Source organism: Astyanax mexicanus, chromosome 16 (genome assembly GCF_023375975.1).
Source record: "Astyanax mexicanus isolate ESR-SI-001 chromosome 16, AstMex3_surface, whole genome shotgun sequence".
NCBI lineage: Eukaryota > Metazoa > Chordata > Actinopteri > Characiformes > Acestrorhamphidae > Astyanax > Astyanax mexicanus.
The window spans coordinates 34,792,152-35,073,481 of NC_064423.1; the positions used below are offsets into that span (position 1 = coordinate 34,792,152).

Sequence of the window (281,330 nt, forward strand, 5' to 3'; positions counted from 1 at the left end):
TTTATGTGTATGTTCAAAAATATAGAAATTATAGTAGTTGTGCCAGATTGTAGAATAAAGTTTTCCAAGAAGAGTAATGGCTTCTTATTTATACCCTCAATTATAAAAGAAAAGTTTAAACAGTGTTTTCAACCTTGTAATATAGTATATCAGAATTAATCTTTTACTGTAACAAAAACAGTTATTAGAAATAGTTAAATAAATAAGAACAGATAAAGGTTATAAAGTTGTGATGTGATATATGTACAGTATTTATTTATGTTTCTGTGTGGAGTACGTTGATCTGATTCCTGCAGCAGACTGAAAGCTCTGTGTCTCATTAGTCTGCGGTTGATCCTGTCAGGCACCTGTTGGGAGGTTCCACGTCAGTGACAGCTACGTGGCTGTGTTTTCAGCAGCTCCAGCAGTTGCCATGCTAACCCTGCAGCAGCTCTGACGCGGTGTCTGGTGACCTGGTAGGACAGCGGCTCTTACTCAGACATCAGAGATTAGATCAGCTTCGATTCAGAGGCTGAGAGCGAGCTGCTCCTGCAAATCTGTTAACAGGTCTAAAATCATAACACAAACTCAGATATACAGTCCCCTCCTAAAGTACTGGAACAGTGAGATCAGTCATATTATTTGTGCTGTAGAGTGAAACATTTGAATTTGACATTAAAAGAGTAATATGAACCAAAAGATTAACATTTTATGTCCTGATACATTGATTGACAGATATATAACCAATTGAGCATTTATGAGAGCAGCTGGGATACCAGCTTTAACAGCCTATGAGTGTAAAGCAGGATCTACAGGTCAAGCTACAACATCTGTGTAGGTAAATGTGCGTCATACAGGATGCCATACAGAACCTGTATGCCTATTTACCCTACTATATCTCATTATATATCCAGGCTAGAGTTGGCCTTTTGCTTTAATTTTGTAATCACGTACATTTATCATGATTATTTTCACATATTGGGTCAGTTGTGCATCGCGCAGCTGGATTTAGGGAGTGTCGGTGTGTTTTTGGTATCGTGAGGGTTCAAAAAATACGCCTTGCGCAGCTCGAAACACGCAAAAGGCATGAACTAATTCTCTTATTTCATCTTTTAATGGGTGTGTTTTGGGTATAATAAATCAATCAGTGTGTCACTTGTCATTCTCTTTAAGATGCAGATTAGCTCTGACTTTGGCGCGTTTGTATCTTAACAGCGCAGCACTTTTGTACGTCTCAGCAGAGGATACTGACCTGTGCGTTCAGGCTGTAAAGATACACAAGCAGGTCATTTAAGGGAACAGCAATGTTATTTTATTCCTTATTCTGTTTATTGTTGAGGTAAAAGTCGGGTTTGTGCTCTGCAGTGTGTGTGTTTAATGAGCGGGGGTGAACAGCACGCCTATGGGAATGGACTCTGATGATTGACTGTTGTCAGGGTTTTAATCAGTCAGTGGAGCTCCTGTCTTTTCTGCGCCAAAATATATAGAAACACGCCAGAAATTGACCTGAACACACCTCACTTTCAGACCATCACACCCATCAGTGTAGATTTATTCCTAAACTCCCATGCTATTTTAACGGCGCAGGTGCAAGGTGTGAAAATAGACAGTTGACGAGGTGTAAGATAGCAATGAGCATCGTGACGCGCCCTGCACAGGGAGTATGATAGGACCCATAAAGTTTTATTCCATTCCAACACATCCTTCAACAACTGCACTAAAAAGAACACAGTTCAGACTAGTTTCTGGTACACCTGGTGCAGTTTTGGAGGAGTAATTACCCCCTGTTAAAAATAATGATCTGGCTGGTACACAATGTGTTTTGTGAACAGTCTTCTCCTCTGTTTCTAAATGAATGCTCTGTAACTTGGGCACAGCGTCGCTTGTCCATTTTATTCCTATCCACCTGGTAAACCTGGCACAGGCATGCCATCGGAATCACCGCATGGTGTGAAGCATTAGTGAGCATTATTCTGTCTGGTGTGTTACTGCAGGGTACATTAGTGGTATTATTCTTGTATGGCTTGGCACAGGCTGAGTTGCCGCTGTGGTGTTTGATGGACACTGTGGCGTGTACAGTCTGTGTGAAGTAGATTGTTTTTGTTTGTTTGTTTTTTCTTCAATAAGCATTAGTCCCTGAAGCATTATCTTGGCAATCACGATGGCAGTTGTTGCTGCTGACATCTTTATTGTTTTCTCACTCACATATTCTCACTACAGCTCTATTATATCCTAGGTTTGGTAATCACAGGGCATCTCACGATACTGTGACTCTACTATACTCAATATAGCTCAATCTATATCTTTGTATCTCAATATCTATGATACTTTACAACATCTGTGTTACTGGAGAGGATAAAATACTCCTAAATAAGCAAATACCAGTAACTATGTATTTATCAGACCAGTATTCTTCACTGCAGGATTACCCTATTCATTTGATTGGTGCCACTATGTGAAGTAATGAAGTTAATCTGGGTCTTGCAGAGTTAATAGCACCTATGTATCAATAAAAATATCACTATTTGTTGCCACCTATTAATGCAATAATATACAATTAAAGCAACTTTTGCAACTTTTTGCAATAGCAATATATTGTCCCACCCCTATTATATAGGACATCACCATTGTGTTAAAATTGCCTTTTTTCCTTAAAGTGTGTATTGTACTACACACAATAATATTCTCAAATGTTTTTAACTATAAAAAATGCATCTTATGATATTAGTTTTGCTTTTTGCTATTTACTTTAAAGCTTTAAGGATGTTTATTCTATATTTTTTATTTTATATTTTTTAAAGTTTATATGCATGCATGAAATGTTATGCACTTTTTTAGGTTTTTGTTGCATTATTGTTATTTTTGCGGGGCTCCGAAGAGCTACTTGGCTGCAGGGACACCGGCGCCGCGGCAGGCAGCCTGCACTATGCCACTTGATAACGTTTCTTTTGGCCGCAGGGTCGCTCGCCTCACTGAAAGTCTGACATTTTAAGGGTTTAACTGACAGTTTAAGGGTTAACTTTACAGTATCTAGCAAAAAACTGCTCACATGGCTTTCATTCATACTAGAGACCACAACTAGACATTTTAATATGAATGAAAAAACAATGGAATTAGACCTTTAAATTAAATAAAAAAATCATGTGCAGCAAAAATGATATTATATTATTATATTATATATTATATTATGTATTATATACATTTAATTATATTAATTAAACACACTTAAACACAAGTAAACACACTTTCATACACTGCATGAAAGTGTGTTTAATTTAGGAGTTTTTAAGAATCTGAGTCAAAACACAATATATACTGTGTATCATAAGATTAATTTGAATACTGTCATTTAACATTTTGACATATTGCCCAGATCTATCTGTACCTGATTTTATAAACCAAGGGCATGGCTTTTATACTTTTCATAGAGGTGTCTTATATAATATTATATATATTCAACTGAAATGAAGATCTAGTCAGTCCATATCATCCATAGGGCTGGCCCGAATATGATTGGCATTGAATATTCAAATATTCGTTTTAAAAAGACGGATTAAAAATGGATTAAAGTACAAAAAGAGACTTGACTCGGACTTAGCGCGAGGTGGAGCTAAGAAAAGGAAAAAAAACAAATATCCGAATACCAAAATTAAAAACCGAATACCTACTCAACGAGCGAATATCCGAATATTCGGGTCCAGTCCTAATCATCCAGTACTAGTCTGTATTAATGCAATGCAAACTAAAATGTAACAGTGTATTTTTTCTGCTTGGACAACCAAAGACAACCCAACCACTGAACAAAAAAAGTATATGCCTCAGAAAGTCCTATTCTGTTGGCAACACAGTACACAGTATGTCTAAATAGGAAACAAATAAGTTAGGTGTGTGTAACTGCAGAGACCACTTTAATTCCTGAATCAGTTTCTCTGATTTTGCTATTTATAGGTTTATGTTTGAGTAAAATTAACGTTGTTTTATTCTATAAACTACAGACAACATCTTTTTATCCAAATAAAAATATTGTCATTTAGAGCATTTATTTGCAGAAAATGAGAAATGGCTGAAATAACAACAAAAGGTGCAGCTCTCAGACATCAAACAATTCAAAGAAAACAAATTCATATTCATAACGTTTTAAGAGTTCAGAAATCAATATTTGGTGGAATAACTCTGGTTTTTAATCACAGTTTTCATGCTTCTTGGCATGTTCTCCTCCACCAGTCTTACACACTGCTTTTGGATAACTTTATGGCAAAAATGTAAGCAGTTCAGCTTGGTTTGATATCTTGTGATCATCCATCTTCCTCTTGTTTATATTCCAGAGGTTTTTAATTGGGTAAAATCAAAGAAACTCATAATGTATAAGTGGTCTCTTATTTTTTTTCAGAATTGTATGTGAGCAGTAGGCTCAACTGAACGCTTTATGGCATAATGTTTCTCCTTTAACAACAAACTACTTTTTGGATTTTTACACTGTCCTTTCAGTTTTGGCTGTGATTCAGAATTGTGACTGTTTTGTTTTCAATTATTTACTTACTTATTTACTTTTTAATATGTTGACTAAATGCAACAATATACAGTTATAGGCCTTATTATGCTGAAGCAGTGGTTTTCAAATGTTTTGATTGATATATCAACAGAAATTCTCTCACAGAAAGAAGGCTGAAATATTTTTTTTTCAACAAATATAAATATATGAATATCACATTATAAAGCATAGAGTATCTAAATGCTGAATTCATTAGTAGTATGTTCACGAGTATTGGGACATATAGAGGTATTTCCCCAGTCATGCGTTTAGACTGCATTATGAATGGAGATTCCCCATTGAAATTTATACTGTATGTAGTTTAGGACTAGGCATAATCCCTGCCTGGGAAACTGCACAATAGTGTATGTTATGACCCTTGTAGGCTACAATGGCTTTGTTCACCCATTAATATTGAAAGCACTGTCTGTAGTTATTAGGGTGGAAGATGATGGAGCGTGATGTGTTTAGACATTGTTCTTTTTCTGGCAGTTGCTATTTATACTGTTTCTGAGTTTCATAATGAATAGTGCAATAGAAATGCTCCAAAATGTATTGGAATAAAATATATTTACATTGCCTTTCAACGAAAGCTAACTTCTACTGCAAAGTTGCCTTATTTGCAACTTTGCAGTGGAAAAAATTACATTAGATTTTTTTGCATGCCAGCAACAAAATGCTATTATTTAGGAATATTTAATTCTTAGTGTGTAGAACAGCTGGAAGTGGTTGAGTAAAATGACCAATTTGACTAAAACAAGCAATAGTTTTCCTGTTCCAGAGGATTTAAAGAAATATTTAATTCCTAGGGTGCAGAAAAGCTGTAAGTGATTGAGTAAAATGACCAATTTGACTAAAAAAACAACATTTTGCCTGTTCCAGAGGATTCAGAGGAATATTTAATTCTTAGGATGCAGAAAAGCTGGAAGTGATTGAGCAAAATGACCAATTTGACTAAAAAAAAACAACATTTTGCCTGTTCCAGAGGATTCAGAGGAATATTTAATTCTTAGGATGCAGAAAAGCTAGAAGTGGTTGAGTAAAAGACCAATTTGACTGAAATAAGAAACATTTTGCCTGTTGTTTGGTATATTAGTGTAGCATAAAATGCTGAATTAATTTAAATATCTACATTTCTCCATTACTGCATTCTAATGCATCCAGTGGAGCAGTTAGGGCCTAGCTTTGCCTCACAGATAGGTCATTTGCTGTTCATGGCTGGGAGTCTGCAAGTGTGCAATTGATTGTGCTCTTATTGTGAGGAAAGTGGGCTAGGGTTCCTGACTGGGTGCGTCTGTGTCGGGCAATTAGAGCACTCCTCTAATTGTGCGTTTACATATTGTGCATAAACTCAAACACTCTGGAGTTCAAATAAAAGCGTCTACTTCAATCAGCTGTCTTACCCCTCTCTAATTACAGTTTATGGCAGCCTTGCTGTAACCTCTCCACAGTCAACAGTCAATTTCTCAGGGACTCAGGCTTTGTCCTCTGACTGAGTGCTGGGCAAAAGCATGCCAGACTCAGTAAAAACCTCCTTTGGTTGCTTTGGGACAGTAGCCTCAAAAGAGCACAGCCAGGGCTTTCACCATGAACTGAGTAAAGGTACAGTACGCTGTATTTCTGAGTGGAGGAGAGCTCTACATACTTCAGTGTTCTTCAGCGTTCTCTCAGATACTGTTTTACTCTTGTGTTCAGGATTCTTCTGTGGTGATCTCACTCACACAATAAGGATGGGTCACTGAGTTCAGCCTCGGCTCGCTCTGTCTGGCACTGAGAAACTGCACTACACCAACCTGCCTTGAACAGCAACACAGTCAACATTCAGCTCAGTCATTAAATCAGTGTAGAATAGGCATTTTTTAAATAATAATGCTGTTCTTGTATTTGTAGGAGGGAGAAAAAAAATTCTATGACAAATTTATCTATAATATCTCAGTGTGTAGTATAGATTTTGTAAAACAAATAATCTCTTAATCCGCTGAGTAAAAGTCTTACCGAGAGCTTTAGCATTAAATCAGAAGAGAAGAATGAAAGGGGTAAGAGTATATAGTTATAGTTCGTTATAAAATGTAATCCTTAATTTTAACATGAAGTAAAAAAAATCTACCTTTTTAATTGCTAAAAAAAAAGCAGGAAAAATGCTAAAAACATTGGGCTGATTAATTTTCATTAAAAAACTCTACACATTAATATTGCCATCAGTAGTGTAGGCATTTTAAGAGGTTAAAGAACCAAATCAAATCATTTTTTCCAATATCCAAACCAGTATTTTCTGTTCATCATCTGGATACAGATACTAAATATATATGAACCAAAGACACAAACCTCTGTTACCCCAGATCTGTTGTGCTCCAGTCACGTTTAAAAGATTTCAGCATGTCTAACTACACTAATGTTAGCTGGCTAACTACTAATATCATGACACTGGCCTTTTTACACTAATGTCAAACTCCAATAATACCAGTATAGCATTTCAGGTGCATATTACGTGATTAACAGTCCAAAATATCAGAATGTTGTCCAGAATGAAACATTCTAAAATGGTCCAGTGTGATGTGATTGGGTAATAATCCTGTGATCTCTGTCCTCTGATAAAACCTCTAAACGTAACTCATCCAGTCATTAAATATTAGCTCCCACAGAGCTTTGCCTGTTGCAGGATTTACTGTCCGTAATGAAATCATGCAAAGGAAATGAAGCTATTTGCTCTCCGCTGTTATCCCGAAGACCGAGCGTCTCATTGAAAACTCACATCAGTGCACGCTGCCAAGAAATGTCGGAGGATGTATCAGGCCCTGTGATGTGTCTCACAAGAAACTAATGATCCTCACAAGCTGTTGGAAAGCCTGGCGCAAGCCGTTACATCGCAGCGGGGAGCGCGTTAATGCAGGGTCCCCCAGTTTCACGTCTGAAATAGAATATTTGGAAGCAGTTTCTTTGGTAACCGAACACGCTGAGTTGTGTCCAAAGGCCAGCCATTTAGCTATAACGACTATGCACATTTTTCTTAATGTGCTTTTATAGATGTCCTGCTGGCTGCATAATGTACTTCATGCAGGGTATATACCTTTTCTGTAAAAAATGAAATATTACATACTTAGCTTCCGTACCTGCTGTGGATTCAAAGGAATCCAATAGTATACTGTATTTTAGCACAATGTCTATGTGACGCACATACAGATCTGGAAAAAATTAAGAGACCACTTCAGTTTCTGAATCAGTTTCTCTGATTTTGCTATTTATAGGTTTATATTTCAGTGAAATGAACAACATTTCTCACAAATTCCAAATAAAAATATTGTCATTTACAGCATTTATTGGCAATTTGGTGGAATAACCCTGTTTTTTTTATTCACAGTTTTCATGCATCTTGGCATGTTCTCCTCCACCAGTCTTACACACTGCTTTTGGATAACTTTATGCCTTTACTCCTGGTGCAAAAATTCAAGCAGTTCAGTTTGGTTTGATGGCTTGTGATCATCCATCTTCTTCTTGATTATGTTCCAGAGGTTTTCTATTTGGTAAAATGAAAGAACCTCATCATTTTTAGCTGGTCTCTTATTTTTTTTTTTTCAGAGCTGTATGATTGCATATATGAGACAGGTACTGTACTTATGCTGAATTCAGTTTGACTTGGATGTCAGAATTTTCAACTAGGACGGAAGGTAGGAAATCTCCTAAACAGAAATCCAAAAATGTCTGCACTGCACATCTTATGAGACATCAAAATCAACAAAACATTTGATCAAATAATTCCCTATGGGGCAGAGTTTTTGTTGCCAGACAACTAACTTTGTAATGTTCTTATATTTGTTTGTTATTACTGTTATTGATCATGTGGTGTTATTGTACTGTTGATCGCATTACCATGAGTTTGTAACTGTAAGATATTTTTTCGGTAAGACTGATATTAAATTAAATTACATTACATTTTGCGGACACTTTTATCTAAAGCGTTTTACAATTAATGATGTACATTTAGCAATAGAGGACATAGAAGTTCAAGGCAAGGGCTCCGAGTGGTCCAGCAGTCTAAAGCGCTGCCCCTATGATTGGGAGATCGCTGGTTTGAATCCCGGTCATGCAGCTTGCCATCAGCTGGCAGAGTCCTGAGAGAGCACAATTGGTCTTGCTCTCTCTGGGTGGGTAGATGGCACTCTCTCCCCATATCACTTCTAGGGTGATGTTGATCAAGGTGTCTGTGAGCTGATGTATTGGAACCAAATTGATGCGCTTTCCTCCGAGAGTGCTGTGATGCTATTTGGCAATGATACATCAGCTGCAGTTCGAAAAGATGGGGTAGCTAACTTCATGAGTGGGTTGGGTACTTCTCTGTGTAAATTGTGGAGAGAAAATGGGATAAAAAGAAAAATAATTTCAAGGAAAAAAACTTTTTTTGACAGGGCCTAAAGGAGGCCAAAGGTAATAGTGGGATAGAGGAGGAAAGGGGGAGAAGGAACTTAAGTTAGAAGTAGTTAGTTAGTTATTTAGAGGTGTTAGGAGAGTAAGTGCTCTTTGAAGAGCTCTGTCTTCAGGAGGTTCTTAAGATAGTAAAGAAAGATCCTGCTCTGGTAGTAAGTAGTTTGGTCCGCCATTGGGGAACTAGGTAGGAGAAGAGTCTGGTTTGCTTTGTATGAATGAGTATAATGGCAAATATGATCTAAATAGTTAGCAAGACAGCTAACTTTCATCAAATGTATTTTCTGGCCTGGGAAGAGTCCAAATCCTGTGTAAAACATTATTCTTTTAATTGTCACCAGTACATGCTGAGCTTGTGGGTTGCAGTGGTCTGTAACTTCAGTTTATCTCAGTGGTAAACATGGTAAATAGAGCTGAGCTCTAGTCATGTAATTTTATGGAAATGTAACTGGTTTGGTAATAAAATACAGTACATGACTTGGACTTTTACTGCCGAAACATTGCACTTACTGGACAAACAGGGGATCCAGTTGGCTAAAAAGAAATAGTAATTTATTTTAAAACAGATTTTCTTCAAAAAAAGCTCTTCTCACAATGTAGTCATGGATTTTTCTCTGGCCTGAAGCTGTATTCTCTGAGGCCGGACTGTGTGGATGGAGATTGGGTCTTCACTGGTGTGAGTGTGTGGGAAGAGTGTTTCAGAGTTTGTAGGGTGAGACGGCACTGACCCTTCACTCAACCATGAGCAATACTGCTCTCATCCCAGCACAGTGTTGTTTTTCTTTAATAAGTACGGCACAGCTGATCTTAAATCAGAGAGAGGATTTACATGCACTTCATAATCTGATTACTGCAGAACATTTTCAGTTTCTTAGTAATCAGATCAATGGATAATCAGATAAGGTGAGTTTATATGAGTCAGGCCATGATTAAAATAAGCAGAATAAGAAGTGACATAAACATCACGTAAAACCTAAATTTCATATTATTATGGAGTTTATCCCCAATTAAAACTGATGTCCGTAAGTTTTGGGATTTAGGGCCCTCTCTGGTGAGAATGGGTAATTGCACCGAGCATGCAGAAGTATCATTTTAAACTGGGCAGGTGTGATGAGGTCTCCTTTCAGAGCGGATGAATCCGAGTTTCCCCTTCTGAAGTCTCCACTGCTCCACCAGCCACTCAGGTTCAGTAAAACTGCGCCAGATCCTCTATTAGAGGCTGTACGTGTGACGTAAGTACGTAAAGACATGTGAAGTGGCCAGAAGAACTTCCGTGAAAAGCGATCCGACAACCCAGTTTTTAGAATTAATATGTTAGGCTTAGGAGGGATAGTCATTCCAGCACACTGATACCATTAAACACAATATTTAGTTTTTTCCCCACTTAGAAATGCTTCTGCTTTTAGTTTAGAAACAAAATAATACAGACTGCCACTTTAAATACATTTTATGTATGCTCCATTCTTCAGTAAACAACGTCTGTAATGTGTGGGATCCCTACACCATACAGGCTCCGTTCTGAACATTGCTATAAGGATTTGAGTGCATTCATCCTGAAGCATTAGTGAGGTCAGCTACTGATGTTGGATGATTAGTTCTGGATCACAAACAGAGCGACGAGTTCTTCTGCTTCAGAACTCAATAGTAGGAGGCCTTTTACCCCTGTGGTTGTCATTTGGAATTGGACATGGTGACCTTAGGCTAATGTTTAGCTCCTTTAGAGCGTCCAAATCAATTGGCAGTGCTTTTCTATGGAGGATGTTTGTGCAGTAGATTGTAGGGCTGTCTATTGGCAATAACTGTGCGATATGATGCACATCACAATACAGCAGGTACTATAATTTAAAATATTGCAATATACTGCAGTACTGTAAACAAGGTGATATATTGCTTATATTGCAATACTTCTGATTCACTTTTTATCCAATCAGAATGTTGGGATCTAACACTGCTATCTAGTGGGCGGGGTTTAAACACAACACTAATTGTCTTTACAACCATTGTCTTTACCAATCTTTACATACAAACTAGTAGTTAAAAAATGATACTGTGTTATTGATTATTAAAAATCGATTTCTGTGTTTTTGTGATCAGACATTAAGTTTATTCTTGACCTAAACTGTATAACGAGTGATCAGATACCATTGGATTCTTTAAATTTTAATTTGGGCAATCTTGAACAAATAACTTCAAAATTTCAAAATTCCATAGAAATCTGGTGCAGAAACCATCAAAAAGTTGTATACAAGCACAGAGTGTTCCTGTGGTATACCCTAGGTGGTTGTTGTTGTGTTGCAAAGTGGTTACTAGGGGATTACTAGGAAGTTGGTTAGTGAATGAGTGCTGCAGTGTGTCAAGGTAGATGCAGTGGCATTTCAGTTTATGGTAGTTTCCATAATTTTGTTTAGTAGTTGTAAGGATGTTAAAGCAGGTCCTATTGTGTCACAGGTGGTTGCTCAAGTGTTGCTAAGTGGTTGCTGTGGTAGCCCATGTTGATGGTTGGGTGTTACATTGGTGTGTGTTATATTGGGAGGGTGCCAAAACCTTTGCAACCCATTTAACCCATTCATTCCTATTGGAATAAAACTATCCATATCTGATCAAAACGTTTTATACAAGCACACACCACACAGTCAGATCAGTCTGGAGTTGGACTGGTGTCTGTCTTACAAAGTGCAAGATAAAATTAGACAGAATTTAAGCAGAACAATTTAAAAATTAAATGAGGTAGCTTTGCACAGTGCAACCATGATTAGATTAGGTTTCTTTCTCTTAATGTAAGAGAGTTTTTTCTTTCCACTTTTGTCACCACAATTATTGGCATCACTTTGTGACTATTTTTGTTGTAAAAAGCGCTATATAAATAAATTTTAATTGAATTGAATTAAATTAGAGTTTCTCAGAATTTAGCTACATGTCTAACATTCTGCTTTTGTTACCATATAATGGACTGTTTTTTTTTTTTCAAATCCAGATTATAATAAAATATGATTATACTATCTCTTTGAGCAGATGCAGTGTCGGCTGAAAGTAAAAAATAATTAATATCCGGTAATAACTGTGATTTCTAAGGGTTGAGAAAAAAAACACTGAGTCATATCTGCTGCTTTAGGCGTCTGAAAGGCCAATTTTTTAGAATCGTGACTCAGCATATGATTCTGAATCATTCTTCGTGACCGAAGTTTAATACGCTGTGTCTCTGCACTGCTCATGTACGTACTGTAAATCAGGAGATGCAGGGGGTGTGTACTGTGTGTGTACTGTGAGTACATGTATATGCTGGTGATATTCTGGATATACAGGAATGAGCTAAATCCTCTTGAGTACAGCGAACGCTCAGCTGATCTGCATTAGAAAACCCTGCCGTTTTACTGTCAGCTCTCTTTCTCATCCAGCTTTTCTCTAAGCTCTCTGAAAATGAGTAACAGAATGAGACTGAATGCTTTTATAGAGCCCCTGAAAGGAGCTGTGGCTCACTCAGTGGCTCCTACAGCTCTGATGAATCATAGGTGTTTATGTGTTTATATCTTCCAAATATTAATTTTCAAATGGAGCGCAGTTATTCATAATAGTTTTTCATTATGAATATGGCATTTGGCTCAGTAATGAAAAATGCATTCAGCACATTCATTTGAAGCACTGATGCAGTGGCTGCTACAAATTGATCTCACTCTAAACAGATATAATAACACATAATTTCATTTCTAATGCTGAAGATTTTGCGGTTTTTAATGTAATAGATCAGTACTGACTGATCCTGAAAGAAATGAACAGGCTGGCTTAATGTAGGGTGTAAACATTGCTCATGTGTGTACCATTATTTCCACACATGATGTAAAACTATTAAAACTAAACTGCATTTATAATTTACTGTGTTATGATGTAAAAAGAACCATGCATTTGCATAAATTCAGCTATTCAGTAGATTCAGTTTCATCCTGGGCAGCTTTGCCTGGAACAGACTGTCTGTACTACATGGAGTAGCTGAATTATAGTCTAGCTGTTAAGCGAGTAGCTAGTAATCATACTGTTCTTTATTATGTGGGGTTATTGTGCTGTTGGTCGCATTAACACACACTCTGTACAAAGTTCTTTGCAGTTTTTTTAATGGTCAATAAAATAAAAAAAACTATGGCCAATGTGAATTAAATAGTTGATATCCAGCCAGATAATATTATTGTAGTTGGAGGTGCTGGACTCAATCGTTGCTTGTTCATCTTGGCAGTGAATACAGTAAACAGAGCTGAGCTCCAGTACTCTACTGTATGTAACTGGTTTGCTAATAAAATACTTAAATTGCACAGTTTCTGTTAAAACATTACACTAACTGCACAGCCTTTAGGCTACAATCTAAACTCAATGAAGGCAGTCACAAATGCTTGGATGAACTGGAAGAAGAATGTGGGACCAAACGAGAATGTGAGACCTTTGGTCTCTACTGTGCAGTTTCACAAACTTGGTGGACACTTTTGGCTTAATTTCTATATCTACATCGAACTAAATGAAATAGAACCACAGTGTCCATTCTGTCAGAATAAATAAGCTACTAATACCAGTGAACAGCAGCCAACAGGAGAAAACATGCCAGGGTAGCAATACACAGGCCAGAATTCGGTACACAGGCAGCAGTGTTGTGCATGAACGAGTTCAAAAGAACGCGTTCATTGAACACGCTCATTTTTTCGTGAAGGTTGAACTGAACGCAACACATTTTTTAATAAAGAACTTGAACGTGAATTAGTTCACATTATGTGTCATGAACGGCAGACATCACTGTAAATGAACGTTGGCAAGAGAGCGCGAGGGCGAGAGAGAGATACAGAGAGAGAGAGAGAGAGAGAGAGACAGAGAGACCAATGACGGGAGTGAAAAAAATGGCAAGTGGAAGTGATGCACGGAGACAGACACCGATTCTCCATTTTCAAAAGGAAATTGCAGTGTCATGAGCAAATGTCTACAATGAGCAGTTTCAAAGAATGTATAGTGATTTCTAGCTTGTAGTGTGAAAAAAAGTATTTATTTGAATATCTCACGAAAAAAGTAAAATGAACTGAACTTTGAACTAGGTTAGAAATAAATTTGTAAACTTTGAGCGTGAACTGTTCACTTTGAGCATGTATGAACTGAACTTGAACTAGTTCAGAAAAGCTGTGAACTGGCACAACACTGACAGGCAGAGAGGCAAAATAGGGCAGGCAAAAATCAGAGTTGGGTACATGGAAAAAACGGTAACACACGAAGATCAAAACAAGGCAAAGTTAAACGTGTTGTAATGCTGGACAAACCAAAACAATACTCAGCACTGGAGCTGAGTTCTGGGTAGTCCCCAGGTGCTAGTATTCAGGCGAATTACTTCCTGAAGGAGTCACATGATCGTGAGAGTCACTGAAAAGTGCATTCTGGGTAGCGTAATCCTGTGACTGGAAATCACAGGTAGAGCCGAGTATGGGCAAGATGGGCGCGGTTTCAGCACCAGGCGTGACACAAGAAGATATCATAACTAGGAACTACAAACAGGTTAGGCATCTAAACAGGATAGGGCATAAATTCATAGTCCAAAAAATGATGTCTTTTTTTCTATTAATTGTCTACAGTCACAGTCATAAAGGACCCTGTCCTTGCCAAGATTGTGAGCTACAGCTAGTTACTGTGGCTGTGCATCACTACATAATTAGCTCTCAACACAGCTGAATGTACAGCATTGTGTGCTTTCTATTGAAATGCAGTGTTTATGAGACAATGCACTGCATCTGCAGTAATGGAGAAGATGGAATGGAGCTATATACAGTTTATTTGATGTGTTGTTTCTTAAAATATGTTTTGTATACAGCATGTCTGTTTATTTTAATATGATACAATATAATTTAGTATTTTTCCTGTATTTAGTTCTGTATCTTTAGTATATTTTGTATATAGTGTTACCTGAGCTGAGCTTCCCTACATGCCTGTCAGTGTAAGTATATTCTGACATGTCGTATAAATTACAAATGAACTTTAATGTGACGTGAGTTGAAGGGACAAGACTTACTCTCAAACCAAAAAGAGTAAAAATTTGGTTTACTGCTAAAAAAAAAAACAAAAAAAACTTTGCGTGTGTGCGTGTGGGCAGTGTTGCAGTTTGGTGATGAAGAGCTTTTCACTCTTATGAGTTTGTTTTATTGCTGCTCGTTCCTCAGGGGCTGCCGCTGCAGACTCATTCACAGGCAATCAAACTCCTCCACAGATCTGTGGTTCCTCAGAGATAGGCTGAGTCTGAGTCAGGGGACCTGCAGGAATGGCTGCTGTTCTTTATGAGGCAAATGTAGCTCTAAAGACCACTCCAGTGACAGAGATTTTACCATCCCAGTTTAGTGCCAGTTTTTCAAAAAACAAAATTATACATTTTTCAAGAACTGTTTTTTCGAGAACCAATCAAAATATTAGGGAAGATCTAGTCAATGGTTGTGGATTAGAATAAAAGAGGTTATTTGAGAAAGGCCTCAGGAAGTTTGAGTGTGTGTGTGATGTTGGGAAAGTAATATTAATCCTGTAATATTAATGTCCTATTTATTGAGACTGCAAAAATTCACTGCTGATTTTTTCAGAGGTTTTGTGGGCCTGATTTAGTAAAACATTGATGTAGGGATGTGCCTACCTGTTGACTTCAGTGAAGAGCTTGTGGTTTACAGGATGATTAGTGTATTTGTGATGGGAAGGTTAGGTATTTTTTGTTTCTTTCAAATGTTGCTGATTGGATCATAAACGTCCACATGAACCTAGCAGTTAGCTGGAGGAGGTTACCAGTGTCTTGTAGTTAATAGTAAGTGAGTGAGTATGAGAGTAGAGTATAGGGGAAGGTAATGGGCCAGATTTTAGGTGCAGGATTTATTATCTTCCTGTTTTATGTTAATTACTAGGACACCCCAGTAACTCCAGTCTTGCCCTGATGATTTTTTGACAGTACCCAGAGGAAAGCAAAATTAAAAAGGAGATATCCTTATAATATCCTTAATATCTCTGTAGTTTCTCCTAGACAACAATGATCAGATGGAAAGACCAAAGAGACAAAGAAATCTCACATTGTGCTCAGATTTGCCACAATTATAACACAATCATTTACTAAAGACAGGAGTCTCAATATAAACTCAACTATTTCTCATCCAAAGACTAAAAGAAAGTTTTTCTTTTTTAATCAGGCATGTGATTCATATAGAAGTTTTAGCATGTTAAATTGTACCAACGCTTACTATTCAAACTTATTTTCACCTAGTATTCTAATTTGTTCAGTAAATAAAAGTCTGAAGAATAAAAGTCTTGTGCTAGATTTGCGGTGGTGGTGGCTCAGATGTTAGATCTCATACTATATGCGTCTTAAACCAAATCCTCAGTTTTGACTCCTTTAACCTCAGACATATCTTATGTCTCCTTTTTGTCTAATGCTGTTTCTCCTTAAGCAATTTTAGGAGAAACCTCTGTGACAAAGTTGATTTTTAAATAAAACCTAAGTGAGAATCACAAATATGTCTCCTGAGACTTTAAAGATCTTCTGGATAAGGGTTTTTCTCTTCACACATAAAAATCACACTAGTGCAGTACATATGTATAATTTGTTATACAGTCGCAGATAAGGGATTGGGCATCAAATTTAGAATTGGTTTATAAACATTAAGAAAATTGGTTTATGCTTGTGTACAGGCTCTTTAAAATTATTTAAGGTGTTAATTCAGATAGTGACTAAGAAGCAAAGAAAGAACTAAGACTTGAGATATGAGATATAACACATATGACATACGGGCACTGCTGTGGGCTTTACTCTGTAAGAAATTAGAGTGCTGGTCGCCATAAGCCTTAGAAACGCTCTGCTAAAGGTGCCGACACTGTACAGAGCGTGTGTCCCGGTCAGAGGAGCTCGTTATGACAGCACTTCACTGACCCTGCCTCTCAAGGCCGTGTTAATGGTGCGAGACGTTTTCTTTTGCAGCGGTGGAATCGGCTGAAACGGCCGGGGAATCTCCAGGGTCTTACATCAGCTTTTATTATATTAAATAAAAGGCAGAAGCAGCTCCAGCACAGTGCACACTGATTTACAGCCTCACACCCAGACAGACATTTACAGACACACGCAGTGATCCGGATTCACTTCTCTCACACATAGTGACCCTATATCTGCTGCTGGTTCAGTCTTAAAGGAAAAGACTGACAAAAAAAGGTTAGTGAGTAGGTGGCAAAGTGCATTGGTAATCACTAATTAATGCTTTTGTCAATGAATGCAATGAATTTCTCAGACCAATACTCTAAAATCAAGTATAAGGCTTTCCGTGGACATAAGAGACAGTTGAAGGATATTGTTTTTTGTTGTTTGGCATGCAGTTGCTATGGTTTTCTAGGTGGTTGCTATGGTGTTACTAAGCAAAAGCTATCTGTGAGCTGCAGTGTAGCCAGATGATTGATATGGTATTTCAAGCAGTTGCCTGTTAATGTTGTAATGTAATTTTAGGTTGTTGCTAAGTAGTTGCTATAAGGTCCTACGTTGTTGCTGTGATGTATCTGGGGTTTGCTAACATAAAAATCTGTATTTCCACTTTTTTTCTTTGCATAATTTTATTGTTTTTATTTTATACAAAATCAGGGTGTTTACAAAATAGATAAATGTTCATAGATTGTATTGTTTCTTCTAAATGTATTACTCTTAAATTTATAAAGGGCGTTTTTTACACCTGTATTTGGTTTCTATGGTCCGGATCGCTTAATGAGTTTGTTAACTTGGAGCATTGAAAACGCTGAAAATTTGTCGAAAATTTGTCAGATGTAGTAAACAGAGTGGGGCGGCTGCGAGCAGGGAATGCTGCACATTACTGCGTGTGTAAACAGCATGGAACAGCAGAGACAGTGTTTGTTTATAGCAGTATATTATCTGGCTAATATGTCAGATTAAACTGTCTTATCAGCAGTTTAGCTCAATTAAAAAGAAGTATATTTTATAGCTGGGTCAGACAGAGACCAGATCACATTCTTACCACAAACGAACTGCTTCAGAAAAAACAAATGGGACTTGGGTTGGGAAGATAATGGTGAAAATTAAGGTCAAATTTGGTGGTGTAATTTATTTGCGTCAAAAACAAATAATGTGTTACTGATTCCAAATTAATCGTGTGCGTTAACGCTTTAACGTTGGCAGCCCTAATTTATACTAATTAAAAAATTTCTAGTAGTTTATTCTTAAAGTAATTCAAAATATTCAGTGTTTTATTATATCAAGGTGGGGGATTTTTGAATGGGCTGGAGCGCAGTGTGAAGGAAAACTTCTGGTTTAAACACTTTTTCAGGCCTTCAGCTCAGCTTAAAACACTGCAGCTCCACACACTTTTATTCTTTAACAGCACTTTTATATCATGTTTTATTCATGCTTTATTCTTATTTTATTTTTATTTCCAATTCACTGTTGTTCTTTTAGATTTTTTTAGTTTTACTTCTTTGTTTTAATCATATTTGAATCATTTATGCTTTATTCTTATTTTAGTTTTTTTTTTTCATTTTTACTGTTATTCTTTTACATGCTTTTTAATTTGACTTCTCTTTGTATTTTCTAACTTGTCAAGCACTTTGAATGACTGTTGTGTATGAAAGGTGCTATATGAATAAACTTGCCTTGCCTTTTGTTTACGGAGTATTTCAACATGTGTTCTTGTATAGCTTTAATATAGTCTTTAATATTAAATTTACAATGTAAAAAAAACAAAAGAAAAGAAAACTTCTTTATTCAGAAGAAACAGTGAATGATCAATTGTCCCAATACTTTTGTCCACATGGGAAAAGTGTGAAATTGTTTCTGCATTTCTGCATAGAGCAGTAGAGCAAAAGTGTTGTGTTGCTGTTGCTGCACTGTGCTGTCAGATACGCTCTCACACACAAAGTTTCTCAGTCTAGACTCATCCTGACCTCATCCCTCAGTCTGGGCTAAAACAGCAGCTGTCGGGCCGAGTCTGTACCGTTTGACTGTGAAACATCCATCCTGCTGCAGCGCGTCAGCGGCGCTGGAAATGGCAGAACACTGAGAGTGATTTAACACGTCTCCATCAGCACAGTTATTATTCTCCATCAGCTCTGCAGCAACGCTCCTCTCTGTTCTTCACTGCTATTTATTTCCTCCTGCTTTAAGACAGAGCGTTTACTTTCCTGTCACTTTTCCTGCAGCTGGGACTAAAATGTTCTGCTTGATTTGGCAATTATGTTGTTTTTGAGAGACACTTTAAGTGACAGGTCATGTGAAAATTCAAAAAATAATCAGTATATATATAAATAAATGTGGATTTTTTCTCTCTCTACCGCCACCTTCTGTTAGCTTTATTGAACTGCAGATTATGTAGAACTCAGTTAAATCTTGTTTATAATAACATAGCACTATAAAAGGGTCAAAAACAATTACTGTATTATAGGGAATAGTATATTATATTAAAAATATTATATTTTTTTAATATTAAATGACAATTATAGGGGATCGGTTTTAAAATATTAAAAATGTTTAGTACTTTCAATATTCATTTATTTTAGTAAAAACAAAGTATAACTAGAAAAGGTAAAGTTCGTGAACGAACTTTAAGTTGGCTTGGAAAAGAACGCTATTAACGTTAAAAAGTTAAAATGGTTGCTAAACGCTAAATGCCAAAAACACGGAAATCTAAAAACGTTTGGTTAAACGTTGAAATCTAAAAATGTGTGGTTAAACGCTGAAAACTAAAAATGTTTGGTTAAACCCTGAAATCTAAAAACATTTGGATAAATGCTAAAATCTTGGAAGTGGTTGCTAGGCAGTTGCTAACGTCTTACAGGTGGTTGCTAAGCTGTTGCTCAGTGGTTGATAGTTATTTGCTAATGTATTACACATGGTTGCTAAGTGGTTGCAAGGCGGTTGCTAAACAGTTGTTTACGTTTTCCTAGTGGTTGCTAAGTGGTTGTTAGGCAGTTGCTATTGTTTCTAATGTGGTTGCTAAGCTGTTGCTAGGCTGTTTCTAACGTTTTCCTGGTGGTTGCTAAGGTGTTGCTAACTGGTTGCTAGGCAGTTGCTATAATTTCTAAAGTGGTTGCTAAGTGGTTGCTAGGCAGTTGCCAACGTTTTCCAGGTGGTTGCTAAGGTGTTGCTAACTGGTTGCTAGGCAGTTGCTATAATTTCTAAAGTGGTTGCTAAGTGGTTGCTAGGCAGTTGCCAACGTTTTCCAGGTGGTTGCTAAGGTGTTGCTAACTGGTTGCTAGGCAGTTGCTATAATTTCTAAAGTGGTTGCTAAGTGGTTGCTAGGCAGTTGCTAATGTTTTCCTAGTGGTTGCTAAGGTGTTGCTAAGTGGTTGCTAGGCAGTTGCTATCGTTTCTAAAGTGGTTGCTAAGCTGTTGCTAGGCTGTTTCTAACGTTTTCCTGGTGGTTGCTAAGGTGTTGCTAACTGGTTGCTAGGCAGTTGCTATAATTTCTAAAGTGGTTGCTAAGTGGTTGCTAGGCAGTTGCTAACGTTTTCCAGGTGGTTGCTAAGGTGTTGCTAAGTGGTTGCTAGGCAGTTGCTAACGTTTTCCAGGTGGTTGCTAAGTTGTTGCTAACTGGTTGCTAGGCAGTTGCTATAATTTCTAAAGTGGTTGCTAAGTGGTTGCTAGGCAGTTGCTAACGTTTTCCTAGTGGTTGCTAAGGTGTTGCTAAGTGGTTGCTAGGCAGTTGCTATTGTTTCTAAAGTGGTTGCTAAGCTGTTGCTAGGCTGTTTCTAACGTTTTCCAGGTGGTTGCTAAGGTGTTGCTAACTGGTTGCTAGGCAGTTGCTATAATTTCTAAAGTGGTTGCTAAGTGGTTGCTAGGCAGTTGCTAACGTTTTCCAGGTGGTTGCTAAGGTGTTGCTAAGTGGTTGCTAGGCAGTTGCTATCGTTTTCCAAGTGGTTGCTAGGCAGTTGCTAAGTGGTTGCTAGGCAGTTGCTAACGTTTTCCAGGTGGTTGCTAAGTGGTTGCTAGGCAGTTGCTAACATTTTCCAGGTGGTTGCTAGGCAGTTGCTAAGTTGTTGCTAGGCAGTTGCTAACGTTTTCCAAGTGGTTGCTAAGTGGTTGCTAGGCAGTTGCTAACGTATTCCAGGTGGTTGCTAGGCAGTTGCTAAGTGATTGCTAGGCAGTTGCTAACGTTTTCCAGGTGGTTGCTCAGTGGTTGCTAGGCAGTTGCTAACGTTTTCCAGGTGGTTGCTAAGTGGTTGCTAGGCAGTTGCTAACGTATTCCAGGTGGTTGCTAGGCAGTTGCTAAGTGGTTGCTAGGCAGTTGCTAACGTTTTCCAAGTGGTTGCTAGGCAGTTGCTAAGTGGTTGCTAGGCAGTTGCTAACGTTTTCCAGGTGGTTGCTAAGTGGTTGCTAGGCAGTTGCTAACGTTTTCCAGGTGGTTTCTAGGCAGTTGCTAAGTGGTTGCTAGGCAGTTGCTAACGTTTTCCAAGTGGTTGCTAGGCAGTTGCTAAGTGGTTGCTAGGCAGTTGCTAACGTTTTCCAGGTGGTTGCTAAGTGGTTGCTAGGCAGTTGCTAACATTTTCCAGGTGGTTGCTAGGCAGTTGCTAAGTTGTTGCTAGGCAGTTGCTAACGTTTTCCAGGTGGTTGCTAAGTGGTTGCTAGGCAGTTGCTAACGTATTCCAGGTGGTTGCTAGGCAGTTGCTAAGTGGTTGCTGGGCAATTGCTAACGTTTTCCAGGTGGTTGCTCAGTGGTTGCTAGGCAGTTGCTAACATTTTCCAGGTGGTTGCTAAGGTGTTGCTAAGTGGTTGCTAGGTAGTTGCTAACGTTTTCCAGGTGGTTGCTAAGGTGTTGCTAAGTGGTTGCTAGGCAGTTGTGAAGGTTTTCCAGGTGGTTGCTAAGGTGGTTGCTAAGCAGTTAATAGGTGGTTGCTAAACCCTGGCTGGGCTGCCGGGGTGTCCAAACTTTTGACTGATAGCTGCTCCATACAGCAGCTCCTCCATACACTCACAGTACTGGAGGAGCAGGGGAGAGAAGGGGTTCCGTGCGCAGAGCTGCTCGTGTGCGAGTTAGAACTCTGGGCCCCCCATTCATTTCTATGGGGAAACTTCGTACGACATTTGTACGAAATCCGTACGACGTATCGTTTCGTAAAGCATATTTTCGGAAAGAACTCAATAAGTTCTATAGGTCATCCGAATTTCAGCTTCATATCTTAAATATTGTGACGTTCACGGCCGTTCAAAATTCTCCTAGTTCATTGTCTATGGGAAAAAGGGCGTACGTTTACGAAGTTTTTACGAAAATCGTACGATGTATCGCTCCAAAAAGCACAAGCACACCCCGCGGCTATAAGTTCTACCATCGTGTGAAGTTTCGTGGTTCTAGCTCGAAAGCTCTAGGAGGAGTAGTTGTTTATAAAACGTGGCGAGAATAATAATAATAACTAGAAAAGGAAAGTTCGATAACGAACTTTAAGTTGGCTTGGAAAAGTACGTTAATAACGTTGAAAAAGTTAAAATGGTTGCTAAGATATTTCTGTCTAAAGCGTGTGAAGAGTGGTTGCTTTGCTGTTGACTTTCAGCTAAATGTTAAAGTCTAAAAAGTTTTGGCTAACATGGTGAAAAGCTAATAATTGTCTTATAAAGTAATATAAACACTTTACTTTATATATACCTATATAAAGTAAAGTGTTGCTAAGTGGTTGCTAGGTAGTTACTAGGCAGTTGCTAATGTATTCCACATCGTTGCTTAGTGTTTGCTAATTGGTTGCTAAGCAGATTCTTACATATTCCAGGTGGTTGCTAAGCTGTTGCTAACTGGTTGCTAGGCAATTGCTAATGTATTCCACATGGTTGTTAAGTGGTTGCTAGGCAGTTTCTAATATTTTCCAGGTGGTTGCTAAGTGGTTGCTAACTGGTTGCTATGCAGTTGCTAACATATTCCACATGGTTTCCAAGTGGTTGCTAAGGTGTTGATACGGTATCCGGGTTGGTTGCTAAGGTGTTGCTAGGTGGTTGCTAAGGTGTTGCTATGGTATCCAGGGTGGTTGGTAAGGTGTTGCTAGGTGGTTGCTAGGTGGTTGCTAAGGTGTTGCTATGGTATCCGGGGTGTTGCCAAGGTGTTGCTAGGTGGTTGCTAGGGTGTTGCTAGGCGGTTGCTAGGCGGTTGCTATGGTATCCGGGGTGGTTGCTAAGGTGTTGCTAGGTGGTTGCTAGGTGGTTGCTAAGGTGTTGCTATGCGGTTGCTAAGGTGTTGCTATGGTATCTGGGGTGGTTGCTAAGGTGTTGCTAGGTGGTTGCTAGGGTGTTGCTATGGTATCTGGGGTGGTTGCTAAGGTGTTGCTAGATGGTTGCTAAGGTGTTGCTATGGTATCCGGGGTGGTTGCTAAGGTGTTGCTAGGTGGTTGCTAAGGTGTTGTTATGGTATCCTGGGTGGTTGCTAAGGTGTTGCTAGGTGGTTGCTAGGCGGTTGCTAAGGTGTTGTTATGGCATCCGGGGTGGTTGCTAAGATGTTGCTAGGTGGTTGCTAAGGTGTTGCTATGGTATCCGGGGTGGTTGCTAAGGTGTTGCTAGGTGGTTGCTAAGGTGTTGCTAGGTGGTTGCTAAGGTGTTGCTATGGTATCTGGGGTGGTTGCTAAGGTGTTGCTAGGCGGTTGCTAAGGTGTTGCTAGGCGGTTGCTAAGGTGTTGCCAGGTGGTTGCTAAGGTGTTGCTATGGTATCCGGGTGGTTGCTAGGTGGTTGCTAACGTGTTGCTAGGCGGTTGCTAAGGTGTTGCTATGGTATCCAGGGTGGTTGCTAAGGTGTTGCTAGGCGGTTGCTATGGTATCTGGGTTGGTTGCTAAGGTGTTGCTAGGTGGTTGCTAAGGTGTTGCTAGGTGGTTGCTAAGGTGTTGCTAGATGGTTGCTAAGGTGTTGCTATGGTATCCGGGGTGGTTGCTAAGGTGTTGCTAGGTGGTTGCTAGGTGGTTGCTAAGGTGTTGCTATGTTATCCTGGGTGGTTGCTAAGGTGTTGCTAGGTGGTTGCTAGGCGGTTGCTAAGGTGTTGCTATGGTATCCGAGGTGGTTGCTAAATGGTTACTAGGCAGTTCCTAACGTATTCCACATGGTTGCTAAGTGGTTGCTAGGCACTTGCTAATGTTTTCCAGGTGGTTGCTAAGGTGTATCTAACTGGTTGCTAGGCAGTTGCTAATATTTCTGAAGTGGTTGCTAAGCAGTTGCTAGGCAGTTGTTAACGTTTTCCAGGTGGTTGCTAAGGTGTTGCTAACTGGTTGCTAGGCAGTTGCTAACGTATTCCACATGGTTGCTAAGTGGTTGCTAGGCAGTTGCTAACATTTTCCAGGTGGTTGCTAAGGTGTTGCTAACTGGTTGCTAGGCAGTTGCTAACATATTCCAGACATAAAAAGAAAGAGAAAGCAAGACATAGAAAAGTAGAGTGAAAGAGAAGTAGAGAGAAGAGCGAGAAATAAAGAAAGAGTAAGAGAGAATAGAGAAATAGAAAAGTAGCGAGAAAGAGAAATTGAGACGTAGAGAGAGAGAGTGAGAAAGAGAGAAAGAAAGAGTGAGAAATAGAGAAGTAGAGAGTAAAAGAGAGAGTGAGAAATAGAGACGTAGAGAGAGAGTGAGAAAGAGAGTGAGAAATTCAGAAGTAGAGTGAGAAAGAGAGTGAGAAATAGAGAAGTAGAGAGCAAAAGAGAGTGAGAAATAGAGAAGTAGAGAGAGTGAGAAAGAGAGAGTGAGAAATAAAGAAATGTAAAGAGCAAAAGAGAGAGTGAGAAATAGAGAAGTAGAGAGAAAAAGATATAGAGACATAGAGCGTGAGAAAGAGATAAGTAGAGAGCAAAAGAGAGTGAGAAATAGAGAAGTAGAGAGCAAAAGAGAGAGTGAGAAATAGAGACGTAGAGAGAGTGAGAAATAGAGAAGTAGAGAGCAAAAGAGAGTGAGAAATAGAGAAGTAGAGAGAGTGAGAAAGAGAGTGTGAGAAATAGAGACGTAGAGAGAGAGTGAGAAAGAAAGAGTGAGAAATAGAGAAGTAGAGAGCAAAAGAGAGTGAGAAATAGAGAAGTAGAGAGCAAAAGAGAGTGAGAAATAGAGACATAGAGAGAGAGTGAGAAAGAGAGAGTGAGAAATAGAGAAGTAGAGAGCAAAAGAGAGAGTGAGAAGTAGAGAGCAAAAGAGAGAGCGAGAAGTAGATAAGTAGAGAGCAAAAGAGAGAGTGAGAAACAGAGAAGTAGAGAGCAAAAGATAGAGTGAAAAGTAGAGAGAGAGTGAGAAAGAGAGAGTGAGAGAAGTAGAGAGAGAGTGAGAAAGAGAGAGTGAGAGAAGTAGAGAGAGAGTGAGAAAGAGAGAGTGGTTGCTAAGCAGTTAATAGGTGGTTGCAAAGCGCTGGCTGGGGTGCCCGGGGTGTCCAAACTTTTGACTGATAGCTGCTCCATACAGCAGCTCCTCCATACACTCACAGTACTGGAGGAGCAGGGGAGAGAAGGGGTTCCGTGCGCAGAGCTGCTCGTGTGTGAGATGGAACTCTGGGCCCCCCATTCATTTCTATGGGAAAACTTCGTACGACAATTGTACGAAAACCGTACGTCGTATCGCTTCGCAACCTACTATTAATTTAAAGATCTTGATAAGATCTATTAGCTCGCCGAATTTGGTCTCCGTATCTCAAAAATTGTGACCGTCACGGACGTTCAAAATTCTCCCCCATTCATTCCTATGGGGAAAAAATGCGTACGTTTACGAAGTTTTTACGAAAACCGTACGATAAATCGCTCCAAAAAGCACAAGCAACGTAATTCACTATAGGTCCTACGATCCGTGAAAGTTTCGTGATTCTACGATAAAAGCTCTAGGAGGAGTAGCGTACAGAAAAAAAGGCGTAAGAATAATAATAATAACTAGAAAAGGAAAGTTCGATAACGAACTTTAAGTTGGCTTGGAAAAGTACGTTAATAACGTTGAAAAAGTTAAAATGGTTGCTAAGATATTTCTGTCTAAAGCGTGTGAAGAGTGGTTGCTTTGCTGTTGACTTTCAGCTAAATGTTAAAGTCCAAAAAGTTTTGGCTAACATGGTGAAAAGCTAATAATTGTCTTATAAAGTAATATAAACACTTTACTTTATATATACCTATATAAATTAAAGTGTTGCTAAGTGGTTGCTAGGTAGTTACTAGGCAGTTGCTAATGTATTCCACATCGTTGCTTAGTGTTTGCTAATTGGTTGCTAAGCAGATTCTTACATATTCCAGGTGGTTGCTAAGCTGTTGCTAACTGGTTGCTAGGCAATTGCTAATGTATTCCACATGGTTGTTAAGTGGTTGCTAGGCAGTTTCTAATATTTTCCAGGTGGTTGCTAAGTGGTTGCTAACTGGTTGCTATGCAGTTGCTAACATATTCCACATGGTTTCCAAGTGGTTGCTAAGGTGTTGATATGGTATCCGGGTTGGTTGCTAAGGTGTTGCTAGGTGGTTGCTAAGGTGTTGCTATGGTATCCAGGGTGGTTGGTAAGGTGTTGCTAGGTGGTTGCTAAGGTGTTGCTATGGTATCCGGGGTGTTGCCAAGGTGTTGCTAGGTGGTTGCTAGGCGGTTGCTATGGTATCCGGGGTGGTTGCTAAGGTGTTGCTAGGTGGTTGCTAAGGTGTTGCTATGCGGTTGCTAAGGTGTTGCTATGGTATCTGGGGTGGTTGCTAAGGTGTTGCTAGGTGGTTGCTAGGGTGTTGCTATGGTATCTGGGGTGGTTGCTAAGGTGTTGCTATGGTATCCGGGGTGGTTGCTAAGGTGTTGCTAGGTGGTTGCTAAGGTGTTGTTATGGTATCCTGGGTGGTTGCTAAGGTGTTGTTAGGTGGTTGCTAGGCGGTTGCTAAGGTGTTGTTATGGTATACGGGGTGGTTGCTAAGATGTTGCTAGGTGGTTGCTAAGGTGTTGCTATGGTATCCGGGGTGGTTGCTAAGGTGTTGGTAGGTGGTTGCCAAGGTGTTGCTAGGTGGTTGCTAAGGTGTTGCTAGGTGGTTGCTAAGGTGTTGCTAGGTGGTTGCTAAGGTGTTGCTAGGTGGTTGCTAAGGTGTTGCTATGGTATCTGTGGTGGTTGCTAAGGTGTTGCTATGGTATCTGGGTGGTTGCTAGGTGGTTGCTAACGTGTTGCTAGGCGGTTGCTAAGGTGTTGCTATGGTATCCAGGGTGGTTGCTAAGGTGTTGCTAGGCGGTTGCTAAGGTATTGCTATGGTATCCGGGGTGGTTGCTAAGGTGCTGGTAGGTGGTTGCAAGGTGGTTGCTAAGGTGTTGCTAGGCGGTTGCTAAGGTGTTGCTATGGTGTCTGGGGTGGTTCCTAAGGTGTTGCTAGGTGGTTGCTAAGGTGTTGCTATGGTATCTGGGGTGGTTGCTAAGGTGTTGCTAGGTGGTTGCTAAGGTGTTGCTAGATGGTTGCTAAGGTGTTGCTATGGTATCCAGGGTGGTTGCCAAGGTGTTGCTAGGTGGTTGCTAGGGTGTTGCTAGGCGGTTGCTAAGCGGTTGCTATGGTATCCGGGGTGGTTGCTAAGGTGTTGCTAGGTGGTTGCTAAAGTGTTGCTATGGTATCCGGGGTGCTTGCTAAGGTGTTGCTAGGCGGTTGCTATGGTATCTGGGTTGGTTGCTAAGGTGTTGCTAGGTGGTTGCTAAGGTGTTGCTAGGTGGTTGCTAAGGTGTTGCTAGATGGTTGCTAAGGTGTTGCTATGGTATCCGGGGTGGCTGCTAAGGTGTTGCTAGGTGGTTGCTAGGCGGTTGCTAAGGTGTTGCTATGGTATCCGAGGTGGTTGCTAAATGGTTACTAGGCAGTTGCTAACGTATTCCACATGGTTGCTAAGTGGTTGCTAGGCACTTGCTAATGTTTTCCAGGTGGTTGCTAAGGTGTACCTAACTGGTTGCTAGGCAGTTGCTAATTTTTCTAAAGTGGTTGCTAAGCAGTTGCTAGGCAGTTGCTAACGTTTTCCAGGTGGTTGCTAAGGTGTTGCTAACTGGTTGCTAGGCAGTTGCTAACGTATTCCACATGGTTGCTAAGTGGTTGCTAGGCAGTTGTGATAATTTCTAAAGTGGTTGCTAAGTGGTTTCTAGGCAGTTGCTAACATTTTCCAGGTGGTTGCTAAGGTGTTGCTAACTGGTTGCTAGGCAGTTGCTAACATATTCCAGATGGTTGCTGAGCGGTTGTGATCATTTCTAAAGTGGTTGCTAGGCAGTTGCTAATGTTTACCAGGTGGTTGCTAAGGTGTTGATAACTGGTTGCTAGTTTGTTGCTTATCATTTCTAAAATGGTTAAAGTAGAGAAAAAGAGAGAGTGTTAAATGTAGAAGTACAGAAAAAGGGAGAGCAAGAAATAAAGAAGTAGGGAGAAAATTGCGAGAAAAAGAGAAAGAACACGCGAGAATGTGAGAAAAAGAGTGACAAGTTGAGAGAAATATTGAGCGAGAAAAAGAGAATTAGAGAAAAAGGGACATCGAGAAATAAAGAAGTAGAGAAAGAAAGAGGAAGTAGTAGAGAGATAGATAGAAAGAGAAAGCAAGACATAGAAAAGTAGAGTGAAAGAGAAGTAGAGAAGAGCGAGAAATAAAGAAAGAGTAAGAGAGAATAGAGAAATAGAAAAGTAGCGAGAAAGAGAAATTGAGACGTAGAGAGAGAGTGAGAAAGAGAGTGAGAAATTCAGAAGTAGAGTGAGAAAGAGAGTGAGAAATAGAGAAGTAGAGAGCAAAAGAGAGTGAGAAATAGAGACGTAGAGAGAGAGTGAGAAATAGAGAGTGAGAAATAAAGAAATGTAAAGAGCAAAAGAGAGAGTGAGAAATAGAGAAGTAGAGAGAAAAAGATATAGAGACATAGAGCGTGAGAAAGAGATATATAGAGAGCAAAAGAGAGTGAGAAATAGAGAAGTAGAGAGCAAAAGAGAGAGTGAGAAATAGAGACGTAGAGAGAGAGTGAGAAATAGAGAAGTAGAGAGCAAAACAGAGAGTGAGAAGTAGAGAGCAAAAGAGAGAGCGAGAAGCAGAGAGCAAAAGAGAGAGTGAGAAATAGAGAAGTAGAAAGCAAAAGAGAGTGAGAAATAGAGAAGTAGAGAGCAAAAGAGAGTGTGAGAAGTAGAGAGCAAAAGAGAGAGTGAGAAATAGAGAAGCAGAGAGCAAAAGAGAGAGTGAGAAGTAGAGAGCAAAAGAGAGAGTGAGAAGTAGATAAGTAGAGAGCAAAAGAGAGAGTGAAAAGTAGAGAGAGAGTGAGAAAGAGAGAGTGAGAGAAGTAGAGAGAGAGTGAGAAAGAGAGAGTGAGAGAAGTAGAGAGAGAGTGAGAAAGAGAGAGTGGTTGCTAAACAGTTAATAGGTGGTTGCAAAGCGCTGGCTGGGGTGCCCGGGGTGTCCAAACTTTTGACTGATAGCTGCTCCATACAGCAGCTCCTCCATACACTCACAGTACTGGAGGAGCAGGGGAGAGAAGGGGTTCCGTGCGCAGAGCTGCTCGTCTGTGAGATGGAACTCTGGGCCCCCCATTCATTTCTATGGGAAAACTTCGTACGACAATTGTACGAAAACCGTACGTCGTATCGCTTCGCAACCTATTATTAATTTAAAGATCTTGATAAGATCTATTAGTTTGCCGAATTTGGTCTCCGTATCTCAAAAATTGTGACCGTCACGGACGTTCAAAATTCTCCCCCATTCATTCCTATGGGGAAAAAATGAGTACGTTTACGAAGTTTTTACGAAAACCGTACGATAAATCGCTCCAAAAAGCACAAGCAACGTAATTCACTATAGGTCCTACGATCCGTGAAAGTTTCGTGATTCTACGATAAAAGCTCTAGGAGGAGTAGCGTACAGAAAAAAAGGCGTAAGAATAATAATAATAACTAGAAAAGGAAAGTTCGATAACGAACTTTAAGTTGGCTTGGAAAAGTACGTTAATAACGTTGAAAAAGTTAAAATGGTTGCTAAGATATTTCTGTCTAAAGCGTGTGAAGAGTGGTTGCTTTGCTGTTGACTTTCAGCTAAATGTTAAAGTCCAAAAAGTTTTGGCTAACATGGTGAAAAGCTAATAATTGTCTTATAAAGTAATATAAACACTTTACTTTATATATACCTATATAAAGTAAAGTGTTGCTAAGTGGTTGCTAGGTAGTTACTAGGCAGTTGCTAATGTATTCCACATCGTTGCTTAGTGTTTGCTAATTGGTTGCTAAGCAGATTCTTACATATTCCAGGTGGTTGCTAAGCTGTTGCTAACTGGTTGCTAGGCAATTGCTAATGTATTCCACATGGTTGTTAAGTGGTTGCTAGGCAGTTTCTAATATTTTCCAGGTGGTTGCTAAGTGGTTGCTAACTGGTTGCTATGCAGTTGCTAACATATTCCACATGGTTTCCAAGTGGTTGCTAAGGTGTTGATATGGTATCCGGGTTGGTTGCTAAGGTGTTGCTAGGTGGTTGCTAAGGTGTTGCTATGGTATCCAGGGTGGTTGGTAAGGTGTTGCTAGGTGGTTGCTAGGTGGTTGCTAAGGTGTTGCTATGGTATCCGGGGTGTTGCCAAGGTGTTGCTAGGTGGTTGCTAGGCGGTTGCTAGGCAGTTGCTAGGCGGTTGCTATGGTATCCGGGGTGGTTGCTAAGGTGTTGCTAGGTGGTTGCTAAGGTGTTGCTATGCGGTTGCTAAGGTGTTGCTATGGTATCTGGGGTGGTTGCTAAGGTGTTGCTAGGTGGTTGCTAGGGTGTTGCTATGGTATCTGGGGTGGTTGCTAAGGTGTTGCTAGATGGTTGCTAAGGTGTTGCTATGGTATCCCGGGTGGTTGCTAAGGTGTTGCTAGGTGGTTGCTAAGGTGTTGTTATGGTATCCTGGGTGGTTGCTAAGGTGTTGCTAGGTGGTTGCTAGGCGGTTGCTAAGGTGTTGTTATGGCATCCGGGGTGGTTGCTAAGATGTTGCTAGGTGGTTGCTAAGGTGTTGCTATAGTATCCGGGGTGGTTGCTAAGGTGTTGCTAGGTGGTTGCTAAGGTGTTGCTAGGTGGTTGCTAAGGTGTTGCTATGGTATCCGGGTGGTTGCTAGGTGGTTGCTAACGTGTTGCTAGGCGGTTGCTAAGGTGTTGCTATGGTATCTGGGGTGGTTGCTAAGGTGTTGCTAGATGGTTGCTAAGGTGTTGCTATGGTATCCCGGGTGGTTGCTAAGGTGTTGCTAGGTGGTTGCTAAGGTGTTGTTATGGTATCCTGGGTGGTTGCTAAGGTGTTGCTAGGTGGTTGCTAGGCGGTTGCTAAGGTGTTGTTATGGCATCCGGGGTGGTTGCTAAGATGTTGCTAGGTGGTTGCTAAGGTGTTGCTATGGTATCCGGGGTGGTTGCTAAGGTGTTGCTAGGTGGTTGCTAAGGTGTTGCTAGGTGGTTGCTAAGGTGTTGCTATGGTATCCGGGTGGTTGCTAGGTGGTTGCTAACGTGTTGCTAGGCGGTTGCTAAGGTGTTGCTATGGTATCCAGGGTGGTTGCTAAGGTGTTGCTAGGCGGTTGCTAAGGTATTGCTAGGCGGTTGCTAAGGTGTTGCTATGGTGTCTGGGGTGGTTCCTAAGGTGTTGCTAGGTGGTTGCTAAGGTGTTGCTATGGTATCTGGGGTGGTTGCTAAGGTGTTTCTAGGTGGTGCTAAGGTATCCGGGGTGGTTGCTAAGGTGCTGCTAGGTGGTTGCAAGGTGGTTGCTAAGGTGTTGCTATGGTGTCTGGGGTGGTTCCTAAGGTGTTGCTAGGTGGTTGCTAAGGTGTTGCTATGGTATCTGGGGTGGTTGCTAAGGTGTTGCTAGGTGGTTGCTAAGGTGTTGCTAGATTGTTGCTAAGGTGTTGCTATGGTATCCAGGGTGGTTGCCAAGGTGTTGCTAGGTGTTGCTAGGCGGTTGCTAAGCGGTTGCTATGGTATCCGGGGTGGTTGCTAAGGTGTTGCTATGGTATCTGGGTTGGTTGCTAGGTGTTTGCTAAGGTGTTGCTAGGTGGTTGCTAAAGTGTTGCTATGGTATCCGGGGTGCTTGCTAAGGTGTTGCTAGGCGGTTGCTATGGTATCTGGGTTGGTTGCTAAGGTGTTGCTAGGTGGTTGCTAAGGTGTTGCTAGGTGGTTGCTAGGTGGTTGCTAAGGTGTTGCTAGATGGTTGCTAAGGTGTTGCTATGGCATCCGGGGTGGTTGCTAAGGTGTTGCTAGGTGGTTGCTAGGCGGTTGCTAAGGTGTTGCTATGGTATCCGGGGTGGTTGCTAAGGTGTTGCTAGGTGGTTGCTAGGCGGTTGCTAAGGTGTTGCTATGGTATCCAAGGTGGTTGCTAAATGGTTACTAGGCAGTTCCTAACGTATTCCACATGGTTGCTAAGTGGTTGCTAGGCACTTGCTAATGTTTTCCAGGTGGTTGCTAAGGTGTATCTAACTGGTTGCTAGGCAGTTGCTAATATTTCTAAAGTGGTTGCTAAGCAGTTGCTAGGCAGTTGCTAACGTTTTCCAGGTGGTTGCTAAGGTGTTGCTAACTGGTTGCTAGGCAGTTGCTAACGTATTCCACATGGTTGCTAAGTGGTTGCTAGGCAGTTGCTAACATTTTCCAGGTGGTTGCTAAGGTGTTGCTAACTGGTTGCTAGGCAGTTGCTAACATATTCCAGACATAAAAAGAAAGAGAAAGCAAGACATAGAAAAGTAGAGTGAAAGAGAAGTAGAGAGAAGAGCGAGAAATAAAGAAAGAGTAAGAGAGAATAGAGAAATAGAAAAGTAGCGAGAAAGAGAAATTGAGACGTAGAGAGAGAGAGAGTGCGAAAGAGAGAAAGAAAGAGTGAGAAATATAGAAGTAGAGAGTAAAAGAGAGAGTGAGAGATAGAGACGTAGAGAGAGAGTGAGAAAGAGAGTGAGAAATTCAGAAGTAGAGTGAGAAAGAGAGTGAGAAATAGAGAAGTAGAGAGCAAAAGAGAGTGAGAAATAGAGAAGTAGAGAGAGTGAGAAAGAGAGAGTGAGAAATAAAGAAATGTAAAGAGCAAAAGAGAGAGTGAGAAATAGAGAAGTAGAGAGAAAAAGATATAGAGACATAGAGCGTGAGAAAGAGATAAGTAGAGAGCAAAAGAGAGTGAGAAATAGAGAAGTAGAGAGCAAAAGAGAGAGTGAGAAATAGAGACATAGAGAGAGTGAGAAATAGAGAAGTAGAGAGCAAAAGAGAGAGTGAGAAATAGAGAAGTAGAGAGAGTGAGAAAGAGAGTGTGAGAAATAGAGACGTAGAGAGAGAGTGAGAAAGAAAGAGTGAGAAATAGAGAAGTAGAGAGCAAAAGAGAGTGAGAAATAGAGAAGTAGAGAGCAAAAGAGAGAGTGAGAAATAGAGACGTAGAGAGAGTGAGAAAGAGAGAGTGAGAAATAGAGAAGTAGAGAGCAAAAGAGAGAGTGAGAAGTAGAGAGCAAAAGAGAGAGTGAGAAGTAGATAAGTAGAGAGCAAAAGAGAGAGTGAGAAACAGAGAAGTAGAGAGCAAAAGAGAGAGTGAAAAGTAGAGAGAGAGTGAGAAAGAGAGAGTGAGAGAAGTAGAGAGAGAGTGAGAAAGAGAGAGTGAGAGAAGTAGAGAGAGAGTGAGAAAGAGAGAGTGGTTGCTAAACAGTTAATAGGTGGTTGCAAAGCGCTGGCTGGGGTGCCCGGGGTGTCCAAACTTTTGACTGATAGCTGCTCCATACAGCAGCTCCTCCATACACTCACAGTACTGGAGGAGCAGGGGAGAGAAGGGGTTCCGTGCGCAGAGCTGCTCGTGTGTGAGATGGAACTCTGGGCCCCCCATTCATTTCTATGGGAAAACTTCGTACGACAATTGTACGAAAACCGTACGTCGTATCGCTTCGCAACCTACTATTAATTTAAAGATCTTGATAAGATCTATTAGCTCGCCGAATTTGGTCTCCGTATCTCAAAAATTGTGATCGTCACGGACGTTCAAAATTCTCCCCCATTCATTCCTATGGGGAAAAAATGCGTACGTTTACGAAGTTTTTACGAAAACCGTACGATAAATCGCTCCAAAAAGCACAAGCAACGTAATTCACTATAGGTCCTACGATCCGTGAAAGTTTCGTGATTCTACGATAAAAGCTCTAGGAGGAGTAGCGTACAGAAAAAAAGGCGTAAGAATAATAATAATAATAAGAAGAAGAAAACGAAGAACAATAAGTTGGCTTTTCCAAAGCCAACTTAACTAGAAAAGGAAAGTTCGATAACGAACTTTAAGTTGGCTTGGAAAAGTACGTTAAATAGTTAAATAACGTTGAATAGTTAAAATGGTTGCTAAGATATTTCTGTCTAAAGCGTGTGAAGAGTGGTTGCTATGCTGTTGACTTTCGGCTAAATGTTGAAGTCCAAAAAGTTTTGGCTAACATGGTGAAAAGCTTATAATTATCTTATAAAGTAAAGTGCTGCTAAGTGGTTGCTAGGTAGTTGCTAGGCAGTTGCTAATGTAGTCCACATCGTTGCTTAGTGTTTGCTAATTGGTTGCTAGGCAGTTGCGAACATATTCAAGGTGGTTGCTAAGCTGTTGCTAACTTGTTGCTAGGCAACTCCTAACGTATTCCAAATGGTTTTTAAGTGGTTATTAGGCAGTTTCTAATATTTTCCAGGTGGTTGCTAACTGGTTGCTATGGTATCCGGGGTGGTTGCTAAGGTGTTGCTAGGTGGTTGCTAAGGTGTTGCTATGGTATCTGGGGTGGTTGCTAAGGTGTTGCTAGGTGGTTGCTAGAGGGTTAATAGGTGGTTGCTAAGGTGTTGCTATGGGATCCGGGGTGGTTGCTAAGGTGTTGCTATGGTATCCGGGTTGGTTGCTAAGGTGTTGCTAGGTGGTTGCTAAGGTGTTGCTATGGTATCCAGGGTGGTTGCTAAGGTGTTGCTAGGCGGTTGCTAGGGTGTTGCTAGGCGGTTGCTATGGTATCCAGGGTGGTTGCTAAGGTGTTGCTAGGTGGTTGCTAAGGTGTTGCTATGGTATCCGGGGTGGTTGCTAAGGTGTAGCTAGGTGGTTGCTAAGGTGTTGCTATGGTATCCTGGGTGGTTGCTAAGGTGTTGCTAGGTGGTTGCTATGGTGTTGCTATGGTATCCAGGGTGGTTGCTAAGGTGTTGCTAGGTGGTTGCTAAGGTGTTGCTATGGTATCCTGGGTGGTTGCTAAGGTGTTGCTAGGTGGTTGCTAGGCAGTAGCTAAGGTGTTGCTATGGTATCCTGGGTGGTTGCTAAGGTGTTGCTAGGTGGTTGCTAAGGTGTTGCTAGGTGGTTGCTAAGGTGTTGCAATGGTATCCGGGGTGGTTGCTAAGGTGTTGCTAGGTGGTTGCTAGGCGGTTGCTTAGGTGTTGCTATGGTATCCGGGGTGGTTGCTACGGTGTTTCTAAGTGGTTGCTAAGGTGTTGCTAGGTGGTTGCTAAGGTGTTGCTATGGTATCAAGGGTGGTTGCTAAGGTGTTGCTAGGTGGTTGCTAAGGTGTTGCTATGGTATCCAGGGTGGTTGCTAAGGTGTTGCTAGGTGGTTGCTAGGGTGTTGCTAGGTGGTTGCTAAGGTGTTGCTATGGTATCCAGGGTGGTTGCAAAGGTGTTGCTAGGGGGTTGCTAGGTGGTTGCTAAGGTGTTGCTAGGTGGTTGCTAAGGTGTTGCTATGGTATCCAGGGTGGTTGCTAAGGTGTTGTTAGGTGGTTGCTAAGGTGTTGCTAGGTGGTTGCTAAGGTGTTGCTATGGTATCCGGGGTGGTTGCTAAGGTGTTGCTAGGTGGTTGCAAGGTGGTTGCTAAGGTGTTGCTAGGTGGTTGCTAGGGTGTTGCTAGGTGGTTGCTAAGGTTTTGCTAGGTGGTTGCTAAGGTGTTGCTATGGTATCCAGGGTGGTTGCTAAGGTGTTGCTAGGTGGTTGCTAAGGTGTTGCTATGGTATCCAGGGTGGTTGCTAAGGTGTTGCTAGGCGGTTGCTAGGCGGTTGCTAAGGTGTTGCTATGGTGTCTGTGGTGGTTGCTAAGGTGTTGCTAGGTGGTTGCTAAGATGTTGCTATGGTATCTGGGGTGGTTGCTAAGGTGTTGCTAGGTGTATCTGACTGGTCGCTAGGCAGTTGCTACCATTTCTAAAGTGGTTGCTAAGCAGTTGCTAACGTTTTCCAGGTGGTTGCTAAGGTGTTGCTATCTGGTTGCTAGGCAGTTGCTAACGTATTACACATGGTTGCTAAGTGGTTGCTAGGCAGTTGCTAATGTTTTCCAGGTGGTTGCTAAGGTGTATCTAACTGGTTGCTAGGCAGTAGTAGATAAAAAGAAAGAGTGTTAAATGTAGAAGTACAGAAAAAGGGAGAGCCTGAAATAGAGAAGTAGAGAGAAAATCAGCGTGAGAAGTAGAAAAAGAACACCCGAGAATGTGAGAAAAAGAGTGACAAGTAGAGAGAAATATTGAGCGAGAGAAAGAGAATTAGGGAAAAAGAGAGATCGAGAAATAAAGAAGTAGAGAAAGAAAGAGGATGTAGTAGAGAGATAGATAGAAAGAGAAAGCAAGACAGAAAAGTAGAGTGAAAGAGAAGTAGAGAGAAGAGCGAGAAATAAAGAGTAAGAGAGAAATAGAGAAATAGAAAAGTAGAAAGAAAGAGACATAGAAAAGTAGAGAGAGTGAGAAATAGAGAAGTAGAGAGAGAGAGTGAGAAAGAGAGAGTGAGAAATAGAGAAGAAGAGAGCAAAAGAGAGTGAGAAATAGAGAAGCAGAGAGAGAGTGAGAAATAGAGAAGTAGAGAGAGAGTGAGAAAGAGAGAGTGAGAAATAGAGACGTAGAGAGAGTGAGAAATAGAGACGTAGAGAGAGAGTGAGAAAGAGAGTGAGAAATAGAGAAGTAGAGAGAGAGTGAGAAATAGAGACGTAGAGAGAGAGTGAAAAAGAGAGTGAGAAATATAGAAGTAGAGAGAGTGAGAAATATAGAAGTAGAGAGAGAGAGTGAGAAATAGAGACGTAGAGAGAGAGTGAGAAAGAGAGAGTGAGATAGAGAAGTAGAGAGAGAGTGAGAAATAGAGTGAGAAATAGACGTAGAGAGAGAGTGAGAAAGAGAGTGAGAAATAGAGACGTAGAGAGAGAGTGAGAAATAGAGTGAGAAATAGAGACGTAGAGAGAGAGTGAGAAAGAGAGTGAGAAATAGAGACGTAGAGAGAGAGTGAGAAAGAGAGAGTGGTTGCTAAACAGTTAATAGGTGGTTGCAAAGCCCTGGCTGGGGTGCCGGGGTGTCCAAACTTTTGACTGATAGCTGCTCCATACAGCAGCTCCTCCATACACTCACAGTACTGGAGGAGCAGGGGAGAGAAGGGGTTCCGTGCGCAGAGCTGCTCGTGTGCGAGATGGAACTCTGGGCCCCCCATTCATTTCTATGGGAAAACTTCGTACGAAAATTGTACGAAAACCGTACGTCGTATCACTTCGCAACCTCCTATTAATTTTAAGATCTCGGTAAGATCTATAAGCTCGCCAAATTTGGTCTTCGTATCTCAAAAATTGTGGCGGTTACGGACGTTTAAAATTTCGCCCCATTCATTCCTATGGGGAAAAAATGCGTACGTTTACGAAGTTTTTACGAAAACCGTACGATAAATCGCTCCAAAAAGCACAAGCACGCTAAGTTGGCATAGGTCCTACGATCCGTGAAAGTTTCGTGATTCTACGTTGAAAGCTCTAGGAGGAGTAGCGTACAGAAAAAAAGGCGTAAGAATAATAATAATAATAATAATAAGAAGATTACGAAGAACAAGAAGTTGGCTTTTCCAAGCCAACTTAATAATAAGAAGAAAACGAAGAACAATAAGTTGGCTTTTCCAAAGCCAACTTAATAAGAAGAAGAAAACGAAGAACAATAAGTTGGCTTTTCCAAAGCCAACTTAATAAAAAAAACTAGAAAAGGTAAAGTTCGTGAACGAACTTTAAGTTGGCTTGGAAAAGAACGCTAATAACGTTAAAAAGTTTAAATGGTTGCTAAGCTTTTTCCGTCTGAAGAGTGTGAAGAGTCATTGATTTGCTGTTAACGCTAAATGCTAAAAACGCTGAAATCTAAAAACATTTGGTTAAACGCTGAAATCTAAAAATGTTTGATTAAACGCTGAAATCTAAAAACGTTTGGTTAAACGCTGAAATCTAAAAACATTTGGTTAAACGCTGAAATCTAAAAATGTTTGGTTAAACGCTGAAATCTAAAAACGTTTGATTAAACGCTGAAATCTAAAAACGTTTGGTTAAACGCTGAAATCTAAAAACGCTTGTTTAAATGCTGAAATCGTAAAACTTTTGGCTAAACTTTTGATTGCTAATGTGTTGCTAGGCGGTTGCTATTATTTCTGAAAAAGGTTGCTAAGCTTTTGCTAGGCAATTGCTAATGTTTTCCAGGTGGTTGCTAAGCTGTTGCTAACTGGTTGCTAGGCAATTGCTAACATATAACAGGTGGTTGCTAGGCAGTTGCTAAGTGGTTGCTAGGCAGTTGCTAACGTTTTCCAAGTGGTTGCTAGGCAGTTGCTTAGTGGTTGCTAGGCAGTTGCTAACGTTTTCCAGGTGGTTGCTAAGTGGTTGCTAGGCAGATGCTAACATATTCCAGGTGGTTGCTAGGCAGTTGCTAAGTGGTTGCTAGGCAGTTGCTAACGTTTTCCAGGTGGTTGCTAAGTGGTTGCTAGGCAGTTGCTAACGTATTCCAGGTGGTTGCTAGGCAGTTGCTAAGTGGTTGCTAGGCAGTTGCTAACGTTTTCCAGGTGGTTGCTAAGTGGTTGGTAGGCAGTTGCTAACGTTTTCCAGGTGGTTGCTAGGCAGTTGCTAAGTGGTTGCTAGGCAGTTGCTAACGTTTTCCAAGTGGTTGCTAGGCAGTTGCTAAGTGGTTGCTAGGCAGTTGCTAACATTTTCCAGGTGGTTGCTAAGTGTTTGCTAGGTAGTTGCTAACATATTCCAGGTGGTTGCTAGGCAGTTGCTAAGTGGTTGCTAGGCAGTTGCTAACGTTTTCCAGGTGGTTGCTAAGTGGTTGCTAGGCAGTTGCTAACGTTTTCCAGGTGGTTGCTAGGCAGTTGCTAAGTGGTTGCTAGGCAGTTGCTAACGTTTTCCAAGTGGTTGCTAGGCAGTTGCTAAGTGGTTGCTAGGCAGTTGCTAACATTTTCCAGGTGGTTGCTAAGTGTTTGCTAGGTAGTTGCTAACATATTCCAGGTGGTTGCTAGGCAGTTGCTAAGTGGTTGCTAGGCAGTTGCTAACGTTTTCCAGGTGGTTGCTAAGTGGTTGCTAGGCAGTTGCTAACGTTTTCCAGGTGGTTGCTAGGCAGTTGCTAAGTGGTTGCTAGGCAGTTGCTAACGTTTTCCAGGTGGTTGCTAAGTGGTTGCTAGGCAGTTGCTAACGTTTTCCAGGTGGCTGCTAGGCAGTTGCTAAGTTGTTGCTAGGCAGTTGCTAACGTTTTCCAGGTGGTTGCTAAGTGGTTGCTAGGCAGTTGCTAACGTATTCCAGGTGGTTGCTAGGCAGTTGCTAAGTGGTTGCTAGGCAGTTGCTAACATTTTCCAGGTGGTTGCTAAGTGGTTGCTAGGTAGTTGCTAACATATTCCGGGTGGTTGCTAGGCAGCTGCTAAGTGGTTGCTAGGCAGTTGCTAACGTTTTCCACGTGGTTGCTAAGTGGTTGCTAGGCAGTTGCTAACGTTTTCCGGGTGGTTGCTAAGGTGTTGCTAAGTGGTTGCTAGGCAGTTGCTAACGTTTTCCAGGTGGTTGCTAAGGTGGTTGCTAAGCAGTTAATAAGTGGTCGCTAAGCCCTGGCTGGGGTGCCGGGGTGTCCAAACTTTTGACTGATAGCTGCTCCATACAGCAGCTCCTCCATACACTCACAGTACTGGAGGAGCAGGGGAGAGAAGGGGTTCCGTGCGCAGAGCTGCTCGTGTGTGAGATGGAACTCTGGGCCCCCCATTCATTTCTATGGGAAAACTTCGTACGACATTTGTACGAAATCCGTACGACGTATCGTTTCGTAAAGCATATTTTCGGAAAGAACTCAATAAGTTCTATAGGTCATCCGAATTTCAGCTTCATATCTTAAATATTGCGACGTTCACGGCCGTTCAAAATTCTCCTAGTTCATTGTCTATGGGAAAAAGGGCGTACGTTTACGAAGTTTTTACGAAAATCGTACGATGTATCGCTCCAAAAAGCACAAGCACACCCCGCGGCTATAAGTTCTACCATCGTGTGAAGTTTCGTGGTTCTAGCTCGAAAGCTCTAGGAGGAGTAGTTGTTTATAAAACGTGGCGAGAATAATAATAATAACTAGAAAAGGAAAGTTCGATAACGAACTTTAAGTTGGCTTGGAAAAGTACGTTAATAACGTTGAAAAAGTTAAAATGGTTGCTAAGATATTTCTGTCTAAAGCGTGTGAAGAGTGGTTGCTTTGCTGTTGACTTTCAGCTAAATGTTAAAGTCTAAAAAGTTTTGGCTAACATGGTGAAAAGCTAATAATTGTCTTATAAAGTAATATAAACACTTTACTTTATATATACCTATATAAAGTAAAGTGTTGCTAAGTGGTTGCTAGGTAGTTACTAGGCAGTTGCTAATGTATTCCACATCGTTGCTTAGTGTTTGCTAATTGGTTGCTAAGCAGATTCTTACATATTCCAGGTGGTTGCTAAGCTGTTGCTAACTGGTTGCTAGGCAATTGCTAATGTATTCCACATGGTTGTTAAGTGGTTGCTAGGCAGTTTCTAATATTTTCCAGGTGGTTGCTAAGTGGTTGCTAACTGGTTGCTATGCAGTTGCTAACATATTCCACATGGTTTCCAAGTGGTTGCTAAGGTGTTGATACGGTATCCGGGTTGGTTGCTAAGGTGTTGCTAGGTGGTTGCTAAGGTGTTGCTATGGTATCCAGGGTGGTTGGTAAGGTGTTGCTAGGTGGTTGCTAGGTGGTTGCTAAGGTGTTGCTATGGTATCCGGGGTGTTGCCAAGGTGTTGCTAGGTGGTTGCTAGGGTGTTGCTAGGCGGTTGCTAGGCGGTTGCTATGGTATCCGGGGTGGTTGCTAAGGTGTTGCTAGGTGGTTGCTAGGTGGTTGCTAAGGTGTTGCTATGCGGTTGCTAAGGTGTTGCTATGGTATCTGGGGTGGTTGCTAAGGTGTTGCTAGGTGGTTGCTAGGGTGTTGCTATGGTATCTGGGGTGGTTGCTAAGGTGTTGCTAGATGGTTGCTAAGGTGTTGCTATGGTATCCGGGGTGGTTGCTAAGGTGTTGCTAGGTGGTTGCTAAGGTGTTGTTATGGTATCCTGGGTGGTTGCTAAGGTGTTGCTAGGTGGTTGCTAGGCGGTTGCTAAGGTGTTGTTATGGCATCCGGGGTGGTTGCTAAGATGTTGCTAGGTGGTTGCTAAGGTGTTGCTATGGTATCCGGGGTGGTTGCTAAGGTGTTGCTAGGTGGTTGCTAAGGTGTTGCTAGGTGGTTGCTAAGGTGTTGCTATGGTATCTGGGGTGGTTGCTAAGGTGTTGCTAGGCGGTTGCTAAGGTGTTGCTAGGCGGTTGCTAAGGTGTTGCCAGGTGGTTGCTAAGGTGTTGCTATGGTATCCGGGTGGTTGCTAGGTGGTTGCTAACGTGTTGCTAGGCGGTTGCTAAGGTGTTGCTATGGTATCCAGGGTGGTTGCTAAGGTGTTGCTAGGCGGTTGCTATGGTATCTGGGTTGGTTGCTAAGGTGTTGCTAGGTGGTTGCTAAGGTGTTGCTAGGTGGTTGCTAAGGTGTTGCTAGATGGTTGCTAAGGTGTTGCTATGGTATCCGGGGTGGTTGCTAAGGTGTTGCTAGGTGGTTGCTAGGTGGTTGCTAAGGTGTTGCTATGTTATCCTGGGTGGTTGCTAAGGTGTTGCTAGGTGGTTGCTAGGCGGTTGCTAAGGTGTTGCTATGGTATCCGAGGTGGTTGCTAAATGGTTACTAGGCAGTTCCTAACGTATTCCACATGGTTGCTAAGTGGTTGCTAGGCACTTGCTAATGTTTTCCAGGTGGTTGCTAAGGTGTATCTAACTGGTTGCTAGGCAGTTGCTAATATTTCTGAAGTGGTTGCTAAGCAGTTGCTAGGCAGTTGTTAACGTTTTCCAGGTGGTTGCTAAGGTGTTGCTAACTGGTTGCTAGGCAGTTGCTAACGTATTCCACATGGTTGCTAAGTGGTTGCTAGGCAGTCGCTAACATTTTCCAGGTGGTTGCTAAGGTGTTGCTAACTGGTTGCTAGGCAGTTGCTAACATATTCCAGACATAAAAAGAAAGAGAAAGCAAGACATAGAAAAGTAGAGTGAAAGAGAAGTAGAGAGAAGAGCGAGAAATAAAGAAAGAGTAAGAGAGAATAGAGAAATAGAAAAGTAGCGAGAAAGAGAAATTGAGACGTAGAGAGAGAGAGTGAGAAAGAGAGAAAGAAAGAGTGAGAAATAGAGAAGTAGAGAGTAAAAGAGAGAGTGAGAAATAGAGACGTAGAGAGAGAGTGAGAAAGAGAGTGAGAAATTCAGAAGTAGAGTGAGAAAGAGAGTGAGAAATAGAGAAGTAGAGAGCAAAAGAGAGTGAGAAATAGAGAAGTAGAGAGAGTGAGAAAGAGAGAGTGAGAAATAAAGAAATGTAAAGAGCAAAAGAGAGAGTGAGAAATAGAGAAGTAGAGAGAAAAAGATATAGAGACATAGAGCGTGAGAAAGAGATAAGTAGAGAGCAAAAGAGAGTGAGAAATAGAGAAGTAGAGAGCAAAAGAGAGAGTGAGAAATAGAGACGTAGAGAGAGTGAGAAATAGAGAAGTAGAGAGCAAAAGAGAGTGAGAAATAGAGAAGTAGAGAGAGTGAGAAAGAGAGTGTGAGAAATAGAGACGTAGAGAGAGAGTGAGAAAGAAAGAGTGAGAAATAGAGAAGTAGAGAGCAAAAGAGAGTGAGAAATAGAGAAGTAGAGAGCAAAAGAGAGTGAGAAATAGAGACATAGAGAGAGAGTGAGAAAGAGAGAGTGAGAAATAGAGAAGTAGAGAGCAAAAGAGAGAGTGAGAAGTAGAGAGCAAAAGAGAGAGCGAGAAGTAGATAAGTAGAGAGCAAAAGAGAGAGTGAGAAACAGAGAAGTAGAGAGCAAAAGATAGAGTGAAAAGTAGAGAGAGAGTGAGAAAGAGAGAGTGAGAGAAGTAGAGAGAGAGTGAGAAAGAGAGAGTGAGAGAAGTAGAGAGAGAGTGAGAAAGAGAGAGTGGTTGCTAAGCAGTTAATAGGTGGTTGCAAAGCGCTGGCTGGGGTGCCCGGGGTGTCCAAACTTTTGACTGATAGCTGCTCCATACAGCAGCTCCTCCATACACTCACAGTACTGGAGGAGCAGGGGAGAGAAGGGGTTCCGTGCGCAGAGCTGCTCGTGTGTGAGATGGAACTCTGGGCCCCCCATTCATTTCTATGGGAAAACTTCGTACGACAATTGTACGAAAACCGTACGTCGTATCGCTTCGCAACCTACTATTAATTTAAAGATCTTGATAAGATCTATTAGCTCGCCGAATTTGGTCTTCGTATCTCAAAAATTGTGACCGTCACGGACGTTCAAAATTCTCCCCCATTCATTCCTATGGGGAAAAAATGCGTACGTTTACGAAGTTTTTACGAAAACCGTACGATAAATCGCTCCAAAAAGCACAAGCAACGTAATTCACTATAGGTCCTACGATCCGTGAAAGTTTCGTGATTCTACGATAAAAGCTCTAGGAGGAGTAGCGTACAGAAAAAAAGGCGTAAGAATAATAATAATAACTAGAAAAGGAAAGTTCGATAACGAACTTTAAGTTGGCTTGGAAAAGTACGTTAATAACGTTGAAAAAGTTAAAATGGTTGCTAAGATATTTCTGTCTAAAGCGTGTGAAGAGTGGTTGCTTTGCTGTTGACTTTCAGCTAAATGTTAAAGTCCAAAAAGTTTTGGCTAACATGGTGAAAAGCTAATAATTGTCTTATAAAGTAATATAAACACTTTACTTTATATATACCTATATAAATTAAAGTGTTGCTAAGTGGTTGCTAGGTAGTTACTAGGCAGTTGCTAATGTATTCCACATCGTTGCTTAGTGTTTGCTAATTGGTTGCTAAGCAGATTCTTACATATTCCAGGTGGTTGCTAAGCTGTTGCTAACTGGTTGCTAGGCAATTGCTAATGTATTCCACATGGTTGTTAAGTGGTTGCTAGGCAGTTTCTAATATTTTCCAGGTGGTTGCTAAGTGGTTGCTAACTGGTTGCTATGCAGTTGCTAACATATTCCACATGGTTTCCAAGTGGTTGCTAAGGTGTTGATATGGTATCCGGGTTGGTTGCTAAGGTGTTGCTAGGTGGTTGCTAAGGTGTTGCTATGGTATCCAGGGTGGTTGGTAAGGTGTTGCTAGGTGGTTGCTAAGGTGTTGCTATGGTATCCGGGGTGTTGCCAAGGTGTTGCTAGGTGGTTGCTAGGCGGTTGCTATGGTATCCGGGGTGGTTGCTAAGGTGTTGCTAGGTGGTTGCTAAGGTGTTGCTATGCGGTTGCTAAGGTGTTGCTATGGTATCTGGGGTGGTTGCTAAGGTGTTGCTAGGTGGTTGCTAGGGTGTTGCTATGGTATCTGGGGTGGTTGCTAAGGTGTTGCTATGGTATCCGGGGTGGTTGCTAAGGTGTTGCTAGGTGGTTGCTAAGGTGTTGTTATGGTATCCTGGGTGGTTGCTAAGGTGTTGTTAGGTGGTTGCTAGGCGGTTGCTAAGGTGTTGTTATGGTATACGGGGTGGTTGCTAAGATGTTGCTAGGTGGTTGCTAAGGTGTTGCTATGGTATCCGGGGTGGTTGCTAAGGTGTTGGTAGGTGGTTGCCAAGGTGTTGCTAGGTGGTTGCTAAGGTGTTGCTAGGTGGTTGCTAAGGTGTTGCTAGGTGGTTGCTAAGGTGTTGCTAGGTGGTTGCTAAGGTGTTGCTATGGTATCTGTGGTGGTTGCTAAGGTGTTGCTATGGTATCTGGGTGGTTGCTAGGTGGTTGCTAACGTGTTGCTAGGCGGTTGCTAAGGTGTTGCTATGGTATCCAGGGTGGTTGCTAAGGTGTTGCTAGGCGGTTGCTAAGGTATTGCTATGGTATCCGGGGTGGTTGCTAAGGTGCTGGTAGGTGGTTGCAAGGTGGTTGCTAAGGTGTTGCTAGGCGGTTGCTAAGGTGTTGCTATGGTGTCTGGGGTGGTTCCTAAGGTGTTGCTAGGTGGTTGCTAAGGTGTTGCTATGGTATCTGGGGTGGTTGCTAAGGTGTTGCTAGGTGGTTGCTAAGGTGTTGCTAGATGGTTGCTAAGGTGTTGCTATGGTATCCAGGGTGGTTGCCAAGGTGTTGCTAGGTGGTTGCTAGGGTGTTGCTAGGCGGTTGCTAAGCGGTTGCTATGGTATCCGGGGTGGTTGCTAAGGTGTTGCTAGGTGGTTGCTAAAGTGTTGCTATGGTATCCGGGGTGCTTGCTAAGGTGTTGCTAGGCGGTTGCTATGGTATCTGGGTTGGTTGCTAAGGTGTTGCTAGGTGGTTGCTAAGGTGTTGCTAGGTGGTTGCTAAGGTGTTGCTAGATGGTTGCTAAGGTGTTGCTATGGTATCCGGGGTGGCTGCTAAGGTGTTGCTAGGTGGTTGCTAGGCGGTTGCTAAGGTGTTGCTATGGTATCCGAGGTGGTTGCTAAATGGTTACTAGGCAGTTGCTAACGTATTCCACATGGTTGCTAAGTGGTTGCTAGGCACTTGCTAATGTTTTCCAGGTGGTTGCTAAGGTGTACCTAACTGGTTGCTAGGCAGTTGCTAATTTTTCTAAAGTGGTTGCTAAGCAGTTGCTAGGCAGTTGCTAACGTTTTCCAGGTGGTTGCTAAGGTGTTGCTAACTGGTTGCTAGGCAGTTGCTAACGTATTCCACATGGTTGCTAAGTGGTTGCTAGGCAGTTGTGATAATTTCTAAAGTGGTTGCTAAGTGGTTTCTAGGCAGTTGCTAACATTTTCCAGGTGGTTGCTAAGGTGTTGCTAACTGGTTGCTAGGCAGTTGCTAACATATTCCAGATGGTTGCTGAGCGGTTGTGATCATTTCTAAAGTGGTTGCTAGGCAGTTGCTAATGTTTACCAGGTGGTTGCTAAGGTGTTGATAACTGGTTGCTAGTTTGTTGCTTATCATTTCTAAAATGGTTAAAGTAGAGAAAAAGAGAGAGTGTTAAATGTAGAAGTACAGAAAAAGGGAGAGCAAGAAATAAAGAAGTAGGGAGAAAATTGCGAGAAAAAGAGAAAGAACACGCGAGAATGTGAGAAAAAGAGTGACAAGTTGAGAGAAATATTGAGCGAGAAAAAGAGAATTAGAGAAAAAGGGACATCGAGAAATAAAGAAGTAGAGAAAGAAAGAGGAAGTAGTAGAGAGATAGATAGAAAGAGAAAGCAAGACATAGAAAAGTAGAGTGAAAGAGAAGTAGAGAAGAGCGAGAAATAAAGAAAGAGTAAGAGAGAATAGAGAAATAGAAAAGTAGCGAGAAAGAGAAATTGAGACGTAGAGAGAGAGTGAGAAAGAGAGTGAGAAATTCAGAAGTAGAGTGAGAAAGAGAGTGAGAAATAGAGAAGTAGAGAGCAAAAGAGAGTGAGAAATAGAGACGTAGAGAGAGAGTGAGAAATAGAGAGTGAGAAATAAAGAAATGTAAAGAGCAAAAGAGAGAGTGAGAAATAGAGAAGTAGAGAGAAAAAGATATAGAGACATAGAGCGTGAGAAAGAGATATATAGAGAGCAAAAGAGAGTGAGAAATAGAGAAGTAGAGAGCAAAAGAGAGAGTGAGAAATAGAGACGTAGAGAGAGAGTGAGAAATAGAGAAGTAGAGAGCAAAACAGAGAGTGAGAAGTAGAGAGCAAAAGAGAGAGCGAGAAGCAGAGAGCAAAAGAGAGAGTGAGAAATAGAGAAGTAGAAAGCAAAAGAGAGTGAGAAATAGAGAAGTAGAGAGCAAAAGAGAGTGTGAGAAGTAGAGAGCAAAAGAGAGAGTGAGAAATAGAGAAGCAGAGAGCAAAAGAGAGAGTGAGAAGTAGAGAGCAAAAGAGAGAGTGAGAAGTAGATAAGTAGAGAGCAAAAGAGAGAGTGAAAAGTAGAGAGAGAGTGAGAAAGAGAGAGTGAGAGAAGTAGAGAGAGAGTGAGAAAGAGAGAGTGAGAGAAGTAGAGAGAGAGTGAGAAAGAGAGAGTGGTTGCTAAACAGTTAATAGGTGGTTGCAAAGCGCTGGCTGGGGTGCCCGGGGTGTCCAAACTTTTGACTGATAGCTGCTCCATACAGCAGCTCCTCCATACACTCACAGTACTGGAGGAGCAGGGGAGAGAAGGGGTTCCGTGCGCAGAGCTGCTCGTCTGTGAGATGGAACTCTGGGCCCCCCATTCATTTCTATGGGAAAACTTCGTACGACAATTGTACGAAAACCGTACGTCGTATCGCTTCGCAACCTATTATTAATTTAAAGATCTTGATAAGATCTATTAGTTTGCCGAATTTGGTCTCCGTATCTCAAAAATTGTGACCGTCACGGACGTTCAAAATTCTCCCCCATTCATTCCTATGGGGAAAAAATGAGTACGTTTACGAAGTTTTTACGAAAACCGTACGATAAATCGCTCCAAAAAGCACAAGCAACGTAATTCACTATAGGTCCTACGATCCGTGAAAGTTTCGTGATTCTACGATAAAAGCTCTAGGAGGAGTAGCGTACAGAAAAAAAGGCGTAAGAATAATAATAATAACTAGAAAAGGAAAGTTCGATAACGAACTTTAAGTTGGCTTGGAAAAGTACGTTAATAACGTTGAAAAAGTTAAAATGGTTGCTAAGATATTTCTGTCTAAAGCGTGTGAAGAGTGGTTGCTTTGCTGTTGACTTTCAGCTAAATGTTAAAGTCCAAAAAGTTTTGGCTAACATGGTGAAAAGCTAATAATTGTCTTATAAAGTAATATAAACACTTTACTTTATATATACCTATATAAAGTAAAGTGTTGCTAAGTGGTTGCTAGGTAGTTACTAGGCAGTTGCTAATGTATTCCACATCGTTGCTTAGTGTTTGCTAATTGGTTGCTAAGCAGATTCTTACATATTCCAGGTGGTTGCTAAGCTGTTGCTAACTGGTTGCTAGGCAATTGCTAATGTATTCCACATGGTTGTTAAGTGGTTGCTAGGCAGTTTCTAATATTTTCCAGGTGGTTGCTAAGTGGTTGCTAACTGGTTGCTATGCAGTTGCTAACATATTCCACATGGTTTCCAAGTGGTTGCTAAGGTGTTGATATGGTATCCGGGTTGGTTGCTAAGGTGTTGCTAGGTGGTTGCTAAGGTGTTGCTATGGTATCCAGGGTGGTTGGTAAGGTGTTGCTAGGTGGTTGCTAGGTGGTTGCTAAGGTGTTGCTATGGTATCCGGGGTGTTGCCAAGGTGTTGCTAGGTGGTTGCTAGGCGGTTGCTAGGCAGTTGCTAGGCGGTTGCTATGGTATCCGGGGTGGTTGCTAAGGTGTTGCTAGGTGGTTGCTAAGGTGTTGCTATGCGGTTGCTAAGGTGTTGCTATGGTATCTGGGGTGGTTGCTAAGGTGTTGCTAGGTGGTTGCTAGGGTGTTGCTATGGTATCTGGGGTGGTTGCTAAGGTGTTGCTAGATGGTTGCTAAGGTGTTGCTATGGTATCCCGGGTGGTTGCTAAGGTGTTGCTAGGTGGTTGCTAAGGTGTTGTTATGGTATCCTGGGTGGTTGCTAAGGTGTTGCTAGGTGGTTGCTAGGCGGTTGCTAAGGTGTTGTTATGGCATCCGGGGTGGTTGCTAAGATGTTGCTAGGTGGTTGCTAAGGTGTTGCTATAGTATCCGGGGTGGTTGCTAAGGTGTTGCTAGGTGGTTGCTAAGGTGTTGCTAGGTGGTTGCTAAGGTGTTGCTATGGTATCCGGGGTGTTGCCAAGGTGTTGCTAGGTGGTTGCTAGGCGGTTGCTAGGCAGTTGCTAGGCGGTTGCTATGGTATCCGGGGTGGTTGCTAAGGTGTTGCTAGGTGGTTGCTAAGGTGTTGCTATGCGGTTGCTAAGGTGTTGCTATGGTATCTGGGGTGGTTGCTAAGGTGTTGCTAGGTGGTTGCTAGGGTGTTGCTATGGTATCTGGGGTGGTTGCTAAGGTGTTGCTAGATGGTTGCTAAGGTGTTGCTATGGTATCCCGGGTGGTTGCTAAGGTGTTGCTAGGTGGTTGCTAAGGTGTTGTTATGGTATCCTGGGTGGTTGCTAAGGTGTTGCTAGGTGGTTGCTAGGCGGTTGCTAAGGTGTTGTTATGGCATCCGGGGTGGTTGCTAAGATGTTGCTAGGTGGTTGCTAAGGTGTTGCTATAGTATCCGGGGTGGTTGCTAAGGTGTTGCTAGGTGGTTGCTAAGGTGTTGCTAGGTGGTTGCTAAGGTGTTGCTATGGTATCCGGGTGGTTGCTAGGTGGTTGCTAACGTGTTGCTAGGCGGTTGCTAAGGTGTTGCTATGGTATCTGGGGTGGTTGCTAAGGTGTTGCTAGATGGTTGCTAAGGTGTTGCTATGGTATCCAGGGTGGTTGCCAAGGTGTTGCTAGGTGTTGCTAGGCGGTTGCTAAGCGGTTGCTATGGTATCCGGGGTGGTTGCTAAGGTGTTGCTATGGTATCTGGGTTGGTTGCTAGGTGTTTGCTAAGGTGTTGCTAGGTGGTTGCTAAAGTGTTGCTATGGTATCCGGGGTGCTTGCTAAGGTGTTGCTAGGCGGTTGCTATGGTATCTGGGTTGGTTGCTAAGGTGTTGCTAGGTGGTTGCTAAGGTGTTGCTAGGTGGTTGCTAGGTGGTTGCTAAGGTGTTGCTAGATGGTTGCTAAGGTGTTGCTATGGCATCCGGGGTGGTTGCTAAGGTGTTGCTAGGTGGTTGCTAGGCGGTTGCTAAGGTGTTGCTATGGTATCCGGGGTGGTTGCTAAGGTGTTGCTAGGTGGTTGCTAGGCGGTTGCTAAGGTGTTGCTATGGTATCCAAGGTGGTTGCTAAATGGTTACTAGGCAGTTCCTAACGTATTCCACATGGTTGCTAAGTGGTTGCTAGGCACTTGCTAATGTTTTCCAGGTGGTTGCTAAGGTGTATCTAACTGGTTGCTAGGCAGTTGCTAATATTTCTAAAGTGGTTGCTAAGCAGTTGCTAGGCAGTTGCTAACGTTTTCCAGGTGGTTGCTAAGGTGTTGCTAACTGGTTGCTAGGCAGTTGCTAACGTATTCCACATGGTTGCTAAGTGGTTGCTAGGCAGTTGCTAACATTTTCCAGGTGGTTGCTAAGGTGTTGCTAACTGGTTGCTAGGCAGTTGCTAACATATTCCAGACATAAAAAGAAAGAGAAAGCAAGACATAGAAAAGTAGAGTGAAAGAGAAGTAGAGAGAAGAGCGAGAAATAAAGAAAGAGTAAGAGAGAATAGAGAAATAGAAAAGTAGCGAGAAAGAGAAATTGAGACGTAGAGAGAGAGTGCGAAAGAGAGAAAGAAAGAGTGAGAAATATAGAAGTAGAGAGTAAAAGAGAGAGTGAGAGATAGAGACGTAGAGAGAGAGTGAGAAAGAGAGTGAGAAATTCAGAAGTAGAGTGAGAAAGAGAGTGAGAAATAGAGAAGTAGAGAGCAAAAGAGAGTGAGAAATAGAGAAGTAGAGAGAGTGAGAAAGAGAGAGTGAGAAATAAAGAAATGTAAAGAGCAAAAGAGAGAGTGAGAAATAGAGAAGTAGAGAGAAAAAGATATAGAGACATAGAGCGTGAGAAAGAGATAAGTAGAGAGCAAAAGAGAGTGAGAAATAGAGAAGTAGAGAGCAAAAGAGAGAGTGAGAAATAGAGACATAGAGAGAGTGAGAAATAGAGAAGTAGAGAGCAAAAGAGAGAGTGAGAAATAGAGAAGTAGAGAGAGTGAGAAAGAGAGTGTGAGAAATAGAGACGTAGAGAGAGAGTGAGAAAGAAAGAGTGAGAAATAGAGAAGTAGAGAGCAAAAGAGAGTGAGAAATAGAGAAGTAGAGAGCAAAAGAGAGAGTGAGAAATAGAGACGTAGAGAGAGTGAGAAAGAGAGAGTGAGAAATAGAGAAGTAGAGAGCAAAAGAGAGAGTGAGAAGTAGAGAGCAAAAGAGAGAGTGAGAAGTAGATAAGTAGAGAGCAAAAGAGAGAGTGAGAAACAGAGAAGTAGAGAGCAAAAGAGAGAGTGAAAAGTAGAGAGAGAGTGAGAAAGAGAGAGTGAGAGAAGTAGAGAGAGAGTGAGAAAGAGAGAGTGAGAGAAGTAGAGAGAGAGTGAGAAAGAGAGAGTGGTTGCTAAACAGTTAATAGGTGGTTGCAAAGCGCTGGCTGGGGTGCCCGGGGTGTCCAAACTTTTGACTGATAGCTGCTCCATACAGCAGCTCCTCCATACACTCACAGTACTGGAGGAGCAGGGGAGAGAAGGGGTTCCGTGCGCAGAGCTGCTCGTGTGTGAGATGGAACTCTGGGCCCCCCATTCATTTCTATGGGAAAACTTCGTACGACAATTGTACGAAAACCGTACGTCGTATCGCTTCGCAACCTACTATTAATTTAAAGATCTTGATAAGATCTATTAGCTCGCCGAATTTGGTCTCCGTATCTCAAAAATTGTGATCGTCACGGACGTTCAAAATTCTCCCCCATTCATTCCTATGGGGAAAAAATGCGTACGTTTACGAAGTTTTTACGAAAACCGTACGATAAATCGCTCCAAAAAGCACAAGCAACGTAATTCACTATAGGTCCTACGATCCGTGAAAGTTTCGTGATTCTACGATAAAAGCTCTAGGAGGAGTAGCGTACAGAAAAAAAGGCGTAAGAATAATAATAATAATAAGAAGAAGAAAACGAAGAACAATAAGTTGGCTTTTCCAAAGCCAACTTAACTAGAAAAGGAAAGTTCGATAACGAACTTTAAGTTGGCTTGGAAAAGTACGTTAAATAGTTAAATAACGTTGAATAGTTAAAATGGTTGCTAAGATATTTCTGTCTAAAGCGTGTGAAGAGTGGTTGCTATGCTGTTGACTTTCGGCTAAATGTTGAAGTCCAAAAAGTTTTGGCTAACATGGTGAAAAGCTTATAATTATCTTATAAAGTAAAGTGCTGCTAAGTGGTTGCTAGGTAGTTGCTAGGCAGTTGCTAATGTAGTCCACATCGTTGCTTAGTGTTTGCTAATTGGTTGCTAGGCAGTTGCGAACATATTCAAGGTGGTTGCTAAGCTGTTGCTAACTTGTTGCTAGGCAACTCCTAACGTATTCCAAATGGTTTTTAAGTGGTTATTAGGCAGTTTCTAATATTTTCCAGGTGGTTGCTAACTGGTTGCTATGGTATCCGGGGTGGTTGCTAAGGTGTTGCTAGGTGGTTGCTAAGGTGTTGCTATGGTATCTGGGGTGGTTGCTAAGGTGTTGCTAGGTGGTTGCTAGAGGGTTAATAGGTGGTTGCTAAGGTGTTGCTATGGGATCCGGGGTGGTTGCTAAGGTGTTGCTATGGTATCCGGGTTGGTTGCTAAGGTGTTGCTAGGTGGTTGCTAAGGTGTTGCTATGGTATCCAGGGTGGTTGCTAAGGTGTTGCTAGGCGGTTGCTAGGGTGTTGCTAGGCGGTTGCTATGGTATCCAGGGTGGTTGCTAAGGTGTTGCTAGGTGGTTGCTAAGGTGTTGCTATGGTATCCGGGGTGGTTGCTAAGGTGTAGCTAGGTGGTTGCTAAGGTGTTGCTATGGTATCCTGGGTGGTTGCTAAGGTGTTGCTAGGTGGTTGCTATGGTGTTGCTATGGTATCCAGGGTGGTTGCTAAGGTGTTGCTAGGTGGTTGCTAAGGTGTTGCTATGGTATCCTGGGTGGTTGCTAAGGTGTTGCTAGGTGGTTGCTAGGCAGTAGCTAAGGTGTTGCTATGGTATCCTGGGTGGTTGCTAAGGTGTTGCTAGGTGGTTGCTAAGGTGTTGCTAGGTGGTTGCTAAGGTGTTGCAATGGTATCCGGGGTGGTTGCTAAGGTGTTGCTAGGTGGTTGCTAGGCGGTTGCTTAGGTGTTGCTATGGTATCCGGGGTGGTTGCTACGGTGTTTCTAAGTGGTTGCTAAGGTGTTGCTAGGTGGTTGCTAAGGTGTTGCTATGGTATCAAGGGTGGTTGCTAAGGTGTTGCTAGGTGGTTGCTAAGGTGTTGCTATGGTATCCAGGGTGGTTGCTAAGGTGTTGCTAGGTGGTTGCTAGGGTGTTGCTAGGTGGTTGCTAAGGTGTTGCTATGGTATCCAGGGTGGTTGCAAAGGTGTTGCTAGGGGGTTGCTAGGTGGTTGCTAAGGTGTTGCTAGGTGGTTGCTAAGGTGTTGCTATGGTATCCAGGGTGGTTGCTAAGGTGTTGTTAGGTGGTTGCTAAGGTGTTGCTAGGTGGTTGCTAAGGTGTTGCTATGGTATCCGGGGTGGTTGCTAAGGTGTTGCTAGGTGGTTGCAAGGTGGTTGCTAAGGTGTTGCTAGGTGGTTGCTAGGGTGTTGCTAGGTGGTTGCTAAGGTTTTGCTAGGTGGTTGCTAAGGTGTTGCTATGGTATCCAGGGTGGTTGCTAAGGTGTTGCTAGGTGGTTGCTAAGGTGTTGCTATGGTATCCAGGGTGGTTGCTAAGGTGTTGCTAGGCGGTTGCTAGGCGGTTGCTAAGGTGTTGCTATGGTGTCTGTGGTGGTTGCTAAGGTGTTGCTAGGTGGTTGCTAAGATGTTGCTATGGTATCTGGGGTGGTTGCTAAGGTGTTGCTAGGTGTATCTGACTGGTCGCTAGGCAGTTGCTACCATTTCTAAAGTGGTTGCTAAGCAGTTGCTAACGTTTTCCAGGTGGTTGCTAAGGTGTTGCTATCTGGTTGCTAGGCAGTTGCTAACGTATTACACATGGTTGCTAAGTGGTTGCTAGGCAGTTGCTAATGTTTTCCAGGTGGTTGCTAAGGTGTATCTAACTGGTTGCTAGGCAGTAGTAGATAAAAAGAAAGAGTGTTAAATGTAGAAGTACAGAAAAAGGGAGAGCCTGAAATAGAGAAGTAGAGAGAAAATCAGCGTGAGAAGTAGAAAAAGAACACCCGAGAATGTGAGAAAAAGAGTGACAAGTAGAGAGAAATATTGAGCGAGAGAAAGAGAATTAGGGAAAAAGAGAGATCGAGAAATAAAGAAGTAGAGAAAGAAAGAGGATGTAGTAGAGAGATAGATAGAAAGAGAAAGCAAGACAGAAAAGTAGAGTGAAAGAGAAGTAGAGAGAAGAGCGAGAAATAAAGAGTAAGAGAGAAATAGAGAAATAGAAAAGTAGAAAGAAAGAGACATAGAAAAGTAGAGAGAGTGAGAAATAGAGAAGTAGAGAGAGAGAGTGAGAAAGAGAGAGTGAGAAATAGAGAAGAAGAGAGCAAAAGAGAGTGAGAAATAGAGAAGCAGAGAGAGAGTGAGAAATAGAGAAGTAGAGAGAGAGTGAGAAAGAGAGAGTGAGAAATAGAGACGTAGAGAGAGTGAGAAATAGAGACGTAGAGAGAGAGTGAGAAAGAGAGTGAGAAATAGAGAAGTAGAGAGAGAGTGAGAAATAGAGACGTAGAGAGAGAGTGAAAAAGAGAGTGAGAAATATAGAAGTAGAGAGAGTGAGAAATATAGAAGTAGAGAGAGAGAGTGAGAAATAGAGACGTAGAGAGAGAGTGAGAAAGAGAGAGTGAGATAGAGAAGTAGAGAGAGAGTGAGAAATAGAGTGAGAAATAGACGTAGAGAGAGAGTGAGAAAGAGAGTGAGAAATAGAGACGTAGAGAGAGAGTGAGAAATAGAGTGAGAAATAGAGACGTAGAGAGAGAGTGAGAAAGAGAGTGAGAAATAGAGACGTAGAGAGAGAGTGAGAAAGAGAGAGTGGTTGCTAAACAGTTAATAGGTGGTTGCAAAGCCCTGGCTGGGGTGCCGGGGTGTCCAAACTTTTGACTGATAGCTGCTCCATACAGCAGCTCCTCCATACACTCACAGTACTGGAGGAGCAGGGGAGAGAAGGGGTTCCGTGCGCAGAGCTGCTCGTGTGCGAGATGGAACTCTGGGCCCCCCATTCATTTCTATGGGAAAACTTCGTACGAAAATTGTACGAAAACCGTACGTCGTATCACTTCGCAACCTCCTATTAATTTTAAGATCTCGGTAAGATCTATAAGCTCGCCAAATTTGGTCTTCGTATCTCAAAAATTGTGGCGGTTACGGACGTTTAAAATTTCGCCCCATTCATTCCTATGGGGAAAAAATGCGTACGTTTACGAAGTTTTTACGAAAACCGTACGATAAATCGCTCCAAAAAGCACAAGCACGCTAAGTTGGCATAGGTCCTACGATCCGTGAAAGTTTCGTGATTCTACGTTGAAAGCTCTAGGAGGAGTAGCGTACAGAAAAAAAGGCGTAAGAATAATAATAATAATAATAACTAGAAAAGGTAAAGTTCGTGAACGAACTTTAAGTTGGCTTGGAAAAGAACGCTAATAACGTTAAAAAGTTAAAATGGTTGCTAAGCTTTTTCCGTCTGAAGAGTGTGAAGACTCATTGATTTGCTGTTAACGCTAAATGCTAAAAACGCTGAAATCTAAAAACATTTGGTTAAACGCTGAAATCTAAAAACATTTGGTTAAACGCTGAAATCTAAAAATGTTTGGTTAAACGCTGAAATCTAAAAATGTTTGATTAAACGCTGAAATCTAAAAACGTTTGGTTAAACGCTGAAATCTAAAAACATTTGGTTAAACGCTGAAATCTAAAATTGTTTAATTAAACGCTGAAATCTAAAAACGTTTGGTTAAACGCTGAAATCTAAAAACATTTGGTTAAACGCTGAAATCTAAAAACGTTTGATTAAACGCTGAAATCTAAAAATGTTTGGTTAAACGCTGAAATCTAAAAACGCTTGTTTAAATGCTGAAATCGTAAAACTTTTGGTTAAACTTTTGATTGCTAATGTGTTGCTAGGCGGTTGCTATTATTTCTGAAAAAGCTGCTAAGCTGTTGCTAGGCAATTGCTAATGTTTTCCAGGTGGTTGCTAGGCAGTTGCTAAGTGGTTGCTAGGCAGTTGCTAACGTTTTCCAAGTGGTTGCTAGGCAGTTGCTTAGTGGTTGCTAGGCAGTTGCTAACGTTTTCCAGGTGGTTGCTAAGTGGTTGCTAGGCAGTTGCTAACATATTCCAGGTGGTTGCTAGGCAGTTGCTAAGTGGTTGCTAGGCAGTTGCTAACGTTTTCCAGGTGGTTGCTAAGTGGTTGCCAGGCAGTTGCTAACGTATTCCAGGTGGTTGCTAGGCAGTTGCTAAGTGGTTGCTAGGCAGTTGCTAACGTTTTCCAGGTGGTTGCTAAGTGGTTGGTAGGCAGTTGCTAACGTTTTCCAGGTGGTTGCTAAGTGGTTGCTAGGCAGTTGCTAACGTTTTCCAGGTGGTTGCTAGGCAGTTGCTAAATGGTTGCTAGGCCATTGCTAACGTTTTCCAAGTGGTTGCTAGGCAGTTGCTAAGTGGTTGCTAGGCAGTTGCTAACATTTTCCAGGTGGTTGCTATGTGGTTGCTAGGTAGTTGCTAACATATTCCAGGTGGTTGCTAGGCAGCTGCTAAGTGGTTGCTAGGCAGTTGCTAACGTTTTCCAGGTGGTTGCTAAGTGGTTGCTAGGCAGTTGCTAACGTTTTCCAGGTGGTTGCTAGGCAGTTGCTAAGTGGTTGCTAGGCAGTTGCTAACGTTTTCCAGGTGGTTGCTAAGTGGTTGCTAGGCAGTTGCTAACGTATTCCAGGTGGTTGCTAGGCAGTTGCTAAGTGGTTGCTAGGCAGTTGCTAACATTTTCCAGGTGGTTGCTAAGTGGTTGCTAGGTAGTTGCTAACATATTCCAGGTGGTTGCTAGGCAGCTGCTAAGTGGTTGCTAGGCAGTTGCTAACGTTTTCCAGGTGGTTGCTAAGTGGTTGCTAGGCAGTTGCTAACGTTTTCCAGGTGGTTGCTAAGTGGTTGCTAGGCAGTTGCTAACGTTTTCCAGGTGGTTGCTAGGCAGTTGCTAAGTTGTTGCTAGGCAGTTGCTAACGTTTTCCAGGTGGTTGCTAAGTGGTTGCTAGGCAGTTGCTAACGTATTCCAGGTGGTTGCTAGGCAGTTGCTAAGTGGTTGCTAGGCAGTTGCTAACGTTTTCCAGGTGGTTGCTCAGTGGTTGCTAGGCAGTTGCTAATGTTTTCCAGGTGGTTGCTAAGTGGTTGCTAGGCAGTTGCTAACGTATTCCAGGTGGTTGCTAGGCAGTTGCTAAGTGGTTGCTAGGCAGTTGCTAACGTTTTCCAAGTGGTTGCTAGGCAGTTGCTAAGTGGTTGCTAGGCAGTTGCTAACATTTTCCAGGTGTTTGCTAAGTGGTTGCTAACTGGTTGCTAGGCAGTTGCTATAATTTCTAAAGTGGTTGCTAAGTTGTTGCTAAGTGGTTGCTAGGCAGTTGCTAATGTTTTCCAGGTGGTTGCTAAGGTGTTGCTAAGTGGTTGCTAAGCAGTTAATAGGTGGTTGCTAAAACCTGGCTGGGGTGCCGGGGTGTCCAAACTTTTGACTGATAGCTGCTCCATACAGCAGCTCCTCCATACACTCACAGTACTGGAGGAGCAGGGGAGAGAAGGGGTTCCGTGCGCAGAGCTGCTCGTGTGTGAGATGGAACTCTGGGCCCCCCATTCATTTCTATGGGAAAACTTCGTACGACAATTGTACGAAAACCGTACGTTGTATCACTTCGCAACCTGCTATTCATTTAAAGATCTCGATAAGATCTATAAGCTCGCCGAATTTGGTGTTCGTATCTCAAAAATTGTGGCGGTTACGGACGTTTAAAATTTGGCCCCATTCATTCCTATGGGAAAAAAATGCGTACGTTTACGAAGTTTTTACGAAAACCGTACGATGTATCGCTTAAAAAAGCACAAGCAACCTATTCGGGTATAGGTCCTACGATACTGCAAAGTTTCGTGGTTGTACGTCAAAAGCCCTAGGAGGAGATAGTGATTAAATTTTGCGAATAGAATAATAATAATAAGAACTAGAAAAGGTAAAGTTCGTGAACGAACTTTAAGTTGGCTTGGAAAAGAACGCTAATAACGTTAAAAAGTTAAAATGGTTGCTAAGCTTTTTCTGTCTGAAGAGTGTGAAGAGTCATTGATATGCTGTTAACGCTAAATGCTAAAAACGCTGACATCTAAAAACATTTGGTTAAACGCTGAAATCTAAAAACATTTGGTTAAACTCTGAAATCTAAAAATGTTTGATTAAACGCTGAAATCTAAAAACGTTTGGTTAAACGATGAAATCTAAAAACATTTGGTTAAACGCTGAAATCTAAAAACGTTTGATTAAACGCTGACATCTAAAAACGTTTGGTTAAACGCTGAAATCTAAAAACATTTGGTTAAACGCTGACATCTAAAAACGTTTGGTTAAACGCTGAAATCTAAAAACGCTTGTTTAAATGCTGAAATCGTAAAACTTTTGGTTAAACTTTTGATTGCTAATGTGTTGCTAGGCGGTTGCTATCATTTCTGAAAAGGTTGCTAAGCTGTTGCTAGGCAATTGCTAATGTTTTCCAGGTGGTTGCTAAGCCGTTGCTAACTGGTTGCTAGGCAATTGCTAACATATAACAGGTGGTTGCTAAGGTGTTGCTAGGTGGTTGCTAGGGTGTTGCTAGGTTGTTGCTATCATTTCTAAAGTGGTTGCTAAGTGGTTGCTAGGCAGTTGCTATCGTTTTCCTAGTGGTTGTTAAGGTGTTGCTAAGTGGTTGCTAGGCAGTTGCTATCATTTCTAAAGTGGTTGCTAAGTGGTTGCTAGGCAGTTGCTATCGTTTTCCTAGTGGTTGTTAAGGTGTTGCTAAGTGGTTGCTAGGCAGTTGCTATCGTTTCTAAAGTGGTTGCTAGGCAGTTGCTAACATTTTCCCAATGGTTGTTAAGGTGTTGCTAAGTGGTTGCTAGGCAGTTGCTTTCGTTTTCCAGGTGGTTGCTAAGTGGTTGCTAGGCAGTTGCTAACGTTTTCCAGGTGGTTGCTAGGCAGTTGCTAAGTGGTTGCTAGGCAGTTGCTAACGTTTTCCAAGTGGTTGCTAGGCAGTTGCTAAGTGGTTGCTAGGCAGTTGCTAACATTTTCCAGGTGGTTGCTAAGTGGTTGCTAGGTAGTTGCTAACATATTCCAGGTGGTTGCTAGGCAGCTGCTAAGTGGTTGCTAGGCAGTTGCTAACGTTTTCCAGGTGGTTGCTAAGTGGTTGCTAGGCAGTTGCTAACGTTTTCTAGGTGGTTGCTAGGCAGTTGCTAAGTGGTTGCTAGGCAGTTGCTAACGTTTTCCAAGTGGTTGCTAGGCAGTTGCTAAGTGGTTGCTAGGTAGTTGCTAACGTTTTCCAGGTGGTTGCTAAGTGGTTGCTAGGCAGTTGCTAACGTTTTCCAGGTGGTTGCTAGGCAGTTGCTAAGTTGTTGCTAGGCAGTTGCTAACGTTTTCCAGGTGGTTGCTCAGTGGTTGCTAGGCAGTTGCTAACGTTTTCCAGGTGGTTGCTAAGTGGTTGCTAGGCAGTTGCTAACGTATTCCAGGTGGTTGCTAGGCAGTTGCTAAGTGGTTGCTAGGCAGTTGCTAACGTTTTCCAAGTGGCTGCTAGGCAGTTGCTAAGTGGTTGCTAGGCAGTTGCTAACGTTTTCCAGGTGGTTGCTAAGTGGTTGCTAGGCAGTTGCTAACGTTTTCCAGGTGGTTGCTAGGCAGTTGCTAAGCGGTTGCTATGCAGTTGCTAACGTTTTCCAAGTGGTTGCTAGGCAGTTGCTAAGTGGTTGCTAGGCAGTTGCTAACGTTTTCCAGGTGGTTGCTAAGTGGTTGCTAGGCAGTTGCTAACATTTTCCAGGTGGTTGCTAGGCAGTTGCTAAGTTGTTGCTAGGCAGTTGCTAACGTTTTCCAGGTGGTTGCTAAGTGGTTGCTAGGCAGTTGCTAACGTATTCCAGGTGGTTGCTAGGCAGTTGCTAAGTGGTTGCTAGGCAGTTGCTAACGTTTTCCAGGTGGTTGCTCAGTGGTTGCTAGGCAGTTGCTAACGTTTTCCAGGTGGTTGCTAAGGTGTTGCTAAGTGGTTGCTAGGCAGTTGCTAACGTTTTCCAGGTGGTTGCTAAGGTGGTTGCTAAGCAGTTATTAGGTGGTTGCTAAGCCCTGGCTGGGGTGCCGGGGTGTCCAAACTTTTGACTGATAGCTGCTCCATACAGCAGCTCCTCCATACACTCACAGTACTGGAGGAGCAGGGGAGAGAAGGGGTTCCGTGCGCAGAGCTGCTCGTGTGTGAGATGGAACTCTGGGCCCCCCATTCATTTCTATGGGAAAACTTCGTACGACATTTGTACGAAAACCGTACGACGTATCGTCGCAACGTTAAAATTTTCGGAAAGAACGCGGTAAGTTCTATAGACCGTCCGATTTTTGTCTTTGTATGTCAAAAATTGTTACCTACACAGTCGTTCAAAGTTGTCCCCCATTCATTTCCTATGGGAAAAAAAAGCGTACGTTTACGAAGTTTTTACGAAAACCGTACGATGTATCGCTTAAAAAAGCACAAGCAACCTATTCGGGTATAGGTCCTACGATACTGCAAAATTTCGTGGTTCTACGTCAAAAGCCCTAGGAGGAGATAGTGATTAAATTTTGAGCGCGGAATAATAATAATAATAATAATAAGATTACGAAGAACAGTAAGTTGGCTTTTCCAAGCCAACTTAATAAGAAGATTACGAAGAACAAGAAGTTGGCTTTTCCAAGCCAACTTAATAATAAGAAGAAAACGAAGAACAATAAGTTGGCTTTTCCAAAGCCAACTTAATAAGAAGAAGAAAACGAAGAACAATAAGTTGGCTTTTCCAAAGCCAACTTAATAAAAAAAACTAGAAAAGGTAAAGTTCGTGAACGAACTTTAAGTTGGCTTGGAAAAGAACGCTAATAACGTTAAAAAGTTTAAATGGTTGCTAAGCTTTTTCCGTCTGAAGAGTGTGAAGAGTCATTGATTTGCTGTTAACGCTAAATGCTAAAAACGCTGAAATCTAAAAACATTTGGTTAAACGCTGAAATCTAAAAATGTTTGATTAAACGCTGAAATCTAAAAACGTTTGGTTAAACGCTGAAATCTAAAAACATTTGGTTAAACGCTGAAATCTAAAAATGTTTGGTTAAACGCTGAAATCTAAAAACGTTTGATTAAACGCTGAAATCTAAAAACGTTTGGTTAAACGCTGAAATCTAAAAACGCTTGTTTAAATGCTGAAATCGTAAAACTTTTGGCTAAACTTTTGATTGCTAATGTGTTGCTAGGCGGTTGCTATTATTTCTGAAAAAGGTTGCTAAGCTTTTGCTAGGCAATTGCTAATGTTTTCCAGGTGGTTGCTAAGCTGTTGCTAACTGGTTGCTAGGCAATTGCTAACATATAACAGGTGGTTGCTAGGCAGTTGCTAAGTGGTTGCTAGGCAGTTGCTAACGTTTTCCAAGTGGTTGCTAGGCAGTTGCTTAGTGGTTGCTAGGCAGTTGCTAACGTTTTCCAGGTGGTTGCTAAGTGGTTGCTAGGCAGATGCTAACATATTCCAGGTGGTTGCTAGGCAGTTGCTAAGTGGTTGCTAGGCAGTTGCTAACGTTTTCCAGGTGGTTGCTAAGTGGTTGCTAGGCAGTTGCTAACGTATTCCAGGTGGTTGCTAGGCAGTTGCTAAGTGGTTGCTAGGCAGTTGCTAACGTTTTCCAGGTGGTTGCTAAGTGGTTGGTAGGCAGTTGCTAACGTTTTCCAGGTGGTTGCTAGGCAGTTGCTAAGTGGTTGCTAGGCAGTTGCTAACGTTTTCCAAGTGGTTGCTAGGCAGTTGCTAAGTGGTTGCTAGGCAGTTGCTAACATTTTCCAGGTGGTTGCTAAGTGTTTGCTAGGTAGTTGCTAACATATTCCAGGTGGTTGCTAGGCAGTTGCTAAGTGGTTGCTAGGCAGTTGCTAACGTTTTCCAGGTGGTTGCTAAGTGGTTGCTAGGCAGTTGCTAACGTTTTCCAGGTGGTTGCTAGGCAGTTGCTAAGTGGTTGCTAGGCAGTTGCTAACGTTTTCCAAGTGGTTGCTAGGCAGTTGCTAAGTGGTTGCTAGGCAGTTGCTAACATTTTCCAGGTGGTTGCTAAGTGTTTGCTAGGTAGTTGCTAACATATTCCAGGTGGTTGCTAGGCAGTTGCTAAGTGGTTGCTAGGCAGTTGCTAACGTTTTCCAGGTGGTTGCTAAGTGGTTGCTAGGCAGTTGCTAACGTTTTCCAGGTGGTTGCTAGGCAGTTGCTAAGTGGTTGCTAGGCAGTTGCTAACGTTTTCCAGGTGGTTGCTAAGTGGTTGCTAGGCAGTTGCTAACGTTTTCCAGGTGGCTGCTAGGCAGTTGCTAAGTTGTTGCTAGGCAGTTGCTAACGTTTTCCAGGTGGTTGCTAAGTGGTTGCTAGGCAGTTGCTAACGTATTCCAGGTGGTTGCTAGGCAGTTGCTAAGTGGTTGCTAGGCAGTTGCTAACATTTTCCAGGTGGTTGCTAAGTGGTTGCTAGGTAGTTGCTAACATATTCCGGGTGGTTGCTAGGCAGCTGCTAAGTGGTTGCTAGGCAGTTGCTAACGTTTTCCACGTGGTTGCTAAGTGGTTGCTAGGCAGTTGCTAACGTTTTCCGGGTGGTTGCTAAGGTGTTGCTAAGTGGTTGCTAGGCAGTTGCTAACGTTTTCCAGGTGGTTGCTAAGGTGGTTGCTAAGCAGTTAATAAGTGGTCGCTAAGCCCTGGCTGGGGTGCCGGGGTGTCCAAACTTTTGACTGATAGCTGCTCCATACAGCAGCTCCTCCATACACTCACAGTACTGGAGGAGCAGGGGAGAGAAGGGGTTCCGTGCGCAGAGCTGCTCGTGTGTGAGATGGAACTCTGGGCCCCCCATTCATTTCTATGGGAAAACTTCGTACGACATTTGTACGAAATCCGTACGACGTATCGTTTCGTAAAGCATATTTTCGGAAAGAACTCAATAAGTTCTATAGGTCATCCGAATTTCAGCTTCATATCTTAAATATTGCGACGTTCACGGCCGTTCAAAATTCTCCTAGTTCATTGTCTATGGGAAAAAGGGCGTACGTTTACGAAGTTTTTACGAAAATCGTACGATGTATCGCTCCAAAAAGCACAAGCACACCCCGCGGCTATAAGTTCTACCATCGTGTGAAGTTTCGTGGTTCTAGCTCGAAAGCTCTATGAGGAGTAGTTGTTTATAAAACGTGGCGAGAATAATAATAAAAAAAACTAGAAAAGGAAAGTTCGATAACGAACTTTAAGTTGGCTTGGAAAAGTACGTTAATAACGTTGAATAGTTAAAATGGTTGCTAAGATATTTCTGTCTAAAGCGTGTGAAGAGTGGTTGCTATGCTGTTGACTTTTGGCTAAATGTTGAAGTCCAAAAAGTTTTGGCTAACATGGTGAAAAGCTCATAATTATCTTATAAAGTAAAGTGTTGCTAAGTGGTTGCTAGGTAGTTGCTAGGCAGTTGCTAATGTAGTCCACATCGTTGCTTAGTGTTTGCTAATTGGTTGCTAGGCAGTTGCGAACATATTCCAGGTGGTTGCTAAGCTGTTGCTAACTTGTTGCTAGGCAATTCCTAACGTATTCCAAATGGTTTTTAAGTGGTTATTAGGCAGTTTCTAATATTTTCCAGGTGGTTGCTAAGGTGTTGCTATGGTATCTGGGGTGGTTGCTAAGGTGTTGCTAGGTGGTTGCTAGAGGGTTGCTAGGTGGTTGCTAAGGTGTTGCTATGGGATCCGGGGTGGTTGCTAAGGTGTTGCTATGGTATCTGGGTTGGTTGCTAAGGTGTTGCTAGGTGGTTGCTAAGGTGTTGCTATGGTATCCAGGGTGGTTGCTAAGGTGTTGCTAGGTGGTTGCTAGGGTGTTGCTAGGCGGTTGCTATGGTATCCAGGGTGGTTGCTAAGGTGTTGCTAGGTGGTTGCTAAGGTGTTGCTAGGTGGTTGCTAAGGTGTTGCTATGGTATCCGGGGTGGTTGCTAAGGTGTTGCTAGGTGGTTGCTAGGCGGTTGCTAAGGTGTTGCTAGGCGGTTGCTAGGTGGTTGCTAAGGTGTTGCTATGGTATCCTGGGTGGTTGCTAAGGTGTTGCTAGGTGGTTGCTAGGCAGTTGCTAAGGTGTTGCTATGGTATCCAGGGTGGTTGCTAAGGTGTTGCTAGGTGGTTGCTAAGGTGTTGCTAGGTGGTTGCTAAGGTGTTGCTATGGTATCCGGGGTGGTTGCTAAGGTGTTGCTAGGTGGTTGCAAGGTGGTTGCTAAGGTGTTGCTAGGTGGTTGCTAGGGTGTTGCTAGGTGGTTGCTAAGGTTTTGCTAGGTGGTTGCTAAGGTGTTGCTATGGTATCCAGGGTGGTTGCTAAGGTGTTGCTAGGTGGTTGCTAAGGTGTTGCTATGGTATCCGGGGTGGTTGCTAAGGTGTTGCTAGGTGGTTGCTAGACGGTTGCTAGGCGGTTGCTAAGGTGTTGCTATGGTGTCTGTGGTGGTTGCTAAGGTGTTGCTAGGTGGTTGCTAAGATGTTGCTATGGTATCTGGGGTGGTTGCTAAGGTGTTGCTAGGTGTATCTGACTGGTCGCTAGGCAGTTGCTACCATTTCTAAAGTGGTTGCTAAGCAGTTGCTAACGTTTTCCAGGTGGTTGCTAAGGTGTTGCTATCTGGTTGCTAGGCAGTTGATAACGTATTACACATGGTTGCTAAGTGGTTGCTAGGCAGTTGCTAATGTTTTCCAGGTGTTTGCTAAGGTGTATCTAACTGGTTGCTAGGCAGTAGTAGATAAAAAGAAAGAGTGTTAAATGTAGAAGTACAGAAAAAGGGAGAGCCTGAAATAGAGAAGTAGAGAGAAAATCAGCGTGAGAAGTAGAGAAAGAACACCCGAGAATGTGAGAAAAAGAGTGACAAGTAGAGAGAAATATTGAGCGAGAGAAAGAGAATTAGGGAAAAAGAGAGATCGAGAAATAAAGAAGTAGAGAAAGAAAGAGGATGTAGTAGAGAGATAGATAGAAAGAGAAAGCAAGACAGAAAAGTAGAGTGAAAGAGAAGTAGAGAGAAGAGCGAGAAATAAAGAGTAAGAGAGAAATAGAGAAATAGAAAAGTAGAAAGAAAGAGACAGAAAAGTAGAGAGAGTGAGAAATAGAGAAGTAGAGAGAGAGTGAGAAAGAGAGAGTGAGAAATAGAGAAGAAGAGAGCAAAAGAGAGTGAGAAATAGAGAAGCAGAGAGAGTGAGAAATATAGAAGTAGAGAGAGAGAGTGAGAAATAGAGACGTAGAGAGAGAGTGAGAAAGAGAGAGTGAGATAGAGAAGTAGAGAGAGAGTGAGAAATAGAGTGAGAAATAGACGTAGAGAGAGAGTGAGAAAGAGAGTGAGAAATAGAGACGTAGAGAGAGAGTGAGAAATAGAGACGTAGAGAGAGAGTGAGAAAGAGAGTGAGAAATAGAGGAGTAGAGAGCAAAAGAGAGTGAGAAATAGAGAAGTAGAGAGCAAAAGAGAGAGTGAGAAGTAGAGAAGTAGAGAGCAAAAGAGAGAGTGAGAAAGAGAGAGTGGTTGCTAAGCAGTTATTAGGTGGTTGCAAAGCCCTGGCTGGGGTGCCGGGGTGTCCAAACTTTTGACTGATAGCTGCTCCATACAGCAGCTCCTCCATACACTCACAGTACTGGAGGAGCAGGGGAGAGAAGGGGTTCCGTGCGCAGAGCTGCTCGTGTGCGAGATGGAACTCTGGGCCCCCCATTCATTTCTATGGGAAAACTTCGTACGAAAATTGTACGAAAACCGTACGTCGTATCGCTTCGCAACCTGCTATTAATTTAAAGATCTCGGTAAGATCTATAAGCTCGCCAAATTTGGTCTTCGTATCTCAAAAATTGTGGCGGTTACGGACGTTTAAAATTTCGCCCCATTCATTCCTATGGGGAAAAAATGCGTACGTTTACGAAGTTTTTACGAAAACCGTACGATAAATCGCTCCAAAAAGCACAAGCACGCTAAGTTGGCATAGGTCCTACGATCCGTGAAAGTTTCGTGATTCTACGTTGAAAGCTCTAGGAGGAGTAGCGTACAGAAAAAAAGGCGTAAGAATAATAATAATAATAAGAAGATTACGAAGAACAATAAGTTGGCTTTTCCAAGCCAACTTAATAAGAAGATTACGAAGAACAATAAGTTGGCTTTTCCAAGCCAACTTAATAAGAAGATTACGAAGAACAATAAGTTGGCTTTTCCAAGCCAACTTAATAATATTAATGTATTATAATATTGTGTAAAAATCTCGCTTTTACAAACAAAAAAGTCTGTTTTAAACAAAATAAATTACCAAGACACTCATTTTGTGTGAAATATTATTGTAAAAAAACATTTCAGGATATTTTTTACGATATTGCTATTCGTGGTGGTATAGGAAAATACTATTATATAATGTATTACTTTTAAGAATTATACTATTGCAAAAAGAAAAAGAAATATCAAAGTTTTATTTAGTATAACAATTTAATTTAGAAGAATAAAAAAAAACTGAAAGCGTTTTTCTATTTTATAAACAAGAGTAACTCTGACTTTAACTCAAGACTTTGACTTTGTATAAAATATTAAACATTATACCTAAATAAATTATGTTATATAAGAAAAACTGGTAAAATCCAAAAAATACCCATAAAGCTTCCCAGTAAATACAAAACATATATAAAATAAACTGAATACTTTTTTTATTTATATATATATATATATATATATATATATATATATATATATATATATATATATATATATATATATATATATGTTTTTTGTTTTTTTTTTAGTTTCTCTGAAATTATAACAATTATTGCATACAATATGTAATGGCACATCCATAATGTATTACTAAAGCATTTCTGAAGATCGTATTTGTACAGCTGTGGACGGATCTACAGGACAGTACTCTGTTCACACAGTGCTGAGATGTGTCTTATTTTATTGTAGGTGAAGGAGGCCATGCAGAGAATCCACGACCGAGGAAACATTGGGAAGCTGATCCTGGATGTGGAAAAGTCTCCCACTCCTTTGGTGAGTCACTGTCACTGATTCTGTATGTGAAATATGGGTTTATCCATATCCATATTCTTTATTTGGTAAAGTTGTCTTTGAATATGTGTCATAGTGTTACGAAATTACTGAGTATCTGACTTGTTGCAAGTAAAAAGGTAATCACTCTGAAATTATTATAAGGGATCATATTGAGCCTCCTCAATTTTAAGCATGGTATGATGTTGTTTATGATTTTTTTACTATGGAAAAATGTACCATATTTTTCGGACTATAAGGCACACAGGATTATAAGGCGCATTAAGCGATTAATGCTGCTGCACCCAGCCTTAGTGCAGGAGAAACTTCGCTGAAAACTCACCCTTATAACGCTGTACTTCAGCGGAGTAGCTTTACTGCTCCTTAATACCTGACTGATAGTATTCATACACAAGTACACCTTATATTCTGAAAATAAAGTGTATTATTCACTAAGAATTCAAACAGATTCAAATTCAATCGTCTTTGCCTTAAAAATAAACAAATAAGTAAAAAGATAAAATATAAAAAGGTGATTTATAGTTAGTTGAAAGATGAAAACTGGAATGCTAAATTATACAAGTAATGCTTTCTCAATATTGTATTCAGTTAAACTATCTTTATTATAATTCTTATTATGATAACAGTATTAATACAATTGTTTAAGGTATGTGGACACTTTAAAGAAAAATGCAAGTTTGTAATCTCCTTTTTCTTACATTAACTTTTCCAACAAATAAAAAATTACCAAAAAAACAAAAAACAGACAACAAACTTTATTAATATATATATATATATATAAAAAAAATCAAGCTTTTTAAATGTGTCCTCTCCACAGAATCATCTTGGGATAAAACCACCCCTTTAAAAGCAAAGTAACCTTTGACATCAGTGACATCAAAACCTTCACATGGTTTTATTTGCAAGGGCTTGAAGACACTTGCTGCTGCATATTCATATTTCTCATATTGTCTCCATACTTATCTTATCTAGAGCTTAATTCCTCTGTTCACCCTGTCATGGAAAATATCACGGTAATTTAAATAATAGTAAAAAAAAAAAAACAATTGAAACAAAGCAAGAACAGCCACATGAACTATTGAACATGTTTACAACCCTGGTTAAACCATATTTTTATCAAATGCAATTTTTGCCAAAACAGGCTGTTACAGGGTGGACAATACATGCATGACAGGACAAAAATAAAATAAGTGAATTGAAAAGTGATTAAGCTGGATAAATATGATTTTTCTGTAGTCTTCAGTCTTATAAATATTATGAATAATCCAAATAAATTAAACATATTAAGTAATTTTTTGAAAGTTATGAAACATCAACAGGCACATGTGTGCACAAATGTGCATATTTTATAAACCAGTTAAAAGCAACAACTGGCTGAGAGCAAAGCACCGTGGAGCACTTAACGCACCTGTTTACAGAGCAAAACAAATAATAAAAAAAACAAAAACAGCTGGTAACAGTGATTGGAGAATCACAGGCCAGTGTTACCATGGAGACCGGCAGTGTGATGCTGAGGGAATATGCAGAAATAGTGGATTACAGAAGCTTCCTACCAGAACATCTACTACACTTCTCCTTCGCAACACTAATTAAAGTGCTCGACTACTGATCAGATAGAGCTGCTGGCTCATTACCCAGTCTGCACTGTGAAAAAATTCTACCTAACAAATACTGCATTAATTACTGCATTTATAAGCACTATATATTGTGTTCCAGGGTATTTTGTTCATTTCAAGAAAATACTACTGCAAAAAATAAATGTTAAATATTTATTTCATAAGCAGTAACTTACAAAATGTTTTACTGTGTGTATAAAATAGTAATAACATAAAAAAACTGTATCAATCTACCTAAAAGGTAAATTTAGAATATTTAGTGCATGTATAATAACTTCAAATATATGACTGATTATACAAAAAAAAAACAAATCCTTAAAGCTTCACTGTCATAACTGGATAGGACTCAGACATGCACAAATTCAGTTTAAGAACTTTATTAAATAAAGTTGGAGCGCAGAGAGTAGTCAGAACGAGCAGGATCAAAACCAGTAAACAGCAGTAAGAGGGAGTGAACATACCATACACAATAAAAAAGGCCAAGGGTCATACACAGCAAGGCAGTATAGCATGGCAGGGAAAAATCAGGGAAATAAGAAAAATAAGGTTAAAAAAAGAAGAGAGCCAACACAGGGAATGGTTTAACAGTTTGTAGAGTGGAAAGTCAACTATATATATATATGGAGGTGAACAGGTGTAATCAATATTCCGGTGATGAGCTCCCTGGTAGTGCAGTGTGCAGTGTCATGTAATAGTGAACCGAAATGATGTCAGTGTGTGTTGCATTCTGTGAGCCAAAAAATCTATAAAAAATATAGACTAAATAGTTTTCAAGACAAAAAACTGCTTTTACCACAATATTGATTACAATATATTTCTGTTGCGTATTGTCTGTTACAATATGACACACCCTTTCCAGGAAGCACAGTAAAAAAAAAAAAAACTAAAAATTTGCTTAATGTGGTAACAAGCAATAAAACTGTATTTAAATTTATTTGTATCTGTATTAAAACTGTATTTTAAATTAAATAATATCTTATTCAGAGTACAACCTTCTCCAAAGAGAGCTAAAATAGGGCCAGAAATAGCTTGTGTTCATCTTTACTGTCAGCAATGAAAATTAGAATCAATCAAAGTAAATGTAAGAAAGTGTGTTTTATATTTGCATTTTTCCGTACTGTACTGTGAGTTAAATCAACCCAGTCCAATTGCTTTTAACAGAGCACTATAAACACACATATTTTAGCTGTCTCTTTTTACAGCAAGGCTGTTATTAGGGAACAGACGGAAGTAAAAATGTGTGAATAGAAAACTAGAGCTGGATACACGGCACAAACACTAAGGGTTGAAGGTTAGGTTAATGACAATTTAATGTTTACTGTGTTACAGTCAATATTTACTTTGCTAAATAAGGTAGAGCCAGTTCCTGAGGGGGAAGGGTGTGTGGACAGTGCCAGTAAAAGGTAAATAATAAAGCAAAATCCAGTCATGCTGTCCTGAGGATTCTCAGGATACTTCTGACCAATAAGACGACCTGCTCAGTCTAGTCTAGATAGAAATACACAGTTAATCCCACCCCTAGGCCAGGCTAGCCCTGCGTTACTGTATAAACATGAACCTACTGGCATCATGCCTGATGTCAGATGTTAGCTAGAGGTTTTTAAAGCCCCCGGCATTGGCGTGTGTGGGGCAGTGGAACTGTTGGCTCTGGAATGATGGTCCTTTATCCAGATTTCTACTAAACAAAGCACAAAAAATTAGGAAATCTGGGTTTGGTAGATTTGTTTTTATTTGTTTCAACAATGTTTCTTTGCAATAAATCTTATAGCGTTGGAAAGCCTGTTAATTTCCCTTTTAAATGTTGCCACATTTGTAAGGAACGTCCTTTGGGGGATGAGCAGCAGAAGAAAACTTTTTTAAATCTTCTCTGCCAGTGCCAAACAGCTTATTCATCTGTTGCCACTGACTCTTGTTTTGAGCTCCTGGTTCCTGGTGATTGGCACCTGGTTGGCAGCACCTGTGAGCATGGGCTCTACCTTCTACAGTGGTCAGTAGGTGTCTGTTTCATGAATCAGCATCATGCCACATTTGGCTGATCTGTATAGTGCCCTGGTACCAGTATCGACTCGGTTCTGATACATCATCTCACAGACGCCTTGTGCTAATGGACATCACGCTCGGAGTGATATTGGGAAAGAGCACCATCTACCCACCCAGAGAGAGCAAGGCCTATTGTGCTCTCTCAGGGCTCTGGCAGCTGGTGGCAAGCTACATGACCGGGAATCGAACCAATAATCCCGACTTTTACATAAACAAAATGCAAAATTTAATAACACAGCTGTTCCCGTAAATTTGCTCACATACCTTCACAGCACGATCCCCCCAAAGTCAGAGCGCACCTGGCGCACCTGGGAAAGTCACATGACAGACTAATTGGTTTATTTTACATTACACCCAAAAGACACCCATGATAAATTAAGAGAATTAGTTCATGCCTTTTGCACGTTTTCTACTTTTCCTGTCGTTACGATAGCAAAGACACACTGACGCCCTAAATCATGCTGCACGGTGCACAGTTGACGGCTCGCATATAGATTGCTAAATTGAACCCTAGATGTTAATATTATGAGTCCAGCTGTACCCTCTCATACAGATACAAAACGTCTTCTGAGTTAGTGTAAATCAAACATAATAACGAGTGCCCCTCTCTTGCTGTGTTCCTCAGATGGCCAGTGACAGCACGGAGACTAGCGAGGCAGGCGAGGAAGAGGAGGAGCACGAGGGCGACAACGACAACAAGGAGCGGATGCCCTTCATCCAGTAGGCCTTCCTGCATCAGTCCAGGCATGGCCGCTCACCAGGAACAAGAGACTGTCACTGGACCGGGGCTGTCCACGTGACCCCACGCTGTTGTGAAAAGTGTGTGAATGTGTGTCCGTCGTCCGTCTGACCTGTGCTGTGTTTGAAAGCTGAAAACACTTATCGCCAGTTGTCCGACTCAAGTGCCATTCCTAGCGCAGTATTGAAATATTAGTGTTTCTTTTCTTTCAGACGTATCGTTTGAGGATTTACGGTCTTGTTTGCAACTTTTTGTATGTTGTACTGCAGGAGAGTGGGAGGAACGGAGATGAAGCGAGCGAGAGAATGTCTGTTAGGTGTTACGTAAATGTTTTTAGCGAGGAAAGGAAAGCAGAAATTGGCCATATACAGTATGTGTTTTTCGGTGATCAGAAAATAGCTAGGTTTGGACCTTCTGACAGGATTTTAAGCTGGTATTTTACAAGCTATATAGTCTATCAAATAGGGCCAATAGGGCCAATAAGGTTGCAATGGTACACAAAAGTCACAGGAAGGTAAACACCATGGTTATGACCTCACAGTGTGATGTGTGTTAGGTACAATGATAAAATAGGGAAAAAAAACAACAGAAATACAAATACTGCCCAGGTCATTTTCATTTAATTTGAACATGCAGTAGAGCAAGTAATTTTTTTCCAATCTAGTGATGAATAGCACCCCCTTGAGGTAGTTATTACAGCCTGTAGTGTTTTACTTAAACAGTAGTTAAGTCTAGATGTTAGATGTTCCTCATCCAACTGAATATCAGTTTAATAATTGTTTATATTCAGTCAATTCAACTCTCTAGACACGACAGCAAAACGGAGAGAGATGAGAGATAAGTAAGATGGGGGACAAACAAGACTACAGTTAGCATCTCCTAATGACTTCCAAACAACAAATCCAATGATCTTCAGTTTAAGGTTTCCATGTAGCAAACAAACTTAAAAATGACCCTTTTTATTCTCCATGCACAGAAAATACACATGCAGTTACACCCTTAGTGGCCACTCAATGTTCAGTTTTAGAAATCTTAATATACTATTCTTTAGCCTGCTTTAGTCCATTAAGAACAGTCATGTTTTCTATGTCACTTTGGCATGTAACAAGCAGGAGTAGGAGCACAGCAATGTATTTTGCCTTTCCATTTTTGTAACTAATTAATATTTAATGCGAGGCATTGCTGTAAACTCTTCTGAAACACTGCCAATTCTAAAAAAAAAAAAACCCTGGGGAAGTCAAGCTTATCATTTTGAGCAGGTGTGAGGAAGTATTGTGTGGTTACGTTGTAGGAGCTGTTTTGAGTAACTGACCTACTGACAAACTACAGTTGCCTGTGTATTTACTCAGTCAGTGACCATCCATACATACTGTAGTCCTTCTGTTTCCCTGGATCAGATACAGCTGTGCTGCTGGAGTTATTAAACACTGTGTTTAATCACTCACTGTTCTCCACTCTATTACACACTCCTAACTAACTGCTTCTACTTATAGATGTGAAGACAGATATAGAAGTTCATCTCTTGCTGCACAATTTGTGTTGTTCATCTTCTAGTCCTTCATCATTGCTCACAGGACGCTGGTTGGTGGTTTCACAATCACTTCAATACACTCTAATTAACTCTGTGTACATCTAAACAAATACATTGAATTACACAGAATTCCTCTTTAACTACATGCATTACTCATACTCATATTATGAAATACCTGTAACACATGACAGTGCAGTTCATTGTTTGGGAATACCAGATTATGTCCTGGGTTTGAAGGATACATAAATACTAAGCTATTTTCCTGCTTATTAATTTTAATAAGTTCATGTTTAAACTGTGTTATCACTTCTTAGGATCTGCTGATGTTCTTATGCTGACATTTATTAATAGGAAAAAGACTGAGCTGCTAGAACTAACATCAGATTCAGTGATATACCACAAACAGTAATGCTTACTTTTGTCTTTTAGAGAAAGCTGTTTCGGATACACTGCAATGTCTGGAATATGTGATGTGATGTGTGTATTTTTTTTTTCTTTTAATCTGGTGTGTCGATGATCCTACTGTGTGAGAAAGCTCATCAACTTGCCTTAAAAAGTAAACGACAAAACACATGCTTAGTCAAACATCACTGAGTGCGTTTACATGCACATTTATAATCTAGATTATTGCAGTTATCTGATCATTTAAGTGGTCATGTAAACAGCATACTCTGATTCCTACTGATTCCAGTTGCAGTTAGACCTGATCTGAAGTCTGATTAAGAATTCTGATTAAATAACTTGCCATCAGCAGCCAGAGCCCTGAGAGAGCACAATTGGCCTTACTCTTTCTGGGTGGGTAGATGGCGCTCTTTCCCTCATCACTCCTAGGGTGATGTAGATCAGCACAATGCGTCTGTGAGCTGATGTATCAGAACTGAGTGGCTGAACTTTTCTCCGAGCACGCTGTGATGCTACTCGGCAATGCTGCATAATGAGTGGGTTGGGGAATTAGATGTGTAAATTGGGGAGAAAATGGAAAAAAATGTGAAATAAAATTAAGAATTCTGATAAAGAGAGCTGGATTTTTGCTTAGTAATGGTATTTCAGTGCATGCATACTCTTAACTGGAGTATTCTCTGGTGAAAACAGGCCCTGGCAGTATAACACAACACTTTTGGAGTGACACGGTAACTGTTGGATTTCTATCATCTTCATCTTATTATTCAGCTGATATATGGACATATTGAGGCTCGATGGGTTAAAAGGCTGAATTTGTTATATTTGGGTCTTATTGAATGAATGAATTACCCATGTTTAAGTAATCGCATTGATCAGATGATCAGACTACTGACTAACTCTGATATTCTGCAGTAATCAGATTATAAAGTGCATGTAAATATATCAGACACTACAGGTAGAGAAGTGTGTAATGTTTAGGTGTATTATGTGCTGTTTAGAGCTTTTGCTGTGTTGTGTGTAGAAATCCAGTTCTGTTACATGAATAAATAGACCTGCAGAGCATCGCTGGGGCGCGTGTTGTTTTTGTTCTCTGGCTGGATTGATGTGATGTGTGTCCACGGGCCTAAATCTCATTTATGGACCTCTTATCTGATCTGTCCCATTGCAGAGAGAAAAATGACATTTGATTGAAGCCATGATCGAGAAGTTGTAAAGCTGTAATTGATTTTTTCAGTCTCTTCAATAAAGTCCAGGGCCGTGCTGAGAGATGACAACAGCATCTGTTATAAAAAACAGAAATCTGTTATGAAACCTGCCAGTGGCTTTTTTTTCACAGACTTTAACGTGAAGGTAAGTTAAACAGAGGAACATATAGACCTTTACTTTTAACTATTTTCTTTATTTCTCACAACACTATCTATCCCCAGGCAGGTCAAACAGCCATTCAGTCTTTTTAAGCTTGAGTGGATTTTTTTTTTTTCATTCATTTTAATGAATGAATTCTTATGCATTATATCTAATAATGAGTGTGATTACAGGGTCAAAGGTCCAGTAATTAATCAGTTGCATTAGTGGGTTATGCATTGCATTGAATTATGCATTATCTTTTTTTTTTCTTTTGTTGCAGCTGTTTTCAAGAGCCATTAATCATTCTACAAGTATAGACAGGTATAGACACATGCAACCTAGCAACCACATCTTAGCAACATCATATTAATCAATTTAGATATCTTAATTATACCTTTACACTTTTATTAAATTTACCTGAACACACATTTTGAGACAAAGCACGCATTGGCGTAGATATATTCAGAAGCACTGTAACTATTAAAACGATGCAGAAAGAACAATGCGCACTCTCTCCGCTTTTAGACTCTTTGCCCCGTTTTTCTGCGCTAGCATTGTGCACCCTCTCCGCTTTTAGACTCTTTTGCCCCGTTTTTCTGCGCTACAAATGCGCACCCTCTCCGCTTTTAGACTCTTTGGCCCGTTTCTGACACCTAGCGTTCAAACTTTGAATCTCACATTATAAAAACCTGCTTAACAGCGGGACAACTTTCATTCTATCTCTAAAATACCGCAAATGGCCCGCGGGCCGTAGTTTGGACACCCCTGCTCTAAACCCATACATGACCCAGTGTCCCACCCAAACTACTACTACTATTTTTCAGCCTTTCCAATTTGAGCTGAGGGTGGATTAAGCAAAAATCAGGGGGTTTAATTATTCTCTAAGCTTATAAAGATTTAAAAGACTATGCAAAGAGTTAGGTGCAAAAATCTCAGTACAATCAGATTTTAGATACAAAGCAGTACGTTCTGTAGCCCTGGTTGTGCTGGGGGAATGTGTTAATATGCAGTCGTGCTGCAGGCCGCTCTGAGAGAACAGTGCAGGTTTGTGTTTGTTTGGGTGCAGGGGGAGTCAGGGAGGTGGGTGAGGAAGTCCAGTTCAGTGCTGTGTGTTCAGACGGGTCTAATTTTAGCCTGTAATGTTGTGAGATGGATGGAAGGAAAGGGGAGGGGAGTGTAAAAAACTATGCTTGAGAGAGACAAAGTTCTCATGGACGACCTAATTTGCCCGGTAGTAATTTAAAAGAATACAGCATTTTTTTTTTTACATGCACCTGTAGTGTAAAATGACCGTAGATAGGACCTGCACAAATATACTGTATTACCATATTCATGCATATGTACTCGAGTGACATCCATTTCTTAAACCAAAGGGTTTAATGTGATGTCAGCCCACCCAAGCTATAACAGCTTCAACTCTTCTGAGAAAGCTTTCCACAAGGTTTAGGAGTGTGTTTATGGGAATTTTAAAACATTCTTTCAGGAGCACATTTGTGAGGTCAGATACTGATGTTGGACGAGAAGACCTGAATCACATTCTCCCCTCAAATTTATCCCAAAGGTGTTCTATTGGGTTGAGATCAGGACTCTGTACAGGCCAGTCAAGTTCTTCCACACCAAACCTGCTCATCCACGTCTGTATGGAATTTGCTTTGTGCATTGGTGCGCAGTCTTGTTGAAACAGGAAGGGGGTGTCACCAAACTGTTCCTACAAAGTTGGTAACATGAAATTGCCCAAAATCTCTTGGTATATTAAAGCATTAAAAGCCCCTTTCACTGTTATTAAGAGGCATAGCCCAATTCCTGAAAATCAACCTGTCACCATAATCCCCCCTCCACCACGTACAGTTCGCCTGGCAACCACCAAAACCTGATTTTCTCTATTGGATTGCCAATAGCGTGATTTGTCACACCAGAGAACACATCTCTACTGCTGGGTTTTTTACACCCGTGGCCATGGAATTCAATGATTTAGATGGTAGAGTAAATACTTTTGGCAACATAGTGTCTAGATCCAAAAGAAAAACAGCAAATGGGAGGCATCTATGTAAAAACTCCCTCAAACATAAATAGAAAGACTAATGTTTTAGCTTATATTCGCATAGGAAAACATGGGCAAACATGGAGCCCAAACATTTGAGCTGAACCCTGAACATTCCATTTATGTTATTTTGAAACTGTACACAATGAAAATTTTATCTTTTTGCCTTTTGGAAATCAGGTCAACTTTTAAAACTTAAAAAAATAATTTTGCATGTCTGTTCTGCACGGACAATTCTATGCAGACACTACCGGCCACGATCATTACCACCCACTGAGCTGACCAAATATAGGTCCAGGATTGCTATGTATTTTATGCAGGTGCTCAGGTGTTGCCATGCGGTTGCTGTGGTACCCAATGTTAAATGTTTGGTGTTACAAGTGTTACATTTTGTTATATTTGAAGAGTTCAAAAACATTTGAGCCACAATTTATTCCTTCATTCCACACCAAAATTCAGAAAAACAAAAATTGAAATTGGATCAAAATGCACTCATCACATATTTGAAACGAGACTATCCGGAGTAATGCAATGAAAAATTTGACAAAATCATATTAATTAAATGGTTGTTTTTGCTTTGCGATGTGTAACAATAATAAATAACACACTTTTTGCATTGGTACAGAATGTACTGTAACACTGAGCTGCATTTCTGGCTGGTGGACTAATGAATGGGAAAGCTACTGAAGGAACTGCATGCTGGGCCAGGTAAATATTTATGAATGGAGGAAAACAGGGAACCCTCAGTATTCCAGTCCTACTCCTCAGCCAATCAGCTGAGAGCGTGCGGGCAGAGTGCTGGGTAGGATTTGGAGAAGTGACGGCTCTCATTTAGGGGCTTTTGCCACTCGTACAGAAGTTACCCCTGTGTGTGCTGTGCTGCCTCTTGTCCTGTTCCATGGCTTTACCACGTCTCCTCGTTCTCCTGCTGCTCGGCTGCGTCCTTCTCCACCTCGGGTCAGGGGGTCCGTCCCGCTCCAGAAAAGCTGTCCCATCTCGACAGAGAGGTAACATTTTTAACGAGACAGAACAAGATTATGATTCTGGGTCTGTTTTGTGTATTTTGTGTGTTTATTTGTAACCCAGTCTGTATATACTGTATCTGTGACCTATGGATTACCATTGATTATAATGGATATATACAGGTGCATCTAAAAAAATGGAATATTATTAAAAGGTTACTTTATTTCAGTTATTCAGTTCAAAGTTAAAAACGTATATATTATATAGATGTATTACACACAGAGTGATTGGCTTACAACCAATGAAAACCCAAAAATCAGTATCTCAGAAAATAAGAATATTATATAAGACCAATTGGTACTTTTAGAAGTGTGGGCAGTGTGCCAAGTCCTGCTGGAAAATGAAATCCGCTTCTCCATAAAAGTTGTCAGCAGAGGGAAGCATGAGGTGCTGTAAGATTTTCTGGAAAAACACTACACTGACTTTTTGGACTTCTCACTAGACCTCAAGCAGTTTGGACTGTGTGTCTCTCCACTCTTCCTCCAGAATCTGCTCCCCTGATTTACAAATGAATTGTAAAATTTACTGATGATCAGTGATGGTTTGGAGAGACATGTCATCTGCTGATGTTGATCCACTGTGTTTTATTAAGTCCATATCATCTATATAATGTATGACACATTTCACATTTTGAACTGAATTACTGAAATAAAGTTACTTTTCAATGATATTCTAATTTCTTTCACATGTAAATGTATTTGTACTTACTAATAAAAGAAAAACCCCACAGTCTTAAAACACATTTAATTGCAGACAATGGCACTTTATGAGTTATTATACAGTAAAAAGTAAATTAATCTTGAAGTATTACTTCAAGGGATGACTTGAGGACACCAACATGAATTGGAATGTTCCATCTATCTGGCACACACTATCACACCTCACATTACAACTCCCACAATTCACCTCTCCTTGTCATGAGAATGCTGGCCAGTGTTTAGCCTTACTCACAAGTTAACACCTTGTACAACTTATACAGATGTGGGCATTCCCAAGTCGTCCCCTGGAACGTATTATAAACTTACATACTGCTATCCCATGACTTTAGGCATGCCACTGTATATTGTGTATATAGGTAATGTTCAAGTGAATAAGTGTTTTGGGGTCACTGCAGGGAACCTTAGGAAAGGGTAATGAATACAGTATGATCAATATGAAGATCAGTGTTATATCGTCATTTATCATGATGACTGTCTTTCTCTTTATGCATGCATCCTTCATCTGAGATGCAGCAGAAGATGATGATGTGAAGGCCCAAATTGAGAAGCTATGGCAGGAGGTGAACTCACTGAAAGAGATGCAAGCCCTGCAGACAGGTAAACTGTGGCTGAAGGTTAAAATATTTTCATAGAATTCTCTTTTCTCAGTTTATAAAAGAGTGTAACAAAATGAGATTATTATTTTATTTTTATATGAAAAAACTGTTAATTAACTGTTAAAGTCTGTTTATGTTACCACAGAGCAGTTCTTCTGTTATTCACTAGAGGGAGGCAAACGTCCCCTGTTTCACAGGTCTACAGGCCCACAGGCCTACTACATAGTATAAAAACAATATATAATAAATATGTACAGTTCCAATTAAAGGTTTCTCATGCAATGTTTTTATTTTTCTTCTACACTGTAAATGAATAGTGAAGTCATCCAGACTATGAAGGAACTCCTAAAAGTTTAGAGTCCAGAATTTCCCCTCTGGGATCAATAAAGTATCCATCAATCCATCCATCTACCTACCTACTTACCTATCTACATACCTATCTATTTACCTATCTACCTACCTACTTATCTACCTACCTACCTACTTACATACCTATCCACCAGGAAACGTGTAGTAACTTAAAAGTATAGAACATGTAGAAAAAACAATTAAAAAACACTGAATGAGAAAGTATATATTATGGAGAAAGAATGTCCAATGCTTTTGGTTATGCATTTATAGCCATTTAGTATATTCAGGCCTGCTGCAACAAAGCAAGCAGACCAATCAATTGCCTAGGGCCCCAGTCTGGCCTGGGGCCCCCAGACAATGGCTGGTTGTTAATTTAATGAATTTAATTGAATTAGGTGTAATGTAGCTGCAGGAAGGCTAGTGTGGTGTATTACAATGGTAGAAAACGCTGTGTTTCATATGTAAGTGTATTCATATGGAATACTGTCCATACAAGTAGAATGCTGGGTCATTGGGTTTGCCTGTAGAGTGAGGGGTCTTGGGGTTCATTGGGCCGGGGGCCGAGAAGTGAGAGAAGACACCACACTAGCAACAACATATATAGGCAACGTTTAAGTTGGCTACCTGTCTGGCAGTTGATGCTAGAACCAAACTACAACAGTTAGTGCAGCTTTTTTTTAAACTGGTATTTAAAATGAGTAAAAGTTGATGTGGTTTTATATGGGGTTGGTTGGTACATTTTGCTCAGGGACCCCAAATGCCTTAAAACGGCCCTAAATATATTAAATGGCTTTTGAAGTTGTTTCCAAAATTTAATAGGTTGCTCAATTCCATTTCCTCAATAGGTTATGCTCCAGTTTATTAATCTGTTCCCTCAATTTCATAAATCCGTCCAAATGTATATAACTGTATATGTAAATGTATAACTCATATATCATAAATCATTTAGATGTATTACAAACAGAGCGATTTTAAACATTTATTTATTTTATTGTTGATGATTATGGCTTACAGCCAGTATAAACCCAAAAATCAGTGTTTTAGAAAATTAGAATCTTATATAAGACCAACATCTACTTCCTTTTAACACAACTGTGAATATTATTGAACTTATCCACTGAATTATGCAAAAAAAATCCTGAAAAAAGCTTCCTCATTGAGTAGCTCAAGCTCTGTGTTTTTTTTTTAGTTTGTCTCCGTGGCACCAAAGTCCACAAGAAGTGTTACCTGGCCGTGGAAGAGCCCAAGCACTATCATGAGGCCAACGAGGACTGTATCGCCCAGGGAGGAACGCTGGCCACACCACGGAACCTGAAGGAGAACAATGACATAAGAGAATACGCCAAATACAGCTCCCCTGAGTCCAAAGAGTTCTGGATCGGTGTGACAGACATAGTGAAGGAAGGGCAATACGTCGACGTCAACAGCCTGCCCATCACCTACTTCAACTGGGATCGGGCCAAGAAAGAACCTACAGGAGGCAAGAGAGAGAGCTGTGTAGTGCTGTCCCTCTCTGCACAGGGGAAATGGCACGATGAGGTCTGCCGCACCCAAAACAAATACATCTGTGAATACATTATTCCTTAATACCAGATACACACAGCAGCTACTATACAACTCTGGAAAAAATTAAGACACCACTTCAGTTTCTGAACCAGTTTCTCTGATTTTGCTATGTGTAGGTATATGTTTGAGTAAAATGAACATTGTTGTTTTATTCTATAAACTACAAATAACATTTCTCCCAAATTCCAAATAAAAAGCATTTATTTGCAGAAAATGAGAAATGGCTAAAATAACAAAAAAGACACAGAGCTTTCAGACCTCAAATAATGCAAAAATAAGTTCATATTCATAAAATTTTAAGAGTTCAGAAATCAATATTTGGTGGAATAACCCTGGTTTTTAATCACAGTTGTCATGCATCTTGGCATGTTCTCCTCCACCAGTCTTACACACTGCTTTTAGATAACGTTATGCCACTCCTGGTGCAAAAATTCAAGCAGTTCAGTTCAGTGGCTTTCAGTTTGGTAAAATCAAAGTGGTCTCTAGTTTTTTCTAGAGCTGTATATGGCTGAGTGTTATCACTCACTGGCTGTTAATGCTGTACAATGCTGATATCAGGAATTGATAGAAGTTACATAACTGATTTATTAAGAACTGTGATATAAAAAAGTCCATAGATTGAATAATTTAATTGATAATAAAGAAAGCTAAACTGAGTGATAAGTCACTAATTGTGGATTGGTGTAAAAAGCTTTACTGCAGAAAAACCTTCTGAATCAGATTTCTTTAGTGATAATAACCAGCGGTCATGGTGTCTACAAAAAAAAAAAAACATATTGTATATAATATATAAAATGACATACAAATAAGTTTTATATACAGTATGAAATGTTTATGATAATAAAATAATGATCCAGTTTTTCTTGGGGTGTTGTTTTTCCCTTCTATATGTGTCTCGCTGGATGTAAAAAAAAAAAAGAAAAAAAAGAAAAACAAAAGAATATATTTATATATAATTTCCTGTGATACTACAATCATCCATGAACAAACACAATAGTGGTGGTTTTGATTTGAAACATAAGCACTCTGGGGAAAATGTCTTATTTGTATATTTATTTACATTTGTGTTTCAGTATTATTTGTATTTTTTATGCAAAAAGTGTAGAGTATGAGCATTAGGTGAATGCTGTTTTTTTATGAGGGGCATTAGTAGTATGTACTTATATTTATTTTGAAATCCATTCCCCGAGTTCCTTCAGTTTAATGCATTCTTCCTTCAGTTTAATAATTTGTCTCCTTAATTTAATAAATAATTTTCTCAATTTAACCTTTCCCCCTAAATATAATATATTGTTTCCTCAATTTAATAAAGTGATAATAATGTGTTTAATAAAATTCAATAACTGTTCCTTTAATTTAATAGCTTTTTCACCTCATTTAATAAATTGTTCCCTTTGTTTAGTATATTTGTTTAATGTTTAATTTTTCCTTGATTTAATGTTGTTCCCCCAATTCAATTCATCGTTGTTCCCTAATGTTCCCTAATTTTTCCAATTTCACTAATTGGTCCCTTAACTAAAAAGTTGTTTTCTCAATTTAGTAGGTTGTTTCCACAGTTTAACAAACTGTCCCTTTATGAATAATTTCATTAATTTTTCATTTAATTTCATAAATGGTTCACTAAGTTTCTACGAATTAGGTTGTTCCCAGTTTAACAATTTGTTTCCTTATTTAAAAAAAAAAATTCAATTTGAGTAATTGTTTCCTATATTTAATAAACTGTTTTCTGTTTATTCAATTACTCCCAAAATGTAAGAATTTGCTTGAATTCTATTTCCTCAATTAGAATATAAGACCAATTGGTAATTTTGCAAAGTGCTGTAAGATTTATCAAGATGGACTTGATAGAACACAGTGGATCAACACCAGCAGATGACATGTCTCTCCAAACCATCACTGATTGTGAAAACTTCACACTAGACCTCAAGCAGCTTGAACTGTGTGTCTCTCCACTCTTCCTCCAGACTCTGGTCACTTGTTTTCCAAATGAAATGCAAAATGTACTGATGGTCAGTGCTGGTTTGGAAAGACATGTCATCTGCTGGTGTTGATCCACTGTGTTATATCAAGTCCAAAGTCAGTGCATCTTACATCTTTTATGAAGATGTGGATTTCATTTTCCAGCAGGACTTGGCACACTGCCCACAATGCTAAAAGTACTAATTGGTCTTATATAATATTCTAATTTTCTAATGCACTGAATTACTGAAATAAAGTAACTTTCCAGTGATATTCTAGTTTTTGAGATACAGCACTAGTAGTTATATTATTGTTGTTGTTGTTGTGATTAAATGATCAGCGCGAGTGTTTGGGAAGTGACGCAGGGCCTGGGCTGAAATCTCGCGAAACTGGGAGGCGGCCATTTTTACCCCCATTGATTGCAGTTTGTGGTCGCAGCTCAGAAAGAAAGTATCTGCGATTACTTCCATAACAAGTTTACAGCGCCGCGGCTCAGCTTCCACAGCGACCCGGAGCTCAGCCGGAGCGCGGATAATGCTCAGCCACAGCGCCGCGGAGAGCTGCTGTTGACCCCAGAGCCCGGGTGGATGAGCGCGTAGATAACAGTCGCCCAGATGGAAATGGTGCCCAGCGAGGAGAAGCAGCTTGTACCTAAAGAGGTGAGAGAACCTCTCCCCGGGAGAGAGAGGGACAGGGGGCCGGGCTCTGCACTGACAGGCCCGACTTTTGCCCGCACAGCACCCCGCTGTATTACTGAACCTCCGCGGCGTCTGGCTGCCTGGATGTCTGTGGGCTAAACGGTGGAAAATACACGAAAGTGATGGGTTGTCAGCTAACAGCTAGCTGTAGCTAACGTTAGCGGCTAAGTGCGAGCACTGGGCCGTATCTCAAACTGTACACTACCACACTAGCTAGCTAGCTATCTAGATAGCAAGCTAGCTAAATAAATAGTGGATGGCTAGCTAGTTATCCTAGCTATGTTAGCTAAAGTAGTTCATAGCTGTTATGTGGCTTCAAGTGTTAGCCTAGCTTTAGCTTAGCAGCTAAATGTGACTGTACACTACTAGTTACATAAATAGTAGCTAGTTAGCATAGCTATGTTTACAAAAGTGCTTTACAGTTGCTATGTGGCTTTGAGGCTTAGCTTAGCTAATGTTAGCGACTAAATGTGAGCCATGGGCTGTGTCACAAACTGTACACTACCACTCTAGCTAGCAAACTAACTAAATAAACAGTAGCTAGCTAATTAGCTACGTTAGCTAAAGTGCTACACAGCTATTTGGTGGCTTGGAGTGTTACGCTAGCTTAGCTAGTGTTGGCTAGCAACTAAGTGTGAGCCTTGGGCTGTGTAACAAACTGTACACTACCACACTAGCTAACTATCAAACTAGCTAAATAAATAGTATCTAGCTAGTTATCTATGCCAGCTAAAGTTCTGCCAGCTGTTTAGTGGTTTGGAGTGTTAACGCTAGTTTAGCTATTGTTAGTTAGCAACTAAATGTGAGCCTTGGGCTCTGTCAAACTGTACACTACCGCACTAGCTAGCAAACATGTCTTTAACTAACTATGTCTGCAAGTAATTCACACACATTGTAGCCAGCAACATTGTTTACAGTTGTGTTCTAGCTAGTGGAACTAGTAGCTAGCTACATTTAAAAAATAAAAAAAGAGACCAGTTAAAAAAAGTGAGTTTCTTTGATTTTACCAAATTGAAAACCTTTGGGATGTAATCAAGAGGAAGATTGATCATCACAAGCCATTAAACGAAGCTGAACTGCTTGGTGTAGTTATCCAAAAGCAGTGTGGAAGACTGGTGGAGTAGAACATACCAATATGCATGGAAACTATGATTAAAACTCATCACACATATTGACTCTTCAAACTTTATGAATATGAATATTTATTTAGAATTTGGGAAAAATGTTATCCCCACTTTATAAAATAAAATACCAACAATTTTACTCAAACATATACAAAATCAGAGAAACTGATTCAGAAAGTGAGGTGGTCTCTTCATTTTTTCCAGAGTTGTATTTTAGCTAAAAGTAGTGCACAACTATTTGTTTTAGCTAACTAAGTGTGTTCATTGCATATGAAGCTAGTGTAGTAGCAGCACAGTTGTCATTTGGAACACAGCCTTCTTCCTCTAGGAAGCTAGCTAGCGTAGCTAAATAGTAGCTGGTTTGCTGTGTCTGCTACCTAAAAGAAGAGTACAACATTTAACAACCTGGCTAGCAGTACAATTGTCATTTGGAACACAGCCTTTATCCTCTAGCTAAGCAAACGCTAGCTAGCAGACTTCCTCGCTAAGATCATAACTAGCTAGCTAGCTGGCTAGCTTTTTGAAAAACGGAATAATCCAAATAACAAACTAACCAGCTAAATATGTGAGGAACAGTGGTGGTGAATCCAGGTCTATTTCTGTAACGTTACAGTTTAAGTTGTAAGACTATTTTTCTGTTAAAGTAGCTTTAAAATGTTTTTATGCGCTAACGCTAGCTAGCTAACGCACTACGGAGCTGGTTGGCTGCTCTGCAGCAAACATAGATTAGCTTGTTAGCTTCCAAGCTAGCTTCTGTTTTGAGGTAAAACTTAAGTGTTTATATCAGACTCAATATCATATTTTCTATGTTAATTAGTCTGACACTAGGTTTTACTTAATGAAAACTCAAACTCAGTATTTGTGATGCAGTTTGACTGTCAGAAACTCTGATTTCACAGCTTACAAATGTTTACTAGCTATTTAAATCTACAGGTCTGTTTTTCTAGATATTTCTAGTAGGGGTGGGCAATATTATATCGTATACAATATATCGTGACACAGAAATATCATGATATTAAAAATCCATATCGTGATAATAGGGCTGTTCTGTCTTAAAAGTAGTCTGTTATTCACTGTGAAGCTTTAGGTGTATTTATTGTATAATTTTTTCAGTTTGCAGTTTATATGCATGCACTAAATATTCTGCAATATTATCTGCTGCATTATATTATTTTATGCTATATTGTTTATTTTGCCACATTATGATTATGCTATTATACTGTTATACTATATTCCTGAAATTAATTAATTATTTTAGTTTTCCTATATCGCTAAGTATATCGCTATCGCAAAAATACCCTGAAATATCTGATATTATTTTAGAGCCATATCGCCCACCCCTAGTTTCTAGCTAATATAATTTCAGTAAGTTACCTGTCAAAAGTTTGGACACATCTCTTCTCATTCAATGTTTTTTTTAGAGATATTAAAGCTATACAGGAATAGTACAAACATAAACATAGTTAGCTAGCATAGATAATATTTTGTGTATAGATGGAACAGTCCTCATCATCTAGCAAGATGGCTTAACTCAATAAATATTAGTTAAATTTAGTGCACAACCAAAGAGTATAGAACCCTCTAAGGCATAACTATATACCTAGTCACCTTAGCTACTAGTGTATTCATTGGCTATGTAGCCAGTGTAGTAACTTAACCTAGGATGGAGAAATAACATAATTGTGCCATTTTGAGCACAACCTTTATCCTCTAGAAAGATAGCATAGCTTATTTAATTTTATCTAGTATCTACAGGTGTGTTTATTGTCTATGTAGCTAGTTAGCTATTGTAGTAGCTACAGAATAATAATTTGGAACAAGCTAGTTAGCTCACCTAGTTAGATAAATAAATAGTAGCTGGTTAGCTAAAAGTAGAGTACAAATATTGCATAGCTTACTACAAGTGTGTTCTTTAGGTGGGTAGCTTAGCTAGTGTATTACCTTCACGAGTTGTCATTTGGAACACAGTCTTCATCCTCTAGCAAGCTACCTTAGCTAAATATGTTATCTAAAAGTAGTGCACAACTATAATCGTGTTTTATTAATAGTGTAAAACTAACTTTAGTTACTTTAGTTACTTTAGTACTTTAGTTTAGTACTTTAGTTACTTTAGTTACTTTAGTACTTTAGTATTTTAATCTCAGTATCTTCATGAGGTAGACTCACCTGGAATAGTTTTCTCAGTGTCTTAAAGGAGTTCCTGGAGGTCCTGAACAATAATTGCTGCTTTTCCAAATCACCATCTCAATTCATCAGGTTTATATCAGGGTTTTTTTTTTTTTTTTTTTTAACTGTTTACTACATGAATCTATATGTGCCCCTTAATTGCCCCCGACAATGTAGAAAATAAATAAAGATAAACACTGAATGAGAAGATGTGTCCAAACTTTTGACTGGTACTGTACAGGTGATGTGATGAGCCAGGTCCGTCATACTAACCATAATCATTTTTTTTTATTTGGGAAGATCATTGCAGTAAATCATTATGTTGTACTTTTTAGACAACTTTAAGCCACTAATAAAATGAAGATATTGTAGCTTAATAACACTCATAGAACACAATGGCAATATTTAGATGATGTCCAGATACATTTTTACTAGACAAATGAAACATGCAGTTGTAGCATAGCATTCTAACTAAATGGGATTGCCATGACACATACATTGTCAAAATAAGATAATTAAAAACCTTGTCCACTTTAAGAACCAGAATATATTTGAATTTAGTGCTATGCTGTGTCCTGTCTTTTAGAGTCTTGTCATTAAATTGGAGACAGTGTGTGTTCTGTAATTTACACCGTTAGATTGAATAATGTACATGCTGTAAATAAACATGCTGTAGCTAAATACCCACAAGTTAGAGTTTCCAAACTGGATCTTTTTCCAGTGTGTGGATGTAAATGCAAATAAATGTAAATCACATTGCACTTTGAGTAAGGTAGCACAATATAATACAATAGTATAATATTTTAAGCATCACCGTCACGGTGTGTTTATGTTCAGTATTCACGTCACTCGATGCTCTCTGTCAAGTCAGCCTAATTAAATTAAATGTCATGCTATTTTTATGATTTTTTTGCGTGACGTAACTGTCAGAGGCGGATTGTGTATGTTCAGTGTAGTGTATATATATTTACTTCAGTCCTGGACACGCACTGGTATTAATATAATGATATGTTGAATCCTTGATTTGTAGTGTTCATAACCGTATTTTAAAATATGTAATGAGGCCTGTCACAATTGTCTGTGTGTGCTTTTGTATGTTTGTTCACCTATATAACAGCGAATAGTATTTTAGACAGTCCTGCTAAATGACCAGTCCTTCCATAACTGTGAGTCCATACTCACAGGTTCCACATCCCTATGCCCATGTAAATCTAATCCTGTCCGAAGTGGCTTTAGACAAATGTTTTTAATGAAAGCGATGGTGGTTCTTCAGTGGCATCCCTTAAAGAATCATTTGTAGCACTTTTATTGTTTTATTTTGACGAATGTATATTTTGATATGATGCCCTTTCTTCACCACACTTTTAGTAAACAGTAGTTTTTTAAAATTATAATAAGAATGAATTTGTTGTACTCTTTTGTTGCTTTCCATCCTTTGTGTTTGGCTTTCCTCTGCTGGAGACAGCAGCACCCTTTTATTCTGGGATTGCCTTTTCTTAAGATTGTTTGCCTGGATGAAAGGGCAGGGCTAGCCGGCCTGTGTGGAAGTAAACATGGATTCAGAAAAGAGAGGCTGTAAATATTGATTCTGTTTAACTCTGTGTAGGGTATTATGACAGACTTACAATTAGGTCTGTTTAGTGGCAGTGTGATCTGATTATGCCAATTGCAGGCTGATGATAGGCTTTGAGTGTAGTGGCGACCCCTGAAACAATGGAACCCGGTTGTCTGGTACTGTATAGGTTTGGGTACTGGTTTTATGCTTTGGGTCCACTGGTTAGCAACAGTTGGTTCAAGAAGTATTCTGGGGAGTAGAGGTGAATGGTATCTCCTATGAATTCACCTTATATGAGCCCAATTGAGAATTCGTGGGATGTGGTGAAGAGGTTACTTCGCACCTAAGATCCTGCAGCTGCAAATACCAAGAAGCTTTTGGTTACTGCTCAGATAGCATGGCTTAACATACCTCCAGATCTCTGCCATCTACTTGGAATCGCTCAGCAGCTGCACATGGACCCACGTTTTCTCCACGGGTCTCCTGTCACATCTGGCTCTGACAAAGCCAGGCCTGTCCTGCAGATCGGAGCCTGCTCCTCTTCAAGTCCTGCAGAGGAATGTGGACCTTTACCCAGCACACCTCACTGTATTCTTCTTAAAGATAACTCTGATCTAATCTCCAGCGAGTAGCCTGAGAGTGATTGAAATGGAGGCAGGTTGTGAGAGCCCTGTGTTATAGAGTGTGTGTGTGTGTGGTGGGGTGATAGAGGGTTCTGCTGCTTGACTGAAAGGGCCACCTGCTGCCAGCGTTTAAGCAGTGTGACAGAGGGCTTGTGTTGAAGGGTGAGTCAGCAGGGTGGGAGCTCTTTATTTTTCAGATTAGTGGAAGTGGTCACAAGCTTCCCAGGAACATAATTGTTGAGTACACATATGCGTGTGAGAAAGAGAGACAGATTGCGGGCCTTGTTTAGTTTGCATTTTAGTAAATCCAGTACTTACCCTGCCAGTTAATTCCTGCATGCTGTTCTTATTAAAGTTATTATTGTGACAGTCATTAATAATTCTAGTTGTGACCAAGGGTTGGACAATGTGTCCAGCAGTTTATATTACAGAATTATTATTGATGTTGGTATATACAAACATACCTATATCAATATGAACAGTTTAAAAGCCAGTGGTGTACATCATCGCGCACTAATGTTGCCAAACTGTGGAAGCCTAGGGTGGTGTTCTGCCCTTTCTGCTCAGCTTGAATGTGGCAAACTAATAGCATTGTCCTATAATGTGTGTGTGTGTGTGTGTGTGTGTGTGTGTGCGTATATATATATATATATATATATATATACGCACACACACACACACACACACACACACACACACACACACACTGATATTATATTATTTCTAGCTTTAGTGTGAACTGGACCAGTCAGCATTGATATTTCATATTCATTCAAAATATTATTAAGCATTTGAAGTCTGACAGCAGAAATCTCTTCTGCTAGAACACCGAAAACATACAGTGAGGGGCAGGAATTTTTTGAACTGTTCAGTGCTGTGCATCCCAGCTGACACCTTGGATGCAGTTGCTGCTGAAAATCCACATACACCATCTGCCCTGTTCTCCAAAGTGCCTAAGGCTTAGCTTTGAGTGCCTTAGATATAAACTTTCCAAATTGCGTTGCTCTTGCTTGTCCCTTACACCCAATTCATCAAAAATGGGATTTTCAACATTTAGCTACATAAACAAGCCTGTGTATCCAGTCTCATAAAGCAGTGTGTTTCTCTGACTATGGAATAGTTATGAAAATCCAGCCTTCCAGCCTTGTTTGAATGGGGAGATTCCAAAATACTAAAAACTACATGTTACGATTAAGATTTTAAATCGCTGATAAAATCTGGTTGTAGCGTTCAACTCAAGTATTGCACAAAAAAGCTTTTTATTTTGGCTTATTATGGCTACTGTGCCTGTGCATATCTCCACAGCGAGGGCTTCTCATTCTTTGCACAACCAGAAAGCTGATTGGCTGTTTTTTTTGCTAAAGGGCATGACTTGTTCCTTGAACAGACAACGTTCATGTTAGGAGAAATCCCATTCATACAGCATTCAGTGGCCTGTCTCCTTATTAGTAAGGGCTGTGCTTTAGTACACTTTTGGCCCTGTTTACACCTGGCATTTGCATGCCTTTTGTATCTGGATAGTATCTGGATCTACTTTGACCTAATTCTGTTTACATTAGTCATTAGAATGCATTAGAATGCAAAGTGTGATCAGATTTACTGTCCTGCACTAAAAGATTTACTTTTGAGATAGGTGTCCAGTTAGTCTGAAGATTGTCACTGTGCTGGACTGATTATTGGACTCTGGAGGAGTATCTGCTTAGAGTTCTGATGGTCACTGTACTGAGCTGAGATGTACTTTCTGGAGGGGTATCTGGTTGGTGGTGGTTTAAAGTCTTTACTTTAAACCACCTACTTTAAGAGGGGCTTTTGATTTAGTTCTCTGATTATGTTCAAAGGGTTTGGAAATGCTAAGCAGGATATGAGGGTCCTGTGGTTCTGTATCAGCTTTGGACTGCAGTGGAGTAGGAATCTTTTTTTTTTTTGTTTTACACATTCTACAAAAAAGAGAGTTCAAATCAGAAAGAATTGCATGCTTTAGCTCATGAAACAGAGACTTAATTCTATTACGCTGATACTGATGGCTGGTCATCTTTAAACTATATTGAATGATTGGTATCAGCACTAAAAACAAGTATACTAAGTATAATATAAATCTCAATCTATACCATCATCCTTAGAATAAAACAAGAAAAATGATAGATAGTACAGTGAAAATCAAATTAAATCGAATCAAAGCCAAAAAGTGCTTGGTATTCCTTTAAATTTAGCACTGGAATTGTGAGGCTTGTAAAAAGCAAACAGGTAATGAAACCTTATACCTGCTCATTTCATGCAAATAGCATGTTTAAATATACAGGTTGTGGTTGTAGTGTGTAAATAAAACTGTGGTGGCTACCTTTTATCCTCGTTCTCTCTAAAAACACTTGATAATAAATTATGTGCATTAATCTAAAAACTGAATATTAGAAGTTAGGAGTATGTGATGAATCGTTGCTGTGGTCTTTTGTTACATCTGCGTGCCACACCACATGCTACGTCCACACAGTTGTTGGTTCAGAGGGGCTTTTGATTTAGTTCTCTGATTATGTTCAAAGGGTTTGGAAATGCTAAGCAGGATATGAGGGTCCTGTGGTTCTGTATCAGCTTTGGACTGCAGTGGAGTAGGAATCTTTTTTTTTTTTTTTTTTTTTTAGCACTGCTTTCAGTGTAACCAGTGTCCCACCTTTGGATTTTGGGTTCTTTTGCAATACTTCTTACACAAGTCTACAGGTACAGTAGATACAGGAATCACCAAAGTAATCATTTGAGTCCATTCTGCTTTGTGATGCAGTTCTTTTTTCCATCTTCTATTGTTTAAATTATTACAAACTGCAAACAAACTGCACTGTGGTGTACCCTTTGTCCCACTATTAGGTGTTCGGTTTCCTCTGCATGATGTTTTTAGACTTTTATAAATAAGGTTTAATCTACAGTTACAGTAGATACAGAATTTACCAACGTAATAATTTGAGTCGCTTCGGCTTTGACATTCAGATTTTAGGACACCACCAGTTCTTTTTTCATCTTCTATTGTTTAAATGGTGACCATAACCTGTCTCTGCCTGGTCAGAAAGTCTGAATAAATCAACACCAGCAAACCATGACCATGTGGTTAATTGATATGTACAATTTATATGTTTTTGGACTTTTATATAAAAGGTTTAATCTACAGTTTCAGTAGATATAGGAATTGCCAACTTAATAATTTGAGTCCATTCGGCTTTGTGATGCAGATTTTAGCACAACACCAGTTCTGTTTTCATCTTTCATGTGACCATAGCCTGCCTCAGATTTCTGTTATTGGTCAGTAAGTCTGAATAAATAAGAAAAAAAAATAGTGTTTTTCACACTCCAAGCAAACTGGACTGTGATGGAACTGGTGTCCCACCAATGAACATTTTTCATGTGCAAACCATGATCACTCGAGTCCAACCTATAAAATGAGTGAATTCTGATTTTGGTAAGTTGATATGTAAAATTTCTATGTTCTTGGACTTTTATAAATAAGGGTTAATCTACAGTTACAGTAGATATAGGACTCACTAACAATCATTTGAGTCCATTCTGCATTGAGATGCAGATTTTACCATAATGTCATTTCTTTTTCTCATCTTCTATTGTTTAAATGGTAACCATGCCTGCCTTAAAGTTCTGTTAGTAGTCAGAAAGTCTAAGTAAACCAAACTGCACCAAGCAAACTGCACTGTGACGTAACCAATGTCCCACTATTTGGTTTTGCTTTTTTTTCTCAAAAGAGCAGGCCATGACCACCTGTATCTAACATGTAAAATGAGTGGCGGCTTATTGACCTCTGTAATTCCTGGGTTCTTGGACTTTGAAAAGGAAATACAAGGTTGTAATTGCAGGACCCGTTTATAGGTTGGCACCTACCTTCTCTTTCTGGAGAATATCCTGCCTGCTAGGTTCAACAGTGTTAGAGCCCAGCCCAGCCTAGCCTGTTTCATGTCAGCACCTAGCGATATTATCCGTGATAAAAATACCCCTTAATCTGATAATACCCCTGGATGTGTTGACATCTGTGGATCTTTTAGAGTAGCATTCTATTATTTTTCCCTCTCAGTAAAGCTCGAGCCTCAGTGGCTTCCCCAGGGTGACCTGGTCTTTGTGTAGAAAAATACCATTAAAGTAAAAAACAACAAAAAAGTACACAACAACACAGTCAATATGGACAGTCTGGCTCCAGTTAATGCTGTCGTAGCTTTTAGTCGTCTGCTTTGTTCTCCAGCAGCCGTGCTCGTCCGGACCAGATGTTTTTCAGTGTGTTGTCTTCTGTGCTTTGTCATCAGGGTGTATTTTGGAGTTGCAGGCAAAGTATTTTTGAGGAGATGAAGAAGAAGTTCTCTCAGGTAGCTTCGGCATGACTGAGTTTCTTTGCCTGTGTTTTGTGCGAGTGTGTGTGTGCTTTAACAGCATGGTGTCTAAATTTGCACAGACACATTAATTAAACAAGTAATTACTAACTGGGAGCTAATAAGTGAGCCTAATGTTTGGAATAATAGGACCCTAAATTTGTTCTCCTTTATGCATCAGACAGTAGCAAAATGGCACTGTAGCAAAAAATATACATATTTATTGGAATTACTCATAATTAAACTATACTTAAATATGTTCCTGGAATAAAACAATAAGTGGGCAAATTGACTAATGTAAATTAAGCTTGTTTTTTGGGGGTGTGCATTCATGTTTTAATGTTTAGTTGTGTGTTATCACAAATTTCACATATCAAGTTACATCCCTTTTTATTTGGTCAGAGATTGGATAATCTTTCAGATCAGCAAAACATAATAATTAAACAAATGTGAGACAGTGATTTTAGTTTTGAGCATTAGTGTTTTGTTACTGCTTGATTTGTGTTAGTGAGTTTTAAATTAGGCAGGTATTGATTGATGGTTAAAACTTTGTTTTGACCTTACATTACATTTTTTTAAACTAGAGCTGTGATGCAAAATATCGATATTGTATTGTTTTTGTTCACGATACATTATTAATACATAATATACATAATATTTGTATTCAGACATAAGCACTCTAAACTCCCCCTCTATTACTTGCCAACCAATTTTAATTACTAAAGTTACTGCTTCATTACTCCACATGGTGGCGTTATTCATATAAATAGGGTAAACCTGCGGTGAAAATTATTGTTTTTTAAAATTCTGTGAAACACCATTCATAATAAATCCGTAATTAATTCCTGTTATTCACTTATTTAGGAGTATTTTATCCTGTAAAGTATCATAGAGAATTGTCTTGTTATATATTGAGTGTCACAGAATCACAGTATCGTGAGAGCATTGTTTTATGAGATGCTCTGTAATTCCCACCGTTAGATAAGGACCTGTGCTGGGAGTTACTCAGTTCCAGCAGTTGAAGCTTCAGAAATAATTGAATGCTTGTGAGTGTATTAGTGTTCAGTGTAGCTATTTCTGCCACGAGCGAGTTGTTTCTCCATCATCCTCACCCGTAAACATTGTGCCGACCCCCTCCCCCACCCCCAAAAGTGACCGAGAAATATTTTATTTGCGTCATAGTTGGAGGCCTGGCACTTGTGGTAACATGAGCAGATTGGCAGCGGAGAGCAGACTGAACTAACAGAGACGCTGTGTGAGGAGAAAATGGCTCGGGCTTTGTAAACAGAGGCTGATTTCCACAGTGTCGTCAGTGTGTAGACATTATGCTCGCTGCTGCTGTGTTGTTCAAATCTTGTTCTTGATTAGGCAGTGTTGGTGTGTTTCCCGTGTTACACAACTGATAGTTGTGGTTTGATGAGCTGTTTGACCAGTTCACTGTGCATGGTTTAGCCCAACCCCCTTGCTTTTTATGTTTGTTTTGTCTGTGAGAGAAGTCCTGCCCTTTACAGCTTCATGGGAGACTTCCTTAAACTAATGTTTCACAACCTAATGTTTGTGAGGTTAAGAATTTGAGTGCCCGTCACAATAATTCAATTATCAATTTATCGTACAATAACTAGACGTATTTGTATGTTTGTTCATATATATAACATACATAACTTCAAACTATGATTATTTAAAATGTTGTCTTTTAATGCTTTATGATTTTCTATCAGTGGCATTTAATGGTCTTACAATGACAATAATATTGTTTTTGCAACTGTTTCTAGGACGATATATAATCCACAAAAAAATGTCCTTGTGACCGGTCTAAATTTGAACTCCTCTTCAAATGAGGACTTTGTTTCAAAATTACAACGAGTCTGATAAGGCTGCACATTATTGGTAAAAAAATTACATTGTAATATTTCTTGTTCTGCACTGTTTGCTACGATATTAAATACAAACTATTAACCCAATGTAAAATAAGACCTGTGAACCAGACAATATATATATATATATATATATATATATATATATATATATATATATTTTTTTTTTTTTTATTGCATTGTGATGCTTTTTCTAGTTGTATCGACAATAAGCATCAGTATTTGAACACTGTCCGAACTGTACGTTTAATTACAGAGACAGTAAAAAATACTGTTTAATTCGATGAAAGCATTTAAATAGCAGAATCTGCCACTGTTGATGCATTTTGTCTGCAGTTGAAAAGATGATTTAAACGTGTATTGTGAAAAATTTTGTTCTAGCTCTATCAATGCACGTGATTATTTGCACTGAGGGTGGTGGATTTTACACTGTTATTAATATCTGTATATAGGCAGATTTTTTTTTTTTTTGATGTATACATTGTTAACTTATCGTCCAGCTTTAAGTTTAACATACTCCAGCACATGACAGGCTATTACATGTGCTGCTTGGTAGTTGCTAAGGTGTGGCCATATAATCCACAAAGGGCCAGTGTGGCTGCACGTGTCCTCGTGTAGCATTAAAAAAAGCCTTAAATTATTGTGAATATTTTTACCATATTGCCCAGCCCTAGTTGGTATGGTTTTGTAAGTGGTTAATAAGGTATTGTGCTCGACATAATGACATTAGACCTTATGTTTTGTGGTGCAATTTGACTGTTCCAATCTTTAACATAGTTGGGCAATGTTTTCAGTGTTATATAACTGCTAGTTGTGGATTGATGAGATGTTTGACCAGTTTTCTGAAAGGCATGCTCTCTGTTGCATGTTTAAGTTCGTCCCATTTAAGAAGACTTGCTTATGTTTGAGGTTAATATTTTGAGCATCTATCCATATTTCTTGGTGTGCTGTCCATGCTCCAAGGCTTACCATGTAAGCTGTGTCTTCAAAGAGCTTAATGTAACCAGGGCTACAGTAGGTCATATCAATACTGTGTTGCGTAACCAGCCACTGCCCCACTTTTACCCTGTCGAGTGTCGTGTGAGTCTCCCTGTCATGTTATGGCTTGGACCCAGGGAATTTCTCGAAGGCTGACTGTTGCCTGTGCCCCACCCCCATCAAGCCCATACCAGCAGTCTAACCTAAAATGACTAATGTCAGCAGCCTGTTTAGCAGCACGCAGTGAGTGACGTGACCTTTTCCTTAGCCATGACTTGTTCAGTGACAACTAAAGTGAAAGTGTCATTCTCTGTGCTACAGATAGAGAGCGCTGCTGAGGAGCCCAGGGTGCTGTGCATAGTCCAGGACACCACTAATGCCAAGACAGTCAACGAGAGACTGACCCTCAACCTCCCGGCTTCCACGTCCGTCGCCAAGCTGTATGAAGACGTCGCTCAAAAGGCTGGCTATGTGAATGGCACCTTTGAACTGGGATGGGGCAATGTGGTGGATATGGTGAGTATTTTTTCTTGTGTAGTGTTTTGTAATGTACAATTCTTGTGGATGTTTTGGGTCTGTAGTGTCTCAGACATGGATTAAGCCTATATTTAAACTGCACACAGCATTTTGAATGGAGATTTTTTTTATTGACATGTCAATATAGTCTAGTTCCTAGTTCCTGTCTAGTATACTGCCTTTCTCTCAGTTCTTATCATTTTTATTATTTATTATGTTTATTAGTTATTATATTTTAAAGATTTTGTGTTAAGACAATTTACATCCACAATTCTTCTGTCCACACACACAGTCAATCATATATTTATTTAAGTACTTTTAAGTACTATGCTCTTTAGTCTAAATCATTTTATTAAGATACATAAAGTATAGACACCTTCACTTTCATTGTTTCTTTGGATATCAAGGGTATTCAAAATATATTACAGAATCTCTCCTATCCTTTTTTATAGAATTAACTGTCTCGGCTGTTCAGCAAAGACTTTTTACTAAATATTGGAGCATTGATTTGATTTTATTGGATTTTATTAGGTTTTGTTTGTCATCTATCCAAACATCTAGCATGAAGCATCATCATTCCATAAGGCCTGGCATTAGGACATGTAGGATGCCAAATATGAATTATGTTTATTCACTCCAGACAGTCATATTGTTTTGGCAGTGCTTCGCAACAGGCACTAGACAAGCTATTTGTGTGCCTTTTTTCATATTTGCACATCTATGTCAGCAGTGGATACAGGTTAAAATATCTAAATACATTCATTAGAAGCATGTACACCAACATTTGGACACAGTACACAGTATACCGTGCCTCCGGTATTGTCTGAGCTCTGTTCTGTTTTTGGGCTGTGTGGAGAGGCGGTGTGTGTTCTGTGAACCTGGCAGGGGTGCTAATCCTGCAGCTGACCTAGAGCACAGGTGCCGGAGCTGGAGTTAGCTCTCTGAGTAGGTCACTGGATTAAGCCAGGCGGTTTGATCCAGGCCATGCCATTGCACCAATGGCACTCTTAAATAGCTAATGCGTTTCAGCATTTGAACTCATTTGAGGCATTTGAGGCTTTATTGTCCTTTTAGGATATATACAAGTGTTGCCTTATATGAAATTGTGCCTGCAGCCAAGGATTTTGAGTAAATTTTCCTCCTGATGTGCCTCATCTTGGTAGCTCCCCCTCAGCTTCCTCTTATGTCAGCTCTGTGATGCTGGAAAAGGAGGCTGATATTAATGGTGATGCAATTAATAAATAAACCTCTTGTTCCTTATGTTGTGGGGTGCAGTTTGTTCAATTCTGCTGACACACTAGTAATTGTGACTAGGGGTGGGCAATTATGGCACTAAAATAATATCACAATATTTCATGGTATTTTCGTGATAATGATACTCTTGGCGATATGATGAGACTCTAAATAAAAAAAAAATTTCAAGAATACAATACTGCAGCAAAATGAATATAAAATTGTATTATTGCATACAATATGATATGGCACACCTCCAACTGAGATAAAACAATACAAGAATTTTATCAGATTTGCAACAAAAGTAAATTATCCAGAATGTCATGATAGTAATAATGCACTCCAAAAATCTCCATATATCCAAAATTAAAGTAAAATAAATTATCCTGGACAGATATAATCTGTCTCTAGTAGATATATAATAGGAAATAAGAACAAAAGGAAACAAGCAAAAACGTCATACCCTGATGTGATAATTAGAAGTAGGTAATGTGACACGATATTTCAAGGTGTTCATGATAACACTGCAAATGAAGGTGAGGGCTGCTGGCTGGCTGGCTAATTTACTGGCAGGCATTTTGTCCAAAATGACAGTCCTGCTTTTCTCCAAGTCTATTAACTGGTCTAAGTGTGTCGTAGCAGCATGTCTAGTAGTCAATTTTCTCTCACCAAGAGGTACACTACCCAAAAGTATTTTGAGAGTGTTCCGTAAGGCAGTGGGGAAAACACTTGTCCACTCTCTTGTGGCAAGATGCATTGTCATACCTGTAATCATTTACATATATGCCTGTGATTTGTAGTTATCTAGGGTGCTTTATTTTTTTTATTTATTATTATTTTTATTTTAGTTATGAGCTAATTCACAGTGACATCCTTGTATTTCCTGTTTTCAAAGCGTGTCTGACCCACATCCTTTTTGTCTCCCCGTTTTCCTCCTCCTTCCTTTTCCACAGGCTCCTCTGGACCAGGCCAGTGAGATGTCTCTGGTGGAGTCTGGGTTCGAGGCAGGGAAGAGGAACTTCCTGCAGCTCACAGACAAGGATGGGGAGCAGCCTCAGATAGCTTCTGTGAGTGGTCAGATAGCTCTAAAGATTCCCAGATATGAATGTTTGATGAGCATTCGAACACTCGAGTGTCTGAGTCAGTGAGGTTATCTGTACCAGCAGCTGTTTCCCAAGTGGCGAAAGGCAGGGGGAATGAACTTTTTATGATTGAGTGAAGGCAGAAAATGTTTTGTTTACGGTATCAAGCTTCCTGAGAATGCTGAGTGTGTATTTGAAGTTTAAAGCTAGTAGGCAGTATAGGGGCCATAGAGATCTGCATTCCTACAGGACTCACAATATTTGTTTTGTGAGAATAAATGTTGGTGTTCTGCACAGAATTAGAATCCAGTGAGTGTGGGAATGTAACAAAATGTGCATGTTAAAAAATAATAATAATATATGAGATTGGCAAAGAGTAGGCCTGTTATATTACTATTTGTCTTTGGACAGTATATCTTTCCATTGTGATAAACAATATTCTTGTCATTTTGTTTTTTTGCCAGTGACATTGATAATATAATTTATTATGCATGGTAATACAATTTCATCCTTTCAAAGCTCATGATATAATCAAGAATAAGCAGATCTGTATATTATATCGATCTTTACGCAAAGAGAGATCTATTTTATGTTTGTTTGTTTTTTTTTTTTTGTTGATTTATTATCGCTTACAGCCAACAAAAACCCAAAAATCAGCGTCTCAGAAATTAGAATATTATATAAGACCAATTGGTACGTTTGGCAGTGTGGGCAGTGTGCCAAGTTCTGCTGGAAAATGAAATCCTCGTCTCCAAAAAAGGTTGTCAGCAGAGGGAAGCATGAAGTGTTGTAAGATTTTCTGGGAAAACAAAACTGCACTGACTTTAGACTTGATAATAAAACACAGTGGATCAACACCAGCAGATGACATGTCTCTCCTCAAGCAGTTTGGACTGTGTGTCTCTCTACTGTGTGTAAAATTTACTGATGATCAGTGATGGTTTGGAGAGACATGTCATCTGCTGGTGTTGGTCCTAACTTTTCAGTAACCACATTTTTTTATATGGACTAGTATATAAAAAGTTTGATAAACCAATATTGTACTTATTGAGACAGGCCTAAAAAGTAGTGTATATTGAATTATAATAATGCCGTAAAGCATAGTCTACACAGCTATATGCTCTATATTTTTATTCTTTTTTGTATTTGTTAGAATGAAACAGCCTGTTTAACAAAAAAAAAAAATTGTCCACTGGCTGTATTAAGAAGAAAATATGTGGGAGTGGAATTAAAAATTTGGTTAATTAAATTTCATAGTGTTTGTTTATAATTGCTGTGTTATTGTGTATTATTGCTGTACAGGATGAGTCAGGCACGGCAGACAGCAGTGGGCTGGATGACAGCACTCAGGACCGCTTCATTGGGCCGTTGCCCCGGGATGGTACTGTGGGCTGCAGCAGTGATTACAGCAGCCCCAGCTACTCCTACTCCTCTATACTCAACAAGTCAGAGACAGGTAACCTCCCAGAAGCATTCTGATTGACCTAGCCATGCTTGCTTTCCGGGTTGAGCTTTATGTATTTAGTCATTTTTTGTGTTTCAACATTTGTGTAGTTTGGCCAGGTTTATAGAACATTTGGCAAACACCCCTTTAAGACCAACATTTAGCTCAGTTTAACACAATTCTTGTCAGAAGATGGCATAAAAAGGACAAACCATCAGGATTTTTTTTATGTGGCCCATTATAAACAGTATGTTGGTTTCCTTCCTGCCTAATTTTGATTAACTGCAAAAATAGACTTGCTTAGTATTGTAGTGGTTTTAAATTTTAAGACTTTACTGTAAAAACTGGCAATTAATGTAATAGACTGATCTGTTAGTGTTCTGTAAATCTTGCCTTGCCCTAACAATTCATTAACAAGTCTTTCAGTAAAAATCTGACCTTTACTTTTCCTCCCTCTCTCTGTACCCTATGTGCATCCAGGATATGTGGGTTTGGTAAATCAGGCTATGACCTGTTACCTGAACAGTTTACTGCAGACCCTGTTTATGACTCCAGAGTTCAGAAACGCACTCTACAAGTAAGTATTCATCACAGCCAAAAAATAGTTTGTAAAAAAATTCTAAATAATCTTGGTTTATTTATTTTACAATGTTTTTGTATAAAAAAATGGGCTTTTAACACTGTGGACCATGTATTGTAAGATGCCGGTGGTAGGTGCTCTGCACCGTTACTGGGTTTCTACTTGGAGTCAATGTGTTTATTTCTGTAAGTGAGAGAGAAGGGAGGAGTGCTTTAAAGGGGGAAGGGACAAGGATGAACTGTTTTTGTTTATTAAGAGTAAAGCTTTAAGTTGCTCTAATCACTTAGTTTTACATGTGGATCACTTGTATATGGCTTTTGACAGCTTTAGTGGATTTTACAATAGTGATAAACCAACTAGCTGAATTGGTTAAATTGTCCTAATGGTATGTAGTCAGTTCTGTTTAGCCTCTCTTTTGGGCTAAAATTTGTTTAGATAGCTACTTAAAGTTAATTGCGTACATTCTTGTGCTTATACTACTTAATAATTAAGTGGAAGTACTAAACTATTCAACTTTTTTTTCCTTCTACTCAAGTCACTTTTTCGTCAGAACACTTGTACCTTTAATCAAGTCTGGCTCTCTTTTACTTTATACATTTCTGGTGTTGACTGAGTAGTGGTGATGAAGAGGCTGTACCTTTTTCTACATGTATTGGAGGACGCATGTGTCTCTGTCTTTAACTTCCTAGTGTTTTGAACATTGAAAGTGATAAGGGTCCTAGTGAGTGAGTAAGTGAATTAATGAAGACTCCATAAATATGTAAACAGTTAAAGATATACATTTAATCAAACTTTGTACAACCGAGTTAAAATTGGTAATTGCAGAAAATTAAGTTCAAATATACTGTGTCCAAAAGTGTGTGGACACTCCTTCAAATGAATGCATTTAGCTAATGTAAGCAGGTTTCCCAAACTTTTTGTCTACATTGTTAGTTTTTGCTGATTGGGTACATCTGTAATAAATGACAAATTATCCATTTTCAGGTGGGAGTTTGAGGAGTCCGAGGAAGACCCGGTCACCAGTATCCCTTACCAGCTGCAGAGGCTGTTTGTGCTGCTGCAGACCAGCAAGAAGCGTGCCATCGAAACCACAGACGTGACGCGCAGCTTCGGCTGGGACAGCAGTGAAGGTGAGCTACTGTTCTGAGCTTCTATTCCTGAGAGAGGAACCCAAGCCATGGACGTGTTTACAAAATCAGTCTGAAAAACATCAGAATGTGTGCCTTTGTTTACTTACTACAGATTACATAGACATTATTCAGCTTTGACTGTTATGTGTGTGTATGTGTGGGTTTGTGGTTGGTTGTGTGGGTTCGTTCTACAGCATGGCAGCAGCACGACGTCCAGGAACTGTGCCGGGTCATGTTCGACGCCTTGGAGCAGAAATGGAAACAGACAGAACAGGTACAGCCCACCCTTCAGCCTTCAGACATGACATTAATCCTAAGCTAGTGGGAAACCTTCCCCCTAGACCAGAACAAAGGGCCTTGTGTAAGTGGAAAAGTCCCGGGGTTAGCAGTTTCTGATGGTGCTGCTTATGTGTGTATAAACACAGGCAGGGTCTGGCCTTACATGCATGCAGGGGCTTGCTGGGTCAGGGGCTTTTCAACAGTTACAGGACCTTTTAGGCACACTGTTTTGAGAGATTTGCCATGCTTTTACCCCCAGTGTAATTCAATGTGTGTTAGGATTAAATAAAAAATAAAAAAATCTTCCCTCATTCTTTTGCTCTTAATCGTCCAATATGTCATAAAACTATTGATTTTGCTTGACTGCCTTGTATTGTGTACTTATGTCAGATTATATAGGTGAAGCTGAACCACTGCAGGTTAAATTATATATAGAATATACACGGCATTGCTGAAAGAATTTGCTCCATTCAAATCACTAAACTCAGGTTTAGCTGCAGGTGTATAAAAGCAGCACCTAGGCATTCTGCAGGCTGTTTCTACAAACATTAGTGAAAGAATGGGTCTCAGGCTCTGAGGAGCTCAGTGAACTCCAGCACTGTTGCACCAGGAAAGGATGCAGCACCTGTGCAAATTTCACTGCTCACTACTAAATATTCCACAGTCAACTGTCAGAGATATTATAACACAGTGGAAGAGACTGGGAACGACAGCGACTCTGCTCTGTCAGTGTAAAATAACAGAGCGGGGTCAGCGGATGCTGAGGAGCATTGTGCACACTACATCACTACACACCTCCAAACTTCTTGTATCTTCAGATTAGCTCTAGACCAGAGTGTAGAGAGACTTATGCAATGGAGAGTTTCCATGGCTGAGCAGATCCACCCAAACCTCACATCACCAAACAAGATGCAGACTTTTGGCAATATAGTGTATCAATATACTAATCCTCGTCAAAATGTCTGTTCCTGATCTCCAAAAGGCATAAAGTTAAAGATAAACCATTACATGCAACATTTTTGAGCAAGTTTAGTGAATTATGTTTCGTACGACTGTTTTGGCACCCTGAGAGTTTTCAGCTTGCAGATTAGCTATACCAAGGCCTCAGGCCATAGTTAGCTTGTTAGAGCTATGCCTTGTTCACAATAATCATATAAAAAGACTAGCTGATGTAAGTTTTGATGCTATTATTTTCTATTCTTACTCCAAAATTCTTGATATGCTGGACGGTATTTAACCTCAGTCACAAGATCTTTAAGACTTCATGATCAATATTTAAATACTGCTCTTTCATGACTTTTGGCATTTTCAGTGTGCATCTCACTCTGTATGTCTCTTTGAGAGTCAGATATTTTTTACATTATCTATCTTTTTTGTTGATAATGCAGCTCCAGGTTGCACTTTAATGCTATTAAAACAATCATTCTAGCTTAACATTAGAAATGTCTATATTCTTTGTTTTATGCTACTCTTCCATGAAAAGTTGAAGCATTTCTTCTTAAGCCACTGAGTGGTTTTAAGATGTTGCTGTTTAGAGAGGCCCTTTTTTATTTGTGAGCTTCATTGCTCTCTCTCTCTCTCTCTCTCTCTCTCTCTCTCTCTCTCTCTCTCTCTCCTTTCTTTTTCCTCCTCACCTTCTATTTCTCTGTCTCTCTCTTTCTCCTCCCTCTCTTCCTTTTTCTGTCCCTCTTCTTCTGTCTTTGTCTCTCTCTGTCCCTCTCTTATTCAGTCGTTTTCTCTGTGTCTCTGTCCCTCTCTCCTTCCTTCTCATTCTGTCTTTCTCTTTCCTTCTCTTTTTCTGTCTCTCTGCCCCTCTTTCTCCTTTTCTGTCTCTCTGTCCCTCCATCTCTTTTTCTGTCTCATTCTCTCTCTCTCTCTTTCTAACTCATTCTGTCTCTCTCAATCTCACTGCCCCTCTCGATCCTTCTTTCTCTGTCTCTTTTCTTCTCTCTCCTTTTTCTCATTCTGTCTCTTTCTCTCTGTTACTCTCTCTCATTTTCCTCTTCCTCTCTCTGTCCCTGTCCCCTGTGTCCCTCTCTCTTCTCTCTCTGTCTCTATCTCTTGGTCCTTCTCTCTCCTTCCTTCTGTGTCTTTCTCTGTCCCTCTCTCAATCTGTCCCTTTCTCTGTTTGTCTCTTTCCCTCTCATTGTCTTTTTCTTTCTCTCTCTCTCTTTTTATTAGTGAGCAAGTGCTTTATTGCTTAATGCACAGAGATCAATGTTTACTTAAAAAAAGTCAGAGTGAAGAGAGTTTAATTGAGAGTGTCTGATTTGTGTGTTTGTAGGATTTCTCGGTCTTAATCCTGAACCCATCTGCTGCATGTTTTTGATACTGAGTGTTTTTGTGTTGTTTCTCTTCAGGCTGACCTTATAAACCAGCTGTACCAGGGCAAGCTGAAGGACTATGTGCGCTGCCTGGAGTGCGGCTATGAGAGCTGGAGGATCGACACATACTTGGACATCCCTCTAGTCATCAGACCGTTTGGAGCTAGCCAGGCTTTTGGGAGTGTGGTATGTCTCCTTTACAGTTAAACTCTCAGTAAAATATACTGACTGCATCAAATTTAATTATAATTTGCATAAAAATACATGAATGCAACTACACATTAACAAAATAACTTTTGCACCAAGCTTCTTATTTAGTTTTGTTCAACCCCAGCTATGTATGGGACAATGGAGGAAAACAGTATAGCATTTATTTTGACCTTTATTTAATAAAAGGTGTGACTGTTATGAGCGTGTTATAATTATTCTTTATGCTGTGTTCTGTACAACAGGAGGAAGCATTGCAGGCCTTCATCCAGCCAGAGACGCTCGATGGGCCGAACCAGTACTTCTGTGAGCGCTGCAAGAAGAAATGTGATGCTCGGAAGGTCAGTTACTGCAGAAAACCACAGGCTCTCTCTCTCTCTCCTCTCTTTTTCCTTCTCTCTTTCTCTCTCTCTCTCGTTCTCCTCTTTCTCTCCTTCTGTCTTTCTCTCTTTCCTTCTCTTTTTCTGTCTCTCTGTCCCTCTTTCGCCTTTTCTGTCTAATTCTGTCTCTCTCTTTCTCCTATCTCTGTTTCTCACTCATTCTGTCCATCTCTCCTTCTCTCTCTCTCTCTCTCTCTCCTCTCTCTTACTTTTTCTGTCCTTCTCTCTCCTTCTGTCTTTCTCTTTCCCTCTCTTATTCAGTCTTTTTCTCTGTCTCTCTGTCCCTCTCTCCTTCCCTCTCTCATTCTGTCTCTTTCTCTGTCTCTCTCCTTCGCTTTTTCTGTCTCTCTGTCCTTCTTTCTCCTTTTCTGTCTCATTCTGTCGTTCTCTGTGTCCCTCTCTCTCTTTCTCCTATCTATCTATCTCTCTCTCTCTCTGTTTCTCATTCATTCTGTACCTCTCCTTCTCTCTGTCCCTTTCTTTCCTTTTTTTCTGTCTCTTTTCTTCTCTATCCTCTCTCTCATTCTGTCTCTTTCTCTGTCACTCTCTCTCATTTTACTCTCTCCCTCTTCCTCTCACTGTCCCTCTCCTATGTGTTCCTCTCTTGCCTTCTCTCTGTCTCTTGGTCCTTCTCTCTCTCCTTCTGTGTCTTTTCCTGTTTGTTTCTTTCCCGTCTCTCATTGTCTTTCTCGCTCTTTGTGTCTCTTTCTCTGTCTCTCTCCTTCTCTTTTTCTGTCTCTGTCCCTCTTTCTTCTTTTCTGTCTCATTCTGTCTTGCTCTCTGTCCCTATCTATCTATCTATCTATCTATCTATCTATCTATCTATCTATCTATCTATCTATCTATCTATCTATCTATCTATCTATCTATCTCTATCTATCTATCTATCTATCTATCTATCTCTGTTTCTCACTCATTCTGTCCCTCTTCTTCTCTCTGTCCCTTTCTTTCCTTTTTTCTATGTCTCTTCTTCTCTCTCCTCTCTCATTTTGTCATTCTCTGTCACTCTCTCTCGTTTTACTCTCTCCCTCTTCCTCTCACTGTCCCTCTCCTCTGTGTTCCTCTCTCGACTTCTCTCTCTGTCTCTTGGTCCTTCTCTCTCTCCTTCTGTGTCTTTCTCTGTTTGTTTCTTTCCCTCTCTCATTGTCTTTCTCTCTCTCTGTGTCCCTCTCTCTCCTTCTCTCTCTCATTGTCTTTCTCGCTCTGTGTCCCTCTCTCTCCTTCTCTCTCTCATTCTGTCTCTTTCACTGCCCCCCCCTCTCTCTTTTTTTCTATCACCCCATGTTCTTATATGTGTTTTGTCTTGCTCTCCAGGGCCTGAGATTCCTGCACTTCCCTTATCTCCTGACCCTGCAGCTGAAGCGTTTTGACTTTGACTACACCACTATGCACCGCATCAAGCTCAACGACCGCATGACCTTCCCAGAGGAGCTGGACATGAGCCCCTTCATCGACCTCGAGGATGAGGTAGAAAATAAAGCTCTAATGTATCCATGATTGCTGCAGACAGACATGTTTAATGCTTCTGTTTAAACAGCGCTCTTGATCAGTCCTCTCAATGTGCTCTTGAATAAGGCCATCAATAATGCATGCTGGAGGCTGATGAGCTCTCTTTTATCTGCCTTTTGATTTCCCACCGCAGAAGTCTCCTCAGACAGAGAGCTGCACTGACAGCGGGGCGGAGAACGAGGGCAGCTGCCACAGCGACCAAATGAGCAATGACTTCTCCACCGACGATGGTGTGGACGAGGGCATCTGCCTGGACAGCACGAGTGCCACTGAGAGGGTCCTGAAGCCAAAGGTTCACCTATAGCACCTTACAGAAACTCATGGAATCATTCATTAAAAATGTGTTGTGTTATACTTTTGAGTCCACAGGTTTCATGTCTTCATAGATTAATAGATTGAGGCCTGAATTTACCCATTTAGATTTTTTTTGTGTGCAACATTAAACCATATTTTATACTTAAAGATCTATTCAAACTAAATTAGAAGGCTTATATTGTGTTTGTAAAGAAATATAAAATTAAAGTAAAAGGAAAATAAAAGCTTTACAAATACATAAAAACCAAGAGTATCTGTGCATGAACTGAGCATGAACTGTTCAGAAAGTGCAGATATACTAGGTCTCATTTTGAAAGATGTGAACAGCCAAAAAAAAAACCCATAACATTTAGATTTGATGCCAGAACTGGATTTGAGCAACTTTCCCTGCTGTGAATGTAGGTAGACTCTTTCCTCATAATCACATAAATGATGGGCTGTTGGGTTTACAGTAATAGATTCAGATTTAGATTTCTTTTTATGATTTTTACAGTGTACATTTAATATTAAAGATTCTTGCTATTTTAATCTGTGTCTTCATGAGGGAGAGTCACCTGGAATAGTTTTCTCAGCGTCTTAAAGGAGTTCCTGGAGGTGCTGAACAATAGTTTTCCTTCACGCTGTGAAGCTCCAGCTCATCCCAATTAAATCACCTCAAATCACCATCTCAGTTCATCAAGTTTAGATCAGGGGATTAATGTGGAGGACTAACACTTTTTTTCACTGTTTTTAATTGTTTTCATGTATTTCATTTTAATCTACAATGTAGAAAATGTAATTTAATAAAGAAATAAAGAAAAACATTGAATAAGAAGGGGTGTCTCCAAAATGCTGTTTGGTATTGTATATTGTTTGGAATGAGCTTGAACAGACTCGGTCCACAAGGCAGCGAGGTTCATCAGGCTCTCTAAAATTTTAGTCTACGTACTACATGATCCCTTAACACTTAATAGTTAACGCATATTTAACTCTGGTTGCTTTCTTCTTTTCTGCAGAGCTCGCTAACCTTCGAACTCTTCTCGGTAATGGTTCACTCTGGCAGCGCTGCAGGTGGACACTATTATGCCTGTATCAAGTCCTTCAGTGACGGCCAGTGGTACAGCTTCAACGACCAGCATGTTAGCAAGGTCAGTCAGATTGAAGCCTTCAGTTTTCCTGTTTTTAATTTTCTGAGTAAATGTGTTTTAATGTTGCAAATGAACAGTTTTTAATATAGGTTGAACTGGTAACATATCTAATGTAATGGTAATTCTGGCATATAAACGTATCACAGTTCATCATTGTGAAGTGTTTGATGGTGTTATGTTCTGTAGATTACACAGGATGACATCAGAAAGACATATGGCGGGTCCTCAGGGAGCAGAGGCTATTACTCGAGTGCCTTTGCCAGGTTGGTAGACCCCTTCATCGCCTTGCTGCTTTACTTGCCAGCCTCTGGCTTTTGCCTTCAAAGAGAATAGCGTGCGCACAGGGCCTGGTATTAAATCGGCGACATAATCACCATGAACTTTATTCATCCAACAACTAAATGACGTCTCTCCTCGACAAAGACAACGAGCCCTTTATTTGAGCATGAACAAAGCCCCATTTATCTCTACCCCTCTTTCCTGCACTTGCAGCCTATCAGATGCCAAAGTGGTCAAAGAGAGAACATTTTTACATCACTAATAATATTTGTGTTGGAAAACCACTGGTGTTTATCTGAGACTAATGATCTTTTATATTTCAACAGCTCCACAAATGCGTACATGCTTATATACAGACTGAAGGATCCCTCAAGGAATGCAAGTAAGAGAGCAGTTATGAGCGTGATGAGGTTTATGTTCTGTTTTAAGCCGTAAATTAAAAAATTATGGTTTCTAATGTCATTTTTGAAGAACAAAATTAATCAAGCTTGTCTTGTTTGCAGAGTACCTCGATGTGGAGGATTTCCCAGAGCACATAAAGCGCCTTGTCCAGACAGAGAAGGAGTCTGAGGAGCAGGAGAAGAGGCAGAGGGAGATTGAGCGCAACACGTGCAAGGTGCTTTTTATATATATTTATATGTATGTGTGTGTGTGTGTGTGTATGTGTGTATGAATGAATGAAAAAAAGTGGAAGGCCGGTTACCTAACTACCGTTCATATGGAATTTCATTATTGCTAGTAATGTGCCCCCTACACTAGGAGGCTGAAGATGCCTCCTTCGATACATGTAAGAGTATTAACATGTGCAGGAACACTAGACTATGGGCGAAAACGTCTGATCCTCTGAGCTGTTCTCACACTAGACTTTTTTTTTTTTTTTTTTTTTCCCGCAGACCCGGGTGCTCTTTTTCTGCGGGTTTGGTTAGCTTATAAAATATCAAATATAAAAGCTGCTTTCGAGCTCGCAAGTGGTCCAGAGTCCTGATCCTGGATTCTTCTGAAACCGGTGGTCTGGGGTTTGTTTCAAGTGGACTTGGGTGCAGAGTGAATGCTTGTGCTGACCACAGTAGCGCTTGTCTAACAGTAATCCTCTCCTATGTGAACAGCTGCTTGTCTAGGCAGCAAGTTTATCCAATAAAAAGCAGGCACCAGCTAAAGGATTTATGAAACTACACAAAGAAAAGTTGCGTAATCGATCCACAGTTCAGTAAAAAAGGTCTCTCATGTGAAAACAAACCAGTGAGAATGAGCTCCTCCCTCAAACCAGCCCACAATTGCAGATACATTTATTTGCGACAAGTGTGAAACACCCTGAAACATCAGATAACAGATGCTTATGCTAAAATCATTCTGAAAGTAATTGGGTGACGAGATGGCATTTCCTATCCATGAGAGAATGTGATCGATTGTGCTCTCTCAGGCTCTGGCTGCTGATTGAGAAGCAGCATGACCTGGAATTTGTAAAGAGCTATTTTTTTTAATAGTATCAAGTGGAGGTTCTTCACACTCACACAGCTCTTACAGCTTTATTACAAAATGTTTTATAAGATACTAAAAGTGCTTTTTTTCTTTGCCATCCGTTATAGAACAGTGTGAGGCACCTTTTATATGCTAAAATGTATTTGATTACTCTGAACCATCTTTTTTCGTATGTATTTTAGATCAAGCTGTTCTGCATGCATCCATTCAAGATGATGATGATGGAGAACAAGCTGGAGGTTCACAAGGACAAAACCCTCAGAGAGGCTACAGAAATAGCTTACAAGGTAAACCTGAACTACATTTATGCTGTTTTCTGTTTTGATAGAAACGTCAAAGTCAGATTCCGAACTCGGAAAGTCAGGAGAGCCTCGTTAACCAGTAGCAGAAAAAGTGGATATGCGCCAATGTAGGAATTATGGGCTACAGTACCAAGTTCACCACACCTGCACTGCTTGAGGCTGTTGGAATCTCAAATAACTTAAACATTAACACAGTGTAAACTCTCCTCCTGACTCTTGTCATGTGTTTGTGTCTTTGTTGCTTTCCCAATTTTGATTGACAGCTGATGGATCTTGAGGGCACGGTTCCTCTAAGCTGCTGTCGGCTGGTGAAGTACGATGAGTTTCATGAGTACCTGGAGCGCTCGTATGAGGGCGAGGAGGACATGCCCATGGGACTGCTCCTTGGTGGGGTCAAATCCTCCTACATGTTTGACCTGTTGCTGGAGACCCGCAGACCGGACCAAGTGTTCCAGCCCTACAAACCTGGAGGTACATCCTACACCAGAACCACCACCCACTAAAACTCCATTGCAGAAGCAAATTTTGTTCTTGTTTGGTGGTGGTTTTAATTTGTCCTCATAATTTATAACACCTTTTATAGCTCCATATCTCCACTTGATGGCAGTATTGTATTTCAATAACTGTTTAATGGCATTGGATCTGTTTGTATGTTGCATTTACATGCATATACAGCTCTGAAAAAAATTAAAAGACCCCTTCCGTTTCTGAATCATTTTCTCTGATTTTGCTTTTTATAGATATATGTTTTAGTGAAATGAACATTATTTTTTTTTAGTTCTCTAAACTACGGACAACATTTCTGTTGAAATGAAAATAGTCATTTCGAGCATTTATGTCCTGAAAGTGAGAAATGGCTAATATAACAAAAAGGATACAGAGCTCTCAGACCTAAAATAATGCAAAAAAAAAAACAATGTTCAAAAAGTTTTAGGGGTTCAGAAATCAATATTTGGTGAAAGAACTGTTTTTTAATCACAGTTTTTATGTATCTTGGCATTACTGTGTTTGGATAACTTTACGCCCCTCCTGGTGCAGAAATTCAAGTAGTTTAGCTTGGTTTGATGGCTTTAGATCATCCATTTTTCTCTTGATCATATTTCAGACGTTTTCAATTTGGTAAAATCAAAGAAACTCATCATAATTGCTTATGCATGCAACATTTGTATGTGCAGAAGTGATGGTGAAGGTCCATGCTGTGGATTTGAAAAGTGAGACCATCTCTCCTCCCGTCAGCGTCAGGGCATATCTGAACCAGACCATCACAGAGTTTAAGCAACTCATTGCACAGGTATGTTTTCTCCCTTGTGCGCATTTTTTACACAATATTAAAGTTACACCATATATACGTCTAAATGTTTGTCCAAGTTTACAAAGACTTAAAAATGTTTCAAGATCTATAAGAATGCTTCCCCTGAACAATAGAGACTGTTAATCCAACAAAAACTTTTATTTCTATTTCAATTCCATTTACTTTAAAAGAAACAATAAATGTATCCCAGTTTATGTATTCACTTATTTATTTTTACCTTTGCTTAACCTGGCTAGCCACATGTGTTCTGTTTGTATAGTGTACATAAAGTCTTAGATTAGTTCTTTCACAGACCTTTTCTACTATATTTTGTTTTGAAAATCCACAAAAGCAACTTAATCATTCTCTCATATGTGACCATTCCTTCCCTCAGGCCACTGGACTGTCTGCAGAAACCATGCGTGTCGTCCTGGAGCGCTGCTATAATGACCTTCGGCTTCTCTATGTCCCCAACAAGACACTGAAAGCAGAGGGTTTCTTTAGGAGTAACAAGGTTTACTTTTTTTGTTTCAAGAACATTTAATTAATAATATTAATTTATTCATAAAGACAGTTTTGTTTTAGTAGCAGATAAAAGCTTTGATTCCTGGCTGCTACCTGATATGTTCCTCCTGTTCCCTCAGGTTTTTGTGGAGAGCTCAGACTCACCAGACCACCAGGTCACATTCACAGACTCCCTCTTGTGGAAGCTCCTGGACCGCCATGGGAACACCATCAGACTGTTTGTGTCTCTTCCAGAGCAGTCTCCAGGCTCTCTGGCCCATAGAACTAGTTGCCCCAAAGTGATCGGTGACTCTGAGGACTCGTTTGAAGGAGCAAAGGGCAGCGGGCAGTCTGTTGAGGCCATTCTGGAGGAGAGCACGGAGAAGCTCAAGAATCTGTCTCTTCAGCAGCAGCAACAGCAACAACAGCAGCAGCAGCAGCAGACAACCTCCAGCACCAGCGACAGTCAGAAAAGTTCAGACCACAGTGACTTTGAGCACATCGAATCTCCTGCAGTCGAGTCTGACAGTGCCGTCCAGCCTGCTACCCAGACGACCAGTGGGAGCAGCATGGGAGGAACGGCCTCTGACCCAGAAAACCAGTTTCCCTCAGAGGAGCGCTCCGACTCGGACGTGAACAACGACCGCAGCACCAGCTCGGTGGACTCGGACATCCTGAGCTCCAGCCACAGCAGCGACACGCTGTGCAACGCCGACAGCGGCCCATTGCCTCTGGCCAACGGGCTCGACTCGCACAGCATCACCAGCAGCCGCCGCTCCAAAGCACACGAGGGAAAGAAGGAGACGTGGGACACGGCCGAGGAGGATTCAGGCACAGACAGCGAGTACGATGAGAACGGCAAGAGTAAAGGAGAAGCACAGTACCTGTACTTCAGAGCCGAGCCCTACTCGCAAGAGGATTCTGCTGGAGAAAACCAGAAATGTAAGTGTGCTTTCTTTTTTTATTTATTTATTTATTTTTTATTTTATTTAAGAACATTAACAGGTTCACAAAGAGGTAGTTACAAAACAGACAAGCAACATATAATAAGACAAGACAACAGACTGGGGACTTATTAAGCAGGTTTGTTGAAGAGAGAAGGTAGTTTCATAAATGAACTTATTAAATGGAGGGATCAGCTCTGAATTAAATTCAAGAATGGGGACCAAAAGTTGTTGTAGTGATATTATCTTTTGTAGTAAATGTAGGTTTTTCCAAGTTTGAGTTTTCATTAAGCAAATTGTACCAGAGCTTTATTGATAATTTAGTTCAGTCTTTCCAGTAGTAAATGTGCTTTCACACCTGCATCGTTTGGTCCGGACTTTCTGCCGTTGAAGTTTGGGTCTGAACCAAAGTAGAGGGTGTAAAAGCGGTCATGAATCACGGCCCAGAGTTTAGTCTAACCTAAAGAGGTGTTCTCAGTCTGGCTCTAAAAAACCATGGAGTCGTGCTCAAATCCAACTCCCCTTGTCGTGCAGGTGCGTCACACAGCAGTTGGAACTTGAAACGCTTAGACTGGGAATTCCTTTATATACTGTAACAGTAGATTAACCCTGATTTATAAACTGAGATAATAATTCGGAGGATAATCTTTTGCACTCATTCTGTACATGAAATGGAGTCTGATTCTGACAGAGGTAGAATTCAGCACTACACCTGGCAAGGCAACTTGACAAACTCATAACTAACATTCAACAAAACAATAAATACGCAACATAGAGAGACTCTGCCCACGTAGCTATTAACGACAGGATGTAGTCAAGTTCTTTAGTGTGAACTGTAATAAAAATAAGGGAATAAAATTATTTGTAATACTTATTTCTGATCTAATACTCCATATCGGTATTATTTAGATACTAGCAAAAATATCTGGATTGAGCATCAGGAGAAAAAGCGAACTGATATCCAAAGAATCCACTATCACATTCATGACTCAAAATCAGTGCAGTAATCTGTAGATTATGTTTATCCTAATTAGTCGATCATTAATTGGATAGGGAAAAGCTAAATTTGATTTCCAGCGTTTTATTTAATAAAGCAAATTGTGCTGATGTTGTTATTGTGTAAGGAATGCACAAACGACCGTTATTAAAAATAATAGTGTTTACATCAAGAATTAACCCAACAGCTAATGCTAATACTTGTTGGTATTGATATCAGCAGATGTTTAGGGTTGTGCTACTGTGGCATCACCCATATTTATTTTTATAATAGCCATTAGAAAAGTATGTTGTTCTCAACACCTCTTGAAGCTTAAAAAATATTGTGGGTCTGTGAATTGAAGGAATGGTTAGTGTGTTTCTTCATGGGCGTACCTGCATGTGCTAATAAAGAAGCTGTTTATAAAATGTAGAAACAAGCATATATTCTGCTAGCTAAAGGTGTTAGTCAGATTTCTAAATGCAGTGCCATTCTGGCAATCCGTAGTTATTTTAATGTTGTTTAAACATGCATGTATTTCTATTTTCAGATTTACTCGTCCACGTTGATAAGAGGATCACACTCGCAGCATTCAAACAGAACCTGGAGCCATTCGTTGGAGTCACTTCCACCCAGTTCAAGGTCTTCCGGGTTTACGCCAACAACCAGGAGTTCGAGAGTGTCCGACTCAACGAGACCCTCTCCTCTTTTTCAGATGACAATAAGGTCTGTAGTTTTTCCTGGTTAGTAGCAGTAGAGTTAGTAGTCTTGAAGTGTTGGTGACATTTATTAGGTCTCACTCAGGTATTCACTGTGCTCTGTTTAACAGATCACCATTCGGTTAGGAAGAGCACTGAAGAAAGGGGAGTACCGGGTGAAGGTCTACCAGCTGCTTGTCAATGATCCTGAGGTAAGAAATCTAGCAGAATCTTTGTTAAGTTCTGTTTAACCCAAACGTCACAGACCCTTTAAACGATATGTGGAATCATCCTTATAGAACTCTGTCCTTTACGTTTACACTTAAAGTCCCTAAGACTGTTTTTCCACCAACATGGAGCTGGCATTGTTCTTGTTCGCGAACCTAATTTTGAATCGTTTGGCACATTTCCACTAAGGAAAGTAGGTACGTTCATTCACAGCGGGAAGTGAAGAATTAAAGGTTCTTCAGCACGAAATGTGTTGACCACCACTGTGCAGTTCCCTTTTGTTGATAACTTCTTATGTGACGTTTTGATAGTTCCACTAAAACTGGTGGAAACGTTGGCTGGTTTGCTAAAAAGCACCATAATTCCCCACATAAGCCCCACAGAATTGGTTCTAGAGTTCTTTTGGTGGAAAAGCGCTATAAGTGACACATACTGAACATCCTGAGAGCATCACTACAAGACAGTGCTTCAATCTGTATTAGTTCATCTCGCCTTGTTTACAGATTGAGTTCTGGGTTAGTGCTTGTGATTAAATATCCCTTTAAAAAATTTATATTTAGCTTCTAAATGTCTGTATTAACTAGTTTAACTGGTTCTTAAACAAAATTTAGTTACAAAAGTTATGAAATTGTAATTTGATACATTGGGATATTACCTTAAAATATTTAGTCACATGCTCTCTATCACAGTAAGAAAAAAACATAACTTAGCTGTTCAGTAATTTAACAGATTTTAGATGTTGTATCAATATTCAGAACTGGGTCTTGGCCCAGATTTGGATTCATGGATGATATTTTTTTTTTTTTTTTTTTTTTATATACGTTTTCTCCACTCAGCCCTGTAAGTTCCTGTTGGACACTGTGTTTGCTAAGGGCATGACTGTGAGACAGTCTAAAGAGGAGCTGCTGCCTCAGCTCAAAGACCAGTGCAAGCTGGACCTCAGCATAGACAGGTGAGCATGTTCACAATGTATTAACTAACTCAGATTTATAATTTTATACACCATATAGGCCAGGTCTATGTGCTCCACTGTAAGTGAGTTACTGCAGATATGTTTTCAGTAGCTGATCCCACACAGAATGCTGCTCACATCCATCTTTGTGCTTTTTGCAGGTTTCGACTCAGGAAGAAGACCTGGAAGAACCCAGGCACAGTGTTTCTGGACTATCACGTCTATGAAGAGGACATTAATATCTCCAGTAACTGGGAGGTGTTTCTGGAAGTTCTTGAAGGTAATGTGCACCTTGCAATATTATAATTTCTATAAGTAATGGTTTAAAATCTAATTCACTCTTTTAGTGTTTAGAAATTTAAACCTATTTAAAAAATGTGGAAACCAAACTTCTGAATCAATTATATTAGAATTACAGAAACAGTAGAATTACAGATTTACATTATTAATGCATTAATATTTATATTGCCCACCCTCCAATTAAGGAGTACATCGGAGTTCCTGTGAACTTTATTTGCAATTATAATTACTACCATCATTAACCATTATAATTGCTTTTATTATTTTTTATCATTATTACAATGATTGTATCTATTACACTTAAAAACATTGTGATGGTACAGTGATTTAAAAAAAAAAAAAAATTTAACCAATAATTTATAATAAGTCTGACCAGAGGAAAATATCACTACTGTCACATTGTGTTTGTTTATTGGTTTAATTTATCTTTTGTACATTCTTGATTTGTCTTTGTAAAGGATTTCTGTAAAACTGCTTTGCGACATTGGATGTTAAAATACTATACAAATTATTTTATATTTATTTACCTTTTTTCTATTATCTTTTATACCTAATTACTTGCTCACTTGTTTAGTCAGAAATGTTTCTTAAAGCTATGGTACTGGATGTGATACTTGTTGACCTGATTTCAGGTTTAAACTTATTTATTTTTAACTTATTAATATATTTTCTTTAATGTACTTGGGGGTGTGTTAATCCAGTATTCATTCTAATAATCCGTTAATCTACACTATTGTTTAAAAGGTTCAGTCAGTACTCTGGTGTTCTTATTAGAATAATAGTTAAATTGTTTTAGCATGATTTCATTTAGACAGCTATGATAAACAAATTGAATCCAGACAGATGTATTATTTACAGCTTAGTTTCAGAGAAAAAAATCTGATGTCTGAATGATGTCAATATCAGCAGATACAGGTTATTTCTATTGGACATTTAAAAATAGGTGTTTTGCCATCTCTATTAAAATGTTTTCTGATTCATGTTCATATTTTAGTTTTGGAGCAAAAATAAGTAGTCAAAGTTTTCTCAGTTTTTTTTTTAATATTGTTTACCGTAGCATTTATTAGACAGGGTATTATACACAGAGCCATCTAATGAATGATAAATGTATAATTGTGTCTGTGACCTTTGCTTCCTGTACTATGAGTGCATTGTGTTTGCTGTGTGCTTGTTACTTTTTAAATGTAAATGTGTCTAAAATATGTGCTCCTGTTTGTGACGTCTTTGGCACCATTTTAACTTCGTTATGCAGAACCGGAGCGGATGAAGTCCATGTCCCAGCTGGCCGTGCTGACGCGGCGCTGGTGTCCAGCCCAGATGAAGCTGGAGCCTTTCCGGGAAGTGGTACTGGAGAGCAGCAGTGTGGATGAGCTTAAGGAAAAGGTGGGGCAATATATTTGAAACATTTGAAATATTGCCTTTTCTTTTAGTTTTCGGTTTCAGATTTCAGTGATGGTCAGGTATAGTTTTTAATTCTGATGTTGAAAGATTGTTTGTTTTTTGTTCTGTTGCAGCTCAGTGAAATGAGTGGAATTCCTCTAGAAAACTTGGAGTTTGCCAAGGTAATTTAACTTTCTTAGACTCTAGTCTTGAAGTCCTGCTGTATACTTGCCTCCTGCACTCAGTCATAATAACTTATTACTGTATTGTGGTCTAGAGTAGTTCAGTTGTGAAGTGTGCTGCAAATATCTCTCTCCTGTGTTATCTTATAGGGAAGAGGAACATTTCCTTGTGACATATCTGTGTTGGAGATTCATCAGGATTTGGACTGGAATCCTAAAGTTTCCACACTTAATGTCTGGCCCCTCTACATCTGTGATGATGGTGCAGTGGTCTTCTACAGGTAATGTAGAACAACTGATTTTCTGTACATTTTCTGTAGATGCATGATTACATTTCTATTTACATTTAAAGCAGCACTGGGTAGGGTTTCCTTGATTTTTGATCTTTTTAAAGAAGTAAAATTACAGCTTGAAACTCACTGTAGCGCTGCATTGAGGTGTAATAGGAGGAGTAGCGGTGCTCTCGTGTCTGTGCCGGAGCTCCTCTGAGCTCAAACCAGACTCTGCATGTTTTCAGAGGCGGCCGCGACCAACGCTCGCGAGAACTGCGACCTGCTTTCCAACCTTTAGTTCTAATTAAACATTTATTACACTCTGCAACTGTAGGGGGAGCCCACGAGCACAAAATCTTAATCCTACCTAGTGGAGCTTTAAGGTATTTATCAGACACCCTTATCCAGAGAGACAACAGTGCTTTGTTGTTTATTTCAAAATATCCATAGCTAGTTTGTAGAGACTAAATTTAGGAGATACACAAGCTTGTTAATGTTAAGAACCCAAGGAGATGTTTTATTATTTTATTATATTATTATTTTTATTTATTATTATTATTAATTTTTAAGATTATTAATTAAGAACTCTTTGAAAAGTCTTCAGTCGGCGTTTGAAGACCGTGAGTGACTGGCTTTTCTGACACCCTGTGGAAGTTTGTTCCACCACCTTGGTCCTCTGGTTTGTTTTCTGTGGGTTTTGAGGGATGGTGTGTTCAAACTGAGACGTACTGGGTGCTCTACGAGCTCTTGGTACAGATCTGGATTTGACCATTGTTGCCATCAAGTAGAAAGAAGCTGATCTGTTTTTTGGCTTTGTAGCCCAGCGTCAGGGTTTTAAATCTGATGCAGGCGGCAACAGGAAGCCAGTGGAGGGAACGCAGCAAAAGGAAGATTAAAAGATTTGTACCTCACTCAGTGGTGTCAATGTCAATCTCTGATCTGTGTATTCAAGGTGTGTCTTAAATGTTAGAAAACACTCATGAATGTATTGCATGGTGTTAAAGATAGGGGAGTCTCAAAAGTAAGGATACACCTAAATAAAATGACGATGTTTTGTCAGACAGTGGTAATTTTTTACCACAATTTTTTGACAGCTCTGGCTGAAGACAAACCTATTAATGCAAAGTTTTTCTTGGCTCTAAAACTGGATCACTGTCCAATGACCGTATGAGTGTTTCCCCTGTTACACAGATCAGACCTAACACTGACAGTGGTACAAATCATTAATTGATCACCTCTCAATTTACAGAACTCTGGGGCTAGATACAGCAGAAAAAACAACGGGTATACGGGTATTTATACTCAGTATTTATTCTAACATTTAAAATGTGTATATTTATGCTCTGTTATACATGCAAGGGATACACTTCTATTGCTAAAATGTAAAAGTATTAAAAAATACTTGTATTTCAGTATGTTAGTTTGACTCTAGTTAGAGTAATAGGGCGTTTTAATGATTGTATTGGAAGCCAGTTGTCCTCACACGCTCCTTGTCTTTTCCTTCTTCCTGCAGGGACAGCACTGAAGAGCCCATGGAGCTCTCTGAAGAGGAGCGCAGTGAACTGATGAAGAAGGAGAGCAGCCGTCTGCTGAAGACGGGGCACCGGGTCAGCTACTCGCCCCGCAAAGAGAAAGCCCTTAAGATCTATCTAGACGGAGGACCTACCAAAGACTCGGGCCAGGACTGAAGGTGGCCCGAACCCACCCTGATACAGAATTTTTTTTAATAGCTGGCCTGCCCGCTGCAGTGTAGCGCTGCCTTGCCAGGGACCCTCGTCTGGCATCAGGGCCCATGTCGAATCCAACGTCACCAGTGCTGTACGGCTGACGCCCTTCTTCTCTGAGCTCTGCGGGGGGCATTGCGAGGCTCAGATTCCTATTGTGCACTATAGTTTATTGTACTGTAAAGTTTAAAGGGAAGTGCAAAAGCTATTTCAAATGAGATAATACAAAAAAAATAATTACCATTCAGACAAATCAATCTAACATGATTCTGCAGATTGTGGAATAGAGTGGAGAAGACTCTATTTGGGAGTGATTTGTATCTTTTTCTCTGGGCTGTCTCTCGGTTTTCTCGATTTTCTCCATTGTTCTCATTATTTTCTTTTCTCTTATACTGTCCGTCTCTTCATCACTCGCTCTGTGATCATGAGTAGTGTTGAGATCACCAAGTTATGTGCACATGATCCAAGTTCTCCTCAGTCCACGCAAGCGTAAGGGCGAAGCCAGCCTCGGTCCAATCATCTTCCTTGTTTTTTGAGGTCCTCTACTAAATCCGGGTGTATTCTTATCGTTCTCATTTGAAAATACTGCGCTCTCTCTCCTCTCGTTCATTTAACGAACGATTTAACATACTGGGTGTGAATTAAACGCTTTTCTTCTGGCTGATGAGGCTCCGCCCTGGCCTTTTCCCAGAGTGCTTCCCTGCATGTGTGGGTGTGACGGTGATTGTGGCAGTCACTCTGTGCGACCCCCACTGACTGCTGAAGCTCCGCCCACTGTGGAGGGAGCTCCGTCCTGCTCCCCTCACAACCCCTCCTCCTTCTACTGGGGCTACTCACACTGGTACATTTTAGTTTGCAAGCCTTTAAGTCTAGGGCGATAAAAATCGAGTAGAGCGCTTCATTTATCTGTTTACTCTGTTTATTTTTCGTTTGTTTTTTTGTTTTCCTTGTAAATTATTTTCACCCCAGACTTAATGGAGATATTAGGTCTTGTGAGTGACATCTGGCACACATTTTAATAATTTCTTTTTTTTTGGTCTGTATTCAGCCTTTTTGTTTTGTTTGGGGGTTTTTATTTCTGCACAATGTGAACGGAGCCTGTGTGGGTTCGGGCCTGGTCTGCGATTGTGTGTGTATGTGTGTGTGTGTGGAAAGATGCTGCTGTTTTGCGAAGCCTGAGGGCCGAGGCTCTAGAGCCACACTGGAGGAGCAGCAGCAGTCTGGGCCGCAGCACCGCCGGGCCGGGCCGAACTGCCGTGGGTTCCTATGGCTCCCTAACGCTGCCACAATCTGTTCACAGTAGACATGCCAATATAAAAATAAAAAAATAATCATTTTCTGTTTGTCTGATTTCACAGTGAAGTTTTCAGCAAATAAATAATTCAGCTGAGCTTGGAGTGAGCAGAAATGTATGGATTAAGCTACCTTGCTCATGGTATTTTCCCATTTTGTTACAGAAAAGATGGAATATATGTATTGATTATCACTTCGATATCAGGAAAAAAATGCTTAAGCTTTATTATTACAAGCCAGTCTAATGGTGTTAAATGGCACATGCTCATACTATAATGCAATGTTAGTGAATTTCTTACTTTTGGGCAGCAGAGTCTTCAAGTGGTTTAAGAAGTGCAACCTACTTTTTAAATGATTTTTATTTTAAACATTGCTGTATTGCGATTGGTTAAAACTCAACGTTTAAATGGAATCTAACCCTCAATTTTAAAATAATGCCTGGTATTGGTCAACAAATTGTACATTTTGCTAAAAGTGCTAATACCTGGTTTGTACATATTTGCTGATACTCAACTTAGCTGATAGTCCATTTGTAAATATGGTCAATATTATAAGTTTGCAAATATTATCAAATACTGCCTTTGTAAAACAAAAATTGTCCAATTCTTAATTTGTAAATATCTGCTACTCAGTTTGTAAAACATCACTGAAAACCCAGTATTAGTATCAGAAAAGTAAAAGGGGATTGAGCTATCTTTAATTATAATCCATAATAATTTAGCAGTATAATTGGCTTTCTTTTGATACACAGAAGTATATGAATGTTGGCTATGTTTGAAATGTGTAATATTTAAGTTTAGTAGATAAACCTTTAATGCCTAAAATTAAGCAAAATCATGTACGGTATGTCTTTTTTCCTCTTCATTTATTATTTTTTTTAATCGAAGACATTTTAACATTTTTATAATTTTATAATTTGAGCTCTGTTACAATATATTTTTTTAAATGGGCTTAAAGTTTTTTTTAATATGTGGCTTTAGAAACAATGTATAAAGTAAATAATTTAAAGAATTCAAGTGTAAAACCCTGTAATATTAATACAGTGCCAGAGTCCACATATTTCTTTCATTTCAGGTTGAAATCTTTCAGCTTGTCAACACATGCATGTGTATAGCTGTCCATGAAGGGGTGTTGTAAAGTGTTTTTTTTTTTATTTGAAGCAGTAGTGTATGAGTGAATTACACTCTGCAATTTTAGAGGGAAGCCAATGAAAATACCAAAAAAAAAAAAAAAACAATTCTTACATATTGGTGCTTTAAGGTAGTAGCTTTTTGTTTTGTATAAGTTCAATTATTGTTTATTTGCCCTTTAAAATGAGCTGCAAGCCTTGTAACACTTTTCACATTTTTATTATCTTATGCAGGTTTCCAGTTCACAGCTTTGAGACAGCTTATCTGTACGAGTTCTGCTTTGAGGAGCTAAAGGCTAACCAGGCCAATCGGTGGTCATAAATGAGAGTATTACATTCTGCATAGCACCCGTCCAGCTGTGTAGCCTTATTCATATATACTGTACATCTTTACACTCTGCCGATAGACTGCTTTTCTCACTCTGACTTACAGGGCTCTTTACACATGGGCACAAGCCATACTGAGATCTACTGCTGTAGCCATGGTCTTGTCTTGTACATAAGTTGTTAAGCACTGCATCATGAAGCACGACATGGAGATCAGACTGGAGCTTTATAGCTTTATACGCTTATGATGGCTGATCTGGGTTTAAGTACTGAATTCCTATAAAGTGGCTCAGCTCACCCACCGCTAAAGACTAAAGGTAATGAAGTACTGAGGTTCAGTAGACTGCAGACTGCAATGATAACTGGAGGATCACTACTATCCCTCTGACAGTGGCATTGATTCTTCTACCGGGAAGCTTCCTTCTGTCTCCAGCTCAGAGGATGTAGTCGATCTCAGAGTATATGGCGTCCGTCTCGTCTTCTTCACTAGAGCTCTGGCTTTTGAAACACAAAGCGCCACGTCTAAAGAGGAGACAACAAATATATAGAATGATCTGGTGAACACTACATTCAGGTTAATAAAGACGTTTTGTTGTTGGAGCTACAATGATAATGTACACTATGACCATTCAGCATTTCTCTGACAGCAAGGGATTTCAAGAATTCTGTTGATATAACTGCCTCTACTGTCCAAGGTAGATCAGTGAAAGGTCTGTCTTTTCTGTAATTTTGGTTGAGAACCACAGACAGTACACAGCAGGACTAGCAAGCAGACTTCGTCTGAGGGAGGGATCTGTAATTACTGTCCGTTGTCAACAGATGAGGGTGATGTAAGTACTTTCATATAATGCGTTTATAATGTGCTTCTATCAGAGTTAAGTATTAAAGCTCACCTTCCGCGAAAATCAGATTTTTCTTGTTTTTTGTGGAATACAGTAGGTCTCTCCGAGTTGAATGTGTACACCTGCACATTAAACTGTTTTGCAGCCCCCATTGTCTGCAGGAGCTAAGCAAAGAAATCCCCCCTCCCCCCCCTCCGAAAAACGGGTGAATTTTGAATTATCTTTCTGCCTACGTAGGCAGAAACTCACAGACCAGCCCACCTTGGCTCGAGAAACTCCCAGAGGTGGAGCTGAAGCGACGCAACATCACCGCTCATCAGTTAGGAGGTGGGAGGCAGTGAGCGGCAGAGCGGTGGAGGGGCGTCGCAGTGCTCCTAGCCAATCAGAGGAGAGATATTTGCATGCTGTTTGCATGTATGAATATTCATGAGCAAAGCTGGAATCCGGTCATTTTGGACACACCCCTAAAACAGTCCATTAAAAAAGAGCTATACAGAGACACCTGAGCACTTTTTTTTTACAAAAACGGCTCACATGTCATTCATTCATACTAGAGACCACAACTAGACATTTTAAAATGAAAGAAAAAACGACGGAAGGTGAGCTTTAATTAGTTTTTTTCCTTTGCTGCCATTTAGCACAAGCTAACACTAAAGTGTGGTAAATGCTCATGTGGCTTGGCCAGCAACAGCTTATTACCATAAAAGTCACAGTGCCCTTAAATGGCTCATTCTGAAAGGGACTGAAACTGGCAAGATTAAAGCTGGTGAGATCTTTATGCGAGAGTGTTTTGTGCAAATATGTTTTGTATAGGCGATAGACCTATTCTAACGTGTAAAAAGATGTTTAGTATGTCCCATTTACAATCGTCTTGATTTTGTATAGAGCATGGCTTTGCCATACACTGGAATAGTTAAGCAGAGTTTAACTTAATGCCAATGCAAAGATGATTGGTTTGCCTGTAGTCAATTGGGCAATAGACACATACAGATTAGATATATCTTTTGAACATTAGTTTAGAATATGATTTTAAAAAATGACTTTTACATTTATTTATTTTTTGCTTTGTTTGCAGACAGAAATGCAATATCCTTGCCCACACAGTATTACAGTATTATTGATATATGATTATCTGTTGTACAGGCTAATAATGCACACTAACTGCTGGTCCATGCTAATGCGACAGGTGTAATTTATTAGCATGGACCAGCAGTTAGTGTGCATTATTAGCCTGTACAACAGATAATCATATATCAACCCTCTGCCACTATGCTCTGAACATCGCCAGTTTTATTTCTGGGTCATGCTGCTTCACCATCAGCGGCCAGAGTCTGAGAGAGCACAATTGGCCATGCTCTCTCTGGCTGGGTGGATGGCGCACACTCCCCTCATTACTTCCTTTGTGATACTGGTCATCACAGGTTTTTGTTAGCTGATGTATCAGAGCAGCAGTCTTAGGCATATCGAAGGAAAAATATGCTAGACTTTATCTTTTTCCTCTTATTATTGGTGGTAATTCTAGTGATAGGGGTATTCCTCGTGAAGGGTTTATGTAATTGGCCTTCGACAATGGAGAAAAAATGGGATAAAATTTTAAAACAGAAATTTAGTAATTAAGAAATAAAGTGCTTTATTTTGATGCTAATTTATTTTTCTTTTAAGGGTAAAATAACTCATAACAGTAAAGAAAAGAACAGATTTTCTTCCAAAACGTGAAAATATATAGTGTATGATGCAGTTTAATTCATTATGAAGGCTCAATCTATCAACCCCCTCCTTGAAAAAAATTCTTCCATATTACCCAACCCACTAATTAGGACTCCCCTTATCACTAGTGATGCCCCAACACCAGGAGGATGAAGACTAGCACATGCCTCCTCCGACACATGTTAAGTCAGACTCCGCCTCTTTTCTGATGTAGCACTGCTGAGTAGCATCACAGCGCTAACGCTTGGAGGAAAGCGCAGCGACTCAGTTCTGATACATCAGCTCACAGACGCCTTGTGCTGATCTACATCACCCGAAGTGATGAGGAGGAAAAGAGAGCAAGGCCAATTGTGCTCTTTCGGGGCTCCGGCAGCTGATGGCAAGCATGAACAGGATTCGAATCTCCTGATCATAGTGGCAGAGCTTAACCACTCAGAGCCATAGATCAATAGAAAAGTGTCCACTACTGGATGCACCAGCACTGATCGTATATATGAATTAAGTGGTGGAAACTGTTTTAACAAACAGAACATAAAACACGAGTCAGTTCAGTTTGTTCTGAAAACAAGCTCAAAGTTCTCTCAGAGCCGGGCAGGCCCTCCATCCAGGCACTTGTTTATTAGAGTAGTAACATGCTTTAGCTTTATTTGGCAGTGGCTGTCTTTATGTTTATTTTACAGCAGCTATCCTTCATCCTGACATTCCAAGTGTATATAATCCTGCACTGGCTGCAGTGTCTTACCCCTGATTTTGGCACTGTAGGTCCCCAGCACAGGGGCAGTGATCTGTCGGCCCCTCGCCCTCCAAATCCCATGATAGCAGCTCCATTAGATGACTGGCTGCGATAATGCAGCGCTGATGCTCGGTTGGCTTAGTGATGCACACTGGGAAGAGCAGAGCTGAGAAAAGAGAAGGAGGGGTGTGAGTAAGTAAAAAATTAAGTAAATTACAGTATTATTTCAGTAATAGAGGTATTAAACACAGTGATCTATTTTAAGCATTTATTTTTTTATTGTTGATGATTATGGCTTACAGCCAATGGAAACCCAAAAATCAGTGTCTCACAAAATTAAAATGTCATACAAGACCAGTCAGTACTTTAGGCAGTGTGCCAAGTCCTGCTGGAAAATGAAATCTGCATCTACATAAAAGTTGTCAGCAGAGGGAAGCATGAAGTGCTGTAAGATTTTCCGCACTGAAAACACTGCACTGACTTTAGACTTGATATACCACAGTGGATCAACACCAGCAGATGACATGTCTCTCCAAACCATCACTGATTGTAGAAACTTCACACTAGACATCAAGCAGTTTGGACTGTGTGTCTCTCCACTCTTTACAAATGAAATGTAAATTTTACTGATGATCAGTGATGATTTGGAGAGACATGTCATCTGCTGGTGTTGATAAGATTTTTATGGAGATGTGGATTTTATTTTCCAGCACAACTTGGCTCATTGCCCAAACTACCAAAAGTACCAACTGGCCTTATATAATATTCTAAATGTTTGAGACACTTTTTTGGGTTTCCATCGGCTGTAAGCCATAATTGTCACCAATAAATAAATGCTTAAATAATATAGAATTTATTGGTTTCACTTTTTGAACTCAATTACAAATAAAGTAACTTCAATGATATTTAATGTTTTTCTCTAGGAAAATAATTTATTCAACAAGCCAGATGTCTCAGCATGGAGTTTCTAATGATCTCCTGCAATAATCTGTTCCATAGAGCTCAAATATAAAACGTTGGCATGTCAAAGAGCCAAAAATAATCAAGACCAAACCACACCATGACACCAGGTCTTCTGAACGTGTCATGCATAACCTTAAACCAATAAAACTGTTGGTGCAAAACAAACAGGACTCATCTCTGAAGATGAGCTGCTGCCTTTCTGAGTCAATCCACAAGAGTCTGGCATGACTACCCACCAAGTTTCATTCCTGCCGATGGATTCCTTTTAGGTGCAGCTGTTTTTTTTTAAGGTAAGTGTATATTCAGGGTGATTTCTTAAATCTCAGTTTCAATGCTTTCAAACTGCACTTCCTCTCTCATACATTTTATGTCTGCTCTATTACAGGAGGCAATATCACTGAGAGGAGCCATTGTGGTAATAAAATTTGAAGAAAATGATGGCGGTACAGCTCTGCTACAGCTGAAATCTCCAGGGCCTGAATTACAGTAATTTTCTCTGGGAATCATTCTTATTCCATCCACATTTACTCAAATGGGAAATGAGATCTGGAAATTTATTATTTTCCTTGCTGCTCGGTCGTACCTTTGTGGAAAGCGCAGCACAGGTCGCCGCTGCAGTTGCTTTGGTATTCGCAGATGGTGCCCGGTTCACCTTTGGTGGCGTTCTTGGTGCACTGTCCCCACACACAGAGCTGTCCGTCACAGCACTCTACGTCTTTAGTGCAGGTCTATAATTCACATACAAATAAAGGTTATCTTAGGCATAAGATTAAATATTACATTTAAGACTGTGTATTGGCAGGAATCCTGCAGTAGTGAAAGCTTCAGCAAAAGTTCTACAAGGAGACTTGGGTCAAGTCCATTTACATACTTTCTCTGCTTTTAGTCCCTGTTTTATTTACCTTCCATCCTCAACACCACATCCAGTCTGGCTTATGCCAAAGAGTTTAAATTTACTATAATAAATATTATCTGTCATGTTATTAACTATTATCCACTATGTGGCACAGTGTCATATCCTACCAATGTATGTATGCCAAAAGTTATGGGACAGGAACTAGTATTGTGTGCCGTGATTTTTGCTATGAAACTCGTGAAAGCTAAAAAATACTCACTGACCTGCAGGATATGGTCTCCAGCATTGATAATGTCTTTTATTTAATATATTCCCAGTACACATATAACACTCATACAACATTCACAAGATAGCACCTTGCAACTTATATAGGTGTGGGTAATACCAAGTTTCTCTACCTAGATGTAGCACTTCATAATCAATTTAAAGTGGTATTACACATTAATTGCATCATTCTATCACAAAAAATGTATGAAATATGTATTAGTAGTCCACTTTAGTTTCTGAATCTGTTTTTGCTATTTATAGGTTATGTTTATGTTTTTTGAACATGTTGTTTTATTCTATAAACTACAGTCAACATTTCTCCCAAATTCTAAATAAAAGAAAATAGTCATTTAGAGCATTTATTTGCAGAAAATGAGAAATGGCTGAAATAACAAAAAAGAAACAAAGAAAACAAGATTTATATATTTATAAAATGTATCAATATTAGGAATAATCCTGGTTTTTCATTACAGTTTTCATGCATCTTGGCATGTTCTTCTCCACCAGTCTTACACACTGCTTTATGTCTTAACTCCTGGTGCAAAAATTCAAGCAGTTCAGCTTGGTTTGATGGCTTGTGATCATCCATTTTCCTCTTGATTATATTCTCACTTATTAATCATCATTTTTAAGTGGTCTGTTATTTTATTTATTTATTTTTTTTCCAGAGCTGTATATACATATATCCCTTGGATCTCATAAATGATGAATAAATTGACTGTGTTTGGGGTTTAAATGCATGGTAAAGACTGACCACAGGCTGAACCCAGGCATCAGCCATGTCCTTACATTTGTAGTTGGAGGAAGGCCAGAGTCTGCAACTGCCAAGAGCGCATCAGTATTCTAGGTGGTGATCTGCACTTCACTGTCCTTCACCGTCCTGCTCTCTCTGATGGTCTCTGTGACTGTCCTGCATAAGCAGAGATGAGCAGGGGAGGTGGCTTTGATTCAGCCAGCAGCGCACTTTGAAGTGCAGCCCAACAGAGAGGAAAAACTCCCTCATATCAGGTTCCAGACGCACTTGTGGTGCTACTGCATTGCAGTTATAATGCAGGAGCGCTTGCATCATGCTGCTTTACAGTAGGAAGCTGAGGGATTTCAGAGGTGCAGGTCTTTTTCAGCACTTCCTGGATATCTAGGTCAGGATGGGAAAGCTCTGTGAGCTACTGGGATTCTCAGTGTTTATGGTGCAGATCAGGAAAGCTGAGCGCTGGAATGTGAAAGTAATGAGGTTCTATCTCTAGCTCTTACCGCATCCACATCCTTACAGTCCAGACATTCAGAGTGCGCCGCCTCGTACAGACAGTATGTGCCCTTCTCACAGTCCTCATCAATGATGCACTCCTGAAAAAGAGAAAGAAAGAGAGAGAGAGAGAGGGAGGGAGGGGAGAGAATGAGAGATATGAATGAGAATTGTGCTTTAAATGAAAAACAAGCCCAACTTACTGAGCCCCAGTTCAATTCCTGACTCTAAAAAGAGATAAATATCTGTTATAAAAGAGAATAACATCAGTAAAATCCATCTGTCACATCTTTATTATATGATTTATATCATATGAGTTATTTCTACATCTTTTACAGTACAAAAAAACAACCCAAACTGCATTTTTGGTGACCTCCACTCCATGCACACGTTACACTACCCTGAAATGCAAAATGTTGTTGGACATGGGACTGACATAGTGTCCCATGACTTTTGGCATCTCCCATGTGAATGTGATTTCTGCCAGACTGTCTGTCACTCGTCCAGAAGCCACTGTAGGTGGTAATAATAATGTCTTCTATAATGTATTCCCGGTACATACGTGACACTGTGAATTAGGGATAGTAATTACCCACTTACATACTAATGATCAATTTACATACTGCTATCCCATGACTTCTGGCATGCTAGTTTAAATGCCAACAGGCTTGTATTGTAAGTGTGTTTCTAAGTGTGTGAAGTGTGGTTTAACTGTTCCCTACCAAACACAGGAAAATTCATCGTAGTTACTGTCCATTGATAACTATCCCACAAAATCTCCAAAATGGCAACTCTACAGATTTTTTAATGTAAACTTTTAATTTTAATGCAAGTCATTGTAAAAAATATATTATTGTAATCAATTGGAAGCATTTCTATTCTATTGGTCCATTTATAATACATTTTTGACAAAATACAGGAAATTATGTCAAAAAGTGAAAAAGAGAGGTCATGTTACAGATATGATAAGACTGAGAGAGATTGGGAGAGATTCCCTTATGAGCCCAAATACTTAAAAAAACAATAGCCCAAACACTATCATTATGGTTATTATTATTATTATTATTATTATTATTATTATTATTATTATTATTATTGTGTCTATTTACCTTAAATTGTTCTACAACTCTTATTCTTTGCAGATATGAATCTCACTTTTGTTCATTTTTTACTGTGTTAATCTGGCCATTAGAAGGTAGGTGGGGTGGGTGCCATGGGGAAGGGTATTGGAGGGTGGGGTTATGGGGTGGAACTGTAGGGACAGGGGCTGCACGGTGAAACATATGACTGTCTTCTCTTTCTTTGCCTACCTCCTTTGCCATTTTTTTTATTATTATCCCCCCCCCCCCCCGTGTTATGTCCCTGCAATGTACCCTTATAATTTATCGTACTTAAAACGGCAATGAACATTTGAGACAAAAATATATATATCGTCAAAAGCTAAAATCAACCCTCTAATAAACCATATAATGGGTAATTTTCACACTTTCCCTTATAGCAATAACTATAATGCTATTTTCAAAAGAGACTTGGTGTGGTTCAATTTGGCATTTGTGTCAACAGTAATCGCACTCATATATCAGGTGCAGAACAAAACATCCACACTAAGATCTGCGAGAGGAAATTGTCTCAGTCCGGTCCCAGATTAAGAGAGCGTGATCTAAACTTGATCTTACGCAACAATCAGATACACTCCTCATGTTTGAGCTAAACAGGCTGTTCAGGTGCAGTTTAACATGATTTATTACACAGATAATGATTACAGCTATAACCTAATGCAATCTCTGCTGCTGCTCCATGCTTCAAGCAGTTTACACATTGGATGCAGTATGTGTACCGCTTTTGTTACATTTGTAGTTTTTCTTGTTTGAAACTGAATCAAACCAAAGGAGGAAAATGCTCCAAGTTAACAAACGCATACTTTTCAGACCAGAGAAACGAACTACAGGTGTGAAAACACTTTTAATCTACATGTTTTGGTTCATAAATAGAAACATGAGCTATTTATATGTATTAACCTCATTATAATGAATAGCAGAGGTGTGCGGCACAGGCAGGTTTGAGGAGCGTTCAAAGGAAATTGTAGAGGATGTGAGTCTGACACTCAATCTGTGTAATATTTATCTTTAAGAGAGGTGACCCAGACTTTCTGAGCCGCCACTGAAACAACAGACAAAAGCTTTTCATCTCTAAACGCTAAAGTAAACACTACATTTCCCTCCTGCTGAGATTTTACCACATCACTGTTTTACTGATACAACAGCCCTGACTCTCGTTCTGCTTTGTGGGATAGAGAGAAGTGTTTATCTTTAATTGAGTAACCTGAAATTCTACACAGTGAGATACAGACATGACAGAACTCCAAACACACAGGGGCAGCTACCCAGACAGGGGTTAGGCCTAGACTTCACAGCATTTTAAATGGAGATTTTCCATTTAAAAAAAGAATACAGCCTATGACTAGGCTTAATCCGGGCCCTTTTTTTTGGAAGTGATGGCTGTGCATAAATCAAGTAGCCACTCCCATCTCACTCATTTATGCCAATATTTCTTATTCTGTATATTTTTAATAAATTTAAAAAATAATATAAGAATGAATGTTTTATTATTATTTTATGTTTTTTCCCCTTCTAAAACAGGGGCTTGGAAAAAGCTTTGCTATGGAAAAGATGTCCCCGTATAACTTACATGAGCAGTGTCGTTTTCCTTGCCATTCGTCAGAGCAGTGGTTCTGGTGACGCGGAGCTCTTCGGTTCTGTTCTCTGTTATCTGAAAGCACACATGGAAATGTGTTCTGATCCAATATAAAATAATAGTAAGTGATTTTTTGACCTTATTTTGTGTGCTGGATATTTATATATAAAATATGTCATCTTTAATAATAAACACCTGGCGGTTCAATAGGGATGCACCAAATATTCGGCAACCTAAATTATACACAGGACAAAAACAAAGTAAGAGCTGGTGCTGCAGCTGGTCCTGCAGCATCTCAATGCTTTTGCACTGCACTGATAGCAGCTGAACGCTACAGGACTAGAAGCAATCATGTAAAGAATCTTCCAGGTGACCTCGCTGCCAACCTACCTTATCGATCTTCTCCTCGGCGGGAGCGGATTGATTTCCGAGCACAGTGTCTGAACTGCTGTCGCTGCTGTAATTGGAGGTGAGGTTCTGAGCAGGCTGGCTGGATTTTGCACTCTCATTGTCCATCTGAAAAAGAAAAAAAAAACCTTAGTTGTATTTAAGTCATGTGATATTGCGACCAAAATCCAGCTGTTTTGCTATTTTCAGCTGAACAATTTTGTCAAATATTCAGTGCATTCCTAGCAAATGCATAATTATGCTATTTAATTTTCACTATATCAGTGGCACAAATAATCTTAAAATGTGCAATATAATAATATTCTTTATTGTAATTATTACTGGAACACTATACTAGGGCAATATATCCTGGGACTATTTACTAGGGTGCATCAAATATATTTAGCAAATGGTTGCCTAAATATTTTTGGTTGCCAGATATTCAGTGCATCCCTAAAGTAAATGTAAAGTTATACTTTTTTTATTACCATTATATCATCAGCATTTTTTCAGTGGTTGAAAAATGTTAATAATATCGAAAGAGTTTATAATAGTCATTCCTAGATTAAGTGCAGTATTAGGCTACTATATTATCATTACATCAGTGAAATAAAATAGTCCTAAAATTACAATAATATTGTTTACTGCAGTTAGATCTGGAATAATATACAAGAACAATATTTTCAGACTACAAATGTTTGGAATATTTTGGCAACCTAAATTATAGATAAAAAAAAAACACTTTAATGTTTGGATGAAACATTTCCGATTTACCAAATATTCAGTGTATCCCTAGCAAATGCAATATTAGGCTATTACTGTATAATATCATTATATTAGTATTATATAAGATTGCTCTAAAATGACAATAATATTGTTTACTGCAGTTATCTCTGGGGCAAAATATTAGTATAATATTTTAGACAAAAAAAAAAACACTTTCAGTGTTCGATACACAATTTTGAGTTGCCAAATATTTGTTGCATCCCTAGCAACTGCATTATTATGCTATTATATTATCAATATGACAGTGGACAAAATATTTTTAAAATGACAATTATAGTGTTTTTTGCAATTACATCTGGAAGAGCATACTATGGCATTTACTTTGGACAGACTGATTATTTGGCAACCGATAGTATTCATCTGAAAGTAGCAAAAGACACTTTCAGTGGACAGGTTAATAATTTTGGGATGCCAAATATTTGACAATAAATACAAATGCATTATTAGGCTATTACTGTACATTGTCATGCTTCTAAAATGATAATCATATTGTTTATTGCAAATATTACAGGATGAATTTATCATGAAATTTACGATTACACTGAATATTCTAATTAACAAAAAAATTAATAAAATAAGATTCGGTGCATCCCCAGTGAATGCTAAATTACTATACTATAAAATACTATACAACATTTTACCAGTAGAATAAAAAGATCTTAAAATGCCAGTATTACCGGTTATTGCTATTATTTATGCGTATCGTGACCGACTTACATCCATTTCATCCAAAGTGTTGCTTTCTGTGAAAATCAGTCAGTACGTCACTCCTATGATTTGCATGTATATCAGTGTGTGTATTGCATGCAGTACCTGGTGCACCGTGTCCTCCAGCCGGTGCTGCGTGTCCTCCATTAGCTCCTCCACCTCGCGGAACATGTCGCCCAGCGCCGTCTGTCCTCGCGCTCCATCCGCCTCCACCGTACCGTTTAGCTCCTCGTGCACCACATTCGGGGTTACAATGGCTCCGGCGACCGCCACGAGCACGCTCAGCTCGAGCACATGCATCTTTTCTTGCGCGCGCGCCTCGCTGACGGGTTGTGATGAACTGGAGCTGCGCCCTCGGGGGCTCTGAGCCGCGAGCGCACCGGAGCAATATGGGCGCGACCACGTAGGAGAAGAGTCTGCGCGCGCACACGCACGGACTCACGCACGCACACCACCACGCAGGCTGGTGCAGCTGGGTTATATATAGGCCAACGTTTAATTAACACTAACAGTGCTGAATCCGTACTGACACGTTTACTTGGGTTGTTATTCTATGTGCACAAATGTATCCAGATGTATTAATAAATGCATTCAGATAGTTTTCATTTGCACCAATTGCTGACAAAGTACTACTGCCAATAGAATAGGACTCTCTGGAGTACATAGTGCTTCTAGGCCCAATCCCATTTCACCCCTTGGTGCTACTACTTACCCCTACCCCTTCTTTTCAAGTGTAAATCTCACCTTCCATCCTGTCCATCACAGTTACAACTTTATCTATCCCAGCTTCCCTCATGTCTCACTCCATCCTATCTCTTTTCCAATTCTGTCCCACCTACTGTCCCACCTTGTATCCCTCTCCATTTAACCTCCTGTCCCACTGCGTCCCGCCTCCCATCCTGTCCTTCTCTGTCCTTCAACTTTTATCCATCCCAACCTACCTCCTGTCCCACTCCACTCCATTCCATTTTCTTTTTTTTCTGTCCTAACGCCTTTTCTGTTTCTTATTATTATATTTCCCAATCTACCTCCTGTCCCACTGCATCCCGCCTCTTATCCCACCTTCTCCCATCCTGTCCTTCTCAGTTCCAATCTTTATTCATCCCAACCTACCTCCTGTCCCTCTCCATCCCATCTCATTTGCTACTCTGTTCCATCTATTGTCCCACCTTGTTTCCCTCTCTATTTAACCTCCTGTCCCACTCCATCCCATCTCCTTTTTTCTCTTACCCAACACCTTTTCTGTTCCTTATCATGTGTCTCCCAACCTACCTCTTGTCTAACTCCATCCCACCCCCCTTTCTTCTGTCTTAACGCCTTTTCTGTTACTTTTCATGTCTCTCCCAACATACTTCTTGTCCTACTCCATCCCATCTCATTTCCTACTCTCTCCCACCTTGTATCCCTCTCCATTAAACCTCCTGTCCCACTACATTCTTTCTCTTTTCCCACACTCTCCCACTTCCTATCCTGTCCTTTTCTTTTCCAACCTTTATTCATCTCAACGTACTGTACCTCCTGTCCCTCTACACCCTATCTCATTTTCTTCTCTGTCCTAACACCATTTCTGTTCCTTATCATGTCTCTCCCAACCTACCTCTTGTCCCACTTCATCCAATCTAATTTCCTTATCTGTCACACCTATTGTCCCACCTTGATTCCCTTTCAATTTAACCTTCTCTCCCTCTGCATCCCACCTCTTATTCCACCTTTTCCTGTCCCTCATCCTGTCACTCTCTGTCCCAACCTACCTCCTGTCCCATTCCATCCCATCTCCTTTTCTTCTCTGTCCCAATCCCTTTTCTGCTCCTTATCATGTCTCTCACAACCTACGTCTTGTCCCACTCCATACCATCCCCTTTTCTTCTCTGTCCCAACACATTTCTGTTTCTTATTATATATTTCCCAGTCTACCACTCCATTCCACCTACTCCCCCCATTTCCACTCCATTTATTATCTCCCACTGCATCCCAAGTCTTATCCCATCCCACCTCACCACACCTCACTTCCTATCCCACTCTCACCTACCTACCCAATTCCACTTCCTGTCTTATACAAATCACACCTCATTTTTCTCTCCACCCCAGCTCCTGTCCTACACCCTTCCACCACCTTCTGTTTCTCTATTCCACCTGTTCCTTCACGTATTCCCCTCCATCCCACCTTCTGTTCTTCTGAATCCAATCTCCTGTATTACTCGATTCCAACTCTTATCTCACTCTATCACACCTCCAACACCAGTCCATCCAAATCCCTGTCACAATCCCTCTCCATTTCACCTTCAGTTTAACCCCCCCCCCCCTCCCCCCCACTCCATACAACCTTCTGGCTTAATCCTCATTCTACTCTGCCCCATCTCTTACAGTACTTATCTCACCTCTTGTTCCACCTCCCATCTTATTCTGCCTTATACCTCTCTATCCCTCTTCCTGACCCATTTCCTGAGCAGTAAAGCACTAAAAGTGTTGTGCGGTGGTCCTCCAGGACTCATGGTGGGAACTGCTGGAACATTTGAAAAAAAAAAAAAAAGAAAATGCTGCACTAGATTAATCTTTTTATGTTTCTGAAGAAGACTGCAGTTTGTGCTGTGTTGTGTCTACCCCTGCGGAAAGTAGATGTTCTCAGTTTTAGAACTTAGCACCAGAGATTGAATTCATTGATTGATGTTAGGATGGGTCTGATCCTGCAAAATAAATAGGCCTTCCTTTGATGTACGATCATGTGGCAGCTGATAATCAGCCTGAAAAAAAAAGAGACCACTTAAAAATGATGAGTTTCTTTGATTTTACCAAATTAGAAACCTCTGCAATATAATCAAGAGGAAGATGCTTGAATTTTTGCACAAGGAGTGGGATAAAGTTATCCAAAAGCAGTGTTTAAGACTGGCGGAGGATAACATGCCAAGATGCATGAAAACTATGATTAAAAACCAGGGTTATTCCACCAAATATTGATTTCTGAACTCTTAAAACTTTATGAATATGAACTTGTTTTCTTTGCATTATTTGAGGTCTGAAAGCTCTGCATTTTTTTTGTTATTTCAGCCATTTCTCATTTTCTGCAAATAAATGATCTAAATGACAATATTTTATTTGGAATTTGGGAGAAATGTTGTCTGTAGTTTATAGAATAAAACAACATATAAATAGCAAAATCAGATAAAATGATTATCTCTTATTTTTTTCCAGAGCTGTATATCCTCAACATATTTACTTAAAGTTTAATATATACTGAATATAAACACTAGTATCCTTTTAAGAACATTAAGTGATGAAACTACAACATGCTCTATTTTTTTCTTTTTTTGTTTCTAGTGTCTCTTACCACTGGTTCTGGAGGACAACTATGCTACACATTTTGTGTGAAATATGTTTGACATTTGACAGCAGATTTTTTTGGTACAATCTCAATTTAATTTGACTTAATTTTACACAAGCATCCGCTACATTTAAGAACAATCACCTTCACCTTTTCCTGCCGCATTGGTATAATATGGTATATTAGTTAGCAACGGGACATCTGAGCAGGTATATCCATATATAGCCACTGGGCCATAATACTTTTGTTTTCTCCAGAATGGCTTAGTCCTGGACCCCTCTAGTTAAAGCTTAGCCCTCTATTCCCTATAAATTTGTAGTGATGTTTCTGGCTCACAGACCCAGGAATCAACAATTGTAGTACAGGTTTGTGCTACTTTACTTCTGTTAAACACCAGATGGCACAATTTCCACAAAATAAAACAATTATTTTGAATCCTGAAGTATGATTCAAGCAGCCTGCTTCTGTTTGTTTATGTAATAAATATGTAATAAATCCTTAGTGACCGTTGGCTACTGTAAACACTGACATGCCACATTAGAAAGGAAGTAGTATTGCATCACATGACTTCTGCCATATCCCATAGAACAGTACAAGGAACAATAATACATTTAAATCTGCTGTTTTCTGTGCAAAGTATCTACTAAGTCTGATTTAGAAATGAGTTGTTTGCTTATACTATATGTTAGTTAAAGCAAAATGATAACATGACTGAGATAAGTTGAGCCAACAGATATTTTTTTCAGTGTATATGGAACTGATGATGTTGTTTATTTTACCTTTGCTTTTTTCAAGTCTTGGTGTTATTTAATTGAACTAACAGTGATGCTTATTTTAGCCACCCCTCTGTGCTTTCTGAAAAGTCACCTGTTGATCTTAATCAACTGAAACAAAAAAACAATTCTTCTGAAGAAAGATAAACCTTTCTGCTGAAACTCATATCTACAGGATGATGCTAGAGGTGCCTGGCTGGCGAATGAGTCATTTTTTGGTTCAGTATACGAATCGAACTGAATCAAATAGCATGTACACAATTCTTATGACTGTGTGATAAGCTTACAGCTAACAAACCTGTTTTACCATATTTTGTATATTCTGTACATACAAGCCATGTTGTGGTAAAACGTCCAGCTCACTCATGCTAGTTTACTAAAAACACTAGAGCAAAAGAGAATAAACATGGCTTGTCTGGAGATTCAATAAATCTGAATCAAATATAATGTATACAATGTTTATGACTGTCATAATCTAACAGAGGAATTGGACAAATCCAAGATATAATATTACTTAATAAAAGAAGAAGAAGTCTAACTGTAGCACTTTAGACCTCCAACTGTTTAAATTACAGATGTATTTGCCTTCAAATATACTTGCAAAGTGATATTAAGAGTACCATGATTACTTATGGCTCTGAAGCCTTATAATTAAAAAAAAGGCTTTCACTTAATCAGCTCATTTGTGTAACTTGTGGTTCACCTATCTTTTAATAGAATGTCATTAATTAGTCTGACACTAATGTCTGTTAAAATGATCAAATAAAAAGTGGCAAGTCAAAATACATTTTGTGTGAAATAACAAGAAAATTTTGATTGGAGTTATGTTCCAGTAATGGAAAAATATAAGAATGCTGTCTTCTGTCTGTAATGCACACATAATAGGACACTGCTATCCTAACATAAAATCTATATTAAAATGAATCCAATTAACTAAATTCTTTATTACATGTTCTAAATCACAGAAATTTAGTAAAAAAAAGCTACTGTTTCATTGGCTGGTTAATGGGTCTCAGTTAGATTTCAGGTCTCAATTAGTGTTCTGTGCAACAAAATATTTGAACAAATAAACTGCAAAATGTCCATTTGTAATTGATACAAGGTCTGAAACGGTTAATAATTAAATGTTATATTAATAAAAATACATTAATTGTTTTAAACACAGGTTCAGTAACATTCACATTTTACAAAGAGGGTACATTAATCATAGTAATCACACCACTTATAAATTAATTAACACTAATTTAGATATTATTTATCACTTCATACATGTAATTTACAGTGTCCATACATATTAAAATTATCAATGTTTAATGTCTAATAATTAACTACTGTCAATTAATAATTAGTTAGGACATTATTTAACCATTTAACTATGTTTATTACAGTCAGAAAGTACTGTTAATTGTTATTCGGAACCTGTATTGTAGACTTTATCTTTTACTATACTACATACTTTTATAGTACTGTATATAGTATTCATGAAGGCATAAGTGAGTCATAACTCCAAGTCAAAACACTGATTCAAAGTGCAGTTCAAAAGAATCGGTTCTGTAAAAATGATTCGAATCCCATATGACTCCTGGTAGTAAGCGAGAGACAGAGCTACTCCACGCGCGCGCTGAGCCTCGCTCAGAAATCATGGAGCCTCCGCGCGCGAGCCGCCGGCTCGAGGCTCGCGCTGTGAAACACGCGGCGGTTTGAATTTTGAAATTTTTTAACGCAGTTTGAAAGTGTTTCAATTCAACGGACGTTAACGGTCCCACTGCGGCTGTTTACACGGTAAGTAAAGCGGATTAAAACGTATTAAAACGGGTTTATTTAGGATTTAATAACAGATATGAAGTGTTTTCAGTACTGAGGGGTTGTTTAGAGTTGTGACTGATGCCGGGCAGCGCGGCAGGTTCATTTTATCTGGTTGAATTTGGCTTTTAACGCCAGTTTTTATAAACTTATACAAAACGTTGGCTAAATAACCTAGCTTATTAACGTTATTTTCCACTGACTGTCAGTAATTTATTGTTAACGTATATGAACTAATGGCTGAAGTGAAGCTGTCTCTGTTTTGTCTCAGTAAGTTCTGTAACTTTACTTTATATGTGACTCATTTCTTTAAATGAACTATTTGTAGTTTAAACAAATGGCTACAAGTTTATTCACTGACTCTATCAAATAAAACAAGCTTTTCATTTCCATTTTATCCATTTTCAGTATTGTCTCAGTAAGTTCTGTATTTTTACTCATATGTGATTCATTTCTTTGAGTTTAGTTTAGACTAATGGCTACAAGTTTATTCACTGACACTGTCAAACAAAACAAGCTTTTAATGTCAATTTTATCAATTTTCAGTACTGACATAATGTGAATGTGACAGTAGTTCTTTAGGTTAACTAACCTACATTATAGTGTTGGTGTGGTGCCGTGGATAGCACCACTACCTGTCAGTAAACTATCTGCCACATCATGTGGGAGACCGTGGTTCAAATCCCAGTCTGGGTGACTGAATGCTGCGCTACACCAATAAGAGTCCTTGGGCAAGACTCCTAACACTACATTGGCACAACTCTGAAAAAGAGCATCAACTAAATGCCTTAAATGTAAATGTAATTGTGTCAATATTATTAGAGGTGGTCCTTTTCTTATCATATCTCCAACATTTCTGAATATCCTTAATGCAAAAATACCCTAAAACATATTATGTCATTATTTTAGGTCCATATGAGCCATCAGGGTAAAATTTTTTGCTGTTCTCATTTTCCATTAAATAATGTCTACTAAAGACAGATCATGCCAAATTATATCCGTCAAGTATCATTTATTTCACTTCAGTCCTATAAATATTCAGTGCATTATTAGTGTCATGACACATTAAATTTTTGACTTCTGTTAAAGTCTGATTAAAATCTCTGTTAGGGGGGTGCCATATCATATTGTATGCAATAATATTACCAAATAAATTTTAATATTCATTTTGTTGCAGTTGTTTTATCATATTCCAAGAATATTGTTTTCGCAAAAATACCCTGATATTTGCTTTTTTAGACGATTTGGCGATATTTCAAACTAATATTTGCTGACGTATTTATTGTATGCTGGAAAAGTACCAAGAGACACTTGTCGTACTACTACGCTTGGGCAACACTGGCTGCAGTATTTTAAAATCCATTGATTAAGGCTATTTTTATATATTTTTCAGTATATATATTATTTTATCTTAACTGTTAATTTAAATAGGGGGGTTTAAAGCTGTGACCGCTATATGTAAGGATCTGTTAGCTAAAAAAAAAAGTCAGGTATATAAATGTTAAATTTTCAAGGTATGTTTTTTGTACTACACATCGTATTACAGTTTCATGATGAATGGACTAATATAAGTGCCCCAAAATTAACTAAATCTTTCTCAATTTACTTAAGTTGAAAATCAAGAGGATTTTTGTTCTTTTTCCTGTAAAAACACTTTAAGGGATAGAAGGTTATATGGAAACAGACAAGAGTCCAGTTCTTTCGTGTTTATCACCACTTTTTAACTACTTTGCTCCAAGACCAGCACAGTAGTCTAAACACCAAATAAGTTATAGACAAGCTTTCCCATTGAGATTAGAGGATTTAAAATGTAGGTTTTTATCTTTTACAGGATTAGTGATGGTACAGTCTTGCTTTTTCCTCCTATTTTACATACCACAGCCTACTGCAGTGTGTCTGGAGATATTAATCATAAAAGCCAAAGGCAGGGAAGTGTTGCATAACTAAAATGCCTTTAGCACAGCAGTCATGGCTCGTAACTGTGCCACAGGTGTATTTAGGTGTTGTGAAATAGCCTACTGGAGAGGGGGAGTAGTGAAAGATGGACTGAAGTAGGAAATAGGAAGTGCTAGAGTGCGGTCTCTGACTCTAGTCCAGTTCTAAGAGAAGAGTGCTCTACACTGAAGAGAAATGCTATTCATAAGGACAGCCCAGCAGGTAACTTCATTTCTGTTAGGGAACTGAATCTGTCTTGTAGATGTCATATAGTGAAGTATAGTGGAATAACACAATGCTTTGGACTTTGAACTTAAAAATTGACTTTTTACTTTGTGTTATTTACATTGAGACACCTGATCATCTGTTTTTTCTTCTGAAATTGATTGAATTATTAGGGAGTTTATTCTGCTTTAGTTGGAGTGAATTACTCTAACGTCCTCTTCTAGATTTATAGCATTGCATTGAGTATTTGATTGCATTTAGTGACAAGAGCATTAGTTAGTGAGATCAGGATGTTAGATGATCACCACCCCAACGTATCCCATTCAAAAGTATTGGCTGAAGCACATAATCATTCTAGAGAACACAGATCCACAGCTAAATGCTGGGGGCTTTATACCCCTTTCCTAGCCTGCACCTGACAAGCTGTGTATGTGCAATTGCACATATGTGTAAGCAATTGATGCTGAATGTTTTCATTAGAAGGGCTGTCCACAAAAAATTGGGCCTGTTTATACCTGGTCACTTAATGCTTCTTTAGTATTAGAATTATTTCTAATACTAATTATTATAAAATAATTATTATAAACCAGATACAAATCTGATTGCTTAAACCACTTTAGGATGTTTTAAACATATTTGAGCCACATTTTATAGCAGGGTAAATACATCTGTCTTTTTTTAGGAACCAATGATGGTAAATACATATGACTAAAATCTTATCAAGATACAATCCAGGTACTATTGATATGAAGTGACTAGGTGTAAACAGTGTCATTGTGTATATGTGGCCTGGAAAATGCAGGTGTGTTTTTATCTGTTTTCCTTTAAAGAGGAAAAGATGAGGTCAGTATTGATCAGGGATTCAGTATTAAATGAGATAAGTGGCACAGTGCCATCTCTACACCAATAAAAATTGAGAATTGGAAAAACTTGCTGCTTGGAAAGATCTGGAAATCACAGCCAGTCTCATAAACTGTGCCATTTTCCACCCACTTCTGAATAAGGAATGACTACTGCATCCTGCGACATGGCACCTCTCCCTCTTTCTCGCTCTTTTTACCACAGTTTTCCCCAGATGGTTCAAAGCTCTGCTTTATTGCTGAGAGTGGGCTGAAAACACGCATTACTAACTTACCACCTCAAATGTACCATGCCCAGTTCATCAGAATGACTGCGGTAGTCAGATTCTTGCATCAAAAATTCAGACTGGTCCACACCCCCAAATTCTGATAAATGCTGTTCTATAAAAAATTCAGTTAAATTATTATTTCTTTGGAATTTATTCAGGAATGCTTGCTGCTTTTGGCCTCCGTGTTGTAGAGTTGCATCAGTCTTAAGACGTATTTAGAGCAGGCGCCTCTGTTTACAGTCGGCTGCTTCGTAGTTCTTTACAGTCTGTGCTCCAATGTCCTCATTTTTCAGACGTTAGTCCATGTGTTTCTATTGACAGAGGAATTTCTGTTCAGGAGCTGTGCCATGTTGATACAAGCACGCTTGTATTATCATTGGAAATGACTTTTGGCAAGAGATGAATCTTTTCAAACGTACATAGGCTGTATGTCAATAAGGCAGGCAGCAGTTCTTTGTCATTTTAGAGGTTTACTTTCACGGCCTGACCCTTTGAAAGTCTAGCTGCCTGATTCAAAGACTCTGCCTGTGAATAATGCCTGGGAATGTGTTCTCTCCTCATTTGGGTTCCTCACAAAAATCCAGCCAAAATCCATACTTTAGTGAAGTCGGTTTGTATTTGTTAGGTGAGCGGTGAGAAATAGCTGACCTTTGACTCTTTATACATTTGGAATGATCTAGTGACACTGAAATGATTTTCTTGTGTGTTTTAATGTATTTCTAATATATTTCTCTAGTAATTTAGTCAATATTTTCTGATGCAACCTTGGTAACTTTTGAGTGAAAAAACAGCTGAGTACCAGCGTCCCAGCCTGTAATTAGTGGTTTAACCAGACTTTGATTTAAACACATGGTTTGTGGAAAAACAGACTGATAGTATTCTCCAGCTAGCTTCATGAAGCTTACAGTAGATATTGAGATTGTATAAAAACCATTATCCTAGAAATGAAGCGCCAGTTGAGCACACAAAAACCAAAAACAGGTATATACAGTATTCAACACAGTATTTGTGAGTTTGTTATAAGTTACTCAAATGGGATTGGTTTTAAATGAGGAGGAGGTAATGTGAATAACTAATTTATTAGGGTTGAGAGAGCTTGATATAAGTTGCTCATTGATTTACACATCACCATTACACCTGAATAATTCATATGATAGTTCAGTGACTTTTTTGTTTTTTAGTGTAGGTAGTTCACGTCTTTCTCACTTCTCAGTTCTTCAGTGACATGTGTCCATGGTGGGTGGTGTGAAATTCTCTGTCCATTTTTTGTCCACTTGCAAAACAGTGGTTAAAATATTACTCATACATTTTTTATTGAATTAATATTATGGCATGCAGTAACATGCATTCCTGCTCAAATCTACAGGTTTTTAAGCTGTGTTCAGCTCAGTAATATGAAGATTAAATGCTGTAATTTCACATTACCCCACATTTTCATGTAAAACTATTCTTACTGGAATAGGGCCAGCTGGATTACATCCAATTTATACAGAGAACAGTGCTGTTTAGCTGTGTTGGAGTTGGAATTGTAGATGGGACTCAGGCACTGTGATTTTCCTCAGCTGGGGCATTTCCTCAGACTTTGTTTCTGGAAGTGAGTCTATATTTCCTGTCTGTCAAACTTGGCAAAATGGTCCGGAAGAGGAAGATGAAGGTCAAGAGTTCTGCCTGGCAGATTGGATCACCAGCCTTCAGAGTACAGTCAATTATACAGGACTGAATAATGAATTCTGATTTTCTGAAAAATAATATCTAAGCCTAGTCATCAGATTTCTACAGAAGGCAGCAATCCAGCATGTGATGCAGATAAACATCAATAGCATTGCAATGTGTTTCAATGCACTGCTATAAAGAATGCTGACAGTGAGAGCTGGTAAACAGCAGGTTCAGGTTCATCAAATAAAATCATTTAGCACCACTTATCATGCTTGGTCAGTTCAGTTAACTACCACTTTGCCAATTGGCTGATTTCCAGTTGAAAGACACGAGCTAGACAGGTCTAAGATAGTAATGCTAGAGGTGATAGCTTAGCCTTAGCATATGTTTGTTTACCTTACAACTGGCTGTCTTTTGTTTTGTCTTTTTTGTGTAAAACTTCACGGAAAACTGGCTGTTTTTTTGTGCGTTCAATATGGCTTTGATTCATTCATTTGATATTGCCATTTTTTCAACTGTAAGACTTAATGTAAGCTAGTTTAATCTACCTTCTCTCTTCTCTCCACTCTCCAATTAAGTCAATCATTTTCCTAGTATTTTTACATTCTCATGCTCTAGAACAAACACACATATAATCATTGTAGTGTTCATTTCTGTGTTATTTTATACTCACTTATGTTGTAAGAATTCACTAAAACTTTCACTGGAGCCTGAAATGTTGTGGTGATCACTCAGCTTAACTCTAAAACTCTAAAAGACATCTCAGGATCATGTGTTTTCCCTCCTGATACATGAAACCTGTCTATTCTGAGCATGTCATCTTCTTTACCCATTCTGCTGGCCTGCTCGTTCTGCCCAGCAGCAGTAATGCAAGCTGATATATAGAGCCCATCACAGAAAGTGTGTAACTAGAACTGAGTTTCAATTCAGTTTCTGCCCTAAACCAGCCGACAATCCAGCTGGTACTTCTTTGTATGGTTTATTGTATCTTTCAGGACGTATTGTAGAAGCCACTGCTTAAGTTTTAGGTCACACATTGAGCTTATTTTAAAATGCCATGTGAGAATTGTAGGCACCATTAATCTTGGTACAGCCACCTGTATGATGTTTCATAGAACACATTTGCAATGAATGAAGATTATTGTTCTCTTTAAGAATTATTCTGATTATTCCACCATTTAACCAGATAGTTTTAAACTCCATAGTACAAAAGTATTAACATGATAAAACATAACAACACATTAGGAACCCTCTAGCAACATCTTATCAACCACAAATCAAACCCTTAGACACTACTGAACAGTTCACCCAAGAAAACCCTTTGCAAGTATCTAGACACACCTTAACTACCAATTTCCTTACAATACCTGCTATCAACAGCTCAGTAACCAACACCTACACCATAACACCATAAAACCAACTCTTGCTATAGCATCACATTAGCAAGCTCATAGCAAGCCCTAAGCATCAACCCATCAACACCCTATGAACAGCTTAGCAACACATTAATTAACACACCTGTTACCAAATCAACTGCCTAACAACACCTTTGTAGTTATAGCAACTAACAGCTTAAGTATAGCAACACCTTAGCAATCACCTGTCAACACCTTGGCATCCTACTAATACATTGTAGTGATTCCTTAGCAACCACTTAGCAACCTCCAGCCAACCTGTTACCAAATCACCTGCCTACCAAAACCTTTGCAAAGATTGTAGCCACATTTTATTAACCAACAGCTTAAGATTAATAACATCTTAGCAACCACATTGCAACACCTTAGAAGGTCTTAGGAGCACCTTATAAAGCCCATAGCAACAGCCTAACCTATATCATATCAATAACATAGCATGACCATAGCAACCAACTCCTATGCTGTAGCAACAACTTAGCAACCAGCTCCTATATCACAATAAAAATACTAATCTGCATTCACACTTGCAGTTTTTATAGGAAATTCACTCTCTTCCAAGCTTTATAGGCAGTTTTTAAGACATTCCAAGTGTACAGTAACTTAAACTTTAAATAATTGGACAGTGTATCCTTCCTAAGTGTCTCTGTATAAATCTGGGCTCTGGCCTCTAAGAGGAGAGTATGTTCTCCACCATCTAAAAAGCTCAGACAGGCTCTCAGACAGCACACAGCTGCTTCCCATCCCAGCTCTCGCTTCTGTGTGAATTAACGATTTTTCTCTCCGCAAGACCGATGATATAAGCCCGGCCAGATAACACAATGTTTGCTCTCTGGTCCAAGATGACTTCCCTTTGTTTTGGCTCCAGTCTGAGGAGAAGTGGCCAGTTTTCTCTGAGTTTACGAGACACAGGGAGAGAGTTCGCAGGACAGGCCATGTCCAGAGGGACGCTGGGAAACAATGTTTTCAGCGCCTTTCAGTGCCGCTCGCAGGCGCGAATCCTGCATATCACGAGGAGGTGGGGGTCCAGGGGTTCCTTCCTGGTTTTCTTCATAGCTCTCAGCAATTAAGAACATTACGTGTAACTCCCAGCACTCACTCTGCTTCCCCACTGACATCAGCTTCCTTTTGTTTTGGGCTGATAGTCGGAAGCACTCTCTAGCAACAGCAGCAGCAGGACTGCATGTCCACACGCTTGGTGTGTTTTTCTCCCAGCCTGTAGTTGGCCTGCTGATGGTGGGTTTCGTGCCATGGAACTTCCTATGCCGTGTGGAGTGTCGGTTGGAGTGGAGTGTGGCCTGGCCTCATTAATTCCTTGCCATTACTTCATTCATGCCAGAGACTGAGGTGTGGCCCTAACTTGCCAGGAGTGAAAGCAGAGCTAAATTGTGTTTAAGGAGAGCCGCATGCTCTTAAATTCTCACAAAAGACTGCCTACGTAAATTGTTAGTGCAGACGTAATTAGTTTCAGTGCTGTTTGTTTGCTCCGGACAGGACGTTTTTTTTTGTTTGTTCTGGTTATATTTGACTTCCACTTATGTAAAAAAGGGATCTGTCATTTGAATAGTGCACATACTGTACATTTATCTGTACACTATACATGCAACATTTATCAAAATGTATCTGGCAGGGTTATTAATCTGTCAGAAACTAATTATTTCAAATGAAAAATGAAAGACTTTCTTTTGCATTTGTTCAGTATACACTCTGTATTTGTGATATTTACACAAATGGATGGATAAAACATGGTATACTTGTAGCCATACTATTGATTATTACCGTTGTGGAGTTATAGAGTTCTATGATTGTGTAATGTGTACTTGAATAGGGCTGGGTGTCAATACTTATTTATTTAATCGGAAGGTCCAATTTGGAATCATTTTGGTTTTAATTACAGGTTTTGTTAAGATATGAAAGACATTTTCAGAGAATTGATGTTGTAATTGTCCAAGAAAGACTCGACCTACCATTAGTGAAAATATGTATTTACATGAAGAATTAACACAAGAAAGTTACATTATTATTTTTACGTTCTCACACACTTCCATACAACTTCGCTGTTGGAAAAGACCTTTAAAACAAAGGTTAAGGGTCCTTCCTTACACCCTGCACAAACCATGTTTTGATGCCTTCCACCTGCATCATTTAATTAGCAATAGGGTGATTCTCACGAAATCAGACTAATGAGGTGGCATTAAGGAGTGTGATGAACAGGTAAATGCTATCAATTTGGGAAACACTGGTTTATAAACATCTCATCAAAGGCTATATTGGAAGTGATTAAAAGTAGACATTGTGATATTTTAAATTATGTATTTTTTATAATTTAGTGTGAAATTCTCAGTACCGCAACGCGTCCATTGCTGAATCTCGGCTCTTCAATTACACAATTTTAATATTTAAAATAAATAAATAATAAAAAACTTAAATGTATCTCATAAAGTAAATTGTTACAGTCAATAAAAATGTATTACTTGGAATTCATTGGTAAAAGAAAAGAAAATATTTAGAAAAATAACTTTGGTCAGAACCAATGTTCTCAGCCTCCGCAACAATTTTCAAGCACCATTTAAGACCACAAGGAACAGAAAAAAAAACAGCCATTTTGAGAGGGGGGACACCTTTTAGTATGACACCCAAGATGGCTACCAGGTAAGCACCTAATTTTATACCTCTCCAGATAAATGTTAAAAACTTGGTTGTCAGCGAGCATACACAACTTTTTGTTTCTCATTACCGAAACAGCTAGTTTTTAATGTTTAAAAAAATGAAAATGTTATTGTGTTTTGGGAATTTTTAAGGTTTTTAAAGTCTAAATACAAAAAGCTAGCAAAAGTTTAGCCAGGCATCATGGTGGCCCCACAGAGATCAAAGAAGGTTAAGGTCCCTCATACTCCGCAACAGCCTTCTCATACACCGCAACAATTTAAGGCCTGTTGCGGTAGAGAGATTCACTGTTGCGGTAAAGAGAAATTAATGTTTTAAGTGACATGAACTTATATATATATATATATATATATTGTTTCATAAAAAAGCCTTTATTTACTTATAATAAACAATATATAAAACAATACATGATGCAATTTCAGATAAAAAACAGATTTATGTAGCAGGGCAGTGACACCCATATAACTTCCGCATAAGATATAAAAATAATATATAAAAATAATAATAATAATAATATATATATATATATATATATATATATATATATATATATATATATAATATATAATTTTCATATATATAATATATACATTTCATGAAACAACTTTTATTGTTATAAACTGTTAATAAAGGTTGTTTCATGAAATTTATTTTTATAAACTTTTATTGTTATAAACTGTTTATATGTATCTATATATATATATATATATATATATATATATATATATATATATATATACACACACATTTTATGAAACAACCTTTATTAACAGTTTATAACAATAAAAGTTGTTTCATGAAATGTATATATTATATATATGAAATTTATATATATACACACATATATACATTTCATTAAACAACTTTCTTTAATTTTATCTTTAATTTTAATTTAGTTGCACATTGATGTTTACATTTTTCATGAGATTAATGCTTAATACAAAGATGTTTAATGAGATGTTGAATTGCTTGTTTCATACTTAAATATTTAATTTCAATTTAGTTGTACATTGATGTTTATATCTGTCATGAAATTAATACTTAATAAAAAAGTTGTTTTATGAGATGTTGAATTACTTATTTGTATTTAAACATTCCATTTCAATTTAGTTATACAGTGATGTTTAAAGTTTTAAGGAATTTATGTCTAATGAGGTATGTTGAAATTTGTTTTATTAAAATACACAGTTCAAAATAGGATATTTTCACAGCTTGAGTCTTACTGAGAATAATTTTCAACAGCAAATACCACATTTTGTTCAATATTACTACTCCATACAAAACTCAAGAAGTACATCATTAGAATTTGTTATTTATTCACAGCATTCACACTCTGTGTTTGTTGTGTAAAGTGTTATTGTTAATTAAGTAGGAATCCTTGTAATGACTCTCTTTACCGAAACATTGACTCTCTTTACCGAAACACCATTCTCTTTACCGCAACACATATTTATTTACTAATTATTTTACTGTTATAAAACAAATTCTAGTTTATAATGGTATTTGGATAAATTGTATTTCTTCATAGGTCATCTGTACTAAATAAGAAATTATACATGTAATTTTTCAGTTAAATATACTGAAAAGACAGGACATGAATCATGAAATCTGTTGCGGTAATGAGACAAATCATAAAATAAAAAAAAATGGGAAACTTATAAATATAATATTTTCTGGGTTATATACACATATGAGCACAACTGTTAATAATATCTATTTAAAAAGTAACAAATGTGTAACTTTTAAACCATATCTGTTCTGTGTTATCATGTTGCGGTACTGAGAATGTGTGTGCTCTGACTGACTAAAATGGTGCAAAATATACAGAAAAAAATTATAAAATTAAAAAAAAAAAGTATTTCTAAAAAGTTCAGACCCTAGTCTTGCATAACAAAAAGAAATTTTATATTTAAATGCCTTTTGAAATTTTTCAAGTGTGAACCCTTTTAAATCTGTTTTTCGTGAGAATCACCCAATAGTGCTTGTAAATATATCTACGCTACTCGGTGTGTTGGTCTGGAAATTAGGTGTGTTCAGGTTCACCACTGACTGGAATGAACCTAGACTTTTAGTTTAAATATAGTTTAAATATTTAAAGTTAGTTTAAATATTTAAATATACATTTTTATTCATGTCTTAACGAAGTAGTACAGTTCTAGGGATACTTTGTTGTAAGTAGTATTAAGAGCATACCTTTTAGCACAAGAATTCAAATGAATAATTTGTTTCAGTTCCTCACCTTAATTATAATTTAGCATCTTTCTGCCGAGGATATTTTCCTTAGATAATTCTAGTGACTGTATTTAAACAAAGGTCATTGGATGCTCCCACAGTACAGTAATGCAAAAACAGCACACTTGGATTTACACATCACACTGCAAAACTATTAAAATGAGATATATCCATATGTTTGACTTTTACATTGTACAGAAACATGCACTGTAATCTCTGCTATCTGTATTTTCCCTCTTTCAGTCATCTGGTGTAAGTGGGAAGAGCAAACGTCATCAAGCCAACTTATCTAAGCTAGGGTAAGATAAGTGCTAGGGCTGTACATATTTTACAGGTGCATATTTTGCATGCCTGGAATTCCTGCTTGCTGAAGAAAACTGATAATGTGTGCTTTGATAGAGATATGGTGTACTCTACAGGTTGGTCTGCTCTTTCCATTCCATAGATCAACTGAACATCACAGATAATGCAGTGAAAAAGACAGCCTACCTCAGAAAATGTGTTCTTTTGAATATCTTTATCTTTCTGTTTTGTGTGGGTAAAAAGTTATCATAGGAACTATTGTATGTTTGAGAGATGGCTCATAAGGTTTTAAAGCTTTTAAAATTATCCCACTGCTATTCCCTTTATAAATCAAAGGCTATCATGGCCACTTTCCCCTTTGTATCCAACTTATGCTTTGATGTTCATTTCTTTGTGTGAGTATGTGAGTATGTGAGTGTGTGAGTGTGTGTGTGTGTGTGTGTGTGTGTGTTCGTCTCTTTCTGTGTATATGCGCATGGATGTGATTTGTGTTTTACTGGTATCCTGTGGGCTGCTGTCGTCTGCCCACAACGCCGCTTTCCATTCTGTCAGATGGTGAAGTCATGGTATTTAAACCAGCACAATGCAGCCTCAGCCCAAAGAGCAAACCATTAGGGCAGCTTGTGCTACTGGCTTTTCATTAATTCACGAGAAAAGGACCCTGCAAGTAGGGGTGGGCAATATTATATCGTGTACAATATATCGTAACACAGAAATATCGTGATATTAAAAATCCATATCGTGATAATAGAGATCTTAAAAGTAGTCTATTATTTACTGTCAAGATTTAAGTGTATTTATTGTATAATTGTTTTAGTTTGCAGTTTATATGCATGCACTACATATCCTGCAATCTTTTTTGCTGCATTAAATTATTTCATGCTATATTATTTTTTTTTGCCACATTATGATTATACTGTTATACTCTTATACTATATTCCTAAAATTAATGAATTATTTTTCTGTTTTCCTATATCGCCAAGTATATCGTTATCGCAAAAATACCCTGAAATATCGTGATATTATTTTAGAGCCATATCGCCCACCCCTACCTGCAAGTGGATCTAATAGCCTAAAATCATTAATTATTATTAACATGTTTTGATTAAACTAGCGGTGGTAGATCATATGAGATAGTCGCACATTAAATCTGGTTCTTGGAGTTTCAATTTAGAGCCAGCTGTCATGTTTGTGGTAAACCAATTACATTCCTATATTGCTTGTTCGTCAGGCAGTTTCTTTTAATGATACAACTTTCAGGTTCAAGAGGCTTTTATTGTCAGATTCATGAGTATGATTTTGCCACACAAATTGGAAAGAAATTAAATTTTTCCAGGACCAACACAGTGCAACTGTGAAACAAGACAGTACGATATAGACAACAGAAAGTTGTGCAATAAATACAGCAGATATTAGACAATTTACCAAATATGACAGTGTAGTGCAGACACAGTACACACAGTTATACAGTCATGTGCCACCCCATGAAATTCTTTGTCATAAAGTAAATTATTTTGCAGACAACAGAAAGACTGATTCTTTAATATAGACTCTTCATTATTTTCTTATTGGTTCTGAAGGTTTAAGGGAGCTCCTTGGGTCTGGCCAAATTCACCCACTTACTTCAACAATCAAGAGCACATCAAACTAAGGCTGTGTTCCAATTTTATACCAAATATACTTTGTATACTAAACATACAGGCACTTAGTGCAACAGAGAGCACAGGTACTATAAAGCAGGTACTGATATGCTTGTGCATCATTAGATGATGCTTTAATGATGATTGCAGCATATCTGCAATGTGGGATTATTATGCTTCCCTATTTGCATGTGTTACTATATTGTGACCATTTTAGTTTTTTCCTGAATCTAAAATAAAAAATCTGAACTTATAGTCATCTGTTACATTGGTATTAGTATCTGTATCTGTTTCAGCAAACAGAAACAGTAAAGTCACTCTGCTGAAGTGCATCATTATACAGGAGTTTCAGTTTAGTCCTCCAGCACTGAAGTTGGACCAGTATTAGCATTAGCCGCTAAGTGCTAAGTGCTAGCTCTTTCGCCGTTTAGAGGTGGGTATTATCAGCCTTTAGCTACGTGGGATCAACTGCTAGCTAATATTGTACTATTGTAGCAAAATGCGACTTATGTAAGAAAATAGACCAAAAAATAGACGTTCATTGATAGTGTGCCTTATAGTGCGAAATACACGCAACCTGTTTTGTTCTAATAAGATGTAATGAGGTGTTACCCGTTATATATGTTAAAAATGTTATATAATTTACATAAGTTTCCAGGCACAAATGATAAATAAATTGTAGCCCTAATAATATGTCTTTTTTTTTTTATTAAATTTCTTCAGTTACTTTTTGACTATTTACCAGTATATTTTATTAGCAATCTTGTGTAGTCGTTCAAATGGACTGTAGGGAAACTGTTGTTTGTTTACTGCAGAGCAGTCAGCTCTGTTCACTTCAGGTGTTAATGTTTTCACACGTTGCGTAACTGGCTAATTTAAGTAACCATGACTCGTCTCTGTCAATCCTGCTATCAGTCACAGTTGAAGCGCATCCGCACTTCGGCATAATAAACACGCATGCTAATGTGGAAATAAGGCCCTCAGGGGTAGGTGCATCTCGTGATTGATGGCCATATCTCTGAGCTGCAGCCAGTAGGAGCAGAGGGAGGGCGTGTCTGTGCTGAGCTATGTCAGGCATGCGTGTGCTGGAATGCAGTTTGGGTGAGTGTTAGCTTGTCTGTCTCTCAGGGGAGTTCATCTAACACCCATGCCACATGAGCTGACACGTCCTCGCTTAGAGGCCACTGGCTGCAAAACAGGGCGCTGAAAAGATGAGCGGAAACCAGCTCCAGCCTGAACGCTCTGTTAACTCTGCTGCTGCTCCTGCTGCTGCTGTGACTGTGACTGCATATCTGTCTTATAAAAAAAAGTCTTATAATATATATCTATATATCTATATATGGATAAAAACAAATGAGGTAAAACATCATACAGTGCGCTACCTTAGTAATAATCCTAATGGAAAAAAGCATTGGAACATTTACTCATTCATTGTTCTTTCAAAATCAATTATACTTCTTTGGTTGGAGTAACTGTCTGTGTTGTTCAGGGAATGTTTTTACTTTTTTGGAGCATTGCTGTAAGCATTTGATTGCATTCACCTACAAAGGCATTACTTACTTATACTACTTAGCTCGGTGGCCTTATACCCTCTTGTCCATGCCTGGCAAAGGTCTGGTGCCAATTGGTTTGTTTTGATTATCTTAAATAGAAAATCCCATTCTTTTGACAGTGTATCTCTACATGGACTAGAGAATCTTTGTGACACACCTGTGTCAGCTATGAGTGCAACATAAAATATCTAAATACATTTATTAGAAGGCGTGTTCACAAATATTTGAACATATAGTGTAGGGAATGTTTGGTATACATCTTACAGCTTTTAATTTAGATATACAGTACGATACAATATTATCACGATACTTTGCCCACGATAATGATGATATCACTGTCATGTCTGGTGCTGAAAGCACGTCTGTGTCTCCCACATCCAGCTCTATCTGCGATTCTCACAGTAACAACTACAATACCCAGAACGCACCACTCCATGACACAACACACACTCCCGATCACATGACACGTCACATGACGCCACCAGGAAGTCCCGAGTACTGATTACTCTGTGTATTTAAGGACCATGCTCACACTCACACCTCGCCGAGTATCTGTTTGGTAAATCCTACAATACAAAGCGTTTCTCTTGCCCTTGCTATCTTCCGTGTATGATCTTGTTTTTGTTTTCTACCGACTTTGATTTTTGCCTGCTCCCTTGTGTTGGATTACCGTGTATGACCTGGACTGTTTATTGTACTCTGGATTTTTGCCTACCCTGTGATACTGCCTACCCGTGTATGAACTCTGGACTGTCCTCCGGTTATGGTATGGTTTCTCTACACTGTGCATTTTTGGTACTGACCCTGTTTCTGTTGACTACCCCTGTCTACTCTATAACTTTAATAAAAGTTATTTTATTGTATCTGCACCAGTCTCATTCCTGTCTGGCCCTGACAAGATACTCGGCCGTAATGACAGAGACTGCGGATACAGAGTCTATTAAGTCTGGTTTGGCTAACCAGGGTCGGCTTTTAGGTCAGCACCAGCAAACACTCGCTGGTGTGACTCAAGCTGTTGACGAGCTAGCACGCCACCAGGTTAACCAACAGCAGCAGCTAGCCGAGATTATGAGTCACCTCCGGGGTTTGTCACCCCAGAACCCTAGCCCAGTGGTTAGCCCTGTAGCCAGCCCTAACAAAACCACTATTCCCTTTTTCACTGTGTGTAAACCCGAAGTCTATGACGGTAACACTGAGAAGTGTAATGGATTTCTGCTCCAGTGCTCCGTGTTTTTCAGCAACTCACCTCCTGCTTCTGATAAAGCTAAAATCGGGTTTATAATTTCTCGGTTGTCTGGCAAGGCTTTGGACTGGGCTACAGCTATTTGGGAGAACATTTCTGAATCCAGCTACGACACTTTTTTGTCTATTTTTCGCAGCGTTTTTGATCATACACGCTATGGGCAATCTAGTGGAGAGCTTCTGATTACCTTGAAGCAAGGTAAACTATCTGTGGCAGCCTTTGCGCTGGAGTTCCGTACGTTAGCTGCTAGCAGCGGTTGGAACGACCCTGCTCTCATCTCCATGTTTCGACACGGACTTAACCCCGAGATTCAAAGAGAACTTGCATGCAAGGACGACTCACTCACCCTGGATCAGCTGATCGCTCTGTCTATCCGTGTGGATCAGCTCCTTTCCCGTAAGCCCAAAGCTGTTAGCCACACTCCTGCGGTTCGCCCTGCACTACTCCAGTCCGGGAATCCAGTTCCGGAATTTGCGCCTGCACCCATCTCTGAACCCATGGATATCACACGATCCAGACTATCCGTCGCTGAGAGGCAGCGTCGCATGCGCCTTCACCTGTGCCTCTATTGTGGTGGTTCAGGTCATCTGAGGGCTAACTGTGAACTCCGGCCCAATTCTGCTCAAGCGTCTGCTCTGGGACAGCGCGTGGAGAGTACTCCACGCGCTAACGTGGTATGTACCCCAGTTTCTGAACTTAAAGAAAAATGTTTCATGTTGCCTGTTATTATTACCACTCCAACGGATGTGTTTTGTGTCTCAGCGCTTGTAGATTCTGGGTCGGAGGGGAACTTTATCAGCCTGGACCTGGTGGAGGAGCACGCCATACCCACGAAAGTTCTCCCCAAGTCGATCTCCATCCATGCCATCGATGGAAAGACTGTACGCTCCAAACCTGTGACCCTGCAGACTCTTCCTCTCACCCTTCAAGCCAGCGCTCTACATGTGGAACAGCTCTCTCTCTATGTGCTCCCACGCACGGAACATCCACTGGTTTTGGGAGCGCCATGGCTAAAGACACACGACCCCGTCATTTCATGGAGCCTGGGAGACATCACTGCCTGGTCTCCTTTCTGTCGTGAGAACTGTTTATCTTTAAATTCACTCTCTTTGCAATCTACCTCTGTTGAAAGCCCTAATTCTGTAGATACCCCTGCTATTCCCTCCGAGTACTATGATTTTTCTGATGTGTTTAGTAAAGCTAAAGCTACCGAGTTACCTCCGCATCGCCCCTATGATTGCTCTATTGATTTAATAGAGGGTTCTGTACTGCCCAAGGCTCGTGTGTACCCATTGTCTCGTGATGAGGAGAAGGCTATGGAAGAGTATGTTAGTGAAGCTCTTGCGCAGGGTTTCATTCGCCCATCCAAATCCCCTGTTGGTTCCGGTTTCTTCTTCGTGAAGAAGAAGGATGGGGGTTTGAGACCCTGCATAGATTACAGAGGCTTAAACGACATTACCAAAAAGTTCGCTTACCCGCTCCCGTTAATCCCAGCAGCTCTAGAACAGTTACGTAATGCCGTGTACTTCACCAAACTCGATCTCCGTAGTGCTTATAACCTCATTCGCATCAGGGAAGGTGATGAATGGAAAACAGCGTTTTCCACCACCAACGGCCATTATGAATACCTGGTCATGAGTTACGGTCTCGCTAACGCCCCAGCCATCTTCCAGTCGTTTATGAATGACATATTCCGCGATTTAATTAATCACTCCGTTGTCCTTTTTATAGACGACATCCTTATTTACTCCCCAGATCTTCACACACACATCCAGCATGTCCGCCAAGTTCTCCAGCGCTTGAGAGAACATAGCCTGTTTGCCAAAGCCGAGAAATGTGAGTTCCACACTCAAAGGGTCACATTTCTCGGCTATGTTATCAGTTCCTCCGGTGTCCTTATGGACGATGAGAAAGTAACTGCCGTTACTAATTGGCCTGTGCCCCAGACCATTAAAGAACTCCAGCGATTCCTTGGCTTCGCTAATTTTTATAGGCGGTTCATCCGTAACTTTAGCTCCATTGCTGCGCCCCTTACTGCTCTCACTAAGGGGGCTGCTAAAATCCTGAAGTGGTCAACCGAAGCGGATCGCGCTTTCAGTGAGCTGAAAGCTGCGTTCACTTCAGCCCCTGTACTTAGGCACCCTAATCCCGAGTTTCCCTTCGTAGTGGAAGTGGACGCTTCCGAATCGGGTGTTGGCGCGGTTCTCTCTCAGCGTAGTGGGTCGCCACCCAAATTGTTTCCTGTAGCCTTCTTCTCACGCAAGCTTTCCCCTGCGGAGCGTAACTATGGGATAGGGGATAGGGAACTTCTTGCTGTGAAATTAGCTCTAGAAGAATGGCGTCACTGGCTGGAGGGGTCCGTTCATCCGTTTACTGTGTATACTGATCACAAGAATTTGGAATACCTCCGCACGGCTAAACGACTTAATCCGAGACAAGCACGTTGGTCTCTTTTTTTCTCTCGATTTAACTTCTCGATCTCGTTCCGTCCTGGAAACCGTAATACTAAAGCTGATGCGCTGTCCAGGGTTTACAGCACTGTGGACAGCGCATCCCAGCCCCAGGAGGCTGAACGCATTCTTCCTCCCTCTGTTCAGATAGCAGCCATTCAATGGGAGTTAGACGATCAGATTCGCCAAAGTAACGCTAATCAGCCCAATTCTGAGGACTGTCCTCAGGGTAAAACGTTCGTACCCGTCCAGTTTCGAGACAGGCTCATCACCTGGGCTCATTCCGCTTTAACTTCTGGTCATCCTGGTGTCACACGCACGTTACAATTACTCTCTGCCCGTTACTGGTGGGATTCTATGCGTGCTGATGTTCACTCATTCGTTACCTCCTGCTCTGTCTGTGCGCAATGTAAAACGCCTAAAACCCTTCCAGCCGGTAAGCTACTACCTCTCCCTGTACCTGAGAGACCTTGGTCGCATATTGCTGTTGATTTTGTTACTGATCTGCCTGTATCTGAGGGTTATACTACAGTTCTCACTGTTGTTGATCGTTTCTCTAGAGGGGTTAAATTTATTCCATTCCCAGCTCTGCCTACTGCCTTCCAAACTGCCCAAGCTATTTATATGCATGTATTTAGACACTTTGGTATTCCCGAAGATATTTTGTCTGACCGTGGTCCTCAATTTACCTCTCGTGTGTGGAAGGCATTTTTTGAACATCTCGGTGTACATGTCAGTCTCACTTCTGGGTTCCACCCTACATGTAATGGTCAATGTGAGAGGGTTAATCAGGAACTCGGGAAATTCCTCCGCACATACTGCTTCAAACATCCCACTGATTGGTCACAATACCTCGTCTGGGCTGAAATTGCCCAAAACTCCCTAGTTAACACTACCTCTGGCCTCACCCCCTTTCAGTGTGTTCTGGGTTTTCAGCCTCCTCTAGCTCCTTGGACAGCGGTGTCCACTGAGGTGCCGGCTGTGGATGAATGGATGAAGCGCAGTGAGCAGGTGTGGGAAGACACGCATCGTAAAGTCTCTGAGGTACTGCGCGTGTACAAGGAGCGTGCTGACAAGCACCGTGGTGACAGCCCAGACTACCAACCAGGAGATCGGGTGTGGCTTTCTACCCGGGACTTTAGGTTTGAGGGTAGTTGTAGAAAACTCCTGCCTAAGTTTATTGGTCCTCTTAAGATTTTGTCACGTATTAATGAAGTTACTTACAAGGTGGAGTTACCCCCTCAGTATCGTATTAATAATTCTTTTCATGTATCTCTCCTCAAGCCTATGGTCCCGGGTCCGCTCGCTGACGCTGCACCGGATGATGTTCCACCCGCGGCTGTGGAGGGGGAGGGGTCGTCCACGTATGCTGTCCGGGAGGTGCTGGATTCACGCAGACGTGGGGGTGTACTCCAATACCTTATCGATTGGGAGGGGTATGGTCCGGAGGAGCGTTGTTGGGTGGCTGCCAAAGACGTGCTGGACCCTGCCTTGCTCGTGGAGTTTCATGCTCGTTTTCCTGGTAAGCCTGCTCCTAGGCCCCGTGGACGTCCCAAGCGTCCTCCGACCTCCTCTGCTCCAACTCGTCGGGTTTCTCGCTCGGGTGAGCCCCGTCTGTCTGGCACCTCCGCTCCGACACCTGCACCTCCCGCTGGTACTCCCTGTCCGCCGGGTGGTCGTCGCCGGGGTCGGCCCCGATCTGCCTCCGCTCCGGTCCCTCAGGGGGAGGGTACTGTCATGTCTGGTGCTGAAAGCACGTCTGTGTCTCCCACATCCAGCTCTATCTGCGATTCTCACAGTAACAACTACAATACCCAGAACGCACCACTCCATGACACAACACACACTCCCGATCACATGACACGTCACATGACGCCACCAGGAAGTCCCGAGTACTGATTACTCTGTGTATTTAAGGACCATGCTCACACTCACACCTCGCCGAGTATCTGTTTGGTAAATCCTACAATACAAAGCGTTTCTCTTGCCCTTGCTATCTTCCGTGTATGATCTTGTTTTTGTTTTCTACCGACTTTGATTTTTGCCTGCTCCCTTGTGTTGGATTACCGTGTATGACCTGGACTGTTTATTGTACTCTGGATTTTTGCCTACCCTGTGATACTGCCTACCCGTGTATGAACTCTGGACTGTCCTCCGGTTATGGTATGGTTTCTCTACACTGTGCATTTTTGGTACTGACCCTGTTTCTGTTGACTACCCCTGTCTACTCTATAACTTTAATAAAAGTTATTTTATTGTATCTGCACCAGTCTCATTCCTGTCTGGCCCTGACAATCACAGTACTGTGATTCTGTAATATTCAATGTATCACAAGACAATTCTTTATGTATACTTTACAGCATCCGTGTTACTTAAACAGGATAAAATACTTCTAAATAAACAAATACTAGGAATTATGGATTTATTGGTGTCAGTTTCACAGAATTTGACAAGCAATATTCTTTACCACAGGTTTACTCTATTCATTTGATTAGCATCACCATGTGGAATAATAAAGCAGTAACTTTATGGAGTTTTGAGAGCCTATGTTTTAATAAAAAAAATATATATATACTTTGATACGATTGAAACGATTTTGTCATACCTGCACCTTTAAGATCAGCCTCCTTGGAGTACTAATAGACTGACTCTGCCTCTCCCACACACCTGTGGGACATGACCTGATGAACTAGACTATATACACTGGTTCTCTCACACTCTCTAGTTTTGAGATATTGGCAAACCCGTGTCTTATGGAGCATTTATACTTTGTTTGTTATTTCTGTTTTTTTATTTATATACTGCCTGATATGATATATCACAATATTGATATATTGTTCCACCCCTTCTGGAAAGTAGAGGCTGCTACTCCAATTAAAGCAGGATAATATCTTTTTCATACCCTTGATTTCTTAAGATATAAAGAATGAACAGGTGTCCCAGTACTTTTTTTCCAGATACTGTAGGTCAGAGAAACTTAAAAACTAAATTTAATGACCCAAAGTTTTGTACTTTATTCTAAGCCTTTTGGGTGTTCTTCACCACAGCGTCAAACGGATCCCGTGTCTGGAGCATGGAGAAAACGGATTCTCCTGCAGAGTAAGGTCAGAATTTCCAAAGACGTTCCACATCTGCTTTGATGTGATCTTATGATTTGTTCACTCTTTCCTTTGATATTTAAATGAGAGTTAGGATATTCTGTTGTTTGCCAGTATGAATTAGTCAGAGTTGAACTCTGGACATGGTCCTGCATGATTCTGCTTGTAATGAGCTAGGAGCTGGAGTTGGAATCTGGCACTGATTTGCATAATCACACTGGCAGGATTATTCACACTCTGCGGGACTTTAATATCCTGCAACATGCGGTCAATAACTTAAATCAAGTCTCCACAAAAACTCCATTTATCAAGCCGTCCTTACTGCCATATTTCATACCGCGTCGTGTCTCCCTTTACAAGGTGTGTATTATCTTTAGGAAGTGGTGAGACTTTGAAATGGTAGAAGGGATTCAACTAAAAATACACTGCGGCAGGCTGTGTTACCAGAGCAGCGAGTTGTCCTTGTCTGCCCAAATAAAAAATGCACCCCTGTCCTGTTCTCATGCGGCGGGGAAAAGCCGCAAGACAAACAGTTTTTTTCTGCCTGCTCTGCAGAACATGAGGGGCTGGCGCTCTCGGTAAATCAGGTGCTCTCTAGTGTAGTGAACACCAGTCAGAACAGAGGATGGACTAAGTATATCTGCTGTTATTATAATGTTTAGTGGTGGAGCCTTCTGGCACTGGACATGAAGAAGTCACATAATGTCTCTTTCCTTCTGTTTTTTTTTTTAAGATTTTAGATGTTTAAGGGAATTTCCCATTTTTCATTCATCTGTTTTTCTACTTTGTGAGTTACTGTACTCCTTTACAAATGACACCATATGCTGTATATATGAGAATCCCTTTTAAATTTTCCTTTGAGGAACATTTTAATCATTTTCTTATGCATTTGTTGTAAACCCTGAAGATCCTCTGCTCTTATTCATCCTCAAACACTTTTTTGTCTTAAATACTAAATACTGCTTTTTGCTTTGTTTAATTTGTTTGATCAGGTTTGTTGTTCTATTTCCTAATCATTATTATGAAATATCTTGAACTTATTCTGTCTGCAATTAACTAAAAATAAAAATGATACATTCTTTTATTTTCCCTACTGTCCCAACCTTTTCTGTTTTTTTTTTTCTGATTTGGGGTCGTAAAATGATAAATACCTGAAACTTTACTCGATGAGATTGAGGTCTGTTATGTTGCTGTACATTTGAAATGCTTTATATGGTGTGAACAGTGGCTCTTCATTGCCAAAAATGGTGCTATGCCTTATTTTTTTAGTGCCTTCCTATCTGTTAATAAAACCATAAATTCCTGTACTGTGAGATCAGACTAACTGTGCCTTCTCCTCTTTTCAGATAGGGCAGGACTAGGGAAGGATCCAGGGTGTGGGCTGAGCTCCTTCACCAGATTCTACCAGAGAAGAACTCAGAGACAACAATCAGCTATTAGCAGCCAGAACTTCTCACTCCCACAGAGGGAAAGATGGGGGAGACCGAGGAAGAGAAAAGCCAGAAGCTTTTTGAGAACTTTGTCCAGGCATCTACCTGTAAGAGCACACTGCAGGCGTTTAACATTCTGTGCAGCTATCTGGAGCTGGATCCTCTGGAGCACAGCACCTTCTACAGCTGCCTGAAGAGCAGGCTCACCTGCTGGAAAGCTAAAGCACTATGGTGCAAGCTGGACAAGAGAGCCAGCCACAAGGAGTACAAGAAAGGCAAAGCCTGCGCAGACACCAAGGTAAGACTGCAGACGTTATGTTTTTGCGACCTAAATTAAATCATATGATGGGCCTTATGAGATGATGGAACTTTCACAGTACATGCACTTTATGGACAAAAGTATTTGGACACCTGCTCCTTCGTTGTTGTTTTTTTTTTTGAAATGAGAATCAATAGTTTAATAAAAAATAATTTAGCTTTTGTTGGAGTAACTGTCTCTACTGTACAGGGAAGCCTCTAAGATGATCACCACTCCAACTCATCCCGAAAGTATTGAATGGAGCACCATCATTCCATAGAACACAGATCCATTGCTGCACAGCTCAATGCTGAGGGCTTTGTACTATCAGTATCATTACATATTATATAAATTTCGTTTGCGATACATTATCGATAGGTGGCATCAAATATGGATATTTTCGTAAACTCAAAAAGACTCACCCCCCAATTTAACTTACCAAAGTTACTGCTTCATTACTCCACATCGTTGTGCTAATCAATTGAATAGGGTAAATCTATGGAGAAGTGTATTGATTAATTTCTGTGAAACTGACACCAATAAATCCATAGTTCTCTTTAGTAACACATATGCCATCATAGAGAAAATTATCTTGTCATATATAGAGTATCACAGAATCATTGTTATAATAATATATTCAAGTCACGTCAAGTAGTTTTATTGTCAATACTGCATATGTACAGGACATACAGAGAATTAAAATTGTTACCCTCCTTCCCAAAAATTACAGCAAGTACAGAAAATAAGATTATAAATATTAAAGAATGGGAGACACTATATGTAAAATACAACAAGGACACAAATAGACATACGTGAGACAGAAGACAATAGTGCAATAGTGATGGGGGGTGATTAAGATGGAATGATAGTACAAGTATAAACAGAACCCGTATAAAAAGTAGTGCAAATATGGTATAATAGCTTAAGGCTGGTAAAGTGAATGAGTGCGTAAAGTTCTTTAAGTTCACAGTTTTATGAGGGCTTAAAGTGAGTATGAAAGTGTGAGTATAGCAGTAGTGAAGGTGTATTGTGAGATTCTTCTAGCCCACTCCTGGCGTTAAGCATGATGCCAGTAGGTTTATGTTCATCAGAGTTTCCTATTCTATTGACAGCAATTCTCTACAGAGCTGTGTGTGCATTTACACATCTGTCTCGGCAAAAGGTACAACTTAAAGTACAGTAAGTGCATAGATTCACTTGAAGGGGTGTCCACAAACATTTGGACATATACTGTAAGTGTGGAGGTCAGTTGGCAGGCTTTCTCAAGCACATTAGATATTAAAAGCACACAGTTCCCCTCACTGAGGCTCCAAGGCAGTCTGGCTACATTTGGAAGTTCAGTGAGTGTCATATGGGATGACATCATTATGTGAATGACATTAGCACCAGATGTAGTTTGTTACGCCAACGTTCGGTGCGTTTCAGGCCTGCCATTGATTTTCTGCACCCACTTTTTTGGGGGAAAGCCAGGACAAATGCAGAGTTTTGACTCTTTTGTGTGCTTCAGTCATGAGCTTATACCTACAGGAGCTTTTATTTGCTTTTACAGAGATGCTATTCTTCCTGTTATACACAGTGAACATCACCATGATTCTGAAGCTGATATTTCTTTATAATTAGAGATGCACTGAATACTCAGAATATTACCTAAAAATGGTTAAAAAAACACTTTTAGTTTTTGGCTGAATAAGTGAAAATGATTACCGGTAAATAATTTTTAAGGAACATTTTTGAGGATACAATCAAATCTCAACAAGCTGTTAGAATTGTCCTTGTTTTTCAGGTTTGGCTAAAATTACATTTATTATATTAAGTTATTGTTACATTTTTTTGGGAAAGGAAATAAATTTAAAATTTATTGAAAACTTATATATTTATTTTTTGGCCAAAATTAAAAGCAAGCTAAAATTGGCTAAAATTAAGTTATATTAAGTTATTGTATTTTTTTATTTGGAAAGCAATTTTATTTGGTTTTGAGGTATAACAAGAACTTTGAGTTCAAAAGTGCTTAGTGAGATACATTTTTAAACAAGTTTAATTACTTACTTACAATAAGATTCAAGAATGCTGAGACGTTTAAGTCTATCTTTAAATATGAGTTTACAAAGTGTTTAGCATTACAAACATTTTGGGAAACTCTCCTCTGTATTGACATTACACAGAAATAGACAGTTTATTCCTATAGTGTTATAAATCTATGTAGTAAAAATTTGGGTATTCAGAACTATTGTAAGTTCATGCTGGTGAACTAGGCACTGATGTAAGCGTGTCTTTGAATATTCTGCAGTATCAGTGCAAGGACTGGTAGAAGTGACAATATAAAATGTTTATAATAAAGTTCAGTAATATTAGAAACTTATTTAATATGATATAGAATATAATACAGTGTAAGCGGACTGAATTTCTGTATGCTCCCATGGGTCACAAAGGTTGCTTTCTCTCAGTCATCCACACCAATCAAAGAGGGACACACACACATAAGCCTACATACACACCTGCACATGCTTGCACTCACTCTCATATATTTTCTGCTTATCTCAGAGTAAGTGTGTTGATATTAAACAAGGCTTCTTAGCTCATGCAGCTCATACAGACAGTGGCTATAATGGCCTCATACTGCCACAGAGACAGCTTCACTCAGCAGATATGATTATTTGAGGTGGTCTAACTGCAGGCTGGCTCTTTATGAGGCTCCCCCACAATAAAAGCCGGCATGGACCGGTGCCCGGAGTATTATTACAGTGCGTCTGAAGCGTTTCAGAATGCCTAGAATTTAACAAGTCCCATTTAATACCAGCCGTAAGTGCCTCACTGACTTTCTTGATGTGAAAAAGAGCAATTATTCAGCGCTTTTGAGGTTGTAATTTACCTCACTCTGCTATAAAGATGGTAATTACACGGTAGCCCTTTTTTCAAGCCCTTTCTCACTACAACAGCAGAGCATACTTTTATGACACTTTGACACAAACAGAGCAGAACTGTTTCTGTCGGATTGCAGGATCATTAACAGTATTTACACAGTGATATGGAGAGGTTTTATTAGGAACAAGATTAAAAGTAGAGCACGTTAAAAGTAGAATATGACAGTATATTTATCATGTCGTGCATGCAGGATTTATGAGGTCTTTGCGTGCAATGCCCATTGAGAAAGCAGTGATGAATGCTGGACCAGAGTCCACAATGGCACCTGATGAAACATGTCAGTCTTGATGAATAGTGAGCCATCTGCCCCTCGTTTACTGTCGTAACTTGTTCGTTTAGTAGGGAGGGCATGACGTAAGTGATGGGCTGCTGAAATGTAAAGTCAGGCTTGCAAAGACTGACATGATATCATTCCTCACTTCGCCTCCAAATGTGTGCTAAATCCCAATCTGCTCAGGATATGAGGTCATACCCACTCACTTTTTCAACCTTCCCAGCAGGACTGAATGCTTTAGCTATGCTTGCTGTTTTTTTGCTGCCTTTGTTACAGTTACTGTTGCTATGACCCCAAATCAGGCTTTATTACATAGTTAGCTCAGCCTCTATAAATACCAAGTATGGTAAAATAGTTTTGTGCTTAGGGAGTTTTACTCCTGTTTGTTTTTTTATTTAAATTTTACTTTTATTTTAATACGCTAGAAAAAAAATCCTCTTTCGTTGAACCAAGGGAATATCCTGCCAAGTTACTGCAAGTGTCAGAATTGATTAAAGGTGTTTGGAGCTGCATTTGAAAAACACAAATTTGCTTGAACTCTGTATAACTGCATTATATTTACATTTATATTTATATATATCTTTATTCATGCTAAAGCATTTTTGTGCATTGCCACAGAATTATACTGCCAATATTTGGCACACAGATAATATTATTCTGAATAAAACTATATATACAAATATTCTGAGTTATTGTACATTTACTGACATTTGTTTTTCCATTAACATTTATCTTTCTTTCTTTGGATATCTTGCATCTCATGAAAACATGTGAGCTGGTGACAGCTAACCAGCTTACCTTTTTTAATGAGAGGCATGATATCCAAATATTCACCCAAATACTGATTTTTTTGTGTGTGTGTCTCTTGTGTGAGAGGCCAGCCGCAGCTCAACTGTAAAAGCTTTGCCTAAACTTCCCAGGGCTTATCCTGGCTTACAGTGTGGTTGCAAGTTGGAAAGGTGGCATTTTACCCAGATGAATATAGTCCCAGACATCTCTGTCAGCATCATTTTCCACATGGGGAAAGTAGGTTCTTCATTTTCATGTGTGTACAGTACGTATGTGCTCTGAATGAAAACGCTGACAGCTGTGACTCACAGACTTCATTTTTTCTGAATATCTTTGTCTGCAGAGTTTATTTTCACCCCAGACCCAGACCCGTTATACTCTCAGACAGGTTCTCTGCGTTCCCCTTCCTCTCTGCCTTGTTAGCTCAGAGCCGAATGCATGTTCGTCTGGGCTGCCAGCTTGTACTGTTGCTGCTCTCCCGGTGGTCTGTCACACTTGATTGAGTACCTTTTTCTAACAGTGTGATCCAAAGCAGTCTGCCTGCTGCAATCAGTCAAGAAAGCTGGGATCACATCATGTCTACTGGCAGACCCATTTGTTTAGAAGCTTTATGCCAGGTTAAGTGTGTGTAGGTGTGTGTGGTGTATCTGTGCACAAATTTCACAATATGTTCTGTTTGGTTCATGCACAATGATGCAAAACATATTTGATGCTAGAACAACAAAGAAATGCCCACATTAATTTTATTTTGTTATTTGAGACTGCTAACAATGCAAACAGTCCGAAATCAGCGTGTCCGCACAAATTGTTTTGTCTTTAAAGCATATAAAGGAGATATCTGGTATACACAAGGTATACATATCAGAATGTTATGGCCACCTTTCTTTTTCTTTATTAATAATAATTTTACCCATTTGTCTATCTTATCCATTTTTTGTTCACTTGTTTCTGTGCATACTTTTCTAGGGTGTACTCACACTAAGCACGGTTTGGTTGAATCGTGCTGGAGAACGGTTCTGCCCCCTCCCCACTCCCCTGCTGGCCTGCACACACTGCGTTTAAACAATCCGTGGCCAAGCATGCTTACGCCTACGTAAAGCTGTCCGATGGGTCAGGCAGTGTTCCAGACTCCAAAACATTAGGTTGGCTACATGGTTAAAGCCTCATTATTTTATCGACAGCATCATAGCATGGGAATTTATCCTTTTCATTTGATGAGCTGCCAGATTTACAGAGCACAACTCGCACCTTTAAATACTGTGTGCACAGTTTCTTCAGCTTGTCAGCTTGATCTTTGGTATCCACAAGCTAGATGGTATTCACAAATTTGACCGAATATATATCAGCGATCCTGTGTGTTGTTTCCAGTTTTTGCTGTGTGCTCTCGTCATCTTGTACCATGCTCGAGTCCAAGTGAACCATGCTATGGCCCACCTCTTCAAGCGGCCCAGGGCACAGTTCAGAGAGATCACACTAGTCAAATAACGTGCTTTGAAAGGTAACCATGCCCTACACCCTTAGACTCCCTTCATCTGTTTGGGTAGTAGTATTAATGCTATAGCTGATTGGTCAACAACTCTCCCCCTCATGTAATGGGAAACACTTAGTTAGCTAGTATTTGAGAACTGTTCATGGCTAAATTTGAGGAACCAAAAATGTATATTAATATGTACACTAAATAGACAAAAGTATTGGGACACCTATACTGAGGTACTAAAGTATTAAATAGAGCACCATCATACCAGGGAACACAATTCCACTGCTCCACAGCTCAACATTGGGGAGATTTATATCATTCTAGCCAGCACCTGGCATTAGGCATGGTCCTAACAGGTTTAGGTTTTTTTCTGCTTCAGAGAGTCCTATTCTATTGGCAGTACTTCTACAGGGACTAAACAAGCTGTGTGTGTACTTGCATTTCATAGAGCAATAGGTGTAATTCTAACTAGCTGAGCGCATCCATTAAAAGTGTGTTAACAAACCTTTAGTAGATGTTTAGTGTATATTATAATAATACCTCTAGTATGAATAAGTGTGAGGAAAACTGTGCTGAAGTGAGATAAGTTCCTGCCAATGGATGTTTCCCAGTGTGATAAGTGACTGGCTCCAGTAGGCACATCATAGCTTTCATCGGGAAGTGTGGTCAGGCAAGTCAGGCATGCCAGTTCCTGTCCCTCAGACTTTTCCGAATGATAAGAGGCATCAGACTGGCCTGTGGTGGGACAGGGTCTGACAGACGCTGACCTGAGCCGTATGGAGCTCCGGCTGTTCCCTTCATAAAGCACACATTCTATCCCTCTAATGATGAGGTCTGTGTCCTGTCCTTATCTTTATGAATCCCAAGTGACAAACAAAGAGGACTGACCTGAATAATCCGTGTATCATTCGTTCATTTGATATTCAATTGAGAATCAAAATCGGAAAATTAAAAAACCAATTCGTTTTTTCGTTTTTTCGTTTTTGAATATAATACCAAAAAACGAATAACGGCTTGTATTTTGTATTTTTATTTGGTTATCCAAACAAAAATTGGAAATTTAAAAAACGGACCAGGAGCCGAATTTGATTTTGATTTTGAACTTGACCCATTTGTGTGCCCTGGAAGTTACTGATTTGTTTATTCTTGGTGGGTTTCTGTTGCGCGGGAGTTCACTGCAGTGTTATCTACACAGTCTGTATTGCTGTAGGCAGCATGGCCGGACTGGAACCACATTCTGGCCTAATTAAAGATCTTTTTGAAGGTATTAACTAAATATGACATTTAGCTACGGAACGTTAGACAAACACCTGAAAGATCCTGCCGATTTTTTCTGTTGTCATATCGTCTTCTTTCACTGCAACGCGTTTAGTTCCTCTGAACAAGATAAAACTCTCCATCCTCAACTCCATCCAAAGCCTACAGCAATACAGACTGTGTAGATAACACTGCAGTGAACTCCCGCGCAACAGAAACCCACCAAGAATAAACAAATCAGTAACTTCCGGGGCACACAAATGGGTCAAGTTCAAAATCAAAATCAAATTCGGCTCCTGGTCCGTTTTTTAAATTTCCAATTTTTGTTTGGATAACCAAATAAAAATACAAAATACAAGCCGTTATTCGTTTTTTGGTATTATATTCAAAAACGAAAAAACGAAAAAACGAATTGGTTTTTTAATTTTCCGATTTTGATTCTCAATTGAATATCAAATGAACGAATGATACACGGATTCTGAATAACTGTGCCTTTCCTTTTCCACTGATCTCACACCCCCTTAATCTCTCTTACCTTCATACAGCTTAAATTGAATACATGAGTATCCAATAAACTGATTTCAGATCAGACAGGAAACAGATCTGAGCTCCGATTAAAGATGGAAATGCCATACCTCTGCTCTCTGATCCTGTAGCGCTCAGAGCCAGAGAGGGGATGAACCAAAACTAAAGAGCTTTACAAAGATGGTATCTTTGTACTCTGACCTTTCATATACACTGCCTGGACAAAAAAGGAGTCTGCACCTGTATTTAAGTAAGTAAAAGATGTTGGGTTGATGCTGCAGTTGGTCAGCAGGTTTAGGTTCAGCAACAGTATGTGTTGAAAGAATAAAGTCAGCTGACTACCTGAATATACTGAATATAGACCAGGTTATTCCATCAATGTATTTTTTCTTCCCTGATGACACGGCCATATTCCACAATGACAATGCCAGAATTCATGGGGCAGGAATTGTGAAAAATTGGTTAAGAAAGCATAAGATCATTATTTTCACACATTGATTGTTTGCCACAGAGTCCAGACCCTAACACCATTGAGAAAATTAATGCAACACTGGATTTAAATAAATATTGTGACATTGAAAAAGCTTAACAAAACAATGCCACAGTGAATACGTGCTGCAATAAAATCTAAAGGCGGTCCAACAAGATATTAGAGAGTGTGACCTTTTTTTTTGTGCCAACTTTTTTTTGTGCCAGACAGTGTATTGTATGTAGGAGTGGATGATATAGTAAAAATATTATATTTAAAAACATTTTCACCTTGCACTGTATTCATCACAGTACACATGATCGCAGTCAAAATACAGCAGTTGTGACAGATCCTTAAAAATGACTATTCAAATACTCTTCCATGCTGAGTATATTGATTTTATTTCAAAATGTGCTGCTCTCTATCCAATGAAATGTCACTAATTACACTCTGGATCAGTGTTTTATAAGTATTAACAATATTCTTGATATGCTTAAAGATATATCACAAAATAAATTGTCATCATATTGACCACCTCTAAGTATTTGACCTTGAAATATGGAGATATCATTTAAAGATAATGACGAGAGGTCTTGTTAGATACAGCCATGTGGGAAAAAGCACACCTGGGCTGCTCGAAGTCTCTGTTGGGGGTAACAGATCCTTTAGTTTTCATCGTGGTAGTGCAGAGACAGGCCTGTGCAGGCAAACCCACTTAGTTACCTGTGCCTGCAATCTGGGGATATAACTGAAGAGGCTTCTTTTCTAGTAAAAACAACAAACCTGCTAATTGTATTTTATTCCATTTACAACCACACATCAGGAAAACACTGGGCAGTATGGAAAAAGCAGATAAAAATGTGTCAAAAACTAAATCTTTAACTTATTTTTTTGAAAATTGAAACCAGTATACAGCTCTGGAAAAAACTTAGACCACTTCAGTTTCTGAATCAGTTTCTCTGACTTTGCTATTTATAGGTTTATGTTTGAGTAAAATGAACATAATTGTTTTATTCTATAAACTACAGACAACATTTCTCCCAAATTCCAAATAAAAATATTGGCATTTAATGCATTTAATTGAAAATGAGAAATGGCTGAAATAACAAAAAAGAAAAAAATGCAAAGAAAACAAGTTCATATTTATAAAGTTCAGAAATCAATTACAGTTTTCATTGCATCTTGGCGTGTTCTCCTCCACCAGTCTTACATGCTGCTTTTGGATTACTTTATGCCTTTACTCCTGGTGCAAAAATTCAAGCAGTTCAGCTTGGTCACCTCTGCAGATTGGCCAGTCCAGCATCTGCACCCTTTCTTCTTCCTTAGCTGTGTAGTTTGTGCAGCATGTAGTTTTGCATTGCCTTGTTGAAAACTGAACAGACATCACTGGAAAAGTCATGCGAGTTGCACAGTGTGCTTTTCTGTATCAATGCTGCATCACAGAAGTGTAATGAGACATCCCTATACCATAACAGGCCATGCGTTTTTTTGTATGTGGTCTGAAGCTTTGTGGCTTCAATGTAGTGGTCCATCCCAGATGCCTTTAAGCCCAGAAAAGTTAATGTCACTTCTGGACATGGTTGACACAAAGCTTCAGTTTTGCACAGTAACATTTTAAATGGCATTTGTATGTCTAACTTCATATCATGTGAATCACTCTTAATATTCGGTGTACACTGTCTTTGTGCCAGGTTATCTAAACTATTGCTCTGCTTTTTCTGGCCTCATTTGAAAGGCAGTCAGCAGGTCTTTTTAATTTGGTCTTGTCAGCTTCAACATCAAGTACCTTCAGCCACTGTGGGCAGAGCCGTGGGACAGCCTGAGTGAACAGCCTCCACACTGACCTACACAAACATGATAAGATCCAGTGGACCACAGGGACTCAAGCACAATATTGATCCCAGTAATTGTGCCTGGGAGTCCCTGCTGCCCTGGTGGCATGCATGCATTACAACAGGAAGTGAGCACCACTGTTCAAATATACCAGTATACTGATATCCCTGCCTACAGCTGCACTGGTTTAGTTTGGGTTGGGTTAATTTAGCTGTACTGTGCTAACGTGGGCATAATATCATAGGAAGGAAGGAAATGAAAAGTCAAGCCAGGCCACTGGAACTTTTGAGTCAGAAGCTGAGCAAACTGAGCACCTGGGTTCAGATGACAAGAAGAGACGGGCTTCACCAGCAGGATCTTCAGAATGACTCAAGAGCAGATTAGTAAACAGAGTGGGTGATGTGCAATAACCCCGCTGGTCTTTCATCCCTGCTCCAGGGGGAGTGAAGTCATCCCTGCAGCAGACATTCTCAGACATGTTCTGTAACCTGAAAACCTGACTTCATGCATTCCTCCGGTGTTGGTGAACCAAGCGCGACTTTGATATGACAGGGCTGTAATTACAAGTTAATGTGCAAGTGATCACACGTGCGCCTGTGGCATTTTTGGCCAGTGTCGTGTCATGGTCTGATAAACAGTCAGAATGCATTCTTTTTCTTTAGAGCTTTTCTTTAGTCTTTAGAATTTATTTCTAATTGTATCTCAGTTTTTCAACAATGTGAATGACCAGTTACCCGTCCAACTGATTAGGACTTCACCTATTATTTGCAATGGCTCCAAAACCAAACTGGTAGTCCTTAGACAATAGAAGCTCCTTAATATTTAGATTTCTGTGACTCCCAAGTTTTAGATGCTAAAAAGTACTTTTCTTAAAACATGAGTGAGTTTATTGAGGACTCTGTTGTGCTCTCTTTTATCTCACTAGCTAGTTCTGCATTTCTTTGGTTTAACACTACGTGAATGAACAGATAAAATCTGAATTTGTAATAAGTTTTGTAATAAATTTCTAATATCTCCATGTTTGCAGTAACTCTTGGATAGCAACTTACCACTAGCAGAACCATCGTTGCTTAGGTAACCAATAAAACCAATAAATATGTGGTTTTGCAGGAATGGTAGCAAAAGCACACTGATGCTATTTATTATAATAATGTGTCTCCTCTCCACTCAGAAATAATGCTACTTTCAATTTAAATAAATGAAAAATTAGTGACAATGAAGATACTTTAACTATTGCAGTTAAACAAAATGTGAAATAAAAAATTATATATATTTTTTGTCATATGTTTCTTTTAGCACATTTTTTTCTTTGAGAACACAGTATTGTTTGCCTCAGAATGTAGAGTATTTATTTTAATGTTGAGTTTTGTTAATATATATATATATTTATGTCAAGAACATAACAAAAAAATAGGAAGATGAAGGAAACATAGCTTAAACATAAGCTATGTTTCCTTTAAAGGTGACCTCTTTCGTCTGCAGGAAAAAATCTGCTCCACAATTTTGATTCCATTATTCATCCCTCTGCTTTCTAAGTACGGAAGCTGGGTAAAATAGAAGGCAGATTGTCCTGTTTTTCTCTACAGAGAACACTTAATAAAAGATGTGGTTTGAGAGGGTTAAAATTACTCTACCTTTCCTAAATCCTGAAAAAGTTAAGAATCTAATTTTAAAGAAACAATTTGATTAAATCCCAGAACTATGTCAGCTAACCGAGTGGATAAAAATGAATTGCCAGGTCTCAGGAGGATATTCTATTCGTGTAGTACATAGTTTTCTAAATATGGATCAGGACTCTGTACATGCCATCAAATCAAATACATTGCTGGGTTTTTCCTTGGTTTTACTGTGTGGCTTTTCAGAGCCACACAGTAAAAGTCCAAACACTGTTCAAGGTCAGTGAAAGATATTACAGCCTTGTAGAGACTGACCACCATATCCAAAAGCTTTTCCAAGATTTCTTTTCCTCTTTTCTATGAACTCAATTTTGAGCTAGATTTTTTCAGTCTTCATCTTAAACTGTATGTTGTGGCTCATGCTCACATTTTGTGCTTTATTAATATTAGTATCACTGTTTGTTCTTGCATGCTGGTGGCCTAACGTCACTGTCTGCTGTTCTTGTGTGCAGTGTCTGATAATTGGAGGAGGCCCCTGTGGTTTACGGACTGCCATTGAGCTGGCGTTCCTAGGAGCAAAAGCAGTAGTGATTGAGAAAAGGGACACGTTTTCCAGAAACAATGTTCTGCACCTCTGGCCCTTCACCATCCATGACCTCAGAGGCCTCGGGGCAAAGAAGTTTTACGGGAAGTTCTGCGCAGGAGCCATAGACCACATCAGTAAGTACTCACCATACAAAGTACTTCAGCTATTGTCCTGCGTTTAACTACGTTCAGTAGATGATATTTCACAATAAAACACTTCATCTTTTTATTGGGAAGTAATTTTCTCACTTCTCTGTTTGATTCTTATTTTAGCTAATCCGTTGTGACAAGTCAAATCTTGTTAACATTTATGCATATTGTTGATCGTTAGTTTAAGGCTGTTTTTATGCCTGGACTTTTTAGTTATCAGACTCTATCAGACAATTGTTCTGAATTAAGCCAGAAATGTTATTAATGACTGTTTACGGATAATGTCCCACCCTTCAACAAAAGGAGCCAGTCAGCTTGCTGGTCATGCCCCCTCCTCTTTTAGTTGACCTATTATAATTATTTTTTTATCAACCATAATCTACTTATTTGTTATTTTATGATCTTACTCATTTTAATTTTCATTTTTTACTAATAATATAATAAGTGTTTACTTTAGCTTTAGTTTTATATTAATTTAGATATATTTTATTAATTTCTGTCTCTCAGCTTTATACATTTTTTTAATTATATATTATATTCATGGTTAAGTATATGGTCTTTTTTATTTAAAATTTTAAACTATATTTCTGACAACAAGTTGATTGATTGAAAAATGTGAAAAATGTTTTCATATCAGTTAAATATCTTCATTCAGAATACTGTGTAGTTCATGACTAGGCTTAACCCAAATCTAATAAACTGCCCCTATATGTTTACAATCTTATTAACTGAATTGGATCTGAGCAACTCAACTAAAACTACAGTGACTAAGTCAGTGTTCTACGTTTTATATGCTATAAATAGGAATAAATCCCAATGGTTAAATGTGTGTGTGTTTTGTTTTTGTAGGCTGTGTGTTACTGTGTACTGTTAGCAATGCTTCTGAGGGGTAATGGTTCTTGTCCTGGCTGTGTTTGGCAGGTATTCGGCAGCTCCAGCTCATGCTCCTCAAGATCGCTCTGCTTCTGGGGGTGGAGTTCCATATCAACGTGGAGTTTGTTAAGCTCCTGGAGCCTCCAGAAGATCAGGAGAATGAGGGTGAGTCTGTCTGTGCATGCGCCAAACCACAATGGAGCCAGTCTGGTCTGACTTGTTAGGCATTGTCATACAGTATGTTGACTGACTGATTTGTTTGTCTGTTATTCTATAATTGGTATACTATAATTACAATGAGCTCCAGTTTTGTCATAATAATTTTATGAAAAATAATTAGTGAGAAGGATCCTGATACAGCTTTGATGGACTGAATGTCTCAGCTTTGAGGATTTGAATGTATTCAGCAAGAGATTTAGTGACACTGTTGGATGATCAACTCTCCATCTCATCTTAAGCTCATCAACTCTTCCTACACATTAATGCAGGACTGAAATGCCAAAAGTCATGGGATAGCAGTATTTCTATTGATGGCTTAAGAATGCCCATACCTATCAAAGGTGATAGGTGTTATCTTTCGAGTTAGGTATAACACTGACTAGCATGCTCATTTGAATTATAGGAGTTGGATCAGGGCATTATAGTGGGTGCCAAAATGATTGGTTCATTCCATTTCTGAAGTTCTGAAGCAGGCATTAAATATTCCTTGATCAACAGTGTTGCATGTGTACTAGAAATACATCATATAGAAAGTATTATCACCCTCAGTGGACAGTGCATTGATAATAGTGGTAATTATTGTGACCGATGACTTCTGGCTAAAACTTTATCCATGTTTTGCCAAAATCACACCCACGTTCAATGCTGGAGGCCCAACACACATATGTTTACAGTGTTGTTTAGCTTCCATGGGACATGGCAAAAGTAATGGGACATGGTACTTGTCCCTTACTCATGGAGCACCATCATTCCAGAAAACAGTACTTCCATTGGTCAACAGCTCAATGCTATGTACTAGAGATCTGCACAGGACTTTTAAACCTGCTTTTGCCCGCCCCTGCTTGTTTTAGTCCTGTTACTGCTCGCTCCCACCAAAATCCACGCCCGTTCGCAACATACACATTTCTGCTGCTCCCACCCGCAGTCCTTATATGAATTAAATTAATTAAATATTGTGGTTTAAAAAATTATCTTCTGTATTTATTAAAACAGCAATTATAGCACTGGATAGTGCTGTCTCATTTCTTACCACAGTCCAAACGCATGCCGTCAGGTGAACTGGAGATGCTGAAATTGTCCCATTGGTGTGTGTGTGTGTCTGTCTGTCGGTCCATCCTCTGCTTTGATATTTATCAGTAATATCTTGAGGGTTTTTTTTTGTGTTGTTGTTGCATGCATTGGTTATTAATTTGAAACTGCTTCCTTTTTTATTTGCAGTTTTTCTTGAATGCATTGATCAGTATTTAAACATTGATCTTAGCCAGATCAAGATTCTTGTAACAGAGGTATATTTAGGCCTGTACACGAAAAATAAAATCTTATTATATAAAATCTTACTTATTGATTAGTGGTTTTCCTACTGTCCATTGTGCATGGAAATCATTGTGTGATTATCTAAATTTCCTAGACTATTTATTCATTTGCTGGATTTTCCTACATGTGTATATGGTCCTGCTCCCACATTGCATGTATTGATTAAACTCTCGCCCATGCCGATAACAATTGTTCCTTGTCGCAAGATATTCTGACGAGTCTCTCCTACAGACCTCTACCATACACATACCATTCTAGCCCATACTGGCATTAGGCATGGTGCCAACAGATTTATGTTTATCTGGTCCCAGAGAGTCCTGTTCTATTTGCAGTACCTCTCCACTAGGGCTAGACATGCCCTGTGTGTCAGGAATCGTTTTAACTTGAGTTCAAGTAGCTATAAGCAACTATCAGTAGGAATGTCCACAAACATTTGGACATGAGAGGCTACAAAGCCATTAGTTACACATTAAGACCTAAACTCACCCCTCACCTCTGCCTCACTCTGTCTGTAAGACAATGGTTAGACCATGCACAGAACTTCCTCCGTTACTCACAGCAAAAACTATCACTATGACTACCATCCAGCAGCAGCCCAGCTGTTAAAAGCATTTTTAATGCCCATGGAAAATTTCTCCTTTTTTAGCCAGGGGTCTCCTCCCTGTTTCTGTTGTTATTTCATGGCTGCAGAGCGTGCTCAGTCTCTGTACACATGGCAAGGTTTTATTTCCCTCTTTTAGTTAGAAGGAGAGATCATTAGATCAGTTAAATGAGGAGCTGATGATTATAAGCTGATCAATGTAATTAGAAACATGTCTCCCAGGTCCACTTGTAATTTGCATCCAGATGTGGTTATGCTTTCATGTGCAAACGGCTCTTTTAAGGAGTGGTTTCACAACACTCAACTGGAGCCTCCCAGGGACCTGGTTGATTGGGCTCCTGCTCTGAGGACATTAGATATCTCTGCCTTTCTCTCTCTTCAGTAAAGATGTCAGAGAGCTGATAAAAACAAGAGGGCTTTCTAAATTAAGATCCTTCTGCTGCTGTGACCTTGTACCAGGGCCTTGAGAAGAGATGCATGTTTCCATTGGTGCAGTCCAGTTGTATCACGTCATTAAATAGCAAGGCTCTGTTTGTCTTTAATGATTCTTATATACAGTCATATGAAAAAGTTTGGGCACCCCTATTAATCTTAATCATTTTTAGTTCTAAATATTTGGGTGTTTACAACAGCCATTTCAGTTTGATATATCTAATAACTGATGGACACAGTAATATTTCAGGATTGAAATTAGGTTTCTTGTACTAACAGAAAATGTGCAATATGCATTAAACCAAAATTTGACTGGTGCAAAAGTATGGGCACCCTTATCATTTTATTGATTTGAATACTCCTAACTACTTTTTACTGACTTACTGAAGCACAAAATTGATTTTGGTAACCTCATTGAGCTTTGAACTTCAAAGCCAGGTGTATCCAATCATGAGAAAAGGTATTTAAGGTGGCCAATTGCAAGTTGTTCTCCTATTTGAATCTCCTCTGAAGAGTGGCATCATGGGCTCATCAAAACAACTCTCAAATGATCTAAAAACAAAGATTATTATAACTAAAATGATTAAGATTAATAGGGGTGCCCAAACTTTTCCATATGACTGTATGACTTGTGTTATTTTGTAAGTATGTGAGGTGCTAAGGTGGATTGTGTAATGTGGCACAGCCTCCTGCTTTTTTTTTTGCAGTCGTTAAGTTTGTTCAGTTTTTTCCTGAACTCTTGGGTACACTTTTAAAATTGATGGAGGAACAAATCGTTCTCTGAGTGATGCCAAAATTTGGAAAAGCATTTTTGGGCTTATAAAAATAAAGTTTCTAAAGCAGCTGAGTGTGAAGATTTATTTCAATATTTGAAGAACTAATACTCACACATCTCTATGACAAAGAAGGTTATTTATAGAACCAAAAGTAAATATTTTATTTATTATTTTATCTCTCATTTGTAATCATTTGTAGCATCTTTATTTTTATTTTTTTTTAGAATAGTAAAATAAACAATTATGCCATTACTGATGTAAATACAACCTTAGTAAGGTTAATAGGTTAATAATAATAATAATAATAATAATAATAATAATAATAATACATACATACATACCCTGATAACTCAATAACTTGTGGGTGGCAGTGCTTTAAATTCTATTATATATTTCAAGTATACAATGTCACTGTGGGTCAAGAAGTCTTATAAATGCTTGCAGAACCTAAGAAACTAAAAATATGTCCTCCGTCTATCAGGCCTCACTCCAACTCACAGTTCAACACAGTTCACGTCACCTTCACTGAGAGCACGGTGGCTAGTGTTCAGTCTAGCACCCAAGATACCAACTCACAACTTATACAGATGTGACCATTTCTGTACTCGCTCCTGAGGGAACACTTCTTGATTGATTGGCATACTGCTATCCCATGATGTTTGGATATTTTTAACTGTTTGTGTAAATAACATTAAAAAGCTTAATGAATTACAGACACAGATAAGTATTAACATGTACATGTATGTTTTTTTTAACATAGGACCAGGTTGGAGGGCAGAGATACGGCCGGGGGATCACCCTGTGGCTGACTTTGACTTTGACGTGGTGGTGGGGGCTGATGGACGACGGAACACCCTTGAAGGTTGGTACACCAGCGGCTGTGCTGCAATTCTAAATTTTACACAGTAATTTAGTTAATGCCCTACATTTACTACTACATTTACTAAATATACGCACACTATCCCATGTTCTTACACAGTAACAAAGCAGCTATAATTATCATTGCTCTATAAATACAGACAAAACTTTCCAGGGTAACTAAAACAGCTCAGGATATGATATGGTAGCTGGGTAACACAAATAGCTCATCACATGCTCCTTCACCAGTGTGTTTTTGTGTTGACTCTGTGTTCGTAACTAGCCATGTCACTCCATATAAAGTAAGTCCAGAGCGTTTTATAAGATCAACTATTGCAAAATAAAGTGTTCGGACAAAACCCAGGACAAACGTCTGCTATACATTCCTTATCAGTGTCGGAGCTTAAATGACTATGACTGAGAGAAACTTGGCTGTTGCTCTTGGCTGCACTGCCTTATCATTTCGACTGGATTGTTTCATCCAAGAAAGCTGGAAAGCCGTAAAATGAGGTCCTGCTCTGTAAAACGATAGTCCATGATGTCGTCAGACCCTCGCCAAGCGCGAGGTTAAATATGAAATCAGAGGATCAGCGTGCGTTCCTAAATAGTCTTTCTGGCTGCTGCCCAGCTGTTGATGCTTGCCTGTTGGACTTTTTCCCGTTTTTACTCGTCATCTTTCTACCTATCCCCAAACAGATGCCTATTCCAAATAAGGGAATTCTCGGGCCTCTCCAAATGATGATTCGTTTAGCTCATTTCGCAATAATGAGTAGCTTTGAAGGGGGGGAAACGGGTTTTTGCGGCTCAGCCTGTGCAGAAACCGGGCTGTTTGGAGGGACGTCTGGTGGAAGTTAAATATATCCCCCTCTGAGGGTGCTGCGCGGTCGTGTGAGGGGAGGGTGCTGTGCTGGGATGTGGGTGGGTGAGTGCAAGGGCGGGATGATGTCTCCATGAATTAACATGACAGTAATGGAACGGCTCTGGTCAGTAATCGGCTGCGAGTCTGGCCTGAGAGGCACTTTGCTGAACCTCATACATTATTTTGCCGGACAGGAGACCAGAGACTGTTTGTCCTCTTCACAGTTCTTCACCACAGGCCTACACCTGCTGGGTGATGAAACACACTTCTTTACATAACATAACAATATGACCACCTCCTTGTTTTTACATCCAGTATCCATCATATCAGTTCCACTGAGCTATAGGAGCCATTTGTGGTCCTTCTGTTTCTCTGCATACGCATACTTTATTAAAGAACAGGGAAAAAGGAGGATCATAATGTCCAAACCAGTCGTATCACGTCATTAAATAGTGAAGCTCTGATGCCTTTAACGATTCTTATATATGACTTGTGTAATTTTAAAAGTATGTAAGGTGCTAAGGTGGATTGTGTAATGTGGCACAACCTCCTCCAATTTTCCAGTCGTTAAGTTTGTTTATTTGTTTCCCAAACTCTTACATATACTCTTAAAAATTAAGGAGGTACAAATCGTTCTCTGTGTGATGCCAAAAGGAGAAAAAAGGGATAATAAAAAAAGTTTTTAAAGAAAAATGTGAGTGTGAAGAAATATTGTCACTGCAATGCTGAGAATAATGACCCACCACCCAAACAATAAAACCAGCTCTGTGGTGGTTTTCTCTTCTGTGGGGTCCTGATCATTTGAAAAACAGTTTGAAAGGAGGATAACAATCAAGTATACAGAGAAAAAACAGTACAGGACTACAGTCTGTAATTACAGAACTACAGTGTCCTATACCATCTGTGGAGTTTAAAATGGATAATGGATGTAGAAACGAGGAAGTGGTCATACAGTTGTAATTAGTTCAAGACTATACTCTGTTAAGGGTCATTTCTCACAAAAAACAAAACCATTTGCACTCAAACATCCCCTTTACTTTTTTCAGAATTAAAGCACACACAGATGTTAACCTGTTTAGCAGGAATGACATTACGATATGGTCATTTTTTTAATATCTTGAATTACAGTTTAAAAAATATATATCAATATGCATGATAATATTGCCCTGCCTTGCCTCAATCCCAGCCCCCAATCCTGAAATAAACTGCAAATGAACAGTTTGTTTTGTACTGTTTCTTCAGTTAAGCTGTAAATATGTGCTTTTCCATTCCCGACGTTCTGATAGAGCTAATTAGAAAGCTGCAGGCAACATGGCTTTCAACTGCTCATACCTTTGTGGTGAAGCCAAGCTGGACTGAGCCTAAAATAACCAGCCTGTGATTTAGACAGCAGCAGATTTCCCTAGGATTAGCATGCCTCTGCCTGGCAGGAAGAGAGAAATGCCACATCATTCACTTTCATTCTGTCTCTCTCCTCTCTGTCTGTCTCTTTCTTTCCCTTAGTAAACTCTGCTGCTTTACCTGTTGTCTCATATTTAGTGTTACATTCCCCTTTTTTCTCTCTCTCTCACTTTGTGTCTTCCTCTATGATTCAGCCATGGCCTGCTGTATTAACCCCTCACTGTCTCCATCCTGTCTCTCAGGGTTTCGGCGGAAAGAGTTCCGTGGGAAACTGGCCATCGCCATCACGGCTAACTTCATTAACAGAAACACGACCGCAGAGGCCAAAGTAGAGGAGATTAGTGGAGTGGCCTTTATCTTCAACCAGAAATTCTTCCTGGACCTCAAGCAGGAGACAGGTGAGAGAATATAAACACAATAAAAAAATGCAAATATTAAAAAGCACAATGTTTCTAACATTTACATTTTACATGACTTTTATTTCATTACACAGAGTATGAACCCAAGATATTTTTCATGTTTTGTCTGCACAACTTCATTTAATTTGTTAATAATACTATACATCCATTCCTACATTTCAGGCCTGCAGCACTTTAGAAAAAATGGGACAATTCACAGTTAGAAATGATCTGAACCATATTAATTAGTGATTTGATTATCTGATTATAAACAGATGATTTGTTAATGACGATTTAGTAAATATATCTATGTGTCTGAGGAGCATAGGAATAATTTAAAGTAATAAGTATTGATATTTTTAAAAGCAATGCTACTCAAAGAAAGAGTTGATGTGATTATACTTAAACCATTTAAGGAAAAAAATTAAACATTTTAGTGTGTAAAGAGCATCAAGAGTACATTAAACTATAGCTGCTATAGCTGATAGAACCACTATAATACAGAGCTAAAGTCACAAAGCACAATTACATGTTAAAACAGAAACAGAAGCTTTATGTTAACCATGTCCAGAAGCAGTGTCAACCTCTCTCAACTCTGAGGCACCTGGATGGACTATCACACAGTGGAAACCAGTATTGGGGTCAGACTAATTAATTGCGGTAATATTCTAAATCCTTTATGAAAGAAGTGGACACCATATGCTCCAGACCAAAGCGGAAAAGGGCCATCCAGTCTGTTATCACCAACAAACCCAACAGTTAGCGTCTGTCACTATATGGGGTTGTGTTAGTACAGATCTGTGATGCAGCAATGATGCAGAAATGTACATTAAGACCTTAAAGAAAGATTTGCTGCCTTTAAGACAAACTTTTTCAGGTACATCCATTTATCTTCTAACAGGACAATGTAAAAACACATTCTGCACACACTACAAAGGCAGGTACTAGACTAAAATGTATGTTTTCTGTAAAAATGGGACAAAATACCAACCTGAAACACTTCATTACTTTTGATCCTTGGTGCCAAAGTGTATTTTAAGTGTAGTGAAAAGATATGGAAACAACATAAAGTGGTAAATTCTTTAGCATCCCATATTTTTTGGAATTTGTGGAAGGCTTAAAATGCACAAGTGGATGTATATTAACAAATAAAATAAAGTTGACCAGATGAAACATTAAATATGTATATTGGGTTAAATAAAAGTGAATAATTGTAAGAAACAACATAGTTGTTTAACATTTTTTGGCAGTTTGTAAAAACTAAAAAACTAATCAGTGTGAATAAAGCTTATAAGGAGGTGGTGTCATCATAGCTGAGCCAGGTTTCAGTTCCCTTTTTTCTGTGACAGTGTTTGTTCCGCTCCTGCCTGCATTTGTGTAGGTACTTATTAGGTTTGTGGACCTGTTATGACAAGCGTCTCTTACACCTGAATTCCTTAGTTAAACCTCTATTAAACTCCTGATTACCACAGCAAAGCACATTCAAAAGGACATATTATGTAATTTATGGTGTGGATCATGACATAATTACTTTTTTTTTTTAAGTTGTGATGTTGGTCTTCTGTTGAGTGACGCTGTGTCTCTGATTTAGGCATTGATTTGGAGAACATTGTGTATTATAAAGACAACACTCACTACTTCGTTATGACGGCTAAGAAGCAGAGTCTTCTGGATAAAGGAGTCATCATTCATGTGAGTAGTGGCTCTAGTGGTTTGCCAAACGACCAAGAGGAAGTGGTTTGGGGAAGGTGCGGCATAGGGCACGATGACTCTTTTGTTATTGTAGCCTGCCAGTGTAATAGGCTGTGAACTCACACACTTATAAACACAGCAAGGAGGGCATAAACATTTATAAGGAGGACATATTTCACCATCTTATGATCTCTTGTGCTCTGTCTGTTTTATTTTTATTCAGACACACACAAACATAAGCAGTCATATTCAATGGTATTTAGGTCTAACCACTGATGCACATGTTTACACGGCAACTGACAGAACTGACTCACTGACTGTGTTGATTCTTAAAGACGTCATAAAGCCGTCACCAGTGGTGGTCAGTTCATCCAGGAAATTCATCCAACCAAATGTTTCTGCACATGCACTTAAACATCACTCAGCAAAACCATAGTCTCTTAATGGTCTTAGTCTCTTAAAACACTTAAAACAAGTGACGCAAAGAGAAGCTTCTAACAGCTTTTATGATTTTAATCATAATTTTTACATGGGAAGCCACTAAAAATGCTCAATAAATTTTATTCCCACATTAATAGCTCATATATAGTACTTAAAAATACTTTGGATGTACATTTGACTTAGTATAGACTATAGAATTACTATTTTAGTTCTATTTAGTTTTAAAACATGTTTTGGCAGAGAGGTTAGTATAGTTTAGAAAATATGAATAAAGGCACAAATAGATAGTTTTAAGTACATTTGCATTGTTCCCAAGCTCATTGGGAAGTTTATCAAGTTTTACCACTATAAACTGTAGTTATAGTATATTTGATATAAAAGGAAAATTCACAATATTCTCATCATCCATATAATACAATATTTGCCATATAATGCTTTTTTTCAAATCTTGGGTATTGCATTGTTAATATCATATTTAGTTTTACAATTAAGAGTTGTTGTTTTATTTAATGCTGTAAGTCAAATTAAATGCTGAATTAATCTATTTGACTGTTATTGATGAAAATTTTAACACATGCCCCCTTGTTCATTTGCTCCTGGCACCATCTATTTGCATACGTGTAGTATCCTCTTGTCACTGACACTCTGTGGTACCTTTTCTAAATAATTTTAAGTGAAAAGTTATATTACCCAAATTGCAAATTAAGAGTAGTTTCTTTTACATATTACTGTGTGTTGGGGCGAGTTAACTCTTTAGACTTTTAGTAACTTTAAATTTTTAAGATTTAAATAATCTTCATCTTCTAGCTAATGTATGTTTATATTTTGTCTCTGTGTATTAAAACAACCAAGCGTGAAGTTTATTGTCAGGTTACAAAGCATAAATCTGATTATTGTTTAATTCTAATTGTCTAATTCTTCATGTTCATGCATTGATCAGATTACTGACGAACTCTAATGTTCTACAGTAACTGGATTATGAAGTGAATCTAAACACCCTCATTGTTGTATCTTCTCTTCTACAGGACTATATAGACACAGATGCACTGCTGAGCAGTGACAACGTAAACCAGGAGGCTCTTCTAAGCTATGCTCGAGAAGCTGCCGACTTCGCCACTCATTACCAGCTGCCTACACTGGACTATGCCATGAACCACCTCGACCAGCCAGATGTAGCCATGTTTGACTTCACTTGTATGTACGCCTCAGAGAACGCTGCGCTGGTCAGGGAGAGGTTTGGCCATCATCTGCTGGTGGCGTTGGTGGGAGACAGTCTGCTGGAGGTGAGCTACAGTAATAAATCTAAGATATAGGTTCTGATTATTGGATTCTAGACCTTGAAGCCTAACTTTGGAATCTTCTGTGTGTCTGTAGCCTTTTTGGCCGATGGGGACAGGGTGCGCTCGAGGCTTCTTGGCAGCCTTTGACACAGCTTGGATGATCAAGAGCTGGTCACAGCATAGAATACCACTGGATGTTTTGGCAGAGAGGTTGGTATAGTTTAGAGAATATGAATAAAGGCACAAATTGCCAGTTTTAAGTACATTTGCATTGTTCCCAAGCTCATTGGGTAGTTTATCATGTTCTACCACAGTATACTGTAGTTTTAGCAATGTACATTTACACAATATTCACATTTGATATTAAAGGAAAATGAATAATATTCTCATTATCCATAACATACAGTTTTTGCCATAAGTGGATTTTATCTGCCCAGATTTTTTTAAATCGTGGGTAATGCATTGTTAATATCATATTGGATCACTGACATTTGGTTAAAGTTTATAAAAATACTTCTATTTTTTAAATCACATTAAATATCACAGAAAAATATTGCATGTTATTTTTATTATGTTTGGCTCTAGTCTGCGAATTATCTGTTTTATGACAATTTATTAACTACAATCTTTTTCTGAAAAAAGAAAATACCCATGTTTCAAGTTAAGTTATCTGTATCTGGTTTAGGTATTGAATCCACACATATTAAAATGTCAAAACTGTTAATTCATCCACATTTTTATGTATTAATTATGTTTTATATCTATTTATATGTACAGTATGTTTTGTTTTGTTTTTTGCTTCAGGGAGAGTCTTTACCGATTGTTACCCCAGACAACACCTGAAAACATTGCCAAGAACTTTGATCAATACACCATCGATCCTGGAACACGGTATCCAAACCTCAACTCCAACTGTGTCAGACCACACCAAGTGAGATTTATATAGTTATTATTGTTCTGTTTGGGGCTTTTAAAAACCATTTACCTATTTAACCATTTACTTCATTTTTGCCCATGTTCTGCACAGGTCCGTAACTACTACATCAGTGGAGAAATGAAGTCCTGTTCTTTAGAGCGAGCTGCTACCATTCGGCGCCCAGTGAACCTGGCTCGACGAGGTCAGCTTAATCATTGTTTACATTGTTTGCTGAATCCATGCATGTGTCAGGTGCAAACTGGGACATAATAGAGAAGCAAACATTTTAGAATTTTTAGAAAAAGGAGCAGTCTCTGTGTTTCATTAGATGTTTAGTTCATTTCTTTCCCCAGCTTGTTCCAAGCCCAAAACAGTCCCAAAATAGCATGAAGGGTGTGGTTATCCCGGGGCAGGGGAGTGTAAGGATTGTTTTTACAAGTGGAGTCACATTGAGAGGATGGCCTTTTCAGAAGATTCTCTTCATAGTTGGTGGCCTCTATGTACACAAAGAAAGCAACTCGAAATGTTTGCTCATGTGGAACTGTGGAACAACCAGATGATCAGGGTGACCAGCTGTGAACCTGATGAACTAGGTTATTAGTTAATCATTTTTAAAGATGCAATATTGATGTATAAAGGGCCACAAATAATGAACTACATTTTCTACTAAATCTATATAAGATATGTAGTGTATTTGTAGTCTATAATATGAGACATTGGCTTTGCCTGGCAGGTTTAACTAAAGCAAATGATCTGGGGTTTCTGCAGGTCTAGGTTCAACAACAGTATCTGCTAAAAGAATGAGGTCAGCTGACTACCTGAATATACTGAATATAGACCAGGTTATTCCATCAATGGATTTTTTTTCCCTGATGGCACGGCCATATTCCTAGAGGACAATGCCAGTATTCATGGGTCTGGAAATGTGAAAGAGTAATTCAGGAAGCATGAGATCATCATTTTCACACATGGATTGAGAGAGTTCACCACAGAGTCCAGATCTTAACCTCACTGAGAATCTTTGGGATGTGCTGGATGGAGAAGAGCTGCTTTGTGCAGTGGTCAGACTCTACCATCATCAGTGCTGCTGCAAGATCTTGGTGAAAGATTAATGCAACACTGGATTAAAATAAATATTGTGATTTTGTGAAGTTTATTGAAACAATGCCACAGTGAATGCATGCCGCAATCAAAGCTAAAGGTGGTTCAACCAAATACTAGAGTGTGTGACCTTTTTTTGTACAGGCAGTGTAATAATGAAATTCTACCTATCCAAGTTGTTGTACATGACCTTTGTGTATGTAAATGTGTTTGGATCTGTTTTACAGAGTCTGAGGTCAGACCCAGCAGGCTGCTGACCTGGTGTCAGAAGCAGACAGAGGGCTATAAGGGAGTCAGTGTGACGGACCTGGGCTCATCATGGAGCAATGGCCTGGCCTTCTGTGCTCTCATCCACCGTTTCAGAGCACATCTCATGTAAGATTACACAAGATCTACATACCTTACATGAATTTCACTGATCGACTTGCTAAAAGGGGTTTTAAGAGTGCCAGTATTGCATGATAATGGCACTCTGAATAAATCTCTTACTCTCCTATATACACACACAAGCTAGTAATGACGCCAGAGTTCACCCACCAGCCATAACAAAGCAACAGTGTTATAGTTTGTACAATTTTTAAAAACTAGTAACAGATTGATTAAAAGGAATTAGATTTAACTATATATTAACTATATACAGTTAATTTGTTACTGTAGTAATCACAAATAAACCAAACAAAAGCTTAATGCTGGAGTTTTCATGCTGTCATTCACACAACTCCTTAAATTACACATGATACACTTAACACTGTGGGTTTAAATCAGAACAGTGTTGTTTCTGGGTAAATAAGTAGGTGTGTACTCTACCTGCTTATGTACCGAGAAACAACACAATCATGTACACAATAATCCTAATCTGCTTCATAATCTACTGAATTTTTAAAATTGTGTCCAAATCAAACACACAAACACTGATCATATATGACTTGAAATGCACATAAAATGCAGGAATTCCAGTAAAATTAAAGGAAGTACATTTTAGAGCTTTTTACATTTTTGTCACATTTTGATCACTAGATATTTCCTTGTTTGTGATGTATGAGGAGTAGCTGATCAATAAACTGACCCTCTTAGATAATAAATAATCCAGACTCTATGAAAAGTTGTCTGTAAGTACCTTAATGTCTTCTATATAAACAAAATGTCCATTATGGTCCTCTCACTTTAGTTCTACATTGTGTTATGTGTAGCTGCGTAAATTGGCTTTAAATCTTAAATCTAATCTTTTTTATTCAAAACTGATTCAGATTGGGACCCCGTATACCACAGGATCTACCTTATATCTTGTTAAATAAATAAATATAGCAAATTCATTAATCCTTATGAAACAGTAGTTTTATGTTATAATGGCTCTGCAGGGTTATCAGAGGCGTAATACATTCCCAGTGGCATATAACTGTAAAAGTCTTACAAATATTAACCTAAAGTGGCCTGTTTCCTGACGTGGCCGTAAATCCTGCCACGTGTTGGCGGCTGCTCTGGATGTCTCTCATTTCTCTTTTGGAGCTCTTGTTCCAGCACAGTTTGCAATTGTGCAAATCCAAACATGAGCGGGAGATGTGAAAAGTGGCTTGGCCTCCGCAGAGGCAGCTTTCTCACACTCCACGTCTCTTCCTGTCCACGGTCGGGAGACGATACTCAGCAGTGAGCTCAGAGAGTAGGGATGGTTTGGACAGAGTAACTATGTGCTACAGTTCACACCCTCTTTCAAAGGTCATGTGTCAAGAGTTGCTATACATAACACAAACCAGTTTCATAACAAGTTTGACATCTTCTATATTTCAACCTACTTTTTCTTTACTCTGTCCTGTAGAGATTATGATTCACTGAATGAGGAAGATGCTGCTAAGAATCTCCAGCTGGCGTTTGATGTGGTTGAGAAGGAGTTTGGCATCAAGCCGTTTACCACAGGCAAGGAGATGGCATCAGGCCAGGACCCTGACAAGAACACCATGGTTACCTACCTCTCCAAATTCTACGAGCTCTTCAGGGGAACACCTCTTCCACCATCAGGTGAGTGACATGCTGTGATGAAATTGTTACACACCGTGTGTCCAAATGTTTGTAAAAGCCCCCTGTATTGAATACATTTAGTTACATTTTTAAGTTGCACCAATTGCTAAAACAGATGTGCAAATGCACACATGCTGCTTGTGTAGACACTGTTGATACAGAAGTATTGCTACTAAAATAGGACTCTCTGGAGTCGGTAAACAAAAACCTATTGACACCAAAAATATCGATATATATAAATATATATGCAGGGATTTCTCAATTTCAAGCATGCCCACTACTCAGGCAGCAGGACGTACCAACCAGAATGAGTCATAGCTGTGGATTTCGAACGCTTATACAGGCGAGTCCCGTGCTAACACGCACACAGCCCTGATGCTAGTGCTAATGGTCACGACTCATGGTGCTCGAGGCTGATCCCCACCATGGTCAGCAGCAGTGGGCAGTCCACAACCCAGCACAGCAGGTCCACAAGCGCCAGGTTAACCAGCAGGAATTCTTTGGAATCATGAAGCTTAATCCAAAACTTTTGATCATCCAACATACTGAACTCCTGAAACTCTTGTGTCACTAAATACAACCAAATCCACAAAGAAGTGCTTTAAAATCTAGACTGGTACACCAAGAAAACCAGGATTCACTTTTTAATACCCTTGATTTCAGAAAGCAAGGCAAAAAAATAATAATAAATAAAAACTAAGAACAAAATAAATATAATTTAAACATAATGAACATTACATTTAAAGCAGACAATTAAAATAAACATAATATGTAATATAATAAACCATAAAGTACTAAAGACAATTACTAGACAAGTACTAGAGACAATGAATAAGCCGGCATCACAATATGTCCGTATACACTCATTCCAAAGGCCATGGAATAGCAGTATGTATATTGATCATGAAGTATTAACTCAGTGGTCGGCTTGGCAATGGCTTCAACTGTGTGCATTGTGAGGTGTTATCTTGTTAGGTAGGTTGAACACATTTGTAAGTGCTAATAGCAAGGCAACATGGATTCCATGAAACAAGGCAAACATTATGGGACACAATAGTAGTTACTAGTTACTTTTGACGTCAGTATTGTGTATCATTGTAAAAAACATAACAAAATCATATTTCTGTGGATAGCATGAATATTGCACTTTTGTAAGACTAAGACGTAGCAGATTCTCTTATTTTTCATTATTAAATTTTAATCTTTGATTTTTCCTCATCTTGCTTTGTGAGTTTCCTTTCACTAACCCAGTCCAGAGCTTAGTAAGGAGGGCTCTGTCTCTCAAAGTCATTCTTTTTAATGTTCAAGTACAGAAGTGCAGGTTCCAGTTAAAGCTGTGACCTTCATCGTACAGTGGGTGGAATAAATGGATGTGTCTTAGCTTTGTCTCAAGCTGTCACCCTTGCCTGACACCATCTTAAACCTGCTCACAGTTTTTCTTTTCTATCTTCTGTTTAATTTAATGCTTGGTTGAGGAATGTGTTGAAGTCTGTAAAGCATAATTTAAGGTAGTTTTAACGCAGTAACACATGTCATTTGATCTTGTTGTACTGGAAAAATATCTTTATTAAGCAGTTTCATCAGTCATGCACTCTGGCATGAGAGGAATGCACCTATTCCATAGCCCTGCTTACACTACTGAAGGTGAGTGGATGTAGGAAAGGACGTACAGAAGAACGTTGTGTCACGAGGCATAAAGCTGCATTCTCTGTTCCATACAGAACTACACCAGACCTTCTATAGTTCTTTGAAATACTAGTCTGGTGATATAGAGTGCTAATTGTATACATTCGTGGTATCTTCAGTATTTGTAGTATTGGGCACATTGTAAAAAAACTATAAAAAACGAATTGTTATACATCAAAAAACAAAGTCCCATTAGAAATAAGAGGCCCAAATGTACCAGTCAGAGGTGTTGCAAACATAAAGTTATCTGTTAAAATAGTTACTTCATCTACATGTAGAGAAACTGTACATATTTCACTGTTCATAGGCAAACAGTTACAAAAACATTTAAAAAATGAAATGTCAATACAAAACAAAACTACTACTACATGTCCTTTCTTTTATACTAAATACAAATTTAAAAAAAAACCCAAAGCATAATGCTAACACTGCTTGTCACAATACTTTAAATCAAAGAAATAAAACAGTAATTTTTGTTGTTTTAATAGATAGAAAAAGTCTATTCAAATATTGAATATTGACCCCAAGTTATTGTTTTTTTCACACTTATTTCATTTAATAGTTTTTGTCATTATAATCTGTGTTTGGCAGATTAATGCATAAAAACTGTATTTCTTTGTAAAACAAAAAATATGTAGAAGGTACAGGTAATTCATGTATTCAAATTTATTAAAATTATGACCTATTCTTGTCATTTTAAGTTGATTTTTCAGAGAAACATTTTACAGGAAAAGAAGGAGTAGAAAAAGAAAAACAGTTTTTGGGCAGTTCTTGAGAAGACAGATGTGCTGGGCTCTGCATATGATTTCCAATGTTGTAATATGGGATTTCTATGCATTTGATTAAGAATTGAAATGTCTGTTGCTTTTGATCTTGTAAATGTTTAGTTTCTTGTTTTATTTTGGCAGATTTGAGAAGAGAGACAGATGGAAATAATGGTGAATCTTCCACAAGACCCTCCCGACCTGTATATAGATCACTCAGCTTAACACAGCCTCAAAAACGAATTCCAAAGGTACGTATGAGCTGTTTTCTATAGATTATTTATACACTGACAAGCTGAAAGCAACTGGCCAGTGTGCTAATGGCAAAGTGATGTGCATTATGGAACTGAGGCTTTAACATTCCTCTTAGAATGCATTACCTCCCACTATAGACAGTGCAGTGGATGGTAAGGATTGTTATTGGAAGCATTTGGATACAACTGTATGTGCGAACACACAAGTGACTCAGAAATGGCAAAAATCACATCAGAATTCAGGACAGGAGACCCAGCACACACATCCCACAGGTCAGCGCAGCATTCTTTAGCTTCTGTGGGACATGGCAGAAGTCACGGGATATGATAGAAGTTTAAGGGAGTTTTTGTTTTCTTTATTATCTCTATTGTATGCACACTAATTCTTTGAAGTTATTGAAGCATTATTCATCAATGTTTTTTTCTTTGTTTATCTTTTAGTATGATAAAAAGGCAGATGATGATGATTTCTTTAAAAAAAGAAGACGGACAATAAACAATCATGTGGAACAGGTGAGTGTAACACCACAGGAAAGTGACTTTTTATAATGCACTGTGTAGTGTTTTATTATGATGTGTTTTTTGTGTGGATAAAATTATTCATGATATTTGATCTGTTTGATATATATTCCCCAGGCAACAAACCACATCAGTCAGAGTTCATGTTTAGCATCTGAAGGCCGAGAGCAGAAGGAGAACAAAGTCAGGTTCACTACGTCTCAGCTAGTGGCTAAGTTTGAGGAGAGCACCCCAGTCTGCACTCTTCGTAGGCAGGTAAAGATCCACACGCCTTTCACAATCACATATGAAACCGCTGAGCTATTGTGCAAGTGCTCCTTACTGTAACGTCTAAGTGGACGTTTCCAGCTCTGGCCCTGGAAAATCATTTTGTCTTTGTTATAGCTCAGTTGAACTGTAATACCTTCTCCCTTCTCCAGTGATTCTTTCCAGTAATTCTACTTTTTTGCTGCTGTTCTGCTAACCCTATTGGCTTTCTCTCTCTTAAACTGCTGCTGGCTTAATCATCTCAGTCTGACTCAAATGTGGTGAGGCCTCCAAGGCCTCCATCACTTGATATGACAGACGCTCCACCCTTCAACAAAGCCAAGAAGAAGCCCCCACCACCTCCACCCCCTAAGAAGCAGGTATAGGCATTAAATAGTCGCATTAGCTACACTGTAGGAAACTTCACATTAAAAGAAGGAAGTGATGCATTAATTTTCTTCAATGAAAAGTGTGCTTTATTTGCAGTGGTTGATATCTTGTTTTATACACTCATTGACAAATAAAATAACACACCATGCCTCTTAGCCTGGATATAAAATAAGATACTGTATGAGTGGGCATGGAGGCATCCAGGTAACATATGGCACCCTGAAGCACATTTACCAACAAATGTTGCATCTTTGCCTGTAGATCCTGCTCTACACTCATAGGTTGCAGAAGCTAACATCCCAGCTGGTCCCAAATAAGTTTGGTTTGTGATAAATCTAAGGACCAGACAGGTCAAGGAATTGTTGCAATCTGGTGAAGACATTCCTTAAAAAGCCTTGCTGTATGTGGGCGGGCATTATCTTGCTGAAAAATGCCAATGAGAGGCAACACATTCTGCTGAGCTGTCAGTGTCCCTCATATTATTACCAGGTGTAACTGACTGTCGTTTTTTGATGGCTCCCCTGATCTTCATACCAGCAGTTGAGACAGTGTGTCACTCAACAGATAAGGCAGACTTTTTTATTTACCACGAGGTTTCCATATTCACACTTGACTGTCATTGGATCCCAAACAGAACCAGGATTCAAAGTTGACTTTTACAACACCACTGCAACAAATGCAGTGGCTGGATGAGAGATTGCCTAGAAGACAGGCAATTTGTTGAAACAACCGTTTCGCTTATGTCAATCTAATAATGCACCCCCTCTCAAAGTCTGTCAACTGGACAAAATGTCTTCAATTGCATCGTAGAGGCATGTCTAGCAGTTGATCTTCTCTCTTCTGGAGGTACACTACCCAAAATTAGCCTCTTATATTTCCTTTTATCCTCTTATTGCTATCTTGGCAACGGAAAACACAAAAACACAAGTGCACCACTGACTGAAATAAACAAGCAATCATCAGACATTCATTGCTATCTTGGCAACGCAGGTGCCCAGGTCAGTTTCCTTTGCTGAGAAGCGCAGAAGCGCTGTGCCATTAAGATAGCAGTCCGACAAAGTCAGAGCATACCTAGCTCTTAAAGTAAATGCTGGAAATTCAAGTGGCATGCTGATTGCTTTATTTCACCTTACGCCCAAAACAAAGGCATGGTTAATTACGAGAATTAGTACATGTCTTTTGTGCATTTGGAGGTGCGTAAGGAGTACTTTTCCCGCCGTTATGATAGCAAAGTCACACTGAATCGCCCTAAATCAAGCTGCATGCTGTGCATTTGACAGATTGTCCATAGATTACTAAAATAGATCCTCCAAGTGTCTAATCTGGGGTGTGTTATGTTTTGTCAATGAGTGTATTTATTAGTAATATATACACACATCTAAATCAGGTTATTTCAGTGCATTACTGTATTGTACTGTAATTACTAAGTGCAGCAGTCAGTTGCTCCTGCTAAAGTGCTGGAATTTTATGTAACTGGATACAGCAGACTGCACTGTAAATCACTCAGCTGAGCAGCTCTCAGTCTGAGCCCCAGCCCTGCTCACGTGCCGTGTGTTTGCAGTTCCAGGCAGCCGCCTGCGTCAGACATGCAGAGGAGTGTCCGTCTGCTCTGCTCAGCGTGCCCTTTTCCAGCCCTCTGTGTGTTTCCCTGAAGCCCACCCGGCCCGCTCACCCACGCACCCGGTCACACACCGAGCCCCCTGACACGCTCTCACGGGCACACGCAGAGGCCTCCAGGATTTTAGCTCCATCACTAAAGCAGTGCACTGGCCCACACACACGGTCTAACACACAGCCTGCTATACAGAGTCCAGACACTGAGGAAAGCCACAGTGCCTCCTGCCACTCTGCTATTCTGGCCATGACTTCAATGCTCCAGCGCCTGCAGAAGGTGGAGGAAAAGATCAGTCAGGTGATCACCTCCACTTTCATCTATTTCTCCCTTCCCTTTCCTCCCTCTTTCCTATCCCTGTGCTCTTCCCATCCTGTTATTTTGCTTTTAATGTACTTTCTCTGTCTGTCCACTGATGTTCACTCTGCACAGTGTTTTCACTAGGGTTGAAGTTGGTTGGTAAGCCCCTGAATAATGTTAATCACCCAATTGATATTGTAGAATTCAGTAAATGTAGTTATTTTTCTAAGTAAGCTTTTATTGCTTTAGATTTAAGACACTGAGAGCCAATTTTCCAGACCTAGATTCGGGCCTAGACTAAACCAGTTTCTCACAATTGGCATTGCAGAGTTTAGGATTAGGTGGTTTAACAGTATCACTGCAGTATTTAAATCATATGGCAGCATCTCTGTGCTGTTGTGTTTAGCTGCTAACTTGCCTACACTTAGCTGGCTGGCTACTAGTCCAACAAGTCAGCCTTTCTGTCAAGCCAGATTCACTCCAGCAGACATGAGTTTTTGTCGTACTAAATACTCATGTCAGTTAGTCAGTCCTCTGTAATAAGTTGAGCTATCTAGGCAGAGGCTAACTTAGCGAGTGGACTACAGTACCAACACCACAGAAAAAAAAAAAAAAAATTTAGATTCTCTAATGTTACAAGTTTTATTAATATTTTTGAATGATTACTTTAAAAGTGTGTAAAATAATGCAGGAAGTGGTAGTATGAAAGCCATGTAAGCTCAATACAATCTGTTCTACTTGTGCAGCCTATAATACTCCCCTAGTATAAGACACAGTACTGTTTTGAGATGCTATGATATGAAAAGTGGATGCCACCCAGTCCTACTGTATTTTAAATTCTAAATGATCATTAAGGGTTGGTTACTGAAAACCACCACAGTATGTTAGCTTGTAGGACTCCCCTGCTCCGCCAAAAACCAAAGACCCACTAATAACCATTTTCTAGAGGAAACACTGCTGTAGATCTCTTGTAAAACGTTTTAAAAACCTAAAAATATTCAAGGATAAGGGTTTGATCTCATTCCTCATGTGTTCAGTCTTTCTTCTCCTTTTTCATTCTACTGCCCTTTCTTCCTGCCCTCCGGCCTTCTATAGAGGAAAACTCAGACTCAAATTGCTAGAGAGTTCCATAAAAAAAGCATAAAGGAGAAAGCGGTCCACTTGAGCTCGCTGTTCTCTGGTGACGGCATCTCACTGCCTCAGGTGACTATACAGGACGATACTGTTTGGCATGGCATGCTCACTAAATCACTGCATGGTCTGAATTTCATTCACTTTTTAAAGATTTAATCATGTAATTTATTTTTATATTAATCTAAGGGTGTTTTCACACCTATGTATGGGTCAAACTATTGAAGAAGTGCATAAACTTAGAGTAGGAGCAAGAAAGTAAAAACATGAAAAGGTTACTGTGTTCTGGACTAGTGTAAATTACTATACAGTTTAACATGGAGCAGCAATAGAGATGGCATTAGCTGTAGTAATTATCTGGGTAATATCTCAGCTTACACACTAAGAAAAGTAAGTACAGATTTGTACTTAAAAGGGTACAAAGCTTGTCGCTGGGGCTGTACCTTATATTGAGGTACAAAAAAGTACCTTTCAGTGAAAGTCCTTTTTTGTACCTATGGTTTTTGTGCCAGTAAATATTAGAAATATTCTAAACTTTATCATCAACTAAATATGGCTCAAAAACATGACGATCCAAAATTGTCTGGCTTTCAAATAAAAAATGTGCAATTTAAATTGTTTATTAGTACAGTGATAAAGAATACTGAATGTACCCTTTGGCTGGTTAAATGGTACAAAAATTGTACTTATTGCTGTTAGAAATTACTTTGTACTTCAGAGGGAACAAATCTGACCCTGTAAAGACCAATATTGTACCTTTGAGTACAAAAAAGTACTCATATCGTACCTCTGTTTTTTAGAGTGTTAACTACACTTGCAGAATACTGTTCAGCTGTTTAGCTTAGCTTACCTGGAGTGAAAAGCAAAGGTGTGAAAATACCCTTGGTGTTTGATTAAGTGTATTACTTTTACTTACTGACACACAGATAATGGCATGGATTCCAGAAGATGTTGGAACCATTCCTATAAGTTCGTGGTTCATGTTGATACGATTTCATCATGCAGTTCCTGCAGATTATTCATGAGCTGCAAATTTTTACATCTACCACATCTCAAATGTGTTCTACTGAATTTCAGACCTGGATAATAGGAACATCATTTTTATGTTCATAATCAGTTTGATCCTTTTGCTTTTAATACGGTGCATTGTTGTGCTGTTATAAATAGCTGTTAGAAGATATACATATTGATATGGTTGAATGTGCTCAAATATGCTTAAAAATGATTATATACACCATTGCACCAACTTCACCAGCCTGTATTGTTGCTACAATCCATTCATTTGATTCTGACTAAATTCTGCCTTAGACTAGGCTAAGTTTCTCCGGACTCCAGGTTATCCAGTTTTGTTGAGTCTGTGTCCACAGTGGCCTCATCTTCATGTTCTAGGCTGAGAGAAGCGGTGCCCCATGTGTTCTTTTGCTGATCTCATCTCCCTCACTTATGCTTTGTTGTGCATTCTATGATTAGTTTCTGTAAAGAGGGGTTACTCCTGTTACTGTAGTCTTTCTGTCAGCTCTAACCATTCTGCAGAACTGCCACACTGTGGATGTGTTTTTTTATACTAGTTTTCTATGTACTGAGACAGGTTTTAATCAGCAATAATTTCACACTCAGAATCACTTAAGATTTTCATGAGTCCCCATGAGTCCCTCAGTTTGCTGGCTTGAATTTGCATGGATTTATGCATTGCACTGCTACCACATGATTGTGCTTGGGGAGTGTACGGAAAGACACTGTTTTAAATGCTTTTATTTTGATGTTCATGTAAAACACTGATTTCTGTGAACTGTGTTAAATTCTAGGAATATGTAGCTATAGTTTACAAATTTAACAAGTGGCAATCGTCAGCGTCCAAACATATTACATTATTAGTGAGTAGTAGTATTAGCAGTGGAACACTTTTGAACAGACGGTGGTGATGGATTGTCTTATAACCAATTATAGGATCATCATTTATTGCACTACGAACACTTAACTTTGATTTGATAATCAACAGTTCAGTATTTAGACATAGTTTTCCATTTTAATTTAATAATTTCACAGTAACTATCCTTGCATTTTAGGCACCTTGCAGTGCCCTCCAGTATCAATCGCCTGTCAGGTCATTGAACATTACTATGTGTACCTACAGCCTTTACAGATACCGTAACACAAACACTGAGTCATTCTTCCTCCTCCCTCCTTGCTTTCTCTCCTTTCTGTTAATAATCTAACTTTTTTATGTGGGTCATCTATTAATCACCAGATGCATTTTAATAGCTTGAATAAATAAATAAATGTCAGAGATAGTCATAGCTTGCTGTTTTGATAGCATGACAACATTACGTGCTGTAAAAACACATTAGCCCTAAGTTGTTTTTAAAAGACATCATTAAAGTAAATGTGTTCTGCTTGTTCCATTAAGTAGTTTATTGGGCCCAGAGAGAGACATCAGGAGAAAGTAGCTGAAATTCCCTCAGCAAGCTATGTGCTGTAAAGTTCTCCAGTCCGGTCTTTCATAGGCCTTTTCAGCTATGGAACGTTCATCTCTGAGGATATAAATACAGGTTCCACTGCTATTGGGATTTACTATTTTATTGCACACTCCAGGAATAACCATCAGGCCAGGTGTAGCCATGGCTGAGTAAGACAATGGATTTTCCAGGAATAGTACATTCCATTAAAACCTTTGTTTTTTTCAGTGTATTAAAACATATGGACATCTATATTTGAACAATATTGAGAGATGGAGGAAATATAACTACAGATAAAGAAATATATTTTTAAATATAATTTAAAAAATGGGAAAAAGTTAGAACATTCCAACATTTATTATCACTTAAATTGTGTACAATTGCAATCAGGTGATTAGAACATAGTTAATGAGGATCGTATCCTATTTAAACATCCAGGATTTATTTTAGTTTCCTGTTAATTGTTAAAGGGAGTGGTGCATGGGTCCATGCAACATGACAATGACCCAATATATTCCTGTAAACTCACTAAGGCAAGTCTCCAAAAAGGTGGTGGGGGGTGATTTGAAACAGGCCGGGCATTTACTGTAATAACTCCCTAAACACCACACAGCTGAAAGAATATTGCATTGAGGAGTAGGAAACACTTTCTCTCAGTCAGTGTCAGATACTGGTAGACAGATATTCTTCAGTAGGAATTGGCATCATTCGTCAGTTTTTGTTAAATAGAAAATAGGTCATGCAAAAAAATTACTTTAATATGTAGATATTGTTTAAAAAGTTATATTTGAATAGGTCCTTATTCATTTTTAAAAACAGTTCTAATCGGGTGTTCTTATTTGTTCACATAAATGTAGATACTTATGTTCACTTGTACAATTTGTTTTAAGTAAAAAGAACAGTTTTTTTAACTGTTCTTTCTTTTTTGCTAATCATAAACAACCTTTATACACCCTTCTTACTCATATAAACAGCTCTTATCATATCAGTAACTGATATATTGTGCAATAAGGAGCAGTGACAGTACATATACTTTAGTGCCTCTGGGACCCAAATGTTATAGAGTATGTCAGGGACAGCAAGCATTAAGGCTATGATAAAAATAAATATATTAGCATGAGACATGACTGGTTTCCTGTGTACAGTGCAAACATGTAAACGTTGAGGCTGAATGCATGAATAATATTAAATCAACACAGTTCTGACTTTTGGTGTGGTAAGTGTATTTTGGCAGCAAGTGTGTTCATGTAATAATATATCCAAAATTAATGTATGCGTGTTTATTTACTGGATGTAAAAAGGAGCATTAATGTGAATGCAGTTATGAAAAAGTGATCATGTGTTCTAAACATTCCTTATCTTGTTTGATCATCATGAAGCCTGTGGTTATTTACTTTCTGCTCTGTGGCTTCAATCAGGCAGCTATGTAATACAAACCAGTGCTTATGGAAATTGCGAATGTTACAGTTTGAGTTTCCTTAAAGTGTAAAAGAATCGAGTTTGCTAGATCTGACTGTGCAGTCAGAAACATGATGATTTTGGCAAATGAACACAGGGGAGAACTCAAAGAGCTTGTGTTTGTGGATGAGTGGGTGGCTAAGGGCTGTAAATACTGTTGCGGACAAGCAAACAACTAACACTATCCCTGTTTACACTTGGTCACTTCATGTGTCTGATTATTAAGATTATTAAGATGTATTTAAACAGATAAATACAGAAGAATTACTCAAACCACTTTAGGTTGCATGTTATAGCAGTGTATTCTCACCCATCTCTCCAAGAATATGCCATGCTGCTATAGCAGAACTTGCACTTTGGATTTATATTGCTGCTACTTCCCAAATTTCCTACTCTCCTTTTATATAATATGTATTTATCTTGATTATGGAGGACGAAAAATGACAATGACAAGTATAAATAAATGAATAAATGCACATATAAAAGAAATAAACAAATACATTTATTTCCTCATTTCTACATTTATTTATTTCTGTATTTCTGCATTTCTATGTTAATTAAGTAGGCGGCCCTATTCTCGGTCTAAAGCAGTATTGGTGAACTGGTGATTTAGACTGAAGCAACCGGGTTCTAACATTAGGCGCTGGACAAAATAAATATGTATTTATTTATATATTTATTTATTTATTTGTTCATTTATTTGTGCATTTATTTATTTATACTTATGTCTTGTTTTGTCCACGATACTTGATATCTATTTTATTCTTATTTTATATTCTATTACATTTTATTTGATTTTATCTTTATATTTATCTTTATTTTAGCAATTGCTCTTTTGGGTGGAACTGGAGATTACTGTGAGATTACAATTTCATCCTACTTCATGTACCACATTAGATGTGCATGACAATAAAGTCTCCTTGAATCCTTAAAGACACATCTGACACATCTGAAACTCCTCCAAGTACAACTGAATCACCAATAATACTAACAACAGAATATGATATAGATAAGATTTATGTAAGGTAAGGAGGTCTAAACAGGGATTAATAGAAGAATATAGAGCACTAGAGTAAAGAAAAAAGTTCACAGTTAACCTTCATGTACAGTTCTTTAACAGCTGGTAAAAATCTGTTAATACTGAGTCTCTTTGATAAGCTAAGATGTCCAGCTCCTGTCTCATCTGTTCATTCTTATTTCTGTGATTCTCCTAGACACAGACAGATCTCTCTGCTGTAAACCTCACCCTTCATTCCTGTTCTAAACTAACCTCACCACGCACTGCCTTAACTTCTCCTTCCTCCCATCCCACATCTTCATCCTCTCTGCTGGTGAAGCAGGTAAAGTCTGCATGTATCCACCTTGTAAATGATCTTTATATTTAATTACTTTATTTATATGTAAATTAGAAGTGCAGTAAATTAGAATTCAGTTTTCCTGTAGCTATATATACCTGACATGGAACAGAAACTAGTATTTTGACCCATGACTTTTCTGTTTGTGGGGGGGTGTTCCTGCATTAAATGTGGATATGATTTATATCTAAGTAATTCTAACCAGATATTACCACTTACTGCTCAGCTCTTGTCTACTGTTGTTGATGATCAGTGCAAGATAACAAGATAACACCTCATAACTTAGAGGTGTAGGCATTCCCAATCCCATGACTTTTGGCATGTCAGTGTATAGTAAAATAGTGATTAATTACCCATCACTGGTTTCAGATTAGCGAGGACAAGAGGCCCACTTTTTGTCTTGAAGCCTGTAAGATGCCTAAACCAAAGGAGTACAAAATTGTGAAGTTCTCCAACACAGTTTTCAGTCAGGTATTTCCATCTTCTGTTACAATAATGCTTAATTAATAGATGGTTAATACGTATGTAATCATCACATGGTTAATATCTGTAGAATAATTGTGTTGTGCCCATTATTCGTTAGTCTGGGCAGCGATGTAATATACTGTATATTGTAATATACACTTTGTGGTTCTGTACTGGTCAGTTCAACAAGTAACGATGCAGCACATAAATAATGCATCAGAGTAAAAGTATTAATTAAACTTATCCAACATGTGTTGTAAAGTTAAAGTGGAAGTAGGAGAAAAAAATAATACCCCAGTAGATACAGATACGATATTTTAGTACTTAAGTACAGCAGTGAAGTAAAAATAATACTCCAGTTGATACAGATACAGTATTTTAGTGCTTAAGTACAGTAGTGAAGTAAAAATAATACTCCAGTAGATACAGATACAGTATTTTAGTGCTTAAGTACAGTAGTGAAGTAAAAATCATACTCTGTGATGATTCTATTTGGTCCTGTCCATTGAAGAACAGGAATAAAGGAGAACAATAATAAAGTATGTAGAGAAATTATATATAATTACAGGACCACAGTCTGTAATTATAGAACTACAATGGACAGTGATTGTAGAAGTGAGAAAGTGGTTTTAATGATGTGGCTGATCAGAGTATGTGAGCCCCTGGTTTGACCTGTTTGTTTAAAGTCTAGTAGAGAGTGTTTTTCTGTAAACTGTGTATTCTCACTGCTAATTTCCTGGTTTTTCTGTTCTGCCACGACTCTGTTCTGGACAGCCTGTACATCCCCCTCATTCCAGATCTATCTTAAGTCTGCCACACTCTCACCAAGAATGCACTACAGCTTCTGCTGCTAACCCCTCTGTCCTCCCCTCCTCATCCTCTACTAAGCAGGTATCATCCCTCCTCAGATTCCAGGCACTGATTCCAAGCCTGTTATAGTCCAACCCATAATTTCACTGCATACATGATGAGCACAGCATTGTAATAATGATTCTTCTTATTAGTAAAAAAGATGGTTATGATATTTGTCCACTAGTTGCTAACATACCATAAGATATACCATAAATACAATTACTAATGTTTCCAACAATTGTAGAAAGCATGGACACTGTGGTTGTATTCTCTTCAGTTCCATAGACATGTAATCAAAATGTGATCAAAATAATTCTCAGTAGAGACTAGAGGCAGAGTAAATCTCCTACTCATTGGGTACACCTTTCACCATCTCCTACAGCCTGGGAGTGTGTCAGTTCCCATCCACAAATATACAGATATTATTAAAAAGTTTGAGTTTTTGCCTCCCATCCACACAAAAACGCTCTGCAAGGTTGAGATTTGTGAAAGCACTGTTTTAAGTATTGTTTTATTGATGAAGAAAACAGAGATTTATGATTCTTACACCACAATGCATGTATATTTCTAAATGTCTAAATGTGACATACCTCACTACTCGCTATATAGTAAACTATATAATTGTCATGGCCAGGCAGGGATGAGACAAGCGTGGATAAAATAAAGAGGCTTTATTTGAAAGGGGCAGTCCAAAAATGTGGCCAGAATCAAGCAGGGTCAAAGCCAAGGTAAAAAATGTAAGGCAGCGAACATACCAAGGGTAGTGATATAGTTGAGGTCGTAGTACAGATCGTAATAGAGATATCAAAAAGGTTCATACACAGAAAACAGAAACAAGGACAAGAGAAATGCTCGGCAAGGAATGTGTGTGGTGAAGGGGTATATATAATGAGTGCAACGGGTGAAGTATTCTGGTGATTGTGATCTGGGAGGTGTCATGTGATGAAAACTATAGTATTTACTCAAACATTTCAGATTTTTAGGTATTATTGAACATGAATATTGAACTATTGCAAATATATATTGCTCTGTTTAGATTTAAAATCTGTCCTTTTTGGACTTGCATAGTATACAATTAGGAAGCAGTGTGTAACTTGGTATTAAATCTGTGTTTTTTACTTTTTTTGTGGCGTGTTGCTTAATGTGTCTCTTTATGAGGTGCTATTACTCCATAGAGGGATAGCATGCAGATTCAAGTGTTTTTGTTTCTGTTTGGATGGAGAGGTCCATTTTTTTATATCCGTATATGTGTGTCTCTACCTGAGACTATCAATCATTTTGTTCCTAAATGTAACCTTGCCTTCTTACAATATAGCAGAATAATATTTTAAAACCTGAGAAAAAAGAATGTGCCAATATTTGCACAGAGGAAACTAACTTGTGAAATTATTTGGCCACTGAAAGGACTGTTTAGAGGAGAAAAATGAGATGGAATGTGGTGCTGATTCTGTGTTTGGTTCAACTTTTGAAAGATGTTGCACTGTCCATGCTTTACAACAGTCACTGGGTATAACCATCAAAAACATACTATTTTTACAGTTTCAACCATAAACATCCAAAACTGTGCATGGTACTAATATGCATATATGGCATTTAGCTGATGCTCTGATCTAGAGCGACTTAAAGGTTTTTCCTATTACAGAGGTGGGCCAATGTAGTGTTAGGAGCCTGTTATAGGTGTAAAGCATCATAGTCACCCAGTCTGGGAATTGAACCCATGTCTCCCAATAGTGTAGTAGCTCACTGGCACTTACAAATTTTCATACTTTTAGGCCTGTTATTTTCTCATCTTGGAAGCACTATTTTTCCCTCTGTGAATGCAAATCCAGTGTCTGTTCTCTTTCTGTCCTGCCTGACTGTCTCTGTCCCTTAAACAAGACTCATGTGTCTCATCCCCGTGATGCTCAACGTTGTGAAAAGCAGATGCAGAAAGAAACAGTGAATGGGTCACATATGGTGAAGCACAGCTATACTTGGCTACATAATTACAGTGTGTAAAGGAGAGATACAGCCATTATTCATCTATAGCAGCGCTAATGAGCATTCTCTCCTTTTCCATATGATGTAACCGTTCTTACGTCAGCTGCTTTGGCGAGACACATTATTATTACATTCGTGCTAGGTTGCAGATGTGATTTTAGGAGAGGTAGTTGTTTACACTCTGAACAGCCTTTTAATTTGTGGTTTCAGTTAAGTAGTACCAGAAGCACGTTCAGTTTTAACCATGAAACTGAAAAGGAGCTGCCGCAGAGAAGCAGCGATAGAAACAGTCAGATCTCCAAGAAGGTACACCAGTTCTGTTTTTCTGTATGAGCTTTGTGTGTGATTTGCTGCCAACTGAGGTCCTAATGAATTGACTTCTAGAGCTGGACAATGTATTGTTTCTTAATTGCTAAAATTAACACATTATAGTAGTTATATTGCATGAAATGTGTAACTCTAACTCAGCGGTACCAAGTTTTTAGTTAAGTCCATTGTTAAGTGGGCTAGTTTATGGTAATTTATGCATAAACTAAATATTATAATATTTTGAAGAATTACATATCATTTGCACATTTTGCCTAAAGCTTGCTAATTGAACAGTGTGCAAGTTTTTTTTTTTTTTACAAAAACTTTTAAGCACCATGGGCCATATTTTAGCAATTTTTAGATGAGGCGCCAACCACGCAGGTAGAATTAGGTTATGTCAGTGTGTCTTTGCTATCGTAATAATGCGAAAAGAACGCATTACACAGTGTGTTTTGGGAGTAACGTGTAATAAACCAAACAGTGTGTCTGTGCTCTGACTTTGGTGAATTGCTATTTTAGTGGTTCAGCTACCTGGACGTGTCCAACAATTCTCAGCAGAGGAAAATGATGATGTAAAAGTTTGCATAGCTGCCAACAGGCAAGCACTATAGATTTGGGCACTGCTGCGTGTCTATGTGTCATTTCGAGACCACCAAGCCCAGTAGATAGCCGGAGTAGATATATTCTCAAGCACTGTTGCTGAATAAACAACATAGGTGGAATGCCTGAAAATAGACTGTTGGCGGGGTGTTGGATAGCTATAAGAATTGCGGCATGCCTTGTGCAGTGTGTAAGATAGGGCCCTATATGTAGTCTCTGTTAGGTTAACAGTGTGTATGTATTAAAAGTGAATAGTCACAAGTTAGGGGTCATGGTTCAAGAATAGTGGCTCACAAGCCCATAAGCCATATGTTTGACTTTTGTGCTCTAACCAGTAGCTGAACAATTTAATAAGGGATGTAAGCTTCCAGGCACTCTCACTATCCAACAAACAACCTTAATGTTTGTGATCTGCCACCCTGCAGCTCCAACCTTAATCTAATATCCACACTGCAAAAAAATAAATCTTAGCATGTAAAATGATATAAATTCAAGGCAATAAATCCTATTTTTTCCTCTGAAAAGAATTTTTGAGTTAATAAGCATTGTTTTGTGTAAGATTGCTTTACTTGGGAATAATAGTCTAATTTAGTCTTATTTAGAATTTCACCTCGTTTTAAGTAATTTAAACTAAAAATAAACACAAAAGAGTCAAGTTATTCTATTTTTTTTATAAATTTAACCAAAAAATAAAGAAATGTTGGCTTGATTTAAGTCTTACTTTACTAATTTTGAGACTTTGTGATTGGTTATTTTAAAAAATCTTCCTAAGAAAAATCTGCTCACCCCATTGGCAGATTTTTTGCTTTATTTAGGCATTTATGTCTCAATTTACATATATTTTGTCAAGTTTTGCCAACAGATTTTTTGTCCCGTGCAGATCCATGTTATGAAGATATTATAACATTTCCTATAAAGTACAATGTACTTCTAAACAGTGTTCTAAATCCTGTCCCAGCATTTAAATCAAAGGATCTGAATCTGGAGTAATACACATATGTAAGCTGAATCTCTGCTTCCACCTCTAACCTGTCTGTCTGTAATCTACTCTGGACAGACTGTAGCTGCAGACTTTCCTCATTCTAGCCCAGCTTTACCCCTGCTACAGCCTCCCCAACTCACTGCTGCTTCCTGCTCTTCATTTCCATCCAGGTATTAACCTTCTCTCTCTCTCTCTGTCTCTCTCTCTCTCTCTCTCTCTCTCTCTCTCTCTCTCACATACTTATGTCTCTGTTTCCTCATTTATATCATATCTGTAATTACAATTAACTTAACTGTCCTTTATTAACTGTGTAATGTGCTTTATTAACCATTCATTTTACTGTATGTGTCTCTGCCTGTCCTTATGTTCTTCTTTCTGAAACTAGCAAACCTCAGCAGCTCAGAATGCTGCTTTCTAAAACGGAAACTCAAGGAGAAACACAGAAAAACTCACATGTGGTGAGTTTACCTTAAATAGATCTCACGGGAAAGCAGTGGGAAAGCTGTATAGTGGGATTTCAGTATGTCAGATTTCATTTTCCCTCATTTAAAGAAAATGGGAACTGTGGGCCTGTTCACATGTATTCAGAGGTTTTCTTTCATGTATATTTTTAACAGTGTACATTACTATGCAAGTCACTGAATTACAGATTCTTAATCTGAACATAATACAATGTATTTGTAATATAACAGCATTTACATTTGTTCATATGACTAAATTGTAAATGTGGAAACCTGTTGAAATTGCATGTAGTTATTTAGCCGAACAATGCAGAACAAATGTCGTGACGATCTATGTATTTCCCATCCTCACAGCAACACTTAAAACGGAAGCTTAGTGTTTTTACTGACAAAAAATTTGTGTGGCATTTTTGTGTGGAAGAGACATACAGATGCATGCATACAGAGCCCACCATTTATGAAATATCTGGAAATGTGGACTTAAGAAAAAACTAACAAATTCAGGGTCTGATAAAGGTTCTATTGACAGAGTGGGTCAATTGGCTAAGCTAAATTGTCAGGAAAATTGGGAAAAATATATTTAAAAAATGCTTTCAGTAGAGAACATTAAAACAAACCACAATAATTTATGCTTTCAGTGTAGCAGCAGCAGCACTACTTCATTCACTTTAAGAAAACAAACAGAAGTTCCTCAATCTAAGGAAGACTCAAATGGCCCCAAGGAGGTATCTGAAGATGCCTGCTGGAACGTATTTGATCTGTTACTCACAGCTCCGCGTGCGTGTTAGTCACTGCAGCGTTTGGCTGTGCTGTGTGCTTGGTATGGAGTGCTGGCATGCAATGCGTTTCCGGAGAGGCGATGACTCCAGTGGGCTGGTGCTAGCGTCTGTCTGTTACAGAACAGAACGGGTTGCTCAGCCATAATCAAACAAAGCCAGACGAGCCCACTGTAGGCCCTGAAACACTCAACCGCCTGCACTGACCGCACCGATCGTACATTCCTCACGGTCCTCCCCTTCCCTGCCAGATGTCTGACCTGAACCACTTTTCCTTTCTCTAAAGGAAACGGTTTTATTTTTCAGCCTGCTGTGTGTTTCGTCTGCAGTACAGAATGACCTGATCATTACATAACTGTCCCTCAATAAAAAAAACACCAGTTCAGTCTGCCGTGAAATAGTCCAAACACCACACATTAATTTTCACCACAAGAATGCTGAAAAACACGCTGTTGTTTTCTTTAGTTGTGAGAAACATGCAGCTTTCTGTTTCAAAGCATTTATCAGATAGATAAGAATGATCCCATTCCACTGCACGGTTACAGTGAGGCATCTTATCCGGCTCCGTCCTGTCTTTCCTCACATTCTCCTCCACTTTCTCATGCTGTCATAAATCTCTCTCCTCCTCTCTTGTCACTCTCTGGTTTCTCCTGCTGCTCTTTCCTGTGGGCTGTGGTCTGCAGCGCACTGTGGGGAAGGTGTCTCTGGTGGTTGGAGCTCGGGCTGAGACGCTGCTCACCCTCTATGAGAACGATCACAGGCCAAACACTGCCCACTCAGACTCACCGGTAAGCCTCAGTGTGGTAATATAGTCTACCTGCCCCTCCCTGCTTGTTGACTGACGTTTATCAAGTATGACCCATTTAAAGATGGAATGGTATGGTTTGAATACTGGATCATGTTGCTCGTCATCAGCAGCCGGAGTCCGAGAGAGCACAACTGGTAAAGCTCTCTCTGGGTGGGTAGATGACGCTCTCTTTCTATATCACTCCTAGTGTGATGTTGGTCAGCACAGGCTTCTGTTAGCTAATGCATTGAAGATCAATGGTTTTATATTAAGGAATATAATTAAAACTGATAAGTATTCCCCCGTAATGAGTCATAAGGAAAATATTTAAAACATTTAAATTGTTTTATGATAAACACTTTAAAAAACAGAAACATTAGGATACCTGCTCTTTCATTGTTACCTCTGCAATCAAGTTAGAGTAACTTTCTACTAGATTTCCGGAGGCATGCAACATGGCTGAATATAAATGCATTTGTATTAAAAATATAATATACTTTGATTATCATTATAATTTGGCTATTGGAATATTCATGTCATGGACCATTTGAGACAGCAACATACAGCACACATGATCATCAACTTTGTACAGCTGACAAATGATTTGAAGGGTCAGACTAAGAAAATGCATTAAGCTCATTAATAATTAATCAGGTGTTAACATTTAACAGCAGTAGCTGCTCTTAAAAGTATCTGTTCAGTTGTCTGGGTTAAATATATGTCTCAGGGATTAAAGTTGTTTTCAACCCTAAAATAGAAAGGGGTTTTTCCCCAGAATAACATATTAATTACATTTTTATGAATGTGTGTGTCGTCGTGTGTCGTGTGCAGTGTTACTGTGGATTGCATTCAGCAACATTAGTTAATGAGGTCAGAATATTGGATGATATTATACCCTGCTAATATAGCCTCAGCCTGGTATTAGCCATGATGTTTATTTGCTTTGTAGCAACATATTGGCAATATATTGTGTGTGCATTTGCACTTCTGTATAGACAGGTTAAAGTACCTAATTACATTTATTAGCATTTATTCTGTCCACATAATTTGAACATTGTGATGGCGTGGTGGCTTAGCGGTTAGCATGTTCACCTTCCAGCACTGGATACTGGATGCACACCTGGTGTGTGGGTGTAAGTATGTACATGTGCATCTCAAAAAAATTAAATATCATTGAAAAGTTACTTTATTTCAGTAATTCAGTTCCAAATGTGAAACTCATATGTTATATAGATGTATTATACACACCGAGTAATCTATTTATAAATGTTTGTTTTCTGTATTGTTGATGATAATGTCTTATGAAAACCCAAAATCATTATCTCAGAAAAGTAGAATATTATATAAGAGTAATTTATACTTTTGGCAGTGTGCCAGATCCTGCTGGAAAATGAAATCCGCATCTTCACTGACTTTAGACTTGATATAACACAGTGGATCAACACCAGCAGATCAACTTTTTAGTGATATAAAGTTTTTTGCACCTGTATGTGTGTAAATCTATGTATAGAGATATGGGTTGAATAAATATTAAAGATATGGATTGGCACCCAAATAGGAATTGCTGACCCAAATAGGGGTCAGCTCCTCGGTGCCCAATGCAGTTCTTCAAGTGAATGGTGGTTTCCGGTTGAGAATGCGCTGTGCATGATTGGCTGCCTCTTTTCATCGGTGTGTGTGTGGATGAGTGCTGAGTGTGAATGGTTGCGTGTAAAACGTGATTGTTAAGCACTTTTGAATGTTTTGAAAGGCGCTATATGAGTATAACTAAATTTGTTCATTTATATAAGGTAAGAAGTCATTATTTAAAATATGTGAATATTTTAATTCTGATAATTTAACATCTTGTCAGTTCCTCAGCAGCTCACAGCATGGACACCATTCCAAGATTCATCTCATATATTAACTCTGTTCATTCCCACTTTTTGTTTGTGGTCTGGTTCTTCTGACTCTAACCAGAGTTCTTTAATTTGCTTTTCAGGCTTCCTCTCGGAGGGAATTCCGCCACAGTCTGGGTGATGAGTGCCATGCGTGTAAGAAGCGAGTGTATGTGGCGGAGCGTCTTCGTGCCGAGGGGCTTTTCTTCCACAGAGAGTGTTTCCGCTGTGACACCTGCAGCGCTCCCTTAAGCCAGGGTGGACATGCTTTCGATTCAGAACAAGGTAAGCTAATTCTCTAATAATAAAACAAAAAAAATAGACCCAGATTTTCGGCCTACGTACATTATTTTTGGTAGATGAGGAAAATATGACAATGTGTTATAATAATAATAATACTAATTTACATTTACATTAACATTAATGTCATTCAACTGACACTCTTATCTAGAGCGACTTACAAGGTTATTCCTATTATAGAGGAGGGCCAGTGTAGTGTTAGGAGTCTTGCCCAAGGATTCTTATTGGTGTATTACAGTATAATCACCCAGACAGGGAATTGAAACCCGGTCTCCCACTTGATGTGGTAGATGACAATCAGGAGGTGGTGTTATCCACTGCACCACACCAAACAATGGTTTAATCATATAGCAACTTTCATGCATTTAAAACAGGTGAGCAAAAACATCAACAAAATTGATAAAACACACAAAAGAAACAAAGTTAAATTAAGTACAGATTAAAATATAAATTAAAACTAGAAAAAAATAAAAATAGCAACTCTACTCAGGGCCCATGCCCACCTGGAACACAACTAGCCCACGTTCCACACTTGCGAACTCCACATGAGCATGTTGGCTGGGTTAAAGTCACAAAATGCCACAAAAATGTGTTAACAAACTTACACATAAAAGTTTTGGGACACCTGCTCATTTATCGCTTCTTCTTAAATCAAGGGCACTAAATTGAGTTTAATCTGCTTTTGTTGGAGTAACTGTCTCTACCCTCCAGTACAGGCCTTCTAATAGATTTTGAAGTATTGCTGTGAAGATTTGATTGCATTCAGCGACAAGAGCGTTAGTTAAGGAGGTTAGGTTGATGGATACTAGCTGGAGCGCCATCATTTCAGAGAACACAGTTCCACTGTTCCACAGCTCAGTGCTTAGGGGGCTTTATACCCCTCTATCCAACAGGTCAAGAGACTCCTATTTTAGCGGCAGATCTTCTCTACAGGGACTAGACAAGGTGTGTGTGTGTGTGTGTGTGTGTGTGTTTGTGCGTGTGTATTTGCAAATCTTAATTCTCTCTTGTTTGATTTTGAATCATAAATTATGCAGTGTAATTACTAGTAAAGTAAAAAGTTTATTGATCAGATAGATGTTTGTGCATTTTAAATTCAGAGATTTTATTTAACAATTTTTTTTTCATACATTGTAAATGAATACTGAAGTGATCCAGACTATGAAGGAACATAATTATTTATGTAGTAACTTAAAAGTGTTAAACAAACCAAAATACTCTGTGAAGCATTTAGGTGCTTTTATCTGAGGAGCTGTTAACTTGCAGTTTCTGAGACTGGTACCTCTGATAACTCTTGCTCTTCCTTTCCTCGGACAGTCCTGATGAGTGCCAGTTTCATCATATGTACATCATGATGTTTTTTTGGCACTTGGTCACTTGAAATGTTTCAGATTAATTTTCATCTTTTCTTAGTTAAGTAATTCTTGACATAATATGGCTTAGAACATAACTCAAATAGGGACTTTCACTGTATACCATCTCAGTGAGGAGATAATCAAGTAATTAACTCTTGACGAGTTCAGCACAGCTGTTAACTGAAAGCCTGAATTCCAGGTGACTAACAAAATTGTCAAGATGTCCGAAACTATGTCTAAGCAAGAGGTGCTGCTTGTTCCACATGTTTTTCTTCATAGTTTGGATAACTTTAGTAGTAATCTACAAGGTAGAACATTTTAAAATAATGAATTTAAAATACTGAATTTAAGTTGTGCAAACTTTTGACTGGTTCTGTTTTTGCTGTATTAGGGAAGCTGTACTGCAAGCTCCATTTCTCTCAGCGTAATTTGGGAAAGCGTGGAGCGATATTTGATACACATATGGTAAGCATTCACTATGTTGGTCACTCTGCTCTCTCAGCTCATGTGTGCTTTTCATTAAAACACATTTTAAATCGCATTAGCCTGACAGCATTTTTATTACTCTTTCCTTTCCTTAGACAACTGACAGCACCAACCACACCAGCAGCAGGCCCAGTGCAGCCAGTGCGGAGAGCTCCCCGAGGCAGTCTCCAGGTACCCTGTCCTCTCTGTTGAAGAGAAGTCTGCACTGGCCGCTGCACGTGAGCCGCACTGTGTGTGCCGTGCCCCGGCGCGTGGCTAACTGGCTGGGTGGGAAAGTGCGGGACGTGGGCCTGCACCTCAGGGACAATGCGGAGGACTATGCCTTCCTGTACGAGCTGCTGAGCGTGAGCCTGCCGCTGCTGGCGGCCCTGCACGAGCTCCTGCTGCAGATGCAGGCCGAGGCTGAACCTCTCCAAGGGCAGCGCCTGCAGGACTGGCTGGAGGAGCACCTGGGCACCTGGCTGTACACATAGAACCTCAGAAAGTTCCTCTGGTTCTCTCCAGGTTCTGATTGGAGAGCTCATTCGCTGCCTTACTGATTTTTATTCCCCTTTTGGCTTTCAGTAGTAATACAAAATACACACACATCACAGAGAGCTGACAGGGGTCAGCAGAGACCAGCCGTATTCTTGACCAGAATATGAACTTCTTTTTTCACAATGAAAAGCGATCATGTGATGCGCTGCATGAACTTGAGGTGACTCCATCTCGTCACTTGTTTTCATTGCCGGGAGTCTGAAAGCTGAACAATTGGTCTTGGAAACTTTCCAGCCATTTCTCATCGCTTCTCTCCGGTTCAAGCAGTTTAAATAATTTGTAAATGTTAAAAAGAGAAAAAAAAGAAAGGGAGCGAACAAAACAAACTTAAAGCACTTTAGTGAGTGAGCTGTCTGGACCTATGCCAATATCATATGGCGTGGGATGGGGGTGTTTTTGCATGTTTTGTTGGTAATTATTAATGATTTTTTGTGTGGACTGCAAGTTTACTAAACCAGACTGAGCTAGTCACAAACAGCATTGTCTGCTCTGCTTACGGTCATGTGCAATCAAACTGCCAAAGCAAACAGGGTGTTGTCATCCCAGCCAATCTCACGTTACGCTCACGGATATCAAACGTTTACATATTTTTTAAGAATGAAACATGCAGTAGAGGAGGTTTATACTTGTGGTACCTCTAGTTCATCCATCAGGCTCAAGAGATTTTACAGTATGTTTCCCTATTTATATTTAATGTTCCAACATTAAGTTTAACATAATTGCAGCAATAAATTAAACATTTTTGTATTAAATAAACAAATGTGCAGTGCAGGATCAGACCATAAAATAAAAGGATCTGATTATAAATTGAACAATTTGGACAGTATTGTTGCTTTTAGCCAAAAACCTTGTATGTCTGTTTTTATTGTTTTAAACATTTGGCATATTTTAAATCTGGCAGTTGTGTTTTTACATTATTATCAGAACATCATTCTATCAGAATTTTATGATGAATGGACCAATAGTAATACTCAAAAATGTCTTGGAATAAAAATGTTTTCTTTTTTTCTTCTTTCATTTTAAATTTTTAGAAGGTTTTTATACTTCTTTAAGAGATACAAGGCTCTTTATTTCGTAGTAGTTCTCTTACATGTTTTAATTCTAAGCATTGTGCAGTGCAACCTCATATTAGTTTCCCTGAGACTTATTGAAGGCTCTGTTCCATTACTTGGTGATTATAATGCCACAACAAATAAACTCAGTAATTATTGTAGAGTTATCAGTAATGTTTGGCCTGATGCTGATAACAAAGTAGGTCAATATCAGCTTATACCATTGGCTAATCAAAATATTGGTCAAGCCCTATTCAGTTTTTAGCACTAAGAGAACAAGTAGCAGTACTTTTCATTTTACAGACTGAAACAGGGTCAGAGAATAGTATGTGCAGAATACATTAAATCTAAAAATCACATTGCAAAAACAATTGTCTGTGCAATGATAGACTATAAAATCAAACAGTGCAAAGTAGAATACATACATCCGTTCAAGTCACTGGACCTCCATCTGTGCCTGATAAAGGAGTAGATTAGAATAGAAATAGAAATCTACATTAAAACACAGTGTTACAGGTTTGCCTGATGACTGTAGAAACATGGACACTGTGGTTCCATTTCCTTCTGTTTTATAGAAATGAAGCCAAAATGGTCAACCGTATTGTCAATTTTGCAACCAGAGACTAGAGAGCTACTAAATTCTTAGATCTGCCCCATTTTACCAAAACAAGTATGTCTCAGACTGCCTTCATTGAGTTTACAGTGCAGCCTAAAGGACCAGATGCAAGAAAGATTTTTCTACTGAAACTCAATTTGTCCAGTAATTGTTATGTTGAAGCAGTACATACGTTCATGTAATTTATTACCATTTTTATTAACATTTCTATTTCCATCAAGCATTAAAATAAGACCATTTAAAATAAGAAAATAATCAGTTATAGTATAATTGGCTAGCTATTTGCCTGACCGCTCAACTACAACTTAGCTACTCCATGTAATGCAGATGGTCTGCAGAAGACTGTCAATCACTTTACTTCAAAATCTAACTCCACCCTCCTAAAATATGGCAGATCATTGTTTTAAAATGTACAAATATTAGCACAGGGAACCAAACTGTTGAAATTAGACCCTGGAGATAAAAAAGACAGTTTAAAGGGATAGGCAGCGCCATTGCACTGTCTACATGCTTTCTACAGTCACTGGGTCTGCCTGAAAGTGCAAAATGACAGTATACAGTCTACAAGCACTGAACAAGCGTTTTTACTATCTTAATTCCTCATCTAGATCAGTCTGGCAGTTGTGTGGTTGTTTTTTTACTAGTAAAAAGGTATTTTTATACACTGGAAGGTTTATTTTTACTGTGCTCTTCCTCACACTTGTTCAGTTTTGTATGTTTGTATGATTTGATCTAATCAATGAGTGTTTTTTATGCCAAAAGTATTCTAAAAAGTGAAACAATGACGTGAAGTGCACAAAATGCATGTACACTAGGAGAAGCTCTGGCTGTAGGACCGTATACTGCACTGTGCTTTATGACTTAACATTATTTATGGTTCACACACATCTATATACTATATGCTGTATTCTCGCTTGAGTATTCATTTTTCTTCTCTTTTCTTCCTGTTATTCACCTGTAGTCTTTCTCGACCTGTCTGATGTGTCCACTCCTGATATGCTCTAAAAGTCGTGACAGACTCGAGGTGATCACCTGCATGGTCACGTGATGCAGTGCTCAGCACGGGCATTTCTTTCTTTCATACACTTTCACTGCTCTTGTTTTACCTGCATGTAAACGTAAACAGAGTGGTGCTATACAGTATGCTCAGAAGACTGTAGACACCCGATCATCAGCACATCTTCTGAAAATAAGGGTATCATCTGGGAGCTAGGCCTGTCACCATAATTACTTTTATGAGTTATCATACATTACATGGACAAAAAAATCTTTACTCACTAAGATACACTGCCTGGACCAAAAAATATATAATCTAATATTTGTTTGAACCATCTTTAGCTTTATTTGTGGCACACATTCACTGTGGCATAGTTTCTATAAGCTTCTGCAATGTTACAAGTTTTATTTTAATCCAGTGTTGCATTAATTTTTCTCCAAGATCTTGCAGCAGTATTGATGATGGTAGAGTCTGACCACTGCACAAAGCCTCTTTTCTCCATCCAGCACATCCCAAAGATTCTGAATGAGGTTAAGGTCTGGACTCTGTGGTGAACTCTCTCTCAATCCATGTGTTGAAATCATGATCTCATGCTACCTGAATCCTGAACTCTTTCATAATTCCAGCCCCATGAATCCTGATATTGTGATCTTGGAATATGCTCCGTGTTCATCAGGGAAGAAAAAAATCCATTGATGGAATAACCTGGTCTATATTCAGTATATTCAGGTAGTCAGCTGACCTCATTCTTTCAGCACATACTGAACCTAAACCTGCAGACCAACTGCAGCATCAACCCCACATCATTTACTTACTTAAATCCAGGTGGCCACTTTTTTTGGTCAGGCAGTGTATTTTGCCTATTGTGTTTACTTAGTAAGGACTTTTTTTCATCTACACAAAATTCTTACACAAAAGTCCATTGCTATTTAAAATTGTATAATTGTTTCATAATGTTATTATAATATTATTATATCAGTGGTATCATTCGTTTTTAAAATGACAATATTTTAGCACAAATATTTCTGGGACAATAAATCGTTTAAAAAAATCAGTTATTGTGACAGGCCTAGTCAAAATTTGATTGCATTCAGTCTTGGGTATGTTGTTCAGGTCTGGTGTTGAGTGATTAGCAATACGCTTTTTTAAAAAAGGAGTGAAAGTCACAAAATAAAAGGGGTGTCTGAATACTTTTGGGCATACTGTATACTTGGACTTCTTTAACTAAACAGAGTCTTGTTTAGTAATGGTCATTATAAGCCTGAAAGTTTGGAAGTGTGGGGACCTTAAACCCAACTGCTTCTTGTTGGATTGGATTCCAAATGTCTACAGTTCCAGTGTAAATTCAGTGGTCATAATTCTGATTGAAACTTTGCTACATTTTATGTTCATAACAAGTATAAATGTAAAAGTTTGGGCACCCCTGGTCAGATTTCATGTGTTGTTCAGTGAAAATAAGACTGTGTTCACATTAGCAGGCTAAAGTGACTAAATTCAGATGTTTTTTGCCTAAATGTGATCACAGATCTGCTTTTTCGTGACTGTATGGGGATGGTCAAATCCAATCTTTGATTCACTTTGGCTATGTTCAGGCAAAATGGATTTGTGTCTCAAATCAGATCTGAGCTGAGATGGGTATGTCTGCTGTGAAGTGAAGTGGTCATAGTTGTATCTGTGTTCATGAATGAATGTGCTTTTTTGATTTTCAGACTATCAAAAACCAACCTGTATACAATCTATATATTAAAGAAATCTGATTGGGCTGACAGTCTGAACATAACCTTTCATATTGGGTACTAGATTAAATATGAATCTAAATTATAGGCATGCAACATGAATGTGAGCGTTTAGATCGGATTACATGCATCTTGTTGCTTGTATGTTGTTAGTGCTGTTCTTAACAATGGAGTCAATGTGCATAAATGTATGACTGCTTGTATGTGTCATTCCAGGGACAGATTTGTTTATATTACAGACTGTGGGCCCTATCTTACACCCTGCGCAAGATACGTTTCGATGCTTATTGCTATCTTACACCCCGCCAACAGTCTATTTTCACACATTGCACCTTTGTGGTTGCAATAGCAACGGTGCTTGTGAATATATCTATGCTGATGGGTCTGGTGGTCTGGAAATTAGGTATGTTCAGGTACATTTCTGACACATTGCTATCTTGGCAATGGAAAACACAGGTGCAACACTGACTGAATACAACCCAAACAGACACCAACAGTCCCAAAGCACATACTGTTCCTGTAAATAAGCTGCTCACTGACCTTCTCAGCATGACTAAGTAGGTCTGTTTTCTCTGCTGAGAAGTGCAGGACCTTTGCGCTGTTAAAATAGCAATCCGCGAAAGTCAGAGCATACCCAATGGAAAGTGACACAGTGATTTATTAATTGATTAAAGGGGTTTGTAATATGAACATATCCTAAGTGCACATTAAAACTTTCCCCACATTTCTTTCCACACTGTTCACTTATTATTACTCAGAATAAAACAACTCAACAGACTCTGATCTGAACAGCAGACACTATTCTCATTCCTGGAACTTTAGCCGAGCTGCTGTTTTCTCAGTGTATCACTGTTTGTACAGCAGCGTGCAGGACTGTGTGTGAAGCTCAGTCTGATGTGTGACAGCGTTGGGGAAAGGAATGCTGGAAGGCACTCCCTCCCTGTTCTCTGTTCTCGCATATGCATGGCAGTAGATGTCAGGACTAACAGGAATGTTCCTGTGAAGCATCTGTAACCCTGTTCTCTGTGTTCTCTGTACCTGTTATTTATTCTTCTCTGTTTCAGAGGCTGCTTACCTTACCGAACCTATCCAGAGCTCTCTGGGGCCTCGTTTAAACTGGGGTTCAGTGTTGTGTAAGAAGACTTTTGATAGAATAGCACCTTTTACCCAGACAAGTTGTAAAACTGTATGACAAAAATCAGCTGTATTTTCTGTATCTAAGCCATACATGTTTAATAAATGACTCGAGATTCTGAATCTTGCTTGGAAGTTGCTCATTTGTTTTGGTCAATATGTGTGTATGTGTGTTTTACTATATTGTAAGACAGACAGACGGACAGACAGACAGATACTTTATTTATCCCGAAGACTACTTATAAGTTAGTAATTGTATGGTCTGTTCTAGTATTAAAGGTCTCATTTCATGCATTTTTCATTAATTTTGTGGTGGTCTCTAGTATGAATGAATGCCCTGTGAGCTCTTAATGCCCTTAATCATGAATATTCATGATTCAAGAACTGAGTCAGCCTTCTCTCAGTAAAAAAGTTTATTTTAAAGAGCCACTAAACCTTAATCATATTTTCCCATTAATAGCTGAATTGTGTTCCTTTGAAGTAATAAAACATACCAGTCCTGCTTAAAACTTTTATAAACTTTTACTAACCTTTAAAAAACGCTTTTATTTTGGTAATTTCTGCCTCTGCAGCGCCCTCTCAGGTTAAACTGTGCTATAGGTGTGAATGATGTTTTCTTGTATTTTGGTACACAGATACTCACAATATGCAGCTCTCCCTCCTGCCCTGCCTCTAAACCCATACATCATCCAGTGCCCCTCCCAAACTACCCCTCCCATTTGTTTTTTTTAGCCTTTTTCAAATTTGAACTGAGGTTAGAGTCAGCAGAAATTAGGGGCTTTAGTGCCCCTTTAAATACTACATTTCTAGAATTTTGTGAAATTTTCAAGTACATCTTTTATAGATATTTGTAGTTCTCTGTGGTGTAGTTTTGGATATAATTTGATGTAATAATGGCATGGCGCACTTTTGCGTGCTGAGGTATGAAACACTGCTTGGATCCTTAACAGTACATGTATCACTAACAACATGTTAACTACTATACAGGGTTGGTGCATAAATGAACATTCTTTTTTTATGTTCAGAAGGCGTCATGCCACATTTGGCCCCTGCCACACAGTCTGGTATGAGTGGCTGTCTCAGATTTGTGTCTCGGAGTGTGTTCATGTTCCCAACAGCACTGATAAAGCCTGGGAGGCAGAGTGTGGCTGGATGAGGTGTTTCCTGCAGCTGAGAGTGGAGCTACTGCTATCACTGTGTTAACAGCCTGAAACATGCAGGCCTTTCCCCTCCAGTACCTCCTCATGTTTCAGTCTTCTGAACAGATACAGTTTAAAGTTTAAAGAGGGGCTACTATATCCACATACTATATAGCTCTGGAGAAAAATAAGAGACCGCTTAAAAATTATGAGTTTCTTTGATTTTACCAAATTTAAAACCTCTGGAATATAAACAAGAGGAAGATGGATGATCACAAGCCATCAAACCAAACTGAACTGCTTGATTTTTTGCACCAGAAGTGGCATAAAGTTATCCAAAAGCAGTGTGTAGGACTGCTGGAGGAGAACATGCCAAGATGCATAAAAATTTGTTAAAAAAACAGGGTTATTCCACCAAAAATTCATTTCTGAACTCTTAAAACTTTATAAATATGAAAAGCGCTGCATCTTTTTTGTTATTTCTGCAAATAAATGCTCTAAATAAGAATACTTTATTTGGAATTTGGGAGAAATGTTGTCTGTAGTTTATAGAATAAAACAACAAAGTTCATTTTACTCCTGTACCTATAAATAGCAAAATCAGAGAAACTGATTAAACTGAAGTTGTCTCTTAATGTTTTCCAGAGCTGTACATACTCTGTAGACAAAAGTATTGGTACAACTGCTTGTCCATAGTTTCTTCTGAAATCAAGGGTCTTAAAAAAAAGATTTATCCTGCATTTGTTGGATTTGCATTTCTGCATTTCTACTGTCAATAATAGGATTTCAACTAGGTTTTGGAGCATTGCTGTGAGGATTTGATTCCATTCACCAAAGTCATAATGTATGATAAACACCTTCCTACCTCATCCTCAGCTCTTTCCAACAGTAGTGTTTGCTACACGATTGTAGCTGTGGAGAACTTTGGTACCAAGGTCATGGACTCAATGACTGACAAAAAAAGTTGTCTTTCATTTGTTTTCCTGAGTACAAGGATGTCTGGAGGACAAGGCAGTTGCGTAAATCTTTGGCCTTGATAAAGGAGATGTCTTTCAGTTCAACTTTTACATCTTTCTTTTGTGATCTAATCTAAACTGCAGCAGTATGGCCTTGTCTCTTCTCATTCATTCTGCTTTTCATTTCCAAGAATTTTAGAGTATTTGGACTTAAAGGTCTCCTTCCATTTAAATCCACTTGTTCTTTGTGAAATACTATAGGTCTCTGAGTTGTATATGATGCTGCATATGAAACTATTCTTCAGCCCCTATTGTCTGCTGTAGCTAGTAAAATAAAATATTCCGAAAAACGTGTCGATCAGGAAAAGCACCCATGTCTACGTCAACTTGTGAAAAAGTATTCATGGTCTCGCCCACCTCGGCTCTGGGCCACCTACAGGCAGCGCTGAACCCGGCCTACAGCAGAGCCGACACTGTCAGCTAAAGAGCTTACACCAGCAAGTTAGCAGAAGCTATCTTGTAAAAGTAACTGTAGGTTTACATCGGATCTCCGGTTGATTCTGCATTTTACAGCCTCGCGACACTGAGAATCTGACGTTTAATGGTTCAGTTTATCTAGCACTCAGTGCTGTATCTTTACAACTAAAGCTGTAGCTCTGAAAATATTTTGTCCTTTGAGTTTTAGAGCCAATCAGAGGCAATATATTTGCATGTATAAATATTCATGAACAAGAGCCCAAATCCTGTCTTTCTTCAGAGACCACTAGTACAGTGAAATAAAGCAGGCTTATACAGAAACACTGGAGCACTTTTTCACAAAAAATGGCTCACATTGCATTCATTCTTTTGTACTAGACCACAACTAGACATTTTAAAATGAATTTAAAAAAGTTGGAATGAGACCTTTAAAACCATTTGGTTCATTTTGGCAGGTGTAAAAACAATCACACTCAGTACGAGTGACCTCGCCAAACTCTAGATTGGTTTTATTCTTGTGAGAACATGATTTGAACTTAATCTAACCCAACTATCAAATATACTTCTCATGTTTGAGCTAAACGGCTGTGCAGGTACAGTTTAACTTGATTTATTACCCAGATAATTACTACAGCAATTAACAGATACCGTCTCTACTGCTGCTCCATGCTAAGTTGTTTTAACACTAAATGTGATATGTGCAGTGCTCGCTGTTCATACCAGCATACTCCATTTACAGACTGCGTGGAGCTTCTCATAAAAAAATAACTGTCTGAAGCACCATCCCATTAAAAAACACTGTGTTTGAAAGTACCTCTTTTCTAACTTTCAACAATAGAACATTACTAGGCAGCCTACAAAACATTCTGCTAAAGTGCTACCACTATGAGCGGGAGGTCGCAGATTCGAACCCCAGCTCATGCAGCTTTGCCATCAGCTGCTGGCGCCCAGAGGTAGCAAAATTGGCCTTGCTCCCTCCGGGTGGGTAGATGGCGCTCTCTCCCAACATCACGTTTAAAGGTGGCACCGGGCGGCAAGAGTCGTCTGTGAGCTGATGTATCGGAACCTAGCCGCTGTGCTTTCCTCAGTGCGCTAGCTGCTCAGGCAATGATTCATCAGCAGCAGAAGTTAGAGAAGCGCCAGATCAGCAGTTCTTAAACATCAGCTAACCGAGGCCTTGTGCTGACCATCAGAATGTATACACTTGTTCATAGAATTGACAGAATTGACTCATAATAAACAAGAGGACTTTAAGCTATGCTATTGATCTAGATAACTGAATCTTTTGCATTTACTGGGGTCCTCACACCCTGCTCAGCATTTCTGCATTCAGTATCATTACTCAGGCCTGTCAGTATCACTCCACTGAGCCTGAACACTGAGTAAATTTCCTCCAACCCGCCTCCTCAGAGAGGAGCATTCTTTTGTTATGAAGTGCTGGAGTGAGGAGCGGGGGGCCGGGAGTAAGACCCAGTCAGTCTGTGGGGTCCGGGGGTCCAGCAGTCAGGCGTTTCTTACTCACCCTGCTCTTGTAAACAGCTTCTTCAGGGGACTGTAAGGTTCTGGAGCGGAGTGTTAGGATAAAAACAACATTTTCACCGTCTGAATGATGTCCTGAGGCTCTGTTAGTGTGAATAACTCTGCCAGTACAGCGCTCATAAAGAACCTGTGTGGTGTTATGAGTAGAAGTGTGAATCCCAGGGCCTCACACAATACGATATGATACGCTATTATCACGATATGTTGCCCACGACAACAATGATGTCACATTACTGTGATTTTGCGATATATCACAAATAAATTCTCTATGATACTTCACACCATCTGTGTAACTGCCCTTGTGAAAAAGTTGTATATTTAAATATAATAATTGTGTACTTGAACTATATGCAGAATTTTCAAAGTATACTTTTTCTCCTTATACATACATTTTCACATATGCTTAATCTGTATTTCATTATACTTTGAAAAGTGTACTTTATTTGGCTGTGATAATTTTGTACTGCTGATTTATAAAACTATATATTTGGTAGTATTTTATGAAACTGCTTTTTAAAAATAATAACTATACATTTACTAAATGTGTCCTAGGAGCCTTTATTTCTGTAATAAAACTACTTCAGTGAAATGTGTTAGTATAATGTTAATTATGTATTGCTCATACAAATTAAAATGCTGATGAACATTGTGTTAAACTATCTATTTTAAGCATTTATTGTTGATGGTTATGGCAGTCAGTATCTCAGAAAATTAGAATATTATATAAGACCAATTGATACTTTTGGGAGTGTGGGCCGTGTGCCAAGTCCTGCTGGAAAATGAAATCTGCAAGTGTATAAAAGTTGTATGAAAGCATAAAGTGCTGTAAGAGTTTTCTGGAAAACACTGCACTGACTTTAGACTTGATAATAAAACACAGTGGATCAACACCAGCACATGACATGTCTCTCCAAACCATCACTGATCATCAGTAAATTTTACATTTCATTTGTAAATCGAGGGAGCAGATTCTGGAGGAAGAGTGGAGAGACACACCGTCCAAGCTGCTTGAGGTCTAGTGTGAAGTTTCCACAATCAGTGATGGTTTGGAGAGACATGTCATCTGCTGGTGTTGATCCACTGTGTTTTATTATCAAGTCTGAAGTCAGTGCAGTTTTGTTTTCCCACAAAATCTTACAGCACTTCATGCTTCCCTCTGCTACTGAGAACTTTTTTGAAGATGCGGATTTCATTTTCCAGCAGGATTTGGCACACTGCCAAAAGTACTAATTAGTCTTATATAATATTCTAAGACACTAATTTGCTGGTTTTCATTGGCTGTAAGCCATAATCATCAACAAAAAAGGAATAAACACTTAAAATACATCACTCTCTGTTTAATACATACATATAACATATGAGTTTCACATTTTGAACTGAATGACTGAAATAAAGTCACTTTTTAATGAATCTGTATATATATGGCGTTCCATAGACTCTCCTTAATGAAGTAACACAATCTCAAACATAAATACTATTCAGACTGTTTGATAAATGTGCTTTCCTGCTGAAGCCAATATGTTCCTAAGCTCCAGTTCTGTTTTTTCTTTTTGTCGGATGGTAACTGTTTGGCTTATCTGAGATAGAACTGAACACTCCTTGTTTTTGGACAGAGCTGGATAATTTGTCATGCTGATAAATTAAAGTTCACCCTGAACATTACAGAACATTAGTCTCTGTACAGCTTTACAATACAGTGCAGTATGAGCTGCACAGCTCACATTACTGTACATTAGATTCCATAGTGTTTATAACCAGAGCACATACTGCTTTTAACCATTTCAGACCTGACTTATGTTCTAGTTCTGCCTGTTGTGCACTTAAAATAGGATAATATAATAGGATAAACATAATATTTGTAATTTGTCTGTTTAATTGCAGTGGAGTCATTTATTTAACAACAATAAATTGTAACTGCATTTACATTACAACAAATAACTGTCTGACTAAATAAGTTCACTTAAAGAAAAAACTGTGTAATATTGCTTCAAAGGCTAAATACTGAATACAGAATACTGAAATTTACAGTTTTCTAGTTGAGCTGATAAAATTAATTGAACCCTTTCAGACCTGACTTATGTTCTACTTCTGCCTGTAGTGCACTTAAAAATAGGATTCAATAAAAAATAACAATACATTAAAACATAATATTTGTAACTTGTCTACTTATTGCTCTGTAGTTATTCGTTTAACACTGTTATTTTTATTTGATGCAATTCAGCGCACATTTTTTAAAATTCTACACACATTTAATATAGATTAATGTATATTTTCTCAAACTACGGCTATTTCTAGTCAGTAAAATACTCATAACATGATGGGAAAATGTTTTTTTTTTTATTAGCTGGGATGCTACCATGCTTTACTTCAGTGTGCAGAAGTGTGCATCTTAATCTGTGTGAAGTGAAAGAATACACAAAAAAGAAGAAAACCATGTCCATTGCAATGGATGCAGGGTCTGAAAGGGTTAAATTGTGTGAGAGAGTCAGTATGCACTGGTGACGGTTCGAATAGAGAAATAAAATATCCATCCATCCAGAAAAGCAGAGGAAAAGTTAGGTTATACCGCCCTCTACTGGCTGAACCATCACACTACTATCCAACTAGCCATCCATTAGAATTGAATCAGTAGTTCACCATTTTAGTGTAACTTTTTTGTGTATCTGCCAAAGTTGTGCAACATAATAAGAACAGTATACTCAAAAATGAATGCTCAAATTGTGATGTAATTTATATGAAGGGGCGTGTCTCCTTCATGTTTCATTATTATTCGTGTGGACCCCCACAATATTATGTAGCCCTGTTAAGATTTAATTTGAAGAATAAGGTGTTGACATTCATCACTCTGTAGGTAGAGGTATAGATACTAGGCTTTAAAATACTTCTGTAGAAGTTGAAATATCATCGTAATGTAAAATGGCCATTAAGAACAGAAGCTTATGCTTATAGTGCAATAGTCCCCCCTACCCCAAAACACATTTTTCTAAAAACCGTAATGACTATAATGTTATATTAAATTGTTAATGTTGATAAATTTGGGATGCACTAGGCTGTTCCCTGTTTTAGCTGCATATACACTCCTGATCAAAATCTTAGGACCAGTTAAACAATTGCAAGAATTTGCATTTTCCACTATTGGATCTAGTAGAGCCAGTAGAGCTTCACAGTGCTAAAAGAAGAAATCGGCGCAAGAGACAAAAACTTTTGAGCAGAACATTTATTGAAAACAACAATTTAACTGAAATAGGCTGTTCATCAGCTGATCAAAAGTTTAAGAACATAGCTCAAAAAACCCGAAAACCCTCTTAAAACAGAACTCAAAGTGTCAAAGAAATGGACTCAGTAATGAGTAGCTCCACTATTCTTTTTGATCACTTCAAACAATCGTTTAGGCATGCTTGATGCCAGTGTTTTCAGGAGGCTAGTGGGAACGTTGCTCCAAGTGTTGAAGGGCATCCACTCTCTGGAACTGATGTCGATTTTTTACACTTCCCTTGCCATCCATCCCCATGTTCTCAATCAGGTTTAGATCAGGGGAACAAGCTGGATGGTCCAAAAGAGTGATGTTATTCTCCTGGAAGAAGTCCTTTGTCAGGTGGACATTGTGAACTGCAGCATTGTCCTGTTGAAAAATCCAGTCAATACCACACAGACGCAGGTGTGATGGATCACAGTATAAGCCAATAGGGAGTCAGAATGTTAGATGTTTATACTTCTCTACATCCAATCACAATACGATTCACTCTACTTGGATGGAGAGATTTATCTGGATAGGGGTTTTACTGAATGTTGAGAAGTCAGAATGAAAACAAGCTTAAATGAATTAGGAGTAACGAGGCTTTTTTTAAATGTAAGGTGAAGAACGTTCAGATAATTGTATGAAAATGTATAAGTTAGAAGAAACTTTTTTGTGTGATAAAGAATTACTAATTCATTAAAATGTTATGACCAACTCTTATACCAACACCTAACCCCCCTCCAAGTGTGCCCCCCCAAACATTAAAATGCTTGTGACACCCCTGCATAATTAGAAAATTAGTGATCATTTCCACATCCCGAAATGATGTCATGATCAGCTGATGAACAGCCTATTTCAGTTAAATTGTTGTTTTCAATAAATTTTCTGCTCAAAGGTTTTTGTCTCTTGCGCCGATTTCTTCTGTTAGCACGGTGAAGCTCTACTTATAACCTTTTTAAGATCCAATAGTGCAAAATGCAAATTCTTGCAATTTTTTAACTGGTCCGCCACCTTCATCTTCTTCACCACTAGAGGGCACTGTTGATATGATAAACACGTCTGACTGCTTTTTGTCTGATTTTAATCATTTTATATAAATATGATTTTTTTTTATTAATTATGGACACAAACCATGTACATAGCCTACTTTTAAGAAATAATAAAATAACGTTGTAGCTCTGATTTTCTAAGACGTGGATCCAGGTTTTGGCACTGTTTAAAGTAAGCCTTGCTTCCAGATTTAGTTCAACCTCATTAAATAAAGATTAAGGCCAGTTCATTTAGAAATGCTTATTTATTTTTCATGTGATTATTTATTATATTTTATTTTTATAAACAAACTATAAAATATAATTTTATATGTATTGTATTTTATAGTATTTATTTAAACAGTTTAACGCTGAGTGAGATGGTAAAGGCCTGCTGATCTCTGAGTTTATCTAAATGGTCATGTTCTGTTTTATTGCCCTCTGATGAATATTCATCCGTCCATCTTCTTATCCTCTTCTTCCCGGTCAGGGTCACACTGGGTTCAGAGCCTGCCCAGATCCACTGGACACAGCACAGGAACACCCCCCGGTCAGGGCGGCAGTCCATCACAGGGTACCACACACACCCATTCACCCACACACACACACACCCAGGGGCAGTTTAGCACAGCCAGTTCACTGTGTTTTAGGACACAGACCCTCCAGAGCCCTGGAGCTGTGATCCCTGCCTGCTGCACCACAGTTCACCATTAGCCCGATTACAGCCATTAATTAACCTCATATTAGATGTTAATCATAAGTGAAGCGATTGAACTAAAGATAGCAGAAGATTTACGAGACAAGATACAGATTTAACATCAGCTAAACGTCAGGGTGTCCTCACTGTAAATATACTGAAATACTAAAATATAATGTTTTACAGCAATGCATTGTTTCATTCAAGCTTTCTTAATTTTATACATATTGTATTTTTTTTATCTGAGATTTGTCTCGGGTGCCTTTCAGATCATATTTTTATGAAAAAATACCTTAAAAATGTCTATTTTGGATTATTTCATCTGATATTATTTAAGCTTTTGATAGAATACACTTTTCTTCCTCTGGTATGATCTCAATAAGACTCTTAAACAGACTTTTAGAACTTTTTCCAGTTTTTACTTCATATTTTATCCAAAATTATGCGTTAACTTTAAATTTATTATTTTTAGTTTTATTAGTATATGTTTTTGGGTCTACCAGACAACACATTTTTATTATGTGTTTTATTATATTTTGTTTGTTTTACGCATATTTCACTTATCAAGTTCTATTAATTAGGTTAATTTAGAATGAGTTTTGTGTTTTATCCCTTAGTTGAAAATTTAAGTAAGGATAGGGGATTTAAAGAGCACTTGATTCAGAGAATCACCCAATTTGTGTTTTTAAGTAGAAAATGTTTTAAAATATCAAAGATTATCAATTTTCAGAAAGAAAAATTCAGAAATCTCTCAAATTAGTATCAAACAATAAGAAACATTCAAAACTTGAAGAAAGAATGTACATATTGCATTACTTTATATTTAACAGTTTAAATTTAAATACAGTCGTGTTAATATTTACAGAGCGCAAAAGTATACTATCATACCAAAAGTCATGGGATGGCAGTATGTTAGAAATCATGATGGTGTGTGATCACAGCACTGATTGGTTAAAGTCAGAGGTCAAATTTCATCGTCACACTAATTGGGAATGTATTACTCTATACCATTTTACCTGGAAATGTATATTATAAAAATAAGCTGTAATAATGATCAAATATTAAAAATAACAGTTCTGAAATGATAACAATATACAATTTGAGTTTCACAATGTTGCAAGATTTAGAAACACCTAAAAGATACAAAATATCTCTGCTAATTGCCTGTGTTTTGTGTTTATTTAAATCTGCATTACATAATATTCTTCTTCTGAAAGTTCTAATGTTTTTGAGTGGCGAGAGGGCAAAGTGACAGTTATTCATTCTAAAGACAGGGTGTCTGGTAGGTCCCACAACATGTTTTGGCTATAACAGCTTTAGCAGGTTACCTGAGCAAAAGCAGCACTGCTAATGGTGCTGATACAAGAGCTACTGCAAACATGGAGATATCAGAACAGCAAACAGATTACGGTCTTCATCTGCCAAAGAAATGCAAAATTAGCATCATATTTTAGTGAACTATAGGCAAGCTGTGAACCCTGCACTGCACTGCTTGATTTAGGGCAAAAAACATGCAAGGCATGTTTTTCATTTTTTTCATTTTATTAATCATTCTGTCAGTTGCTATTCCTTTTAAGAACTGGTGCGCTTTTACTTTGGCAGATTTGTATTTTAATGAGGCAGCACTTCACGCTTCTCAGCAGAGGAAACTGACCTGCTCATTCACGCTCATCTTTACCTGCACTCTCACAGACCTTTCACTGCTCTGACTTTCAGAATCCTGACATAAACAGGCTGCGGTGTGAAATTAGTGTTTGGTCTGAGCGGAATCTGATTTCAGCCGTTTCCCAGACTGAGATAAGACAGGTGGGAGATGTGGAATCCTGAAGCCGAAGGTTATCTCCTCATTCCATCCCCACAGTGAAAAGGTTGGGGGCTCATGAACATTTGCTTATTGTTGTTCTTTATGATCGTCTCAATCTAATGTCACGTCTGTCTGCTGGAAATAAACAGTGACCTTCAGTCGGACAGAAGCTGCTGGCTTTTCTGAGCTGCTTGACACGGGCCTGAGGTTTGAGTTTCTTTAATTGAATACGTTGATTTAAAAGAATATCCTAATTGTATCCTAGATTTAGCCTATGTTTGTTATTTCCAACTCATTTATAATATTATTGTAGCTTTGTGTACCAAAAACAGATTGTTTATTGGTTTTAATCATATCACAAAAAAAAAAAATAGAATTAGCTGTTGCTTCTTTAGGCGTTCTCACCTAACTGCACGGTATCTGGTTCATTTTTACCCTTAATGCAGTTAATATGGACAGGTGTTAAAATGGCCAATGCACTTATAGAAAAGTCTCTTCACTTGGTGGCCATCTTTGCAATACGGCTGGGCAGTTATTGGCATGATTCTTCATAATAACATCTCTGAAACAGTACAGGTCTGACCAATAAGCAGAGAGAATGTTCTCACATGACTTGTTTTGACAAATTTCAGAGCTGTTTTTTTTTTTTAAAGCCAAGCCAAACCAAAATGAACCAAGAGGAACAAATGCCATAATTTGCTAATAATAGACAGTCACAGACAAGAGAGGGTCCAATCAGATGTAGCCCCTTTTGCTCTGAAGTCAGCATTGCCCACTCTTGGCATTCTCTTGGCATCCAGAACCTGGATTGGTTTTCCAACAGAGGTACTGAGCTCCTGTTGTCTACTTTTCTTTCATTATGCCCAACCCGAGTACAGGTTGGGGAAATTGTGGAGGATAAACACCAATTCCATGTGGGTATATAGAATTATGCAGTAAACAACTTTCTTTATATATATTTTTTCAATATGAATCTGTTGAACCTTATAGTGCACATGCTGTGTCTTGTTTTCTCCCCAGTTTAGCTATGCTGATTATCCCACCCATTTAGCTGTACTCCTTCTGTCACTAGTAATGCCTCAACTAGCACATGCCTCCTATGATACATGTGAAGTCAGCCACCGCCTCTTTTCAAAGCATTATAGAGTAGCCAGTTAGCTCGGAGGAAAGCGTAACAACTCGGTTCTCATACATCAGCTCACAGACGTCTTGTGTTGATTGACATCACCCTTTGAAAGGAAGTGGTGCTCTCTCGGGGCTCCAGCAGCTGATGGCAAGCTGCATGACCGGGATTTGAAGCAGTGATCTCCTTATAATAGTGGTGTTGCCTTAGTCTGCTGGACCACTTGGATTGTAGAGCAATTTAGTTTTTGTGTGGAACATTTATGGAAAAATCAGAGTTTTAAAGTATCAAGAATATGGGGGATTATTGATTCTAGCTTCTAGTTGAATGTTTCAAGTGAATGACTAAGCTTTTTTATACAGTAAGTATCTCTGGAAAAGTGTGTATGCTAGATAAAAGCTATAAATGTAAAGGTAAATGTAGATTATCCTACACCAACATGTCCAATTCTTACGAGATAAGGAATGTAACTTGCTTCATCTACATGATATCCCACAGTTTTACACAGTACAGGTCCTCTAAGTCCTGTATCGCTTACTCGCCAATTCCAGCTGGCCATCACTTACCTCCCTCACCTGCTGTCTGTTTAAGGGTTCATCCTTTATTCTATATATTGCACGTAGGTTATCTGTGTATTAACTAACATGTGCCTTGTATAACCTGATTATGTGACAGTGCTGAACATTAGAAAATCATTTAAAACAGCACGAGCTCTGTGCTTACGCCACTCCTGAAAACAGATATCCAGTTGCAAAGCATTTAGCTCAATCATGCCGGCCAGATGATCTCTTTTGCATTGGATTACTGGTGCGTCAGGAGTGCAGCGTTTCATGCCTGGAGACAGACGAGGACGCGGAGCTGGAGAGAGCATTGGCGAGGGTCAGCAGGTCACTTGTTGCAGAGAAAGTGCACTTACATCTCTGTGGTGCTGTGGATGTGAGCACGTGCTGTTGAGTGTGTTCTCTGGCTGAGCAAGGACAAGGCTGCCCGGTCCGCTCTCTGTGTCCGACCCGGCCTTCATACAGCTGTGCATGGAAGTTTACATAAAATTCATCATGGGCATATAAAAGAATGGCATTGCAGCGTCTGGCTTTATTTGATTGCTTTGAGCTGTTCTTTTCTGGGGCAGAATGAGTGTGTAAAGATGTAAGTTGTAAGATGTAAGCCTCAAAATGTTGGATTTTATGTGTAACCAACTGCCAAGGACTCCAAGGACAGTAGGGGCCCTATTTAACAACTGGCGCAAGGGGACAATCCACTAAAGACAGAGCGCACCTGAATCTTAAATAAACTGGCAAGTGACATGCTGATTGGTTTATTTCACGCTATGTCCAAAACACACCCAAACAAATTAGTACATGCCTTTTGCACCTTTTGAGCCGCGCATGGTGTACTTTTCCCATCATTATGATAGCAAAGACACACTGACACGCCTTAAATCGAGCCGCACAATGCTATTTGACGGATTATTTACAAATATATAAAGGCTAATCGAGGCTAATCCTCCTCACCATTTTACTCTCTTTCTTACTCCAAACACAAACCACGCAGTTAGAGTTTCAGCTTCCCAGAGGGAGTTAGACCCCAGATGGGAATTTACATATCAAGCCCCGCCCAGGCTAAAAAAGATACTGCTCTTAAGGGATGATGTCCCATGCTGTTAACAGACATAAAACAGACAAACACAATTACACAAATAGCACTATTACATACATACATACATACATACATAAATCATGATATTAACCTTTTCTTTCTTTTTTCAGGTTAACAAAAACCCCAGGGCCCTCTCCCTCCCTGAAGATGGATCCGTCCAACAAGAAAAGGCTGCCCTGGTTCCATTTGCCTCCCTTTTAGCCCTCTGATCCTCAATGCAGCAGGATTAAAAGGTAAGTACGTACAATATTATTCTAGTGATGATGTTGCAGCTGGGTCTGTAGATCCTACTCTACACTCTACATAGTCTACCAAAGCTGGCACCCCATTTGGTCCAGTAAATGCTAAATTGGTAAATAAATCTGGACAACAGGCAGGCCAAGGAAGTGCTGCAGTCTGACAGAGACATTTCTGGGAAACACCTGTATATGGGGAGCATTATCCTTATGAAAAATACTAGGGTTTAAAATACTACTGTAGAAGTTGAAACATCAACTTAAGCTTTTTACTCTTTAATTAAAAGTGTAAAAGTACTGGATTCAAAACTACTTAAAGTATAAAATAAAATTAATGTAAGGGGAAAAATAAAGCTATTAAGAACAAAAGCTTAGTCCACACCACAGAATCCTATAGTGCACTACCCACACCCCCCCTCCCCCTCCCCAAAACACAATTTTCTAAAAGCCATGATTACTATTATGTTCTATTAAAATGTTGATAAATTTGGGATGCACTGTTTCAGTTGGATCCCTGTTTCAGCTGCTTATATGCCCATTGAAAATGAGTCTGCACGGATCATCATCATGCTAGGCTACATACATTACATTACATTACATTACATTACATTTGGCAGACGCTTTTGTCCAAAGCGACTTACAATATTGAAGTGCAAATAATAGAAGAGGTTAAGTACAAAAATAATAGAAGTTAAAAATAAAGCATCTATAGATAGGGCCTTAAGGAGGTCAGAGGGAAATAATGGGATAGAGGAGTAGAGAAGAGGAAGAAGGAGATGCGGTTAGAATTAGTTAGTTTGTTAGAGGTGTTAGGAGAGTAAGTGCTCTTTGAAGAGCTCTGTCTTCAGGAGTTTATTAAAGATAGTGAGAGATTCTCCTGATCTGGTAGTGGAAGGTAGTTTGTTCCACCATTGGGGAACTCTGTATGAGAACAGTCTGGATTGCTTTGTGTGAGTGTTTGGCAAAGCGAGGCGACGTTCATTGGAGGAGCGCAGCGGCCGGGAGGTAGCGTAAGCCTTCAGGAGCGAGTGCAGGTAGGAAGGAGCCTGTACTGTCATCACCTTGTAGGCGATTGTAAGCGCTTTGAATTTGATGCGAGCAGCAACCGGTAGCCAGTGGAGCTCAATGAGCAGCGGGGTGACATGTGCCCGTTTTGGTTGGTTGAAGACCAGACGTGCTGCTGCATTCTGGATCATCTGTAGTGGTTTTACTACACATGCCGGGAGATACATACGTGTGCAGGTGTGATGGATCACAGTATAAGCCAATAGGGAGTCAGAATGGTAGATGTTTATACTTTTCTACATCCAATCACAATCAGATTCTCTCTATCTGAATGGAGAGATTTATCTAGATAGGGGGTTTTATTGAATGATGAGGAGCCAGACAGAAAACGAGCTGAAATGAAATAGGAGCAACAAGGCTATTTTTTAAAATGTAAGGAGTAGAAAGTTCAGATAATTAGATACATTTCTACTTAAGTAAGATAAAAAAAGTATTTTTTTACTTCATTGCTTGACACCTCTGTGTGTCCAGGTTTTTTGTCAGACATAGGTGGCAACCCACTGTAAAAAAAAAATTGTTGAGAAAACTCAAAATTGTACGGCAACATGATGCAACAAGATTTTTTAGTTCAGTCAACAACTGTGCTGTTTGTCATTTTTATAGAGATTTATCTGTTTAGCCAACTTATATTTATATATATATTATTTTGTTTAAGCTATTACAATCTTCATGGTAAAAGAAATACAATATTCCTTTTAAACAAGTGATTGTGTTGTGTATTGATAAGCAGAACGCAAAGCAGAACTGCCAATACTGGCAACATAATACTGCGGCAGCACAACAGGGAACTCTGGAACTCCAAGTCAACATACTGTGATCACAAGGAACACAGAATAAAGGTGAATTTCCTGGCAATCAACACATATATAACACTAATGCACGACTAGGAGAAGGTAACTTTGGGTAACAGACAACACAGAGATGTTAAGTAAGAGAGAGGCCACACCCAATATGCAAATATATGGTGCCAGGAGCATTATGGGAAAGCTGTATGAACCGACACTGTAGAAAGAGCATTGACACATGTAGTATTCTAAAGTTGTCATTTTATTGAGTTGTACTGGCCGGTAAGTTCACTCAAATCGATAATATTAGTTCTCCTGACTAAAACACATAATCACTTTTTAGAGTGCCATGTTTCATGTAGGCCCCCTGGCTTATATATACAACTATATACAACTAATCTAATAAGTAATTCGACAAAGTAAATAACTTACCTACAAGGAGATGCATATGCCAGCGCCTTCAAAACTCCTGCTGTGCAAGACAAGAAGCCCCGTAGTGTTCGTTCCTCGTCCTCAGCACGCATGTGCAAAGCTTAATCAACAAAATGTTTTGTGTAGTTAAAAATTGCTGGTTGAGGTAACACATATACCCATGTATATACCCATCTATTGGCCAGACATGATTTTGTATGTTTATGTAGAGTAATTGACATTTCGTTGTTGCTGTGGCTCAAAAATGCAAATAAAGTGAATGAAACATAGTTGCTGTTTTTACAGTGTACCTTACTGGTCAGTGCAGCATTTTTTAGCTTCTATATACATGACAAAGGTCATGGGACATGATTCTAGTTTTTAATGCACTGTTGCTGCAGATGACTACTGATGTAACATTATTAGATACCAGCGAGATCCTGCTTCCTGCCTGACCCATGTGGACCTGTTTGCTTCGTCCCGGTGCAGAACGCTCTGCTCTTGTCTCTTGAGGTAACACGCTGTTACTGTGGCCCAGGGGGGCTCGCTGTTCCACGGCTTCATCTGGGAGCCGGAGAGATGACCTTGGGCCCTGGATGATGTTGTCAGGTGCAGCGTGTTTTGCGCAGCAGGGGTAGATGGCACAGATCCACATAGACAGAGAGGAAGGAAGAAAGAAAGAGAGAGAGAGAGAGAGAGAGAGAAATAGGACTGGCTGAAGAGGAAAAGTGTGGGTGGGGGGGGTGGCAGGGAGGGGGTTATTTTTCACGTCTGACCCGGGCCATGGTGACCTCAGCGGGGAGGCGCACAGCAGCGCTGCGGAGGCCGGAAGCCCTGAGTTGGGGATGAGAGGAGGGATGGAGGGAGGAGAAGGGGATGGAGGGATGTGGGTGGAGAGAAGGGAGGGTAGCTCTCACCTCTCCACTGCGCTGCTCTGCCTGTGAAGCACTGCAGGGTTCTGCTGAACCGCAGAGACAAAACGACAGATCAAAACGCAGCTAAAAGGAACCGTGGAAGAGTGACACACACATACAGCCTCACACACACACACACAATACACATACAAACACAAACACTCTCCAATTATATACCCTCCAACACACAACACACGCCGAGGCTGGGAATGCTGCAATTTCCTGCATTGTGGAGACTTCAGGATATATACAACTCTGAAAAAAAATTAAGAGACCATTTCAGTTTCTGAATCAGTTTCTCTGATTTTGCTATTTATAGTTTTATGTTTGAGTAAAATGAACGTTGTTGTTTTATTCTATAAACTACAGACATTTCTTCCAAATTCCAAATAAAAATATTTTTTTAACCTACTGTTTGCAAAAAAAAGGAAAAATGGCTGAAATGACTAAAAAGATGCAGAGCTTTCGGACTCCAAATAACGCAAAGAAAACAAGTTCATATTCATAAATATTTAAGAGTTCAGAAATCAGTAGTTGGAGGAATAACCCTGGTTTTTAATCACAGTTTTCATGCATCTTGGCATTTTCTCCTCCACCAGTCTTACACACTGCTTTTGGATAACTTCATGCTGCTTTACTCTTGGTGCAAAAATGTAAGCAGTTCAGTTTGATTTGATGGCTTGTGATCATCCACCTTCCTCTTGATTATATTCCAGAGGTTTTCAATTTGTTAAAATCAAAGAAACTCATCATTTTTAAGTGGTCTCTTATTTTTTTCCAGAGCTATATTGTAACAGCTGTGAAAAGCCTGAACCAGTGGAATAGAATTTCACTTCAGAGATGGAAGGAGATAGAATTAGTACTGATTGGTTATATGGAGATAATGTGAACTGATTATCTGAGTGTTGCTCACGACAGATCTAACTGTCTAAAAACCTTTAGCTAAATGGAGAGCGCCACAAGGTAACATGGACATGAAAGCACCCTGAAACACTGGCATCCATTCTCTCTGCCATCCACCAATCTTAAATCTTGGTTCCTTCTGCTCTAAGGAAGATCAGATTATCAGAGTGTGGCTAATGACTCTCACAGATCTGACTATGTATACCTGCCTAACTAAAACAAAAAAAGCTAGAAGGTAACATAGACATAAAGGCTCCCTGGAACACTGCCATCCATTCTTTCTGCCATCCACAAACCTTAAATCTTGGTTCCTCCAGCTCTGAGGAAAATTATTTTTTCATTTGCACCTTAATCTGGTGGAGGTGTGTGTATGTTTTCTGTATTATGGACTCTGGATCTCTTGTATTATAAATGAAGTGCAGTATAGTTGTTTTGTGACAATGTCATTCGAAAAAAAAAACACAGTACAAATTTTTTTTTATTTGATTTAAAATAGGGCCATACATAGAGTGAAGTACATATATTCGAGAGTATTATTTTAAAAATAAATCAAGTTTCACACTTTTATATATACTACATACTTAAAAAAAGTTAGTATTAGTAATTAGTTTACCGTTGGGGATGCATTGTCAGGTTGCACAGGCTGGTTAACCAACTTGGTAACACAGTAAAAAAAAAACATTACAAATTATAACCTTGTTTTATACTGTGACTACTTAAAAAAAAAAAGAGCATTTTAAATGTTTGAGTTTGGGTACATCGAGTTTACATTCCTTCAACACAATTTCTTTTATTAAGCAAATGGTAAAAAGTTTTCTGCTTTAAGCTTTTTTCTTGTAATGACATACACAATTTGGAGGCACTCTCAGTGTAATTGATTGGCTGGACCAGAGCCAATCAATCTTTATGTGAGAAATTCTAGTGGACATGCTTGGGCGAGTTCTTTTGAACAGTGATGAATAGCAAAAAATGTTAATTAAATATTTTTCTCGTCTTTCACACAGGAATTTTATTTACTTTTGGGAAGAAGAACAATGAGGAATGTATTACATAGACAAATCTGCATATTTCTGTTATTCTACATCAAACAGCTTTAGGACAGAAAGAATCTAGCATTCCGGATGCTGATTGCCATGTGCACACGACAAAGATCATACTTCTGTTCAAAAACTGACAAGAACAAACTTGAGGCCGCTTACGTGCTTTTGCTTTTTTGTAGTCTTTTTTATAGTAAGTACATTATTACAATTTCTCCCTAGTGGATATTGCACAACATACAAGCCAAAGTAAGCCAAAGTAAAGCATGCATGGAATTTTTTTGGCTGCTAAAATGTTGCAAGTTGTTTGAGTGATGAGTTTCTGTCCATTCTTATATACAGTCTATGGGTGGTCTGGGTTTCAAATTGAGCACCTCTTTAGATACACCCCTTTTAAGAGAGCATAGAACTAGGGGGATACCTCTCTTTTCGCTCTTATCGCTAGAGAGAAAACGGCATGTGTTACGTAAAAGCAGCGACTCTACAGTCAGCAGTTTAAGTCTGAGGGCCGAGTGTCAAGTGTGTACAGCATGACCCCAAGCAGCCATCGCAGAAACTGAAAACATCCGGATGAGGAGGGCTTGTGGGAGAGACCCCTAAGCTAGAACCCCTCCAGAAAGGTCATCCCCCACTTGTCGTTTCCCTTTTTTTAACCTGCAGCACACACTGCATTATAGCAGCAAATTGAAGCTGGCAGCAGTTCATCTTTTCATCTGAATAGACTAAACTCAGATAGAGGAAAACACTGCAGCACACACTGCAAAAGCACTATTAGCATTCAAACATGAAATGAGGTGGAAATTGAGTCATAATATACAGCAGAAATAATGAGGGTGAAAGATGAAGATGGGAAAGGAAGGAATGAAACGTAAAATAATTTAATTTTTTTTATAGTAAATAATTCTCAGATTATTCCCACCACAAAAATAAATCACCAAACACAGCAAATAAACGACACTAGACTATATTCATACATATTTGCTTAACATCAAAAATATATCATAAACCAAATCTAGTGTTCATTAATATGGACATAGGTTTTTATGTATATCCTTTCATACATTTTACCCATTTTTTCTGTCACACCAACTAAGCCAATTATTAACCCAACACTAGTAACGTGAGGACAGGACAAATACAACCAACTATATCTGTTTGGATAATATAATGTTTCATAAATAATTGCATAAAATTATATTATTGTAATTTTAAAACCATTATTTTTTTTTACATCTATACAGTAATAATAATAAAATAGCATAATAGTACAATTACACAATTTAAAAAGAATGAACGTTTAATTATTGAAAACATATTTCGATTTTGACTTTTTTAGACATTTTTTGGTATTCTAAATAAACAAAATAAACATATAAAACAATATTTATGTTATATATATAAATAAATGACATTTAAAAAGCTGCTCACCTAAAATAATAATCATCATTGGAATTATTATTTCTATAGTCGTCTTGTCTTTTGTCTTTTCTTGTCCCTTACACATGTAATATCTTATTTTTTATTTTATTATTAATATTATTATTCTATTTTCTGAGAAGAATGTACTAAATATTACTTTATTTTAGGAAATTACCAAATTATATATTTTTTATTATTTCATTAAGAATATCACCCACCCCTCTATACTCACCTAAATCACAGTAACAATAATTGTAATCTATGCCCACACTTTTGCATGCCCCTGTATATGTCATGCCCGTATCTGGAGTGATCTGAATGGGAGTCTGGTTCTGAGCAGTATTAGAGCAGACTTGAATACAGGGTCAGGCCCCATTCAGGCACCTTCCAGTCTGCGAGAAGGCCGAGCATAAGATTTTCGAACATAACTGCTCGGAAAATGTCTGCTGTAATGAGTGCCTGGGGCAGGGCCATGTCCATTGTGCTGTTTGTTTACATGGCTTTGTGCAGATAATTGTATCACGGGCAGGGAGAGAGGGCTCAGTGCTTTTGTGGAGCAAGTTTTTCATCGTAAAAAAATGACTCGAAGAGGAGTGAGTGACCAATAAAATCTGGGATTATTGTTAATAATGGCCAACTGTTCTTTGACCAGCATCCTGAGATGAAACTGTGCTGTGAATGATCAAATAGTCATACTAAAAACGACCAGTAACAGCAGTAGGTGATCCAATTCAGCAGCAGACTGCACTAATTTACAAGCATCACATTTTAACATTTTAACATATCAGGTTATTTAAGTTTATGTAAATATTTCAGATGTATTATAGTACCCATACCCTCTTCAGTCAGTGTTACATTCATCTGTTCAATTTCATCACCATTTGAGGTTAAAAGCAAAACTAGAAAATAGATTTTTACATCTAATGTATTGCAGAAGATATTAATTATAATCTCTTTTTGAATTTTTAGTTTTTCACATCTCCCTCTCACAATCAGGATTTCAGGATTTTCCATTTTTGCATCTTGTAATAAAAGTAAGTTGGGTTATATCATCATATTTGTGAGAAGATTCGCCTTTTCTGTTTACAAAATGCTAAAATAAAAAGAAAATTGAAAATCTTTTTCATTATGATCAGAAAATGAAACTGCTAAACTCTTCGCCTGCAGCCATGTCTCTGTGGTTTTGCATTGTCTTGTTGAAAAGTGCATGGTTGTCCCTGAAAAAGATGTTGCCTTGAAGGCAGCATATGTTTTGTATGTATGGCACAATATGCAAACCCCTTCACACATTTGTTGACAAACTGAAGACCCTCTGGCAATCTTTTTTCCTCAGGATTAGCCTTAAATTTCCCGCTCCTACGCCCTAAAAAACCAAGGGCTCAAATCAATCAAAGCCCACCCTATAGTGATATTAAAAAACATTTGGGGAATTACACTTAATCACATCTGTACTTCTGTTTATTATTAGTTAAATCCAACCAAATGTGACTTTACAACCTAAACATTTTATTCCACATTACATTTACTGTTTTTAGAAAATAATATGCGTACAATGTCTGATTTATACACATATGTACCAAAACTGATCAGTTATCACCTAATATTTAAAATAATATAACAGATTTGGTTATTACCAAATCTTACGATGGTGTCCTTTTATTAAATGAATGTTATGTTTTATACAGATTTTGGCAGCAGTTAATATAAAGTTAGATGACCCAAACCCTCCTAGCCTTTTATCAGAAGTTGTTTTTATTGCAGTATACTGTTATTGTTGTGATTCATTGCTCTCATCACTGACCACTGAATTCAGCACCCCCGCCAAGAAAAGCACCCCCTCTCGTCAGTGTGTACGCACCGTTTTCTTGATAAAAGCAGAGATAATTGCTTTGACTTTACTTTACTTAGAAACGGCATCTTAAGAAGAGGTGCTTTTCATGGTGGGGGGTGCAGATTTTAGGTTTATTTTAAAGCAAGTTCTGCTTTTTCTGCGATATCATTTTGGGGGAGGGGGGCAAATCCACCTATTTCTGATATTTCTGATATTCTGAATATTCAATGTTCTTTAGAATTTTCCTTTAAGTTTTTTTTTTTTTTTTTTACTGTAGACTAGTTCAACTTTAATTAATAATTGTATCTTTGTCCAGAACGGTCTCTCTCAGTGTAGACTGGCTGATCTGTCCTCGGGAGTTTGGCTGGGAATGTTACAGTGCAGTAGGGAGGGACTTGGACAGGGAAAACTGCTGCTGGAAGTGAGGAGAAATACTCAGCATTCCTCTACCCCTCCTTTCTTCTTCCACAGAGAGCAGGAAAAACTCTGCCTTTCCCAGAGTTAACCCGGAGATAGCCCAGCTCTAGCTCCTCTTTAGCCCTGCTCTAGCCCTGATTTAGCCCAGCCACAGAGAGAAGAGTCAGCCATGGCCTCTTCTCCTCAGAAATCTCCCTCTTCCCCCAAACCCCCGACCCCCAAATCTCCAGCCTCCCGCAAGAAGGACGACTCTTTCCTGGGGAAACTCGGAGGAACTCTGGCCAGACGGAAAAAGGCGAAAGAAGGTGGGAGCTAAACTCCTTTACTAAAGCCTTTACATTGTTTCCACAGGAGACTGAAGGATTCAAAATCAGCGTTAGTGTTTAGTAGTTTACTACAGTTAACTTCATATTTGTAGCTAGTCCTATCCCTCTGAGGAAAAGTGATAAATTAACTCCACTAGGTAAACTTCTAAAGTTAGTACAGCTGTTTCCAGCATGTCTTTCTGTTTACAACATATACAGAGTTTACTGTTATAAATCTCTGCAAATAAATGTGCTTTAATGTCTTCAATATTACATTGAAAAAAAAAAAACACATTGAAAACACATTGAATCAGAAGAGAGGCGTGTCTACACTTTTGACTGGTACTGCATAACGTAACCAAACAAAACCTTTAAAGCTTTTATTTTGCCCATCATAACTGTGTGTTTGTACAAGACAATAGTCTAAAACATTAAATAGAAAAAACGCAAGCAAATATTATTACAGTCAAAAATATACAGGAATGAGTTGTTTTTAAAAGATGGAGATAATTATAGCTGTTTACAAAACCCGATTCCAGATCTGTTGAGTGGTGTTGGTTGGCTCTTCTAAATGAACAAGCCAAAGCCCTAAAAGCTAGTTATTCTCTGGGATCTTCAAAAAGTTATCTGAGAGCTTAAATGTCTTGTGTGCAAAACAAAAATTACACATTAGGTATGCACCAAATATTTGGCATCAAGGTTGTTCGTCCAAAAATGGCAAAACATCACTTTTTGTGATTGGCTGAATAAACAAAATTTTAATTAACAACTGTGATGTTATTGATGGTACAGTCAAATCGCAACCAGCTGGAATGTTTAAAATGTTTTGTATAAAAGATATATAGTTTTAAAAGATAGATTAAAAGCAATTGATTAAAAAAAATTGACTTATGTAAATAATCAAAATCTGTCGGCCAGTGTTTGTACAAAACAACTAGAACAAATCCAAGCAAATATTATTATGGTCAAAAATGCTCAGGAATTATTATTATTTATTTTTTTAGAGTTAGGATATTTAGATGATAACTACAATTAATAATGATCTTTCCTACAAATAAGTTAGAAAAGCCTGAATGTGTAATTAAACAAAAATGAAAATTGCATTTACATTTTTGTATTGAAGGGCCCATAGCTTACAATTTTCTTGAATTTATGTTAAGTACATTTTTCTCAGATACACATTAAGTCAAAAAGTAAAATATTACAGAAATAGAGATATCAGTTTTTTTGTCCTACTGTGACAATATAAATGTAAAAAAAATCTAGCGTAAGAGCAAATATATAATTTATGCTGTTACATAAGTAAGATAAATTTAGCTTACAAAAGTAAGCTAAATAAAGCATTGCTGTTTCCCAACAGCACCCAAAACCACCCAAACATATAACATTAGACTTACTTACCACTTTATTAAATGTTAATGTTTTCTGTAACACTGGCTGCAAGACAAGTCCAAAGCATGATCAATCAACCTCTTAAACTTAACAGTTGGAAAGGTGTGCTTTTTGTCAAAATATGCTCTTTTTATACATACCTTATTTGGAATCATTGTGGCTAATGCAATTAAATGCATTAGACTTGTTTACACACATATAAAAATATTAGTGTTATGCTGCATAATATTTGAAAAAACTGATATAGTTTTAGATTTTTTTTTCTGTGATATACTGTATGATATATCATGTAATTCGATAATTATTAATAATGCGCACCATGTATCCAAGACTGGAGTAAAATAAGTAAACTAAAATTATCTTACATACCTTTTCACAACCTGCAATGTATTTGAACATTTTAACATCCCCACATAGTGATGATGATACTGACATGATATATTGTGCAGCCACTTGCTGCACAGTAGAACAGTGCACCACCATTCCATTTTTTAAACAATATTATAAGCAGCTTTTGTGTTTTCTTTATTTTCCTGACCTTAAATTGACCTGTGCTGTTCCTATAACTGCCATGTCCTAATTACATTATGATCTGAGTAAACGGCTGTATGAGGAGTTTTCTTGTAGCCTCAGGTTTCCTCAATTCGTAATGTAATCAATAAATGGCAGTTAAGGAAACATGAACAGTGGAAGTAATTTTTTTAGAGTGCAAGGCAGCTGCTTAGAGGAGCTCTAAGCTAATTGGCTGCTTATTTTTTGGTCCATGTTTGAAAAGTCAGAAAACTTATATATAAGCTTTAATACTAGCATCAACTGGCATTTCCTAACAATGATTGTGAACAGGTTAAAGCCCAAATAAGCTATTTAAACTCTGAGATTTTGGAAAAGTTATGTATAAAACTTTAATCAAATAAAAAATTACACATTAAGGATGAACCAAGTATTTTGCAACAAGATTGTTTGTTAAAAAATGTCTTTTGGTGATTGATTGAATAAGAGAAAACAATTTATAACCGTGAGTTTTTTTTAAGGTACAGTCAAATCGTAACCAGCTGGTTTGTAAAAATGTTCAGTATTAAACATACATTTTTAATGATAGTTTAAAAGTAACTGAAAATACATTGAAACATGTGGTACATGAAATACATGAAAAAGTGGTAAAATTAATCAAAATCAGCAAAAGAAACAGTTTTTTTTTTCAGTCGTTGACCAAATGTTTATTTTATATGGTATTGGTTTTGATGAAAACATAACATCCCTATAATATATTGACATTAAGTGAGTTTTAAAGAATTTTAACCAATTTTATTTGCCTCTGCACTGTATATGAACTCCCAATCAAGCTCAGTTTAGCTGTAGTGATTCCTCACAGAACATTCCTATATTTGTGTAGAATACTTATGTTTACAGCCCCATAATTTGTAATGCATTCTAAGGACATAGGGAATTAATAGGCGACCATAACTTGCATAGTACAGTAGCTAATAGCCTGCATATTCTTAAAAAAACTCTTTATTCCGCTTCACTCTGCTTTAACCTGACCATTCATCAGGCTATAACCACAGCCTTTGTTGGTTCGTCTAGTGCACTTCTTCTTCACTCCGTCAGGCTCTGTAGGAGTCACCCATCCGAGTGTTTACAAAAAGCTTCAAGGCCGAGCTTTAACCTTATATGGAAGAGTGCTGGCCGCTGCCTCCCAGTGAATCATACCAGACCATCACCCGCAGGTCTGGGTTGCTACTGAACTGAATGACTGCATTCTGTAGACTGTAGTCTTTTAACCTAAAGGACAGAGCTCTGTGGGGTAGCTGTGATCTCGTTGGCCATGTAATATGTAAGTAAGTAAGTAGGGTGAAGAGCATTCTTCTGTAATTGGCCATCTGTATTTGCCTTCTACTAAAAACAAATGAATCTCGAAGGCGATAGTGCTTTTCCATGGAAAGCTGTGTTGGTTCCTTTTCCGCTCTCTGCGTACAGCTGCGCCCCAGCCACTCAAGCCTGGGTCTCTGAGGTGAACACAAATTACTTGGGTTTATTTGATTCCATTGAGAGCCTCTCTGGGCCCATAAGGCAGGAGTATATTTAGTTAGGAATGTTGAGACATGCAGAATCTATTCAAAAGAGCGACGGAAGGAGAAGCGGGCTTTAGACAAGCCGAAGAGTTCGCTCAGAAAACAACAGAAAGGTTCAATCTAAGGGCAGCACATGTATAAGCATCTTCATTTTAGACATTGTTTGGTCTGGATAGTATTTTTTTAAATCAATATTATTTTAATAACAGTAGTATAATTTTGATATTTCCATATGATTCAGGCTGCATTCTGGTGTTCTGAGCTTCATAACTGAAGACCAGAGTAGCATACAAACATCATACTCACACACAGTTTCATACAAAACAGCAGGACTCGCTGTATCTAACCAGTAGAGATGAATGAAAACTAAATCTCATCAAAATAAACGCAGGCATGTGTGGGTACCTCCTATAAATTCTTTGTAATTTGTAGTGAATTAAATGTACATCAAACTATAATAAATTGGCCTAGGGTTCTAGGAGATATAGATGATTTACAGAGCACTGTAAGTAACAGAACACTACGATGTAAGACCAGAACTAAGGTTGTGCTACAACCTGACTACCCATTCGTATGCACCCACCTCACTCAGCAGCTAACAGTCATGACTACCATATCTACTGTAACTGTAGATTAACATTTATCTATGAACTTAAATAAAAGTCTAATCTGAAACATGTGCACTGGACATTGTGTCTGATATTGTCAGGCAGGCAGAATTTGGAACAACACCTGTAAAGCTGTCTCAGCAAACTGAAACATTATACCAACCAATCAGTGTCAAGTTTAGGGAGTTGCCATTTAGCTGAATATGGTTTGGTTTGTTTCAGAGTAAAAATATATATATTTTTAGAGACTTTGGCGTTTCAAACCAATCACAGAAAGTGGATGCAGGCTGTAATCGCCTGTTAAATGATAGAATAGAATAAAATAGAATTAAAATATTGTGCTTGCATTTACATAAATACAACAGATTATGCTTATAATTGCTGTATCTACTGTAACTGTTGATTAGCCCTTATTTATAAACAAATATAAAAGGAATTTGAGAGGGATCATTCTGACTCATTGTTACACATTTTAATTCTGTTCTGTGACACAAACACTTTAAGGGAGTAAAATTTTAATAGGGAGGCAGAATTTGGCACAAGGGGTGTGCCATATCGTATCGCACACAACATTTTTGAATATCGTGAACAATATTATACTCTGAAATATCGTGCCAGATCACCCACCGCTAATTATCACATCAGGGTGCTACTTTTTTGCTGTTTTTTTGTGAAAAATTCACACTGTTCTCATTTCCCATTATACAGTATATCTACTAGGGACAGATTATATCTGTCCAGTATCATTTTTTTTATTCTGGATATATGGAGATATTTGGAGTGCATTATTAGTGTCATGACATTCTGGATCATTAATTTCTGTTACAAATCTGATAAAATTCTTGTATTTTTTTAATATCTCAGTTAGGGGTATGCCATATCATATTGTGTGCAATAATGAAATTTAATTTTCATTGTGTTGCAGTAGAGTGTTTTGTTATGTCACCAAGAGTATTGTGATGTTTTTTAGAGCCATATCACCTACTCTTATTTGGCATAACACACTGCCTCACATCAGATGCACAGCCTTCTCTTAAGCAGTTAATCTTATCTATAGGGAGGCACAGTTGATGTATGTGATGATGACAGGACATAGTAAAGTTCTTTAGTGCACTCAGAACCTCGGTTCTGACTCTTGTTTGATCTTAGACATGCTCTGGCCGTGTGTTTTAGCCTGTAAGGTTCTTGGCCGTTGCTGGCACTGAGCTGAGCGTGCTTCATACTAGACTGGCGTAATGGGAGAGCTGATTAAAAACAGGATGTTGATGTCTCCAGGGATGTCGGCTTTGACTTCTGCAGGCTTTTTCTCACAGGCATGTGCAGAAGCATGGCTGCGGTGATTGGCCCACACTGACGGGGATTCATGGCACATAGAGCAGGAGAGGCTGGAGTCAGCTGGGAGTGACTCGCCACATGCTGGCTCACTCTGAGCCATGCAGGGTCGGCTAAATGAGAGATGAGGACATTGTAGTGAAGCGCTGTGCAGCGAAATCTGTAGCTAAGTGTTCGGCACATTCAGTCATTTACAAAAATTACAGACTGCTGGGATGAATGGTTAGGACTGGACAAGTCTTTCTTCAGGATACGGTTGTTACGATAGTGTAGGATCATAATGTGTGAATGATCCCTTTCAGTAACCATATATTGGCCATTTAAGTGTGTCCATTAATTAGGAAATATAAGTGTAAATATAGCACATTTAAGTGTTTAATGTAAAAATATTGTCCAGATATATATAAGATTGTAAAAGGACAATATATGAATAATTATTGAAAGAACTCTTATTGGATAAGAATGCTTATTGGATTAACCTCATAAAATTGTCACATTTTTACATTTTCTTTCATTTCTTCTTCTTTTTTTATTTTGCAAGTGCAGTACCAACCGTGAAATTTGCCGTTGCAGATCTATTGGTGTGCAATCAATCATGCACCTTGCAGTTTGATTTAGGGCGTGTCAATGTGTCTTTGCTATCTTAATGACGGGAAAAGTACACCTTACTCATTGTTTGTGCATAGTGTGCAAAAAAAAAAGAAAAACGCATCTTGTGAAGGATATAAGAATGAGCCGTGTATGTTGTAACATTTGTAGACACACCTTATACTAAATGCATTTAGCTACTTTAAGTTGTAACCATTGCTGACACAGATGTGCAAATGCACACAGACAGCAGTCTGAGGAAAAACTACCAGTAGAATCTGACTCTCTGAAACTGAATGTCAGGAGTGTGCTGGAGGGGTACAAATTAATTTAATAAGACACAGCAGTGCTGCAGGAGTTTTTAAACACCTTAGTGTCACTGCTGAATTGAGAATTGAAAATCTAGCCAGTGGGCAGCTTACTGGGGGCAGTGTCCTGGGACCACTTTTGAAGGACTAGAGGAGGATGACCAACACTGTGAACTGTTCAGCAACAGATTTAGGGCTTCTGTCTCTAATTTTGCTTTATCTACAAGGTGTAGCAGCAGCTGTAGCTGTAGTAAGGACTGTGTAATAGAGTGAAGGACAGTGAGTGATTAACCAGAGTGTTTAAAAACTTCAGCAGCACTGCTGCTGTATCTGATCCACTCACTGTACATCAGCACAACACACACTACTAACACCTCATACACCACCACCATGCTAATCAGTGCTAATCACCGCAGCATTGAAGAACAAGATGAATGGAGTATAATAATAATAAAGTATACAGAGAAACAGATACAGGACTACAGTACTCCTATATGATCAGTTGAGCTGAGAATATGAACAATGAATGTAAATACAAGGAGGTGGTTTTAAGGAAATGGCTGGTTGGTATATATCATCATTTCTCCCCTCACATTTACATATCTAGGCTTTTAACAAACGACCACAGACTGCATGATGTATGAAATGCAATTGCGCTAGAATGAATCTCTGTGTGGTCAGTTTATACCCCTGGGTTAGATCACGCCTAAAACTTTCCAAATCATGAAGTGCTTTCACTTTGTGTCCAGTCCCCCGCGGTACTGAATATGGTAAGATGTGTATCGATTGAAAGGCCCATTGAAGGGCCGAGTTGTAGCTGGGGCTCTTGTTAACCCAGACGTGTTCAGGCCTGAATGCATAGCATTAGATGTGGCACTCTGAGCAGCCTCCCTCTGCTAAAACCAATACCACATAACTGACCACTAATGATGAGAGGCACAGCCTAGTGCAGAATGGACTGCTGCTACTGTGTGTCTCCTCCATTAGCTGTGCCCGCTATGATAAAACATACAGCTTACAGCATAGTGTAATAACTGGTTGAACATGCCGGGGTAGCGACGGAAGTAAATCAAGGTCAGAGAAGAGCCGGCGATGTGTGTATAGTCATTTTTATATGTTTGCAAGTATATAAAGAGAAAAGCTTTTTGATCCCAGAGGAAAATAACACGTATTGATGTTCTTTGCAGTTTCTGAGCTCCAAGAAGAGGGCATGAATGCAATCAACCTGCCCCTGAGCCCCACCCCATTCGAGCTGGATCCTGAGGACACCATGCTGGGTAACATTTCACACCACCAGAGACTCAGTTTTCAACCCCACATTCTCCAGCTTGCTTTAAATCACTGTATGCCCACTTTGTTCTTTAAGAGGAGAATGAAGTCCGCACCATGGTGGATCCCAACTCCAGAAACGACCCCAAACTGCAAGAACTGATGAAGGTATCGTCAAATCATCATATGGTAGCTGTCCAGTGAAAATCATGTGTCTCTTAAATGATGAATGAACATAAAAAGGCAAAAGCTTTCCTTCTTTACTTTGATTGGAAGTTTATATTAAATAAGAGTTTTTTTTTTATAATTTTGTATAAAAATTATATTCACAAGCACTATTGATATTTAACAGCGTTAGTGGAAGGCATGAAAATAGACTGTTGACAGGGTGTAAGATAGTAATGAGCATTGTGACGCACCCCGTGCAGGGTGTAAGATAGGGCTTGTAATCTTATACAACATAAAAACTATTCAAATTTGTTCTCTTAAATTTTGATAGGAAATATCAAAATTGTGATGGGACACAAAATTGTTATGATACATGCTATAAACATACATATACAGCTCTGGAAAAAATAAGAAACCACTTAAAAATGATTAGTTTCTTTAATTTTACCAAATTAAAAAACTCTGGAATAAAATCAAGAGGAAGATGGATGATCACAAGCCATCAAACCAAACTGAAATGTTTGATTTTTTGCACCAGGAGTTATGACATAAAGTTATCCAAAAGCAGTGTGTAAGACTGGTGGAGGAGAACATGCCAAGATGCATGAAAACTGTGATTAAAAAACAGGGTTATTCTATCAAACATTGACTTCTAAACTCTTAAAACTTTATGAATATAAACTTGTTTTCTTTGCATTATTTGAGGTCTGAAAGCTCTGCATCTTTTTTAATATTTCAGCCATTTTTCATTTGAATGCTCTAAATGACAGTAGTTTTGTTTGGAATTTGGGAGAAATATTGTCCATAGTTCACAGAATAAAACAACAACATTCATTTACTCAAACATATACACATAAAAATCGATTCCGAAACTGAAGTGGTGTCTTAATTTTTTTCTAGAGCTGTATGTAGGCTGCATGCCCAGAAATCCAATTATTATCTACATATATTTATGTACATATGACATGTGAGTCAAACTTGATTTGAAAACATCAGATTTGACATGTAAACACAGCCTTTAAAAAATCAAACCTTTGATTTGAGTCGCTTTAACCTAGGAATGTGAATGTAACTTATGTAAGTAAATTGAACACTGCTATGGTGCAACTTAATGTTCCTCTTTCCGTCTGGTTCAGGTACTGATTGACTGGATCAATGATGTTCTAGTAGGAGAGCGGATCATCGTTAAAGATCTGGCTGAAGATCTTTATGATGGACAGGTTCTACAGAAGCTCTTTGGTAATCCTTTAGTTTTTGGAGTCTCATCGTGTTTAAAGATCCTGTAGATATCTGTTGTTTTCTCATCTGATCTGAACAAGGAGGCTGTCATTTTCTTATTGGTTTTTAGAGAAGCTGGAAGGGGAGAAGCTCAATGTTGCTGAGGTTACACAGTCTGAGATCGCCCAGAAGCAGAAGCTACAGACAGTTCTGGAAAAGATCAATGACACCCTTAAAGTGTCCTCCAGGAACATCAAATGGAACATCGACTGTAAATAGCTCCAGAATCCTTTGGGTTTTACAGTTGGAATGTGTTTAGTCAGTAGATTTCTGCAGTTTAGTGCAGCTCATTGTTAAATAGTAGCAGTACATGTTTAGATATTGGTGTTTTTGGTTCATTTCATCATAATATTAAACCATATATGTAACATTCTTTAATGATCTTGACCTCTATTTATCTGTTTGTCTGTTTCTCAGCGGTCCATGCTAAGAGCATAGTGGCTATTCTGCATTTGCTTGTTGCCTTGTCTCAACATTTCAGAGCTCCGATCCGTCTTCCAGACCATGTGTCCATACAAGTAGTCGTAGTCCAGGTAGGCAGACATTTGATTTCATCTTGTTTTTCTTACTTGATTTGTAAAACCTGCACAGTATCTTGCCTAAGACTGGACAATAATTCTAAATCAATGTATTAATTGTGATAGAAAATGTTTCATTTGATGTTTAAAAACAGAGTACATTGCATAACTTGAATTAAAATGGGGCCGCAAATGGTTTAGCAGTCTAAAACACTGCCACTATGATTGGGAGACCGCTGGTTCGAATCCCGGTCATGCAGCTGGTCATCAGCTGCCGGAGCCCTGAGAGAGCACAACTGGCCTCGCTCTCTTTGGGTGGGTACAGTAGATGGTGCTCTTTTCCCTCATCACTCCTAGGGTGATGTTGACCAGCACAAGGCGTCTGTGAGCTGATGTATCAGAACCGAGCGTGCTGTGATGTTATTCGGCAATGCTGCATCAGCAGCTGGAACAAGGTGGAGTCTGACTTCACATGTGTCGGAGGAGACATGTGCTAGTCTTCACCCTGCTTGTGTTGTGGCATCACCAGTGATGGGGCATATACAGCTGGGTAGCAGCTGAGTAGGTGGGAAAATTGACGTAGCTTAAATTGAGAGAAAATGGGAAAAATTAGAAACAAAAGGATTAAAAGGTTTTAAATAGAAAAGTTATGTTAATACTTTTTTCTGTTATGTCCTGTATTATATAATACTAGCACATTGATATAATTTGTGTCCAACAGAAACGTGAGGGCATACTCCAGTCTCGGCAGGTCCAGGAGGAAATTACAGGCAACACAGAGTATGTCTTCACTGTTATACTTTTTATTTGTCTGTAACTAAATACAGCTGTGAAACAAAAACTGGATATGCTAATACTGTATCTTCCCAACAACTGAAAAAGTACATTGAAACCACTTAAAATTTCTAAAACTTGATTTTTCTTTAATAGTGAGCTTGTGATCAGTGCTCTTATTGGCTGGCTTATGTCACCCTGACAGCTCAAAGTATATTTATAATTATTCTTGAGTTTTTTATTTTTCTGTTAATGTGATCTATAGCTGACATTTCTCTGAACAATTCACGCTCCTAAACTGGCAATCATACACAAAGATCAACATTTCACTGCATCACAAGAGATATCAATGCATTAACCCTGGTCCTGAAAGCACCAAAAGGTCCTGCTCTGTACATTTTAATGTTTCCTGCTCCCAACCTGATTTAACTCATAAGCTCATTAAGAAGCTTTTTCTAGGATTCACATTGGTGCCGCATGCAAATTAATCTGATATATCCAATCTAGGACCACAAAAGTGTGTGACTCAAATCTGATGTCAAAAGATTGAATTTTACATGTTCACACTGCCCTGAAAAAATCAGTTCTGTGTAAACCAAGGCAGAGAATCAGATTAACTGAGATAAATGTAGCAGAAAAATGTTTTTTCATCAGTTTATAGAAGAAATGGATCAAACTTTGAAAGTGACAGCAATTTTATTAATATTACTATGTTTATAACCAATTAAATAACATTAGTATACTGTACATAATCTGGTTTTGCAGTGATTTGCAGTGTTTAACCATCCGAAGTGAAAAAGGCATTGTTGCAGTGTTGCAGATTTTAGCAAATACATTTTAGTATGCAGCATTATTTTTTTGTGTTATATACACAGTATCAATGATCATTAGGAAAAGCTATGATTGAGGTAATTATTTAGTCTTTTAAAACATTTTAGTGGCAAGTATTTGTAGCTAATCTTAGAAATATATAAATAAACAATAGATCTACTCACTGGGACCTCAAAACCTCATTGAGCATGACCCATTTACACTTCTATGGACAAAAAAAAAACGTAGCAATATGTTATAAATATGATAAATTGAGATAAAAACTGATAAATAAACAGTTATTGCTACATTTTGGAAGAGAGGGGAAATCAGTCGCCGTGGTTGTTGGATCTTCTCAGCGTCTCCGGAGTTGAAAAGTGAGAAATGCGCAGTGACATGCCAGACCCCGGGGATGGAGGGGGGCTGGTTTGGATGGTGTAGAGCTGGATCCTCATGCTGATGAGCAGCTTTGCGGTCAGATGAGCTCGAACAGCACCGTGGCTGCGCTTCTGCCAGCTCTCCGCTTCTGCCCAGCCCGGCCCGGCCCTGCTCTGATTAATAGCGCTCCAGTGGGTGCAAATCACCTCCCCTGATAAGGCCGAGCGCAGGGCTCTTGGCTGCCGGGGGCGCGTGGGCAGCAGCTGCCCAGGCATGCCTCTGCCGGGGCAGATTTGAGCGTGAAGACGAGGTGCTGGTGGGCAGATGTCCACCAGGCCAGCGTCCTAAAACTCAACTACGTTTGAACGCTTTGTGACCGGGAGCACAGCATGGGCACAAACCTCTCCCCTGCTAATCTTTTTGTTTGCCTTTCAGTCAGGACTCTCTTGAATACACCCTCTGCATTAATGCTTTAAACCACACTGACCTGCTTACGGGCGGTGATTCAGTTCCTCACTCTCATAAATAACATGTTAGTTTGATAGTAATTAAGATTACATTTTTTTTTTTTACAAATTAATCAGTGAATAATTTTGGTTTGTTTTTTGTCTTCCTTATTTTGCAGGGCACTTTCTGGAAGACATGGTTTGTACCCTTTTTTAATCTCAGCTATAATTAAGCATATCTACAGTCCTCTCCAAAAGTATTGGGACATTGACGCCAATTTCTTTAATTCTGCTGTAGCAAACATTTAGGTTTGGCCTTTAAAAGATACCAAGCAATTTTGTCTAGTGAGCAAAAGTATTGGAACCTGTGACTGTCAGGTGTGTTTTCTTGCCCAGGTGTGTCCTGATACATAGATTATTCAAACAATAAATAGCGCTGAATGTCTGAACGCTCACTTTCAGATTTGGATTTTGCCTGTGCAGACTGTTAATTTATAATTGGAGGGGAAACCATTATGAAAACTAGAGAACTGTGAGTCTATGGGTGAACAACTAGCAACTGTGAAGCTGAGAGAAGATGAAAAATCTGTCAGAGTCATTGTTCAAATTATGTTTATAGCCAGAACAACTCTTTGAATTGTCCTAAAGAAGAAAGTCATCACTGGTGTACTAAGTAACAGATGTCGATCAGGTAGACCATGGAAAACCACAACAGTTCATGACAGTTTGGTGAAGAAAACTTGAAATGAACTATGTATTATTTTTTTAAAAGTCAATGTTAATATAATTATTGTTTATGTAAAGTTGAGTTTGTGCACTGCTGCATCTTCTTGTGTGTGCAACAAGAAGGGGTGTAAACACATTGAGATTAAAAATGCTTGAAAATCAATAACTGATTAATTAACCTGTGGTTTAATTGGTTAACCAGTGAAGAGGATTATTTTTTATTTATTTATTTTTTAATCCGGCATTTTTTGTTCAGATAATAAACGTTTTCTTCCTCCTCACACAGAGCGCGATGCCTTTGACACCCTGTTCGACCATGCACCAGATAAGCTGAACGTGGTTAAAAAGGTAGGTCTACCTAACTCTCTTTAATTTAACTTCACTATAGGAAATGATGGACATCTGAAACTATCCTATCTCTCCCGCAGACTCTCATCACATTTGTGAACAAGCACTTAAACAAGTTGAATCTGGAGGTGTCTGAGCTGGATTCACAGGTAAGCATGCTCTAAAAAATATGCGTTAAAAGTAACATAATACAGAAAGATGTTAAATCATGCACCTAACATCTGGGTTGCACGTAGGACCATTCCCTTCCCCTATACACTACCCCCTAACACTGGTAATCTACTCCACCTAAAAGCTAGGTTACTGTGGCCGTTTATGATTCGATCGGCAACATTTGACACAAAAACAGTATAATTTGTCGGTATTTTTTTAGCTTAATTAGGGCTACAAAACCTCCAGACGTGACGACTTTGCTACAAGTAAATTAGAAAGTAAAGTAAACTTGAAAGAAAAACTATACCATACCTTACGGACTATAAGGCACACTTTATTATAAGGCACACTATCAATGATTGTCTATTTTTGAGGTCTATTTGAGGCGCACCGGATTATAAGAGTGCATTTTAAACGACACTAGTAGAGAACAGGGGTGTCACCATGTTTCCCTTCTAATGGGGAGGCTGGGGGAAGCGCTTAAGTAATTCTTAAAAAAAAAAAAAAAATATATATATATATATATATATATATATTAAAGTTAAATGAGCACCAGTTGTTAATCTACACACTTTCTCTCCTAAAACTGTTTATTTGGGTGAGTAAAGCACTTCAGTTTACTTACAGTAAGCTTAGATTCCCAAAATTTTCAACAGCATGATTAGTAGCAGCGCTAGCCATGGATAGCAGCGCTTAGTGCTAGTAAATGCCTCCCGACAGCGCTACACTAAGGATGCCTGAGTGTTCTGGTAACCCAGGCCGGTTTTAGCTAGCGATTTGTCCCATGTAGCTTGTTTTAACACAGTAAATACGCAGACTACACTCAGATATACTAACCTCTGAATTACGAAAGAGCTAGTGGTGTGGTTAGCGGCTAATGCTAATACTGCTCCAGCCTCGGTGCTGGAGAAACATCCCTAAAACTCCTTTATAACGCTGCATTCAAACCAATACCAATTCATACCTAAAGAGCACCAGATTATAATTTTGGGGAAAATTTAAGTATTTGAAGTGGGCCTTATAGTGTGAAAAATACGATACTTGAAAATTGATATGTGAAAATTACGTTTTTTGGGATATTTCAGAGTACTTCATAGGCATGTTGAATTGCACACATCGAACAGGCATACCATTGTTTTTATGCTCATTGTCCATTTAATTGGCTCCACTGACTGTATAGGAACACTCCTTCACACAAAGCTGGTATTATTGTTTGGGTGGTGGGTCATTATTCTCAGTACTGCAGTGATTAGCACTGATTAGCATGGTGGTGGTGAATGAGGTGTAAGTGTGTGTTATGCTGGTATGAGTAGATCAGCCACAGCAGTGCTGCTGGAGTTTTTAAACACCTCATTGCTTATAAAACCGTCAGCAGTGTGTAGAATCAGTGATATGGTGTTAATCTTATGACTGATCAGTGTATCCCTCTTGTCTTTGCTAATTAGTTTGCTGATGGTGTGTACCTGGTTCTGCTGATGGGACTCCTGGAGGGATATTTTGTCCCGCTCTACAGTTTTTTTCTCACCCCAGAGAATTTTGACCATAAGGTAAAGCTATTCCTTCAGTTTTTTTTGTGTGCTGTTATGTCTGATATCCAGTATATATTAGCTCATTTTCTGCCTAATGTTACATGGCATGATTTTTATTCAATCATTACATATAAAGGTTTCACGTTTGATAAAAAAAACATGACTGAAAATCATAATTGTAATTAGAATTGAATCTACAACTGTCAAAAAATAATGAATAAAATTACAAAATTAGCGCTTACCTTAACTTAATTTTAAAATCAATATTTTAAACTAATTTCATGATCATGGCAATTCATTGGCCTTTATTTGTCTTCTTGACCATATCTGAATCCAGTTGAACTCTTTAGCAATATGGAAGAATGGGAAAGTTTACAGCATTGCGGAATTGGGTGATACAGTCAGTTAAACATGAACTAAAATAAATATATACAGCATTTTGTGGAAATTACCCAAACCACAAAGGACTGAGAGAGCTTTAAGGAGAATAGGAGGCTCTAACCAGTATGTGTGTAGTATTTCTAATGCATAAATTGTTTGGTAAGTGTTCATCAAGTCCATCACTGGCAGTTCACTGTATTCAGTAGGTTCTGTTTGAAACTAAGGCCCAGTATCTTCAAAAGAAAACATGAACAAAGCAAAAACTTTCATCACAATGTTTTCAGCTTCTTTTAACTTACTGTCTGCCTATAAGGGTTTATTTATCATCACTCTATCCTGTATTTTTTATAGGTGCACAATGTTTCTTTCTCTTTTGAGCTGATGCAAGATGGAGGCTTGGAGAAACCGAAGCCCAGGCCTGAGGGTGAGTGTGTTTGTGGTCTTATGATTACTTACAGCTGTACGTTGGTCAAGCACAACACATTTCAGAGTACTGTAATTGGTTTTAGACGACTTCATTGGCTCTGAAATACTAATCTAAAAAGTGACCTGATTACAAACAACTGTAGTTTATCCTAGTTAGCGCTAAGTATTGCCATGCGCCTATAGCTTTCTTTAATGTTGCCCTCACGCTTCATCAGATGTGAAGCTAATCACTACAAGAGGGTGCCGTTATTTGAACTTCCCCAATTAGCTTTGATGTAAACGATCATTGCACGCTGAATTTGATGTAAACAGTGACTGCACCACAGTTCGCTGCATTTTAGATTCAGGCTTTGTGGAACCGTGAGAGTCATTGGCGGTGAACGGATTCAGCTAGAACCATACTCAAATAAAGGGGCTACATTATGCAAAATTCACTTTTGGTATGATTCGACTGCTATCAGAAATCATTTTGGTGTCAGAAATTATTTCCTTCTATAAGCCATTTTTATCCTCCCTTATTGTGACATCACAATAAGGAAACCAACATAGAACCACCCTAGCCCCACCCTCTAGATCAGTACACAGCAGGATTAGCCAGTAGACTTTGTCTGAGGAAGGGATCTGTAGCTACTGTCCTTGGCAAGGCAGCAGACAAGGAAGATGTAAGTACTTTCAAAAAATGAATTTTGTGCTTCTATCACAGTTAAGCATGAACTGGCTTTGTTCATGTTTTGCCATTTAGCCCAAGCTTAACACGAACATGTGGTAAACACTTAGTATAAACATGAGGTGTGGCCAGCAACAGCTTATTTGCATAAAAGTGACAGAGCCCTTAAACAGCTCATACTAAAAGGGACTGAAATTGCCAAAGATTGAAGATGGTGATATCTCTTTTTGTGAGAGTGATTTTGTGCAAAGAACTATTATGTGCCCTAAATTGAAATGAAATAAAATGAAAGTAAATGTAAATGTAAATGTAATGTGATGTAAGAAACACTGTAAACTAATTTGCATTCATATGGTCCCAAATACTGATTTGGGATTGTAAATGTGAGGAACAAAAATTTAACTGAAGAAAAGGTAATTTGACATGGTGGTCATGCCATGTGTAAATACACAGAGAAGTATAAATCCACTAAAATATCCCTTAGATCTCATTTTCACATGTTATGGAGCACTTTGGATAATATTTAGCTATATATTCTTCCCTTTCTAAACAAAACCTCTCCACGTCTCTTGTGTTTTTTCTCAGACATTGTCAACTGTGACCTGAAGTCCACGTTACGGGTGCTCTACAACCTTTTTACCAAGTACAGGAGCGTTGACTAAACCGAAGAAAAGACACCATTTCTCTAAACGACCAAAACACTCATTCAGTTTTCAGATGATATCCTTATCAGTATTACGTGAGATTATTTTCATTTATAGATTGCATTTATACACAGTAAATCTGCCACACTTTTAGTGTTAAATCAACACAAATCTAAAATTTAACACTGGTGAATTTATTAGGTATAAATGGAATCTAAAAGTTGTAGTAGTAGTTTTCTGTGCTTTGGAAAATCTGCTCATTATTTATTCAGCATTTCAAGATCTTCGTATACATTAAACGAGAATATTTGTTTTTTTATTCTTTTTTGTTATATAGATTAATAGACATTTATGAAGGAACAACATATAAGAATTTGAGTAGAAATGAATATTCCAAATGAAGGGTTTGTAATAATAATAATAATTGTGTCTTGTTTGTAATTCAGTTGAATATATGAGTTTTTTGAATGTATATATGGCTGTGCTAAAACACACAAACTCTCTTGTAGCATCTGCTTTTGAAGTATTTCACATGATAAAAGAAAAATAACTTAAAATGACTTGACATTTTCTCATATTTTACACAGGATGGTTGGTAATTTGTTTCCGCTTTATGTATTAAATTTCTGTGTTTATTAGAGTTCTGTGCAGGAGGAATCGAACATTTTAGGACCAAATTAAGTGGTTGGACTTTGGCTCATTGTATCGTAGAGGAGGGACTGAATGGTTTTCTTGCTTATTTTATGGCGTCTATAGATCGCTGCGAGTAAACAGAACTTGAAATTGGCTTCATTTAACCCCCCTGCCCAGAGGGCAGGCAGAGAATTCTGACTGTATGCAGGAGCATTGCTCCGAGTTGGAGAATGTAATGTGTGCATTCTGTAAAAGAAAACCAATTCCCTTGTGCGCTTTAATTTGAAGGTCGCTGTGATCGTTTGTTTCACTGTTGAGGCCTGAATGCGGTCGGCGTGGCCCGCTGGGCCCGGGAAAGAGTGAATTCCTGTCTTTGATATGGCTTGGGCTCTTCTTATTAACCATTGATCATTTGGCGCGACCGCTCTGCGCGTACCTTTTGCGGACGGGGGGCGCCGGTGGGCAGCCGGCGCAAATAAATGAATTGATCTCGGCCTCTTAAGTCGCTGACAATAACGCGGCAATTGCTCTTAATTACTTTCGTGAAAGGAGAGGGCACATTTCTTCCTGCATGTAATGTCACAGCTCAGCAGCCTACAATTATACCTGACAAGGTTACAATAGAAATAATTGGAAGTGTGGCTCTGTGTTGAGCTTGTCCCGTTCCCTTCACGCCAGGCCTAAAGCTGAAATGTCACATGTGTCAATGTTTTAATTTTTAGCGTTGGGAATGTAACTTTTAATAACAAACCATTGTTCTGCCACACATTTTCAGAACATTACTAAAACATTATTTCTATTACATTACAAGCTAACCTTGAATTTTTTAAATATTTTTGTAAAACTTTCTTATAGAGTTGTCTGTTAGCTGGGAATCCACAAAATAGATGATTTTTAGCTTGTTATGATTACTGTGCTTGCGCAGATCTCCACTCTAGCATGTTGGACCTCCTCCACTCCTGGCACCATATGAAAGCTGATTGGCTCTTTTTGTTGAAGGGTGGTACTTTATTCCTAAACAGGGATAAATCCTTTTTTTATATTGCTGTCAGTGGCTTGTGTCTTTAATTATTTTAGCTACTCCAAATTTTATTAATACTGTATTTTTTGCAGTATAAGGCACACTTAAAATGTTTTCATTTTCCTACAAATTGACAATGCACTTTATAAATCAGTGCGCCTTATGTATGAATTTTACCAGCCAGGTTGTAAGAAGCAGTAACGCCACTCCATTGAAGTATAGCACTATAAAAGAGTTTCAGTTGAAGTTTCTCCACCACCAAGGCTGGAGCAGTATTAGCATTATCCGCTAACTGCAGCGCTAGCTCTTTCACCATTCAGAGGTTAGTACATTGGACTGTAGCCTGTGCGTTTACAGTGTTAAAATAAGTTACATGGGATGAACTGCTAGCTTGTAGTGCCCTGGCATACCAGAACACTTAGGGTTCCTTAGTGTAGCACTATCAGGTGGCGTTTACTTGCACTAAGTGCTGTTAACTGCGGCTAGCGTTGCTGCTAACCAGGCTAAAATACTGGAAATCTAAGCTTACTGTAATTAAAGGAAAGCACTTTACTCACCAAAATAAACAGTTTCCAGGAGAGAAATCTGTATAGATTAACATTCAGTGCTCGTTTGACTTTAAAAGAAAATGTTTTTTTGTTTTTTTAATAATTATTAATTTTTAATAATTATTACAGTTTTGTTTACCCCAGCAACAACACCTTTTGTCCTTACTAGTGTCGCTTAAAATGTGCCTTATAATGCGCATTTTCATTTATAGTGCGTCTTATAATACGATGCGCTTTATAATCTGAAAAATACTTGTTTATTTTCCATTAAATAAATATTTTATATTGACTTAATATTACTGTTATTATTGCAGTTACTGCAGTTACGGACAGTGCTTATCACAGTAGAGATTTACTCAGTATAGATACTGTTTATTATAAGAGTCACTATGTGTGAAATTTGTGTTTAGTCAAGGCCTGCGCGTGGATGTGAATGGTCCCGTGGATTCGTGGGCAGGGTGTAGTGAAAGGAGAGGGCACATTTCTTCCAGCATGTAATGTCACAGCTCGGCGGCCTACAATTATACCTGACAAGGTTACAATAGAAATAATTGGAAGTGTGGCTCCGTGGATCTTTTTTTGAGGCCCGTGTTGAGCTTGTCTTGTCCCATTCCTTTGAAAGAGCATGCAAGCACCCCATCAACCCCCCATCAACCCCCATCAGCCCCCAGTCAGCCTCAAGTCAGCCACATACAAGTTTTGATTCAGGCAGCTGACAAGTGAAGTGACTTAATTACAAATAAAAAACAGAGCGGTTCCAAAAAAGAGGGAGTAAAGGCCTCAGCATACTTCTTACGGGGATGACGTTCCCTTGGGTTCAGCAAACAATGTGACGTACCGTAATTGCAGAAAAAACCTGCAGCTGCAGACGTCGCACAAGGGCTTTGCTTCCCGTGTTGTGCACATGGAAATTGGGCATTGTCTGTGATTGGTCAGGAGTGTTGGCAACAGGCAAAAGAGAATGCAGAAAGTATGCCATCTCAAAAGCTCACAAAGGCATGTTCAACAAAGAATTTTTAATCCTAAAGTTTTATTTAAACAATTCTAATAATTCACGTTCCTTACAGTATCACAATATATCACTATATATTGAATTGTAACACCTGTAGCCTGATTATATACAGTATACAGTGCAATACAACGGCGATACGATACATATCATCCTACAGGGGTTACAATTCAATATATATCAATATGTTTGTCACAATAATTACTTTATTGACTTAGACTGTAGTAGGTGAAGAATAAAGCATATCGTCGCTGTCCTATGAAAAACACTCCATTTTTGTCGATTTTCAGTTTAGTACATAATTTGAACAGACAAACTGTCTTTTACACTGTGTCAAAATTTCTTGATGAACGGACCAATAGAAACTCTTCAAAATTACCTGAAATAAACTGTTTTTACATTGACTTCCAATGAAAGTTTACAAAGTTTTTTCCCTCTCCTGTAAAGTTGCTGTTTTGGAGATAAGTGTTTTTCATTGGACAGCGACGATATATTTCTCAATCTATGATTAATTAAAATTTAGTAGTCTTTAAAAGGGTATAATTGCTTTATCTCAATGGCAATTATTGGTCTTAAAATAATAATAATAATAATATCGTTTATCGCAATCATTTCTGAGATGATATATCTTATACAAGAAGTTGATATTGTGACATTGCTAAATAGCAATATATTGCAATACTGTATATAGCCAGTACACAGCTCCAACATCTTACAATAAGAGCCACTAAACCCTAAACCATATATTTTTCAATACTAGCTGAAATGTGTTCCTTTAAAGTGGTAAAACATACCAGTCCTGCTTAAAATTGTTATAAACATTTTCTAATATTTAAAAAAATGCTTTTATTGTAGTAATTTCCACATCTGCATCACTCTCTGAGGTTCAACTGTGCTATACGTGTGGATTATGTGTTTGTGTACTTTGGTATGCAGACACATCCCAATAGGCAGATCAATCAGTCAATCAATCAGAGTCACACTGCTGCTGCTGCAGCTCAGCCAATTAGCTCTCTATCCTGCCCCACCTCTAAACCCATACATCACCCAGTGCCCCTCTCAAGGTAATCCTCCCATTTTTTAGGCCTTTTTTAAAATTGGTTGTAAACTTTTTAAAATTAAACTGCTATAACAGTCTGAAAACTATAATATTAAAAGGGCAATCTATTGATTTTTACTTTACTTTTTTGTAGGGATGATATATGAATAACATAGACACTGCCTACCTGTGCTGGGGGTGGCGGCCTACGAGAGATAGGGCTGATGCCAGCACTGCAATTATGGATGCAAACAGTCGTGGACATCTCCAGCCTGGCTGAACGAATCGCACGTTTTGTGTTCTGTGTGCTGGTGGTCAGCTTTTAGTTTTTTGTGGCGTAAAATTGCACACTTTTATTGCACGGTGGAACAAAAAACACCATCAAATGAGGCGTTTGTGGCCAAAAAAGAGCAGCGCTGCCTATCGTATTCTTCAGTGTGCATTAAGAGCCGGTGTTAAATGTGAAATTTGCGCGTTTAGAGCCAGTCGACGACAATTGCCTTTCGATAAAACCCTTTGTTCTGGCACACTTTCTGCCAGCCCCATTATGACTGGAGCCAGGGGAGATTAAGAGAGGAGTGCAACTTCATCAGACAGAGCTAGCTGCCTTTGACAGAGAGGGTGAAATAACAGCAATGACCACCTGTGTAATCGAGCGCCTGCCGCAAAAGGTGTCCTGAATAGCGACGTTCCCTGCCATTAGCCACCCGGCCGCAATTACCTCCCCCCCGGCGCTTCCTCCTCAGCCGTCCCTTCATGATATCAAACGGGGCTCAGGAGCTTGATCTCCTGCTCTGCTCAGCCTCGACTGCTGTTTACCTACCCGTCCATACAAAAGGCACGGAGGCAGGCCGCCCAAACGGCTGGTAAACGCTGGGCTCGGCACCGGCGGAGCGCCCGAGCCGAGCCGATATTGATTTGTGCTAAAGATTCTGGTCATTACGCGTAATTGATTCCTCCATCGTGTACTCTTAGCAGTGTCTTTAGAAGACTATTAACATGCCTCGGGCATTCATTTACACCAGAGAATGCTTCTTCCTGCATTGATTAGAGAGCCGCCCTCCGGCTATTAAAACACACACACAGACATTTTCTCTCTATAATGCGAAAAGACAAAATGCTGGGATTTTTTTTAACAATGGAAATGTATTTTTGGCATATTTTGGTTGGTATGGCTGCAGATGCATATCATCCTGTCATGCAGAAACCTTATATTTTCATTTTTGCTTTTTTTATGTTTAACTCTTGCTATGCGATGTTATGTGAATCTAGCAATTGTCATTTAAATTATGGCCACATTTTAGGATCAACCTAAATCAACCTAAATCAACCAATAGAAATGCTTAAACATTGTCTTAGGTTGACTTCTATTCCCAGCTAAAAGCTCTTTTTTCTTTTTTTCAGTAAGGTTTGGGCACACATCTTTTACATCATAAATTTAATTTTAAAGACAAGTTAAAAGTTTAAAGCTCTACAGGAACACATGCTGAATTATTCTGTAAACAAATAGTGTATGTTTTATACTTTAGATTCTTCTAAGTATCACATTTATCTTTGAGGACAGATCTGCACACTGTTGGTATTTTAATCTCAGTGTCTTCATGAGGGAGAGTCACCTGGAATAGTTTTCTCAGCATCTTGAAGGAAGGAGTTCCTGGAGGTGCTGAACAATAGCTGCTGCTTTTCCTTCACGCTGTGAAGCTTCAGCTCATCCCAATTAAATCACCTCAAATCACCATCTCAGTTCATCAGGTTTAGATCAGGGGATATTACTGGTTACTACGTAATTCTATATGTGTCCCTTAATTGTTTTCATGTCTTAATATTAATCTACAATGTAGAAAATCATTTAAATAAATAAATAAAAACATTGAAGGATAAGGGGTGTCCAAACGTGTAACTGGAACTGAACACTTATCAGTTTTGTAAATTGTTTATGATAAAGCCAGTCATGGCTTGAATAAAATATTTTACGTTGACTTCCATTGAAAGTGAAGATGTTTTCTTGTTCTAAAATTTAATATTTTGTGATTCTGGCAGTTGTTATTTATCTTATTTCATAAATATATAATGAATGGATGATTAGAAATGCTCCAAAATATTTTATATACGTTTTTTATGCTATGATTGTGAAACTGCTTTATCAGTCTTAAACTGTTAATCAAAGTATATAAATGAATTTATAATATCCTGATTGTTCGGACAGAAGCCTAAAATGGTCTTTAAAAAATGTTTTTACAATGAGATTAAAAGTAATATAATTTATTTAATGAGATTATTTACACCCTGTTGAAATGTTGGGCTAGTTCACGTATAGCCTGGTAGGAAATCAAAAACACAGCAGAATGTATTTATTGTTTAACTGTGCTTTAAATAAATACTTTACTTTACTTAATATCGGCACTATTAATGCAGCTATGAGGCGGTTATGGGCTGTGACTGTAGATTAACTGAGTGAAGACACTGTTTAGAAGCAGTTGCAGTGCCTGTGTGCCACGTTTAACACGCCATCGCCACTAATGTAATCTGCTGTAGCATCTGCTCTTAATCTCATTTAAAGGGCCGGTTATGCCAAACTCTGTGTTTACGCCAAAGATACCTTCGCCAGGCTCTGATTATGGAACTGGTAACCATATCTGGGTCTAAGTGATATGTTTTATCAACAATAAATAAAAAGATTTGAGTAAAATTTCTGTTATAAAAGATAAGTTTGTTGAAGACATTAAAACTTTGATCTTTTTTTTTTAAATATATATGTGAGTGTTTGTGTGTGTGTGTATGTGTAAAGTACAAAAAAAAGTTAAAATTAGCTTGATATCAAATGCATTTCTACACTGAATAAAAATGATTGGAATAATTCACATTAATTAACATTGTATTATTTTACTTGTGTGGCAACAGTTAATTATAACAACTTTAATATGCAACATTTTTTATGTAGATTATAACAAATCTGCTACAGAAAAAATATATAAAGGGCTGCTGTCACACACAAAAAAAATAGATTTTCCATTTTTTAACATTTTTAGCATTGTTCTTTACATTGTGCCAGAATATCATGATAAATAATAGAAATTCTCCATAGTAAACTTGGTAGGAAATATTTTAACATTAACTTCCAAGGAGGTTTCTTTTTTTCCTGTAAAATTTCCATCTTTAGTTTTTCTTTCCTTTGTTATCATGTGAGTGAAGTGTACTCTGTGCCAGTTGACTTTTATATTGACTTCCATTAAAAGTAAAAAGGTGTTTCCTTATGCTTCAAAGTATATATTTTGTGAATTCCTTAGTGTATGATGAATAAATCATAAGAAATGCTTTAAAATGTCTTTGGATAAAAAAAAATACTTAAAAAAGACAATCAAATTTAAGAAGTTTTTTGCCAGTGTTCTCATGACAAGACTGCATTAATTATAGGATTTAGAGAGAGGTCTGATAGTGGGTACCAGATAGATGGAACTTTCTATTATTGAAGTTTTGCTCTGGCAGAAATCATGACCTGCACTGAATGTGGATTGTGTGATTTCTGCTAGAGTCACAGTCATTACCACAGACTGTACTGTTTGTTGTGGGTGCTAATGCCTTCTATAACTTTCTATAAAACTGTATTCCCAGAACACACACGACACTGGGTCAAGGAATCTTAAAGGAGAAATCTGGTGTGAAGATAATAACAAGTAAAACCCCCAGTATTTCCAAATACAGTGCTTTTAACTGATGCTCCTAACAACCTTACAATGCTCCAATGCCAGTGATAGGGGCATAGAGTTGCCCATGCAAAGAAATAACTATTTTAACACCATTAACAATCTTAAAGTAGCTCCACACTTCATTGGTAGAATTCTGAGAGCCCTGACATTTAAAACGAAGGACTGACAGCTTTGAATGTGCATAGATAGTTTATTAAAAAACACTGTTTTGCACCTTCAGTACCTTCAGCTAGTTCTCAGTATTGCAAAATAAATTCTGTGGAAATGAATATTAGAATATTAGAGATCTTTTCAGCAACAACTGGAATTTGAGCATTTCCACAGAACTCAGTTTGCAATCCGTTTCCCTATCCTACCTATTTATTTGTGCTTGTCAATCAATTAATCGTGACTTCATTTCAAGATGACGGAGCCTGGGGAACTAGCTGAAGGTACTGTGTGTGTAAAGTGTTTAATAAACTAGCTTTCGTTTTAAAATGTCATGAATCTCAGAATTCTACCAATGAAGTGTGGAGCTACTTTAAACTTGTTAATGGTGTAAAAATATCAATTTCTTTGGATAGGCAATGCTATGCCCCTATCACTTGCATAGTAGGCCTGTTGGGAGTATCTGCTAAATGTGCTGTATTTGGGAATGCTTTAGGTGTACTCGTTATCATGTTTCACTACAATCCAAGTTCATTTCACACAGATCTTCTTCTTTAAATGCCTGCACTTTAAAACTTTAAAACAGAAATGAAATGTCCCATCCATCTGCCAACCCCAATCAAACCTCACTCCAACTCCTCACTTGATAATTGCCATTAAGATAACACCTCACAGCTTATACAGGTGTGTGAGAGCAGTCCCAAGATAACCCGCCCCCCTGAGGTAATACTACCTCATAATTCATTTATATAATGCCATCCCATGACTTTTGGAATTTATCAGTGTAAAGTTTGTAGTGAAAATATTTTTATTGAATAAGGATCTATAATAGTGTTTCAGCAGGCGTCCTGCCGTTTCTGATCATTTCTGGGAAACTCGTGAAATCAGCTGGAGTAAGAGTGGGAGTTTTATCTGCTTCCTCTCGTCTTCCTGCTCACAGTCTTCCTTCCACTCGTCTTCCTGCTGTGCATCAAAGACAGCCACCAGAGCCTCGTCCCTGCTGAACAATGTGACCGGTCCCGGTCCTGACTGGCAGATTTTTCTTTTCCCCCTCCTGTAACGCTGCTATAGTAAGTGCAGTGGCAGCGGCAGTGGCAGCAGCGGCAGTGGCAGCAGCGGCAGTGGCAGCAGCGGCAGTGGCAGCAGCGGCAGTGGCAGCAGCGGTGGTGTATGGAGGCTTTATTTATAACTGCACTGCAGTGTGGGATTGTTCCAGCGACATGCCTCTGAGTACCAAGATGACCATCAAAGGGAGCAGAGATCCATATCTTCAAACACTGCATTACAGAATTGAATTAAAGAGACATTTAGTGCGCAAACATTTGGACATCAAAAACCTCGCCTGTTGCCTGGAGACTGGTGCTCTTCCTGTTTTGTGTTTGTGGTGTTTTTTTTTCCTTTTTCTTTTTTTTTTCTGGCCAGACCGCACCAATGGGTGGTTTCAGTAACCCAGTTACGTCCTGGATTCTGGGAGAAATGCTTTTTCTTGTTTTCTTTTGATAAACAACTCTGAGTTTTTCTTTTTGCGCTTTCTACGAAGTCAACCGATAAAGCAGCGTTCGCTCCGGATTCATCCGGCCTATTATTTCTCGCCTACCGTAATAAACAAGTCTCCATGTGTCACTAAATTGAAATAAAGGGCAAATCACAGCTACGCAGCCCAGATATTATAATCAGTTTTAATTAAATTTTGTTAACTGTGTCACTTCTCAGCATTCTGTGCTGTTTTTTAATTTTTACATTTTTTATTTATTTTTAACGCGTGCCTTTATCTCTCCAGTGTTGAACAGAGGAATGTGATTAAAGGATCTGTGGAGAGGTACATCGACAATGTCAGGCATCTAATCAACATTTTTCCCTAATGAATTCTTTGTTTAAGGTAACAGCGTGAATACGCAGCATCCTGATATGCAGATGAAGAGTGGGTTCGGCATTTTTCTAGGCCAAAGGCATTCCTGTGCGAAATTTTAATGAGACTTTCTCGTTCTCTCTCTCTCTTCATCTCTCTCCCCATGCAACTTTTTCCGGTATTATTTCAGAGGGAATGAAAGGTGTGTTAAAGCTTTGCATAGTTTTTCAGATGTTTCAGAAGTTTAGAAAGTAAAGTTCTCTCCAACGTTTCGTCCATTCACTATTTCGCTGACCACTAGAGGGCGCTAAACTTTCTGGCAGTTCTTTTTCAAGTCCGACTTTTCATCTTCTTATCTGCTACTTACAGGTTAGGGCCATAGTAGGTGGAGGATCATGGAGTGTATGTGGAATCATTGAGCACAAGGGAAATCGTTCGTCTGGACCGGACGTCAATCTATCACAGGGTACCACACACACACCTATTTCATTCACTCATCACTTACACCTACAGGGATGCTAGCAAGTTAGCGTAGCTAATTTACAATTCACACAATTGTAAAAAAGAAGGTGGTTTGATTAAGAACAGCCATGTTTTGGTACCACTGTTGGACTCAAGTGGGGCAGAGGGGGCATCAGCTCTCCCCAGTGTCCCTGTGGATTAAAAAAAACATTGGAAAATTGCTCTCTAAAGTGAAAAAAAGAGTGAACGTGCACTATTGGCTATCCTTCTTGGAGAGAAAAGTGATCAATTGCCCGCTAGGGTGCTGTTTCTTGCAGTAAATTATTATGTACCCTCTAGGTCACAAAAGTTAAGAAAGATAATGTGTTGTATAGATTGCCCATATATGGGTGCTCTACATGGGTGTATTTGACACACCAGTGGATTAAATGTGATGTGGTGCCCTGACAATGGGATAAACTGTTTTAATATTGAAACTTTTAGCCTCCCTGTTTACAAGTATTGGATGGAGCATCATAATTCCAGAGAGCACAGTTCCACTGCTCCACAGCTCAGTGCTGGGGGGCTTTGTACCCCTCTAGCCCAGGCCTGGCATTAGATTAATCATGGTGCCAAAATGTTCGTGTTTATTCATCTGCTTCAAAGAGTCTTATTCTTTTGGCAGCACTTCTTTCTCTATAGGGACTAGACAAGCTATGTGTGACTGTGAATGTGCACAGCTGTGTCAGCACAAATGAGTATAATGTAAGTTAATGTAGCTGTGATAGCAGCAAGCTCCCAGTGCTGGCATCTCCGAAACAGGCTGTGTGTGTCTGATTGTGTGTGTGTGTTTCTTTTGATTTGATTGGGCCTACTTAATTTTAAAGTAATTACCATTACAGAGCCACATAAAAGGAATATAAATCTGATGGAAAGCCCCCTGTGGTGGGTTTGGTTTTGGATCCCCCCCACCGTCTCTCTCCATCCCTCTCCATACCTCCCCTGCTTTGACTGAAATGAAGCTGTGTGTTTCTATCAGAGAGTGAGTGAGAGGGTGAGAGAGAGAGTGAGTGAGAGGGTGAGTGAGAGAGAGGGTGAGTGAGAGGGTGAGTGTGAGAGAGAGAGAGAGTAAGGGGGCAAATAGATGAGTAAGGGAACGAGTGAGTAAGATATGGAGAGAGAGAGAGAGAGAGAGTGAATGAGAGAATAAGTGAGAAGTTGAGAGTGAGTAGGAGAGTGAGTGAATGAATAGTAGTAAAACAGAGTAAGTGAGTGCATAAATGGTGAGTAAGGGAGAGTGAAAGAGTGAGTGGGCAAGTGAGTGAAAGAGGAAAAATGGGTGGGACAGACTTAGTGAGAGAGAGAGAGAGAGTGAGTGAGAGGGTGAGTGAAAGAGCAAGGGTATGTAAGTAAGTGAATGAGAGTGTAAGTGAGAGTGTAAGTGAAAGAGTGAGTGAGTGATAGGGTGAGTGAGTGGCTTAGTGAGTAAGAAGGTGAGTGAGAGAGTAAGTAAAAAAAGTGAGTGATTAAATAATTGGTGAGTAAGTGAGATAGGGAGAGTGAGAGAGTGAATGAGAGAATTGGTGAGTGAGTGAAAGAGTGAGTGAGTGAGAGCTCTCTTATCCCTCAGTAAAGCGAATCAGTGCGGCTGTGTGTGTGTGTGTGTGTGTGTGTGTGTGTGTGTGTGTGTGTGCGCGCGGGCCTGGGTCGGCTCTGCAGTGCACCTGGTGTCGCAGGGGCCCCTGATTAGCAGAGGTCACAGGGCGGCAGAGAAATGAACCACAGAGGGCCAGACCACCTCCCTCACCTCCCTCACCACCTCCCACCCCCTCCTCCACCTCCACGCTCCACCTCTGCCCTCCTGCAGCAAACAGACTCACACACTCCTGTCTTCAAAGCGCACACACACACACACGCACACACTTGTACACACACTTGTTTTTATACCGTGTTAGGACTTGTGGTCTGTGCCAATGGTTTTAGGCAAACCTATAAAAGCTATTGAATTTTTACAAGAACAGCCAGGCAAGCCTAATTTTGTGGTATAAAATATGACATCAATTATATTTAATCTAACATTTCATCTAAGCCTGCCTGGTAAAGGGCTCAAGCCATACTGTTCAAATTTATATATTAACTAGTGTTACATAGATAGGGAGGGTTCTAATGAACATAGCTTGCAATTGAGACTAACTCAGGGGTAGTGATGCTAGGCAGGGCCAGCAGCAGCTGTTGTGGTTGCCATGCTAAATCTGTGATGCTGCCGTGATGCAGAAGCAGCTATAGTGATGCTGAGTGAGGCTGGTGGCAGGTACGATAGCAATGTTTTCAAGAACTGACTGTTCACTTGCTGCCTAACAAGTAGGTCCTACACCTTCATAGAAATTGTAGATGAATATAATCAATGTTTTTCACCTTACCAATCAGTTATTTTATTGTTATGGTTTATTTTGGTACATATATGTTTCTGAAGTTAAAATAGTATTTTAAAAATACTTTTTACTTATATAAAGATGCCATGTGTTCTTTAAAATGATGGAGCTCCATATAATATGTTTGGATGCAAAGAGTTTAGTAACTAATTAATCTCTTGTCACTGAATGAAAGAAAACCTCACAGTAATCCTGGATAGTAGAGACAGTTACTCCAACAAAAGCAGGATAGACATTTTTAATACCCATAATTTAGAATGAAATTGTGAATAAGCAGGTGTTCTAATACTTTTATCCATACAGAGTATATTATACTATTTATATTATTTTATATTATAAGAAAACTCTACAACTTTACAAAGTCAGATCCTCACATTACAAGTCTTTCTCTGGTTTTTTCTACAGATTACTGAAAATGTACAGACACACACTCAGAGACACAGATACACACACACACACACAGATACACAAGCATACCCACTCACAGAACACACAGGGCCTTTGGGGCTTTATCTGTCCACATCAGATTACAGCACTGATAATGGACACAGACCCTCAGTGAAAGCAGAGAGCAATAGCTAGCTTTAGCGCGTGCGTTTGTAAATGTCCCATGAGGCTCTTTTTCCAGCCTGTTTTCATTAACCTGAAATTAAAAAACGAGCAGGGACCATGTCTGCACTCATTCGTCTAAACCTGTCTCAAAAACAAGCATACTTAATCATAGTTACATCAGCAGTGAGTGAAGAAAAGAAAGAATTGAATACTAGAAGTACATGCTCATTCCTTATATTCTTCTATTCTATAGAGCAACACCAAACATTTATAAAATAATAATATCAAGTTTTTAAAATACTTATTTTTCTATTTTTCAAATAAGTACATTTTGATTTGCATTTTAATGTGCTGTTTTGGATAATGAAGTATATTCAAAAGGTATTTGTGTTCAAATTAAGCATTTCATTTAAGCATGTATTTTTGACATTTGTATTTTGACTTAACATGAGAAAGAATACACTTTACAAAATTTTTACACAGTCAAAAATTTTTTCAAATTACTATAGCAATTCTGTATATAATTTTTGTCAGCGTAATGTAAAGAGCCAAAATCAACAATTATGTCAAATAGTGGACAATTCTGTTTTTTTTTTTGCTGTTGTAAGGTTATTTTATTAAATATATATTCACCCCTAAAGTATGCCTAAGCGAAAGGCTATAAAATCTGCAATTTATATATTTAAATTCAGTTCACTTGACTTTTAATAACTTTGAAATATTTAATGATGTTACTCAAACTTCTCATAAAGATCTGAAATTTTTATATTGAAAAAAATGTTTAAAAACTCAATTCAAATAAATTCATATGTACAGTATGTACTGGATGTTTCACCTTTGGCCTAATTTCATATTTCTGAGTTTAATGGATCTGAATTTTTTTAATCTGAAAGCAAATTTCACCGTATCACAAGTTAAAAGCTCAAAAAAGCAAAATTCTAATTCATTAATTGACCTATAAAATATTTGAAGTTTATTAAAAAATTATATACATTTAATGAAACTATATAAAGTGCAGATTCAAATATCAGCTTACATCAGCTTTTATATCAGCTCCTTACACTGAGAGCCTGTTAACACTTGATATTAACATGCATTTTGTATCAGAACCATATCTAGATTTACTATATACTTTATAGGACTATACTATACTATACAAAATGCATATTCAAATACTTACTATGTCAACTTTTAAGCTCCATATCAGTGTTTTAGAATAAACTTGTAAATCCTGTACTCGTATCTACTTAATTGCAACTTAAGTTTAAAGGCAAACATTTAAAAATAACAAAATACATTTGAGATCTAGTTAGTTTAATCCTAATACTTTAAAATGCTGTTATATTGCCATATTTTTTTATATATAAAAATTGTTTTGTACTTAAGTGTGTACAAAGTGTAAACATTAAAATATTTATATTTTTTATTTTAAGTTCACTTTTTAAAGTATGCTTAAATACATTTTGTTTTACAATTATTATGCTTTTTTTCCTCACATCACAAATCAAACCCGAACATTTTTCTGTCCAGATTGGCAGACAGTAAATGTATTATGGTGTGTGTAGTGCAGATATGAGAACAGTGTGTGTGTGTGTGTGTGTGTGTGTTCGGATTTGAAGCTTCAGTTTAGCACCTTATTCACACCTCTGAACGCCTCGCTGCGGGGGTCCCCACCCCCTCTAACACTGCGCTGACGTGAGCCCCTCTCAGGTTTCTGCCCTGCATTAACTGCTTTTGTGTCAAGGCCACACCCAGTGTTAGGCCAGGTGATCACGGTGTGTGTGTGTGTGGGTGTGTGTGTATTCATGCGTATTATGGAGGGTGGTGTTGGTGGGGGGGGTATGAGGTTAGACACATTAAAGTGTGTTTTATGGTAAACATCTCTCAGCTCTGATTCCCTCTCGCCTCTCACTCTCCTCGGTTTCTAAACGCCTGAGGGCGCAGCTCGGCATCAGTACCAACATGGATCCCACTGATTTCTGTCTTTACTTTTGCCTTTTTTCTCCCTTTTTTGTCCCTTTTGTGTGTCCAGACCACACACAAGCTTCGTAATGTTTATTAAACGCTGTGCAGGGCTTGCTGCCTTTTTTTTGGGTGCGTCTCCTGTTAGTAAATCACACTCTTTGGCGGTGTAGTATTTCGAGTTTATTCACAAGGTGTTGAGTAGCATGATTCATCTCTGCTGCTCTTTATTCGCCTTTACCGCTTTGTTGCAATTTGAAGCAACAGTGTGCACTCACTTTGTTTGGGTAGAGTTCATCAGATATTTTGAGTAAATATTACATAGCTCAAACAGCTACATAAGGTAACATCTACATTCAACATCTAACTTTTCTTAGTTCATGAGACAAAAAAAAACAAGTTTTAAGAGTACAAAAATCAATATTTAGTTGAGTAATCCTGGTTTTAATCACAGTTTTAATGCATCTTGGCATGTTCTCCTCCACCAGTCTTACACACTGCTTTTGGATAACTTTATGCCTTTACTCCTGGTACAACAATTCAAGCAGTTCAGTTTGGTTTGATGGCTTGTGATCATCCATCTTCCTCTTGATTATATTCCAGAGGTTTTCAATTTGGTAAAATCAAAGAAACTCATCGTCATTAAGTGGTCTCTTATTTTTTTTCCAGAGCTGTACTGTATACACATATACACAAAGGCGTAGATTAACCTTTACTGCTTTTTGCAGTTTGAAGCAACAGTTTGTACTCAGTTTATCACATAATATCTCATATTAACAAGATACTTTCTCATAATTTGTTTTGAAAATCCCAAACCCAAATCTTTATAATTACAACTTCAGTTTTTCAAGTAAAAAAGAATTTATAAACAACAAAAAATTCATTTTAGATCTTTGTAGTGTTTATTAAACAGCAAGACATTTGTTTAACCTTACCAGTATATCACTGTGGGCTTTTTTTAGATACGTCTACCGTTCATTCAAATGGCAGCGCCTGATGTGATCCAAGCGACCCACCAGACACATTCTGGCCTAAGTTATGATATTGTTTGCAATATATCAAACAGTACGCAAAGCCCCGGGCTCTTCTAGTGATGGTGAAAATATTGCCAGGTTGTATATCGTATGAAATTGATTGAATCAGAGCGCAGAATGCTGCTTGAAAGTGGAGAGCTTATTGCTTTCTCAAATGAGCCACTTCATCATTTTATCAGTGCGCACCTCCACCACCACTTGGTGAGGACTGTAATGTGCGCTGTGCAGTTTTGCAGTGGGAATGGCTCGTGACATCTCGCGCTGTGGTTCGATCTTATGGCAGTGTATTTAAAGCCTGAGCAGTGTATTATTATTTATTCATCATCACTGAATCGTTTCTGGAGGCGCTTTGATGAATTATAGGTATTTACTTAAGAAGCATTCCTTTGATTTTTTATTTGCTCAATTGATTTCAATTGAATTCAGATTAGTTTATACACAGATTGTAATTAGATACTTTCTTATAATAAGGAGATGTTACTTTGTAATTATAACATAAGATATCATAATGACATGCTTAAGATTTTTTAGTTTAAAAAAATTCTAGTCCTGAATCATCATAAGTGCTTCATTAATTTGGTTTGTCAAATACAAAAAGCATTTATAAACAACTAAATTAATTTCAGATTATTGTAGTGTTTTATTCAATCTTACGGCAGTGTATTTCAAGCCTGAGCAGTGTATTATTTATTCATCATCACTGAATCGTTTCTGTGGGTGCTTTGATTTGATTAGGAGATGTTATTTTATAATTATAACATAAGATCTCAGAATGACATGCTTAAGATTTTTTTGTTTAAAAAAAATTCTAGTCCCAAGTCATCATAAGTGCTTCATAACTATAGTTTGTTAAACAACAAAATTAATTTCAGATCATTGAAGTGTTTTATTCAATCTTACGGCAGTGTATTTAAAGCCTGAGCAGTGTGTTATTTATTCATCACCACTGAATCATGTCTGTGGATGGTTTGATTAATTATAGGTATTTTCTTAAGAAGCATTCCAACGATTTTCAATTTGCTTAATTCACTTTAATTGAATTCAGATTAGTTCATACACAGATTGTAATCACGTTCGATTGTGGTATGTAAACATCATGAAGAAATCATGATCATGCAGTGTTACCTTATAGGATGTTATGGGAATGTCCACGACTGTATAAGTTGTGAGGTGCTATCTTGTTAGTGAGGGTAAACACTGGCCAGTGTGTTCATGGCAAGGCAACGTGAATTACAGGAATTGGAGTGAGGCCTGGTTGTTGGTGCTAGATTGATGGGATATTCTATTTTCGAAGTTGTGCAGTCATTGAATTTAGTGGTTTACCTAGTGGTTCCTAGCTTTTGGCTTTTTTATAACTCTCCACACTTTTGACCTTGAATAATTTAACCTGTTTGCATTTTTGCATGCAATTTTATTTATCTTCACTCCTATTGTTCCTGCTCAGGGCTGCTGTGTGTCTGGAGCCTATCTGGAATCATAAGGGGCAGTTCAGGAATACCCGCTGGATGGAGCACCAGTCCATCATGGGATACCACACACAACCATCCATTTAAAAACTCACACCCAGGGATAGCATAGCTGATTCATCTACCACATGTATTTTAAGTATGGCCTGACTGGGGGTGTGGTCTAACGGGGTGTGTGGTCTAGCTGGGGGTGTGGTCTAGCTGGGAACTTATGTGAGAAACTTTCTAATAACGTTGTGAAGCAAACCAGAACGTTCCTGGAAAGTGTTTCTGTAACGTTACAGGCTAACTTTCCTGGAACCTTTACAAAACATTGCTAACCGTTCTTATAATGTTCTCTGTTAGCTGGAATGCCACCCAACCAATAATCCTTATTGTAGGATGAATTAACAGTTAAACTTGTTTTATTGCCATAAATGGAACAAACCCTTTAATTCTGTAATAATATAGATGTTAATTTTAATTTTGTGGTTTTCACAGCTAGAACCCCTTGTATAGCTTAGTTGTCCCATTTGATCGTATGTGCCAATTACCTTTAATTCACCCTATGTAAAAAAAAAAAAAAATGAAAATTAAGGTACAAAGCATAAATGTGCTTTTGATTTTGCCAAATTAATTCATTACATTCTTAGAATTTGTTTTTAATGTATCACATTTTCTTCTAACGTTTGGAGGCCAACACCCCCCCACTCATTAAGATTCCCAATATCACAAGTAATGCCACCAAGAAATAATCAACTTCAAAATAAATGTTAGATTTATTTAATTTAACTGAGCCAAAGCAAAATGATAACTTCACTAAATTAAGTTAAATAAATGTAAAATGTTATAGCTTTATAAAGTAACTACATTTTGTTTGCAATCTTTTAATTTACTTTTCTGGTTATTTCAAGAATTGTGGGTTTAAAGAATTTAGTTTTTACAACTTTATTTTAAAATGCTATTTTCTTTAGCTGTGCCAAAACTGACAGCATAATCCTGTGGTCGAACAAGAGTGAACACTGTAGCACAAGGACAACACACAGCAACACCTCAGCAACACAGAATAAAGGTAACTTGCTTTTAAAATCTTTAACACTGGCAGGTACACAGAACAAGCTTGCAAATCAACACCCATGAAAATGTGGCTTTGGGTGACAGACAACACACTAATGTTATGAAAAGTAGGAGGACAAGACCATTATGTAAAAATGTGGTGCCAGTGGCCTGTGAAATGAAATATATATATTATTTTCCAAACTCTGATAAAAGAGCTTTGGAGCATGGGTAGTTTTCATAGGCCGGTTTTGGCCGGCACAAAAACATATTTTAGGGTGCATGGGTAATCGGTGTGCACAGAGGAAAGCAAAGGATCCCCAGCTTTAATACATCAGCTAACAGACCTGTGTTGACCATTGTTACCCACCCCGAGAGAGCATATCCGGTTGTGCTCACTCGGATTCCGGCTGCTGATGGCTAACCGCATGATCTAGGACTCTATAACTAGTGATCCTCAGATCATCGTGGCAATAAATATATCTGCTGGACCACTTGCTACCCCATTAGTAGATTAGTATCAAATTTTACATACTATATTACTTAAAGTATTCAAGAAGCCGGCAAAAAGCATTCTTAATCTAAATATACAGCTCTGTAAAAAAATAAGAGACCCCTTAAAATTATGAGTTTCTTTGATTTTACCAAATTGAAAACCTTTGGAATATAATCAAGAGGAAGATGGATGATCACAAGCCATCAAACCTGAAACTGAACTGCTTGATGTTTTGTTTTCCAAAAGCAGTGTGTAAGACTGGTGGAGGAGAACATGCCATGAAAACTGTGATTAAAAAACAGGGTTATTCCACCAAATATTGATTTCTGAACTCTTAAAACTTCATGAATATGAACTTGTTTTCTTTGCATTATTTGAGGTCTGAAAGCTCTGAATCTTTTTTGTTATTTCAGCCATTTCTCATTTTATGCAATAAATGCTTTAAATGAAACTGATTCAAAAACTGAAGTGGTCTCTTAATTTTTTCCAGAGCTATTTTAGAAAATGTGAAAAGTGACTGTTACAGTTTACCCTGTGTAAGTTGTCCTGTGTTGTCCTGCTTCTCTCTATGCCAGAGTATTATTCTATACTAGCTTATATTATACTGCTCTATATATATAATGCTACCAGGCCCATATCATGCCCTACTACACTTTGTATATGTGTATCTCTGCTCATTTACATGCTGATTTGGTTTGGTTTCATGAATGCTGAGGTCTAAATGCATTGTCTCCCTCTGAAAACAAATGCATCCTCGTAATGTCAGCAGACTGCGGGGGGAAAGAAGACACCACAGAGATGTACGGCCCCCGCGGTTTAACTGCAGTCATTTCGTATGGCATCGCTCCTCACAAACCGCATTTCCACCTGAGTTCACGGCTACTCGCAGGCTTTCATATGGCCCCTGTCCCCCTGATCCAATCTGCTGCCTGAGATGGCTATGAAAACAGGCCGTGATGTAAGGCTATGAAGCCGTTTACGGTCTGCTATTATGCAGGGATTCTGCGCCCGGGCTTCCTGGATACACCAAGCTAATGTTTAACAAGGAGCTTGTGAAACCCTTTTTGGCAGATGACCCATGACGGTGAATGAATCAGGGCTGGAACTGTACGCAGGTGTTAGTGCTCCTCGTCTAGCGGCTGAGGTGTAGTGAGGTGGTGGTGGTGGTGGTGGTTGTGGTGGTGGAGGAGGGGGGTTGGACAGGCTCCTCCAGGACTGCCCTGCATTTACATAGATAAGCCTCCTCCTTTTGATGCGTAACAGTTCTGCATTGAAGAAACAGACACCACCCAGGAGAGAAGAGCAGGAGATAAGATAAGAAGGCCTTGGAAAGCAGAACTCGCCGCCAGCGCACTGCCGACAAAGGAGACGGGTTAAGATGAGAACCGCGTACTTATAGAATCATTAAACAAGATGCATTGTTCATTAGTACATTAGTAATTGATCCGCACAGAAGAGACTCCCCAGGTGATGTTTCCCTTTCTTTGGCTCAATCCCATTTCGACCCTTGCACTCACCACCAGCCCTACCCCTTGGTTTGTGCACTCATGTCTCATGTTGGGATAGGATAGAGGGGTTGGGTGAAAGTGTTAGGGCTACATTAGGGCTGTGTATTGGCAAGTACTTGGTGATACGATATGTATTGTTTACAATATATATTGTTTTCAGTATATTGCAACATGTTGTGATACTGTAAGCAAGGCGATATAATGGAATTGTTTAAATTAACCCTTTACTGTAAAGGTTTTTAATATCTGAGTAAAAGAAAAGGGAGGGGTACCACATAATTTTTAATGAAATGCTATTTTATGCATTCTGGTGTATTCTTTTTACGTTATAAAGTAAAACAATAAAATGTAGCAGTTTAATAAAATAGTAAGAAATAAGACATTCATATTAAAATAAAATATAGAATAAAATTCATTTAAACAAAAATGATAAAAAAAATAAGAACAACAAAATCAATCAAATAAATAAATAAAAAAGTTTGACCTCATTTTACCTACAAAAAGAGACTTAGGCCCAATCCCATTTCACCCCTTGACCCTACCACCTACCCCTACCCCTTCTTTTCGTGTGTAACCCTTCCTTTTGGAAGAGAGAAAAAAATAGGTAGCTTTGATTAGCTTTTATTTTATTTAATTTTTACGCTACGCCTTAAAAGCTGCACCTTCTGCCACCTGTTGCACCATTTAAGGTGGAATGGCAAAGTTAGCTAGCTAGCTGCTGAGACACTGATCTACTGAACTTCTAGCAATCTTTTTTATGCTTGTTATAAATATTTCACTATTTAAATGAATATTATATACATTCATGTAATGTAGCCTATGGTTAAGTTTGAGGTTTGAGGTTTGTAGCAGATGCTGGACATTGTGAGATGCCAATAGGGCTGACGGGACCTCCTCCAGTTTCACTTGCATGCAGTTAGTTGTTGTGGATGTTTAATGGTATGTGCATTCACCTGTTGATGGAATGGAATTGATAATTTTCGAACGCAATAGAAATATCGCTGGGTGAAGTAATATTCAATGTTTTTTTTCAATTTTTTTTTCTCTTCCTTTCCTTTCTGTTTTCTCTATCTATCTCTTTTACATATATGGAGATGCCCTGTTCCTGATGTTCCCAGCCTGGCTCTCCACTGCCCGCTGTGTTGTTCTCCGGCTCTGCAACCCTGCACTGATTAACATTAACACACTCAGTATCTGTTTCTGTATTAGCCATAGCTCTACAGTTTGTGCCCATCACATTTTTATATTCATAAATTAGTACCTGTTATATTAGCCATAGTTCACATTAATTCTCTGTACTGTTTTT

At 38.9% G+C, this 281,330-nt stretch overlaps 5 protein-coding genes and 4 long non-coding RNA genes across 30 annotated transcripts; 8 read left to right on the forward strand and 1 right to left on the reverse strand.

The window, feature by feature from the left end:
• Positions 1-23,002: 23,002 nt before the first annotated feature.
• Positions 23,003-27,662, forward strand: LOC125782263 (uncharacterized). 3 transcript variants are annotated; one of them, XR_007424890.1, is made up of 3 exons: positions 23,003-23,060; positions 23,873-26,478; positions 27,594-27,662. It is a non-coding gene; the product is annotated as an uncharacterized LOC125782263 (long non-coding RNA). The 3 variants fall into 3 exon arrangements; XR_007424889.1 differs by lacking the exon at positions 23,003-23,060 and adding an exon at positions 23,081-23,255; XR_007424891.1 differs by lacking the exon at positions 23,003-23,060 and adding an exon at positions 23,738-23,807.
• Positions 27,663-30,646: 2,984 nt separating this feature from the next.
• Positions 30,647-44,740, forward strand: LOC125782262 (uncharacterized). 2 transcript variants are annotated; one of them, XR_007424888.1, is made up of 4 exons: positions 30,647-30,827; positions 35,743-37,005; positions 43,005-44,087; positions 44,672-44,740. It is a non-coding gene; the product is annotated as an uncharacterized LOC125782262 (long non-coding RNA). The 2 variants fall into 2 exon arrangements; XR_007424887.1 differs by lacking the exon at positions 44,672-44,740 and having other exon boundaries at positions 43,005-44,189.
• On the forward strand, positions 40,773-42,568 carry LOC125782264 (uncharacterized). The gene is made up of 2 exons (XR_007424892.1): positions 40,773-40,830; positions 41,643-42,568. It is a non-coding gene; the product is annotated as an uncharacterized LOC125782264 (long non-coding RNA).
• Positions 44,741-66,602: 21,862 nt separating the features above from the next.
• Positions 66,603-74,158, forward strand: LOC125782261 (uncharacterized). Its single transcript, XR_007424886.1, has 2 exons — positions 66,603-66,750; positions 71,050-74,158. It is a non-coding gene; the product is annotated as an uncharacterized LOC125782261 (long non-coding RNA).
• A 3,224-nt stretch (positions 74,159-77,382) lies between these two features.
• Positions 77,383-81,624, forward strand: clec3a (C-type lectin domain family 3, member A). The gene is made up of 3 exons (XM_022670036.2): positions 77,383-77,491; positions 78,743-78,823; positions 80,363-81,624. The coding sequence occupies exons 1-3, from the start codon at positions 77,383-77,385 to the stop codon at positions 80,758-80,760; spliced, it is 588 nt and encodes a 195-aa protein (XP_022525757.2). The 3' UTR covers positions 80,761-81,624.
• Positions 81,625-83,095: 1,471 nt separating this feature from the next.
• usp47 (ubiquitin specific peptidase 47) lies at positions 83,096-121,041 on the forward strand. 2 transcript variants are annotated; one of them, XM_007254644.4, is made up of 29 exons: positions 83,096-83,357; positions 93,154-93,213; positions 96,390-96,584; positions 98,771-98,884; positions 100,202-100,355; positions 100,824-100,920; positions 101,908-102,053; positions 102,248-102,327; positions 104,693-104,842; positions 105,109-105,204; positions 106,558-106,710; positions 106,886-107,044; positions 108,063-108,194; positions 108,381-108,457; positions 108,800-108,855; positions 108,977-109,089; positions 110,135-110,239; positions 110,518-110,725; positions 111,430-111,545; positions 111,940-112,059; positions 112,190-112,991; positions 114,520-114,695; positions 114,799-114,879; positions 115,732-115,847; positions 116,009-116,127; positions 117,400-117,530; positions 117,662-117,709; positions 117,860-117,990; positions 119,495-121,041. In XM_007254644.4, exons 1-29 carry the CDS (start codon positions 83,313-83,315, stop codon positions 119,667-119,669), a joined length of 4,155 nt encoding a protein of 1,384 aa, XP_007254706.3. In that variant the 5' UTR covers positions 83,096-83,312; the 3' UTR covers positions 119,670-121,041. The 2 variants fall into 2 exon arrangements, with proteins under 2 accessions (XP_007254706.3, XP_007254707.3); XM_007254645.4 differs by lacking the exon at positions 93,154-93,213 and having other exon boundaries at positions 83,097-83,357.
• A 1,284-nt stretch (positions 121,042-122,325) lies between these two features.
• dkk3a (dickkopf WNT signaling pathway inhibitor 3a) lies at positions 122,326-134,068 on the reverse strand. Its single transcript, XM_022670037.2, has 7 exons — positions 133,746-134,068; positions 132,150-132,275; positions 131,754-131,834; positions 129,074-129,166; positions 127,283-127,427; positions 125,746-125,902; positions 122,326-122,976 (listed from the first exon to the last, which is right to left on the reverse strand). The coding sequence occupies exons 1-7, from the start codon at positions 133,938-133,940 to the stop codon at positions 122,889-122,891; spliced, it is 885 nt and encodes a 294-aa protein (XP_022525758.2). The 5' UTR covers positions 133,941-134,068; the 3' UTR covers positions 122,326-122,888.
• Positions 134,069-139,337: 5,269 nt separating this feature from the next.
• Positions 139,338-219,473, forward strand: mical2a (microtubule associated monooxygenase, calponin and LIM domain containing 2a). 17 transcript variants are annotated; one of them, XM_022670044.2, is made up of 32 exons: positions 139,338-139,514; positions 162,425-162,806; positions 174,481-174,688; positions 175,625-175,741; positions 179,679-179,780; positions 182,279-182,434; positions 184,026-184,126; positions 185,593-185,850; positions 185,942-186,057; positions 186,652-186,778; positions 186,875-186,965; positions 188,092-188,239; positions 189,678-189,877; positions 192,472-192,578; positions 193,023-193,094; positions 193,218-193,355; positions 193,613-193,726; positions 195,298-195,648; positions 196,744-196,851; positions 201,908-202,033; positions 202,418-202,519; positions 203,288-203,404; positions 205,556-205,651; positions 207,312-207,406; positions 207,622-207,694; positions 208,336-208,422; positions 209,157-209,261; positions 211,242-211,422; positions 213,184-213,257; positions 213,374-213,449; positions 216,445-216,507; positions 219,281-219,473. In XM_022670044.2, the coding sequence occupies exons 2-31, from the start codon at positions 162,552-162,554 to the stop codon at positions 216,486-216,488; spliced, it is 3,945 nt and encodes a 1,314-aa protein (XP_022525765.2). In that variant the 5' UTR covers positions 139,338-139,514; positions 162,425-162,551; the 3' UTR covers positions 216,489-216,507; positions 219,281-219,473. The 17 variants fall into 17 exon arrangements, 16 of the variants coding, with proteins under 16 accessions (XP_022525765.2, XP_049321777.1, XP_015462708.3 ...); XR_007424885.1 differs by having other exon boundaries at positions 213,374-216,507; XM_049465820.1 differs by having other exon boundaries at positions 216,445-219,473.
• Positions 219,474-233,154: 13,681 nt separating this feature from the next.
• Positions 233,155-259,702, forward strand: parvab (parvin, alpha b). 2 transcript variants are annotated; one of them, XM_049465823.1, is made up of 14 exons: positions 233,155-233,240; positions 242,080-242,330; positions 249,818-249,907; positions 249,997-250,067; positions 251,204-251,306; positions 251,416-251,556; positions 251,763-251,878; positions 252,585-252,643; positions 254,451-254,470; positions 255,284-255,345; positions 255,426-255,494; positions 256,944-257,045; positions 257,760-257,832; positions 259,087-259,702. In XM_049465823.1, exons 2-14 carry the CDS (start codon positions 242,195-242,197, stop codon positions 259,161-259,163), a joined length of 1,119 nt encoding a protein of 372 aa, XP_049321780.1. In that variant the 5' UTR covers positions 233,155-233,240; positions 242,080-242,194; the 3' UTR covers positions 259,164-259,702. The 2 variants fall into 2 exon arrangements, with proteins under 2 accessions (XP_049321780.1, XP_007254717.1); XM_007254655.4 differs by lacking the exon at positions 233,155-233,240 and having other exon boundaries at positions 242,028-242,330.
• The last annotated feature ends 21,628 nt before the right edge of the window (positions 259,703-281,330 follow it).

Excerpts from the sequence above, each read along its gene's own strand:
- clec3a (XM_022670036.2), top strand. The coding sequence starts at position 77,383 with ATGGCTTTACCACGTCTCCTCGTTCTCCTGCTGCTCGGCTGCGTCCTT. Across the intron at positions 77,492-78,742 it reads TGTCCCATCTCGACAGAGAG|AAGATGATGATGTGAAGGCC; the intron begins GTAACATTTTTA and ends GAGATGCAGCAG. Across the intron at positions 78,824-80,362 it reads GATGCAAGCCCTGCAGACAG|TTTGTCTCCGTGGCACCAAA; the intron begins GTAAACTGTGGC and ends TTTTTTTTTTAG.
- usp47 (XM_007254644.4), top strand. The coding sequence starts at position 83,313 with ATGGAAATGGTGCCCAGCGAGGAGAAGCAGCTTGTACCTAAAGAG. Across the intron at positions 100,356-100,823 it reads ACTCAACAAGTCAGAGACAG|GATATGTGGGTTTGGTAAAT; the intron begins GTAACCTCCCAG and ends ATGTGCATCCAG. Across the intron at positions 112,060-112,189 it reads GTTTCTTTAGGAGTAACAAG|GTTTTTGTGGAGAGCTCAGA; the intron begins GTTTACTTTTTT and ends CTGTTCCCTCAG.
- dkk3a (XM_022670037.2), bottom strand. The coding sequence starts at position 133,940 with ATGCATGTGCTCGAGCTGAGCGTGCTCGTGGCGGTCGCCGGAGCCATT. Across the intron at positions 132,276-133,745 it reads TGGAGGACACGGTGCACCAG|ATGGACAATGAGAGTGCAAA; the intron begins GTACTGCATGCA and ends TTTCTTTTTCAG. Across the intron at positions 131,835-132,149 it reads CCGAGGAGAAGATCGATAAG|ATAACAGAGAACAGAACCGA; the intron begins GTAGGTTGGCAG and ends GTGTGCTTTCAG.
- mical2a (XM_015607222.3), top strand. The coding sequence starts at position 162,552 with ATGGGGGAGACCGAGGAAGAGAAAAGCCAGAAGCTTTTTGAGAACTTT. Across the intron at positions 174,689-175,624 it reads AGGAGCCATAGACCACATCA|GTATTCGGCAGCTCCAGCTC; the intron begins GTAAGTACTCAC and ends TGTGTTTGGCAG. Across the intron at positions 195,649-196,743 it reads TGGAGGAAAAGATCAGTCAG|AGGAAAACTCAGACTCAAAT; the intron begins GTGATCACCTCC and ends GGCCTTCTATAG.
- parvab (XM_049465823.1), top strand. The coding sequence starts at position 242,195 with ATGGCCTCTTCTCCTCAGAAATCTCCCTCTTCCCCCAAACCCCCGACC. Across the intron at positions 251,557-251,762 it reads CATCAAATGGAACATCGACT|CGGTCCATGCTAAGAGCATA; the intron begins GTAAATAGCTCC and ends TCTGTTTCTCAG. Across the intron at positions 255,495-256,943 it reads TGTCTGAGCTGGATTCACAG|TTTGCTGATGGTGTGTACCT; the intron begins GTAAGCATGCTC and ends TTTGCTAATTAG.